General features: G+C 40.4%; 1 protein-coding gene across 2 annotated transcripts; it reads left to right on the top strand.

Annotated features, from left to right (window-relative positions):
- The first annotated feature begins 66,772 nt into the window (after positions 1-66,772).
- Positions 66,773-208,650, top strand: ASAP1 (ArfGAP with SH3 domain, ankyrin repeat and PH domain 1). Of its 2 annotated transcripts, XM_041407554.1 has the most exons (31): positions 66,773-67,052; positions 85,267-85,353; positions 95,781-95,910; positions 140,606-140,678; positions 149,725-149,870; positions 153,075-153,149; positions 153,489-153,538; positions 154,115-154,244; positions 155,009-155,094; positions 155,832-155,907; positions 156,739-156,825; positions 162,501-162,509; positions 163,067-163,167; positions 163,581-163,650; positions 164,781-164,868; positions 165,948-165,996; positions 170,251-170,414; positions 171,941-172,074; positions 173,015-173,106; positions 173,670-173,856; positions 176,258-176,343; positions 177,885-178,000; positions 180,222-180,289; positions 182,126-182,233; positions 183,597-183,825; positions 192,101-192,262; positions 195,105-195,171; positions 197,243-197,301; positions 199,701-200,200; positions 203,970-204,092; positions 206,013-208,650. In XM_041407554.1, the coding sequence occupies exons 2-31, from the start codon at positions 85,295-85,297 to the stop codon at positions 206,085-206,087; spliced, it is 3,399 nt and encodes a 1,132-aa protein (XP_041263488.1). In that variant the 5' UTR covers positions 66,773-67,052; positions 85,267-85,294; the 3' UTR covers positions 206,088-208,650. The 2 variants fall into 2 exon arrangements, with proteins under 2 accessions (XP_041263488.1, XP_041263489.1); XM_041407555.1 differs by lacking the exon at positions 162,501-162,509.
- The last annotated feature ends 26,573 nt before the right edge of the window (positions 208,651-235,223 follow it).

The raw sequence follows: 235,223 nt of genomic DNA, 5'->3' as shown, positions 1-235,223 counted from the left end.
ATCAGTAGGTTTCTACCACAACCAATATCTCCAGAGTGATTCCATCAACTGAGGTTTAGTTCTCTTGGGTTCAGTGAAACTACTGCTATTTGTGCCATAGTAAATAGGTAAACAATCAGGTTCCATATTTTATATTTTATTATATTTGTCCTTATAAAAAATATAACTAAGTATATGTGAAAAATGTTTTAGAGAAGTAAGAATGGACAAATGCAGAACATTCAAGAATTTCCTAGGCAGCAAGATAAATATATTTTATTATGCACAATAATTAGCACTAAAAACATTCTCAGCACTTCCAGACTACTGCTCATGCAGCAGCTTGGTTATAGCTATTTTTTGTGTCTGTCTTTTTCCAATGCCCCAGACAGTTTGGGTCATATTTTGTTGCATAAAGATGAAAAAATTAATTTAGATTAAATGTGTCAACAGAGGGTAGCTCCATCAGTGAAGTGCATTTGTCTCATCTGAGCCTCTACAAGATTTCCAGCAGAGAAATGCCCATTTGCTCGCTTCCCTACTCCACTCTATGGAGCTCTGTAGGGTAGAGATAATTTTCTTGAGCCTCGGTATTGCTTTGATTCTGAAAGGCACAGGCATGGATTAAGGAAATGCCCCAGCTGAGCAGCTGTTATTTGTGAATCTATCCTCAGGCTAATCATATAGCTAAAGCTCTAATAAAGCAGTGAAACTGGAGCCTCAGTGCTGGCAGGGCATTTTTGGCATGAATTGCAACTCATCTTAACCAGAAAGGTAAAATGGTAAAAAAAAAAGGAGAGGGTATTTATTTTAAAGCTGAAAGATATTGCTGTTAACCAACCAGATTATGAACCTCTTACTCAGACTTTGATCAAAAACATAAAGGCAGAACGACTCCCAAGAGGCTGAAATTTCAGGTAGTTTGGTGAGCACTCAGGAGAGATGTTTTTTCTGTTAAGGTTTGAAATAAATCCAGCAAGTAATTTTTGAAACAGCAGCAATAGTCTTAAAAGCATGTGTTCAAAAATAGTCCTTCTTTTAAAGGTCTGCTCCCCATGTTCATGGACCAAACAACTTCCATGTGGAATTTATGTACCTACCAGTTAAGGGGAAATAACCCCAAAAAAACCCAAAGAAACAACCCTTATCAATTTGTAAAGCGACTATATTTGATCTTATGTCATCAGAAGTTCAAAATTGTCAGTATCACCTTTCCAAACAATGCTTTTTGATATTCACATTAAAAAGCTGAAAATTTAACTTGCGTTGCCCCAATACCTTTCTACCAATTATAACTCAGGAGGAAGTAACAAATTTTTGAATTTGTGGACCAAACCCGAGCAGCCCAATGAACTGACATGAAGCATTTACAGGTTTTCATGATAAAAAGAAAATAACAAAGCCATTGATTTCTCCTTCGTCTCTTTCCTAGATGAAGAAAATTAAAAAAGAATGGAAAGTATGTGTTTTAGAAATGCCCTAAACAGGCACTACTACCTGTTTATTCAGTGGCTGCAGAGTTCTGGCAGGAGGTAGAAGGTTTGGGTTCAGTTCCCACTTCCCTCCCTGAGATGAGAAGCTAAAGGAGTTTGTTTACTCTATTGCACAGGGGAGTAGTCTGCTGGGAAATACTTTGTGTCTTGCTTTTTTTTTTTTTTTTTTTCTGTAAATCTTGTTCGACTGTATAGAATATTGAAATATTCATTAGGCCAGAGAGAACAACTCTATATCATGGTGTTTAGGCCCTGCAGAGGAGAGGCAGGACATCACTCTCATGAATATTTCAATATTATAAACAATGTAGAACATACTCTAGCAGAGGTATTGAAAAAACATTTCCTCTGTCTCCACCCTGCACTGGGGAATATCAGTCTGCTACTTGGGGGCTGTTCCTGGGAAAATAAGGTGGGCTCAGATCTCTTCTGGCAGATGAGGAAACTAAAACCTTCTTTTTTGCATTTTGAATGAGTCCCTGGCAGATGAACTATTGAAAGACAGGAGACAGGTGGCTTTTTAATCAACTAATCTATCTTTATGTATCTCTTTTTCTTTCTGCCTCTCACCTTCAAGAATGACAAGCTCATACTGACTTTTGGAGCAGTTTTAAGCCCACTGAAATGCCACTTTTGGGAAAAACACTTAACAAACCAAGCTTACTCAAATCTGAGCATATTTGATGATATATGTTTTTCACAGCTTTAGGTTCATCTGTAGGATTATACAAACTATGTCTAGGCTTCTTTCTACATCTCATCATGCGTGGATAATTCTGATTTGTCTCTGATTTGGTGGAAAAGTCGATGGATAAGTTGGAGGGAAGGAAAAGGGGGCATAGGAATCTTACTGCATCTCACTGTAATTAAAAAAAGATCAATTAGAATTGACACTCATAAAAAATATTGATCTGATTTCTATGTTACAGAATTACAGCTGAAAATTGAAAGTTTCTAGAAGCTGTGCTAGACTGGAATTTATCCATGATTATTAAAGTCATAGGATAGGTAGCTGAAGTCAAATTCAAGTTAAGTGCATAAAAAAGTCCTAACCACTACTACATTTCTGTGTAAGGGAAAAAAAAAAAAAAAAAAAAAAACCAGCATGCTCTGTTGAGCAATTTTTCCTGATTTATGTGTGAGTCCACTCTGGAGGCACAGCATGGTATTTCTTCCCCTTCTTTATGGAATGCAGTCCTCCTTTCCTACCTAAAAGCTGGGCTGAGGGAGAAGAATTTAGGCCAGCCACTGAATTTTATTGTGAATTTTGCTCTTATGACTATACATTATAACATGGGGGCATGTATAAAGTCAGGGAAGAACTGGAACAGATGAGCCTTTGGATGTTCAGAGCTTTAATTTCCTAGCCTCTGAATGATAGGCACACTTAGATCAGAATAAAATTTCTTTTGTCCTCTCCAGAGCCTAGAATATCCCTTTAGCTGGCTGAGAAAAATAATGTTTGGAAAATCTCTGTGTGATATTATATTGCTTATATTATTTATTTTGCCTGAATTTGTTCTGTAGCAAGCATTCTGGAAGCAATGCAAGTAAAATAACTCAGCAAGGAATGACATAAATGCACTGAACTGTCATTGCATATAGCTTCAAGAAACACTTTCCACATACATCCACCCAGTTTTCTTCAGTGCAGTTGTCACAGGAGAGTTTGCTAAGGATCCTACATGATGGAAATTTCAAACACATCTTCCTACTGCAGTTTATTCACCAAAGAAGAATCCCTAGGCTGCTGAATACCCAGGGAAACATCGGTGTTCTGGCAGACAGGCTGTCACACAGAGGCAATGAGCTTGTGTGTGTTTTTGCTCCCCACAGACACACTGATTCAGGCTGCATCTGCATCCACAAGTGATGTGGTGCAACAGGAGCACCAGGTTGTCCTATTGCCATTTGCAACCATCACAAAGCCATTTGTGCTAAGGACAGCAGCTATACCACATGATTCATGGGGTTTTACTCCAGGACAGCTCTAACCTTGTCCTCAGGACAGAACTTTCAGCTGCTGGAGCACATTGGTGGTTGGTTGCCTGCAGCACAACTTTTGGCTGGATCTGGCTCCTGCACTCAGAGAAAATTGGTGCAAACCAAAGCTGGAGAGTGGGAGCAATCAGGAGAGTAAAAAGCACAAAGCTTGAAGCTAAAATCATGCCTGTTCCTTACTTCAAAGCCATCATTTCTGCGCTGTTGTCTCAGAAAACCACATGCTCCATAGAAACCTTCAAGCCTCTTTCTCACAGCAGTGGATAAAAGCAGAGACTTTTCCAAGCCACCAAAGCCAGACCACAAAGGGCATTGCAGCCTGGGTCTGCTCCCTGGCAGCTGTGAGCCACCCTGGGTGTCTCTGTGATGGCAGTGGCACAGGCTCTGCCAAAATAGCTCCACTCTGCAGTCACTTCAGCACTTTGAAGTAATTCAGATAATCTGCTAGAACTACACAGGCACATGGAGCAGGGGGCTCAACGATCCCAGCTGGCCAGAGATGTCAGGATAAACCTCAAATCAAAGCTGTATGTATTGAAAGAGAAGATACTACAATTTAAGCATATTACAATGACCTGAGAGACGTCCAATGGCAGACAGGTAGTGAAAGTAGGGGTAAAACTGTGATCTTATTTGGTGGTTGTGATGAAGGACCCAGTTCATACACTGCCAAACATCTCACTCCTTGCAATGCCTAAATTGAGGGACATGGGACAGTCAAAGGGTCAGGACAATATCCAGAAAAGCTCATTTTATGTGGCTAGCAAATCCTTAGGAAAATTCAGATGGCTTTGGTAAACCAAAACATCTAACCAACATCACTGGAGGTTTTAACACATCTTCTTTTATACCCATACACAAATATAAAACTCCACAATGCTCAAATTTTCCATGTCAAGACAAAAATACATCCACTTTTCCCTCTGCAGCTGCATCTCAGCCATAGGAAATGCACTCTTCCACTATTCAGGTGTTATCAGAACCAGATCCCATAACTGTTTGACTCAACATTTAAACTCAGCTTTTAATAATATGTCAAAAGTTTACAAAGGAAGGACTTTACTTGAAACTCTCAGTTATAAAAGCAAATTGTCCAAAAAATGCACCTAAGCCTTTTGGAGATGGAGCCTACATCTCCACAGCATTGCAGCACATTACAATAGCTCCTCAACATAAATAAAAATAATCTAGATCATTTTTTGGTGTCTGCACATCTCACACAGCAGGGACCAGACCCAGCTGACCTCCTGATGACAGTATCATATAAATATTAAATATTAATAGTACTGTTACAGTTAATTTGTCAAAGTGCGATACTGTGTAAAGCAAACTTTGTCTCTTTTGGCTGTGCTGCAACAAGGAAAACACATGTTCTCAAAGTCTCTAGCTGAACAGCTTTCTTTTACAAATGTTTGCTTTTCTTAAATTAACATACATGAGTGGGTTGGGGAAGGGGGGATGGTGGGGGGGGAGTTGCTTTTACCTGAAATCTTTCAACCCCCTTTTTTGTGAGTCACATTTACACCTACTGGAAATCTGGGCTTAGGTGACACTTGTCCTAATTCAGAAACAGTCTCTTATTCATCAGATAAAAACCAGGAAAAGCTGTCTGAAACCATTCCTGTCTTTGACTTTTGTAGGTTTTTGTGCAGTTCCTGTCATAAATGTAGGTCAGAGACTGAAGGTAGTGGCTGGAGCAATTAAGTGCTCTATTTGACACAATTGCAGATCAAATAAAATACTAGAGAGGTTAACCATTAGATACACACATTTATTCTTATGCTTTCTATGTGCTGTAAATAGGAAATATTTACTTTCATGCAATCTGGAGACACAGTATCAACAGTGACAAATAATCCTCAGGAATATGGCTATCAGGATATTTGCCAGCATCCTCTCTTCTTCAGCATTAAAAAAATGTTTCTACCTTACTCCTTCATCGATGTACTTGAATCTTGAGACGTGAAGTAAAGATCAGGAGTCTGAAAGAGGTATCCCTGACACTCCCTAAGGACATGTGGTAGAGTATGAATTGCACTCTTAGATAGTTCTGCTACTAAGAGCTTGCAAACAGCTCTTAGTAGTAGAGCTGGGGAAGCCTAAATGTTATTAGTTCAACACAGCACAAAAAGATGAGGTTTTGTTGGCTATTTTGAGTGGGGAGAAAACGAGGAATAAACAGGAAAATACAGGGAGAACTGAGAGCTCTAGAGAGAAAATACAATGGCATTATGAGGAAGCACAAGCATGAAGAGAGCAAAAGCTGGTGATGACTCTGTGTTCAGAGTTGGCTGTTGAGTACTGGCGAGAAGATCGTGGAAACTGCTTCACTGTCTCACTGGGGAAAAGGGAAGAAACAAAAGTGTTTGTGGAGATAGGTGGAGGATTAACCAGCTCAGACAATGCTCTGGCACTTTGAAACATGATGAGACAGATGCAACTGCCCAAACTGGGTACCCCATGAGACAGCAAGGAACAGCAACTGGAGGGCAAGCAGCCATCCAAGGGCATCTCAAGTAGTCCCAGACACTTTCCTGACAGTGGGATAGCCAGTCTTACATGCCTGCATGTGAGGTAGATGGATAAAAAAGTAGATGGTTGTAGAGGCTGATGTGTCCAGTGTTATTTTAGGTTCTGTGAAGTATCTGCCTTTTAGTACCCTAGGGGTTTTTCCAACATAAATTGTTATGGTTTTTTCACTTTCTGGTCTCTCTTTGATGCCCCCTGTGATATTTTGATATGATAGGGTTTAGTGGGCATGGTGGTACTCAATCAAAGGTTGGTCTTGATGATCTTGGAGCTGTTTTCCAGGCTTAGTGATTCTACAGTTCCATACTGGCCAATCCACTGCAGATGTGCCAGGTATCAGAGAGGGTCTCAAACAGCACTGAACTGGTTTTAAACAGCAGTGTTGCCTTCCTTTGATACTACAGGCAATCTGAATTGCAAAGGGAGCTTCTCAGCCATTCTGCCTCAAAGTGGGCACTGAAAATTGGCCAATTGAGTCCTTTCAGGTCTCTGGACTGCACCTTCATTGACTATAATTCTACTTTAGACATCTCATGCATATGTAGACTCCTCCAGGTAATGTACCTTTACCTCTGGAGATGAATTCATCCTAAGGAAACAAAAGTTTGGAGAAATTAATTAAATCTGGGGCAGCTCTTGGAATTTTTTGATCTGCTGACCTGCTGAAGGGAGAGGGCCAGACAGCAGAAGCCACAACAACGTCAGCAATGGTAGGTTACAGTTAAAGCTGTTTGAGAAACACAACACAGCCTGGGTCAATTGGATTGCCTGATGCAGGCTCACGCTCCCTGGAGAAGCTGCCAGCCACGCTCCCAGCCTGCCCACCACGGGGCTGCAGGATCAACAACTGATTCATTTCCATGCAAACAGCACAGTCAGCTGCAGAGCTCACCCCAGCAACAATAAACATCAGCACAGGGCTCTGAAAATGGAACTATGTGTCTTTGAGATGCAAGAAGCCATGGAACTATGCTAAAACCATCAGATGAATACAAACCCTCAGTGAGAAACTCTTACAAAAAGCACTGCCAGGGGTTTATAGGACCCAGCATGAGGCAGGACAATGCAGATCCTGATCTGGTAAGGCAGAGACAGTGAATGTCCTCAGGGTGAGACAGCAGCCATGGCAGGTCAGCTCCCTAATGGACAGGGGCACAAGGCAAGGAGCTGAGGCTATAAATAAGCTTCCCTTCAGCCAATGAGCCGGAGAAATGCACCGTGTAGTCACTGAGGAAGGAAGTTACAAGGCTGCAAAGAAAATGGATTGTTACATCTCTGGAAAGTAACACGGACTGCCTCTCACAGCAGCGAAAGCCTGGCAGACTCTTGGGTATCTGCACTGACCCAAAACCACAGAACAGAATCACAAAATAAAAAAAAAAGGTGTCACTGCTGATTACCAGTGAGTGAAGCCAGAGCACTTGGGCTGTTCAAGGCAAAACTGATGATTGCATCAAGATGAGTCTTAGGGGAAGTGCTGTGGATAATGAATTTCTCTGGGCTTGTGTTTTAGTCTCAGCGAGGCACAGGAAAGGTCTGGTGAATGTTGAATCAGTAATAGAAGACCTACCAGCAGCATTTACACATGTTTTTCAGAGTGCAGTCAAGAGTTTGCTGGATTAGAGGAAAGTGTCTGAGCACGCTTTAACGTGGCTATAATCAAATATACAAGCAGTTGGCATTCGGGAATTACATGGCTGGCCAAATCACAGGGAGTAAATCCTCCTGAATGCCCAGCAATACATAGGAAGAGCAAAGCACACAAAAAAAGTATCCCATCTATCAGATTCCAGCCAGGTTCTTGGAAAAGATCAAAACAAATTTAAGAGAGGAATTGCATCATAAGAGAGAACTTTCCCAGCCTCTAGTAGGTGGATGATTTGGAAGCCATTCAGGCAAAACTCCAGTGGGGAAACAGAAAACACATTTTGCAAGATATGACATAACCAGGTCCCGCGCTCAGACAATCAAGCACATGACACAGTAGCAGAGTTTAAGTGACTCAGCACTCCAGGAGAATTTTAATACAAAACCTCTTCCCCTGGGTACACACAAAGCAATAGAAAAACCAGATCAGCACTAAATAGCCTGAGCTAAACATTCATCTGGACAAAAGAACAATCATGCAGGCAAATCTGGCAGGCTTATATGAAACAGCAACAGGCTTGGGACAGCAGATGAAATGAAAACAGTAGCAGTGGAAGAGAAATGGCAGGGAGCTGGAGCCGTTGTAGAACCGAGGCCAAAGCCAGGAAAGCCCTGCAAGGCACCCAGCAATCAGTTGAGTCAGAGGAGATAGGAGGTATGAGAGGAGAAGGCCCAAAGAAGGGATGTACTGAGCTGCCTGGTACAGCAGAGACACAAATCCTGCATTGGCACATGCTGCTAGTGGCAGCCTTCCTCTTCAGAGACCTGCCCATGAGAAGGACTACATAACTTAGTGGGTCACTGCAAATTCACTGCTGAAGGAATAACCATATATCTAAAATTTAGAGTTTGAGTTTCTAACTCAAAGTTGGAAAATGCTTTAAAAATTAAAGGAAAAAAATTAAAATGGAGTAGGTAGTGAAATATCTGTCATATAGCCAAAAGGAGAAGCACAGGTTGCAAGAGCATGTGTTTTGAAAGGGTCACTAGAGGAGGCAGGCTGGGTGCACATGACTGGGGAGCTGAGTCAGAGACAGGAAGACAAAACCCTTTTGAGACATCTGAGAAGGTCAAACAGAAACATAAACCTGAAGCTCAGATCCCTTTTTCTTTTTTTCCTTCCCATATTCCCTCCTGGGTCTTGCATGTTGTGCTGCCCCTCTGAGAGCACCCACAAACTCTGTGGGTCAGGACACCAAGGAGACATCACATATTGCACTGGGAATGCTGCAGTCTCTCTTCTGCTACTAAAAGCCTCGGCAATACATTCCTTTTTGCATTTCTTCTCGTTCACACTGTGCAGGGACACATCAGCACAGTTCCTCTTAATCCCCTTTTGCTCAAACACCCCCCTTGCTCAGGCACATTTAGCTGCTTATTAGGCCGCCACTACCTTAAGGTCAATCATGATTATGTCGTTCAAAATTTCCGAGTGTTTCTTTCCTGTTGACTAACCACATCATACAACAGACTAATTAACCCACCAGGTTCTCATTAAGTGGTATTCCTTTACTCTCCTCCAGGACCACCAGCTGTGCTGCAGATTTCCTCTGAGTTTTGGAAAATAACAAGATTCATTATTAGAAATGGATTTTTTTTTTTCCTTCAGCATGTCACAGGCCCACAGTCAGGTTTAAAATAGCAGCCCCCAGACTCTGGGGCTTGGGTCAGGATTTAGTTAGACTCCTGCAGGGGATGGGGTTGATGTTTCAGCAATTCTTTGGGGAGTGAAGGAAGGATCCCATCATGAGGAGACCTGGATTTCTACCCATATGCTGAGTTTGGAGGAAAAAAACATGTTTTATTCTTTCACAGAACATGATACATCAGAATCTGCTGCTTAGGGTCACAGCAGGTCTGCAGCTGATGTGCTCTCCAGTTCTTGGGCAGCTCTTCTACCACTTCTGAGTTCCTGTTCACCAACTCACTTGTTTTCCAGAGGAAAAACTAGAATACTGACACCAAAACAGAGAAGGATGCTGAGCCCAAAACAGCCTCAATTCACCCATGCTTTAGATGCTTAACAGTCTCAGACACTACCCAGGATGTAGCAATTCCTACATCTGCTTTGGGCACCCACTCCTCACATAGGCCCTGCCTGGTGTTCCTGCCTGGTGAAGGAGCATCTCTCACCTCTGTCAGAATCCTGCCCAGCCTCTGAATTCACACCCAAACTTCAGGCCTGGCAGCACAAAACACCAGGACACACAAGTGCTCTGTTCTGGCAGGCCAAAATACTTGATCCTCATACTTGTGTTGGTGGTGAGCAAATTAGACACCAGTGTGTGGGCAGGTGCCTCAGCTCTGAACAGGCTTTAAAAACTGGAAGAAAAACCCAAACCCAAAAGTGCTTAAAAATAGCTTATTCAAAAAATAGTGACCTAATTTATTGTCTCTCAATAATGTCCGAGCCAGTATGGACAGTGTCTCTGATATCGCTTGCAACCAACTGAAGAGAGAAGGTTTCCTGATTTCTCCATCAATGCCTGTAATTTGAAGGATGTTAAGACTGTAAAGGAATGCTTATTCATAATTTAAAATACCACTGATGGGCATTGTAATGAAAATTTATGGTAATTTGTATTAAGTGTAATAAAATGTCTATAATTAATAAAAATTTCTATTGGCCTGTTGTAAGTAAAAGAAAGATTTTTTTTTTTAAATCTAAATTTGGCATAGAAATAGATATCCCATTTCTTGATACTCAGCAGCAAGTTCTTATTTTGAAATGAAAGAAAAGAGAAAGACTTCAAACATTTTCATTAAAATATAGGTAAAATTATTTTGTTTTGATGTGTTCCCTAATCCCAGCCACTTTGAAGTATTTATTTAAAATTTAATAGTATTCAGCTATTTATGAAAATATAGTACTTTAAAAATAGGTTGTTTTGAGTAAAAGCATTCTCAGCATGTTTTCATTCAGGCTTTATTTAGTCTGATTTTTTTAAATGTTACATGTGTAAATTAACTATTATCTTTTTTATTAGAAGAGGAGGGGGGTGTTTTTGCAGTTGGGCTATAGAAAATAAAGGCATACTGGATGATTGCAAGGCCACTTTTATCTCCAATAAAATGTTTTCCTTCCATAGCAAATTTTAATTTTTAAAGTTTCTAATTTCTTAATTAAACTGTGCAAAAGGGAAATACAAGGGATAAAATATTCATAAGGAAGAAAATCAATATATAGCTAAAAGGCTGTATATTACATGAAGTACATTAGAGTACATCGATTTTATGAAGTTGTCTTTCAACTGCTAATTACACATTAGTTACAGGATTATAAATCTTAATAAAGTGATTGAGTCAATGTACTAGAAAGAAGAAGCCTTTTCAAGTCCATGATTTGCATGACCAGACTGTGGTTTCCAGCCTCACATCTGGACAGGTTTGCTGTGAGAACAGGACTCTTTGGAAGACCTTTGTGTGAAGCCAGGAGCAGCCTGATGGGGTTTGTCCCTGCCTGTTCCCATGAGAGGATTTTCCCCCTCGAGCTGCAGAGCTGGAGCTGGGGCAGTTTGGAAAAGGGCCATGATACAGAGGGACACAGCTCAACAGGAACCTAGGGACCTGATGTAATATGTGCAAGAGGAAGCAGCTTCCTGAACACTCAACCTATGACTAAAAAAGCTTTTTTAACAGACACTTCAGGTTGCTTGGGAATATTTCCTGTTGTTCCAAAACCCTTAAACAATCAGAACTCAGTTGTCTGCAAACCATATTGTGCAATGCAAACTGTCAATTTTGAGAGAGACAGATAGAAAAATCCTAAGTGTACATCCATAATCAAATTCTGGTTTAAACCTGGCCTTCCCAAAAATCACATCATCATGCCCTATTTGGGGCTGAAAGACCAAAACTACAGCATTTGATCTTGCAAAAAATACCACTGTGAGCCATGGAAGTACAGAGCACAAGGGACAAGATGGACAGGTTCAAGCAGTTTCAGATGAGAATCTTGCTCAGAAGACCCTGACCTGTGCACAGGTAACAGGATCCCTGTGCACAGGTAATGCAAGACATTGTGGGTTACATAAAAATACAGTAAAAAAAGTAAGGCCTGCTTAAGGGGAGTACAAGCTATTCCACTGAAATGCCAGAGCAATCATCCAGGGAAAGCTTAAAGCAGTAGTTTTCTTATGTGTAAATTACAGTGGCTCACTTATGCACCCTAAAAGCCACATTTAACCCAACTGGTGAACCCTGCCCAGCTCTGATTTACAGCATGTTCTGTTTTAAAAAACCTACTTAGTCAACATATGGGAACAAGGATGGGGGAGGAGACGTGAACATCTGCTTTCCTTGTCCTGGGCTTGCATTGTTGCTGTGTACAGCTTTTCACTCTGGAAGACTTTCAAGTCTGAAAGAGTCACCAACCACTTGGATGCAACAGTGTGCTGTGATGTTGCTGCTGTCTGTCTTCCTGCTGTGACTAACTCAGGATTTTTCTGGTTTTGACAGACTGCTGAAGCGCCTGGCAGCTTGCTTGCAGTCTTTGCTGGCAGGGCCAAGGGCCAGGGTCTCCACACCCCACACCCACCAGCCACCTCGTGCTCATGGTCATCGATGAAACAGCTGCTTCTCATTAAAGATTTCCAGTAAGAGGACTCGATAAATGACTCTGTTTGTCTCAATCTATACCACTGCTGTCACTTTCTATGTGCATTCCGGGGATGAGAGCATTATTTTTAAGAAAGACCAGCATTTCCATTTTGGAGGCAGCAGAGAGGGAGAGGAGACAGCCAGATGTGGCATTTGGCTGCGGAATGCGCCAGGGCTGGGGTCCAGCAGACAGAGCAGAGGTATGGCTCTGGTATGGTTGTGCTGTGCAGACTGGCTGGCTTCTGACAAAAATAAGATGTCTCCTCAAGAAATTGGCACAACTCTTATGAAATGCAGTCCCTCAAGCCTCTGATGTCCTGGAATAAAGGGGCTTGAAATGCTCTTTCTAGTCTTCAGGGTTACTTCAATGAGCTCCTATCCCCATAATTTGTTTGAAATGTGGCGGGAACTTGACCCTTCCCTTGACAAAAATCTCGCCCCAACACATGTGAGTGGAGAAATTTCTGCTTGTCTGAAACGCCTGGCTGCTCCTGGTCAGAATAATGTGTGATCAGCAACTGCACAGAAGCAATCCTTGTGCCTGTATTTCAGGCAGAGAGCTTTCCTCAGCCTCTCTGCACACACCACATCTCTTCCAAAAATTTTCTTGCTCCCTTCATAACTCCCACATAAAGCACATAAAGCCTTGGAGTGGGGACTGATGGGGCTGTTCCGCTTTGCTTTATTACCACAATGATCAGTTATGAAATCAGTGTTTCCCAAGGCACTCTGTGTAAAATCACAGTAAAGATGGCCATGAGAGTTGGGCTTGAAGATGCCAAGAACATGGCTGACTGGAGGGAAAGAAAATGGATCAGGTTCTATTGTTCCCACAGGGCCAGATCCTGCCACTCACACGTCTGGTCCTTTGAAATCACTGCAGCATTAAAGATTCAGCAGCTGATCTGGCTGGCTGGTAGGTGTTGAAGCAAATTGGGGCCCCAAAGTAACCTTGAGCAGGGGAGGAAATGCAGCCCAGGGCCAGAGGATCTCTTAGGATCCATTTGCAGGCTGCACAACCAGGATGCTTGAAGAGACATCCAGCAAGAAGCAGCAGCCTGTGAACTGGAACAGATTAGTCAGATGCAACTTGTCCTGTGCAATCAAATGCCTTTCTAGTTCCATGTCCTTCAGACAGCAGACCTACTCCCAAAGCAGTGACCTGGGCCTCTGAGCCCATGGGAAAACAGGAGAATTATGAACTGGAAAATGGGTCTGCGTGTACCTCCCAAAGCAGCCTCTGCTACCACCCCAGTGAGTACAGGACTGTCTGCAGTTCAAAACTATCAAAAGTCACCACTAATGTGTATCTCCAAAATCAGTGCTACTTTTTGTCTCCATTGCATTTCTCCCTGTCTTTATTTTCAGATTTTCTGGGTCACACAATGATAAAGGATGTAATTTTGGTTGTCATGCATGCTTTCTCTTAATGCCATAGCTGAAAGTTTGTGCCAGGCCCTGCCTTGTCCATGGCTTTGTCATTTTTCTGGCAAGTTATTTCTCCCATTGTAAGGTGCATTCCTTTACTGATTAGTTACTCGGTCACTACTTTTCCAGTAAGTGGCAACATTTCAGCTGTAGAGAAATTAATATCTCTCAGTCTTCTCCATCCCCCTCTCAACTCCAAAAGGAAATGTTTTTCAAAGTTCAAAGTACAGATCAGGACACTACCCCAGGTGGTGTCCTTTTTGTGTCCTTCACATTTTTGTCATACTAGCAGTGAAGAAAGAAAGCAGTTTGATGCACAAGCCCTTGCCAGGTCTCGCAGCTTTGTCCTCCTGCCTTCCTGCATTAAACTGCTCTCCCTCCTGGTGCATGCACCTTCTCTCTGTCCAGTGTGGGCTCACAACCTTCTTTCATATTATTTATATGCCACCAATTTCTCACGCCCTGGATTGTTGGCTTTTGGGGCCCAGTGGACCTCAAGGAGAGAGCAAGAAGTGTCATGGAGATGGTGACAGTCCAAGAGCAAAGTCCCCCTCTTCAGCCTGCCCTTCCCTGCCCTGCCCCTACATTATCACTCTCCCCATCCATACATTCAGTCTGGTTTTATCCATTAGCTTCCCCATTAACCACCAGCTTTTGGATGCATTTTCCTGAGGAAACTGGAAGAGACAGTGGGCTTTGGCACTGCTGGTATCATACAGTTCAGTTTCACAACTACCACTGGATTTTCAGAAGACACAATTTTTCTTGGACTCATTCTCTGCTTGTGCCTCTTTGTGCATCCTCTGAGCCCACAGGCCACTCTCAGCCAAGCCTGGGAGATGGCAGGACATCCCACACTAACTGCATCATGTCAGACAGGAGAGACTCAGCTTAGGAGAAGGCGGCAAAGCAAGCTCAGACCTTCTTGGACACAAGAGAGATATCGTTAACACTCAAGCCACCATCAGAAAATAAATATCAATGAGCCTTAAGGCAGGAGAGGAACTTAGGTGCATCATTTCAGATCATGAAGTAATTACTTGCTTTCAAAATGTCATTTGAAGTCAGAGTCACCAGAGCCCAGCTCTAAAGAACTGCAGCTGTGATTGCAAGACCCAGCTTGTTTTTCCCCAGCCCAGCCTGGCACTGCTCCCTCATGTGCCCCCCATCAGCTCTTTAGGACCAGGTCTGTCCCACAGGGCTCAACCTTGCAGCCATTTCACAGCCTCCCAGTGATCCCCACCTGCACCTGGAGGACAAGAGTGATCTTCATCTCTGAAGCTCTCCAGGCTCATCTGAAAGATTGTTTTGTCCAGTGGGATGGCATTTGGTTTTCCTGTCTTCTGTGCAGAGGAAATCTGCTCTTCAAAAACATATCTAGGGAGGGCAAAAAAAAGATATCTCTGTCCTGTTGGCATTTTGAGTTTATTCTCATTTAATGTTGCTGAGGGTCCCAGAGCCATAGCAGATGACAGCTCCCTAAGTCTCATAACTTTTCTTTACCATTTGCACCATGTTTTCTGGGGTCACTGGGACAAGTGGAAGGAAGTGGGGAGGAGGGTTACAGATGGCCACTCCAGAGACCAACACTTCCTGTTCTTTCACCTCCAGTGACCTCAGCACCCCAGGCCTGGCCCTCTCTTTAAGACAGTGTTTAAGACAGTGTTGCATAGTTTTACTTGGGCATTGCTAAAGTGGTAATAGAGAGGATCTGGATCTGAACATCCAAATTGCACACACAGAAAATTATTGCAGACTGGTTTTGACAAGTCAGTTACTATCCAGGCTGCTTGTCTTCACACCATGGATGCTAAGTCTGAACAGCACTATGAACATTAGCCCTTCTCAAAATATTCTCAATTAATTGGTGAAAAAACATGAAAAAGAAAAAAAGACAAGGAAAGCACTGATCCAATCTGCTCTACCCTGTGTGGGTGACAGAGAGAACTTGGTATCCTCAGGGATTTGTCAAATACAGGACAAAACATGAAGGTGTGTCTTGAGGAACATCTGCCAGTCTCAAAAATGTGTGCATGTCTCACCAGGGTGGTTTTCTCTCACCTGCTGACACTCTCAATAAGATTTCCTGTTTCCATGGATACTTCTACTTTGGTTTTCTGTGATATCTTTCCTTCTGTGCTTCTTGTCTGCACAGCTGGTAAGGAGATATCACAGTACCTTTCTGGAGGTAGAGTGTGGATCTGCAAGGTGGCTCACACACCACCTTGGGGAACACATTTTTCTGAACTATGGTCTGCACATTTACACCAACGGGGTTCCACAACCAGTAACTGAATGGACACCCCTTGTGATGCTCTTTGGAAACAAAGATCCCCAAAGACTGATCCAGATGGAGAATTATATGGTCTCTCTCAACCTGCCTAGGTCCCAGCATCATCCTTGATGTTACCATGGTATCATCTGCTGAAATATCACAATATTTTAGCCTCTTCAGGGAAACATGAGAGACAAGTGGGTTTGTATTATTTTCCTATAGAGTTTTCTTGTGAAAATTGAAATTAAATGATTGTTTGAATAAGAAAGGATTAAAAAACTCTAAAATAACACATCACTGCGTATTCTTGAAGGACAAATGAGCTGGAGCTTTGCAACAGCAGTAGTCAAAGGACAGCCCATAGAAAAGCAGAAACCCACGCAAACAAGAGAGATGTGGAATGAAATCAAACAAGAGGAAAAGGCAAAATGTTGTGATAAATGCACCAACTGTATTTCAGAAAAATTAGAGGCAATATTTTGCTTGTCTTTTTAAATGACTTAATGACAGAAATATAGCAGAGGCAGACTTGCAATTGAAAACCTTTCACCTTGCCATAGAAATTATTATCATAGACTTAGATCCTTCTAACACAGTTTCTATCAAACATAATACTGAACTAGTCAGCTTGAAAATTCATCTTCCAAGTCAGGTAGAGACTCTCTGGTAAGAGCTACCAAGCTGAAAGTGATTATTTTTTTACTTGGGCCATAGATTTGATTCAGCTTTCAGAGAAAACCAAAATCTTTGTGAATCAAAGGAGAAACTACCAGTGACACTGAAATCACTGAAAGCATTTATGACCATACCATAAATCCAGCTTTAGGACACCCATTGTCAAATAAAGACCACCACAACTTCACAATACAAAACACTTATGTGATAAAAACTCGATCTACCATCTCAATTTTTTTCAAAACCTGTGGGTAAGTTGACTTAATCCTGGCAGGCTTCAGACTGGAAAAAAATTATCACTGTCTTCTACTGCTTAACTTGATGACAGACCTCTGTCATTCCAAAGTCAAGTTAAATCCCAGCATAAAGACACAGAGCCAGCCTGAACTTCATGGTAAGCACACATCTAATTCCTTGGAAAAATGGTTCTCAGTCTTGTTTTCCTACCCTTGGTCTCAGTGGGAGGGAGCTGGGTGATGGGTGAATGCACAGTGCCTGCAGTGGGACTGCAGTCTCTGTGCTCTCCTGCCTCTCTCTGTGGTTTAAAGAAGGTGAAATTGCTTTTTATCCCAGTGAATGCTTCAGAAAGATAAAATGAACCAATGCCAAAATAACAGGAAATAGCTGTTACCACAACATTAGCTCACTTTGCCTGGGGTCTGTCTTGCAGCAGTGTGCCAGGGTGCTACAGTCCCTCAGCAATTTAGATTTTCCACCTTGAAAATTCAAGTGTGAAACCCAGGGTGGCATCAGCTGGCAATGTGCCACATCCCTGCCACTGCACGGAGTGAAATCCCCTTCCTGGCATCCAAGTGACTGTGCCCCAGCAGCGGGTGATGGGAGCAGTGCAGCCAGCAGATCTTCTCTGTCCAAACAAGAGTTTTAACTCGTTTTGTCTGCAATTTTCCTTCTTCTTGTTTCCCTGTGGTAACATAGCCTATTTTGTGAAACAAGATAATCTGAGACTCCACTGGCAATTACCCACCTCTCTGCTGAAGCCCATTGCTTTATTTTCGACCAATTTCTCTGCCCACAGCATTCAGCAAAACCCACACCAATGGGTGAGGAAACAGGAGTCCCTCTCTGCCTTTAATAACATATTTCTGTTCCAGACCTCTATATTCAGGGTCTTAATGTCGGAACTGCTTGATTTTTATCTTGTTTTGCTTTTTGGGGAGTAGGACTATTTCTGAGATAAAGCCACAGTCCACGTGTGGGGCCACCTTGAATTTCAGCCCCACCTGCAAACAGAAATTCACAGATAAATAAAGAAACTCATCCATTTAAAAATCACTGTGAGTATTTAATAGATTTAAGAACTGTCTTTGAAGGGCTCCCCAATACCCAAACAGGCTATCCAAGGGACATGCACACACATGCATTTTTGTTAGCAAATGACACTGAAATGAGCTATTGAGCTCAATGAGTTTTTCACATGATTAAACAGGAGTTGTGAAAATTGCCTGCATGTGCACAGCCTCTGTGTATCTACACACAAACAAAGAAACCAGCTACCTTCCACTTTTCCCTTGGCTATTCCTTTTTTGCCCATCCTACAGCATTTTCTTTTCTTTATTCTTCAGGCATTGCTGGTAGGAAAAATACTTTTCTGCTCTTAGGTTGAGTTCTGAGTGTGCTGGCAAATCACAAAATATTTGACAATGGGAAAAGACTGTGGTTATCTCAATGTTGTTAATGAAGAAACTACTGTAGAAGGAGGATTTTGGAGGAATATGTCTATTTACAGCATATACCATCACACAGCTATCACATTTGTAATAGAAGTTACAACTGATGAAACTTTTGCTTCACCCAAATACTTTCAGGAACTCATAAAAATATACTGAACCAAGATGAAGAGTAAAAATAGTAAAAATGCTTTATGGATCAAAATTCTTTAAAATATTTGGGTTTGATCGAAAGCCGGATTTTTAAATATTTGGAAAATGTTCATATAATCTTTACCTTATTTTCCCTTATTCTTTCTTTTACTTATTAGTGCTTACTCAAAAATAATCTATTAATTCATATATTTGTGTATCCATAAATTCCAACAGTAAGCATCTCGGAAGTAGCTATTACACGTAATGTTATTTATTTAGATTTTTGAAACCAACAAAGCAAAAAATTAATTCAAAGATTCAGAATCAGCAAATATATTACTGCAATCATTAGCTAAACAGTTCACCCTTTTGTGTTTCTCAACACTATGAACTTCCCTCAAACAATTCCACACACCTGGACACAATTAGGAAGAAAAATACAAAACACCTCCGAAGTATTGCAATTAGGTTTGTTCTGGCAAGTTCTGCATCTGTATTCTGGTGGCAATTGGCTTCTGGTGCAAAACATGGTGCCAAAAGTAATGTTTTCTTTTGCATAAAACATATGGAGGGCTTTTGCTGAATTGCAATATGCTGTGCAGCAGGCCTCTGGTAATGCTGTTGTTCAGGCTGGGAGAGGGACAGCCCAAGCTCCTGCTGGGAGCACTGAGATGATATCAGGGCTACTGAAAGGAGACTGTGGCTTGCAAGCTGGTGTGAAGGCTTTTACTGCAGTCAGAGGCCAACCAGCAGCAAAAGGCTTTCAGCAGGAGAAATCTCTGATCTACATCAGATCAGGTGGCCATGAGCACCCCCAAACCCTGAGGGTGTAGGCAGAAAGGGGATTTATTGGAAATGTGAAACAAGGAAATTACATTGTTTGCAAAATTATCCAGCCTGAGCCTGTACCAGCAAAGAGCAAACCTGTGCATCATGCTGAGTGCATCTGTATCTCTATCCACCAATTGTTGTTTTCTGTGACAAACCTTTGGTCTCAAACATAAAACATATTCTCTATGCAGAGTGCTTGCAAAAAATTTTATTATATTATTTGAAAAATCTTTGCATTTGCTTGCAAAGAATTTGATGATATTGTTTGAAAAATATTTGCATTGCTTCATTTTCTTGGTAAACTAATACGAAAGCTTTTCTGAGAATGGTTTTCAGGCATCATCTGCGTAGTCCTATTATCAAGTTCAGCAAGATGTATTTTGTCACTGAAACTCCTTAGAAATTGCGAACTGTAAACTACAAGCAAAAAAGCCAACCTCCAAGCACTCCTTCCTTCATAAACTTCCCAAAAACTGTGAGTAGTAAATGACTGTGTCACTGCACCAACTGATCCTTGTAGGGGAAGCATTGTCCAGCCTCCTTTGTGTCCACTCACCCATTTTCCAGCTGGTGAGCTGGGCTCAGGCCAGAGGTGAGGCATCACATAACAGTGGAGCTAAATATTACAAGAGAAGCTTTGTTGTCCTTTCTCCTGTGCCCACAAAAGCTCTGCTTTCTGGTGAATATAAATGAAAGGCACTGTTGGGAGAGAGCTTGATGCAGATCAGCAGGGTCCTGGAGTAGCAACCTGAAAGCACCAGGATTTGCAGAGAGATTTGTGCCTTGGACATGGATGGCTCCAGGAGTGAGTCTGTAACTGCTGAGGTCTAATTGGGAATATCTGCAGCTCAGGGTGGCAGAAAGCCCTGAAGAAGAAATTGGGGACTCTGTCTGGAAAAGAAAACAGGCAATTAAAGATGCAGATTAAAACATCTCTATCATGTTTCAGTTGGACCAGCCATGCCTGATGACAGGTTGTGAGCCAAGGAGGGAGCTGCAAGGCAGATTAAAGGGTTTGAGGGCCTGCAGGGAGTTTAAGGCCAACATCAGCATTGATGAGCTACATGTGGGTGTAGGAGTGTGGCAGAAGCACCAGAAGAAAGCCCTGCCAACTTGGCTGGAGAGTGAGACAAGTTTGCTTTTCACCAAAGCATTTCCTTCTGCCCTTGAGGTGAACTTAGGCAGGAGTTATGAGGGCTGAAGAGATGCTAAACCACAACGTGACCTTCCTGTGTGCATGAAAGGCCCAGAAACTGGCTTAAAATAAGGAATAAATACCGTAAGAGGGACTTTATCCATTTCTACAATTCATTTCAGTGACTCCCCTACACCCCTGTGTATGGCTTTGTTGCACATGGAGTTTTGCAGTCTGTGCAGAGAGCATGGAGCACTGCAGAACTAGGGAGCTGGATTATTTCTGAAAAAACCTGTTCCATTCAGACCCACAAAGCTGTCCCCTATGGGGCACATGCTTCACCATCTTTGGGCACATGAAACATCTGGATCAGTTTCCAGGAGCTAGATACCGCTGCAAAGTGAACACAGGTGCAAAGTGTCCCTAATCTCCCTCCTGGGAACAGCACAACTACCTTAGTTAAAACAACCTTAGAAAATGTTGATTTTGAAAGACTCTCAGCAAAATCTACTGTATTTTAAGAACAGAGACATATAGTGGAAATGTTTGGTAACCTGAGGTCCAGCATGGTTAGTGGCAGCCACATTGTAAGGATGGGAGAAGACTGAAAATCTGTTTTCATCCCTGAGTCCTGCAACTCCTGCTCACAAGCCAAGAGAACATTCAGTATTCCCAAACTATTCTTGGAAAAAATTTATGTATTAAAGTGACATCTTGGTTGTCATTGAGCACAAGGACACCAGAATTTCAATGAATCTATCCTCAGAAAGAGAAGGTTGAAATGTCAATGTTTGGCTTTTGGTTTTGTTTGTGGGTTTATGGGTTTTTTAATTTTTGGTTTTCTTGGTGGGTTTTTGTTTGTTAGTTTGCTTTTAATGCCCAAACTTTTTCTTTAACTCTTGCATTGAAAAAAATAAGCCAGTGATGTTCACTTTAAAAAAAAAAAAAAAATCAAAATCTGCAGAGATAGGGCTTTTAAAGTTGTACTTGCTCTCAGTTCTGCTCCAGACCCAGTAATCTTATCATTGATGGAGGCATTCTTAATGGGCCTTTTAAAAATAAATAAATGAAAATTGGTAGTTCAATCAATGTACTATCTTTAATTCAATATCCATCCCAATTGATTTTCACTTCCAAGTTTCATTTTAGCATGAAGTAGAGCATTGTGTTAAGGAAGTTGAGGAGGAGCTTGTAGGTTTTGGCAGCTGGAATGAGTGGAAACTGTGGTTTTTAGATTAGAGGAAGGTGTGGGAACCAGTTCTTTAGCAAGCTGCTGGAGCAGCAGGGCTCGTGCACGCTATTGGTGTGCATGTTTGCTGTCAGCCCCACAAGGTGCCAGAGGCAGAGGCAGGATGCAGAGGCACCAGTGGCTCTCACTCCAGTCCTGTGCTTACCCTGCCACCAGCTCCCTCCACCACAGCGATTGTACTGGGCCACCCCAACAACCCCGAGCTGCCCCCCAGGCGTCCACTGCCCCCTTAATGGAGGCACCATCAAATCCCCCTGCTGACTTTAGTTGCCTGGGGGAAAGAAATTCCCTTTCCCAGCTGGGGCATCTCCATTTACAGGGCTGCCAAGCTCCTGAGGACTGCAGCTCTCCAGCAAACATATTTCCAGATATTTTCTGCGGCTGCACTATATATTCTGTGGTTCAGTCTCATGAGATATGCAGGGCTTTCCATGGCAACCACAGAGGTAGCTTTCTTAAAGAAACAGTGAGTAACAGAAAACGACAACTTTACAGGCATAGAATCAACAGGCTTAAGGACATCAAAGAAGCCCATCAAAACAAATCCTGCTCCCAGGAATGCAGCTTTATCCCCATGGGGAGCAAGACTGTGGAAACAGTCAAAGTCCTGGAAGCACTATGGAACAGGGCAAAAAGAGCAGGAGGAGCAAAGAAAAACTCGTCCAGTTTGTGCCTCACCTGTCTGTGCCCCTCCTTGCCACACACAGCTGAGCCTGTCCCAGCTCCCTCACCAACAGTCTGGGGTCAGGTTTGCAAGTGCACTCACACTAATTTCCACAAAAACCCTCAAAAAAGCAAAAAACAAAACACATACAAATAATAATAATAATAATAATAAACACACAACCAAAAAAACCCCAGGGTCGTTTGCCTGTGCTTCACTGTCTGCCCAAACACACATCCACACTGGCATCTTGACCATGATCTCAGCTGGTCTCCATCTTCTTTCTCCCTCCACAGTCAATAATAATTTCTCAGTATCTCCTTCAGTATCTCAATTTTTTAATGCAGCTCTCTGACCTCCTCTCAGCCACATCAAGAGCTGTCAGTTAAGTGGCTGGGCCATTCATAATGGTCTGTGCAGCACTTTGTGCTTTACTACCCCATATTTTTTACTGGGAAACCCTTTGGGAAGGCATCTTTCCACTTCAGGACTAGTGATAAAAGGAGGAAGCAACCACTTCTGAATTATTCTGCTAGCGGGTATATGTGACAAAAATCATTACAGCTGTAGTAAGGAATGTTGATATATTAGATGTAAATTTGGAAAATAATGGCAACACCAAGGGATCTAAAGGGACTAACTTAGGATCACTAGAATGTCTAAATATCCTCTCCAAGTAAGGGTGTTAAAAAGGCTTCACTAATTCACCAAAGCTGTAATGAGTACACACAAAAGGAAAATACGTGTTCAGGGTGGAGATGAAAAAAAAACCCAGATAAGTTGCAGAGGATATTAAGAATCAAAACCTGAAGAGAAACCTTACACCTTGACATGGTTCTCCATACCTGACCACATGGCACAAAAAGCTGGAGTACCCAAACTAAGGGCTGCCACAGTTTCCCTCCCTTGGCACAGTCATCAATGTCCCAAGCATGACCTAAAACAGTCTGGATTTTACCCCTGGGAATTAAACCTCAGACTCTCATCAGGATAAGAAGTCAATATTTACATAGAGGCCAAACAATTATCCTCCCTGCATGTTTTCCCTTTAAAGCATGGATGTGGTCATTTGGAAAAACTTTATATTAAAAGGATGAAAATCACCTGTTTGATACCAGTCAGAGAATGCTGCCACTGTGACATGGTGCACCAAGTGCTACAACACAGTCTGGAAAACAAGCTACATGATTTGCTTGGAGTCACATGGAAACAGACAGGACTGGCAGCAGAGCCCTGACATCCAAGGTTCCAAATCTGAGACATAACCACAAAACTCTCTTTCCTTCCTCCCACGGCCATGCTTGTGCAGCTTCACTGGGGGAGGGAAAAAAGCCGTCAGTGCTCACCAACTGGGAAATTAACTCAAAAGTAACAAAAGAAATCCTGTTTCCTAACTTTTAAGTGACAAAGACCTGAGGGAAGGGGTAAATCTATAAAGCCAGGTAATGTACAGTGTTCTGCTAACTGTAATCTCTAGAAGTGAGCTACTCTCCAGATAGAATATGTATTCATCTCACAAAATCACTGAAGTAGGAACCACAATCAATTCTCACATCTCCTTTGAACTCTGCCAAACTTCTGTGAGCTGGGCAGGCTGAGGACAAACTTTGGAAAACTCTCTCTTCATTTGAATATTAAGAGGACTAATAAAACAGAGGAGGACATGGTAAGTTCTGGAGGCTTTTTTTTAGTTGCCAAGGGACAGTTTGGATGTCAGCATGGTTTTAATAGCTCTCTCCACTCCAGTCCTTTAGTTGTGCTTACAGAACCAGTTGCAAAGAACATCTCCTGCTGCTTTGCAGATTAATTACCCAATGTTTGGGTGAAGTGCTGTGTCAGTGCTAAGCATTATTGCTTCCAGCACCACCACTCTGTAGTGAATGCAAGTGGCCACTTTAGGAGGACCACAGTTGCTTCTGCAAGACCTCCACATTCCTCAAAGCCATGTCCCACCCTCTGCTTCAGCAAGAGGGATTTCTCCATAGAGCTAGAGATCCTGGCCTGCCCCAGCAAGCATGAACATAAGCAGCAAACACTGTGTGGCGATACAGCATTTCATGCACACTGACAGACTAGATATGAACCCTCAAAGGATGAATCCTGCCTGATTCAGTGTTAACATCCATCAAATCCTGCCTCACTACTCTTGTTACCCAGCTTATCTGCCTACAGTGCTTTTATTCCTCCACCTTCAATTTCCTGTGCAATTGGACCCTCTATAATGATCCTCATGGAATTTATTCAGCCACAGTGCCCAGTAAAATGTTAAAGTAATGGCTGTCTTATGATCATTGAAGAATGCATGGATTCTGCCGTGGTGGTGGCTCCCTGCAGAGTGCCTGGCCATAGAAAGCAAGACTTTAGGGTGAGGAGTACCTGCTTCTCACTCCACCCAGCAGTGGCTAATGGGACCCACAACACATAGCAACTGGTGTCTTTTCCTACAGTCCTTGGGACAATGCTGTCCTGTCTCCAGAAGTCTGCATGTGTGCTTTTACAGGGGACAGTCATAAAAAGTCCTTTCCTGGCAAGTTTTACTCAAAAGCCAGCCACCATCACGTCCTACACTCAAGAGAAGTGATCTGTGGTTAGCTGGCGTCTTCCCCTTACTACAGCTGCCTCAAACTCCTTTTCACACTGATATCCTCTCAAGACCTTGGGATGTTGCAGCTCCACTGCTCCCTTGTCAGGGAATTATTTGAAAGAACAGCCTTGGTAGTATTGCCTCCTACATATGTTATGAACCAGCTTGGGCACATTGATCACCATTTCCAGGACAAGGACGAGGAAAGCACAGTGCAAAGCAGAATCAGGCTTTGCTTTCTCACCACCTTTTTAGCAGAAGTCTGGGAGAAAAGAGGAAGCAGTTGTGAGAACTGAGGTTCCCCTTTATGCTACCATAGGAATTTCCTGTAAGATGGTGTGTGAATTTTCCAAGGAATTTAGTTATTCACTCGACACTTATGCTGAAACTGTCCCACAGGAAAGAGAGATGAGAAAGGAACAGTCATAGAAAATACATTCACACACAGGACACTTGTATTAATGCAAGGCTATAACCCATTGCTGAAATACACATGGAAAAAAATTCACATCATTTGTATACAGCTCACTGAATTATTATATCCCTAAAAGGAGCACTACAGACGAGATGGAGCCAGACTTTTCAGAGGTGTACTACAGAGGGATAACAGGCAGCTTGATCTAACTTTGAAGTTGACCCTGTTTTGAGAGACCTCCAGAGGTCTCTGACAACCCCAGTTACTCTGTGGTTCTATGACTAAAAATGAAATGTATTCTATGTAGAATGTTTATTAGGAGGTAAAAAGATTTTTAAAGATGCCTGATTTTTTTAGTACTAAGCTTTTATTTTAAGTCATCAAATCTGCCTGAAATTCTCCCTGATATTTTCTCCATTTAGCTGAAAATTTCCCTGTTTTTCTTCAGAAGTCAAAATAAATAAGTCATCTCTGCATAAGAGCATAAGCTCATTAGAAATGCCCTGCTGTGTTAGATCCATCATCCACCTATTCCACCAGTGACAGTCAGAGATGCTATTTAGAGGGAATACACAAGCCCAGATATTATTTGTAGTTAATTTTCCCACACACTCCCCCAGCACCGATGCTCAGAACAGAGATGCTCATGTTCCCTGTGGGTGCTGCTCATGGCCTGTTTTACAGTCTCCTCTAGCAGCAGTGTCAGAAGGTTGGGACACCCCATGAAAGCAATTCTTTCCTTTTTTGTGCTTTTAAAAGATCCTCTGGTGGTTTCAGTGGGTGTCATGGAGTTCTGGTGTTGCAGGATCAGTAAATGCTCTGCAGTCACAGCCAGCTCCTCTTCAAGGCTCAGTCCCCATCATATCCCCCTTCAGCTTTGTCTTCAGCCAGAAGAGACTCAGCTTTTCTAGTTCCTTCTCATACAGCAGCTTCTCCAATCCCTAAGTTATGCTGGTCACTTTCCTTGCCATTTCCTCTAACCCTCATGACCTTGAGATGCAGAAACTCAGATTATACACCAGACTCAAGGCATGGAAGGACAAAAAAAGGACAAAAACGTAACAGGAAAATGACACTTTGACCGCAACATCCTTCCAGAAGAGCTCCAGCATTTTATTGACATGTTTTTTTTCCACTCAACATGCCCAGTCAAGAATTTCAGAGAGCTGTCACTTACGGCTGCAGGATCTCTTGACTGAGTTCTAACATCATCTTTTTTGATTTTTTACAAGAAGTCCATACACATATGCAAGAACAAGAAAGCTCTGTGAGTAGGTGGTGTAAAATCAGGAGAACTAAAAATACTTAACTCATTTATAAATTATGAGCTAGTAATCTGGGCAATTAAAAATAACTACCTTAGGTCTGAAATTTAAAGAAGCTTAGTTGCACATCCTTAACTCTGTCCAATGTCCATAGGAAAAATGACCTGGTCTTTAACTATAACACAGCACATTACCTCTCAAGAAATACATTTGTTCAAGTACAGGAGCTTGGTTTGTGTTTGTTTGCAGAATTGAATTTGATTCTATACGCATTTTCTTTAGAAATTTTTTTTTGGGTTTTGATTTCTTACACTCTTTAGAAGCAATTATGTATTTATGCACTTGTTGTAAAGGTGCCTGAAGTATCAACATTAGTGTGGCTTCTTACAGCAATATGTACATGCTTATCTGGACAGGAGAGATACTCCTGCCATACTTTTCCCCCTTGTATGCTCAGCACACAAGCATGATGGATCTATTTCTCCTACACAGTTTCCATAGATTAAGTGTTTGTCAATGGACATTCCAAATTTCCATTGAATAAAAGATTTTTTTTTTTTTTAATCCTCAAGCAGATGTCTTGGATTAAGTGGGTGACATGGGAGCAGGGAAGGGTAGGGATGACTCCTTCTCCTGCTGAAGGCAGGGCTGCAAATTTGGTAGATTCGAAAGGATAAACAAATGCAAACCTGCCCAGAATTAAACCTGAAGAAGATATAACATACTCCTGACATGCACAGATCCACTCCAGAGCTGAAACAAAGAAGGATGTCCTTCCGGATTCAAAATTTTACTTTCTGAAAATTTCATATAATTCAGAGAATCATAGATCAGTTTGTGTTGGAAGGGACCTTAGAGATCCCTTAGCTCCAAACCCCTGCCATAGGCAGGGACATCTCCCACTCAACCAGGTTGTTCAGAGACCTGTCCAAACTGGCCTTGAACATTTCCAGGGATGGAGCATGCACAACTTCTCTGGGCAACCTGTTCCAGTACCTCAACACCCTCATTTTAAGGAATTTCTTCCTAACATCTGATCTAAAGCTACTCTTCTTCAGTTTGAAGCCACTACCAGTCATCCCATCACTACATGCCCTTATAAAAAGTTTCTCTTCACGTTTCCTGTAGCCTGTCTTCCCTTTCATTCTCTTCCCTTGGAATGTCACAATTATGCCACTCTGTAGTCTTCTCTTTTCCAACCCAAAGAATCCAAATTCTCCCAGCCTCTCCTCACAGGAGAGGTGCTCTATCCCTGTAATCACCTTGGTGGCCTCCTGTAGGCTGTCTCCAAGAGATCAAAGTCCTTCCTGTGCTGAGAACCCCAGAACTGGATGCAGGACTTAGGTGTGGTCCTATCAGAGCAGAGGAGCTGAATCCCTTCCCTCCCCTGCTGCCCACAGGGCTTTGGATGCAGCCCAGGACAGCTTTGGCTTTCTAGGCTGTGAGTGCACTTTGCCATGTCATGTCCAGCATCTCTTGCACCAGCACACCTAAGTCCTTCTTGAGAAGGCTGCTCTTGATATGTTCCTCTCCTAGACTGTGTTGATACTGGGGATACAGCACCTTGCACTTGGTCCTGTTAAATCTCCTGAGATTCCCATGGGGACACCAATTGATGAACAATAATCACAGCCTCCAAAACCAGTATCAGAAATGTACTGTGACTTTAAGAGTAGTACATTTGTAAGAAAAATGTAGGCAAACAACCAGATGATTAACTATTATGACAATGAATGTAGTGAAGGAAAAAAAAAAGAAAGAAAGAAAAAAAAAAGCAGCAGTAGGAACACTTTATTGAGCAGTATTTGTAGTTAAACTAAATAGGTTTATGTCATCATTCAGTCCCAGCAGCCTGCTGCCAGCTCAGGAGATGTTTATTCTTAGTGTTTGGCAGCTGCTGAGTTCTGGGCTACGGATTGCGCATTCTGAATTTTTTTAGTGACTTTTATTTTGTCATGGCCTAAAATTATGAAACATTTGCTCTGAAGAGCTCTTAAGAGCTTTTCACACTGCTGCCTCTTTTATTGCCATAAAATGGGAACATACACAACCTAAGGCTAAATGCTGCTCTGTACTGGACAATGAATAAGTTACTACAGAGAGAGCCATGTATTCAACTCATTTCAAAACCTTTCTCCAGGCTCTGAACACAAATTAAAATCTTTTTATACTGACTTCTCAGCTTGTAAATAAAACTGAAGGTAGGTGAAGAGAAAGATCATCCATCCTGGAATTCAAGCATATCTCAAGGGAGTGCTGGTGCTGCAAACCTGATGTTTGGGCTGCCACACCATGATGAAGATACAGGAAAAAATATGAAAATATAAAACTCCATGGACTTCAGCATCAATGACAACAGACAGGTCTTTTATAAACCAATTTTCTTCTGCCTTTGAGTGAGTCCAGGTCACTCCTTCACTGACAGTGTACTGGTGTAGCAACAGCATTTCCCTGGTGGTGTTATCTCAGATAACACAGCAGCATTTAAACCCTGGGTGAAGAATCACTTGGTTCTGGGAGAGCCTAAACTCCCAGTCTGGGGATCCCCCAGTCCATCACCTGAGCCATACATTGAACAAATTCCTCCAAAATTCCATTGTTTAATGACTTTCTCTTCACTAAATGAGACAGTTCGCATTTTTCATCCACTGAATGGCTGTCACAGACATATGCAAAATGCAAAGGATGGTCCTAGAAATAGACCTGTGAAGAAGGTGTGGAGAGCCAGAGGAGTTAGGACTCTGTTGGTTGAGAGGCCAGTTATAAGTACTTAGCTCCTGCCTGAACTAGGATGTCCTCTCCTCTGCCTTTGAAATTGCTGTGGCCAGGCCTGCCTGTGCTGCATTCATGGTTACTAGCTTAAAAAAAAAAAAGATTATAATAACCAGATTATCATATTGACATCATAAACCCTGCTACATGTGAATTAAGTGCATCCATTCTCTAGCTGTGAGGTTATTTAATCAAAACCACCCAGGAGAGGAAATATTTAGGGGGTTTATGATGTCAGATCAAGACCTGGAGTGGCAGCAGTGGGTGCTGCTCTGCCAAAGCAGTTGATGATTAAACTAAGATGATGTTTATCCGCAGCCAGCACTAAAATAAGTTGTTTAAAAGGGAAGTTTGTTTATAGCACAGTAGTATCTACACTTCTTCTAAACACACTCCTTCCAGGAGCCATCTGCTCTGTGATGAGCAGAGCTGCTTTAAAGCAGCTCAACATGTGGATCGTAGTGCTTGAGGAGAAGGAGCAGCCTGATTGACCCTACTGTCCTTCCGTTCCTCTTCATTTAGCAAAATCCTAACATCAGACAGGAAAGAGAACTGCAGCTACCTTCTCAGAGGTGATGTGCTATAAGAATTTTTTTTTTACTCTCACAGTAAATTCCAAATGTCAGGTGTTGCCAGTGGATGAAGATGTCAAACAGGAGCAGGAACGGTCACATGGAAGGAGATGCACATCCACCCTTGGTGCTGGGAGAGAAATTACATGTGGAGATGCAATCTGTACCCCAGGATGACTTACAGGTGTCATACCCAGAGTCAGGGCAACCTTTGTAGTCTCCTACAGCTCAAGCAGAAAAGTTTTAGAAATACTTAAAGATCAAGGGACAAACAGTGACACTACTAGAGTATGACACTTCATGGTGGAAACTTGGTCTTACCTCAGTGGTGTTTCCTGGCTCTTCTCTAGGTTTGAGGGAAAGCTCTGATCAGTTCAGCTTTACACACTTTTCTGAGTCTGTGCCTCCCTTGTTTGCAATACACTCTGTACATTTCTTACTTTGTGGTGTCCTTATCTGTGCAAGATCAAGATAGCAATCCTCTCTAGAACCACAACTGCACCTTCCACCTTCAGCTTGTCTCTATATTTGGTCCCATTAGCTGTCAGTATGACATGACCACAGTCATCATAAGGGAGACCGACCATCAGTCTTGTTTGTCCTTGTTGGGAGAAACATCTCTTGATCCATGGGCTGGCTACTGCTGTAGTAAACAATATAGAAAACAGCTTGGGCTCAATTTCCTTCCAGTTCATTCTGTTCTCTTGATGAAAACTTTTCATATCTTCTGTTTTACACCAGTCTGTGTCTTGCCATTCGTGGGCATGTAAAAACAAGTGATGGTATTGCACAAGACCATATCATATTCAGCTGTGGACACTGTTTTAATTCATTTGGAAAATCATACACCACAACTGGCAAGACTGGTATTCCTTTGATTAAAAACAATGAGCTATGTTTTGGTCTGACTCCTGTTTTGCTGAAGTTGGGCAGATGTTAAATATAATGCATGTGAGTATTAAATAGTGTTTCCTTGTGTTCATATGAGCACATGCATGTGGGGAACCAGTGAGTCTTCCTGCCTAAAAGACAAATGGAAAGCATTTGAGCTTGGGACAACACAAGAAGGACTTGGAAAACTGGATGACTTTGTGAGTGAGAGGGAAGCTCTCTCTGCTGTGCTGTGAAGTGTGGCCAGCTATCCTTCGGGAGACTTGTCACACATACAGAGGGAAAAACAATCCATCACTCATTGCCTCAGCCATAATTTTCATCTGAAAATTAACTTTCACCAAATAACTGCTGATGTTGTTCTGTATAACCAAGCTACAGAAATATGGCCCTCAGAAGCCATGTCTGACCCCAGGTGCTGCAGCAGAAAAGAAAATGCTGGTGGAGGATGCCCTACATCTGCCTAGAAACCTTCCAGCCCCATTGCAGCTCTTCCTGGCATCAGTAATGTCCAGAATAAACCATGCTGAACATGAGGAAAAATTCACCAAGGCTGAGCAATATTCTGTGTTCTTTGCAATCACATTCAACATCTGTCAGTGTCCTCAGCAGCCTACTGCAGTGCATCTTGCTGTAAGAGAAGCAGGGCTTGGGTTACCTCTGCCCCAGGGCTGCTTTGCTGGTCAGGTCCTCGTAGACTGGCATCTCTATTGGCAAAGGGAAATTGCATTGGTATAATAAAAACACTTCCTACTTTACCCTCAAAAGACAAGATTTTTCCAGCAGGAGTGTTTATAACAGGGATCAGGAGTGCAGCATTGCTGCAGCTAAACCTCAGCTCCCAGCCCCAGGGTGACTGGGCAGCATTGTGGGTGTGCTCCAGTTGGGGCAAAGCCACAGAGAAAACATCAGGGCTGTGTCACATCACCCTCAGGCCAGCACAACTGAGGATAACCATATCAATGCTGGGCTTTCTGAAGTCCCACTGAAATAAAAATATTGGTCCCTGTCCTCCCAGCAAGTAGAGCTGCAGGCTCCTCTTCTGCTCCTCCCTTTGCAGGCCACTACTAAATTTCTTTTGTTTCTTTGAAATAAAGTCCAGGACAATAGAGGGGCAAAGTACTCTATAAAGATAGCCCCTGCTGTCTTCACTGCTCTGTGCTTCCCAGGCCTGGGACAACATCAGAAAATACCAAATTGTGGAGCTGAACTTCAGTATCAAAGCATGACATTTTTAAAGAAACCAAATTCCTAACCAAGCATTTAAAAAAAGAAAAAATAAAATCATGTTGCATATATGAACCTATTCCACTGGACTGTGCGCTGTATTCAGAAAGCATATTTTCTCCTCCTCTAATCTCACTGCAATCAATCCTTAAATTATACTGGACACCTTAATCACAACGTATAAGTATAAATTCTGTTCATTCTTTCTGCGTGGTCCAACTTCACAGAAACCTCACAGCAGTTATTATTATCATATTCCACAGTTTCCAATCACTCCTCATTGCATTCGCACATCCAGAAACCTGTCTCCCCCAGATCTCTGCAATGTTGCCATGAGCCTGCAGTAAAAAATACTGCACCCAACAGAAGAGAAAAGCAAAATATTTAGGTCAGCTCAGAATAAATCAAATTCAAATAAGAATCTGTTTTGCAGCCACATTTAAAAAAATAATAATTCAGTGGAGGAAAAAAAGAAAAAACTTTTACTGTGATGTGCTGCTTAGGTAAGTTGGTAATGCAGGTGTTTTGATGGAGAAACTAGGTCAAGTTTCTCTGAGATGTGGGCAAGGCCTCAGATGTTGTTTAGCATTGTAGGAGTCTGTGGTACTTCCAGGCACTCTGGTGAGGAGAGGACACTGAGGCAGAGCTGTTTTCATGTGGGTGCAAAGGCAGACAGTGCTATCAGTTGGGAAAAAGGTCTACAGACCTTTAATTTGCATCTCTCCCCTCCCTGTCCTTGGGAAATCAGCTGCTGAGAACTGAGGCAAGCTGCCCTCCCAAAAGAACTAATTTGCATCTACTAAAGAGCAATAGAAAATGAAAGAGGCTTTCACTAATTCTTTGTTTGGGTTTCATGTTTCACCTGTTTAATCAGAAGAGTACATTCAGCATGTAAAGCACCACAGGGCCCACAGTAAGATGAAACTCAAATTCAGCATGAACCCAGATGCATTCCTCAGGGCACAGACCAGGCAGGGCTGTTTCCTCTGCCAAGGCCACCTGCTTCTGCCCTGATGAGAGACCATCATGAGACCATTTGGGAACTGGGCCCATCCTGCATGGACACAAGGCAGCACTGAGAAGCCATCCCTGCCATCCTCAGCCCACCCAGAAACCACCCCCTCTCACCTTGAAGGGGAAGCCAGGTCACACTGAGGGCAGGAAAGGTGCCATGTGGTGTTTCCATTAGGCTGCACACCATGGCATGGCCAGAAAGAAAACCCACTGGTTTCACACAAACATCCCCTTCTGCTTTTCTCCACGGTGACATCAGACTGCAGCATCCCAGCCACTGGACCAGACCATGTCTCATCATGGCATGGGTGTTAAACGGGTCCCAACGCCAGTTCTTATGAGAATGTGAGCTAGAGGACCCCAACTGTTGTACTGTGACTCCAAAAGATGGAGAAGCAAACTGGCTGCCAGTCGTGCCAAAGACCCCTCATGTTTTGCCTCTGCTACTACCCATGCAGTCTGTGCAGTCTGCCTTTTCCAGCCCATGTCAGGTGGCAATTGAAGGAGCTGCTCTTGCTTCAGCAGCCTCCCCATTCACAACTCACCGACACAGCTCTGCTTGTGATGAAACATTCCCAGACAAAAGGTCCTTCTTGACTCAACCCTCCTGACAGGAAAACAGAAGTAAGATCCTTCCCCATGTGTGTGACACATGACTCACCTTCACAGATCTCTTTCCCAGAATATGGAGAAGGAAAAAAAAAAAAAAAAAAAAAAAGGGAAGTAGAGCCAGAAGAAAACAGCAGAAACACATGAGAAAAACAAGCAAGCACTGAAGTCATTAAAAAACCTGCTACAGACAGCTTCTAAAAATCTACAATATCATCACTGAGATAATCATGAAGAGGCCTTGGAAATACAGACAGCATGATGTGGTGTGAGTTAGTGTTTGCAAGAGGACAGCAAATCCAGGACAGCATCCAGGAAACTGCTGTTAGTGTGGGATCTGTCAGGCCACATTAACACTGCAAACATCTTAGTGACCTGCAAAAAGCATTTGAGAGAGAAGGTAAATGAATTTCCGAGCTTTGTGTCCTTGCTGTTTATATCCTGCTAGTCACTAAGTCAAACTCGGCTGAACAGCTCTGCCAAGCCCCAGCTGCCTCCCTGCAGCCCTCACGTGAGCAGCAGTCACAGGCAGCCACATCTCCCCAGCACTACTGCCAGCAGCACATTAAAACTGTGCCCTTGGTTTAGCCAGGCACTTATCTGGAAAGGAAAGGTGGGAGTCATCTGAGCACATGAAGGTAAATAAAATACAGAGAAGTAGATCCCAGACCATCACTGAGTCCCCTCTAGCAATGAAATGAGAGGAACCAGCACTTGGAGGCAATAATCCACCCACCTTGGAGCAGATCTAGGGGAACTCAGAGGGCTGATATCTCCCCAGTGATGCAGGGAGGCACCTGATGAGCCCAGGTGCAGATGGCAAAAAGGAGGGGCCTATTTCCATCCCCACATGCTGGCACATGCTGCAATATAGCTAGTCTGTGAGATCACTGACAGCCACAGCCAGGTTTGGGGTTTCTCTGAATGAAGCCAATCATCAGATTTGCATTTAAATCAAAGACACAAAAAAATTGGGGAAATTGTAACATGTTTCCCAGCTGGTCAGATTTGGTCTGTTTTAATAATTTCCTAATTTTCTGAATTAGCTTTTCCATTATTTAATTTCCTGAAGCAATGGGGTTTTCTCCTCTTTATGGAGGCTGGCATGGGTGGGCCACCTGTTCTAAATCTGACATGAAAACAACCTGGATGACAGAAACAACAGTGGAAAGGACAGACTACTCAGAAAGAAAAGCAAAACAAAACTGCCTTGGCAGCCCCAAACTCTTCACACTTGTATTTGCAAAGATCAATTCCCTGGTCGGTTCCAGAATACTCAATATGTGGAAAGGGTCATTTTTATCCCATACCAGAATTAAGTCCAAGTAAATGCCGGCTTATATCAGGTCCTCCCTCCTTACCCCCTCTCTGAGGAGCCCATGCTGAGTGAACTTGCCCCACCTCCTCTCACACTGTGACCTTTTGAGAACCCCAGCAAGACAGGAGAGAAAAGACCTCTGGTAGATTTGCAAAACAGAATATGTTGCATTTATGTCCATGAGAAGAGCTGCTCACTAGACACCAGTCCTGCTCGCCTGAAGGGGCAACAGCTTTTCTTCTAATGCTACCCCCAAGGGGTTTGCACTGAAATCCCAAAACCTCCTTCTCCAGCAGCTGAGCAGACAAACCACAGCCCAGCCACTTTCTCTCTCTGTGTTTCAGTTTTCCTCTTAGCAGAAGGGATAATAAAATTACCCAGCACTCAGGAATGCTGTAGCTTTAATTCATCAATATCCATAAGTAGCTTAGAGCTCCTCAGCTGTAGGGGGCTCTGGGAATGCCACTGGAAATGCTTTGCATCTTGTTGCTGTACTTCAACTTTCCAAAGCTTCCTATTGCATCCACCAATTCCAATAACTTGAGATCTGAATTTTCTGACTTGGCAAATTCGAATCAGCTTTTCTCAATGATTCTGTGAGTAAAAATGTGCTCTTTGTCAGAGAGAGGAAATGGGAAGCAGCACTGGGCTCTCTGTATGCTGTGTGAGTCAGCCACAGTTTGTGCACCTGCTATGACTTACAGTCTGAATGCACTGACTGCACTCCGAGATGCTGGTGTTGCAAACAGATGGATTTTGTAAATCCTGTTAATGTTTCTATGTGTAAGAGCTTCCCAGCAGAAAAGGATCATGTCCACGTGAGTATCAGATCCACTTACCCTTGTATATTTTAGAATAGTAGATTCATTTTACTCAGGCTGGAGATATAAATAGATTTATCATGGGATGGGCACCTGGTTGTGTTTGTGAGAATGACGACTTTCAGGAAATCAAATTTTGAATTAGCTGCTCTAAGCTGTAAGAAGAGGAGAAATGTGTGCCTCTACACACACCAGCTCTGGAGAGCTCAGTTCCACCATACTCCAGCAAGATACCCAGCCTGGAGACAGCACTGGGGCTGTGCATGCAAATGGCTTGTTCTGCTCTCTCTCAATCAAAGGGTTTTATTCCAAAAAAGTTACTGGAATGTTTTGTTCTCATAAGGTTTAAGCAGCTTAGGCAGGGAAAATTGCATAACCCGTTTTCTATTTCAGACTTTGACATGTACTGAGCTCCTTTTGCTTTGTTCCTGTGCCTTTTGCATGGGATGGGACTAGAGAAGTAAACAAGGAAACTGAACTGGATAAGGAGGGAAAAAGAGTTCCCTGCTCTAAATGCAGGAGAAGGGGAAGTGGGAGGTAGCAGAAGCACAGCCTGTGTACACACAAAACTGCCAAAATCTTTCTGTTCTCCTAGGCAAGAAGGCTGCAATGGGGCAGGGCACACACATGCCACACACCTGCTTGTGCATGCCATCACCTTCCAAGGGCACTGGCAGTTCTGGACTGACCAAATATAGCAAAACAAGGGGGGAAAAAAGTGGTGAAGGTCAGCATGCTTCAGCAACCTCAGCAGAATGCTCTTTGCCACCCCTGGAAGCAGCCTCTCTTGGCTGCCTCAGTGGTGGGTTTAAGCATGGCTGTGGTTTGGGAGGAGGAGGAAACTGCTAAAAAAACTTGTCATTTTAGTATGTTTGTGAAGGGCCCTAACACCAGGAGAGACTGAGGTGCTGGGGCAGGGATGTGGCAGTGCAGCTACAACCCCAGCACCCAAGCTCAGAGACTGGCAGGAGGTGCACTTAGGAGCTGGTGCCCAAGAGGCTGAACCCAGCTCTCAGACCTGCCTGTGTTTAGAACACCATGACACTGTACTTCCCTGCATTGCTGGCACCATCAGTAATGGAATGCTAAAAACCCTCTGCAGGCTGTAAAACCCTCACTGCTGTTACCGGAATTTATTATGTGGGCAATTAACATAGGCAATCCCATTACCACTGGTGGGATTTATCTGAGTAAATCTCACATGTGTTATTCTTCTACAAAAACAAGCGATCAACTTTTTGGCTTGGCCTAAGTTTCCAAAGATAAATGTCTCCCCTCATTCATTACTAACTACACAGCTTGTGGCCATGTGGCGTGAGTATAAACAAGCTGAACAAATGTCTAGTATGGGAAGGAATGAAATGTTAATGCAAAAAATTGATTCAGTGATCTCTTTGCAGGCAGTGAGATGGGTATTTCTTTGCCAGGTCTGACTATGTAATATAGTAACTGTGTGATTAATGCTTAGTGACTGGAGTTTGTTTCTTTTCCTTCCCAATCATTAAAGCCATGTTGATTTGCTCAGAACATATTGATAATTTCTGAATATATAGGCAAGCAAATCAGAAACCACAACAGCCTGCTCAGGCTATGTTTGTTTCTCTTCACTGACACACAGCAGACCTCGGCAGATAGGGAAGTCTCTACCAGGGCAAGGCACAGGACAAGGAAAAGGGGATGAGGTAGTTCCTGAGCTCTCAGTCCTCAGAAATACCAAGTCACAAGAGCACATCCATCCAGAGAAAGATGACTGGGCTCTGATGCTGTTAAATCTTGGGGACAGCATTCCACACAGCTGCTGAGCACACAGACAGCCCCCCCTTCCTTGTGCACAGCTCACAGCCCTGAGCACAAACATTCATGAGCCTGTCCTCAGCAAATCCTCACCCGCACAAGACCCAAATCACTTCTCCTTCCCTTCTTGGCCACAAAAGTCTTGGCTTCAAAAGTGGTTTCCTGCTTCCCTCCCCCATTACTTTCTGCAGCATTTCAGAGATTCCACGGCAAGGCAGCCCTACATGTAGAGCACCCAGCGTGTCTCTGCACCACGTGTCCATATGCATTTTAGCACAGCTACTGCTATTATTTTGCTTTTGATGATGTCTGTAGCATTTTCCCGGTCCTGGGAGATTTGACCCTTCACCACCACTCAGGCTGCTACAAGTGGTGCTCAAAGTGGGGCTCTTGAGTACCATGGCTGGGATTTTCAAAGATGTTTAAGAGGGGTAGGTGCCTACCTCCTAAAGTTTTACAGGAAGAAAGGATAGATAATTCCTTTAGTTATGACTAGTTCTAAGAAAAGAGGCTCTCTGCCCACAGTGTGCAGTAAGGACGCTCTCATGCATGCTGTGAACTGACCTGTGTGAGCACATTTATGTTCTTGCTCATCACTTGGCCCAGGGCAAGATGTATGTAGGCTTTGTGCCAAAATCTCTGCAGAGATTCTTGCTCGTGTTCTGTGGGAGAAAAATCCCAAAACAGAACAAGCTACAGTTATGGATAAACATTCATCTGGCAATCAAGAGAAATTGAAAGATGCATCTCAAGTCAGTTTCCATCTGCTAGTGATGATCCCAAGCTCCTTTACTGGAAGCAAAACACAACCAGCTAATTCATCCCTATTGCCTGCAATGCCAGAGCAGAAAGCCTCTTTCCTACCCAGGTCTGTATTACCAGGCAGACTCTCTGCCTGAGTGATGGACTTCTTTATGAGCAGGAAGTGTACCAGGGCTTTGACTCTGCAGGTGGATGATGACCACAGCCTGTGGGAGGGTGGTGTGGTCGAAGGGATCAGCGCATGGCCCCGGGAGTCTCCTTGCTCAGGGGTGCTCTTGCTAATATCATGGATGGACAAGGCAGACCCCTTGTTAAGGGGTCAGTTAAGAACAGTGTTGTCATGTAGCCTAGATATAAAAAATTATGCTTGTTCAAAAGGAAAAACCTAAAGGAAACCTTGTACTGGTAAACAAAACAAGCCAGGGGACTTTGCATCTTCTTCAGGGCAAGTGAAGTGATACATCTTTCACCACTGAACTCTGCACCCTCAAACCAGAACAACTTAATCTTCACTACCTGCTGGCCCCTGCTGTCCTCCCAACTGTGCCACAGAATCTGTGGCAGCAGTGGTTGGGATGGTCAAAACCTCTGAGGCATTAATAATTATGGGGAAGGTCTCAGCCAGTGCCCTGGCCCTGTTTAGCTCACTAGCCTATGTGTAGCCAAAGGGCCTGACTCGGGAGTCAAGACCTTTGGACTAGAAGTCCAAAGCTGGCTCTTCTCAGTGCTGTGGGTTGTGCTGAGGCCGTGAGTCTAAACTCGGAATTCCCAAAGGGACTTGAATTCCCCTGTAATTAGTAAGGGAGCCGAGAGACCGTGCACTGTCCCACTTACAGCCCACTCCCACTGGACAGGCAGTGGGCCCAGATGGCTGGTTTTGTTATAAAACATGTTTCCCCTATTTTTGTCACTCCTTCCCTGCTGCTCACGTGTTCACTTCACCCGGCTGTGGCTCCCTCCTTACTGCAGCCTGGCTGTGGCCCTGACTGCTGATGACTACAGCAGAGCTGTAAATGCAGGGTTCAATGCCTGAGCGCGAGCCACACACCCCACAGAGCAGCACCAACCAGTAACACAGAGCTGGGGACATGGCAGAGGAAATGCGTCGAAATCTCCCTAAACCCTACTTCAAAAAACTGGAAAATAACTCACTGAATCTCTTTATTTCTGGGTTTGTATTTCTGATTGGTACTGCTGTAGGTGGGCATGTAAAAAATTGTAGGTGTCCTGCTGAATTAAATTTTGAGGGTTCTGGTGATGTCATGTTACATTATAAATAGTGTCTGCCTAAAGCGGTTGAATTCATTCTTATAATGCTTTTTTTCCCCCTTAAAGTCATGTTGCCAAGTCCAATAAATTGGTAGAACTCCCACTCACTCCAGAAAATTTTGGATCAGATCCTGCAGGATTAGCCCACATGCGCTTTGCAGAGCAGGGACTTGCAGCCAGCAGTGACAGATTGATGAGACCATTTCTGGGACCAAGCGTTTGCCGACGGGTTAAGTTTCCATGGCCAAGCACTAACAGACTCATGCCATCATTTTAATAGCCTCTGCATCCATTATGTTGAAAGTGAAATGAGCACATCTGGGTGCCTGGACATGAGAATGATTAATAAAGGGGGGGAAAAAACCCCAGAATATTGAGCAGGTAAAGAGAATGGGACTGTTCTCCAAAGAGTTTTTTAACAAATATGGGGGGTTTGTGGACTTGATGAGTGGCATGTGCTCTTGCACAAATGTCCAACACTGACAAAACTGCCCAGGGCTTGATTCCCAGATGAGGGCTGCTGGCAAAGCTGTACAGAAGTGCAGTTCTGCTCACTTTGATAGAAGCTCCCTGTGCACCAGAGAGCACAGTGGGAGCAGTAGGGCCCAGGTAGAAACTCATAATGTGGGGAAATTGAGAGTTAAGTCTAACAACTGGCTGCATGCACAGAGTTTAAATAAACATGCTCCAGTGAGGGGACAGGCAATATGTTTGGAAATCTAGGCAGACTCTGCCGTCTGTGTTTTGTTTCTGAGTCCAGTGCTATGATAATGAATAAGCTGTTTGCTCTTTCAATTGCCTACCACATGATAGCTAGTTTCTGTCCAAAAGCTTTGGCCCCTGCTTGTAAATTGATCCTGTAAAGTTAACTCCTTTGTTCAAGAGGTTAAGTATGTGATGTATCAATTGGGTTTTTTTGTGGAAAAGCCCCAGAGCAATACACTTCCTGAGCCATATATGTATTGCAGAATAATATGCAGTAAAGGTATGTGGAAGAGCAAAGATGGATCATACAAAAAAAAAAGTAGGCCCCAGTTCAAGAAAGTATCAGCTCAGAAGAGAAGAGAATTTAAGCATATGCCTAACTCCCACTGAAATATGGTTTCTAATCACATGATTCAGGTCAAGAGTGTACTTCATGCTCACCCCAATAGGGAGGGATGTAGACATATGCTTAAAACCTCTAAATTGGATCATGGATAACAAAAAGTCCTCCAGAGTCTGGACTGACCAGACCAGGAATCAAATATGCACCCAGTCCCTACCAAACATGCAGGGAGACCCATAAGGGGGGAAAAAATTTGGAAGGAAAGAGCAAGATCATCTGGAGACACTACAGAAGGCCAGAAATATAAGGTCAGTTTGATTCCAACCACAAAACATGGCAATGACACATCCCTGGGATACAGCAGCACAGCCAGGAAATGAAGAACATTTCAGTGGCCTTCACCACTCCTACATGGACACCTTGCTTACAGAAAAGTGGATGCTGAGGATACCAGCCCTGGACTCACAAGATCTATTTGTTCTTTTGGCTCATGCCTGGGGCATGACCTTGGGCCACATCTCCCTCACAATATGGTGGCTCTTGTATCTGTCCCAACCTCCCATGTGAGAGTTGAGAACCAGGAAATGTTCTCAGCCATGGGGGGCCACAGAAATCCCTTTTGAAGATGAAAAAGTACCTACATTCTTGTTGCTGTAACCATAAAAATATTCCAGGGAGCAAAAAGGGCTTCTGTAAAAGTAGTTTTGCCACCATCGAGAATTCAGAGTGAACTCTGAGGGAAAAAGGAATCTTTCTGCCAGGAAACAGAACTGTCTTCATATTGTCTTCTTCAGTGAAATTAACATTGCCTAGGAAGGATGACGTCTCCTCTAACATCTTAATCCCTGCCACCTACCCTGCTGGCAGTGGGATCATATGCATCTTTGGCAACAGGCAACTGGCATTTTCAAAGCATGTTAAATTCTTCCCTTCTGCTGCAGTGCATCAGGACATGGAACGTATTGGCAGCCTTGCTCAATGTTATCATTTTATTAGAAACTCCTGAAGGAGCATATTTGTCTTGTCCCTTCAGTTTTTTGTTATTTCTTTCTGGTAGCAAGAACCAACAGCCAGTGAAGTACTTCCCAGAGGAAATAGTGGCACAGTCTCTGCTTTGCAGGGCTATCAATCCCTTAAAATCCTCTGCAGTGTTGTGAAATAAGAGAATCCGAAACCCAACCCCACTGTTGTGACAATGTAAAGGTACTTTCAATATTTCTCTTTTCTGGGTGCCTGTGTGTGTTTAACCTTCATCAATAAGGAGGTTTATTTTTCCATTGTAAATGGAATGATTGGGAAAAGAAGTGTTCTTGATTTCCCTGCCTTAATCCAGTTCCTGCTCCAAAGTGGAGCATCACATCAGCTGTGCTGTTAAACACCTAAAGTACTTTTCTCCTCAGGAACCCTGGAACAAGCAATTATTACAGATGCCCCAGCAAAGTCTGGCTCAAAGAGTTTGTGGGGATTTCAGGACTACAGCATCTCATATGATCTAAACTAGTAGAGCTCTGCTGTGTTCCTCAGAGCTCTGCCAGCTCATACCAAGTGGGGATCTGGCCTTCAGCCTCTATTAATTGTCACATGCACTCAGAGATGAAAAATACGTTTATCACAAAGTAGGGAGGAACCTGCACGAGCTGCCAAAAGGAAAGGAGTTCACTCGGCTCGGCTCAGAGGGGCATTGCCTCAGTGGCACTGGGCACAGTTCTGCCAGGAGCAGGGAGGCTCTCACTGATGTTAACCAGCAGTGACAGAGAGACCAGACAGCGTTTTGGAGTTCCTCCCTGCCCTATTTTTCTGATGTCTGTTATTTAACAAGGAATCAAGTCTCCCCTGTTGGTACAAAATGCAACAGCCAAGGCCAGGCAATGTCTTGCAGGAGCAGGGACTCAAAGGGTTGTGTGGCTCTGTTCAGGCAGGATTTTGAGGACAAATTTGGGCTTCTAGGGATTGGAGATATGGAGGGGGGAAACCAGGAGCTCCCAGTGGAGTTGAGCTACATGCAGTGATGGTGGTGGATGAATTCAGAGCAGCTGACTTTCCCTGGGCATTTCTGTGCCTGGTTTGAGAGGTTCCATAGGGATTAGGGAAGGATTTGTCAGGTTGTGGTGCCAAACCAGTGTTTATCCACAGAAGCCCTTTGATTTTTTAATTGTGTCAGAGATCTCTAGCTGGCATCCCTCTCTCCAAACCTGGCCAGTGAGTGGAAATGGAAGATTTATACCCAGCCTTTGTTTTAGGACTGGAAGTAGGCAAAGGGAGGGCTGAGTTTCTTTTGCCTGGCTTTAAAAAGATACCCCCTCCTCTTCATCTGCTTCCAGCTCATCCTCCTGGCTGGCAGACATGGAAACACTCCTGCCAGAGCTATGGAGGGATGGGGGAGGCAACAATGGCCCCCTTAGTGTGAGAGCATCAATAATAACACAAGGCCCCCTCAGATGCACACGAGCCTTTCTGTTAACTGCAGTGGGAGTTGCCTGCATATTTTAGGAGACAATTAGGCTGGTGCTGTGTGCACTGCCTATTCACTCTTCATCTCCAACCCTGGAGAGCAGGAGGAATGATTTATTAGGGAGACAGACTTAATGTCTTCTGGCTTTGGTCAGCTGTGATGTGAAAATAGCCTCATTGAAGGCAATTAGTATCAAACCCTAATTAAAAACATAATCTTTCATTGGTTTGCTCACAGAAAGCTACTGCACTGGAGCACAACCTTGCTCCAGGACAACAGGGGCGGTGTAAGAGGAGATGGGGAATGGTGGGAAAAGGCAGGAGCTCCCACTCATGAGGAAGGCAAGTATGGGCACTACTTGGGAACACTCAGCCCCTTACAGAGAGCTGCCTGGCAGTGGGAAAGTCTCCATCCTGCTCTGCTGGGGCTGTGCAGTGACCTGAAAATCTCAAGAGAGACGGCTTGCATTGACTGGTGCATATCCAGACAGTTCAGGAGAGACCTGCACTGCTCTCCATGACAAATCCTCAATAATCCTCCAAAAGCAGAAACAAAAACTGAACAAATGATGTGGCCTGAGCTCGCAAACAGGCGTGGGTGGCATTGTTCAATCTTTGGTCCCTGCCCAAATGGGGCTGGCTAAACGCCAGCACTCCCACGAGGTCTGTACCAGCAGAAAGCCCAGGTTTTCACAGGTGCTGGGATGAGCTGCTCACCCCATGGCTGTGGCATTGTCTGCCAGCCCTCATGTCCCTGCTCCTGCCCCAAAGCTCAGCTCAGAGCCCCACATTAGCTCTCTCACTGAAAAGATGCCTGTTCTGCCCTTGTGCCTGGTCCTCTGTCAGGTTCATTTAGTGACACTGACTGAAACTATTGCAGGGAGGGTGTTTTGTGCCTTTACACTAAAATGGGCCCTCTTTTGTATGTCCCACCTCAAGCCAGAGTCTGCAGAATGGGATATCCAGTGTGGGTGATGGGGAAGCTCCTGTGAGGCTGGATGAATGGTCCCCATTAGCCCTGTGGTGGGGTGCTCCCCATGCCCACCTGCAAGCAATACCCTGCCAGGTCTCCTCTCTACATATGATGTTCCAGGGGACACAGCAGCTGCACCTCTGATAACAAATTAAACATGCCCAGGCCTCTTCTCTGTCACTGAGGCCAGCCAGCTTAGAATAGCCTGCAGCTGCACTTCTGAGTTTTTTGCTCTCCATAACAGTGTAACCTCTTTCAAGTTTCCTGTTGGGAGAGGTGGCTGACCCATGCTGGTTCCTGAACTGCAATGGAGATTTTTCTAACAGTGCAGACAAGTTCCAGTGCTTTTAAAATGGAAAATATCCTAGCAGTATTTAATTTATCAGTCAAAATAGAGATTAGATGTTTTCAGTATCTTCAGGTTAATAGAGGACTTCTGTGATTCAAAGGGCTATTCCAAAATGCCAGTGGTGTGGGAGAATTTTTTAGGGCTGCTGTTCTGGGAAAAGCAATCTCTGCTTGAGCTGAAGCCATTACTGATGTGAGCATGAGTCTATTCAGCAAGTCCACATCCGCCACATCTGCTGCAGCCAGAGGCTGTGGGGTTCCTGGTGCACTCCTGCCCATCTGCTGAGCACCCACCTGCATCCCACAGCACTGCTGCTCCCCCAGCTCCTGCCCAGCCTGGCTTCCTACACACCAGGAAGGAGCTGCAGGTGTTTCCAGTCAGCCCAGCCGGGATGCTGGAGCAGTGCCTGGGATCCCACAGCACTGACAGCGAGGGGATGTGCCCATGGCTGTGCTGATGGCCCTGCTGTCCCCTTCCACACCACCCCTGCTGATGGCCCTGCTGTCCCCTTCCACACCACCCACTTCTCCACTGCCTTCGGGCTCACCACCCATGAGACCTGTGAACAGCCTGAAGAGCAAGCCAGAGCAAAGCTGGCCCACAAACAATGCACTTATTTGCACTTACTTGCCTCTTATGCTAGAAAACACACTATTCTAAACATGAAAATTTGTATCTAGAGTCTGCTCCTTGGGCTTATTTAGAGCTTTATTAAAGTTATATATATTTCAATTAAGCATCCATATGCCTCATCACAGTTTAGTAAATCAGATGACACATGGCAGCCAAGTAAACCAACCATATTTCAGCATTGTACAGTGTGTGGCAACATATGCAGCAATGTATATGGGGGTAAGAGAAACCTGGTGATGACTTGGTACTAAAGCATGTGATCCCACTCAGTTCTGATAAGATTTCCATACAAAGAAGAGGTTTCCTGTCCTAGTTTCATCTGGGATATAGTCATTTTCTTCTTAGTAGCTGGTGCAGTGCTGTGTTTCAGATTCAGTATGAGAATAACTTTGATAACACACTGATGTTTTGGCTGGTGCTGAGCAGGGCTTTCCCAAGGATTTCACAGTGTCCTGGGCTCTGCCAGTGAGCAGGTGCACCAGAAGCCAGGAGGGAACATGGCCAGCAGAGGTGACCTGGACTGGCCAAAGGAATATTCCACACCCTGGAATGTCAGGCTCAGAGTACAAACTGGAGGGAGCTGCCTGACAGAGGGCTGATCACTGCTCAGGGCTGGGCACTGGCCAGTGGGCGGTGAGCAATTGTACCGTGCATCACCTGTCTTTCTTGGGTTTTATCCCTCTCTTTTTGTTATCTCTCCTCCTATTACTATTTTAATTTTTTTTTTCTACTTTACTTTGATTATTAAACTGTTTTTATCATAACCCATGGGTTTTATCTTTTTCTGATTCTCCTCCCCATCCCACTAGGGGTGGGGGGAGTGAGTGAGCAGCTTAGTTGCTAGGGTTAAACCATGAGACTTCCTTATCTGAGGATTCAATAAAAATTGGGTTTCTGTTCCTAAGAGGAACTGATGTATGCTATCAGCTGTCCAATTTATTCTGAGGCGTCCTCAGGTTCCCCTGCATTGCTATGAATCACTTCCCCAGAATTATGTGCAGATATTTAAAATGTATGCCTGGAGTATTTTAAAAACAGAGCTAATTGCCAGTTTTGAGCTCCTTTTGCACAGTCTATCAAGAAGATTTTGAAGATTAACTGTTTTATTAGACAGGCAGGATTAGATCTTCAGCCATATAAACTAGGACAGTCTCACTTCAAATTCCCATATATGATCTTTATCTCACTTGTGCATATGTCTTCAGCCTCAGGCTACGCTCACTTCTTCTGCATCCTGTGAGAAACCCAGTGGGTGGAATAACCTGTTATGTATCCGTGTGTGGGGGAGATGCTGTTGTAGCACCTGCCCTAGAGCCCACAGGAGGCAGAAAAAAGCTGCACTTAGATTTTAGGATCAGGCCTAAGCCTGGTACAGCAAAGCACTGCATAAATGAGTAATTTACTTTCACTATGTGCCTCATTTTCAGTGACTTCAAGGAGACTCAGAACTGAGATTTTCCAGAGACTGGTTTGATGCTGTGGTGAACAGCACAGCCCTGTTGAATCACAGCCTGGCTGGGGTTGTTTCAATGGCAGAAAATGGAGCAGGGGTTGCACTGAGGGATGCTGCTGCAGACCTTCCAGGCCAGATGCTCTCGCTGCCACTCAGTCCACCACATGCCAGATCCTAAGTTTTCAGATGCTGCAGTAAACCTGCCACATTCCCAATGCAAAAGTCCTTCACAACTTAATAGGAAATTCCATCCTTGTTAATGCCTATTTTGGGGCTTTTTAATAATTTTAATTCTAACAGGAAATTGCATATAAAGTGCTGTAGAATAGACAGGAAATCTGCTGAATTTCAGGGGGTAGTTCTGATTTTTTCTACAGTTCCCTGTCCTTGAAGATCCTTATGATTTCACTAATGTTAAATTCTGCAGGCCTTTTCCACAGAGGAAATCTGTCATTTATTTTCTTTACAGTTTCAACTGAGCAAATACAGACAAAATAAAGTTTACTGTCGCACAAGGGAGGCTTGAATCTGAAGTTACTTTTCAACAAATACCTGGAGCTGTGAGTGATATCTCATGCCCAACAGCTGAGCATGTTATTTGAAAAATCCTGTTACATGAGCAAATGAGAAGAAGAAAATATCTTGGCCAAAGCTTTTAAATTTTCCCAAGTTTCTTTTTTTTCTTTTTTTTCATTTCTCATTTCTTCCTCTATCTACCTTGATTTTAAGAGACTGACTCACAAAAAGTGTGCTTTTCCTAGTCAAGAGAGAGCTGTATCCTCAGAATTATCACATCTAGTCCAAACTCAATCTTGATCCATGTGTTTCCTCAAGCTCCAGACTGCTTGAGACTCAAGGCTGTGATTCAGGTGCATCTTCCAAGTGAAGATTAATTACATCTGCATTTTCTTGAAGCTTCAGAGACCCAAAGGGCTGCAGAGAGCCCAGCAGAGATTTGATTTTTAAATGAAAGAAGACCCACTGGTGCACACACATTTTTATACACCCAGTTTGTACATGCAAGAACAGGATGAATGAGTATTTGTGTATGCCTTTGTCTAATTGGGAGACTAGTTATCCAGTTACAGATTTATAAATAGAATAAAGATGGCTGAAAAGAGGTAGAAGAGCAGATTATCAATTTCATCCTACCTAATCTCTGCTCCTCCATCCCAAACACCTACAGAGCCTTCTTCCCTGGGTGGGGCTCCATCCACTCCTGCCATTTGGGCCCATTATCAGGCACACAAAGCTGTTGCTTTAGAATAATGAATCATTAAGTTTGGAAAAGACATTTAAGATCATCAGGTCCAACCATCAACATAGAACTACTGACCTGTTCATGATGAAATCATGTCCTTAAGTGAAATATCCATACCTTTTGAACACTTCCAGGTGACTTCACCACTTCCATCAGCAGTCTGTTCCAATGCTTTACAACCCTCTCTGTGAAAAGTTTTTACTAATATCTAATTAAATCTCTCCTGGTGTTACTGGAGGCTGCTAACTCTCATCCTTACATTGCTGTGTTAAGCAAGGCCAAACACCTGTGTGCTATCTGGATGCATCCAGATAGCAGAAAATTGAAATTTGAGCCATACTATCAAAGCTGATTCATAATGATAAATAACATAAAAATCAAGAGGAGATTTTAGGCTTTGAGTTATCATTGCAGTGCAGGGAACCCTCCACAAAATGCATGTTTCAATTCAGTGCCCTGGAAATCTCACATCTGCAGTTAATTTTTTTTTTCAATTATTGCTGTGATTGGATAAAATATATTTTAACATCTTTGTGCTAATAGTCCTAGCTAGAGAGAGAGGTATTTCCACTGCACTGCAAGACCATTACATTTATTTGTACAATTCACTTAACTCTGGCCCATGATATTGCCAGAAGCTCTTGGTGGAATTATGGTTCCATAATTATAGCTTTATACATTACAGTCCTTAACAGCCTTAGGGCTGGATTCTCACTTGCAATAAATCATCAGGGCTTCATTGATTTTATTGAAGTATATGAAGGAATGTCAACTTACACCAGCTGAAACCTGAGGTAAGATCTTCACCCTTTGAAGTCATTGGGAGTTCTGCCATCAGCTTAAAGGCAGCCAGAAATTAACCCTTGCTCCTCATTTTCATAGCCACTTTGCTACCATGAACTGCATTAAGACAATAAATTGTTGAAGCTAATGCTGTCACAAACCAAGATGCTGCTGCTGATTAAAATCCATCATTATCACTCATACTCTAAAAGGCTGGGCACTAAAAGGTTTGATTCCCTACCACTCTGCACCCTCTGTACAGACCAAGTGCAGTAACCCACCCTCAATTCCTGAAATACCCTCATACATTTTTATGGAGGTTCTTATATATGCACACATAAATTTAAAGTTTCAGAGTATGTCACTGTGCACTCTCAGCTAATTTACTGTTCATATATGAGCCTCAGTGAAAGGGAAGTATAAATAACAAGAAGACATCCAGCATTTCAAATGGTCAGCAAATGGATGAGCTCACTCAGGCTTCTCTGGTAACCTCCACGGCCTTCTGACTAGAAGCCAGACAGAGGAAGAGGGGTTTAAAATACTGAGTGTGGGGAAATGCATCACACTGGAGGAAAGAAATATATAATATTCATATGTCAGCAGTGAAAATCACACACTGCCATAAGTCAGATTTGACCTAGTATTGATCACTTGGGGTGGACACATCTATCAGTCACTTAAGAATAAGTGCAATATGCTGTCAAGTCTTTCCCATTGAAATAATATATACAGCATCAATGTATTTTAATGACAATATTTTTTGTGGGCTTAAATTTGGCTATTTGCATCTTGAGTTATGGAAACAGAGCTACTGAAAGTTTCAGTCCAAAAGAGACACTGGGTTTTTTGGCAACTGAAATGTGCATGTCTGTGCCTTGCCCAAAGTCAGCTTTGGCAGGCACATCAGAGATCAGCAGTTCCTAAATCTGAGCAGTGAACTTTTGATTACAGCTTATTGCCCTCCAAATCTAATTCCTTTAAAAATCAAAACAGGTCCTCCAGAGGAGGATTATTAGGGGTCTGCTAAGGATAGAGCAGCACAGGCCCAAATTTACCAACAGATGAGATGGCTGTGGCATAGGCAAAAGAAGGCATAAAATGTTTTTCCCTTTAAGCCACAGTGACTGATGGAGGGTAACTGGAGGGAATGCTCTCTAGAGACGTCTCCTGCACTGCACTGCTCCAGTTTTGCTTTCCTCTCTGCTTATGGTTGTAACTGTCTTATTTGTGCTTCCACTAAGATAAACATAACTTTCCCCCATTTGAATCCATTATGACAAATTTATTTGGTTCACTCAGAGAAAAGCTATCTCTTGCTTCTTGACAGCACCAGAACAGAAAGATAAGGGTGGGCTGGTGAAAACGTTGAGCTTCTCATAACTAGAGAATCCATGGCCAAGGGCCAGGCAGGAGAGGAGGAAGCTCCTGCTCCAGTGCAGGTTGTGCTCTCCTCAGGAGCCTGTGGAAGCAGGAGCGCCCTCTCAGCTCTGATGCATAAAAGGCGGCATTTGGGAAGAAGAACCATGACAAACAAAAAGCAAAGACAGAAAGTCAGGAAAATGGAAGAGTAGCCAAACCATTTTCATGGAGCAGATAAGTAAGAAGGCAAAATCACTTGGCCAGACACTTTATAGTGGCTAATTTAGCTTAGAGGGATAATGCACTGATGCCACAAGCTGCCCTGAAAGAGTAGAGTGGCTTTGTCACAATGGGCAGCTGGAATCCTTTCAGGCCCACTGCAGCACAAGATGTAATGGCAGGGAGGAGCCCAGCATGCACTCCTCAACCCACATGCTTTCGTGTTAACTAAGCCCTAAAAATAACATGCTGTATCAAATGCAAATTGATAAAGTCAGTCCAGGGGTTTTTTCTCCTCTGCTGTCACTTGAAGAATGCTGTAAGCAGTTTCATCTCAGTCATGTAGTACTAACAGGTGCCTCTGCTTCTTGCACTGATAGAGAAAAGTGAAGTTTTCACATAGGGAACACAGTTACTCCAAACTACCTGCAAGGCAGTGATGAGTACAGCCCCAGGGACCACATTTTTCTGGGTACAGAACATTAACAGAGCATTAAGCAGGAGAACGTTAATTACACATTGTCACTGCTGCTCACCCAAAAGGAATTCAGACTGGCAAAACACGATCATAAAAAAAAAAGGCATTTGGAACAAATCAGTGTGTGTATGACATAAAAATGCCATTTGCATCCTGCCTAGGAAGGCTCTGCAAGCCTTGCGTCTGCCTCTCAAGGTCTCCACAGCACCATCAAACACACCCTCAGATGATGGTCCAGTGACTCTGAGCTCCACTTAATGAGCACTGACAGAGAGATTAGAACAAAACCCAAAATACCCTCTGGTAACATTTCCAGATATAAAACCTCATTTTCTAGGGAGTTTTGAGCTCTTTTTTTTTGTCTTAATAATTCCGTTTTAAGACAGACTTCAACATTCCAGTGACTGAGGGCCAAGACATCTGGGTCTCTGAGGTTAGAATGTGCTGTGAGGACACAACTTCCTGATTCTCTGCCCAGTTTTATCCCCAGAGTCTCCCAATCTGCTCAAAACTGCATTGTCCCCAGGGCCCACAAACCAGATGGGGACAGAGCAGCACAGCACACCCCGAGCACTCAGCTTGCACCCATCAACCCCTTGGAGGAGACCATGAGATCCATTCTGCTGTGTCTGTGACTGCTGGAGATGACACAGTGTAGAGAAGAAAGTCCAAAAGTGTCAAATAAATTCCCCTGAGCCATTGAAAATTTGCTTTTTACTCAGACCAGTCTAATGGAGTACTAATCATCCATCTTCAGGGCACTCTGAACGAAAGCATACCTGTCACCACCATCACTACCAAATCACTGTTCAGAAGAGCAAAGTGACTTGTATTTTAAAATCTATACAAAAGCTACATTCAACAGCCGGTTCTGTTAGAGAAACACTCAGCTGTTAATGTGTGCACACACAGGGGGCACAGCCTGGTGTGAGCGTGCCACTTTGGGTTAAAGCCATCATTGCTTTATAAATCGTGCACAATCATCTGTAATCTTTGCAAAATACAAAATACAGTTTGCTCTCTGTTGCCTGTTCTGCAGAGCCCTTTCATTACAGAAACATCTGTTAGAAGTGCTTTAGTTGAGAGCTCGTCAGACTTTCCATTATAAACCCCCATATTCAAGGGGTTACTGCAACTGAGCCATAAAAAGTTGCTCCGGGCTCAAACTTGGCATAAAAGGTCTCCAGTGGGAGAATTATTTTTTTCTAAGCCCAAAATGTTAAAATACATGCAGTTAAACAAAAGCAATTCACTTTCCCTCAGAGACTGCCTCTCCTGATTCTATGTATTAGACTTACTTATATATACTAACATTGTGCGTGAGTCTTTAAAAGCAAGCTATTGATTAATTAATTCATTAAGTTATTTGTTAAAATAAAGTCACCAACTTCACAGCCTTACTGATTCATTCAAAATATAAGTGGCCAGATGATTTCAGATAGAAAAGCAACTACCACATAGAAAATAAAATATTCATCCATATAAAAAAAGCAAGGGGGGGGGGGAAGTACTTTTAGGTCATATTTTCATTCTCAGCTTTAACTAACTTTTCTTTTGCAGAAAATGGATTTACCTCTGGGCTGACAGTAGGGTACAATGACAAAAATGACCTGAGGGCAAGTAGAGAAGCTATTTTTTTTCAGAGGCAGCCTGCTCTAGAAGGATGGTGGAGATTAGCAGAAAGATGTTAAGTAGGAGGAAATATGCTTGTTTAAAGAAGATAAGCGGGGGCGGGTGGGTGTGTGCTTGTGTGTGTTTCACTGTACTGTACTGATCAAGGCAGTTAAGGTGATCAACTGATCCACAAGCAGTGGTAGAGACAAAAATCCTTCATGCAGCCTGAGGACAGTGAAGAAGAGGCAGAAACCATAGCAGAGCTCAATTTAGGAAAGACTGGTTTGCAAGTAAAGGGAGATGAAGCAAACCTAAAACCCAGGAGACCTTTGAATTGAAGAAGGGCTCATTTTTCAAGCTTGAGGCTATGAGCAGTGCTGATGTTCAGCAAGGCAGCCCTTGGGTATAGAATGAGCAAAACTCTTGTTACACCATTAATTGTACAGTACCCAGCAGCTGCAGCAACAGACCTCACTGCTGATCCTGCAGGAATTTAAGCCCATGAGTAATCCCATTTAAATTAATGGGATTATGCCTCAGAAGTGTAGAGTTAAGCATATGTGTATTGGTTTGCTGGAGCAGGCCTGGGGCAGTGAGCAGGCTCACAGAGCCCCTGCCTGATGCTCTTTGTGCTGCCATCCCACAGCTCCTGCTCTTCCACCCATCCAGCCATTGGGAAGGAAGGCTGCAGAATGAGCTATAAGGTCTCTAAGGAAAACCCCCAAGCTGGGGGAAGTCACACAGTGCTTCACCTTTGAATGAGTGCCACCATTGAGTGGCACCATTTCCTCTGAGTCAGTCCTGAACAAAAGTCCCAGCACAGCTTCAAGATGGGAAACTGCGGCTGCGTGTGCGGTCCCATGGAGGAGATGGAAAACAAACATCCTGCTGGTCACCGCCACATAAGGTCTCAGTAGCTCATTTGGAGGGTTCTTTTTTTCACCCTGGTGTTTCTGGCCAATGTCCAAGTGCTGTAATTCCAGCTTTCTGGTTCACCCTCCCAGCATGGGCTCCTGCTCTCTTGTGGCCTTGGTTGCATTTCTGAACACCACCGAGCAGCTGCTGGAGCCCTGATGGGTGAGGGACAATGTCTCTGTACACACAACACATGACCCAGACACCCCTAGAGAACGAGCATGATGTGGAGAAACAACACTGCAACCTTCACTCATGCTGAGGAGAGCTTTGGTTTGTATTAAAATCAGACACTGCTCAGCATGCTTGACTACAGCAAAGTGGCTCCACAGCCTTCACTGACACTGGAACAACTCAAGGTTTCACATGCAAATGTTCCCTTTAATCCACTCCAATGCTTCAGCTCTAGCAATGAGCTCAGGGAAAACCTGTGAACCCTGTGCAGTACCTTATGTGAGTAATGCACATATGACATCCTGCCTATGGATGTAAGAGGAATATTTCGCCACTGCAATCTTGCTATCAGCATGTGGCATGTTTGAGAGGCTCCTGATTCTTGGATGTTGGCCAGTCTCCTCCAGAGCTCTGGAATTAACACTGCCATCATCTGAGGCATTGTGTCACACCCTCTCTTGAGCATCAGGAGCTCCTAGAAAGGAAAAGCTCAGACAAGGAATCAGTCACTTAAGTCATAGATTATCTGAAGTGAAGGCCACCCATGGCTTCCTTCCTTTTTCCTGTTTTCTGCAACCTTATTCTATGGCAGTTGTCACCATATTTCTTAAGTCAAGAACACTCAGATAACCCCTCCTCATATTATTAATTGTTATTATGAAACTATTGAAGTCCTCTAAATTAGAAAGAGTGTCCCAAATGTCAGATATTTGACTGGCTTGCACCCCAGTAATTCAGTTTTTTGGTTTTGCTTTATTTATATACATGTTTTGACTGGTTCAAAAAAAATCTTCTTTTAAATATAAACAAATATTAAAAATCTGAAAACAAAACCTGACATTAAGTAGCTGGAAATCTGAGATAGGTATAAGCTAAAAGGAATTTCCTGCTGCTACTATGTGTATTTCTACCTTTAATCACTGTCATATTATCTTCTTATCCCTGGCTGTCTTCCATGGCATGACAAGAGCAGATATCATCAGATCCTAAAGAAGACTTTTAGAACAGACTGGTCTTTAAGATTTGCCTTTGCTGTAAGAAGTGAATAATGTTCACAAAAGTTACATACTATTCTATATGTTGAAACTTTTCTTGGACAGTTACATGTAATATCAACTCTACCTTTCTTTCTATTTTGAAATTTCAAACATGGTCATGTCTATAAGTCCAATTAAAAAAATCTTTTTGTTGCACATTCATTATGTGAAAGTGATGGAAATCATGTATTTAAAATGAAAGGGAATTGATTGTAATCTGTTACTTTAACAAGAAACAACCTGGTATTTCCATAAGCAATTAGACTATGTTAATAGTCTATAATTATCATGCCAAGAAATGACAGAAGCAGCTTCTCAACTATATAAAAGTGTCAGGGGTTTAGTTATGTTTCTTCTTTAGAGAAAAGATAACTCGCATGTCCATCTGGATCTAACTCAGCTGTTGTGAAATAGCAGCATCAGCATCCAGAACAGCAGAAACAGCAGAGTCAGAGTTCAGGTCCCAGTGCCATCCTGTTGTTTCTGCAAAAGCAAGGCAAATAACCCTGGAAAAATACAGCAGAATGCATCAGGGAGAGGTGTTATCCTTGGCTGTAAAGCTCTCTCTGAAGTAATCACTGTGGGTGTTGATTTGCCTTTTTTTTTATTTTGTTTTTAAATAAGATCTGTGATCCTGTTAGCATTTTGCATGTCACAGTGAAACTTCACCTAGAAAGGGACTGGAATGGAGATTCCTCAGTTGTGGTCCACGGCACAGTGGTGAGCTCACTGTGCCTGCAGTGTGCTGACTTGCACCCTGGACTTCATTGGAAAGGAACAGAGCCAAGAGAAGGAGAGGAGATGAGATAAACAGCAAAAGCAGAAACCATGGTCAACTTTTACAGGAAGGTCAATACCCATATTCCTCTAAAGACCTCTTAAAAGGAGGCACAAATGCTTTTTCAGTATGGTTTTCCATGTAATGTAAATTGCCACAGGGATGTTACACAATGATTTGGAGGATAAGTGCCCATGAGGCAATTTCTTTATTGAGATGTGGAGCTCATCATAGAAAAGCTGGAAAACACCTGTAGGTGTGGGAATAAGTTTCTACTCTTACTGAAATAATATACTCTGGTCATTGTGCTAGCTTTTCAAGATCCCATTGCATACAACATCTATTTCTGTCTGTCCTCTGAAGAATCCCTTCCTTTTTTTTTTTTTTTCTTCACAGATGAATTAGTTTACCTGGCATCTAGCAGAAGAAAAAACATAAAAACCATTAAACCACACATTTAAGATGGTCCATGATGATAAGAAGCCAAGAGACATTGGCAAAGGGAGGAAATGAAATGTGTGAAATGCAAGATTATGCCAGTGTTGAGATGCAGTGTTAGAACTGGCTTTCAATGCACTATGTACGTTGTATTCTCTATGAATAAGCACAAAACTGAATGATTCAGATGACCTGAAGACCAAAGGACTGAAAGAAAGTTTCCTGTTGACTTCAGGGCCTTTGGATTACAAGCTTTTGCAAGAAGCACCATTGATTCTGAAACAGTCTCAGACATATGAAAACCCTGAGAAATTTAGTTCACTATGCTGTAGCTATTTCTGTCACTACTTCTACCTTAGCTGTCTGTCTCAGGCTGATCTATTTTAAATCATTATTTCTTTCTGGAACTTTAAAGGCTTGAGTCATCTGAGATGATGAATTTGCAGGGAAAGCTCCTTTTCCACCTCCTCCCCCCACCCTCCACATTACATCACTGTGGAGGCCTTTTACATGAAACTTCACTCCTCCATTAGAAGAACTTGAAATTTGACAGTGGCTTGAAATTCGACAGTTTGAATATGGATTTTCAAACAGACATATACTTTCACATCTTTGAAAGCCAATATATACCACAGAATCACAGAAAAAGCTGAGTTGGATCATGGAGTTCAGCTCCTGGCCCTGCACAGCACCATCCCCAAGAGCCACACCATGTGCCTGAGAGCATTGTCTAAACATTTCTTGAATTCTGTAAGGCTTGGGGCTGTGACCACTTTCCTAGGGAGGTTGCTCCAGTGGCCAACCACCCTCTGCCTCTGGCTGAAGAAAGTCTTTCTAATGTCTAAACTAAACCTCCCCTAATCCTCCTCTGACACAGCTTCAGGCCATTTCCTCAGGCCCTGTCACAGGTCACCACACAGAAGAGATCAGTGTCTTCTTCTCTGCTTCCCTTCACAAGGAATGAGGTCTTCCCTCAGTCTCCTCTTCTCCAGGCTGAGCAGACCAATTGACCTCAGCCACTCCTCACATGGTTCCCCTCGAGGCCCTTCACCATTGTTGTTGCCCTCCTTTGGACACACTGTACAGTTTAATGTCTTTCTTACATTGTGTCACCCAAAACTGCACACAGGACTGCAGGTGAGGCTGCCCCAGTGCAGAGCAGAGCAGGACAATCCCCTGCCTTGCCTGGCTGTCCATGCTGTCCCTGATGTCCCCCAGGACAGGGCTGGCTCTCCTGGCTGCCAGGGTACTGCTGGCTCATGTTCAGTTCTCCACAGACCAGGACCCCCTGGTCCCTTTCTGTGGTGCTCCTTTCCAGCCTCTCATTCCCCAGTCCATTTGTACATCCAGGGTTGCCCCATCCCAGGTGCAGAATCCAGAACTTTCCCTTGTTGAACTTGATATGGTTGGTGATTGCCCAGTCCTCTGATTTGCTGAGGTCTCTCTGCAGGGCTTCCCTGCCCTGGAGGGAGTCAGTGGCTCCTTCCAGTTTTGTATCATCTTGCTTAGTATCCCTTCCAGTTCTGCATCCAAGAAATTTATGATGACTTTGAAGAGCACATGACACAAGAATGATCTAGGTTTCCATGACCAAAATCGCCTGAGACACCCATATCCTCATAGGATATGTCAGCCCCGAGCTGACCAGGTCTGATCTAGACTGCAGCTGGGTCGGTGCACAGACATCTGAGAACTGCAAAACTCACCCCAGCTGAGAAGAGAGGGAGGGTAAATCAGGGATCAGTCAAGAAGTGAAAACTACATATTCACATATCCAACAGGGATGGGAAGAAACTTAAGTGACCAAAGATGGGGAAGAGGCAGCTCTGCCACAGCTCTACCCACACAGCTTCAAGTGACAGATCTACTCTCTCTTACAGTATGGTTATGTTATATTTTACAGTATGCATTGAATTTTAATTTTTCTGTGCAGATTTCACAGCCTTCCTTCCTCCTGTGGCTTTTACTACCCAAGAAGGGAGAGAGGCGGAACAAAAAGCTGCAAACCAAAGGGAGTGTGGGTGTGAGGGGGTTTATGTGTGCTTTGGGTTTGAAGCTTTGGCCTGGAAAGAGATATTTCTGTTAACAGGCTACAAAAGATGGATGATTTGCTGTACTGCAAAAGTTAGAAACTCCGGCAACGTCAACACAGTTCATTGAAAGTTAAGAGGGGGCGTGTTATTTTTAGGTGCTAAGTAATTCACAACATTTTGTGTTTAAAATAAAATATTCATCTGTATCATTATGAGTCATCTTTGTTCAGATAGTTTACTAAAATATTCTCCTTATGTAATACTATCATCCAACATGCCTGAGATCTCTATTTTATTTTAAAGTTGGTGTAGAACAGAAAGTCAACAGATACGTTTGTATCTTTAAGGTTAATGGTGAAACAATGTTTCAGGTACGGTCACTATTAACAAGTTGTAAAATGTTGACTTCCCTTGCTATATTTTCAAATATTCTGTGTTCTTTCTATTATTATTTTTCTTCTGCAGTTTATGTGCTGTACTCCTGCAGCCAGGAACATGTGTTTCCAATTACTTAAGCTTTCCATACCAGCTTTGCGTTCAATAGCAACATTTTTTTTAAGGTACTGCTCCTCCTCCCACAGAAGTTAATATTCCTCTCCTTTTTCATGCAGCTAACAGCAGTGGCTCTCGGTTTCAGGCTTATTTTAGAAATCATTTGATTGGGAGCTCCCCCAGACAAGAATATTGCTTTCTTCTAAACTTCTTGTACATTTTAAGTGAGAAAACCAAGCTTTCCTATTGAATGTGTATGCAGTCTTGAAGAAAGACAGGGAAGACTGATGTAATCCAGTCTGCCTTGCATGACATTTTCTCTAGTTTCTTATACAGCAAAGAATCCAACTTGATCACTAGAGCCACAATGGTAGAAATATGAGACATCATCCCATCCTTAAAATTCATGCTTAGGCCTTACAAATCTCATTCCTGGAGCATCTGTGCAACCTGTGTCCAAGTAATGTCTTGTGAGGTCATGCATTGTGATTACGACTATTAGTACATGTAGAATTGAGGAAGATAGATGGTTTTACCTCTAAGCCTTGCTGGCTTAGGCCTCAAGCTTGTATTTGACTTTTCTGCACATTTCTGGGACCCACCACTGAAGAGGGATCTGAAGGTCTTTCAGAGCAGGGCAGCAAAGCCAGTGAGAGGGCTGGAAGTCATGTCCTGTGAGGAGCAGCTGTAGGCTCTGGGCTTGTCTGGTTTGGAGAAGAGGAAGCTGGGGGGTGACCTCGTGCTCTCTAACAGCTTCCTGAGGATGGGAAGGGGAGACAGAGGTGCTGACCTCTTCTTCCTGGGATTTATTCGTAGGACATGAGAATGGTTTAAAGCTGTACCAGGGTAGGTTTAGACTTGATATTAGGAAGCATTTAATGGAATCACAGAATCATTTTAGGTTGGGAAAGACTTTTAAGATCTTCAAGCCCAACCTTAATCCAACACTTCCAAGTTACCATTAAACTGTGGTAAACTACTACTAACCCTAAGTGTCACATTTACATGTTTTTTTTCAATATGTCTAGGAATGGTGACTCAACCACTTCCCTTGAAAACCTGTTCCAATGCTTAACCACCTTTTTTCTGTTGATATATTTTTTTTTCCAGTGCCCAATCTAAACCTCAAATGGTGCAATCTAAGACCATTTCCCCAGCTCCTGTCACCTCTCCTGTCACCTGTTACCTGGGAGGAGGGACTGACCCCCACCTCTCTATAACCTCCTTTCATTTGTTGAGAGCAATATCTCTCCTGGGTCTCCTTTTCTCCAGCTTAAACACCCCCAGCTCCCTCAGCTGCTCCTCATAGGATTTGTGCTCTAGACCCTACCCCAGGCTGCTTTTCTCTTCTTTCAACATGCTTCAGAGGGTGTCAAAATACTGGAACAATCTTCCAAGAGGGGTGGTCAACACTCCAAGCCTGTCAGTGTTTAAGAGGTATAAGGGCATGCCCTTAAGAACACACTTGGTCAGCCCTGAAGTGGTCAGGCAGTTGGACTAGATGAACATTTTAGTTCCCTTCCAACTGAAATATCTTATTCTATTGATCATCTGCATCAATTAGACATTGGCTTTCACTCAGGATTCAGTCTGAGAAAGGCCATGGGCTCACCATACAGAGAAAATTCAGGCACAGAGCTGGAAATTGAAATGCAGACCTTACAGACAGTGCAAACATAGCCAACAAAAAACATCTAACAAGAAAACGGACCCCGGCCTGAGGCACAGTTCATCAAGGTAAGAGGTGCAGCCAGAGAGACCCAGGCTGTGTCTTGTCTAAGCAGAAGGTACAGGGCAATGTTTGAGTGGAGTGGAGCAGGGTTACTGTACATCTTTTCATCCTGCTTCAGGCTGGGATTAGGACAAAACAAACTAGACAGCAGCTTGGCTGTGCCCTTATATTGGTCACTTTAAGTGAAGTTTGGGTGATTTGACCAAGGCCAGCATAAGAATTTGAACTTGGCGTTATCCATGAACCTGCTTAATGAAATTTCATTAAAAATTTAATCTGCTTCCTAGGACTAGATATGATCAGAAGGGGCAAGTGAGTGAGGCAGAGTGTGATCTGGACCCCAGGCAGCAGAGAGAATGTCAGAAATTGTTAAGGTGTTTGGAACAGGTTCTAAACCTCTGGCCTTTAGTCACTGAGTAACCAAAGAATGACTAGCAGGTCTCTCATTTGACCTCCATGAGAGGAAAAGTCACAATCCCTTGTTTGCTTGAAGAGAACCACACAAACACTACTTTGTGGTTGCCCTGAACATTGGGGAATATGGGTACATCCTTCTGAAGTGCAAAGCTGGTGAGGCAGTGTGTGCTGAAATTACAAGGTAGGAATGCAAGATATTTAGCCCAAGAAGAGTCATTCAGAAAGGGGATTAATTAATGCATGGTGTTGCATGATCTTCCTCCATGGATGTGCTTTGTAGACCTCAGATGCTGTGTTTGAAACCTCCAATGATAACATGGCAGAGCATAAATGAGAGATCCTGGTTGAGCAAGGATGAGCGTTTCAACTGGTGAGCACTTGCAGAGGGATTCACAGCAAGTGAGAGTGGGATGAAGGCAGCCACCACCTCCCACAAGAGATGAAGGAGCTTTTCCCAAAGAGAAGCCTGCAACCAGAATGTAAGCCAGAACAGTGATGTGATGAGGAGAAATATGGAAATGAGACATCTGCAGAGCCCATTCCTTCTTTGTGGAAGTGCTGCAGTCTCTGTGGCAATAGGAAGTCTCTTCTCTAATCACTATTTTTTCCCACAAACCTCTCTGGTGCTGGTCCCTGGTGCATTGGTAGCAGAGGACAGACACTGCAGCCCTCCTGAGCATGGAATACAGCACTTTCTGACTCACTGGGTCTAACAGAGGCCAGCCCACCACCCACACTGCCCTGTTTTTCTCCCTGTAAAAGTCAGCTTTCTGCAGCATCCCAACCTTCTGCTGTGCCATCTCCTTCTTATCTCCATACATCAGGGCCATAACACAGCAGACTTCTATTTTACCATTTGGCTTTGTTTCTCAGTCCTGTTTCCTCGTCAGCATTCTAGGGTTTGGATTCTGATGACACCCACACATGCATATGCACAAGCATTAAAAATCTAAATTCCTAATCAATTACAGTGACGGAAGAAAAAAAATGGGTTTGAGTTTATCTTTCTCTCTGTAGGCATGTTTCCATGATGACCATCACCTATTTCTAAAATACAATGTAAATACAATTAGAAGCAACATTATTTTCCCAGTGGCCTTGAATTTTCTGCACCACTCTAAAGCTCTCCAGGCTAACAACTCATGCTCACAGCCTATGTTGCATCCAAATATTCAGTGCTTAGAGCATGTGATGCTTGCAGCATTCATAACAGTGTTGACTCTCACATGTCTATGACAAGTCTCATGGCAGCCATCCATACTTTCAAATGTTCAGCTCCTTGTGATAAGGGATTGACAAGAAATATAGCACTAATTTTTATGTATACATTTAGTCTTCATTTGTAAAAATAGCTTACAATAATTGCTCACATGACTTCCAAAGACCCAGATCATGAGAAGCTTATGTCTCTTTTTTTACAAAATGCTCTAATTGCTAAAGAAATCTGGCAGTCAACTGGGGTTTGTCATACTGCTTGTTAATGTCTGGAATTCTTGACTTCTCTTTGTCATTTAAGTTTTCTGTAACAAACCAGTGGCACCACATTGAGAAGGCATCTTTTCCAACCATTTTTTAAAAGGAATACAAGGAAAACTTTAGTGACAATTGGAGAACAAGCCCAGTTTGACGCTCACATGTCCAAGGTGTCCTTCCAACCCAGCCATTTCAGCACAACTGAATCCTGGAAACCGACAGAGAACAATGTAGAGAGAGTCAGATTTCTCCACACAACATTTTTATTGCAACTTGGGTATGTGGAGCATAATTCAACTTCTAGTTGTCTCTCAATATTGTCTGGATTGTCCACATATCTTCGGGAAAAGATGAAGCCAGCAGCTCCTCTGACACTATGGGGACCTCTACATGACATCTGCTTTCTTTAGTACCCTTTACTGTATATTTATATACAGCATTTTTTGAGCAGAGCTGGTAAAACAATTGTTTGTACATGTCTTTCGTTTCCTCCCTTCACATGTCACATTGGAAAGAAAATAGAGGGGGAAAAAGACTATGAAAATACTCCCCATTTTTGCCATTGTAACAAGGAACAAAGAAGGAGAGGCAAAAAAAGGAAATGCTTCAGGGTATGGGGTTTTTTCTTGTTTCAAGAAAGAAAACTAAAAACAGTTGAAAATGAAGCATGCACAGCCTCCTGTGCATTGCAGCCTGTAGGTACCACTAAGGGTCAAGTGCTCCTTGTCAAGGGAGTTTCTAATGCCTGGACCTTTTCAAGAGGTGCTATTTGCTTAATAAATGTACAAACATGTTGTTAAACCTGTTAGAACACAGCTTCTGCTGTATTTCACTGAATGAAAAGTGGGGGAAAAGGGACAATGTTTCTTGTGTAATGCAAGAGCACATGGTTTGCTGGATGGAGGGGGCTTGGTGCTTTTCCTAGTGCAACATTGCCAGCAGGGATGCTGATCTCAAAAGTAAACCTCCTTGCTCTCATTTAGGAAGGAGCAGGACTAGTAATAAAAGTGGCAGGGATCTCCAAGGAAATGTTAAAATTGAAAGCCAGTGCACAAAGAGATATGTTTTGTAGTGCAGCAAGAGGTCTCTAAACAAGTTAATTATTGAAGTTTTCAAGAAAAATAGTGTTTATGGTAAGTTGTGTCAGTGTTTATGAAATCCCTTTGGACAGTGTTTTCTACTAATTTTCTCTAATGCTTGCAAAGTTTTAGTTTATGCTGTAGTAAATCCAGATAGAATCACAATGTGATTAGGGAATGTGGTTTAGCGTGTCACAGTATTTCTCTGGCATCCAGTTTCTGGTAGCCAGAGAGAGAAAAGTCTGGGATGGCTGAGACACAGGGCTGGCCATGCTCTAAAGGGAAAGTACATTCACTTCTTGTCAATACATTAGGTCCTTGTTTTCAAGGATGTAAAGCCTCCAGGTGACTGAAGGGTGGAGAATGACAAAACTGGGACCTGCGATTTCTTTCTCCAAATGTTTTATTTATTCTGATGAAATCTTCTCAAAATCCAATAAGTAGGGGTGGTAAAGAACTGACCTTTCTTTCCAATCTATAATGAAAAAAAATTCCTAGCTATTATAATGACAGAGCTTGTAATTGAAACATGAAAAGTAACAGAGCTTGAGGCCTCATAGGTTGATGGAAATTTTCTTGAGCATTTTGTTCATGATCTCAATAATTATTTCATGTGCTTTATCTTTCACATGCATATCTAAACCCTTTTAATCTTTAATGAACGGACTTGTCTTAATTCAGTAGCCACGGAGTTCTTTATGGAAGAAGTGACAATTTTGTTATCAGCTCTAGGAATGCACAAAACTACATCCTGGGGATATAGAGCAAGTGATCAAAAGCTCAGCTGCTGTGGGTACATCAAGGGTGGATGTGGTCGAGGGTTTTCCCAATTTAAAAGCAAGTATTTTCACATCTGTAATGAGTAAGGCCACTGGCTTTTTTTTCCTAAGGTGATGGGGGATTTTTTGCAGCTGCTGTGCCCTTCCAGGAATCTTTATCCACTCTTTAGCTTTGATAACTCTGCTTGCCTGAGTTTGAAAATTTCTTTCTACCCTATTTCTGCTGGAATGTTTCTGTAAAGTTTATTATTGTCAGCTTCATTATTTTGCCTACCATGCTGTCCCTGTTCTCCCTTTTTCCCAAGTTGGACAATGACATCTTTTTGTAGAGTTTTTCAACAGAAATGTCTCATAAAATTAAACTTTTCACAATAAGCACAACTTTTTTTCTACTTATTTTTTTTAACTGGAAAACCAGGAAAGTATAATTGTTTTCATGGTTCTTTCTGGAAACTGTTGGAGATGTGTTATTAACTGATAGTTTTCTGTTGAATATAAATTATTCACTCCTTGGAATTTTTTCTACACAGAACCCCAGTTTTGCAGAAAGCACTTGCTCTTCTGCTTACAGCCTACTGAAGGTAGCTGGAGGACACTAGTCTTTTTAATTATTGCTTTATCCCCTCTCACCTTGACCTCACTCTGCCCTGGTAGGGAATGTTTGCCTACACCTAACTGATTTACAGCAGATGTTAGTGGTAATAAATTATATCCCACTTCCCCCAGCTCCTTTTTTTTTCTTGAGCTGCTTGAATGTTTTCAAATGAAAAGTCTCTCAATGTTAAAGGCACTTTTTTTTTTTTTTGTCAGAATGCATATTTTGAAGTTTTATGCCTATTTTCTGTCTTTTTTTAAAATTTCTGCCCATTTATACTGAAAAGGCTGCACTTCATACCTTTTCTCTATTTTTTGCTTTCTTTTTTCTACTGGAGAGTGGCACTGAGGGGAAAATACAAGAAAAGAGAAGGCGAAAAATACTATGACAACAGATCTTCTATGGAAAAAAAGTGAATAACTGAAATAGCTCACTGGCAAAGCACATGGAACAAGAAAAAAAAGAAAAACTGTTCAACCCCAACATGTTTTAACTTTTCCCTGGTTTTCCACCAGTTCCTTCCTGACATCATCAAGGAACCATTTGGTCCTTGTTCCATGCAGCACATGCTAGGCAAAGCAGATGGCTTCATGCCTCTAAAGTCAAGTATTTGTTCTACCAGCTCTTTGCACAGGTGCAGCCACCAGTGCTCCAACCATGCTCACAGGGACTGACCTCCATCACCAGCCTCATGCTCTCTAAAAAGTAGTAGGAGAATGACTGGGAACATGAGAACCCAACTTGAAAGATGTTTTTTGAGTCAGAATTAGGCTGGAGACCAGATGAGAGCTCCTGACAAAGGGATGCCCCCAAATTTTCCACCCCAGTTCTGCTGCCAGGCACAACCTAACTCCATAGTCCTGGCATGATGTCCAAGCCTGGACACTTCTAGGGAATGTTGTAACCAATGCTGGTTTGCCAGAGCTTCTGTCTTTGAAATAATAAGCAGAAACACAATGCAAGTAGTAGAAGGAGCTGAAGGAAGCCTTTTCCTATAGTGCTCCTGTTTTGTACCTATCAGGAAACTGAATATAATGATAGAGGTTAATATTGCATGTGGGACTCACATTAGGGCCATTTCAGATGAGATAATTGCCAATGCCTTAAGCGAGGGCACCAGTGAGTGGATATTATCCCTGTGCCTAATTACTTCCACCAGCAAGTGAAATTCAAGGTACTAATTTTTATCCTTTTTTTTTTTTTTAATTTCTATGAAGTCTTAGGAGAATCAGAAAATCTAAAGACAAGATGCTTTCTTTCTAAAATGCTTTAGGCAGGACTGTCCCAAAAAGTCAGTTTTCAGAGAGAGGAAGCATTTTTGGAAGTGGGGCCTTGCCTTAGGAGTCCATAACCTCTGGAAAGCAGAGAAGCCTGCAGTTGTCCTCCTCCAGAAAACACAGTGAAGTTTCCATTCTGAAACATACAGTCTTAACTCTGTGTATGTGTGTGCTTGTAATACAATGAATTCAAATTTGGCAGCTCTTATGTAAACTTCACTATTAATTGCATCTATGGAGGCAAGGGGTCAGCTCTATGCAATATTATTGCTTCTCCTTGCCTTTGTAACTAGGTAAGAGCTTTACATTAATAGTGTAACCAAGGTAGGTCATATGAAAGAAATAAATTAAGAAGTCTAAAAGTGATATTTTCATGATGACGAGCTAACCACAAGACACAAAGAGCAAAATTCTGAAAATAACCAACTAAACATGCTTCATCTTAACTTTGCTAGGGACTGCAGAGTTTGTTCCTCAATTCATAGAATCATAGGATAGTTTGGGTTGGAAGAGTCCTTAGAAGTAATCCAGTTCCAGTCCCTCTCCCATGGAACTAGATTCCTTGACAAAATTGCATAAAGGGAGTCTCCAAACTCCCCTCCTGCTTTAAGCAGGCTATCCCTACTATTTCTAGGGGAAGAAGCAGGGCGTCTCCACTGTACCAGCCTGGAGCAAACCATCAAATATCCCACAGTATATGGGAAATATCCCCCAAACTGCCATACAAATCTTGTGTTACAGCAAAAGACAAGTGGAAAAATAAGAGGTAAAACTCCCACAGGACTACCAGGTATCCACAGTCAGTGGCACACAGGAGTTTGGGCAGGTTGCTGCAGAGCTCAGGGTGCCTCTCCTTCTCAGAAGAGGAAAACTATGCACCTTTCCACTAAAGCAGCACTATGTAGAAATCAGTGGAGTTAAAAAAGGCGAGGGCAGGGCTGAATGCAGGGCTGCTGCTCAGACTTTGGAGCACTCAGGCTGCGGAGCCCCGCGGGCAGCTCGTGTTTCCAGGCGCCTCATATCGCAGATCTGATTTCAGGCTCACCATGGGCAGGCAATGGGTTAACAGGGACGCTGCATGTTAACTGTATCTGTGGAGATTATGGCATGTTTATCCAGTGTTCAGATTTCCTGTCTGAGTGTTTGGATTTCCTGAAATCCCTGCTATCAGCCCAAGTGCTGTCCACTGAGCAGACCTTTTTCTCTCTCTCTCTTCCCCCCACCCCACCCCCCTTTTTTTTTTTAACTTTGCTCACATGGTTGGTTTTCCTTCCTGCTCTCTTTCCAGTTGTAGTGCCTGTGTCTCCTCACCGGTCAGGACATTTATGGATGCTGATCAACACTCTTAGACTCCACAACTCTGAGGATTGCCGTACATTGGATTTCCTTTTTATTATTATTATTATTATTTTATTTCACTTTATTTTACCATTTTTTGGCAAGAAAACCTGAAGAAACATGCTCTTTTTCAGCTGCCCATGAGAGAATATGTTTTAGTCTGAGATGGAATAATGGCCTTAGGCTTGAGGACCAAATCTGGAATGGGAATTCAGACTGCACACGTCCTGGTGAGTTACAGCGCGTGGGGGCTGAGCGTGGCTGGCGAGGAGCAGCTCAGAGACAGGGACAAAGGCTGAGCCCGTCCATTCAATGTGGCTGCGGAGCAAACTGCAAAAAGCAGATGGGTGAAGCTGAAGTCAGAACTTTTTCCAAAAAAAAACAAGTGAAGTCCATTTTTCGATCCTGAAAATACACACACTGCTCCAGAGCCCAGATAATGTCTAGATAAACTTTGTAGCAAAATGTGTAAGGCCAGATTCTGTGAGTCCTTTCTCATGAAAGAAACTTTTACTCACGTAAACAACCTCAGTGACTTTAAAAAGAGCTCATGTAAGAAGGGACTTGCAGAATGGGGCCCACAGTGTAAATTGTAATGTCTCGCTCTCAGCAAAAATTAATTTAAAAGAAACCCAAAAAACTTAGCATTTTCTGATTATCTTTGCATGTTTCCTTGGCCTTTTACCATTTATTGTGGATCTACATTTAGGTTTTAAGAAGAATCTGTGTGCCAACTATTTGCCCTATTGTCTCTTAAATAAGTTTGCAGTAGGAGCAACAGTGTATTCCATGCAGCAGTTCCGGGAGGCCAGAAAGGGGCTTTCTGTTGTTGGAGGGAAAATGCTGAGTGCTATGCTGCTCTGAATGAACTGGAAAGCTGCATTCAGACATGGGGCTTAGCTAAGGTTTTAGCTTCATTTTTGGATGTTAAGAGTTCATTATGACATTATCAGCCTTAGGTGGTTTTAGCTAAACCACAGTCACAAAAGCAATGAGTTGACCAGTCTCAAAATCAGTGACTCAGAATTTGAAAAGAAAAAATCTTCCTTTCAGGCCTCTGAAACAGATTTCATTATTGGCATCCATGGAAGTGCTGCTGGATTAAGTTGTGGAAGATAAAGCATCATCACTGTTGCAACTTTTGCTCTGTCCCATGGCTGGAGGTTGTGGTTGTGCTGAACATTCCTAAGCTGCTCATTGGAGCCAGTCCAGGGATTTGATTCTCTAATTGTAGGGGAAAAACTTGTTTCAGGACTTGCTTAGATGTAGGGAAACATCTATAGGAAAACCAGTTTTTTATAGCAATTTTACTTTTTTAAAGTAATTTTACTGTTTTTCTTAGACTATTGAACAAGTCCTGAATTCTAGTGTGCAGTACTGCATGTCAAACAAGAGACTGATATTTAAATTTTGGGGGGAGTTTGTAGGACAGAATATTTTCCTTCTTATATCCATAAAGGAAAAGAGCCATTTTCCCAGTTCTTTGCTTTCAGATTTGAGGTTTTAAACTAACTGCCTGGTGTTCCTTTCAACATGATCCTGCTGCTCATCTTCAAGGTTTTCTTTGCCTAAAGTCAAATGTTTTCTGGAGGAGCCAGACCAAACTAACGTCTTGTCTGCCAGGGAACCTCCAGGAATTTAGTTTTAATTATTGACATGGGGCAACACTGAAACTGGTGGCATTTTATGCTTTGAAAGGTCAGTTCTTGCTGTGTATGTAGGATGTACTCTCGTTCTAGTGGGTTGACTGTCAAAAAATGAAAGGGGGGCCAAGGAACCCCTGACCTGAATTAGACTGGACTGTGGTGCCCTGCCCTGCAGTTACCATGCAATTTGATGGTCTGTGGTCACGGATGTGATCAAACTGACTGTAGCAGAAATGTGCTCCTCTCAAAGCTGGCAGAAGAGTCAAATGTCATCAATGATCTCTAAACTGCAGAAAGTACAGACGAGGAGTCAAGGGAAGAATAAGGACTCATCTAGGTCTATCCAAATCTCCTAGATTTGGAAATTTTGTTGGCCTTCCTATGAACAAGATCCTTGAGACTGGGTCAGCTGTGGGATTTTTGCCCCCTTTTTGCAGGTCTGGCAGAAGTTCTCTGGTTTCAGCCAGGTTGGGAATGCTGTGGGAATAGTTTTTCTGGTGGTATTTTGGTATTTCCTCTTCTGCTCACACCCAGAGCAGGAAGTGCAGAAGCACAACCTTCAGCTCATTGTGTACGGGTTTCTTTTTATAAACCTGAATTCTCTGCCCGCCCCCCCTTCTCCATTTTTTTTTTTTCCTAACAGCCCTCACATAGGATTAAGGCTCTGTTGGATTTAGACTGAGAATTTTTTATATATTTACATATAACAATACTAAGCATTCAATAGTTCCTTGATAATTCCTTATCATATTAATTTTCCATTGTCTAAGTGCAATATTCCCAATCCCATGGTCGATAATGTCAGTGTGCCAGTGTCCCCCAGCAGCTGCTTCTGCTGGCATTTACTCCTGAACCTTCAGCATCATGAGGACTAACTGGCCACCAGGACCTACCTACTCAGTTGCCCATGAAGAAATTCTGCAAATTCTTCTTTTTTTGTAACAAACGGCACCATTAAACTAAGATAGATACTTAATGCATTAATGTTCTTTCCCTCACTCATTTTCTGCATCAGTGAGGAGGTTCAACTCATGTGCCCTCACTCCATGTGTCCAACTCACTCACCATCATGACCGCCAGTCCTCCTGCCTTTCTTGCTGCTGTTGGCAAGTATGGATAAACAATTTTGACAGGTACAGAGTCCTGCAGAGCTAACTTCATGAGCAGAGTGATGTGTTGCTGCTCAGATGATAAATGGACCAGAGGAACTAAACCACTTTCACTGAAAACATCCCTCACATCAAAAAAAATGTTAACCTTTCCTTTTCATGCAGTTTTCCTCAAAAAGCAAAGAATTTCAATTTTGTTTCACACCTGAGAAAGCATATCACGTTTGGATTGCATCTTCCCCCTCAAGACTATCTTAGCCACACTGTGAGCCCTTAATCGGCCATTTTAGAAATGAAAATAAAGTTAAGATGAATCTTAAAGTTGGTCCATGGCAAAATAATTCTTTCTATCTATCTCCACTTGGGTCCACTTTTAGGAGCACTACATGAACAGCTATGCCAGTCATGATTGGAAACTCTCCCCATGAGTTTGTAAGACAATTTGCTTCTCAACTGTTTCACAGTCTTCAAGAATACAAGGAAACACAAGCAAAGGGAAGTTAATTTACTTCACTAAAATCCTCTGTAACTTAAGCAGATGCAATGCAATTACTAAGAAGATTTGAGTTCTGATTCTTTTGGGGTTTCTATTGCTGTTGGCTCCAGTTCTCTTTCTTGGGCTTTGGGGAGCTGCAGAGCTCCAGAGAGGGCACGAGGAATGACAGCCTGGGTCATTATTTCAGACACTGATTAGCAGCAGGCTCAGCCTAGACCACACATCACTCCTCCCATGTGGCACCCAGGAGCCAAGCTCCATCCATGCTGAACAGGGTGAGATGTGAAGCTCTTTGCTCAGTCCCTCCCTGAACCCCAAAGCTGGGTTCAGCCCAGCCAAGTGATGCTTTTAGTGCATCTTCCTTTATCTCGACTGGAGTTAACAAAATCCATCTGTCTCTGTGAGTCAGCAGAAAAGTATTTAGCTTTTATACGAGTTAAGGGACATGGGATAGGGCAATGTCAAAGCACAGAAATCTTCCCCCAGCTTGGCACTTGCACATCACACAGGGAAAAGGCGTTGCATTTTCAGTTCCTATTCATCAGAGGAGCTGACTTACCCCATGTGTGGTGTGGCCCATGGTGTGCATGGTCATGGCTGCTGAACAAGGCTCCTTTCATCAGCAAACAAATGTGCAAACGGCATCACCCAGCACGCACTGTGACACGGTGGCTGCTGGCACTATAGCAAAGTCAGAAGATAACTCTATTTTCTTCTCATCAAAAGCAAAATGAGAAAGTCTCCCCTCTCCTCTTCTGCCCCCACTGCTACCACCCTGGCTTGAGCAAGTTGATCCTTAGGTATTTGTGTGGGGGTTTGTTCTCAGTGGTTAACCACATAACAATTTGAAGCATGTGGCTCACTCAAAAGAGACTGCCTTTAAACATTTGCAGACTGTAATTGTGTTGGAGAGAGCGAAGCCTCGGCTGGGGGCTGCTGGTTACCCTGGGGGCTGCGGCAGGAAGCCCTAAACATCCCACAGCAAGGTCCCATGAAGAGAGGGGAAAAAACTGATTCTATATCTAGGAACTTCTATTCTTGATGCTCTACAGCCAGGGCCAGATGTTCCCACCTCAGGTTTTGTACCTTTACTTGGTGTGTCAGAGCAAAACACCCAACAGGAAACAAAACAGAGAAAAGGGGTGGTAAGGAAGGGAATAATGTTTTGGCACACCACTTCCATAAATAAAGACAGATAAAAAAATGACAAAGAAATTAGAGAAGATTTGGTGTGAAGCTGAGAGTGCCTGAGACTGCTGCATGATCCCTGGGGGTGATCCCTGGGGTAAGGCAGGTAGTGTGGGACTGGAGAGCCAGGCTCTGCAGGGCACGGCAAGGAACCACCCTGTTTGGGGTGATAAAAACTCATTAGAGTTCTTCCATCCCTCCAACCTTTGTTGGACAGAGAGGAAAGACTGGAGAAAGGAGGTGTGTGCAAACAAGATGAGCAGTTGTGCTTGCAGGGGTAAAGACCCCAACACCTGCATGGTGCCTCAGCGCTTGTCTTCCCAGAGCTATGGGGCTATGCTAACATCCACTTTTAAAGAGTCTGGGGCTTAAAAAAGCCAATAAAACTGAAGATTGCAGCATTTCCCCATGGGAGAAGATGTCTGTGAGACATTCTGCAAGTAGTTTGTGACTCCATAAGGCGATGGGCTTTTGATAGCCATCTGATCCAGTGTATCCTCAGTCCAAGCCTAGGACAGCCTCTCCTTGGCTGCTCATATACATACTCCTAAGTGTTCATTGTGAAAAATAACAAGTGCAACTAATCTTCTTTGCCCAGCTACAAGCCTCACTTCTATTTTTATTTTCACAGCAGGTAAAAATACTGTATCTGTACAATTACCAGAATGGCATTTGATCTAAAAAGCAAATGGCTTTTGGAGTGTGGCCTTAAAGGTTGAAAAATTTAACTCGTTTGGAGAAATGGTAAATAAGGCCTTGCCAAGTCTTCTCTCATGGCTACAGTGACAGAAGCTGTAGCCAGGTGGCCCAGGGAGGGGATTGGAAATTGAGTTATGCTCCCAGGTCCTGGGAGGACCTGCAACCCCACACATTCCTTCCATATCTGTTCTCCAGGTCTGGGGAGAAAATAAATCAGCTCTTAGTGGCTGAACAAGACCCTTGGGATTGCCACCTTCTGTCTCTGAATTTTGATGGGCAAGTCACTGCATGGCCCTACCCAGACCAGCAGCAGGAGCAGCATGGCTGGCTCCCACTTTCCTTTTGTTCATCTCTGCAGCAGCCAGAAGGGAGCGTGTAAGTGGGAAATGCAGAGCACACTGCTGATGTGCTCCTCAGAACTGCAGGGGCAAGGAGAGGGAGATGTCTCCTGCCAAGCCTGGCACAGCATCATGTCCTTTTTATAGCAGCTGGCCAAGTGCATAGAGAGCCATTTTTCCTGACCAGACCTGCCAGAGAGGCAGCAGGACATTTCAGGCACTAGGACAAGCCTTATAGGAATTGGATTCAGCCTAATACCAAGCCCTTAGCAAAGTGCTATGGTTCTACACAGGAACATAAAACCATCAGAACCAACACTTCAGGATCTTGTCTTCAGCAGTGGCTGACACATGAAAGGTGCAAGAATTGAACAGGGAGGACATGTAGTGGTATTTCCACAGATAATTGCCACAGCGTTCCAGGATCTCATTTGGAAGATTTTTTGAGCTTTCAGAGCTCATGCTTAGGGTGTACTTGTCCTGCAGATATTTGCAACATGCTTTGTAGGCTTTTTCCTACTTAAACTAATATACATTTTAGGCATCCATCTTATAGGTACAAGAGATTGTTAGACAAAAATGAGTAGGCAAAGTCATGGAAGGAATTTTGTCCTGGATTTACAGTTATTAAATCATTACTAACATCTAGGATACAATCCTAGTTTCCTATCTGATTTATAGCAGTGCTACAAACTGAATTTTGTGGAAATATTCCAGATTTATTTGTGAGTAAATAAGATCTATGCCAGCACCATGTAACTCCAGTGCTTTATTTATGTAATTTAGCATGGAATCATATTGCTACTTTCCTTCTGCATTAAAATTCAAGCAGTTCAGTATTCACACAAATTAATATGCCTACTGATGTAATTATTTACATAATAGCATATTTGTCATGAAATGTGCAAGATTGTATTCTCTGCTAATATAGGATAGTGGCTCCAGCCATCTGATAAGAGGCAGGTTGTAGTTGCACATCCTTTAATAATTATTTCGGCAGGTGTCCTTTTATTCCTGTTCATAATTAGTAGCTGAGTACTTAGAAAAGCTTGTCAGGATCAGAAATTCCTACAATTCAGTAGTTATCTATATTCATGAACAGAGAGGATCTCTACCTTGGTAGAATAATTTCTGAAAATATTTTAAAATAGTTAAGGTATTTAATACTAACGGGTACCAAAATTCTACATTAAGTATAGAGCTTTTGAATTATTATAAACCAACAGGGTATAATTCTGATGTGACATGTGTTATAAATGAATCTGATTCCAGATTTAATCAATGGTAAGATAGGTCTTAGCCAGAATCCCAGATCTTACAGGTCATTTAGACTTTGTAATTTTTATTTTCTGTGTTTTTGAAGTTGTGGTAGAGAATGATCTATCATATTTCCATATTGACCAGGATGGGGTTAAAAATCTAGTATCCAAGATGATCTACAGCTGGAATTTATTCTCACTACCTAGACAAATGGGATTTGGCTCAGTGGAAACAAATTTCCTTACTATTGAGAATATTAGACTTAAAGGGCGTCAGTAGCAGAGGAACAAGGATAAAAAGGTGATTGTAAGTCATGTTGTGCTGGAGCCATACAACAGCCTACCTGACACCTGGTCTGAATTACAGAAGTCTCTTGATGGTTGAGATTTATGCTTTTCTTCTCAGAGTTCCTTGGAAGCTCAGAGCAGTAATTAGGCTGTTTCCCCTATAGGGTGGTACATACATGTCTGCACAGGGTATTTCATAAACTCCTACACTTCATTCCTTCCATTGCCTTCCAGCATGGAGGACAGCCTGGCTGCACAGTTCCTCTCCAGTGAGAAACGTCCTTCCCTCAAGGATCATTTCTAAATCTACTTCTGCCCATCTTAAGACACTTTGGTTTCCCAAAGAGCCACAAGTTGTTGACATATGCATCTACTTCCCAAGTCTGAGATCTGCAATAGGCCTCTGTCCTGTGAGTCACAGCAGTGTCCTAAGCAAAGTCCTCCAACAGCTGCAACTTGAGCAAGAGGGTTAGCCTTACAATAAACTCCTACCACAGATTTAAACCATCAGACAGATGAGGCATAAGAAGGAACATGACCCCAATCAGTAAGACTAGGTTTAGCCTGACCCTAAGGAAAACAAGGAATCTTAGACAATACTTTTCCATTATGGTGGTGCTGAAAGACACCTTATCATTTAAGGGAACCTTTTCCATGTGGGGATTATTTACATTCTGGGAAAAAAAAATGTAACTTATATCTTAGGAATTCATATTATTTAAATAGGGTTTAAATAATGTGTCACTGAGAACTCTGCAGTATCTATAACCTGTCTACAAGTGAGACTGAGGCAATTGCATTGTGTGTGTATGTATCTCCCCAAGACTTTGACACATTTCCCCCCTCCCCAACCAAGACAGATGGAGGAACAGAGGTCTCAAGAGCTCCTACACATTTTGTAAAAATAGGCATATTGCTAGAAGAAAAAAAATACTGTTTGAAACATCTAACTACCTCCTCCCGAAGGGATAAGCCACAGCTACTGTGAGGCCAAAAGACAATTTCCACAGGAGTGTAATGATGTGCTCACTGCAACCCAGGAGAAAAGCTTCCACAGCATTTGCCCCTCTAGGCTGCCCATAACGGTTTCCAGAGATCCCAAATCCTCTTGGTGTTCACTCAAACCTGTGTGTGCTGATATGGCTTTAGGTGCTATAACAGTTCAGTGAAAGACACCTGTTGTTATTTGTCCCAGGACTTAAATTCTCTCTCCTTGAAATATCATAAGCCATTAAACCACCATGTTAATGCAAGAAGTGTTTCCTGGAGATAATAATGTGCTGGCATCAGTATTGCTTCCCTACTAGTGCTGGCTGCTAGTACAGTGGCAATGTTTTGAGAGGATCCTGTTTGCTAAAGCTGGCCATTGAAGGTAAAATATTAATTAGTAATTTTCAAAAGATGGTTGCCTAGAATTCAGAACTTTAGCTCATAACAAATTAGATTGATTAGATTAGATTATTTCAATGCCCTTTTGAAAGTGAGGTTGATAATTTTAGTCTAGTAAGGGTTTTCCTAGGAGTTCAGTGCTTCCTCTCAAGTGTCTCAGTGCAGGACAATGTAACCCTTCTCTGAGCTGCAGAACATTTGTTTTTACAAATTCAAGGCCTGCTCTAAATAGAAATCCTCAGGTGGGCCAGGCCATTGAAGACAAGTCAATCTGAGTCTTGTGGAAGGACACTAGGCTCCCTGCAGAATGACAGCTTAGATGGGAGAGAAACAGAGATGTCCAGAAAGGATGGGTTTGTGCTTTTGCTCCTTAGCACCTCCAGTCACCTGCAACATATATGAGTTTAGCAGGTTTAGCAGGAGAAAAATGGTTGTCATGAACACCAGAACTGAGCAGCACCAGCCAGCTCCCACTCCAGAAGCAAACTGCAGTGGGCTTTGCTCTGGTTCCCACAGATGGAATGCAAGGGAGGAAGAACATTACAGTGACCAGGCAGCATCTGTGTGAACACTGACAACACCCTCTGGTTTCAACAGTAGTTATCACGAGAAAATATGTCCTCTGCTTTGTTGTTTCTTGTTCATGACAGAAACTAACAAGATGTTTTTGGTTTTTTTCCCCAGAAATGAAATAGGTTCTTTCTGGAATGCTCTGGGCAGATCAGGTTCTTCTAAGTACTGAAGGATATATATGTGGGATTTCATCATTTTTAAGCTCTCCCAGGTTTTTTTTGCAATATTAATTGTGTCAGTTACAGCACTGTTTTTACAGCAAACAGTAGACCCAATGTAAGGAAAGCTGGCCTCATTTGTGCTGTTAAGTCTTAGAAGCAGAAACTATTTGCAAGGTCATAACTTCCCTCACAGACACTATGTTTAACTGGGGAAGAGTTCTCTTACAGGAGTAATATTCTTACTTCTGTTCACATCTGCACAGTATTTTCCTGATCAGGAGATCAAGAGAAAGAAAATCTGAACAACTGCTTCTCTAAGTAATAATGAACAGAGAGCTGTGCAATAAATCATAATGTTCAATAAAATGAAAAACAAAATTTGGCTGGAGATTAATGGCTGGAGAGGGACTTACTGAATTAAATTGGATCAGATGTTCTCTGGAAAAAAAAATCTGAGATATATTCACAGGACTCTGTGGTGTTGGTTTTGTTTTTCACAAAAGAAGACTTAATTTGATTGTTTTGCAACTATCAACAATTTCTAGGCCTTGCAGAGTGATCTTAGGGGCTTGTGGTAGAGGAGAGGCACTGGCTGGAAATTCTGGTCCCGTTCAGGCAGGGAAGGAGAACGAACATGGAACCTTCCTGCTACACAATGCCACAAACTTCTCAAGTGTTGCAGGGGCATTGCATTTTAAGAAGATAAGGAGGGCTGACTTCAGTTCTCACATTCAGGGTAGATTCATGATTACAGGTGTGCTGCAAAGACTGATATGCCTCAGTTCCCTAAGGCTGTGCTCAAAGCCCAGCTGCACCTCTCATGTTCCCTCTTAGGTGGTTTAAGTGCCTCCTTCTAACTGTGTCTTCTCCTATAATCCCAGTTTCAAGTGCCCAGCCCTTCAGATGTTGGCTAACGACACATATGGGCTCTGACTCAGCCTTTTGAATTTCCCCAGGGACTAAGGCCCTCTAAATCTACCCTCAACTTGGTATTTCACTGCCAGATTTGCTTGTGACTCCAACCACAAGCAGCAAAACATTTACACTTCAAGAACTGCTCACCAAAGAAACTGACTTAAAACTGTAAACCACTGGTGCTGGTGGTTTTTCTAATCAGAGATGTCACTTGTTTTGTCAAGATGCAGACTTGGTTCATTAATATATCAGCTGAAGGAAACCAAAGCTGCATAAATTGTCACCGATCATGCTAGAGATACTGAAAACTCTTTCCCCTTCAATTAATTCGCTGAACACAAAGTGAAACAGACCCGTAGCAGGACAGATCAAAGGCCCTCCTCGGCAGGCGCGGTGTCGAAGGAAATGCACACACCTCCCTTCTCACCTGCTCCCTGCAGCCCAGCACATCTGCAGTGCTGTGGTTAGAGACTTGGCCTTATTAACTCGTGCTTCTTAGGCTTTTGTGAGAAATGGACTTAACAACAGTTGCCTAGAGCCAGAAAAAGAGGAGAAAGGCTATGTTATTAAAATCTAGAATGTAACACCATTTTAAAATTCATCAAAGAGCTCAGAGCAAGTTCTCCAGAGATTGGGGACTTAGTCATCCCAGGTTTCTCCAGCTCATTTAGATAATTGCTCTTGAAATAGCTGTCTTCTTTCTTCCTCCATAGCTCCCCTCTCTCTCTCTCTCTCCCTCTCTCTCTCTCTCTTTCTCTCTCTCTCTCTTTCTCTTTTTTGTTGAGTAAGTAAGTAAGTAAATATTCACGAAGCAGGCACATCAGCTCCACAGCTGCAGAAGGGCAGAAGAAACCTCCAGATACCTACCATGCACATCTGTGCTTTCTATAATATGAGCTAACCCCATCTGAGTGCATTCAAAATACTCATCTCACTATCACTTGCAGAGATATTCGGAACTTATTAGCCAGTTTAACTAATTAATGCACTAGTAATGTTATTTCTTTATTAAGCACTTATTAAATAAGAGGAGCTGTTTAGAAAACATAATGTGTTATTTATTTCACATTTTTACCTACCCTCAAGGCCTGGAGGTACTCAGTCTCAATACTTTCCCACCTTCTTGAAAACTATGATTTTCTTACTTCTGACTTGGTATAAATTCATGCTGTTACCAAGACAGGCAGCCCAAGCAGTTATATGAGGTTGAGCACATAACCAGTACAAATGAAACAGAAAAAAATAGGTTATTTTTCAGATTTTGATTAAAAAAAAAAACCAAACAAACAAACAAAAAAAAACCTTACAGAACAACATATAATTTTATTGTGGTTTTTTTGTGTAACTTCTATCAAACAAATTCTGAAAGATCAGTACAACTTCCCATTAGATCGCCACTGGAAAATATATCAGCATCCATGGCAGTGCACTAATGTTTTTTTGTGTTGTTTTCCACTGAAAGGTTGGGGGTTTTTAAAATTTGTTTTCTTCCTTCTAATGTCTCTTCCTGACTGTAGAATTACAGCTATAGTCTTATACCTGTCCGTGGTATGGTTCAGGCAGAAATAAGAAGGCCTTGGTGCAGTGTTTTTAGGCATGCAGCATCTTTGGAGCAGGTCTTCACCTCTGGAATCAGCACCCTACTCTCTCTTTTAGTCAGTGGGATGAAAGAAGCAGTTTAGTGTGTGATTCATCTGATTTTATAAACATCTACTCTATTATGTCTGTTTTAAACTTCTACTTTTGTAGGATGAGGTGAGATGCAACCTACTTTCAGTTATCTGTGTTGACCATATCATCAGTCACGATGAAAGGAGTCTGGAGTGAGCAGCCGAGGCAAAGACACTTTGTCAGATACATCCCACTTCTGCAGTCTAAAAGTTGAGTCAGAGCTCAGTAAAGCGGAGGTAAAGAATCCCACTTACATGGACTGAGTTTGGGTTAAGTTGTAAAGGTTCTGTTCTGTCACTAACTGTTGAGTTTATCTCATTTTTCTATGTAGATAGGACACATAATTTCAAAGACATAAATATCCATGCTCATGGATCTGGGCATGACTCACTGTATGGGTAGATTCAGACCTGAAGAGGATACTTAGGAGTATCTTTCTATGCCTATATTGAGGTTTCTATGTGCCTTGTATTTTGGGTAATTCTCTACAGACACTTTGATAGTTCTGCACTCTGCTGAAGGACAGGATGGCTAGAGGTATTACTGAGCCAAAATAAAATACATTTTCACAGGGCTGTTCAGTAAAAGAGTGGTACCACTTGGTGCATGTCAAAGAGGAAGGAATGACAAACACAGCACTGTGAAGGACAGAGCTGTATCAAGAAAAGTGGGGTTGTCACAAACTGGAACCTGATGGTCTTGTCTTCAGTCTGCTGTAGCCACCCTACAAATATATATCAAATATATTAACTTCTGTGAGATGTTCAGACACCAGGACAATGCATGACCTCATGAGTGCCTGACTAATCGATGAAGGCTGGAAGTAGGAGGTGCAGTGCTTGCTTTACCTGAGTGCTGCCAACTCAGAGTAAAAAAGCCGCTGTAGGAAGGACATCAAAGGTTCAAATGCACCCAACTATTTGTGCAGAGATGATTTGATCTTTAACACAGATGTACCAGATTTAGTTTCTAATTTTAATAATGACTCCTTAATAAAACTCAGCAAATGGTTGATCTTGAATTCAGCCCACAACCAGTGGCTACTGAGAATGAGTGGGAGCACTGACAAGAGGGCTTGATGCCATATTCACATTATATTATTAATCTATAATCTATATACCATGCACAGGGTATTTTGCTATAAACTTTGTACGGAGTAAATAATTAAGCAGTGACTAAGCATACAGGGAAGGTGAGAAGCACTCTTGTGTGTTACTAGGCCCTCACAGTTTTCAGAAGTGGATTATAAGTAACTCAAAATCTTGGACTGTGAATGGCAACCTTGTCATCAAATATAAAAAATACCCTTGACAAGATCAGTGAAAGCCCTGCAGAGGTCTGAAGATGGGCAGCAGACACTCTGATTAGATGCTGCCTCCAGAAAATGAAAATTCTTTCCCGAGCCCAAGAAACAGCTGATGGATATAGCTGGAAGTGATAAAAAGGTCACTCTTAAATGGATACAGGGAGATTTAACTCACAATACCACCACCCTGAAGCCCTTAGACAAATAATAAAACACGGGCTGCAAAGACTAGGAAGTCATTCAGTCTAAATACTTACACAAATTTTTGTCATATATCTGAGTCTTAAAGAAAATTCACCTCTGAATGAGACTGTATAAAATGACCAAACAAGTACCCTTGAGCCCTCTGGCCCTCTCTGGCAATGTGCTATAAAATCCTACAGTAAAAAACTGTTCAGTCTTAGAATTATGTTTTGCAGCATGAATTCCAAACCACTGTTCTGTAGCACCTGCATGATCATTTCATAATCATATGACAATTATGTCACATGAGACAGAGAACTAATTTCCATTCTAACAGTAATAACCATCTCCTAAAACTAGGTTCTTTTTAAATCAGTTGCTATTTCTAAAAGTACCCATGCAAGAAAAGGTCTGAATTTTTAAGTTGATTTACATATTCAAACATGAGGGTATCTCAAGATGAATAGAAGAAATCTCATATTTTTGCCAATATATTTAAAAGTTTGGTCTGATGACCTGAGGATTAATAACCCTCTCAGCCTGACATCAATCCAGTGCCAAACACTGGAATTGTTAATTCCAGGTATTATTTATAGAGAATCAGAGAAAAATAATGAAATGTATTACTTTTTTCATTACTCATTGCATACTAATCAGGATGGAATTAAGGAAAATACATTTTATTTCAAGAAAGCTATCTTGATATTTTTTCAGGATTTAAATTTTCCCAAGGAAAAGAAAAATTTCTACTACTTATGTATTACTTATGAACTTTGGTAGCACTTGTAGCACCAAAAAAAAAATTTGATTAAGAAATTAGAATTCTCCAAAGTCACCACTGTAATGATTGAATAGATTAAAACCTAATTTGCAACTGACATTCTTGGAAACCCTCATAAGTGGGGACTCATCATCAAGAGGATGTCACTCAGCCCTTCAGGGTCACTCCTGGGCTCTGTGCTGGGTTAGTTTTCCACTATTGCTTTCTTTCAGGATTCAGCCCATGTCTACAAGCATGCTAATACTTTGATCATATATTTTTATGGAAGCACTGAAAACACATACGGCTAATTCATGAGGTGAGGGTGGAGCTTCTATTGCTTAGGACATACTAAAATCAAGTCCACAGACAAATATCCTCAGATTTTCTTCCCTGAAGTTTGTTAGACCACATCTTAATAGTGTTATCCAAATCACAGATTAGGGCAAAGCCAAAGAACATATGTTTGTCACATCCTGTTTGGATGATACCAACACAGACACAAACAGAACAAGCAGATTTTGGCATGAAATGAAAGATATTTTTGTTAACCTCACAGTTGTTAAAGAACATGTCAGTTACCACTTGGACTGAATAATTTAGTTCCATATTTTGCCCATGAAAGTGTCTTTAATAACCTTTGTAAAAATGTGATTTTGAGGACAATCTTTAAATATGTAATATCTGCTTTTCAACAGAACATAGATAGAACAATGACTTGATTCACTGCTGTTCAAATAACCAGCTTTTTTTTTTCATTTGCAGGAAATAAGATTTTTCTACCTGCTTTATTTTAAAGCTTTTTGGGATATAAAAGCTTTCTGCTCAGTCATTAGCTGCAAATTGCAGAATGAAGCAGTACCCTACAGCATTTCTAGATGAAGTAGTCTGTTTATACAGAAAGCACAAGAGCTATAATTACCACATGATCACATTTGTATATCAAGGTCAGATTTCTGTGATTCACACTATTGTTTGGACATAAAGGGAGTTGATTTTCAGCATGGTGGTGCACAACTACTATTGTTATTGCATCAGTGACTGTAGAAACAATATTAACTTTTGCTTGTTTGAGTTTTTCTAGTTAGGGTAACTCTCATTCAGGAATATGAGAAAATTGGCTGACAAGTATTTGCCCTAAAATAGTCATTAGACATGAAAAAATATGGATTTATATTATTGCTACTCAGGACATATAGTCTATTAGGAAAGAAAAAAAAGTCTTCTAAAGCAAAAAACAAGATAAAATTGGTCATTAAATGACTTAAGCATTAAATCACAGAGTTTAAGCAATATCAAATGCAGGTAACTAAAGCATGTAAAAATATTTCCTGATATTTTCCTCTCCTCTGCAAAATCCCTGCATAATTGTTTTTCTTGATTATTATCCAATACAGTGGCAATTTGGCAATTTTTATATTCTCTTCCTGAGAATCCATTAGCTTTCCACATTTACCCTGTTCTAAAACCTTAAAAATATAGGGATTCAACTCATTATACTTATTAGTTAAGCATCAGGATTAGTCAAGCACTTAGATTGTACCAATTAATCCAATATAATTGTACATATTTATAGCTAGGCACAAGAACAAATGCTTTCCTCATCTAAGGACTAATAGAATCTGCTATTGTATTACTGTATTGTGTCAAGTTGTCACCCAGCTGCCATTAATGTCACCCTATTCTGTTAGGCCCCCTCCTTGCTTAAGCCCCACTAGACTTTCTCTATTCAGCTGTAGGTGTTCCTGGGTGAAAAGCAATCATATTTCTCCAGTTTTCATTGTTCTCTGTATCTTCTGGGCTTTTATCTTTCATATCCACTCCCTGTTCCCGCTCACACATTGCCACATATAAGGATTTTCCACAAATCTGGTAATTTTACCCCCACATTGCCATGAACAGTTGGGGAGCATTGGTTTTGTTTTCTTAGGAGGGTGAGAAGAAGAGTCAAAATACCATCTTGACACAGCCCAAATTCTACTACTGTCATTGGGTCAAGGGTTTCAGAAAAGCTGTATTTAGCTTCAAAAGACTCTACCCAGATAAATGACACTAATGGGTGTATGGCTTGAGGAATTCGCTATCTGAATGATGCCCTAAAAAATTGTCCAAGGTCACTGAGCTAGTGTTGAACTCACATGAGCACTTTTATCACTGGGCCACCATTCCTCTCTCTAGGAGAGCCATATATGTTTCTTTCTCAGTGTTGTTTCTCATCAATCAATGATGATAACTTCAACCAACTTGATATCTTTATAAATATTTCTCTGGATTTCTTTGATATTTTATTCATTTGCTGATTTCTCTTGTATAAATAGGCCCCAAAATGAGTAGGAGACCTAGAAAGGGAATATAATGATTCTATAACCACTGAGATGTAAACAAAAAATGCTCATAATGCCACTTATAGCAAATGAGCAATCAAACAATATTCAGTAGCTTATTACAGCAGACATAAAGAGATTCTGTGACTTTTTAGCTTACGATGAATAAACTGCCATCCATTTAAAATTTAAAATAGTTATTTGTAAACTTAGAAAGTAATGAGCCATTATATATCTTTTCTTTCTTGCTTTGATTTGAATAACATAAACCTAGGATGATGGTGACTTTTTTTGCCGATAAAGATGAATAACATAATTAAAAGGAAGAGGTGTGCTGTAAAATTAAAGAACCAGCACACATATCATCATGGGTTGAGTCACATTCAGGGTTGCTAGTGGCTATGGTTTGTTGTAAGATGGTGGTACTCAGTTGTCTGCCAGGAGAGGCCAATCCACAAAAACACTGTGCAGTGCCAGGGCTGCCTTCTAACAAATTTTTCTTTCATGTAACATAATATTCAAGTATAATATTCTTGATTTGAGGCAGATACTCCTCCTCTTGCACACTGGCCTTCAAATCAAAGGACACACCTCCTCCTTAGGAGCAGAGCCGTAACCATTTCTCCTCCTGTGCTGCCAAGCTGGTGGCATACCTGGTAAAATCTCAGATGCTTTCCAGGCAGCATGTACAAATCGAAGTCTGCCGGTAAAAAAGATGTCTAACCTTCTTAATAATAAAAGAGTTATTGACAACATCACTTGAAAGTATCCTAAGGGCTCAGAAACAGAAGGGAAAAGAGAGATACTAACATCCTATCCAAAAACTCGTATGTCGCAACTTTTAACTGAATCTCATATGTCTTGGAGACAAGGACTACTCTATGCTATTTTTAATGTTAAGCACTGGAATATCTCCAGACCCACAAGTCATATCTGGAAACACAAAACAAACAGGACAAACCCCATAAACAAACTACAGCAGTCTCTGGGGAAATAGGTCAACAAGTGCAACAAGGCTTCTCTTAGACAGAAGGTTAAAAAAAAAATACTCATAGAGAAGGATTCATGTTTTTCCTCATGGAATCAAGGAATAAAGTGATGTGCTCAAATGAAAATTGGCAGACTGGTTAATCAAAGGGTTTAATCTGGGGATGGCCTCTCTCCCACACCTCCACTGCCTGGGCCCCTCTGTTTGACTCTGATCTCATCCTTATGGGTGCTTGTTGCCTCTACCATGTCCCAGCCCATGCAGTCCACATTGCTCTGACTCAGGTAGGCTTGTCCCAGCCTACCTGATTTACCATCTCATGGCAATGGCTTCTGTGTAGTATTGTCCTCCTCAGCACCCATATCTGGCCTCAAGCCCCTGCCAGTCTTTTTCCAGCTTGTACCTTTGGACCAAACATGAAGATCAGCCCAGAATGTCCCAAACTGAAAGGTATGTGCCAGCCCTACTCAACTGCTCAGGCCTCTGCAGCATGTCTAGCACCTTCCTTTCCCCACAGCAATGCAAGTCTTAAACTGGAACGAGTATGAAATATAGTGGCAGAAAAACCTGATGAAAAATTGTGAGACCACTTGTCCATATCCTGCCATGACTGTCTCCCCACACCCTCCTGCCCTCTCCCACATGCAGGATTACATCCTGTCAGAACACTTCTTGTTCCCAGTCTCTTTATCCTTCATATCTTATCTCCATCTTCCAAAAAAGATCAGTCTGGTGCGTACACCTGACATTGAAATTTTCAGCTTGAATGCTTAGACTGAAGTTATATCAGAAAACAGGGTCTTCTGAAGTGTCAGACAGCTTGGACAGGCAAGTCCTTACCAGCACTGCACTCAGTGCAGCTGACTGAGTAGTTGCCACATTGAGTTAGACAGAGAGTTTACCCAGCCAGCTAAATGAAGCTCTCCCCTAGCAATTTTTAACAAGGTGCTCTTTACCAAGGAATTTCTAATGGATCTGCTTACCACAGTGAAACTTAACAGTATTAAATGCAGCAATCAAATAATGTATGATAAATTTCCATCACTGAAGAATTAACACACATTGTTTCAAACTGACTGTTTCAATAAGTGACTTTGTCAGTCCCATAGCTTTGGTCAGTTTTACTTACTTGATCTTTGCTCCTCTTCTAGGTAGGTTTCTGGTCGTGACAGATGAGACATGAGATCTTCAGCATCCAGGCTTTCAAGTTTTTCTTCACGAGATTCACTATGGAATCGGTAAGAAAGACAAAAGACATAAATATAAATAACTTGTTTAAAGAGTAAAAAGCAGACCACATGTTTTATGAATTCTAATACCTGCCAGTGGGATTTTTTCTGCTTAATGCCACTTCAGACAAAGAGTAAAAAGCAGACCACATGTTTTATGAATTCTAATACCTGCCACTTCAGATTTTACTACAGTGGGTGTTCCTCAGAAAAAGTCTAATCTATTGCCTTTCAAGGATCAAAAATTCCAATAAATCAGTAAATCCTTACAAAGCATTGGCCACCTGAATAATTATTGGAACAAGCACTAACATTTATTACACAGTTTGCTTTGCTTTGATAGATTTTAAAGCTGGATGAGGGGGCAGGGTATACAAAGGACATTGTAACTCCTTTCAACTCATCTAGATCTGGTAACTGATGTTGTTTTAACTTTGAAAACAACAAATCTCTCAGATCAGCCTGAAAAATCTATGGCAAGATTTGTGTGGGGGCTTGGAAAGAGGAGGGACTCTCTTCTTTGCATGATGTAAAGTGCTGAATAGCAGACAGTTGTCTAAATATGCTTTTTGTGTATTCAGTCTCTGGATGGTGAGTTCTCTTGTTTTAAAGTTTTCACTCTCTTTCACTGAACCACTAAATGCTACATTCGGATTGCCTGACTTGAATCCCCTATAACAACAATAATGATGGTTAAGGCTGAAGTTTTCTTTGTACTGGATGCACGGGCTGGAGCTACCCTGGCACAGGTCACTGCTCCCTGTGTGACCACAGAGTAGTGTGGGACTTTCATCCTTTCTTCCTCCCTGGGGGAATCAGTTGACCATATTGCAGTCCAGACCAGCCAGGAGGGTGAATCACTGCTTCTGATCTTCCCAAAACTGAATAAATCCTCCTTTGGCGCATTTGCTTCGTCACATGGCTACACATACTTTTCCTTTTTGAGTCCATGAGGTCTTAAATAAGCAAGAGTTCAGAAGTCAAACAGTCACATTTTAAAAAATATAGAGCTATTAAGCTGGACATTCCTACTTGATTTTGAAATGGCACTTCCGTTTTTATGTCCTACTGCTCCTAGATTTCCTTGAAGGAAATCACAACTGCCAACAAGAAAATAAGCAGTGCTAACATCCCAGAAATTAATGAAACCAAATTTCCTACAGGTCTGTGTCTTGATGAAGTTCCTGAGGAGGTGCAAACCATCACTGAAACTTTTCCCATGACTGGGACACTTAGGAGATCTTTCTCCCACACTGATCAACTTGACAAAGAACAAGGTGACAGTGAACCTTTCCAATTCATAAGGACAAGAAACATTCTTTTACCCCACTCACTTTTATTTTCTCACAAAACTTTTAGGACCTGAAGATTTTTGACACCTTTCCTGCCGCCCTTTCAAATTTTCTGAGATCAGCATTGCTTTAAAAAAAATCCTTAGAGGCAGAACAGATGAGCAGATGGTCACCCTCTACAGTAGTCAATGGAGCCAGTTAACTTAGGAAGCTGCAAGCTCAAGTTCAGTGGTTAAAAGTAGAAGCAAATGAGTAATCAGCAAAAGGAGCTGCTGTGCTGGACCTCCAGACTGAAATTCTACACTGCTAAATTTCATTTGGCACCATGTGAACACTGGCCCAACAGAAATTTGGTACACACAGCAAGACTAGTTGCCAAAAACTTCCATATGGTTATCTGTCATCCTGGGTTTTGCCAGAACCTTACGACTTCAACATTCAAACATCTACATTAATAAAACCCGCAAACCACAATTTTAAATGTGAGTAATTTTGCTTGAGCATGAAGGAGACATTCCTCAAATTATTTCAGATCTTATGTATCGTTAAACATTCTGATTTCCTTAATAAAACAAACAAATATGCAAACAAAATAAACACACAAAAAAACAAAACCCAAAAGGCATCACTTCTTATGCTACTTATAAGTCTGGCTAAGGGATGCATCCTTGAAAACAGTAGCTTATATAAGGCAAACACAGATGTGCTAATATGTTCAGTGGCTGCAAGGACCTTTTTTTATAACATCCAACATCTGCAGATTTATTTCCAGCCTTTCTCTGAGTTGCTATTTAGAAAATTATGAGAAATAAAGTATGCTCAGACAACACTATAAGCCAGCACTTCAACTCAGTAGGCCCATACACATTCACATCTGCAGACTGTGTCTTAGCAAACCTTGCTAATGACTTCTGTTTATTATCATGGGGGTCTTAGTCCCTCTTTTTCCACAAAGTAATGCTAATAAAACCATAATATAGAAGGAGGAATCCCTCACAAATCCAGATCTTTCTGATTTATATTGTCACAGCATTAACAACTAGTAGAAAGAAACCCTTTCATTTACCTACCAAACATTTTTGTCTGTCAAAAAAAGTGCTAACAAAATTGTTTGGACTGAGAGTCCTTCTCATCCCTCAGCTACTTTTTTAAACTCTTACAATAAAATGTATATTAAAAATACTTAGTTCTGATACAGCAGTATTCAGCTGAAAAAGCCCAGTGTTCTTTCACCTAGAGAAATAAATGTAATTGTCTGCATTCCACAGATAGAGAAATGATGCACACAGAGATCAGTTGCCATGTCAGAGCCGTGAGTGGTGGCTTAAAGACATGAGACCAGGTCTACAGAGCCTTTATTTCATTCTCCAACTGCTTCCAAGGTTCATTTTGGTCTGAACCTTCATTTTTACTGCAGGCAAAACACTGCCTGTTGCCATCAGCACACATTTAGCAGCTTCAGTAGAACCAGAGATGTGCCTGGTAATGACACAGCCATATCGTTTCCAGAGGGAAAGAAAAAATATTGAAATGTTTGCAATGTGGGTTGAGGCTTTATTTCATTCTCTTTTTATTTTGGAGAGCATGCTATGCCAGCTGCCCTGCAACATGTTCATTTCTGCAGTATCACGCTCTGATTTTAGTCATTGCTATTTCTCATATTAAAAAAAAAAAAAAACAAAAAACCACCACGCTTCCAGCTACTATGACTCCTTCTTTGGAAGGACTCTTATTTCTCTCATTTCAATCAGAGTATCCCTTCACGACATATTGGCTTCATCCTGTCCTTTGCAATCCCACTGGAACGGTCTGCCCTTCTGCCAACATGTCTGCAGTGCCCCTCCCAACAATCCTTCAAAGATTTGCTCATTGTCAGGAATGCAAGGACAGCTGTGCCCAGGTTTCCCTGTGGTGTTCCTCAGCCTCACCAATGCAGTGATGGTGGGTACTGCTGGAACACCACCTCCCTCAGGGTCAGCAGTTCTTGCCTGACTATCTCTGTGAGTAATGAGCAGGCTCATATTTTCACTTGGGCAAGGGTTAACATCAAACCTGTGAGTGGCTCTACTGACAGTTTTCTTATCCATCAGCACTTGTAAGAGTGTGGTATCTTTGGACTGTCCAAAAACCAGTCCATGTAGAAGAATATACTGCTGTACTTTTATATTCTGCAGATCTTGTAAGAGCTGTGTTTGAATCTGTTCTTGCACAGGACCATGCCCAAGAATCCTATGTGCCTGAGAGCCTTTCCCGACTGCTTTCTGAACTCTGTCAGGCTTGGAGCTGTGACCACTTCCCTGGGGAGCCTGTTCCAGTGCCCACCAGCCTCTGGGGGAAAAAACTTTTCCGAATATCCAACCTAAACCTCCTCTCACACAAGTTCTAGCCATTCCTTTGGGTCCAATCTCTGGTCACCAGAAAGAAGAGATCAGCATCTGCCCCTCCTCTTTGCTTTGTGAGGATGTTGGAGACCACAATGAGGTCTCCACTCAGTCTCCTCCTCTCCAGGCTGAACAGCCCAAGTGATCTCAGCTGCTCCTTGTACGGCTTCTCTTCCAGACCCTTCATATGCATTATTGCACTTCCTATCAACTGAGTAAGGTTTCTTAAATGAGCATCTCTAACAAAAACCATCTGTGAAATAGAAATACCAAATTCAGTACACCTGTAACAAGAAAGGAGCATGTCTGTCCTGAGCTTGCTGCCTCTTGCTGCAGGTGAGCATTTTGCTGTTTCATTTTTGGAGAATGCAGAGGTGGCAGGGGAACAGCCCATCGCTTGTTGTTACTGGGAGCCTGGAATGCCATTGCGTGTTTGTCTGCTTGACACTTGATCTTGCATGACAAAACCAAAAAACAAAGGCAAAACTGAATCAGCAGATTAGTCAGCTTAATCTTGTGTAACTCAATGCTGCACTTCATTTTCAGTACTGTTATTTTCAGCTGTCCTTTGAGATGGTTATTTGAGCTTCTTGATCATTCAGCCAAGCTACTTGCCCAGGACATTCACCTAAATAAGATGCAAAATGTATAATTCAGCAAAATATTTCTGATGTTCTGATTTAATCTTTTTTTCATTTTGTCCACATAGTGTTAAAACCACAGGATCTTAATGCTACTAAAATGTCATTTATAACGAGAACACAATGGGCTCTCTTTTTGCTCACATTTTAATATTGAAAGAATGTGAAAAGAACCTTCTATTTAAGCCACTATTGTAAGTGCTAAAAGGTTTTTAAAATAACATGTAGCTTCTGAGATATTTGCTATCTCATTTTAAATACCAGATAAAGACCAACGGTGGGAGATGCCAGTATTAAAATTTAAATCAGCTGATTCTTGGATTCAACACAGTCAGAGCAGCAGCACAAATTCTTGACACAGCTCATAAGCCACATTAGCAGATACTGTCCCATAAAAACACAGAATTGCAATCAGCATGTTTGCTGGACCTGGATTTTGATCTTCTTCATGTTCAGCAGTGTGACGTAGGCAAGAAGTTTTCTTTTACTGAAAAGTTACCTGACTATTTGGTCCCAGTAACATAATAATTTCAAAGGTTTGTTTGCAAATGTCAAAGCCAACAGCCTTCTTCCTCAAGTAGAAACACTCTGCAGTTTATCATGTACATTCCCTTCAAGCAAATTAGCACCAGTCACAATGTGTGATGTAGGCTTCAGTGTTTAAAATAGACTTTGCCTTTTCCTGTGAGTACATAATGCACTTATATGATATTAAACGTGCAAACATGCTGCAGGTTAAAATACGTAGCTGTTACATTTCCTGCAAGGCTGTCAGCCATCCAACCATCCTCTGAGAGGACACAGCTCCTGGAGGTGAAACGCCTCCTGACTAAACATTTCCTGCTGAAGTACAAAGTGATGATGTTACATGTCCTTACATAAAAGGGGTGGTTTTGCTTTGCAAAACAAAACTATGAGAGTTCCATTAACAGAAGAAGTTTACCGAGTTTTAGCATGTGAGATATTCCAAAACCAAAAGCATAACTTATCCTGCTGAGATTCCTGTTGATTTGAAGCTTCTTTTATCCTCTAAGCTCAGCATCTAACTCAAATAAAAGAGCTGATATTCAGAAATATTTGTGGATATACCAGTATTATGGCCATAAATTTAAATAAGCTTTTCCCATTAATTTTGTCAGAAGTTATCTGAAAATAAAACTATAAAAATGTAGGAACAGCAATTTACCATATAGAGGTTTTTTTCAGGGAACCTCAAATCAGCTTTATCAGGTATCAAATGCCATGGATGCCTGATGTCATACAACGATCTCATAAAGAGAATTAGGATCAGAAGGAGGATGGGAAGTACTCCTGACTGCTGTGTTTAGCTGAAATGGATGAAACACCAAACCACAAACGTATTCAGGATAGCAGTATAGTAGAGAAACATAGCCTAAGGATATTTTCCTGATGCATTTCAGCACACTGCTTCTGTTGCTATTTGCTGTTGAGCCAGTGACACTCTCCATGTTTGTGGAGATGCTAAGGAGCATAAAAAGAACAACTATATAGTTTACTAAGAAAAGCATGCGCATTTCAATGATTTGATGTTTTAATGAAACACTGCTGTCTGTCATATTATAAAATCAGCACTTTTATCTGCAGTAATAGCCAAGATGGAAATCTTGTAAGTCAAGAAATGAGTGTAGTTGTAAACCTGTATTTGCAAAAAGGCATCATCATGTTCATACTTGAGAATCAAAACCTCTGAATTTGACATGTGAGATCCTGCCATGACTACACCCGCACTAATAAGAAGGAGTCACTGCATAGAACCCATGTGTGCAGTGTTCTCCATTTTCCAGCTAACAGCTCACTTCCTTGCCACACTGAGAGCTTGCAAATGGCCCTGGAGGCAGCTTGTCTGAGCATGCTTGGCAACACACTGGTGCACAGCCAGGGACCTGGGTCAAGCTTGTTTCCAAAGGCAGCAACCGCACCTGAGTTTGCATCTGTGAGTTTGCTTCCTACGCAGCAGGGAAGTGTGACCTCAGGGTGGTCCTGGGGCTGCTCTCTGCAGGCAGCATAATCACGTCCCACAGGAGATTCACCACCAGCTTCAGCCTAGATGAGGTGTTGATACCCTGAAGAGCTGACTTTGCATGACTAAAGCTAGACAGCCACAAACTTATCTATCTGGCTCCTTATCTATAGTGGAAACATAATCTTGCTGTTCTCTACCTCATTGCTGTGTGGTTTCAATAGTTAATTGCATTGATGATGTGAAGAGCTGTGCAAGTGCCATGTAGCTCTTCACCTCTGGCACATACTGGTCATGCTGCAAAGTTCAGTGATGACAACATCATCACCTGTTCACTCCTGCTCAGCTCCTGTGGGTGAACTGATGACCTCAATCTAAATATAAACTGTCCAAAATACTATAAAATGAAGAATACTATCATTGCTATTCAGTTTATTGCACAACACTTGTGTGGGCAGTTTGTCATTGCTGCGTTCCTTAGCCTCTCCCTAAGCATGGTGACTATCACCAGTACTGCAGAATTATTGTCAGTTTGCTGTAATTAACTCTTCTGTTTGCAATCACAATAAAAGCCAGGCAATCAAGTGGATCTGTAGACTGAATCACTGGGTGGGATGGCAAGACAGCACAACTTCCTTGACTGCAATGCATCAGCAGTAAGGATGTGATTTCCAGTGATTTCCAGTGCTGCTCGCATGATCCTCACTGGCATTAGCTTATCCAGGATGGACAAGATATATTTCACTTCAGAATACCAAGAGGATCGAGATAAGCATAACTTCATTGGCAAACCTTCCATGAGAAAAAGGCTGTGGCACAGCCTCACCCAGGATCTAGCACAGACTAAGACAGGGTTACAGCAGACGCTGTGAAATATAACTTTCACACTCTGATGATTATTCTTTGACATTTGTGAAGTGAAACAGTGATTTCAGTAAGTGACAATTTATAGAGAGGTGCATCTTACAAATTTAGAATTGAATCTCAGACACTGATCGCAATTCAAAACAGGAAACATGGTTAAATCTGAAAATCACTGAATGCTATTTGAAATACTTACATAATTTGACTAGTTTAAACATTAGCACATTTTTACAGGCAGCTTGTATATTTTTATTAACATTACATTAATTAGATGATCTTGTTTCCAGTGAGTTTAAATGAAAATAATCCAAGTCTGAAGAGATCATGCCTATAGGGCTATTTTCTTTACTAACATTTGAATAGGGGAAGGGGAAATGCTGCTAAGCAGCAAAACAGAGGACTGTATTCTCTCTAGCAGAATAAACAATTTCAGAACTGTCAAAAACAGACCAAAAGGCAGCTATGATCTTCCTTTTCCATTTTTATGCATTGTGCCATTCTCTTTATTTACCAGTATTCTTCTGTATTCATTCTATTCCTTATACATTAATACGTCTTTTTAGAAGACAACTTTTTTCCCTGATGAGGAAACACAAAAGTTTAGTTGCACTTACTCTCTGCTCTGCCTTCACTTCTGCCACTCTTCACTGCTACAGTTTCCCTGGCCTGTCTACTCTCTTTCTTAGTTGAATATGCTCTTCAATTCTGTAGTTTAAATTTGCACAAAATAGTATCAAAACAATTATATCTTCAGCAGTATGTTCAGTTTCTGAGGGGATTTTTTTGGGATAACAGATGAGGTTATTTTACAATCCAGAGATTAATGGTCAAGCTCAGTAACTTCAACCTGAAGAAGAACAATTCAACCCTAACAGTGAGAGTACCCCATTAATTAAACCAGTTTGTCCACCAGTGTGATGGATTTATCCTCACTTGAAATCTGCCAGCAAGGGATCAGGAACCTTCCTAATGTGAACACTGTGGCTGACCCGTGGACCACCAGGAGCAGCTGTGTGACAGCCCATGATTGATATTCAGCAGGAAATTACAGGGGATGACCACAGAGACCCTCGGGCTTGGCCCTCGGGCCACATCCCTCACCCATCCAGTTTCCAAGCAGGCTAGGCCAAAACAGCTGTTTTGGATGTTACCAACAGCTCTTCCCTGGCCCAACCCCCCAGCCAGTTCTTTACTCTCCTTTCCACACTGCTTTTGATGCCATCAGCCATTTTTATCTTCTTGGTCTCTCTTCCTCCTCCACTGCTCCTATGAACACGATCATCAACTGATTTTCTTCCTATCCCTCCCGCTGCTTCTTCAGCGCTTCATTTTTTTTGCCCAAATTCATTTTTCACTGTAACTCCCACACAGTTCTTTTCTTGGCTTCCTCCTCCTCTTGCCTACTCTACCTTTCAGAGTCTCATGACGTTTAACAATCATCTGTACGAGCTCAGAGTCTTTGTGCCAGAAAGCTGGATCACGTGAAGCAGCAGCAGCAGCAATCACATGGCCATATGGAGGGCTTCTACTAAGGCAATGAAATACAGAACATGTTCAGGCAGGACCACTGCTCAGGAGTATTGGTCATATTTTTGCTGACAGAACTGCATGGAAGTCTTTTTTTTATGGGTATACTCAAAACAGGCATCTCCTTTTTATCCTTACTCGGGCATTGCACTTTTTAGTTGATACTGTAAACTATTTCTGAGTTGCACAGGCATTTTATTAGAATCACATACAAGACCATGTACAAGCCTAACCACATTAACGTGGTAGGTAACCTACCACATGTAACGTGGTAGGTACTTATACACAGAACATAAAAACTTTTGAAATGGATACAGCCATATTGCTCATTCTCAATTGTTCAGATTTGAGAATATTTACCATTCCTGAATGGCCCAGCTTGTGTGGAGAGATTCCCAAATATAAGGAGGAGGAAATCATACAGTATGGCTAAATAAATCACACTGATGCAGCAGATGACCACAATTACTTGAGCCTCCTGAGACTTAGTCTTCTTTAGAAACGAACATATGGGACCCCAAACCTAAGCTTTAAAAAAAAAAGAAAAAAAGAGAAAAAGGGTCTGTCTGTCAGTTCCCTGAGTTACATGATACAACAATGGATAGAGGACATGTCAACTATTCAGAAATGCTGTTTGTGAGCGGACACAGGGCTGCGAGCCCGCGGTTCGGGTCTCGCCAGCGCTGCTCTGGGACATCGCGCTGGGCTGTGCGACCCGGCCACGGCAGCACTGAGACAGCTCAGCTCTGGCAAGGCTTAGGAACAAAACTAGCAAAATCGGCAATAGCAACTTCAAGGGCTTCTCTAAACCATAGCAGGACTTCTTAAAAATTAACTAAAGAGCGTAAAAACCTATGCAGTCAAAGACTGCCGAAGAGGGGTGGCTCCCTCAGCGGTGGCTGCACGAATCCTCGGCTCTACATCACCGGCGGATGGGCTCCGACCGGCTGTGACGGACTTAAGGAAGGGAAAAAAAAAAGAAGCAAGAGACCCTCCGACTCGCCCTGGGGCTTCCCTGGTGCGGGAGCGGACCCGCAGCCCGACGAGGGCATGGTCCCTCCCCGCTGCCAGAAGGCACGGGAAGCTCATTTTCCCGCTTAGGGACAGCAGTGCAGCCCAGCACACCCCACCTTTGTCAGCTTCCACCAAAAACCCCTTTTTATGATAAGAAAACGAAACAGTGGCAGCCTCCCCCCTCAGAAACCGCGGGGCCGGGGGAGGGGAGCGCCGGCCGCGCCTGCGCGGAGCCGCTTCCTCGTTGTCGCGCGTAGCGGCGGCGGGCGGCGCGTGCCCGTCAGCGGTGCCCGTCAGCGGGGGCGTGGGGGGGTCGGCGCGGGTGGGGAAAGGGGCTGAGCCCGGCGCGGTCGCCGCTCCCCTCCCGCCGCCCTCCCCGCAGCGCCGCGGCGGGGCCGAGCTGGGCTGCTCGGAGGCGGCCGCGGGAGCGCTCCCCACCGGCAGGGCCGAGCGAGGGGCGCCGTGCGGGGGCCTCTCCCCCTTCACCTCCTGCCCGGAGGAGGAGGGGGCGGCCGGGGAGAGGCTGGATGTAGAGGGCGAAGCCTCAGCCTCCCTCTGCGGCTCCGGTGCTTTGATGCTGCGGGTCTCTGCTGGCTGTTAACATCTTCTTCCCTCTGCTTTTTTTTTTTTTTTTTCCGTTTTCTTATTTTTCCCCCCACCTTTCCCTTCGAAACTTGGCTTTCCCTCTCTCCGGATCTGTGTGCCCGACTTCTCCTGGGCTTTACCGGTGGGGCAGGATCATGCCGGACCAGATCACCGTGTCGGAGTTCATCGCCGAGACCACAGAGGATTACAACTCCCCGACCACCTCCAGCTTCACCACCCGCTTGCAGAACTGCAGGAACACGGTCACGCTGCTGGAAGAGGTAAATCGTCCACACCCTGCACCCTATCCCCTGTTTTTTACCATTTCCCCCTTTTTTTTTGTTCCTTTTTATTAATTTCTTTTTGTGTATGCCTTTGAGAGAGCATCAGGGACGGGGCAGCACCACCCGCCCAAATCCACTGGAGCCAGAGGCGTTGGTATGCATGTAATCTGGTCTTTTAATTGTGGGACTTTGCCCTTATGTTGAGCTAGTTACAGAAATCTTTCCTGCTCTGTCGTCTCAAAGATTAGTGCGCAAAGCAGTTGTCTGAACTTAAATGTTGCTGTGGTACTTCTTGGTGTTTTCAATGTTGTCAGTTGTTGCAGTAGAAAAAAAAAAAAAGCGTGATTGTTGGGGTTTTTAGAGGGAAGATGAAGGGTGAGTTTTGTTTGGGAGCATTAGTAGAGGTTTTCCCCAGCCACTCTTTACATCAAGTAAGCACAGAACTCTGCCTGCAGAAATCTGCCAAGGGAGACTGGGTTTAAGAAATGAGGTAAGGATGAAGAGATGAATGTGGAGTGAGGGAAATAATATGGAAACAGAATTGGTGGAAGGAGAGGAGCAAAATATTGCAGCAGAAGAGATTATACGGTCTTAGCACTTCAACCTTGAAGCCTCAGTGCTGGGGTTTTTCATGCTTGTTATGAGCGTCATTTAAATGTTCACCCTTCTCTGCTGTCAAGAAATAGGAGCATGAAAATGGATAAACTTCAAGAGCTGGTTTCCAAGGAATATCAGTCCACTGCTGCCTATTTGAGGTTTCAGAGTGATTTCCTATGGACTAGGTTAGTGGTTATGAGGAAATGTCTTCCAAATGACTTTAAAACAAGACTGTACAGCTCTTCTCTTGTCCTGTGTTTGCTTGAAGGTACGAGCATAAGGACACTGAAAGAAGACAGATTTTTGCTATTGTTGCAGAGGCTGCAGTTAGTTGTTGTTTTGGATTATACACTTAGTTCATCAAGTATTTGTCGATTCTTCAGGACCCAGCGTGTATCTAGGAGATGGATTTAATAGTCTTTTAGTTATGCTGAATGTGTTGGCATCAGCAAAACATTTGGTATGCAAGGAAAGAGTATTAATTATTTAATTATGGTGTTTGCTTGATAGTCTTGGGTATGGAAATATAATCCCACAGGATTCAGATCAGCTGAAGTTTTAATAGAAAAACTGTCTATGTTCAAAACTGTAACAGCGCTATTGTCTGTGGCAACTGACTAGAGTGATTGTAAGTTCACGTTTAGAATGATCTATTTTATTTTTCTTATGTAACCTAGATTAACATCTGTAACTTTTCCATAACTGTAACTGGTTTGGTTTTTCTTTTCTCTTGTAACTAAGCCATGGCCACTGACAGATTTCTCAAAAATCAACCTGTTAGGTTAGTGTTTGACAGAATTGCTGCCCCCTGTTCTTAACTATGTGGAGTAGGTACAGACGTTGATATGCTTATTAGTACACTTGACAGCATGCATGGAGTTAAATAATATGTATTTTGTCATCAATGGCAACTTGCTTCTAGGGTAAGAATACACAGTGTAATGCTTTCATGGTTTGGGAGATACATCAGTGCAGGCTGAATGTGATAATGACTTTGCAAAGAGAAACAAAATATAGAAGACAAAAACACAGTGTTCTGCACTATTTGTGTGGACTGTGTGTATTTTAGAAGTTTTTATGTCAGATTTGACAATAAATCGGGGAATAAAGAATGGTGAGTACTTCTGTTGCTTGTGTTGCTCTTCTTTGAATTTCTTTTGTTTGTGTAACTGTTTTATGTGCCCTATTTGAACTGATTGCAGTTTAAGCTGGACTAGTTTTGCATTATTTTTTTATTATCTGTAAATACAAAAAAGCTTTATTTGGTGGGAAGCAAGATGTAAACAGGCTCTACTGTTACATGTGCAAAAAATCTGCAACTCTCCCAAATTTATAGTTAATAATTTGCATGGGGAAGTGCAGTCAGGATGTGGCTAGCAAAAGGCTCTTTTGGAGTCTTTGTGCATGCAAGCTACAATTACAGTGAAGACGGAGTTTTGCTGCTGCTGCTTTCAAGCTGGGTTGCTTTCTGTACACCTGCTTACCTAAAGCAGGGAGTTCTGTGAAACACGGGATTAAAACCAATGGTTGAAGTGGGTGTTCTGTAGCTCCGCTGCTGTTGTTGATGTGTTGTGGATGACCTAAGAACTCCTCAAGCATCTCCTGAACTTCAGTGTTCAGCCTGCTGTGTTAAGGCAAAGGGGATGCTTCCATCCTTGCAGCTGTTTGATTTTTAATTGAATCTTGCATCTGGGCTGGAGCTCTCCCTGGGCTTTTGCAGGCAGTGTCAGGCTCCGTGCTGTTATGGCGCTGCTGCCTGAAGTATCTTAGGTCGTTATTTTTCAGCGAATTTAATTCAGCACAACCTGCGACTACCTCAGCGCCTATAGGCTGGTTTGTGGTTTAACTAGTTATTTTCTTTATTCTAAGCAACGTTGCAAACTGGAACTGTTTTCTGAACAGAAATGGAAGTGAAATTAAATAGATTTAATGAAAGTTAGCTCTGTTTCCCAGCCTGAGTCTGGTGTAATTCCTGCTGTAGCTCAGATCAGTGGCTAGATAAGAAACACCTTTTAATAAAGAATGTGACAAAAAAGAAATGGTTTTGTGTGCAGATGTATTTACCTAGTTCCCTGACATTATTAAAAAATTGTGAACTTACTGTTCCTGCATCACAACTAGCAAGTTTTCTGAAATAATGAGGTGATAGACTCATTGGCTGATTTTCCTCACTTGCTTGTCCATCAGTGGAGGGGCAGTCTGTTCAGCTGGATGAATTGCTACATATTATCTCCTAGTTACCACTCTTTTTCCTATTTAAATCATCTTCAGAGGAGATTTTGGATCCAATTAGATGAAATTTTGGAACAAGTTTCAACTGAAAAATCAGAGCAGCCATGTTTACTGATTCTGATGAGTTTGCATTCAGTAAGTTTTCAGTGGAAGGCCTAACAAAACACAAAGGCATACCTCACAAAATGAGAACCATGGAAGTGCTCCTCCAAAGTACTGCTCTGTTGCAGTAGTATTTAAAAAAAAAAAAACAAAAAACAAAAAACCAACCAAAACCAAAAGACAAACTCCACCCAAACTTTTTTTAAACCTGTCATAATATTAATCAAAGACAGTAGTAAGAACTTGCTACTCTATAGCAGTTTATTGAATAGGAAGGTTTCGTGCTACATTGTTTAAAACTACTGAAACTTAGGGGGGTTTGGAAGTTTGTGGTTTTTGTTTTTTTCCTTTTAAGTGACCAATCTTAGATTTTTATCATCCAGTCACACCAGATTAAAAAAAAAACAAACCTGCCACGTTTCTAGCCAGGCTTAGGCATCTTTAACAGTAATTACCAAAAGCTGCAAGATTGTTTTATAATGTTTTTTTAGAGCATGAGTGTTATGTTATTGCCTCCAAGAAAACACACATGTTAAAGTTCATTCTATTGCTAAAATAAAAGGGCTTTTTCTCAAACTCTCAGAGGGAGAAACAACCATTATATTGTACTATAGGTCGAATTTGAGAGGATTTGCAATCTGTACTCCTTTCTGTTGAGTTCCTCAGCACAATCTTACATCCATGCAAAAAAAGATATTTTTAACATATTTCTGCATGCAGGTGGGAGATTTCTTTTATAATCCAACACCTTTCCTCTTTAGAAGAGCTGAGAGAGTTGGACTTTTCAACTTGTAGAAGAGAAGGCTCTGGGGAGACCTTAGAGCAGCCTCCCAGGCTGAAGGTGGTTACAGGAGAGTTGGAGAGGGACATTTTACAAGGGTGTGGAGTGTCAGGACAAGAGGGAAATGGCTTTAAACTGAATTAGAGGGAAGAAATTCTTTACTGTGAGAGTGGTGAGACACTGGAACAGGCTGCCCAGAGGAGCTGTGGGTGCCCCATCCCTGGAAATGTTCAAGGCCAGGCTGGATGGGACCTGGAGCAGTGTGGTCTAGTGGAAGATGTCCCTGCCCGTGGCAGGGGGTGGAACTTGATGATCTTTAAGGATTCTTCTGACCCAAACCATTGTATGAATCTGTAATGATCATATGAAGAGGGAATTATTGCATATGTAAATGGATGGCTAATTACTTTTTTAACGTAAAAAGCCTAAGTGTTAAATACAGACAGATCAGTGATACAGTTTGTTAAAATACAGCCTCTGCTTTGTTTTGACCAGACATGCTTTTATATCCACAGAAGCTCCATGAGTTGTAATACTCAAATAGATTTTGAAAAGTTGATTTTAATCATTGAATTAATATTACTTTGTGAGCTAGCTGGAATTTTTAGAGAATGATGACATCTGTTCTGAGAATAAGTAGTGCACATGTGGGATCACCACAAGACTGACTTGATTATCATTCTGCTGTGTCCCAGCTCCAGCTGAAAGGACATCTTTGCACTCAAGGGATAGCTCAGTTATCATGACCAGGCAGTTCTGAGTCGTTCTCTTAAAGTAGCAGATGTTGTGCAGGACTGTCTGGAGACAGAGATTAAGCTTAAATATTTAAATTCTCTTTAGTCAGGCTGGTAGATATGAAGGGACAGCTAGACGCTGATGATACAATAAAGAATAGCTTCAGTTGTGATGGTGCTGATTTTGCAGTTTAATGCCTGTTTTACTGTTGTACTTCTGTAATACTTGAACATCTTTAATGATTAATGTTATTTCTTTCTTTCTTTTACACTTGAGTGTAAAAGAAAGTGTTTTCAGCTTGAGAAGCTGAAAACTCAAAATGTGCTTTCTGACAGTTAGGTTGGTTGCAGATATGTTTGCATTTTGCTCTCAGGTTTTGGTTTTGTTATGTTTTCGTTTTTAATTAAAAAAAACACAAACAAACCAACACTATTCCTGCAATGATTGTTGCTCATTCTGTTTCTCACTGTGCTGATCTGCCTGAGTACAGCAGTCTGTCAGTCTATGCTGGTCCTAAAACAGATGTGTGCATATACATCAGTAAAGGAATAACTGTCTGTCTCCTGCTCAGCCTCATACACATTTTGTTGTTCTTGGTGCAAGTCTGGTGTAATCTAACATAACTTGAAAGAAGAAGATTTCTCATGTTCTTCTTCATGTCATGGATACATCTCTAAGATTAGAGATGGGAAAGGGGAAAGTATGGGGTTGTTACTTTTTTTGTTTTGCCTTTTTAATTTTTTTATTTCAAAATGTGTTGTGTATGAATCATTTTCACAGTTTCCCATATGTAGCTTTCCCTGTGGGCTTCAGTTTATGCATTTATTTCTTATTCTACTGTGAGGAAGGACTTTTGGCAAGAGGATGAGGGGACAGCATTTTTCCTCCCTATAATTTTGTTGAAACTTGTGTAGCACTGAAACTGGTATAACATCAGATCTTCTGTGGTGATTTCATACACTTTTCTACCACAAGATCCTTTTCCAGTGACAAAGTGTTCTATCAAGGGAGGCAGGTGAAACCATGCATTAGAACAGGAGCACTTCCATTCTGAATCAGCTTTTGCTGGTATTATACATAGACTTTGTTCATTAGCTTGGGCTGTGATAATGGGTGGGATCTATCTTGTGTGTGCATCAAGAAAATAGAAAATTTCTGTCACTTAGTTTTTTTTCAAGCATCACTTCTATATAATTGCAACAAATAAATTGTAACATTCTAATAATTGCATTTCGCAATTTTTTTATTAAAATATGTTTTTATTTTTGGGAGGTGAATCCAGGGAACTCCAGCAGCATTAGACAAACCCAGCTTTTCCTAACCTTGTAAACTATTACTTATGTCAGTTAGAAGCAGTCTTGCATCATAGAGAGCTTTGTACTTCCGAGCTGGTTTTTTATGCAACAGACCATGAGCAATCTTCAGTTTTTGAGGAAATATGCTTTTGATAGCAAACCGTCCTAAAAATAACGGATAAGAAAAATTTATTTGTGTAGTTAATAAAACTCAGGATAATTGTTGCTGCTTTTGCATTGAATGACAAATTGCAACAGAGATGTAAAGATGGGCATGTGAGCATTCTGAAATACAGAGGCCACAGTGAGAGCACATGGGTGACTCTGGATCACAATACTGAAAATGTGATACAGGTGGAGTTGACAGCAGTGTATTGTATTTAAAATGCAGCTGAGGATGTTTTTATATTTGCATGCTACAGTATTTATTCATTTAGTGTGTAATCAGTTTTACCCTTCATTTGATAGCAGTCAAAGCATTTGTCTGTAATAAGCAGGCAATCTCCTTTTACTTAGATGTGACTGACGTGAGGAAAAATAAGAAACACTCACTGGTGGCTCAAAGTTTCAGTCATGGCAGATGAATTAGCTTTGCCTTTTGAGAATTTGTATTCATTTTAGGCATATTTTTAAAGTACTTACTGCATTTGGTACCTCCTATGTTTTTTTGAGAAGTACTGCTTCTTGTTTTGAACTCCCAACAGGCTTCTTCATGTTTACTCATCAGTTAGGAAGCTGTGAAAGTGCTCTTTGGTGCACCCTGTTCAGTATGCTGTGCAGATAAACCCTGACAGTGTGTGTACCATGCAGTCATGGGAACTTGGCCCTGATGGAGGGGAGACACTTAAAGTGACACAACTTAAAGCTGAGTTTAATGTTTAGGTTTGAGTCCTGTGGAGACACCTTCTGTAGTTAAAAAGCAATAAAAAAGTACTTTGAAGAAAACAGAGAGGGGGAAACAACCCACAAAGCCATGTTTGTATTTCAGCAGGGTGTCACTGAAGGAGTGCACGTGAATGATTCAGAACAGAATGAGATTGGTTAATTTAATTTCCAGTATGTTTCTTACTACGAAGAGTAAAACTCAATTTTCCTAACTGTCTTTGTGATTTGTAACAATACGAATAAAATAATTGTTAATAATTTTAAACAGCAGATGCAAAGCAAATTTACAGAGGATAATTGTAAGAAAGATCATAGCATCTCATTTTGAATGGAATAGTGCCTTGCAATAAAACCATTAGGCAGAATCAAGCTGAGAATGCTAATTATCAGTATTGTTTCAAGTGCAAAGGTAGGCAATATAAGCATGTTCTAAAAAAAGGGCTCTCAACTAATAGCATTTTTATATCTCATGGGAGACTTCTCAGAGTCCAGTTAGTAGCATAATTTCATACTTCTCTTAGAGACTGTTCAACCAGGTTTGTTTGATACTGGCCAAGAGGTCTAAAGTTTACTGGTGAGTGCAAAGGAAAACCCCTGAGATAATAGCATGTTTCCTTTTCTGAGGGAGTGCAGCTGGAAGTCCACTCCCTGCTGAGAAGTGCAACAAACATTTATTTTATATTTCTAAAGAGAGAGTGTTGAGCTGTGTTATTTATCTATAACTATATGTAATGGGTTGTAAATATCACTATCATTGGGCTAATGCTGAGCTTTTGTATAAGCATTGTGACAAGTAAGATTTTGGTGTACAGTGGGCTTGATTGTGGTGATTATGGATCCTTTAATGATCTTGTGAAAAAGCAACAAAATGTAATTATTCCATTTCCCCCTTCACAAACATAGATGTGCATGTGGGTAGATGTGGCCTTGTCTCTTTTAGTCAGTGGTGAAAAGAGAGGCCTGAAGTTGTGCTGTTGCTGTGGTTAAGCTGGAAAATGTATGCTTTTTCTTTCTTTTAAATAGCCACCTCTATCTTGACCTTTCTTGTTTTATCCTGCTTGTTACATTTCTTAACAGAAGAAATATAAAACTCTTTCTGATGCAGAAATAGAAACTTACGATGCCAGTAGAGTCTTTTAATTTCTTGGTTTTCTTTTGGTTAAGAGCTAAAAATCAGTATGGTGCTGGAGGTACCTTCCTGCTAAAGAAGTGTCTGTAGGACTGTGAGACCTTAGACATGGTGTGCTCTGGGAGCCTTGTGTCCAAGCTGGTGAGAGATGGACCAGGTTAGGGATCTGCAGGGGGGGTGGGACATGGACTGGGTTGCCGAGCCCAGAGGCTAGGGATCAATGAAGCAAAGGCCAGCTGGCATCAGGCTGCAAGTGGCACCAGTGCCTTCCAGGATCAGTTTTGGGATTAGAGCTATTAGGTATCTTTCAGTTGTGTGGATGGTGGGCTTAAGTGTGATCTCATCAAGTTTATTTGGACAATACCAAGTTGTTCAACGTGCCGGCAGCAGTCACCCTTCAGTGGGACCCGGAGAAGTGGCCTGATACAGGAGGAGCCTGGTGTGACTCATTGAAGAGAAATATGAAATCCTGCCCGAGGGATGGATGGAGTTGCCATGTGCAGCAGTACAGGCTGGCCAGAAGACAGTTTCCTAAGGAAGAACCTTGGACTCAGGTGGATGAGCTGTTGAGTGTGGGTTCACAGTGACAAAGGCCAGCCACGTACTGGGCTGTGTTAGTGAAGTTGCAGCCAGAAAATAGTGGTTCTTCCTCTCTGTCAGGAACTGTGAGACCACATCTAAAGTACTGTGTTTGGGGTTCACCAATACATGAAAGATATTAGACTGCCACAAGTTCAGGTGAGGATCACCAAGATGATTAAGAGCATAAAGCACATCACTTAATGAGGGAAAACTAGACTTCTTCAGCCTCAGACAAGAGACTAAGGGAAGGTCATATTGATTTCTCCAACTATGTGTAAAGGGAGAAAACTGATAGAGTAGAAATTCTGATTAGTTTTGAGAAGGTTTTGAGCAGGTGTATTTGTGGATTATTATTATTATTAATTATTATTTTGGGGCTTGTTTGTTTTGAACCATGAGTCTGGTGAACAAGTGCTCAGAGAGAATGTGAAACCTCTTGTCCTCAGAGACATTCAAAACTCCACTTGACTGCAGAAGTAGGCTCCTTAAAATTGTTTGGACTGCATGATTTAATATTTTAGAACATAAGGAGGCAGAGTAAAGTGGTTGTTTAGTTTCATGAATGTGTTTTTGTGTTTTCAGGTAGGAGTTTACAGTGAGCTTATTCTTGGAAAAACAGCACATTTAAACCTAAAAAAAAACAGTGTAAGAAAATTGATATTTTTTTTTCCTTCAGTGGAAGACTGCTTTAATAGAGAAAATGCGATACTACTTGCACTTCTGCAAAAGTGTAGTTGAAAAAGCTTATCATATTTGGGGCTTTGTGTGATTTTTTAGGAATAGTTTGAATAATTATTGAATGTTGGAAAGTTATATAATTATTTTTAAATGATCAATCTGTACTTCTAGAAAGTTAACTAACTTATTCTGTAAAGTTTTAACTATGTTACAGCTGGACTATGTCTCTGCTGGGTTCATATTTATTATTAACTTTTCTTTGTAGGAAGGTGATTTGAATTCTAGAGCTCCCACCTTGAATTTACTACACTAATTTCCTTTCTTCTTGTAATATATTTTACTTTTCAAGTAAATGATCTTTTGATTTTTTTTTGATTTTCAAAGAAGAATTTTGGACTGAAGAGGGAAAGACACCTCAAGAAGTGTCCTTAATACAAAACTTGAGCTTTTTTGTAGTTTTCAGAAAAACTTACTAGGGACGGGGGAAGCAGGAAAGAATAAAATATAGCACATTTTGTTTGATGGGAGAGTTGTCTTCTTGTGAAACTGCACAATAGATACTCTATTTTGGTTAGGCTTTAAAAACTTGATTTTTTTAACATCCATGAATATGGGGAAATTTTTTCCTAATGGCTAATCTAAACCTACTATATTTCAGTTTGAAGCCATTCCCCTTTGTCTTATCACTACACACTCTTGTTGGAAAAAGTCTCTTCCCAGCTCTGTTGAAGCCTCCTGTAGGTACTGGAAGGTTCTATAAGGTTTCCCTGGAGCCTTCTATTCTCCAGACTTAACAAGCTCAGTGCCCCCAGACTGCTTTTATAGGAGAGGTGCTCCAGCCCTCTGATCATCTTTGTGACCCTCCTCTGGACTCGCTCCAGCAGCTCCATGTCCCTGTTCTGTTGGGGACCCAGAGCTGGACACAGCACTGCAGGCAGGGCCTCACCTCCTGCAACCTGCTGGCCACACTTTTCTTTGTGCAGCCAAGGGTGCAGCTGGCAACTGCACATTGCTGGCTCCTGTCTGATTTCTGGTTTTTTAGTTGGTTGTTTTTTTTGACGACCAGAATCTTCAAGGGCTTCTTGACACTGCTTCTCTCAATCCATTCATCCCCCAGCCTTCTGATACAGGGGGAGTTGCCTGGACCCAGGTGCAGGAAGTCGAGCCATTGATTCAAACTCTTTGGATGTGGTCATCAAGCCAATTCCTTGTCATCAACCTGTATCCATCAAACCTCTGTGTCTCTAATGAGTGAAAAGGATGTTGTGTGTGGCCTTACAGAAGTCAAGGCTGGTGACATAAAAAACACATGACAATCAAACTACATGAATGCAATGCTCATGCAAAACAAACAAAACCATTTTAATTAATACTCTACATGTCATTGTCATAGGCTTGAAAGTACCACACAATGAAAGTAATTGAGCTGTTTCATGCAGTGTGTAGTAAGAAAAAGCTGTTAGAAAAATGTAATGGTGATGTTAAAAGCAACTTAGGATGCTTTTGTTCAGTGATGACAGCGTGCCTGTTTACAACCTTCAAAAACTGTTTGTTAATTGTCAGTTTATGAAACGGTTGAATTTTAATAAAGTTAAATGATGCCAGGATGAGTATAACAGTGTGTGAAAATTGTGCCAGGCTGTGCCATGTTGTAAGTAAGCAGGACCACGATGGTCCATCCCTGTGTTCTTAATAATGTAATATACAATGGTGATGGTGTTTGTGAAATCAGCGGGAGTAGATGACTTTTAACTGAGAATTTTTAAGGAGGTAGCTGAAATCCAAGATACACGGATGTTGTTGGTCGTGTTTTGGCTTTGTTTTTCTTGCCTCGCTGAATGTCAGAATTATGGGGAAAATCATTAAATGAAGAGTGATAATGCTATGACAATGCAAGTGATATAGTCTATGTGTGTTGTCCAATCTCTTATCTTGGAAAAGTATTTCTATTATCTGTGTTACTCATGAAGTTGAAATATATTAAAACAGACAATGAGTTTATAGCAGACAAGAATTTATTACTAACTAGAAATAGAAAGTTGAATGAAGTTGCCTTAAGTGTTTTGACAAGGCTGTTTGTTTTTACTGTAAAACTGGTCTCACACACTACATTTTCCAAACCTTATAAATGATGCTTTGATTTCTTTGTAATTGTTCTTCATATGAGACTTTGCCAAAATTAAGCTCTTATTATTTTATTTGGGAAAAGCTACTTGGGCTAAACAATAAAATTTTGATTCTTTTGCAAGGCAGATGAATATATATATTTTAGTTTTCTAGTATATTGTCATGGCTGCAGCACTTAAAAATGGTATAATTTTTAGGGCATGTTTTGTGGTGTTTTTTTTTTTTTTTGTTGCTCCTTTGGTTGGTTGTGTTTTTTCTTCCCCCACCTCTAGTCTCTTTCAGGGAGGGATGAAAGAAGCCTGAAGAGACTGTTTGATGTGAAGACCTACTTAAATTATTTTTCACTGTTATGATACCAGAACTCTCTGTTGACAGATTTGGAAAAAATGGTGGTATTCCTTAGGTGATGTGATTCAAGCATACAGAGAAGTAAAATCTTTTGGGGTAGGGTCACTTCCAGAAGCCCAAGTGCCCAAATATTGTCTGTTCACTAGTACAGTTATAAGGGAAGAGATGCTAGATCTCTCTAAATCCTCCTTTTAAAAAATGTTTATAATCCTCTGGTGGCAGTTTTGTTGCCAGGCTTTCACAGGAAGTGCTTGGAAGGAGACCTTGTTTAAACTGGCAGAGAAAGCATGAGAAGAAATGCCATTTTTTCTTTGCTGACAGTTTGCAGGTTTAATGAAGCTCTTTGCTGCTGACTTAAACCCTCAGATTCACTTCCTGTCCTTCCCTGTCTCCCCATTTCATTTGAAGTGCTCCATATGCTTCCTTGCTTGCTTTTTTCCACCACGTCTAGGACAGGTTTTTCAATTTTATTTTTTTCCTGTGGTTAAAACAGCTGTAATGGTGTTGCTTTACTTCAGCAAAGCCTGCTCTATTTGCTGAACTCATGTGTAGTTTAGTACAGCTTCCTGTTTTTCTCATCCTATTTAATTAGGCAACAAGTTGTAGCAAAGCAGCTTCCTTTAAAATGAATCAGTGAATATTGTGCATATTGTAAATATGAAAGCAATTCATGTCTCTTTGAATCTTAAAAATTGCGGGTATTTTTCCATAGCTTTAATGTTTGTGTAGAAGGCCAAACCTGATTGCATACAAAGCAATTTTCTCCCTTTCTGTGTATTCCTTTTAAATTTGATTTTATTTACTTTTTCCTCTCTATTGCTGCCTTTTGATGGTAACAGTAAAGAGCTGTCCTGCCTTATTTTTTTTCTGTCATGATCTCAATTGCTTCATGACATATAACTTGTTCCTACAAGTAATGGTTGTACTTCATTGGGTCCAGATGAGTGTATGCCATTAGATAACTCATCAATAAAATTGACAAGTACTTATTAAAACTGTCTCATTTGTCTTGCAGTGAGCATGGTATAGTGTGATTGTTCTTATAGCAATGCAGCTGTTTCTTTGAAACACTCCTTGTGTGTTCGTTGTGTGAAAAGCAAAAGGAAACGAGGAGTTAATACAATGTAGCTGGTACAGAGCACAGTTCTTATTACAAACCTGGGAAGCAATGGCAGACTTAGGCACTGGTATGAAATCATTGATTGGTTCATGACTCAAACTGGGAAACTACTAGGTGGAGTGATGACATTTTGCTTGTAGTTGAAGTATGCTGAAAGCACGTGTACGATGTGTACAAAGATATCTGGATGGATGCCTCTTCTCTGATAGAGTGATTTTGCCTGTTGTAAACATGCACCTGGACCTTTGTCCATGTGCCAAAAGTTAAAACAGAAGGCTGTGCTTTAGACTTACTCAACAGGCTATCTTGGAGTATCATTCTCTCATCAAGTTGCTATATGACTCTCTAATTTAAAACAAACCTATAATCTTGTGGTAGAGGAAGAAAACCTGAACTTAGTTCATGGTTAAGGAGAGGTGGAGCTTGGCCTGAGGCTTTAAAAGTAAGCAGATGCACCTGTGGTGAATGTTATTAGGTGCAAGAAACACCCTACATGGTGTTAGTGATCCCTGTATGTCAGTGAGTGTAGTGCTTGAAGGACTTCCCTGACATTATAGACTGGACTACCAACCTGCTGAATAATTCCACCATTTGGAGAGTTTATGGTGCTTCTGCTGGAAGAATTTACAAATCTAGTTAAAGCTTGACCATGATTGCGAGTTTTTAAATAAAGATTAGATCACTTGCAAAACAGCTGTAGATGAGTTAAATGTATAAAATACTAGGGTTTAGTAGTGTGAATTTTTAACTAGTGCTTATACATGCTGAAAGTCTTTTTAGTGTTGTTTCCTGTCTGTGAAAGCAGTTGCAGGAAAAAGTAATTTATATCTCTTGGTCAGCTGAATGCTAGAGAACTGGGTTTGTCCCTGTCCAGTTCATGAATTTTTTCTGAGGTAATCAAAAAATCATGTAGTGTGTTTTCCACATGACCAATAATTGAAATTTCTTAATTTCTGAGAACTTGCCTTGAAGCTGAGTAGCCTAGCTGAACGAAGAGAGTACTGAGGCCTCCATGGGAAGGCAACTGAATGCATTAATTGACCATAGAAAACTAAACAAAACACTGGTGTACTGGACACTTAACCTTAATGGAAGATCTTAACTCTGATAGGTCATCATAGTGTTTTTGACAGGGCCCCAGGTAAATTAATTCATATTGCAAAATTCTGAATTATAGTAGAGTCTCATAAAATGGCAAAAGAAAATTTAAGATGTCTGTTTTCAATGCAGGATTTGAGTAGCACGTAGTTTTAATGGGAAGGAAAAACATGCAAGCCTAGAAGTTTATATTGAAAGTAGACTGAAAGTGTTTTAAAAAGCAGTTCACTGAGCACTACTCAGCCTTTTGGGAAGCTGGGCTGGGATAAATTAAAATGGAAGTCTGCAGAGACAGCTGGTCATTTAGGGATGTGTCTTACATGTGGTAACAATTAAGATGTGAATGGAGCCTGCAACTGGGCTTCTGTGTTCTGTACTAACCTTACTTTTCACCCTCTGTTTGTCAGGGTATATTCACACACATTGGTACAAAAAGTGTTCGCACACCTCAGTATGAGACTGAGTGGAGCTGCTGGTTTTCTGTGTCTGTGCTGTGGTTTCTGGCCCACTAAGCAATGCACATGCAGGATATAGACAACCAGTGCTCTTTCTTCATCAATATGGGCATTTAATTTTAATTCAGCTGACGCATAAAGAGTTGACCCAGGCATGTCACTTCTTTCCTGAAACTTAAAGACAGTTGGTAAGTTTGGGGTGGTATAGAATCATGGAATGGTTTGAGTTGGAAGGGACGCTCAAAGGCTTGTATTTCCAATGTCCCACTAGTGATCTAAAAGATCACTAAAGATCTTCAAATTTGGGGTGGTATAGAATCATGGAATGGTTTGAGTTGGAAGGGACACTCAAAGGCTTCTATTTCCGATGTCCCACTAGTGAGAGGGAAGATCTTCAACTGGTTCATGAGCTTTGGTTTATTTGACTGACAAAGAACATTGTAGTCTCAAACAGGCTTCCTGTAATCAATGGGTTTGTTTGTATTGGGCTTTTAATTTGTGGATTAATCTTTTGAACAATTTTTACCATTCTTAGGAAGCTTTTGACTGAGTTTGAAGAAGACCACTTCATACTTTGTTTGCAGTTTTTAAAGCATTTTTCTTCTTTTTATTAATAATGGAATTAACAAAATGGAATGCAGTTTTATTTTGTGGATTAATCTTTTGAACAATTTTGACCATTCTTAGGAAGCTTTTGACTGAGTTTGAAGAAGCCCTGCATGTTGTGTGCAGTTTTTAAAGCATTTTTTCTTCTTTTTATTAATAATGGAGTTAACAAAATGGAATGCAACAATATGTTGAAGAGATAGTTTATGTAGAAAAATTAAAATGTACAGCAGAATAATAGATGTGCTCCTCAAGTGCATATGATACATGGATGTAATGGGTTGTGCTTCTTGGATGTTACTTTCCAAAAAATTGGATGAGATATGTGAAGAAGTATAGAGCCAAAGGTAGATAATGAAAGTTTATGATCATGTTCCAGGATCTGCTAGGGACCGGGTATAGTTTAGTGCTTAATGAGTTGAAGCATCATGTTATTGCTCCAAAATGTTAGAGTCAGAAGACTTTCATTTCAGCTGAGGAACAGGTAAGCAGTGTTTAAAAACTCCAGCAATATTAAACTTAAAATTAAAATGAGCAATATTTTATAAAGAAATTTTATTAATTTTTGCTCAGACTTTGAGCAGAACATTTAGATAGTACTTTCCACCGAACATTCCATCCTTCTGTTTTACCCTGTATATCTTGTCCTTTCTTGAAGGGCCTAGAGTTGACTGATATCAAGTCTGTGTGGATGGCTCTTAAATGCTTCAGTGCTTGTAGCAAGACCTCCAGAAGACTTAGATAACAACCTTTTCTATAAAAGCTGTTTATATTTTGCAGAAATAAATGTATTATTCACAATTTGTTCTGGGTAGTTTGTTCTGACAGACAATGTATGTCCCTCTAAATTGTACTGGTTCTGTCCTAGTTATCCTGCTATTAATTCTATGCTGTTATCCATTTTTGTAGCTGCATTAACATAGAGCTTCTGAGACTCCCTGGCTTATGTGAACATGATAATGAGAAAAGTGAATGGTTAGGAATTGAAATTCACATTGTGGGTGGAGAAGTGTGCTATGATTGAAACAGTAAAAAGTTTACTTGCTCTAGATATTCTCAAAACTTGTCTAGATAGTCAAATTTTTCTCCAGAAATTGCCACCACTGAGTCAAATCACAAGTTCTCTTAAGCCTGTATCCTGCTCTTTAACAATCATTGATCAATAGCATCTGTCTTGGGGAGAACATTAACAGGAATACTAACCATGGTACTATTTCAACAGTCTGCTGCTCAGAAATTTTCTGAGCTGAGGATGATAAACTATTAAACACACAGATGTCTTGAATATCCTTCTCATTAATTAGAATTTGTTAGCATCTATGCAAACATGAATTTCACATCTTACCTATGTGGTGTTTAAGATAAAAAGCAGAGTTTTTAATTAAACTTGCATCCTCATTATTTAATTTGGCATTTTAATAGTATGAGAAAATAAATAATCATTCTGTGTTTATTTCCTCTGTTCTTACGGAGTGTAGACCTCTCTTGCTTTACATCAGTCACTTCTTTTTGAGCTTGAAGAACATTAGCATATGCATATTTAATCACACCCCCTTAGGAAGTGTTTCCATAGTTGAGGTCAACCTAGTTGCCTTCTTATATCCCTCTTTTAACTTCTTGAGACACAAAGAACAAAATGCAGATGTACTATGAACTTCCATTTTGGGATAATAATGCCTTTTGTGCTGTTTTTACTCTGTCCTCAGTGGTTTGATATCCTAGTAGCTCCTGAATATTCAAAGATAGTTCAAGAAAACTCTTAAAACTGAAGCATGTATTTTGTCTACCATGATCATGGTTGATTCAGATACTCACATTATATATGTAAATTTACAAAATTTTTTTTATGTGCATTGCTTTATGCCTTTACATATATATATATTTCATCTGCCCTCTTAATGGGCAGTTAGAATTTGTGAAGTTATGTGAACTCTCCACATCTAGTTTTCATTTTGCTTTCTTGAACATCTTATATCATCAGTGAACTTTGTCACTTTACCAACTGCATTCTTTCATGACAGTGTAGGATGCAGTGAGCTGCACAGATGGCAGAACTGATTCCTGATGACTTCCCTTGATTGGCAAAATGGACATTTTGGAGTTAATTCCTATTTCCTTTAATTCTAAACAGTTGCTGCTCTGGAAGTTTGGCTTGTCCTCATCTCATGTCAGTTGTTTTTTTCCCAAGCACCTTTGATGTTGAGCATTGGTAGATCTTGTTGAAAATTTGGGTAGTCTATACCAATTACGTTGCTAACAAACCTATTTGTCCACCAAACAGCAGCTGTAGTATATTAAATTACTTGGATCCTGAGGTATCTCTTCACAAAACTCATGGTTTGGGTTATTTTTGTTCTCCCTCTCCCCATGTTTGTCAGTTTCTTTGTCATTTTGAGAGAGGAGGTTCACAGCAGAATTAAGACAAGCTTTTTGCTTTCAATGTGTTTGAAAAAATATATTGGTTTTTAGGCATTTAGAAAAATTGTTACTGCGGATCTCCTGGTTTTTGATTTTTACATTCAGTTTGAGAGTGCTTCTATGATTTCCTTATTTGCCCATGACTACTTCTTTTTGGAGGATGTCTTCTTTTAGTAATCTCATTTACAGGCTCTTTTATCATTGTGGTCTTTCTGAAAAGCTCTGTTTTTTAAAAGACAGGCATTCATTTTCTTAGGTGCAATTACTTAAAACATTACAATCAAAGATCTGAAGTTGACTGTTGGAGAACAGAAGATCTCCAACATACCTTGTTGGAAAACTATAATACTGAGAATGATATGTGAGTACTAATTTAATACAAGTAAGTGTTTATACTGTTTCACCAGGAGACCATCTCACATGAAAGATAATTTTAATGTACTTTCCAAAAGTTTTTGTGTTTTCAAATAAGCTTAGGTTAATAATGCAAATACTTGTACATTTTCAGGACAAAAGACCCTTTTAGCCAGCTGACCTTTGCTAAAAACATGGCCAAGAGTGGAATGATTATAGAAAAATTTTACCTTAGAAGTACACTGGAGACATAAGCATCTAAATTCAAGTGGGATTGCTGAACATATTTTCCATGCATTGTCCTTGTCCACTGAGGTGATGTTCAAAATGTCAGGAGACTTCCTTCTTTCTGCGTGAAAAATGAGACAGCACTTCTGTGGGTCAGCAGACATTAGAATACCCTGGACTGAAGTTGTCATCTGAGAATGGGGCAGATGCTTACTTCAAAAACATGAACGAGTACTTAAAACTGGGCTATTTAATTTAGTAGAATCAGGGGTAAGGTTCACAGTTTTTTCTCTTGCTTAGTTAAATGAGTTAAATTAAAATATTTGTTCTTTACAATGTTACCCACATGTCTTTACAAAGAAGATTTTGTCCCGTTCTCCTGTCCTTGTGTCAGTGCGCTGCTGTGGGGCAGAGCCTGCTCGGTACTGCTGGAGCTGCATTAACCACACAAGTGCCTGCGCAGGAAATGGAAACTTTCTTGCATGCTCTGCAAGAGAAGTTGTGACATGATCGTGCAGGTGGCACTGCTGGCAGGAAGTTCTGCCTCTCTGCAGGAAAAATGTCCTTTGTCTGCCTAGCTCCTGAATAGGTTGGTCAGGGAGGAGAAAGGTGGGATTACCAGTCTTCAAGCAGACACGATCAATTGGGGATTGAAAAATGTGTAGCCAGCCACTTTTAGTTACACCGTTGACCAAAGCAAAGGATAACTTTGTTTTGTTCATGTTGCCTTTTGTCTTGGTTTTGTCTAGGCTTTCTTTTGATCACCTGTGCAATGTGGCAGCGGTAAAGGGTGTAAGTCCTCCAGGCTTAACTTGTCAACCGAGCAGGTTCTTTGTTTCAATACACGTCCTTATATCAAAGGGGAGGTGAGCCTCTGGTGTTGCACAAGTCCCCTTTAACCAGGGTGGTTGCATGTGCAGCAGGAGTGGTGTTTGCTACCAGCCTTCCTCCCCAGCCTGCTGTTCTCGCCAGGCTTGTGTGCCTGGAGCAGGGAGCGAGCAGCACTGGACTGTGCCACAGCAGTGGCTACTTCTTGGCTCTTGCTGCTGAAGAATTAATTGCCTGCCTCTCCTTGCTTTTGTTCCTGTTGATTGGCCATTTGTAGTCCTTTTTTAGGAGAATATTTGTTTACTGAACTGGATGTTTTGGCTGACAGTTTTTAAATATGAAAAAAATTCCAACAAGGCACCTGCCTCGCAACTGGGATTGCGCTGGGAAGGCAAAATGAAAAAGTTCTGTGAAAAGAAAAAGAGATGAAAAGGGAGATGAAGTTCTTCAGTCAGGGTGCAGGAACAGTATTGTGTGTTATCTTCAGCATGTGGCTCTCTTCATCTAGTTCCTTTTTTTCTTTACAGGATAGCAAAATGTGTCATTAGATTGAGCTAGGAATTTGTTTGAAGCCTGAAGGTATTCAGAGTGTGGGGTTTTTTGGAATCTTTGATGTTCATTAGGGAGTAAGTGGTTCTGTGGCAGGTAATGTTTACTTTGCCTTTTTTAGTTTCCTTTGCAAACTGCAGTTGCGCTGTTTCATACTTCCTCTTGTAACTGTTGATGTTTCTTATTTAGCTTTTCTTTCCCAGATAACCTCCTAGGCTTTAGAAAATTTGGTTATCTGACTTCTGTGGGATTAAATTTGACACAAGAGAAAATGGAGAAGCTGTGGTTTTGAGGGTTTTTTCTTTGTATTAGTGGGTTTTTTTTGTTTCGGTTTGTTTTTTTGTTTTTTTACAAAGGACTTTTTTGCAGCATGTTAGTACTAAAGTTGCATATAAAAGGTTATCCCCATGTGGTCATTAAAGTCAGTATTTAAAACATTACAGTCTTGATGTCATGGTCTGTGCTTGGTTTTTATATTTTTCTTATGATAGACAGTAAATTGTATGTTGATTTTATTTTCTGTTTATATTCTGAGTATTTAATTGTTTGTTTTTTAGATAAATGTTTGGTTTTTTAGTCTAATGGAAACTCTTTACAGTCTTAAGAGATGACTTCATAACATTAGCAGAACTTTACATTTGGTGTCATATTTAAACTAAAATACTGTTTAGAAAGAGAAAGAGTAGTTATGCCCTGCGAGTCATTACTTACAGCAAACGGAAATGGTTTTGCCTTGTTTCCTCAGTCTCAATTTCATTTAGTTCTCTCCACTCCTCACATTGTAAACTTGTGTCTGAAATCATGTGGGTGAGCTGGTACTACAGCCAGGTGTCACGGGTGTTTACTAATCAGATTAAGAGAAACTGAAATAGAGAAAGGAACTTGCATGGAAGGTCAGAGTATTGTGACAACAGTCATGAAACGTCTACGTGGTTTGTGTAAGAAGCTACCAGGTTTCAGCTTAAGGCCAGGGGCAGAGTAGATGGCTGTACCAAGGTTACTCTGTGTGATTGATAGGAGGATTGCCCTTTGAGGGCTGATGAATAAGCTGGATTCCTATCTCTGTAATCATGTTATGACCCAGGCTGGCCTGAACAGGTCACAGGGCACCACTGCAGCAGCTGAGCCCTGTTGCTGCTTTCAGCCAGGGATACCATGGAGATGTTGCAGGTTGCCTAAGAGAAGTCTGAGGAGACAACCTGCAACCTTCTGGGTATTCTCACTAACTTTTCAGATATGTACTTCTGTTTTGTAGTGAATAGCATTTACTGATTGTTACACTATTTCCCTAAAGGGGACTGTGAGACACATACCTGAAAAGCTTTATCTAATTCATGAAAGTTACAACTTGCATGATTAAGTTGAATGAATGGTGAATTAAATGATAAATGGAATTGTAAATTCATTTAAAAAATTACTTCTGAGATCAAAAGCAAATTGCAGCAACTGAAAAAAAAAAAGTTGTTGCCAAATATATTGGGTCCTTCTTGGAATAAGAGCTGGCTCTGTCCAACATAAAGGCAGATTCTGGTGTCTTCTCACAGGAGCCACCTTGCAACCTGTCTTTATTGCTTTGCCCACAGCTACCAAAACCTTGCTACATAAACCAAATGCACTAAATAGCATATCCACCTAGCAGAGAAGTTATTTTAATGTTGAATTTGAGAATGTCCTTTCCCAAGTTGTGGTAACAACGGCTGTCAAGTATGGCTGCGGATTAGAGAATAGAGTGGTGAAGGAATAGAAAAAATAGATGACTGACATCACACAGTGCTGATAGTGCAATGCTTTGCATAAGACTCTGTAATGTGAAATTGCCTGACAGTATTTGCCAAGATCTAGTTTGACTGTTAGTGTACTTAAAGGCCATTTAAATCAGTTTTTCAGAGTTATTGCATGTGTAGCAAGTTTGACAATTTTGGGGGAACAAGACTTTGACTAGTGTTGGTCTGGAAGAGTATGCAGTGCTTTTAGGAGTTTCTGTGCATCCCTTGTAGGTTTTGCAGAATGGATACAATGAGTGGGTGCTGTTGTCCAGATTGCTGAGCATGTACAGGAGTTTCTGGTGCACATGAGGTGAGCAGGTCCTTACCTTGGATCAAAAACCCTCTGGGAATTCAGACAGCTGCAGAAAATCCTCAATTTGTGTGGGGACAATTTCTGAGTTTCTTAACCTGTCATACCACTTCACTGCTTGGATCATCCAGCTGAAGTGGGAACTTGTGCTTCTGATAACCCTTTGAATAATCAAGACGTAGTAGGCAGCTGTGTTTGGTGGCACACCTGTCTTTGGTGAGTTGCTACATGGTGGAATTAAAAATTCAGTACTGTTTTGTTACCTTAAAATCACAATCAACTCCAACCACAGTAAAATGTGGTTGGAGTTGATTGTGATGTTAAGGTAACAAAAATTTAAAACATTCATCATGACTTTGTGAATGGCAACACACAGTGCAAATGTTTCTGAATGAAGTAGGAAAAAATGGGAGAATGGTATTTAATCAAGTTGCAACTGACTTCACTTAGAGCTTTTGTCCCCTCCCTCTCCCCTCTTTCTCACTGAGTCAGCTGGAGAGCTGCCTGTCCTGAATTCTTTCTTTCATCATACCTCCTGCTGCAGCTGGTAGAAAGCACAACCAGCCTTGATGCAGTGTTTGTGTGTATGACTAATCTTATCCTTGAAGCCATGGGTGGAAAAGAGGGAGAGGTCTAGACTTAAAATTTTCTTCAATTTTTTCTTTCTTTTTTGTAGCTGCAAATATGGGTCGAGGAGTCTTGCAGACTAGCATGTTGTATTTGACAGGCTGATTAACAAATGTGTTTGTCTGAGAGTGTGGTAAAATTTTCTGTCCCTTTTTGTGACTTGCTAAGGTTGTTATTCTGCAGAATCTGAGTTACCTTTTTTTGATGGCACAGACTGTGACTTTGTATACCAGCAATCATATTTTCTACAGTGTACTGAATGGGATAAGTATGTATCATTACAGGCATTGAATTGTGTGTAGCCACAACGAGGTCTACAGTTTTTGTGATAACTGATCTCCAACTTTTTTCTTTATAATAGCAGTAGGCAGTAACCATACCTGCTTATCAAGTGTAAATAGGGTGTAGAATGAATATTTGAGAAAACAAACTGAAAACCCCATTACTTTTCTGTGTAATTGTTGTTCTTCTGTCAGAATAAAGTGTATTCAGTTGTTCTTAACACAACTGTAATAAAATCATCATCTTTGAAAAAGAATAGCTCATTTGAGAGTACTCATACTCTAAAGGTATTGTTAATGTATAATAAGTTACACAGTTCAGTGAAAATAGTTACATTATATATTAATAAACATATTATTGCAAATATTCCTTATTTACTGTGATTTGTGATGAATGAGTTGTAGCAAGACCTGTTAAAATTACTCCCTTATGTTTACTGATGCCAGGGTTAAGTGAACTGTTCTTAGTTCAGTAGTACAGGAACTGTACCAGTGATAACTTAGCTGGTGTTAAGACCACACAGATGTTATACTTCTTGAGAGCACTCGAGATAGCTCAGAGGATACCATTTACAGGCAAAGCAAAATCGTGGACAGCTTGTTTTTCATTCCTTTCCAGCAGCAGTTTAGATCAATTGGGCTGCAAGCTGGCAATTATGTTTCATCTTTGGAGGCCCTAAAAGATACCTTTAAGGTACATACATGTTTTAGTGTCTCTCTTGGTACTTTTTGAAAATAATACTTCTCCTGACAAGCGAGTTGCTTGGAAACTGCTGATGATTTGGAAAGTGTACTTTCTGGCTGTAATACTCCTTGGTAATGTATGGTACAGATGCAGTGAAGGCCTGTAAATTAGGTAACTGCAGCAATTGCACAGTGCTGTTAATAGAAAATTGTAAAAACATAGTCTGAGCTACTCTGAGTTTGTTCCAGGCTGGGAGCATGTACAGGGGTATCTATTAATAGTTCAATTTCATTTCATTTGTTAAGATGCTGCATATTTGTTATATCTTAAGATTTGTAAAACAAAACAACCCAACTTCTGTTGTATGCTCTATATTCATACATTGCTAATAACTTACTGATTTTTCAAGACTTGGTTTTATTTTTGTTAATATTGGTGAGTCATTTCTGCAGAGGTTATTTTGTTTCCTTGTGTCACAAGAAATAATTTAAAAACTGCTGCTTCTGCTAATAAAGAGCAAAAAGCTTTATACTGACTCAAGGCATAAATAGAATAGAGGTCTCAACTGAGCATGCGACTGTTCAGGCATAACAAAATCAAAGCAGCTGGTTGAATAGCTTGGAGGTTTTTGTTTGTGCCAACCTTGCCAAGACATCTGTGTTCTATAAGACATTAAGGGGAGAAGTTGATTTCAAATAGTTGTATGTTTTTGACAGCCTGGCATTTGAATAAAGGGTTTGTGTAAGTTTCCTTGGTCAAAAATGCAGCGTGCCTTGTACTGTGTCTTCCACTGCAATCTTTCTGAAATTCAAAGTGTTTTAGTAAGAGTCTGTTTTAATTTGAAATTTTTAATTTGAAGTAATCTGTCAATTTTATATCAGCTGTTCTCTTATCAAGCAGAGAGGTATTTGGTTTCATTGCAACAGTTGAACCAGCACTGAGTTTTGCCTTGGGAAAAGTAGGGGGAGAATCTTTGCTTTTGGGGGTTTAGATTAGCTGTTGTATCACACAGCTGGTAAACTACGATGTGCACAAGTTATTTGGCTTTTAGCTATGAATTTCAGAAATCAATGCCAGAAGAATATTGTGTGGGAGCTATGAGTAACTCTTTGGAATATCCTTTTTAAAGTAGACAATTACTTCCCGCTAATTGGTTTAGAATGCTTTTTCTTTCAGTTTCAGAAAGTTTAAAATATAACTGAGATTTTATTTTTCCCAAAGATTCTCAAGATATCCAATACACACATGGTAATCTAACACTCAGCCTAACTCCAGGAGTCTGTGATAACACACTTCATTTCAGATTACACTTGCAGGATTCAGAAAATACTGCTGTATCATGGAAAGTGCTTGCTTTCTTGTAAGACTGAGGATTCTCTGAATTCCGTGAGCTCAGTTGAAGTCATTGACACTTTGTTATAGGAATAGTACTTTATTGTGGCTAGGGTGCTGAATTTATAAAGTTGAATGCTGGTACAAATGGTTTAGTTCTTAAACTCAGAGAACAATTGAGAAGAAGAGCTAAGATGCTAGTAATTGCTGTGGAATATTGATGTTTGTTTGTTTGTTTTCATTTTAAAGTTTCCGTATGTAAGAGCATGCATACATTTCTTGCGTCAGGTAAACATGTTATTACCCAAGTGACCATTTAGTTTTACCTTGTTAAGTGAACCTCGAGGTAGTAACAAACATTACTCAAAGTAATATAACAAACAATCTGAAAAAAATCTTTGGAATTTAAATGTCTTACTTATTAAAAGAAGTCTTACTTTACTATTAGCAGTATGAAATATGTAAGTGTGAACTATTTGTTTGTGGAACTCATAATTACAGGCCAAAACCTAAGTCATTGTGTTTCAGAGTTTCACAGACAGAGTTTCTGTAGCATCTGTTCCTGCAGGGCCAGGCCTGGCGAGCAGCTGAAGGTGCTCTCTGTGCATGAGCCCGAGCAGGGCACTCCTACCTCTCTTCAGCCCTGGGCTGCACATTCTGCTGTGCCTCATGCAGGAGTGCATGTGGAAGGCAGCAGCAGAGTTTGGGTTGTCTTCCTGAGAAACCATTTCTGGAATAAAATTTGAAAAATCAAGGAAGTTGTGCATTTTTTTTTCCTTCCATTTTATTAGTAGTGCCTATAGTAGAAACTTGGCAACAATTCCTTTCTTTGTTTTTTAACCGCATGGTTTTTAGATTTATATTTTATCATATTAATTAAGAGTTAATTAATCTATGAATTCACTCAATTGTTTTGTTAGACTGTGAGCATGTGATGCATTCTTTTGTTGTTTTGCAGTTACCTACTGAAAAAAGCATGTTAAAATGTGTCGCTTGTCTGGTTTTGGGTAGGTAGTGGAGTTCATGGGGTTTTTTGGAAGAATGTGAGGTTTTCTTGAGCTCTCAGCCAGAAGGGCTGCAGATAAATGTGGTTTGCAGGCTGTTTGCAAGGCACTGATTGACTGACAGACAGAGACAATGGGAATAATGGAGAATTGAGAAAAAAAACATTAAATTCTCCAAGTGAAAGTGGGAGGAGGAAGAGACTAGGTGGAAGAAAGGCTGGGCATAGGGTGGGTGAACTTAGACAAACACAGTAAGGATTCAGAAAAAAAGAGGAGCCCAGAGAACTTTACCAGTGAGCAGTGAAAAGGACATGGTTACGTGAGTTGGCTGTAGATTTTTCAAGTCAGTAAGTCAAAACAAATGTAACCAAAAGGGGTTTTATTTTTAGCAGCACACAGCAAGGCAGCCTTTGGGAAACCAGAGCACAGAGGTGCTTGTAATGCAGCTTCTTGGAGTTTGTTGATCTTGCCAAGGCCTGAACTTGGTGACAATGAGATTTTCTGGTTTTGCAGTGGGTTTTATGTAGTTTTGGGGTTTTTTTTAAAGTTCATTTATTTAATCCTTGACAAATTCACTGATCTCTGCGACAGAGATGAAGAATTTGTATTATTTTGAACAGTTCTGCTGATAAATGAGTGCCTTGATTTCCTCTAAAATAGCTGTGCTGGCTTGTACACATTCAGGTTTGCTTTTACATTTGGGGAGGAGTAACCCTACAGCTTTCCACTTTTAACCTGTTGTCTCTTGCTGTCTTCCACATTTGTCCATACTTGGCTCTGGCCTTCTGTGGTTTTTTGCTTGTAGACTTAAAGGGAACTTCTTTGACTTCATGTTATCCTCTTATCCTTTCTAGGGACTCCCTATGAGTGTGCTCAAATGTTACATATATCTCTTTCATGTTGTCAGTAAAAGCTTGAAAAGAGTGCTCTCTGTCATGCTAGCAAGTGCTGTCTTGTTGTACTCCTCCTCTGTGTAGGAAAACATTTTTGTTTTCATTCATGTGTTGCCTCTATCAGATCAGAGACTTTGCTTGACACTTGCAGAGTTCTTACCCCAAAGGAGTTTGGCTTCTGTTTGGGAGCTTTGGTAGTATATTTAAGAATACTCCTGCCTTTGATATGATTTAACTTTTTTTTTTTTCCTTTTTCATTTTTAGATTATATTATCTATGGGGAAGTTGTCATTAATTGGTCAAGTCCTTGTTGCTGTAGAAGGAGACAGGGAATGGCATGTACATTCTAGCAAGTTTCTGAGGATTTGCAAACTTTCAAATAGATCTTTACTAAAAAATAACCTTTTTTTTTAATATGGTATAGAATTGTTAATGTTGGAAAAAGCCACTAAGGTCATCAAGTCCAACTGTCAACCCAGCACCACTACCATGTTCACCACTAAACTATGTCCTCAAGTGCTGCCACATGTTTTTTGAACACTTTCAGGGATGGTGACTCCTGAAAGTGACTCCTGGCTGTTCCCTGGACAGGCTGTTCCCAGGTGACTCCTGGCTGTTCTCTGGACAGCCTGTTCCAAATGACATCTCCTTAACTCCTTGAGTATCTGAGATACAATATGTACAATGGTGCAGTCCTCTCTAGCTTTAATCTGAAAGCCAAGGGATAAATTAGGCTGTGTGGTACAAGGCTCATCTCCAAAACTGTGAAAAGACCTAGTGGAATGGTGACAGATGGGGAAATAATCTGAGCATCCTGACCTCATTCTTCTGAGGTCTGCCACAGGAAGTTGATCATTTCCATGAGACATGTTATGGGATGGAGGGAAAGACCATTCATCAGTTCTTCAGGATGTGTTATGGAATGTTTAGAGGAAGGGCAAAAGGCAGGGTCTGTGATTCTGTAAAGGAGGATTCCAGGTGATTTGGAGCAGAAGAAGCATAGATGAGCAGAATGGGAGAATAAAGGGGTTAGTCATGTATTTCTGGGTGAGAGGGCTCTCTTCTAAATATATTTTTGTATATGGAGTATTGAGTGCCATTGTCAGTCCTGACTGAAGTGGAGCCATTGGGTGTTAGCTGGAGAGTGTGCCCTCTGTGGAGGTGTCAGTGTGCACCAAAAACAGGGCTGGTATTGGCCTAGAGAGTGGCTCAGAGGCTTGGAGCCAGATATTGAAGCAGCCATAAATCTGGGAGAGACAGGGAACAGAAGTCTGCCAGTTGGCTGATTGAGGGACTCACAGGTCCAAGCCAGCTCCTGCAGACACAATAAGGTCTTGGTCTGGTTGAGGGTTTGTGTGTGGGGTCTGTGCACGAGGCACGTGACACTGCAGGGATGTGCTTTTGTCCATGTCAGCGGTAGTGGAGCCCAGGATGAGGAGCCCTTTGTGCTCTCTCTGTCTGCTGGAAGTACAGACTCAACCTTTGTCCTGGCCAGAATAAGAACATGGAACCTCACCTTTACTGAGCTACCAGCATCAGCAGCACATGAGCCCTTTGGAGGAGTTTGTGTGTATGGTTGTCTTTGTCCTCTGCTGTCTTATGGGTGTGGCTAAAAATGGTACAAGGTAGATTCTGACTATATCTAACACGTCTGCCAGGCTCTTTACAGATTTCAGTTCAAAATAAGGTTTTTTTGGTAAATTATATGTCTAAGGATAGCAAATCATCATTGAGATATAACAAATCTTCAGATTTTCTTTTTTTTTGTGGAGCCCTCTGAATCCTGTTATCAAGAGGGTCTCTTGCCTCTTCCTGCAGTAACTTATGCTGCCCTTTTCTGCACAACCTGTAACCCACAGTTCCCACTTTCAAGGAGCAATAATCAATAAAATGTATAGAAAGGAACACAAAATTTACAGAAGTGAAGGATGAGCAAGTATAGTCATCTTACTATTGCCTTCTCAAAAGCAGATTCATCTGACAGTAAGAAGTCTTTGGCAGGGTCTCAATTTTCAACGCAGTCTTCTAATTTGGAGCATGAATGTTGTTTTGAATTAAATTTCCTTAATATTCCTCTGACCATTCTGTGTTTTATACCAGGAAACAGCTTTATAGGAGACAAAACTGGATTACCTTTGTTTGAAAATAGACTGGAGGATGCACTGTTAAGTCTTGCTGAGTATTCAGTTCACAGAGCAGTTTAGATCTGGTCCGGAGTAAACCTGCTTTTGAAATGCATCTTATGTGGATAAAGTTTGTTTCACAGATCCTATCCTACTGTTGGGCTCTATTTGTGGATACAGAAATGTTTTCTGTTTCATGGAGCAGCACAAACATGTGGGATGGTTGTTTGCTTGCTTTTCCTCCTTTAAACAACAGCAAAGCTTCACCTAGGAGGAGTTCCTTTCTGATGTTCTCTAAGGGGCTTTGTTTCTGTGCACCATCCTGATGAGGCACCTGCAAGTCACATATATTTCTTGAAAAGATTTGGAGTTGCAAATCAGTTCATCCTTCCTTATTATGGTGTGTATTTAAATGCTTTTCCACTGTGCTGCTTCTTTTTCTTCTGTTTGTATTATTTCCTCAGTGCTTATGACTTTGTCAGTTGAATGTCTTTGTTTATGGACCCCAATCTCTAACTTTCATCTTTTTATAACTATTGTGAAATGTACCATACAATCACATCCACCATGGGAGCTGGTTAGCTGCAGTTGCCATCACTTTCTGTATAATGTGACTTTAACTATGATTTCTATTTTGTATATTATACAAACTGTATGTAAATTTGGCATTAAATCAGTCTATTTCTAAATTCTGGAACTCTCCAATTTTGTGATTAACAAGTGTTGCCTTTATGATTATTCAGTATATAACTAGAATTTGAACATGTTCCAAATGAGAACGCTTAGAAAAGTAGTTCTTTACTGAATCTTCTATTTATATTCCTCATGTGAAAGAGCTGGAGGTTTTCTTACTTTCTTCCTCGTATTCAGGCAGAATACAAATCAGCAATAGGATTTTTTTGCATCATTGCACACAGCTTCCTTTTCTACTGCTCCGTTCTATTTGTGTCCTGCCTTCAGCCCTGCTCGGATACAGCCCTTAGCATTCTGTGCACTGCTGGCTTGCAGGCAGGCCAACAATGCGACGTTCATGAAAGCTGTGAAAGACTGCAGTTGCCAGGTGTAGGATTTACTCTGTTCTAGCTGTGTGCTGGTAACTTGTAATAAGCCAAGACAAAAATAGAGCCCTACAATATTCTCTTGTGAATTCACAAGGAAAGATTTATGGTCATGGGGATGTAAGTACCTTTGCATGCTCAGCCCATAACTGTCTCTAACCAAGGTGAGAAATTGATGCTTATGAAAAGAGTGTAGAAGCAGTTTGCAGTGATATTTCTCTTGGTATGCAGTTCCACTGGTTTTTGAATGGGGATATTTTCAGCTGGAGTTACATAAAAGCTGTTGTGATTAAACCAAGACCTTCTGATTTAGAGGTAGCATCATGACCATGCCTCTTACTGTTTCTACCCTCAATTTAATCCAAACCTGTGATTATACAAACTGGAATTTTATTGTGTTTTGCCTGGTAGATGTTCGCCAAAATTTTTTTTGTTTATTTGTTTGTCAAAACATTCTCAAATGCAGCATTTCTCATTGCAGTAAAAGGCTGAATTTACCATGGCAGGTTTCTCCAGTGTCTGGTGTACCAAGATTATTTCCAAAAAAGTATATGTATAAAAAAAAATCTATATTAAAACTGTTAATCTTAAAAGGCTAGGAGCTAACTTAATACAGTCAGTTCATTTTTCTGTAAAGGATTATGGATTTTATTAAAACAAAATGGCTTTTGGAAAACTTTCTACTCTTAGAGTTTCAATTTAATGCATTAGTTCAGTAACTTTCCATTCACTGCATAAAGACTGGATGTCCTTGAATCATATAAAGAAGTTAATTAACTTTCACTCGTGGCGTGTATAGGGCAAAAGTTACAGTATCAGACAGCTGTCCTTGTAAAGACTGGCAATAAATCACATTCTTCTTTTTCTGTGACTATAAAACATTCTCCAGTCTATACATGAAACAATCAGCTTCTGTTCTCTTTTTACTTTAAAACATACTGTAAAATATGCAACGGAAATTTGAACAAATTGTATATTTTGCTTTGAGTTTATTCATGTGATTTTGAATGGAGCACATCAATTTGATTTGTAGAATGGGAGTAATGTCTAAGGGATATGTACATTTAAAAACCAAAATGCATTAAATGTTTCAGTGATGTGGTGATCATAACTGTTCAATTAATTCCTTGCTGCTTAGTTACTGATAGACCTTTCAGAAAATCTTCTCCCTTCTAAGTGTAAATAGCTTTTGGGACATTTGCAATGATATCTGATTCTCAGATCTGAAGAGGAAAAATTGTCCTAATTTTCTGTAGGACTTTTGTGGGCTTTTTTCCCCATCTTTTTACTGAGGTTTGTCTGTGCTTGGTATTGTGCATATATGGTTATGTACTGGTGAATTCTTCTTGTTACAGCTTACATAACAGAAATGCCATTAGTGAGGGGAAGAGCAGCTGTGTTGGGGTAGTCCAGAAGTTGATAAGAACCTAGGAGCTTTTCTGACATTGCCAGCAGTAGAGGATAAGGACAGTAGAGGAAAAGTGCAGAATTGTAGAAATACCTTCTCCAGTATGACCTCCCTGTCTCCAGTAACATGCAGCTCAGGGTATGGCAGAACAAAGGTATTAAATTTATATTTAAAGGCTGTACTGAATTTTTCTTCCATGATTTTACCCATTTTGTCTTCTATATTTTAAAATAAGTATAATTTTCAAATTCACAGGGAGCTCTACAGCTTACCCTACATGATGCAAAGCACTATACTTTTCCTTTTTTTTTTTTTTTTTTTGGCATTTGCTACCTGCTGGTTTATTTAAAGTCCTCTGCCCTTTATGTTGGAACAGACTGTGTTCAGCCATTGAATATCGACCCCACTTTGCCATTTGGAATTTTTATAGGCCTGTGAGGCCAGGCAGGGGGCTTGGCCCTCTGTGTTGCCATGTGCTCCTCTCCAAAGATGGACCTTGTGCCTGCTGTGACTGCTCTGCAGAGATCTGAAGGGTCGTACTTCCTGTCTTGGGTAAGAAGGACGAATAGGTGAGACTTTTGAAGCAGCTGCTGTGTGAAAGAAAATTCAAGGTGAAGTATTTCTAGAAAAGCTAATGTCAATTTCCCACAACTTCTGTTGCACCCCTTAGTGTTTTCTTTCTGTTTAGTGCTCTGTTAAGGCCAGCATCTGGCCTCCAGAACTAAATTCCCCCTTATTAAATACCATCTTTCTCAGAGCAAGAAGTGTGCTGAGAGGAAATGCTGTCTGCATGGAGTGATGTCTGGTGTAGTGGATAAATGGTCTTATAAAAGCAGCAGGAGGGATTTAAACCAGGTTACTAGACAGTTAATAATACAGAACACTGGCAGTTACACAAAGTGCTTTTCAGATTTTGCTCCATTGATATTGTCAAGTGCAGTAACTCTGTAGCTGCAAACGTAAAACTTCAGCCCATTCTTCAGCCATGGTTTATGTATTTGTGAAGATCATGAGACATGGCATAAGGAACAGCTGTGAGTTACTGTAGTTTAAATAGTTGATTGAGTTTCTGAAGGATAGAACCACTTTAAAATCAAGAGAAACAATAAGAGATTTAAACAGGAAGTCTGTAGACAGAGTCACCCCTGCGTGGTAAAGGAGAAGATGGAATTTTGCCTCTGTGCATGGATATTTCTGACAGAGTTGTTTTCTAAGCGTTATAGTTTTGCAGTCTCAAAGTGGATCTTCACAGATCAAAAGTAGGTGGATTGCAAGAAATGCAGCTCAGATGGAATGGATCTTAATGTAGCTCAAGTATGAAATATAATCGTCTTCTCAGGTCACATGGCAATTTTCATGGAGTCCCAGAGGGGGTAAGGCTGGAAGGGACTACAGTGGTCCAATGTCCCTGCTCAAGCAGCATCATCCCAGAGCACATGGCACAGGATTGGTCCAGAAGCTTCTTGAATATCTCCAGTGAGGGAGACTCTAGACCCTCTCTGGGCAATCTGTACTGGTGCTTGGTCACTGCACAATAAAGTTTTTCCTCATTTCAGGTAGAACTTCCTGGGCATCGGTTTCTGCCCATTGCATCTTGTCCTTTGCTGGGCACCACTGAGCAGAGCCTGCTCCATCTTTTGACACCTCCCCTTAGATACTGATAGATGTTGATGTGGTCCCTTCTCTGTCACCTCTTTTGAAGCCTGAACAGGCCCAGGTTCCTCAGCCTTTCCTCATATAAGAGAGATTCTTCAGTCCCTTAATCATCTTTTTTTCCTCCACTGGACACTCCAGGAGTGTCTGTCCTGTACTGAGGAGCCCAGAACTGCAGACATCACTCCAGGTGAGGCCTTGCCAGGGCTGAGCAGAGGGGCAGGATCACCTCTCTGACCTGCTGGCAGTGCTCCTCCTGATTCACCCAGGATCCCTTTGGCCTTCTTGGCCACAGGAACACAATGATCTATGTGTGCAAGTTTGTGCATCCTTTGAAGGGGTTAGAGCCACTGTGTGTGCAATTGTGCATCCTCATTTGCAATGGCCACAACCCACCAAAAAAGGCAACTTTAACCTGATCTAATTTCTTGACTTTGTGATTACTAGAGTGCTGGTACAAAGAAGGTAATGAGAATTAGTGGTTGGAAGAGGAATAACAGGAAAACCATATTTTTCAGGAACTGTGAAGAAACTGAAACTAGCTTTCCACTAAAACCTGCAGGCATTCCTGTTGTCCTGTTGTTTTCAGTCATAAAATACCAGCTGGAATGTGGAATGCTATTGATTTCAACCTTCATTTTCTTAATAATTTCATCTTTCCTGTTCAAATTTTTGTTATTTTACTCACCATTTTTTCTGTACGTTCATTTTGTGTTCCAAAGTGAATCTTTTAACATACATTTGGTGTATATTGTAGGACATCTATTGTATTTTTTGATACCTGTTACCACACTCACAGTAAAGAATTTCTTCCTAACATCCAAACTAAATCTACCCTCCTTCAGTTTAAAGCCATTATCTCTTGTCCTTATCACTCCATACCCTTATAAAAAGTCCCACTCCTGATCTCTTGTAGCTCCTTTAGGTGCTGAATCAGATGAAAGCTATAAGATGCTGTAAGGTCACCACAGAGCTTCCTCTTCTCCAGGCTGAGCAGCTCCACCTCTCTCAGCCTTCATTACTTAGACTGCTGCTTAGATAAAACAAACCAAAATAAACACAGCAGAGTTTGTTGCACAATTATTTTATATTCATTGTGGGTGTCTAGTACAAGTGTTAGCAAAAGTGTTTTAAGCTTGTGAAAGAGAAGGATGATTGTGTGTGGTCTTCTCTACCTCCCTTGAATGTGAATCTTCTCCTTCAATCCTGCATGTATGGGGAAGTTGTGTTCTTTGACTAACTTTTGCATTTGAATCTGTGGAATGTGAATGCTTTTTGCCTGAGTGTTTTAAAGAAAATTGTTGCTAGTGTAATATAGCTATGTTTAGGATCTTGGCCATGGATTGTGTCTGAAGTGTGATATTATTTAAAAAAAAAAATAGAGAATAGTCTCCAAGGGCATCTGTTCTCTAATACAGTAATAAAAGAGAAATAGCATGGGACTCTTTTTGCAAAACACAATACTAGGTTAAAAAAATGCTGTGAAGTAAGTAGCAGTTTGCTTGCAAAGTACTCATAATGTTTCCTAAAATGCTGAAAATTGCTGCCAAATTCTTCTAAGTTTTGCTGTGGTTTTAAAACAATACCTTTTAAATCAGCACTGTATTTAAAGTGTCCTTGGTATGGAAGGGAAAGTTGTAGATGCTGTGCTGTTCCAATGACTTTGTCAGGCCATATATACAATTTGGGGAATTTAAGGTTACCATTACACTGTAGGATTTCAGTGGTATTAAAATATCCTCTTCTTGCACCTTTGATTGATTGCTGTCACTTATACTCTTGTACATGAGTCAGAAATTCTTTTCTATGCATAACCAGTTTGCAAGTGGTCATAATGTGTGCCAGCATCCCCAAAATAAACCCTACAGAGTATAATCAAACACAGGTCTTTGCTTTAGTTTTGATATCCCTTCTCATTTCACTTTTTTTTACTTGTATATCGAGAAAGCACATTTTACTCTGGTCTTAAGTTGTATATACAATTATTCTGGTAATTAAACATATATATCTTTAAATCATATATATTACATGCATACCTATGGCTTGGTTTTTTTCCGCCTATGTAGCTTTTAGAGGTCTGTAGGTTTTCTGTACCACAATGAAGATATACATCTTCATTTTGTACTTTGCATTTATGCTATTTTTGCATGTTGATTGAAAGGCAATGTAGAAGAAAATAGAAGCTTTGAGATGAGGCTTTTAATAAAATACTTGACTATCCTGATTATTGTGTTTCCTTTTCTATAATTTTCCCACTAAATTATATATGTCCAGAGAATATATTTATATTAAAGAACATGACATGGAAATTAAAAAATGAATGCTTTACATCTAAATTATATTCTTGTGATTTTATTTCTCTTTTTTAAGGGGATGTCTCCAGTCCCCTCATTTATGCATTTTGTAAAGCTCTAGTCACAGGTTAAGAAGAATTAGATTAGAAACTCAACTCCTACTGTATATAGTAAAACTTCTAATTTCCATTTTTAAATTTACCTTAAAAACAGCAAAAATAATTGAAGGGATGTTTATTTTATAGATTGGGTCTAGGTGTGTTTTTATTCTCCTTTCTGTTATTATCCCATAGTGTCATTCTGTGTTATACCCTGTAATGAGGATTGTTTGTAAGATGATAGACTCTGTTAGATGGTTACATGAATGTAGCTCTGAATTTCGTAAGTAGTGGTGGTTGAAGGTTTAACATGATGTAAGATGAAATCTCACTGAGTCTGCCACCATTGCAGTCTCCATAAGCAGAATAAAACTGGGCTGTTACAGTGTCCCATAATGTTGTAGTCGTCTTCAAGGTCTGTGTTATACTGGAAATCCTATTTTTTTAAATTAACCTAATAAAACCCTTGAAAATTGCAGCCTGAAAAAAATATGCACTTTTTTTTTTTTCATGAAACAGTATGTTAGTATAATCACTTTTTTTTCTCTGAATGGAATAATTCTGAAATGGAATATTGCAGTCATCCATCAAGGTGTGCATTTAAATATTTCTTCAGGAGTTAGGAGGAGAAGGGGCATGAGTTGTTCCTGTTCTCAAGTAAGCGATCATGCCTGTTCCCTCACCTTAGCCAGGGCATTTTTTTTTTCTTAAAAGAATTTCTAATAGTAGTAGTAGTGGCTGGTAGAAGGTCCCAACAATGCCACTCGGGGTTGGATTTTTTGGAGCTGTGAGATGTGAGTGTGCTGTGTGCCTGCAACACCATGGAGAGGCTGCATTTATTCCTCAGTGCCACTTTGACTTTTGTAGCATTCACAGAAACTGTGTACAATATTTGTAGAGTTTTGCTGCCAGTAAGAATAACTAGCCCTGATCGAGTGCATCTTCCCTCCCTGAGTAGAAAATGCGTGTGAGTTACTGGGATAACAGCTTAAATGCAGAAACTGCTGCAAAATATTTTGTGGCTTCAGAAAAAGAAGGAAAGGAGTTAACAGGGGACAAAAATATTTTTAGTATTTAACTCTGGTGCTGCAAGAGCTCTCCTGTTAGTGAAATATACAGTCTGGTATGGTGGGGGGGAGCAATTTTCCACAGACTTTTGTACTTTTTTCCAGTTCAAGTTGCTAAGTATCTAATTTTTAATAACCCTATGTCTGTTAGCACATCTATTGAATGTGGTTGTGTTTATGCTGTTTATATGTCACCTTCTCATTTTGTTTCCTTCTGAAAGACCTTGCCTCAATTATTCACCGTCTTCTGATGAGTTTGTTTGATTGCTCTCAAAAATACATAATCTTTTTGTATTTTTGGGGGGTGTGTTAGTGTAGAGACATGTCACTTGCATATAAGCTTTTCAGGTTAGATTTTTTGTTAAATGAAAATGTCACTTTGTTATGTCTTAGTAAATTACAAGAAGCTCAGTGAATTATGCTGGAAAAAAAAAAAAAAAGACTTTTGTAAGGTAGTATTTGATAGCCAATACTCACACCCAAATCAATGTATTTCCCCTGGCTTTTGTAAAAACTGTAAGGAGAGGTTTGCAAGAATGCAAGGAGAGAATAGGCTTTTGTTAGTTTAGGATCATTCCCTTTGTGCTTTTAAAACAGTACTTAATAGGTTGCTGATGTGGACAAGAGTCAAGTCACAGGAAAAAAGACTGTCAATATGCCATGAGTCACTAAAAAGCAGAGTGCAGCAGCACTCATTGTTTTTAAATACAGGAGCATTTGTAATGTAGGGAGGTTCTTGGGTGATGTTCTGTGCAGCCACTTGCTAGTGCTATGCAGCCTTAATGCTGGCAAAAGCCCTGTGTGCAACCTGGGAATTGGGGACTGTGGCATCTTCAGGAGCTGGGAGCCTGCCTGTGGGTGTGCTGGTTTTTGAGCTTTAGCCATATTTTATCCCAGCAGTCATGCCAATGTGTTTATCCAGCAGCTGGGGTAAGAAATAGGTAAAGGTGTGCTGCAGTGACATTTGAACTGGGAAGGTTTTTCCACTGGTTTTGCCGTTCTAGGTTTCTGTACTATTCAGCTTCACTACTGCTGATTGAAGAAGTGAGTTTGTATGTAGTGAATGATAGCTGTTCCAGCAGCTGTAGCTAGCTCACAGTGAAAAGATAAGAATATTGTCACTAAGTAGTTGTGGATGCCCCATTGTGTCCCGAGAAGCTGTGGATGCCCTGTCCCTGGAAGGTTTTAATGCCAGGTTGGACAGGGCTTTGAGCAACTTGCTCTAGTGAAAGGTGTCCCTTTCCATGTCAGGAGCATTGGAACTAGATGATGTTTTCCAACCCAAACCATTCTCTGATTCTCTGATATTTATCACCAAGATTAGTTTCTACCCAGTGAATCTGGTTTAGAGCCTGTGGGAGAAACTGTCACTGGATGGTTTCAAGTGTTGTCACTAAATGTGGGCTTTTCAGCATCTCCTACACAACAAAAATTAGAGAATAAATCTGATCAGTGTCATCATCATTCCTGGAAACAAATCTCTTAGCTTATTTTTCGATATCTCTAAATGTACCTTGTGCACAAAATAAGTTAGACTCAGAAGTATTGATGTAACTCAACTGAAAACTAAAAGGAAGAAATTGCCCAAAATATTGTTAAGCTTTCCCAGGTGTGTCAGAGCATGCACAAAATCCAACATCTACACTGTGGTCATTAGAAAAAATGTGATGCTAACTTCATTTAATGCAGAAGTTATCATATATAGATAATTTCTAGAGTCTACATTCTTGCTCTTGCAGAAATGGCTGCTGGGTAGAAGTGTGGTTGCCAAGAAGGTTCCAGTTGTCAAACAAATTACAATTAGCAATATTGTGCTTTTACAAGCAATATCGACTGTGCTTGTTCCATTTGAGTAATACTTGGAGAATAATTAAGTGGCTAACATTTTTGCAGCTCTTTTAAGAGCCCACACAAATGAGCTGGCGCATCTACTGTAACCTTCACAGCACTGGAGGTTGGTGATTTTTGTCACATATGTGGAGTTTGGAGAGGCTGTTGCATTGCATCACACCATGTAGCTAAGAGCAAACGTGAGGAAAGTTCAACTGATGGAATCCATGTTAAATTTTGGCGTTACCTGAAAAAATACTTTTGGGAAAATATATTTACTCAGTTTGATCACTGAATGCTTTTTTCATTAGGTTATGCTTAAAATACTTGAAGCTTGAAATTTTCAGATCAAATAAAAGGTTTTAAAAATAATGTTATTTTACTTGGTTTTCTGTTGGGAGCAGCTGGGAAATGGTGGTGTATGAAATGATGCTGGAATCAGTTACTACAGTGATAAGTGCTTGTTGATGTGTTGTTTTGGTTTGCTTCTTCTCATTGGGACCCTTTGGGGTTTTCTTATGTAATTCAGGACAAGTTCAAACTGGACCTTTTTATATCTACCTTTTACACAAAGAGGTTGTCTCTAGAAAATTCTTAACACTTGAACACGCCTATTTTTGTCATGTAGACATGTGCTGAGACCAACAATTGGAAACAATTTTCATTCTGGTGACTGGCAGGAACAGTATAAACTGAGTGGAGGGGGAAGGACAGGAAGGGTGGTTTGAATCACTTCTCTGTGCTCAAAATTAAGTGGGTTTGGAAGTCTGCTTGTTTCTGAGTGAGCTACAGGAGACCAACACTTGATGCTAATCTTCTCTTATGGTTCTATTTCACTGTGGCAATTATAGGGGTTTGTGTTGTTGCAATTTCTGTGGCGTGCAATAACTTACTGGCTGTCTAGTCTGTGTTTATTGTATATCCAATAAAGTCTGGACTTGATTGTGAGGAAAGCTGATACTGCTGCTGCACAGCCATAACTTTGTAAGGTGCTATTTCTCTACTTCATTCCATGGGTCCTGTAACTGGGACTTGAGAAGGGGGCAAGCATGTTTTATAGTACAGCCAGCGGTAACTTTTGTGCCAAGGTTAGAGAAGTGTGTAAATTGGTAAGTGAAAGATTTACTACTTTTAGTCCCTGGAAGCCAGTAAATCATCTGTGTGTTTCATGAAGTAATTATTCTTGTGTCTGACAATACAGGCACATGACTACCAAGCATTCATTACACCCATTTGTCTGTACAACCTCAAATATTTTTATATTTCACATGGATTACTTTTTAATATAAGAAAATAATTCTTAAAATACATGGAGGGAGGGGATTTTGTGATGAGCACATAGGTTGTGCATGCTCTAATCACCTTCAAAGTTTTGTCATGGGTCTTGTGCAAAATATTGTAATGGTTTAAAATTCTTCTTCTCTGGTATATTATTTTTGTGGGTCGGTTCTGGTACTGATAGGATATGGAATCTTTTAGGGCAAACCTCCTACAAATGGTGTGAATTTCTAAACTTCCTCTGATATAAGCATGAGTGGTTTTTTCCAGTTGGAAAATGCATCTCCTTTGGATAATAATCTACTTGGGAATTAACAATATTCAATAATATATATTGACATATTAATGTGATCATCAGTGTCTTGAGACACTTTATCTTTTGTTATTGTTAGTCTGAAACAGAAATTAGTGAGGTTTTTTTACCCCTCTTCAAATTGTAAAGGTTTGAGAGGTACACAAAATGTATTTGATGCTTTAGTACTCTAGTGGGCTCAATGGGCAGTAGCATCCTTTGTACAAATGTGTGCCTCTGGGTTGGTGCTGATTTCTAAAAAAGCTAAATTTAATATTGTGCAAAGTACTTTTGTGATTGGTTTCTGGACAGTGGTTTTGTGTTAATGTAGAAATAAAGGTTTATGTGCTTTCTAAACCATTATTTTCATGTGTATTAGCAATAAGCACCTCAAATATTTATAAGTATGGTTTACAGTATGTAGACTTTTGTCTACGATCACATCAGGACAAATACAGAATCACAGAATGGTTTGGGTTGCAAGGAACCTTAAAGTTCATCTAGTTTCAACCTCCCTGCCATGAGCAGGGACACTTGCTAATACACTCTGATCTAAGTAATTGTGCACACACATGCCCATAAATACATACATATCTATACAGAATAAAGAGGTTTTAAAGAAAAAATTATTAGTTTATCTAAATGTGAACCTGCCAGTTTTTACTACCTCAGAGGCAGATGGCAAACCAGAATCTACCACTTTCCACACTGTACTATAGTATAATTTCTGGTTTAAAATTTAGAGACTATTAAATCAGAGCATGATCCCAAAATAGAAATACCTTTCGCTGAGAAGAGATCAGGCTCTTGAGGGTTGAGGAGAGGCAAAGCAGTGTCTGTCAGTGTGAACAGAAGAAGAAAATGTGTAACAGAGAGGGCTGGTGTGGGTTGGAGAATGTTAGCATATACCTCTCCTGACCTGGCCCTGATCTGTGTGCTGTGGTTGGCTGGTAAAAGTGCCTGTGCTGCTACCCAGGGTTCTACATCAATGAATGATCCATTGGGAAAACTCACCTTGTCTCCAGCCCAAAATTAATTTGGTTTTATGTCCTCACATGGAGGATATAAAGTTTTGCACTCAGTGGTATGAATAGCTACCTGTGAATGTCCATCTTAGGAGGGAGGAGGTGCCTTCTCTGAATGTGACGTGGTAGCTCAGTACAAATGTCTGTCAGTGTGTACTGCACTGATGGAAGGCGGGCTAAAAAGGAGCTTTCACAGGGCTGTTGGCAGCACAGCAGCTCCTGAGCTGGGCCATGGTGTAGCCAACAGGAGTGCTCTGGGGTGGGGGACAGGAGACACTGCTTTCTTCAGCAGTGCAGCTTTGAACCAGGTTGGTGGCTTGAAATGGCAGGCCAGTTCAAAGCAGACATATTGTAGCAGAAAGGAGAATTTGTATCTGGGGTAACTATGTGGGGAATTCCACACTGATTAGTTAGAAGATCTGATGTTGTATGATCAGGAGATTTTCTTCTTGAGCATAAGCTTCAATGGAAGTGAATGCAGCAACCTGAAACCTCAACAAAGCCAGAGAATCTGCTGTCTGCTGGGAATAAGGAACAAGGAGGTTTCCTTGCTTCATTTTATTTAAGTAGATTAAATATGGTGGTTCGATGCGGTTCGTTTGGGGGGGCTCCCCGGGGAGTCCCCGGAGGGCTCCCTGGGCTGTGAGTTGGCTGGCAGCAGCAGCAGGCAAGGAGACTCCACACGGCTTCTGAGGGCGCTGATTGATCAGGGTTTATTGGGGGTCCCGTTCCCGGGAACAGCATGGCTACTGAGGGAGGGGGAGCCTCGGGGAGGACAGGGGCAAGAGAGGGGAAGGGCTAAGAGGTGGGAAAGAGGCTAAGAGAGCGGAAGGGCTAAGAGAGCCACTGATTTCACAGCGCAGCCTAAGAGGGGAATTGAAGTGGGCGCGGAATCCGACTTGGGCCAATGGGATTGCAGGTACGTGATGGTTCGGGGCAGGACCGCAGGCTTGGGATACACCATACATTTCGGAGGGGGGAGACAGAGCATTCCATTTAAATAATGCAGTGGTTGTTTTATGTTCTTTCTCTTTTTTTTTTTTTTTTTTTTTTTTTTGGGTTTTTTTTTTTTTTTTTTTTTTTTTTTTTTTGTTTTTTTTTTTTTTTTTTTTTTTTTTTTTTTTTTTTTTTTTTGTGGAAACTGATTTTGCATTATTTTAAGCTTGTCTCCAAAATGAGCATTTTCAAGAATAAAGCTTTGTTCAGCTGATAAGGTAGTGAATCTGTGGTGTAGGTACCTTTAAATGATTCATCTTTCCAAAATGCATGAGGGTAAGAAAATATTCTTCTGTGGAACTTAAAGATGTTCTTCTACAAGATGGTATTATGGAAATGGAAAAAAGAAGCATTTGCCAGGAGTGGGTGGTGGTAAGGAAGAGTTTAGAAGGTTGGAAGGAGTGCCACTGAGAGATTGCCCTGGAGATTGTCACAGAAACCCTTTGGATCTCTAAGACACTATAATTTTCAGTAATATAAATGCATGCCACTTTTAATGGAAGATCAAATTTTGTGTCTTCTACAATAGGCAGTTAAAGTATTTAGTATTCTAAATAGTGAAAATGAAAATTAATGGATACTGCAAAAGCTTGTTTTCACCAAACTAGGGAAAGCAAGGCTGTTCCTGTCTAACATGCTGAGAAGGTAATATTACTCTGGAATAATAATTGAATTGAGTGTTGAGTGCAACTTAATTGCATTGCAGCAGAGTGCAGCTAAAAATTATAACAAAAAGACATCTAAGAGGAATGTAATATATTTAGAAACAATCTGTCTCCAGTTATATAAAATAAACAAAACAGAAACAAACAACTAAAAAACCTCAACACCCAAAAGCATCTAAGCAACCCTAGATAGCAAGTTTTGTGTACTTGGTATGTAAGTGTGTTTTATTTATAGTTTTGGACTGTGAAGAAGTAGTTCATGTAAAAATTGTGTTTACAAATATAAAAATACAAAATTGGCCTGTGATGTCATTTTCACTTAGATCACTGGATCCTTCAGGCTGTGGATGTCATCTTTGTATATTGCTTTGCTCAGTGATTCCTCTTTTAAAATAAGAATGCTCCCTTTCCTCCTGCTCTCACATTAGTGATTACATCTAATTCAATAGCAAATCCAATTTTCAAATTTTTTCTAGTCTGCTTGTCATAGTCTTTTAGATTGATAACTTCAGGAAAGTTTCCTGGAGTTGTTGTATTTCTTTCTTTCTCCTGAGTGTCCAATTTGCTTCAAACTAGACCTTAGCACAAAGTTTTATCTCTCAATCTCATCCATGTTAACCACTGTCTTTCTTTCAAAATACTGGTATCAAATTCTTATCCTGTGTTCAAGCTCTCAGTAGACAAGTGAGTCATTATTTTTTTCTGGTCATTGAAGATGGAGAGAACTTCAGTAGAAATGTATGATAGCAACTGGCTGACGTAGCAGGCAGGCAGGAGCAAAAGCTTTTGACAGCATTTGCAGAGGAATCAAAGAGAAGCACTTGCTGTGCACTGTCTTGGAAAGGAACACTGAGTTCCTAATACTTTATTACATTTAAAAATGGTAACTTTTCCTGGCAAGATGTAAGTCAAGTCAAACCCACTATTTCAGTGGGGAGCAAAAGAAGTAATGATGTTTGCAGTTCTTAATGTTTTAATCCATTGTTCTGCTGTAAATGGAAAAAAACCCCAGAGATAAATAGCCTCAGAAGGCATTTTTACAGCTTTTGTGGTTCCAAATGTTCTAGTTTTAGCTGCCACAGGAGAGGTTGTATGATTTGAGAAAATGGTTGTTTCCAGTTAAGGAACAGAAACATTCCGTTTTATTTTGTTACAGATTATCATGTATTGTTCAGCTATAACATTTTGCATGATTATAATTGGTTACTCAAAACAGAACCATTAGATATTAATTGGTTTCTCTCTGTATGGATTCCTACTGTAAGTGTTCACACAGAGGAACACTCAGTGTCTGGAACATACTGATGAGCAGTACCCTCACGTTTACCTGTCTCTAGTGCTTAATGCTGTAGTTGACCTGGAGCTCCTGATGTGGTTTTCTGGAGCTTCTTAGTGCCCAATGGAATATTCTTCCATTATAGAATCATAGAATGGCTTGGGTTGGAAGGAAAACTAAATATCATTTAGTTCCTAAGCCATGGGTGCCCTGCCATGGGCAGGGGCACCTTCCAGTAGACCAGATTGCTCCAGTAGACCAGCCTGGCCTTGAAAACTTCTAAGGATGGAGTAACCACAACTTCTCTGGGTAACCTGTGCCCGCCCTCAGAATATTCACAGTAAAGAATCTCTACCTAATGTCTAATTTCAACCTACTCTCAGTTTCAAGCCGTTCACCCTTCTCCTATCACTCTATGCCCTTGTAAAAACTCGCTCTCCAGCTGTCTTGTAGACCCCATTTTTCAGGCATTGGAAGGTGCTATGGGGTTTTCTAAGGCTTTCACTGTCAAAACCATCTCAGTTTTGGCAGTGAAAGCTCTGCTTATGGGGTGTTTTCACTCAGTGTTGCTGGCGATGTCTCTTTGTGAGGAAGCAGGAGTAGCTGGCATTGTGCCTTGTTCTGCCAGGCTTCAAACCCCCAGGAGCTCGAGCGTTTAAACTTTTTGAAAAACAGGGCTGTGCAAGGGTCTCTGCAATGTGAGTGGTGTGGTCTCTACCAGGCCCCATGCTCAGCTGTGCTGCTGTCCTGACAGTGGTTCTGAGTGCGAGTTCTCCAATCTCCAGTGATTTGGAAGTGAACATAATATGGCGAACACTGCTATACTGTTTGCCATACTGCAAACACTGATCTAACATTACCTGTGATATAAATGGGGAAAAATATAGCAAACTATTTAAACATTTCTGTGTATGATTGGAAATCTAATCCTCAATTCATCATTACTTAATACCATTTTATACTGGATTTTGGAACTATTGCAGAAAATTTGAAATTCTTAAAGATGTAGTCTTGAAAATGCATATTTGAATATGATTATTGTTATTAGTCCTTCAGTCACATTATGTTGTACAAAATCAGATATTATTTCTTTATTTTGATTTACGGCTTTTCATCTGCTGTACTTTTAGAGTTATGTTGTGGAATTTGGTGCGAGGGGTTAGTGTGATAGTCTGTGTCTATAAACACTATTACTGTGGGAGAAGCACAGATGTTAACAAGCAGATTAGTTGTAGTAGAAACTGTAGGGCTAGTGTAGAAACATCTGCTATTTCTTTTTTGTTTTTTTCTTTTCGAAAATATAATGCAATTGAATTAATGCTTTGTCCTTTACAAAACTAAAAGTGTTTTTCTTCTAGCCCTGTCAGTACTGTTCTACTCTCTTGTCAGAGCATTTTCAGTTCAATTCTTTAATTCATCCTGAAGGGTTTCCCCAGACCTTCCCACAGGCTGAGCTCAGTTGTACCTGCAGCTTTTTCCACCTGTGAAACTTCTTATTTTGTGGGTTTCTTTTTAGTTGTTAAAGTATATTCTGGCAATCAATGAAGTAAATATTTAAAGTTTGTTTACTTCTTGCTATTGTAGGCATTGGATCAAGACAGAACTGCACTACAGAAGGTGAAAAAATCTGTGAAAGCAATATATAGTTCGGGGCAAGGTAAGACATTGTTTTCAGTTTTACACAAGAACCAAAGCATTTAATTTTGAGATGTCTTGCAAGTCATCCTGTTGAAATGTATAGCATAGGAAATGCTTATCTGTTTAGGAGTGTTTGGACTTCAAAATTTTCTTTCTTTAATCTGATTCATAATCAAAAGTAATGTGCTCGCCAGTTCTTTTACTCTCATATTCCTTCTCAGTGGCCACTAGGAGAATCCCATGGTAAATTTTCCTGCTATTATAATATTTCAAGAATTTACCTTAAACTAGAACAGTGACAAAAAAGGGTTTTCAACTGAATTTTTAGAAAGCACTTAGAAGTGAAATAAGATTTAGGACTTTTTTAAAAAGTAAATAAATAAAAAGAAATATCTGGTTTTGTTTAGTCAACGTGTGCTCTCCCTTCATAATGTGTTTCTCTTCTTACCTAAAATCAAAATTATGTATTTCCCTTCTTACCTAAAATAGTATAGTTATATAATTGTTTCTCTTGCTTGAAGACACTGTTGATGTTTTACTGGGACTACAGTAGTTACTTTGATGGGAGGTTATTTGGTTAGAATATGAATTAATATTCAGTTTGAGTGCAGTAGCAAATGGTGATCAAACACATCAATGTACAAATTTGATTTTAAAAATGCTACAACTCTAATGCTTCTACCTCTTCTTCTTCAAGTTCTACAAACTGTGCCAAAGGCAGATAGGGTAGCAGAGCTGTGCACTTGCCAATGATCTTCTGGCTGTAAATACATGATTTTAGAAAATCCCAGTTCCAATTTCCTACCATAACAATAATCAGTTTAGCAAATATTTTCCATATACAGAGCTCCTTTTGAGTGCTCTTAGTTTCTGTGTTTATGGAAGTGTCTGGGATTCTTAACTATTCTCATTTGCCAATCACCAATGTTGGTTTGCTAGCACCATGCTTTAATTAGCTGTAATTTTAGCTGTTGATAAATGGTTCTCAATAGACTGTGAAGCCTGATATAAAGTGAGAATAGTATTTGGTGCAAGTCTATTTAGTTTTATGCTTTTAGAAGTATACACATGCTCCAATAAGTTTTTCTATTTGAGAGTACTTACTTAAACAGAGTTTTGAAAAGTGAGTTTCAAAACTGATGAAAAGTGTAGAACACGTTAAAGGTGTTTCTGCCTGTTTTGAAACCTATAAATATGAAACATTTGAGTCTTGTGATAAAAATAATATTGTTGTTGAGGCCTGTATCTAAGGCAGTACTATATGATGAATTACTTGCATTAATAAAAGCAATAGAAGGTGGGTTAATGGCTTTGATTGGGTGTTCTGCACTTAAAAAGGAGCAGAGATGAGTAGCTCGTTTTTAATTTTTTTTTTTTTTACATTTTAAAATATTTTTTTATCAAGCCTTGTTTCAAAGGTACAAGTTTGTAGGAATTCATTTGGCTCAACAAAGCTTTATGCATAATCCTCTGGCTCCCTCTTCAGAGTGCTGCTGTCATAGGCTCTTACAATGAAAAGCTGTGTGCAGGAGGGAGTTCATGCAGTGACTGATAAACTGGGATTAGTAAAGCCAAGACCAAAAACATGTTACACATGTGAAACCTGAAATAAATGTGAAGTGAATCAAAACTCAAGCCCATTTTGTCTCCTTGTACAAGGAAAATTGCTGAACCAGCTATTTTCTTGTGCTTTAGTCTATTCAGAAAATATATTTTATTGGTATTTAAGTAAATTCCAGAAACAGCTGTAAAAAGAATTGGGGTTTATCAAGAAAGTATTATGTGGCTATTTTTATATTTCAAAAGAAAGCCTCTAACTACATTTTGAGAACCGAGAATTGGAATTTTGTTTTACAAATTTTATTGTTTGCTACCATATTTAATTTACTAGACTAGGAGAAGTTTTTTTAGTACTCCTTTGCTTCAAAATCTCCTTTGAGAACTCCAGCTGAACTGGTGAGAAAGAGTTATTCAGGGACAATAGAAATTCTTTTTTCAGTTCAGTAATCCAATTCATTCTCTACCAAAAGCCATAGCTATTTTTTTTTTTGGTTGTAGTGGGTTTTTTGGGTTGTTGGGGGTTTTTTGTTTCTTTGGGTTTTTTTGCTGTTTCTTTGGGGTTTTTTTGGGTTTTTTTTTTTGTTGTTTTGGGGTTTTTTTGTTGTTGCTTTGGGGTTTTTTTGTTGTTGCTTTGGGGTTTTTTTGTTGTTGCTTTGGGGTTTTTTTGTTGTTGCTTTGGGGTTTTTTTGTTGTTGCTTTGGGGTTTTTTTGTTGTTGTTTCTTTGGGTTTTTTTGCTGTTTCTTTGGGGTTTTTTTGGGTTTTTTTTTGGTGTGTTTTTTTTTTTTCGTTGTTGTTTTGTTGTTTGTTTTATTTTTGTTTGTTTTGGGGTTTTTTTGTTGTTGCTTTGGGGTTTTTTTGTTGTTGTTTCTTTGGGGTTTTTTTTGTTTCCTTGGGTTTTTGTTTTTGTTTCCTTGGGGGTTTTTTTTGTGTTTCCTTGCGGGTCTTTTAATGTTTCTGTGGGGGTTTTTTTGTTTGGTTTGGGGTTTTTTTTTTAGTTTTTCAGAGGTTTGTTTTGTTTGGGTTGAGTATTTTTTTTGGTGTTTGGTTGGTTATTGTTGTTGGTTTTGGTTGGTTTAGGTCTTTTGTTTTTGGTTTTTGTTTTTTTTTTTTTTTCTTTCCTGAGTAACATTTGAATATTGACAGTGACACAGTGCAGTGTCTCATACAGAATTCTTCAGGGAGGCTGAACCTTGTGGTGTGTTGGTTTGTTCTTCTCCAGTGCTGAATTACCAACCACAAGGGCCTCTGGTCTGTTACAAAGAGCTTTAACATCACCCAAATAATTTCTGCTCTTCCTGTACTTCCCTCACTTGTTCATCATATTTACAGTTAGAGTTACTGCTGTGGAAATGAAAACATACTAACACTAGAGTGTAGAAAACCCTTAGCAATGTCCCTTCCCTATTTTCATTTCTGAAAGTGTTGTATGGGAAAGGACTGTTTATGGAATCCAGTGAAGCATACAAGCAGACGCCTCTTTCTCAGCACTTGCTCCCTGTCTGGCTTGCTGTTTACATCTGGCATGATTGATTGTGTCTGTAACTAGGAACCCTTCTTATGGCAGGGGTGCTGAACTCATGGAGAATCTGTTCTGACTTCCTTTCCTCTAAGATTTGGATTGAATTGTAACAGCAGTAGATGGCACAATTATTTTTCCTGTAGACTTTTCAATAGCTTTTTTCATTATTTCCCTGGGATAACTCCCAAATATAATCAAAATAGTTCAGACAATGGAGAAATAAAAACATAAAATCCATATAAGACCAAAGGTACTGGGCTGGATCAGCAGTCCACATGGTCTCCCACAGTGTTCAACAGCAGATGCTCGAGGAAGGAGAAAAATGGTTCCAAGATGGAGTGTATTTTAAGCACTTTGTTTAGCACTTTCTCAGTTCACACTGAGTCAGAAAGTATATTATGATGTTTGATACTTCTTAATGGACTTCTGCCACTTACTTTGTCCAAAAAATTTGAAGTAATGTAAATCTTTTATCATTCACAGTCTTGCATCAATCTAGTTAAATTCTCCTGTGCAAAGTTCCCCAGTACATGTTCATGTTCTTCAGATCTTAAGTCACCTGAGGAGGACACTGTCCCTGCCCATGTCTCACAATGTTGGCATCAAACCCACCAAAATGACACATTTGATATGAAATTGAGGGAGCTTTGCATGTTCTGGGCATGAAAGCTTGTAAGAGACTCTCAAATGCCAGAGCTTGCTAGAGTAGAGCCAGAGGAGTTTTTGGTGGATGAATCCAAACTTTGTTCTGTAGACCATTCTATCTCTTGAAATAGGTTTGAGTTGTTTCCATTATTACTCACGGTATCTCTCTTCTGAACTCGGCAGCTCTAGGGGGTTTTGAAGGTTTTTTTTTTTTTTTTTTGTTGGTTTTTTGGTTTTGTTTTTGTTGGGGGGTTTTTTTCCACAGAAACCATCACATTTAATCATTCTTACTTCCTCTTTCTTTTTCCAAAATGGAAGCATAGGCTTCCTTTTCTAAAGTAGAGAAGAGGAGGACTGAATTTTGGGCAGCAGGGACAGGAACTGCACACAATATTAAGGGTTTAAGCCCACTATGGCAATATTTTGATATCGCTCCATTGCTTGCTGTGTTTCTTCGTAATTTCTGATGTGCAGCTTTGTTTTGCTTGGTACTGAATGTCAAGGTGATAGAACTCCAGAACTTTTCCTTGTAATGTCTAGTAATGCAATAATTTCCTTAAAGTTAGGAGTGTTTTCCCTCGTGTGCTGCACTGCCTCTAATGCACACGTCCATGCACCGGCCACTAAACATGAGATTCCTCTAACTTGGGAACTGCCCTGGTGAGAGCCTCTTGCTATGTAGACTGCACAATTAGTGGGTGTATGTAGAGACTTCTGGTTCATTGGTGACCTCCTTCTGGTGAGAAAATGAAGACTTCGTTCTTTCCTTTCTTCCACATATATTTTTGACCTGCCTTTCCTCCTTGTGAGGCCCATCCCTCTTCATCTGCGTAGTTCCTTTCACTATGTTTGTGAGGGAGAGAACTTCTTGGAAAATCAGTAATTTAATGTGGACTTCCTTTCCCTATATGCTTGTTGATCTCCTGGAGGTGGGAGTTTTCTGATGTAAAATTTTCTTTTTACAAAACCTGTGTTTCTTGTTCAGCATTTTGTATTCATCAACATGTCCGCCAATTCTGTTCTGCACTGTAGTTCCTAAAAATAGCCTGGGGAATATATACGGAATATTGCTGCTGGTGCATACTTGAATTCTCAGTTCTCTCTGGAGCTTACTAAAATAGCTAAAAATAGCTATTATATTTGATTTTTCTTTTCTCCTGTAGTGTTAAGGCTGGTATAAATAAGAGGCTTCATTTGTATAGTTTGCCTATTTTATTCTTTTGTACATGGATCTAAGTGACTTGCCATTGCTCATGTTGCCAGATTATAAGACTTCACCTGCTAGATTTGGTATAAATCCTTTGAAGCAGAGGAGAAAGAAAATTCTTCCATGGGAACGTCTTCAAGCATGTCAGTGATGAACAAAGATGCAAAAAGAAGCCATCTACTTTTCTGGGCTGGGTTATCTCTCAGTGCTCTTGTACTGTGATGATCTAGAGAGCCTTGCAGACTCAGTGAGATGTTTCTTGCTCTGAAATATGGAAAGAGGCTTTTATTACTTTTCCCTTGAACAATCTCATTCCAGAAGGCATTATTGTTATCAAGTTCAGACAATTGTATGGTGGTCAAATAATTTTTTTTCTATTATTTTTTCATTATATTTCAACTTTGTGAAGAATGAAATGAGAAAGGGTGTTTTTTATTTCAAGTAATTTCTGCCATCCTTTTTAACCTTGCCAGCTTTCTTGCTTTTCTAAAGCCTTTCTGAGTCATCTTTCATTCATAAATGCATCTTGGCTCTGACCTTGGTTATTGTTCCTCTGGCTATCCATGGAACAAAGCTGTTTTAGAAGAAGCTTAAAAGTAGTTGAAAATTGATAAAAATTCTGAAATATTATTTTTGTTAATCCCACATCTTCAGGTTTCTTTGGGCATAATCAATGATAAAAGTAGTGTTTTTCGTCAGTAAACTATTTAATTTTTTGTGCTTGTGTTCTTCAGTGTTTGCAGGGTAATATATCTAAACAAAAATGTTGCAGAGGAAGGAAATTTTGGGCCTTTAATTTCAGCAATGTGTTTTGTAGGTCCAGCATATAAAGGCTATCCTTTAACCTCTCTCCACAATATTTGTACTTCTGTACCCTTGCTTAATATGCGCAAGTAGACAGAAATCTCACTAGGCTCAGAGGCATATGCAAAATTCTGATAATTTTTGAGTGGGAAATAAACATAGCATTTAATGAATGCTGCGGGTTCCAGTGAAAGAGTACAAATTCTGGGAGTCTCATTTAAGTATTTTCTATTCATCCTGGGAAAAGTTTCCCACAGGGTCACTTTAGGCATGGATAACTGCAGGTGACTGCCTGGGAATGCAGTGCAAGGTGGGATTGAGCCCTGGGCGTCCTCCAGAGCTCTGTGCTCCCTGCTTCTGGAAGTGCTGCCGTGCAGCGAAGGGCTGCTGCAGAGCGGCTGTGGCTGCCGCTCCTTCCTGTGCTGCTTGGATCTGCATGTCCAGAGACATTCCTGTTATTTCCTCTTAACATTTCCCCAATATACATGCTAGAGCTCAGACATAAGGGATGCCACAGCATTATTGTGCGCTGACAGCTGGGAGGGTTTTCTCAAACCAAAGGTAAATTCTGTGCTGAATGTTGCCCGGAGTTGAAGGTGTGGATTGTGGAGAGATGCACAGCTTTCAGCTCAGGCAGTGCCACTCCTGTATCCAGGCTGGTATCCTGCTTTGTACCACGTCTGCCACACTCTGGTGACATTCTCAGCATGGGCTCAGGTGCTGGTGGCCTTGCCAGCTCCCACTGGGAAGGGAATGATGAGTGAGGCCCCTTTGAAGGGGCCTTTCCCTGTGTTTGTCTGGGTGCTGAGTCCTTCCTCAGTTTTCCATGATTCTGGCATGCCTCAGGGAGCTGCTGAAGGAGCAGGATGTCTGGCTGGGGAAGTTGTTCTATTTTCATCACAGTGCTGAGCATTGCTTATAATATTGAAAAGACATGATTCAGTTCTGGAAGACAAATTTTATTCCCTGTATGTACTGCTGTCAGTGATCCTGTCTCACTCCTAGGGTTATTAAAGTCTTGTATGAGGACTTGTATCTAAGAAAGTAAATATTGTCATGGCTGTTACAGCTTTCTCTATCCAAAGGAAGTTCTATTAGGACACCAGGAAGTAATTTCTGAGTGCATGAGGCACCTACAGTGAGATTAAAAAATTCTCTTTGCTCTAAGCATGCCAGGTTTCACATTCCATATTTTAGTGTAAGCTACATTGCAGATTCAATTTGTCAGCTATGTGCATTTATGGTCGAGCAGGGAATTGCTTTACCTCTTTCATAGAAAATATTTAATCTCCTTTTGCAAGATTTACACTGATACTTATGTAGAAATTGAAAATTTCTTCTTCTTACAGAATACTTGCATTTTGTGTGCCTTTGCGTGGTAAATACAGGAGTATTCCTTTTACTTCACCATCAAAACTTCATTTCTAGATTTAGGTGATTTGTGGTCTGGGATTCTTGAGAATTTCCTCTATATTGTTCTAGGACAATGATCTGCTTCCTGCTTCCTCTTTCTGACTGGGAATTTCTTTTGCCTTTCTACAGATAAATGAAACAAGCTTCTTCAGCTCTTTTTCACTCTCTTTATGAAATAATTTTTTAAAATGCTCTATGAAAACAACACAGTTCTTAAAATCAAAATGCTGGGAAATATTGTCACAAGCAAGGACAGGGATTCCATGATCTAGGGGGGCTCTTTCTGACCTTCCACTATCCTTCCTTTTACTTCAGCGCAGCTGGATATGCTATGCTTGAGCTTTACTCAGTTAGGGCTTAAGCTAAAGCTCCTTCATAGATAAAGTCCTCTGTGTATCTTTGTGCAAAAGCTTTTTCATCAAAACAGAATGCATATTTTATTGTTATGTAGTGGTTTTCTTGAGTTCAGTGCTAAGCTATTTGATTAAAATTGTATGCTTTTGGAACAGTTTTCTTAAAAAAATACAGCTTGAATTGCAACTCTGTATTAACATATGATTCAATATTTGGCCTCTTGAAAACCTCGGTATTAATGTCTTGTTTTTAGAATGTGACTGGTGTGATGTGTGAGCTTTGGGGCTTGGTATTGGTAAATTAGGATTGTGCTTTTTTAACATGTTTTGATATTTTTTTTTGTTGGAGCTTTGGTGCAATGTTGTTTGAGTATCTGCAATAACTTAGAGCTAACTGTTTAACTCTTCACCAGCTGTTTATTCAAGTCCAAATAGACTTGTGCATTGTGAGACATTATTAAAGAGAAATTGTTTGAAACTTATGTCTTTTTTTTTCCCTTTCCTTCTATCATTTGACTCATGACTTGTAATTCAGATGCTCTCAGGAAATATCATAACTTGAATTAAAAAAACCTTGGAGATTTTGGGGGGAAAAAAAGTATGGTACCTCCTGGCAACTATTCTTTCTTTCCCTTCCTCCCATTCATTGCACAGAACTTGTGCTGTAGCTCTGTGTTTTGTGTTTGTGGTTTGCAGAAAAAAGCCCACATAGTAAGCCTAGGAGATTAATTAAAGTGAAATATTGACTTAATTAATACTAATAATATCTTCCAAGAGTGGTAAAGGTGATAAAGCCTTTCCCAAAGGGTTGTAGAGGTAAATTTTCTATTTAAAGATACTAAAATAGAAGTAACAAAAATTATGCGAACACATCTCAGAAAGGAAACTAAATAGAAGCAGGAAAGATATTTCAGATACAACAGTTTCATTCTTGAGTCAAGGATTTTTCTCACTTTGATTGGCAATGTCGTGGTTCTGACCTCTCTTTATGTGCAGTTTGCTATTAAACACACTGGAGTAAGTCTTTGGCTGTGTACCAGTACACATTCTGTTATCTGGGAAAACTCAGTGTACAGAGCAGGCAAAAAGGGAACCTTTGTAAGATGTTTCTTCTTTTGAACTTAGTCAGATTCAGACTTCGTCTGCTTACTTTTATATCTGATACTTTTGACTTTTTTGTTCTGTAGGAATGTCCAACATTTCAAAAGAAAAGTTCATGTATGCATGGAAGTTCCTGTAGCAGGCAGCAAAAAATTCAAATGTCATTTACAAAACAAGCTTATATTGTTTCATTGATGTATTATTGATCTTATTACTCTTGTCAGTAGCTACAAAGTTTTCTTCATTGCTCTATTACAAATTTCAGCTTGCTGATTTAAAAAGCATATATATGCCTATTGCTAAGGAGTTCTTTTTAATCTTAAAATTATTTTAATTTTCAGTAAATATGTTGACTTGTGGCTTTTCTCAAAGTACTGTTTATTAGTTTGTTGTTAAGTGGCAGTAAGCTTAAAATTATAATTGACTGGTGACAAAAACCTAACTTTTGATTTTTCTTTGCAGATCATGTTCAAAATGAAGAGAACTATGCACAAGTACTAGATAAATTCGGAAGTAATTTTTTAAGTCGGGATAATCCAGATCTTGGCACAGCTTTTGTAAAATTTTCCACACTTACTAAAGAATTATCAACACTGTTGAAGAATCTGGTGAGGAGTTTTGAACTTTCTGAGCTTTTATCTTGCTTGACAATAAAGTTTAATACAAGAACTGCATGCATGATCATGATGACTAAGGATATTTTTTAAGATGCTTTCAGGTTTTTTTCCAAAACAAAACCAACAGTTTCTTCAGAGAGGTTCTCTAAAGGGTGTTTTTGCACACTCTGTGTTTGATGACTAATTGGCAGTTAAGAAGGTAAATATAAATGTTGAGACATCCCTTGAGTCATCCTTCACAAGTGATTGATGGTGATCTATACCTCATGGAGCTTAATTTTAAATCATCCCTTAACTTGAAGTCTTTTTTGTTAAAAATACAGTATCATTAGTTATGGCTGCTTTGTTTTACCACAAGAGGAGAAACATTCACTTTTTGGAAAAAAAATACAGTTTTCCTTACACTTGGGCAAATTTCCAAGCTTTTTTGCTGTGTGAAGTGCAAGTGATGTTGTAGACTTGTCTTCCTGTAGTCCCCAACACAGCCATAGCTGCTGTAGGTCACAACAAAGGTCACTGTAGCAAAGTTCCCTGGCTTTGACAGTTGCCCAAAACTGAGCCTTGTGCTTTCCTCTGTAGAGACTTCTGTCACTCTGGATTAATTTGACCTTTAATTAAAATTTAGCACACAATAAAAAATAAGTATTTTAAAATGTGAATTAAAGTGCAGTTTAAGGACAGATTGGGACTAGAACTCAAGTTTTTTGGAAGCTTTCTGGACTTAGCCATTCCTAGCAGGACATCCACAGAAATTTTTAACTTATTTCAACTAGCAAAGATGTCAGGGTTTATTTATTTAAAATAGTGCTGTTAAAGCAGGAAAAAGCACTTTTAATTTTAGAAGCCACACTTATTCAAAACAACATTATACTATTTCAGCTAGATTATGAAGCATTATCTACCCAAATTCGGGTTGGCAGGATTCGAAATAGGGTGTTCACTGATTTACTTCATTCAGCAGCCTCAAATAGACAACAAACTTATTTTACAATTGCCTCAGCATTTTAAAACCATTTACTTTTCTTATTTTTTTCCTCCTGAGATAGAAAATTCTGCTTTGTTGTTTTTAAGCATCATTCTGTTTAATAAGATTACACTGAAAGAAAAAAAGATGTTTATATCAAAATAGAAGTTGAGATCCATTGAAAAAGCTGTTGAGAGAAGAACTCTTATGTCACTGATAAAGACCCAAAGTAGGTGCTGAGCCTTACGTTGGTAAAATTAATTGCAAAAATGGCAGGAGTTATTAAGATGAATGGCAGGATAATAGGTTTAGGGGTTTTTTGTTCTTTTTTTACCTAGAACAGATTGTTGATGCCTTATTTAATAACGGCACAATAAAATAATGAATGGTCTTCAAAGACATAAAGATGAATAAGTACTGGAGCTACACAGTAGACAAGGAAAAAAATGCTTCACAAATTTGGATCGTTTTTGTTCCATCTTTTAACTTCAGTTATGACTCATTAAAATTTTCAGAGCAATTGTGATATTATGGATATTTCATGAGAAGGAGGGTACAAAATAACTTACTTTTTTCTTTGGCAATTATGGAGTGACTGCCTTTAGGGTGATATTCACTTACTATGAAGTAAAACCAGCAACTTTTATTAGATACACAACTTCTGAAAAGCATAATTTGGAAATGATTGCCCAGCATACAAGGGCAAGAATGAAAGCATGTTCATTAATTGCTTTAACAAGGCAAAATAAGTTGCTGTGCAGTTTTCCCTATTAACTGTTGATGTTATCATTAAATATAATGTCTGAAGCTTAAAGTTTATGAATATAATTGTTAAGTTGTTGAATCATTGTTATTAAGATTATCTTATAAGAAGGACACACAATGACCCTTCAGTAGGATTTTATAAAGTTAAAACATTGGGATTGGCCATTTCCAACCCTGGTCTCTATTTTCAGCAAACTCTGATTGTCCCACCAGAATCAGTTTCTCTGTTTTTTACTTCTACCTCCTTGGCCATTTCAGGTTTCATTCTTTATGCAGTAATTCATTATAATAGTGCATTTAAAAGGTACCTACAGACCTGTGTATATGAAAATGAGTGTGTCAGTATCTTTACATTGGTCTAGATGAGATTTTGGCAGAGCGTTTGTAGCAGTTGCAGATTATTTCTTTTGAAAATTTGTTTTATTTTTGCCTTTTTCCAAGTGCTTAAAGCCTGTTTTTCTCTATCACTCTTTCCTGTAAATGTCCTCAGCTAATCTTTGCAGAAAAATTATCTTTTGTTCACAACCCTTACTAATTTCTCATATGTGTTTCCATGTGTTAAGGGTTTTTTTCCCTTTATTTTGTTCTATATGTGAGACTGTTTTGCTTTATCAGATTGTTTCCAGTTCATTTGGGCTACTGTTTTATCAGGTCTTCAATGATGTAATAAATTATTGCAAATCCTTACTATATTGGAGTAATACACTGCTATTTAGCTTTGGGTTTTTTGATTTTTTTTCTATATCTGACATACTCACTGGCTACTATTCAGTCATTTCAAGCCAAAAATTAATAGTTTGAATTGATTATCTTTAATGGATACACCTGGAAAAATGAAAAAAAGTCTACAGTGTCTTTAGAATATATGAGGAGTTTGAATGGAACAGTAATCTGGAGAACCTGTTTGAGTGGTTGTTTTGATATTCTTGTCTGTAATCAAACAGGCATGAACCCAATGGGATGAAATTTAAACTCATAAGTGTTTAAGGGAATGTCAGATATACACAATGGACAAGGAAAGGAAAGGAACAGTGTTCCCAAAAATGGGGGAATATTCAGAGAGCTGGTGCCCCTGTTTGCTCCTTCTGCTCAGGGTTGAATTTACCATGTGCTTTGTGTGTTCCCTGCCTGTGGCACAGCAGGTCCTTCTTACTCAGGAGGCTGTAGCCAAATTTGTACCCAAATGTTTGCCTCAAGAGGATTGATATTTCCTTGAAATGCTTTCAGAATTTTGCTTACATACTATTTGTAAAATTCTGGATTTGTCACCTGCAATAAACGTTAAATTTAATTTGTTTGTATGTCTCATGCAAGTAAATTTTTATTAATTCTTCCCAGACTTGAATTTACTATGAATTTAGAAATGTGAGGTGATTGCAACTCTATTAGTCAAGTTCAAAGAATTGTTGGCAATAGTTTGATAAGATCATAATAAATCCTTTTGAATATAATGTTTTTGTTTTTAGCTCCAGGGTTTAAGCCACAATGTTATTTTCACTTTGGATTCTCTCTTAAAAGGAGACTTAAAAGGTGTTAAAGGGGTAAGTGTTGCAAACAGAATTTTTGTTTCATGTTCATCTGTCTAGTGACTGTTTTCCTTTTACACATGAGAGCATTTCTTATGTTGGCATTTATTAATCATCTGTATTTAGTACAAAGAAGAAAATTGGCATGACTGCAATGATATCTAGAAAATTTAATTGTAAATTGCTGTTTTAGTGTGCACAGGAAAGAAATACTTTACAAGATTCAAACAATATTTTTTTCTAACTGCTGTCTGAAAAGTTTTGAAGAAAACAGTATTTTTGTTGCTATTTATTACCTGATAGCTACAAAGAAAAAGTTTAAAAATATTCTAAGACAATTTTCTGTTTCCTAAGGACCTCAAAAAGCCTTTTGACAAAGCCTGGAAAGATTATGAAACCAAATTGTAAGTATTTGTCTCCCACTTGGCTTTGTTTTTTGCGGTGTTGGGATTTTTTAAATGAATTATTATTAGCAGTATTATTTGTTTTATTAGTATTGTTATTATTAAGATGTAATTATTTATTGTTTTCCCCAAGTAACACACGATACGTTGCTGTGTAGTTTTTACTATTAACTGTTGATGTTATCATGAAATATAATGTCTGAAGCTTAAAATTTATGAATATAAATAAATTGTTGAATCACTGTTATTAAGGTTATCTTATGAGAAGGAGCCACAGTGACCCTTCAGTAAGATTTTATAAAGTTAAAACATTGGGATTGGCCATTGCCAACTCTGGTCTCTGTTTTCAGCAAATTCTTGAGTGAAGAGTTTCAACTCTTTCAACTGGTATTGCAAGAAGGGCAGTTTCATGGCTCAGGAGCTCCTGGCGACTTAAAATATACAGGATTTGGTAGAAGAGCTAATCTTCAGAATGTCTCCTTTGATACACCTTAATTATTACTTTTTCCCTAAACAATACCAGAGCACATTTTAGTAGAAGGAATTCTCTAAAATGTTTTCTAATGAAAATTTCAGTACAAAGATTGAAAAGGAGAAGAGGGAACATGCGAAACAGCACGGGATGATAAGAACAGAGATAACGGGAGCTGAGATCGCCGAGGAGATGGAGAAGGAGAGGCGGCTGTTTCAGCTGCAGATGTGTGAAGTAAGGAACAAAGTTCAGTTTTTAATTGCAACACCAGAACTTATTATTAACAGACTTTGTGGGTCTCTCTTGAAGGTGGTGAAATCTTTTGTCACTTAATGGGGGTGGAGGGAGGAAATTATTTTAATGCGACACAGTACAGCAATATAAAGATAATTATTTTAGCAACTCTTGTGCAAAACTTGGCTTCTTTTTGTTTTATTCTTTTTCCTTGTTCTTAGGTTATTGTGGGGAGGTTGTTGGGCTGAAAATACACTGTGGAAATATTTCTTATTTTATCAGGTTTATGGTTTAGCAATATTTTGATATCTTTCTCCCAATATGCTTTATGAAGCCTTTGAAAATTTCTAATAAAGTGATAAATTTTAGTGATACATTTAGTTCCATAAAGCTGATTTTTTTATTAATAGTTCTTTTTATTACATTTTAGTGGAGATTACTTTAAATTGCACAGTGTTTGCACTGTCAGAATATTTCAGTAATGACTACAGTAGCATTAAAAAAGGGAAATCTTTAGACAGTTGTAAAGGATGAAACTTTTTTCTTGAATTTGCTTTATGTTTGGGGGTGTTTCAATTTTATGGAGTGGCCAGATAAATTGTTACCTGTTTTAAAGTTAGTTCAGCAGTGGTGGACTGGTGTTTTATGGCTCAGCACCCAAGTTAAACAGAGTTTAATTCATTGAGAAAATGATGTTTTATTATTTGAAAACTGTTGAAGTTTGTGATACACGATTGTCAATATGTTGTCCCTTTTCTGTACAGTATCTAATTAAGGTTAATGAAATCAAGACAAAAAAGGGTGTGGACCTTCTGCAGAACCTTATTAAATATTACCATGCACAATGCAAGTAAGTGCTGCAATGCTTTAAGATTTAGTTACTATTTTCTTTTTTGCACAAGATTTTCTTCTCCTTTGTTTGAATGTATCAGGGCTTTTTTCATGACTGTGTTGTGACAGGTGTCTGAATCTTCCTCTTCTGAGGCTGTAGACTTCCAGGAGAGAGTGTGTGAGTGAGTTTTGGGGGCAGGACAGTGATGGAGAAAGAGGCCAAAGGAAAACCTTGCATGTTGCATACAGAAATTAATTTTATTTCCTGAGGCATAGATCTAGAATGCATTTTTATAAATATCTTGTTTATTCTAATTAATAGTTTTAGTCTTTTTGCAAATTTTAAAACCACTGTAAAAGCCAGTAATTTCTTTGGATTTCTTTGAGGTGAAACTGGTGAGCTAGAACCTTGTCATCATTAGAATCACAAAGGCAAACATACAGGAACTTAAGTTAAATACAGAAAAAAGATTTTAGAAGTTACTGTGGTAGAAACATGTTGGCTATATTCTCTCTAATTTGATATTTGTTAAACTCACAATGGTGTGTCTCCACTGTTGAAAGATACTCTACTTTAAACAACTAGGAAGGGGCTTTTTGTTGGGGTTTTTACTTGTTTAATTATTTTATTCAGTTTTGAGCATGGAAAAATCTGGATATGTTTTATTGGTTTTGCTATTTTTCTACACAAGACAATCTACTTTGTGTTGTGAACTCGATACATTCCTGATAAATCAAAGGTATTTTTCATTCCAGTTTCTTCCAAGATGGCTTGAAAACAGCTGATAAACTGAAACAATATATTGAAAAGTTGGCTGCTGACTTATATAATGTAAGTTTATTTACAAGTAACTTTATATCTGAAAATGAAAATATTTTCTTTATATAAGAACATTTTAAATACAACTGTAAGGATCTGTATGTAATTTACATTTTATAAATGAAAAGTGTGTTAGTTGAAACTGAACATAGCTAGATGAAGAAGACGTCTTGACTGTTAAACTTCATATGCAATTTTTAGAGCTATTAGGAAAAGTAGCTTTCATTCTACTATTAATTCAATCATACATTAAAGTAAAACTAATTTAAGTGTGAATATTGGAATCAGCTTATATTCTTAACATTAATTTTAGTACCATTTTCACTTTTTAAAATCAAACTACTTAATGATAGCACCAAGGTTTTAAAATTAATTAATTTGTGATGTTTATTGAAGTAAAGTAATAACATGGAATCAAAGGTCACTTATCACCCAAGTGCTTTTGTATTTCTTAATCAGAATTACTGCAATCCCATTTGCTATTGTAATTTGTTGCTGAATTAAACTGCATTTTCATTCCTTAAGTAATTTGTCAAATTTGAGTTATTTTAATGTTTCAGAGGATAATTTAGTTGCATTAGATATAGTAAGCCATGACAATGTAACAGAATAAACAGTGCATGTCAAGCTATGCATTCATTTTGATTTGCTTTTCAAGCAGTAAATGCATAGAAGGTGAAGATATAAGAATGGACTGGTACATGAAAATAAACTCAACTATTACAAAACCACAAAATAATTGAGCTAGTTGTTCAGGACATCTAAAATGGTATATTGAAATGCATAAAACATTAAAATTGAAGTTGCATACAGGAAGCATATAATGGCAATCTCTTTCCATAGATAAAGCAGACACAAGATGAAGAAAAGAAACAACTTACAGCTCTCAGAGATTTGATAAAATCTTCTCTGCAGCTTGATCAGAAGGAGGTAAATAATTTAGACATGTTATTCTTGCAGTTAATGTAAATTTGTGAATTTTATATTCAGAAATTGGTTTGATTAATATTAAATTTGTGTAGATATTGGCTTAGTAGAGTTGGACTTTAAACATCATGGCAAAACTAATGTTTACAATGTTCAACTACATACCAACAAACAATGTTTTTACATTCATTTTCTGTTTCCATTTTATGTACAAAGAGGAATTATTCTCTTTTTAATATACTTTCTTAATATACTATATGAAGAGTTGTACTGGGTCAGATAAATGCTTCATCTACCCCAGTGTCCTGTCCTTGACAATGATAAGGAATGGTTGTTCAAGGAAAAAAATGAAGAGAAGAGATGCACACTTCCATCTTGTGTTCTGCTATCCTCCAGCCAGTTTGTGCTCAGGATTTTCCTGACCCAGGTGATCCCAAGGCAAAATGAGAACCAGAGGTTTGCCTTTAGCTGTGGTTTGCACTTTAGAGTTCAGCTGCTAACTCACATGGATTTTGGGCTCATTGAACAAAAATGCAACACCACAGTTGTTCTCCTCTCCAAGCTCCTTTTGTTAATAGTATGTAGTAAGGAAGAAAATTTGTTTGCTACTCAGACAGCAGGGACTGAGACAGGGCAGTTAAAAAGTAAAATTTGTCATCAAATGCACTGATATCTGTTATCAACTGTAAACGTGGAGGGAAGCATGTGTGATGTCCATTGCAGATGTTCTGGAATACTTCTAACTAGGACATAACATAACAACACACATCACAGCTTTTACCTGAGATAATACTCTGACTTGTCAAAATCATAGTGTCTTAGAGAAGTACTGAATAGCCCATGGGGACAGTGGTTGTTGGGAGGGTCAGTGTAGCTTTCCTTCAGGAAACATTTGCTTACCCTCAGTTCGGTTTTCTTCTAGGTGTCTAAGACATTCATATTTACCAGATGTCTGTTATTAAATATGAATTATAACAAAACATTAGACAGATGCCATTCTGCTAATATATATGATCATCTAAATATATGATAAATATGTGATAAATATATGATCTACAGAATTGCTAATACCATATATACATAAAAACATAATTTACAACCCGGTCATTGAGTCAGCCAAGTTTCTGAATGCCAGTTTATAGTGGGTGTTGAGAGTAAAATGCAGGGCAATAAACACTGATGCTTCCCCAGAATACCATCCCATTAGTAGCTTGACTGGCTTGGAAGTTTTTGAACTTGTGCAATTGCTTTTTGAAGAAGTGTAAATCATCAGCTTTACAGCTGTGCCTTTCCCACCATGGCTGCATGTTGTGTGGAAAGATCTTTCTGCTTTTATTTGTTGTGAACTTTTAGATCTGCATACCCTATTCAGGATCTGAGTGTGTGTGTGAATTTCATGTCCTCACTAGATACTTTTTTGATCTTTGTTGGGGTTTTTTTTTTATTATTTTTCCATATAAAACCTTACATTGACTTGCTTTTTGGCCAGTGGAGGTCTGTAAGTTGATCATCTGTAAAGCTATAAGCATATCCTCCTGTTTCTGAATCTTCATGGTGAGCTCACAGTATCTCATTCTTCCCCTCTGCATCACTTGGCATTTTTTAATGCTGATCTTCACCTGTCATTTGTTGTCAAGCTACTCACTATTGTTGAGTTCCTGAGAAATTCTTCAGTCAGCTTTTCTTGAGTATCCTGAATAATTTAATAGCATCTAACAAAATTTGACAGTTTACTATTCACCCTTTTCCATATTGTTTCTGTTAGACATATGTGCTGGCACAGCTTTCTGTGAAACTCATTTGGCTGTTTCATGATTTTAACCTGTTATGTCACCTGAGGACTTTTCCTCTTGTCCTGTGGCAATGTAATTCTTTCCCTTTCATAAAGAAGAATAAGTGCCCATTGAAAGTCCAGGTACATTGCATCAGTCATCGTTTGCTTACTAATTCTTCCAGGAAACTCCAGGAAAGTTTTGTACACAATCTGTCTCTTCAAAAGCTGCCCTGATTTTCCATTGTATGTAATAATAAATATACTCTTCAAAGTAGTTTTCATTAATCTCCCTTCTGTGCTGTGAAGCTAAAAAAATCTTTAATTTCCTGGAATTCTTCTGAAACTGTTGAAAAACAGGGCAAGTAAAAAGTGCAAATATTTTCATGGGCTGTTGCATAATTTTATAGATAGCCCATTGTGATCATGGCCACTGTGTCTAGATGTGTGGCTTGAAGTTAGTAAATTAACTAATGTGGAATCACAGTTAATAAGGAATGATGGACGAGCAATTGCTTACAGTGGTGGGTTTGTTTTTTTTTTTTCTTTTGAATGTTTGCTTACATAACATAGATGTACATTATATAGCAGACAAACCTTGGCCAGGAGGCTGTTCCTCTTCCTGCATCTCTAATCCCACCATTCTGAAGGACAACACAGCCTCAAAACACACTCTATATATATTTTTTAGAACTTCTTTCATGGCACAAATGCTGACAAGGAGTACCACAGAGCACCTTTGAATAGATCCCAATTTACTGTAAAAGCTGTCAGCTCTTTCTAGTGCTCAGTTTTCCCTTAGCTCATACTTTACAGTCTTTCCTGAGTCTCAGTTTGGTATTTTTTTTTCCCTTCCATCTCCAATGTGCACATGGACTTGGCAGATCTCTTCCATAATGCTTACAGAGCTTTCCATACTTTACGTTACATTAGTCATCTCCCTGTTATCTAAATCACTCTGAACATAATTCCTGCTCATTCTTCATCGGGAATCGATTCCCAACACACAGAGCAGCAAGACTTGCTCTCCTCTCATGTATCTTTTCTTCCACAAGCTGATTCTTTGGGAAGCAAAGGAGAACATCTCCTCCTCTCCTGGATGCTGCATATGTTTTTGGGTTCACACTTCTTGACAATCAGCCAGTTCTTGGAAATAAAGTAGGACAAATGGGTGGATGTTCTTCAGAAGTGTATTGTACATTCATGGCTGCATATGGTACAGTCCATACAAGTCAAGTTTCAAAATTGCTCATAGATTATTATGAGGCAGAGTAACAAGTGAAATATAATGTTTGGATTTTTGGTTACCTATTTCCTGGATGTATAGTAAAAAAATAAATAGTAAAAAACCTAATCTAAAATATAGAAATAAAGTCAAATATGAATGTGAAGAGAAATTTTGAGACTTGAATACATGTTGAAATAAGATAGCTTCACAGGCATCACCAAAATAAACTCTGCAACTGTTCTGACTGTAACTGCAGTGTGGACAAATTCTAGGGCTCTTGAAAAACTCTGTGTGTGTATATATGTATAATATATGTATATAAAGTTGTAAATATAAATAATAAAGTGCTTTGAAGAGAATTGAAGTTGTGTCTTAGAAGAAAAAGGAGCAGTATTGTGATTCTCAGATATCCAGGCAAATCACAGGAGAGATAGAGAAATGCTGTTATGAAAAAATCTGGGGTTTTTTGATAAAATAACCATTTGTTCACATTGATGTTCAAGTTTCTCTCTCAAAATCAACATGAGGGCTTTCATGAGATTCTGCTGCATGACATGAGTCAGAGTGTAATCATGCTGGCAGAAACTGAGGAGCTTGATAAAACAATGTGTTACTTAGGTATTCAGTGTTCACTCCTGAAGCAGCAGGTCAGCATTCATTACTCCTTGGTTAAGAGACAGCAAAGCCTGATGTGGTCTGAGTTTTCACCAGTCAGCCTCCATCACTGTGTACATCCAAATCTTCAAGTACGTAAAGCTGAGCTTTATTATTGTGACAGATGGCCTGGTGGATTATCATTGAGTATACATTTTCCCACTTATATTAGTGTCCTATAATCTCATTGATGGAAAATTGATGGATTAATGGAATTTTTGAAGAACATTAAATAAATGGGATTTTCTCCAGTGGATTTGTAAAAAATCAGAAGTATTCTTACCAAACATTGCTTTGCAGGGAAGCAGTTTGAAATAATAAAATTGAGGCCCTAGTTGTTGATAGTTAAAAGTTTTTTTGATTGAGAGAAGGCAATTGAAACTAGTGATTCCTGTCCAGATTGTAAATTCTGCCACCTTTAACCTCTTTAGAGCTGCTGTGAGAGAAGTGAGATGTCCTAACATTTTTGAGGTCTCATAATGCAGCTCCTGTTCCACTGTTGCACTTGTTCAGGGTGTTAATTTAGCATTATGGGCATCTGTAATGACCTTGCACATTTTTGTGGCATACCTGTCCTTTCATCAGTGAGAAAGGCATTACTGTAATCACTGCAATTACCTGGTTCCTGGAGAAGCACATCTTGACCATGTTTGAATCCTGGGCTGTGCAGCAGTGCCAGTGCTGCAGCTGCATTGCAGGAAGCACCATTGACATTGGCTCTGTCACAGGCAGTGGCTCTTGTGGCCACTCTTGTGCTGTCCTCATGTCAAGCTGGGGCAGATTCTGTTACCTTGTGCAAGAATTACCAAATTTTGGAAAATTATTATGGTTTATGGCTTTTGGAAAAAGTATTTTAGTGAATACTAGTGTACTTTTAATTGTGTAAAGCATCTGATCTTATGTGTTGCAAAATGCTCAAATCCTTAGAAGCTTCACTTTTAAAAGAAACTGAGCCTTTAATACAGGTTTCTGTTCCCTATTTTTGTCTATTAATTATTGCTGCAAAAGTAACTTAACAGCATTAAGTTGAATGTAGCTAATTGTTGGAGTCATGTTTTGTGTCTGTTTCATCAATTATTTCATTACATTTTGATTTATTTCCCCAAATCTCCATCTCATGTACTACTTGCAACAAGAACTATATATCTCATTATGTTCTTTCCTATGCTAATACCAGCTGGATTAATTCCCTAATTCCCATGGGGATTTGAAATTTGCTTTTAAAAAACGAGCTGCTGATTGTGGTGATGTGGGCACTGCTGGCAGCACCCAGCTTGCAGGAGCCTCTGTGCTGCTTCCAGCCACAACTGCCAGTTTTACCAAAGCACATCTCTAAACTCTCTGGCAAACTTGTTACAAAATGAAAATCAATTGTGAGCACTCTGGATAAACCAAGAGGGAGAAATCTTCAATGTATTGGTTGTGGTAGTAAGAAACTGTGCTTTAGAGAGGAAAGGTTATTGAGAAGGCAGTAATTGAACTCCCCATTCTTTTGATTTTTTTTTTTTGGGCAGGATCTTATCAAATGTTTTGCAGGTTATTGTTTCACAGTTATATTTTAAAATAAATTGATGTGCCCTTAAGTATAGCTTTTTGCCTACACTTGCAAAAATTAAAGTTAACTTTGGGCCTGATCTTTTTCAATGGAAATTCAGAATTAGCTCCTGTGGTGGAGGATACAATGCAACTATCATATTAGGCAATTTTAAGATTACAAAGATTGGAAGATGTATTAAAATTTGATCCTGCAGTCCTCTTGGTTGTTTTGTGAAGCTAATGTCATATATGCCAGGTTGCCTGGAATTTTGTTGTGATATTTTGTTACTGGATGAGACACCAGTATGCCTAAAAAATAGTTCTTGCCTTCTCTCTATTAGTGTCTTTAGAAAGGGGAAACATTGTTTTAACAATGGGGGCTATAAAATTTATGTTCAAGGAACATGTTTTTTTTAAATGAATAATAATTCTTGTTTCAAATTATTTGCTTTCTCTTTCCTCTATTGCTTTTGCCTTTCGTGATCGAAGTCTAGGAGAGTAAGTCAATGTTTTAATGAATTTGGGGGATTTTTTTTCTGATGTGCTTGTAACAAGTTAATCCATTTCATTTAATTGTTTCACTAGATCAGGCCAAAAGTTATTTCAGCTGACTTCATTCACTAAAACTCATGAATTATACGTATTCTTTTATTTGGAAAAAAAAATTATTATCATTTGTCTTTCTTTATATATGTGTTTCTATATACATATATGCATGCAGTATTCTGTTGTTTTCTTTTTTGAAGTTTTATCTTAGCCTTTTACTTATAAGATTGTGCAATATTAAATATTTGTATTCTAAGTCTTTGTTTTGAGATGCATATTTGCATCAAAGGCCTAATGTATTAATTAAATCTTGAACATTCATCTAGTTCAAGATCATGTGGTGTAAAAGGAAGTTCTCCTATGAATGTAAAACATGCAGTAGGAGTTCTCCCTTTTAATCTTTATGAATTTGTGATGTTATAGAGAAGAAAAAATAAAATAGGCTTAAAGGTTAGGAAAGTTTACTGTGCACATCAGGAGAATGTTAATGTTGTGTTTCCCTTTTTCAGGATTCACAGAGCAGGCAAGGAGGGTACAGTATGCATCAGCTTCAGGGGAATAAGGAATATGGCAGTGAGAAGAAAGGTTATCTTTTAAAGAAGAGTGATGGGTATGTTCTGGTAGCACATAATAGTGAAATCTACTGCTGTGTTCAGGCTCTAATTTTAACAGCTTTCCACTGTGGTTCCTTCAGGCATATTCTCCTAATGCACATGCCACAAGTACTTGTGAGTTCCAAAGTTCAAGCCTGAACACAGAACTGAATTTAATGTAGCATATATGAAAAGCATGACAAGCAAGCATAAAAAATAGTTATAGTTTAAAGAAAGCTATTGTTGTTATAACTTTCTAAAAGATGATTAAGTTTTGTCACAAATCTCCAAGTTTCTTTTGATGAACCATTTAGTAAAATTTTGACTGCATCTGTTTATTTTTAAAGCTAATTGTCTCAAAATTATAATGATATTTATGTCTTTTGAAGTCACATCTACTTACTAAAATTGGTGTTGTCTTCTTATATAGGTTAAGGAAAGTATGGCAAAGAAGGAAGTGCACTGTTAAAAATGGAATTCTTACCATCTCACATGCAACGGTAAGTTATTTTCATACCTTTATATGAAAACAATAAATAGCATTATTTTCTGCTAAAGCCGTTGCTGCTAATATGCTATTGCAAAAAGGATGTTACTTCAGATTCTGACTGTTGAAATTTTGTGAAACTGTAGCTTATGAAATTAATTTATCAGTAGTTTAATAAGAAAATGGCAAATGTATTGAACAGACTTCTCAATTAATACTTCAAAAGGATTTGCTTTAAGGATTGTCATGATATATATGTGAACCACGTAATTTGGGAACTTGGGAAGTATTTGATACTAGGTTAGAGTCTGACAGATGAGTGAAGGTGTTTAGTATTTTGAGTGCTTTCAATTAAAAGTTTGAAATGCTGGGAAGTTTTGTTCACAGTGAGTTCTTAGAATCAGGGTTATAACTGAAGGACTTTTCCTAGGAATGCTCAGTCATGAGGTAGCACCAAGGTGATCATGGGGGAGGCAGTGCTAAAACTGTGTAACACTGTAATATTGTGCTAAAGTGTAACACAAACTTGTTGGAAAGAAGCACAGGAGTTGCTCTTGTTAAAGGAGATGGTCCCATTTCCTCACCTCTTTTCCCCCTTTGCCCCAAATTCAATGGACAGCCCTCAATTTCTCGGACTTACTACCTGTATAAACCCCAAATTCCTCAAAGAGACATTTAATTATCATGTCTTTAAGTGACTTAATTAGAACACAGAATATTCATACTGGTATTTATCCTGAGTTCTGAAACTCCAGATCTTCAGCCTTCCACTTCCATTTTAAAGTTTTAGGATTATATCTTTATTTACAATGGGAGGAAACTTGGAACATGGGCATGCTGTAATGAAAAACTGCATTATAGTTTTGCCCTTGTTGAAGAAATGGAATTAAAAACTATTAATATTAGCATATTGTAAATTTAAGGTTTTTCTTTTAATCTATTTCAGATAAAGTGAGATCATGAAGATTTTAATTTTGTTTAGATTTAGCAATGTGTCCTTTTTGAGAGACCAAATCAGACCAAGTCATGCTGGCCTTCTGCTTTTATGTGTGCATGTCCAAACTACCATACATGCCCACTCCCAGAAAGGGAAAATAATCCTAAATCAATAAATTTTTAAAATAAAATAAATTTTCTTTTTAGTCCAACAGGCAACCAGCTAAACTGAATTTATTGACCTGCCAGGTGAAGCCAAATGCTGAAGATAAGAAGTCCTTTGATCTAATATCACGTATGTAGCAGCTTTAGTACCATCTTGTATTATTGGGATTTCTGAAAATGTCATTGCAAGATGCTTTGAGTAGAACACAAGGCTAGAGCTCAAGGTTCAGGTCTGTATCCAGACACACACACAGTGTCTCATGAGTGTTCAGAGCCTCTGGTTTTGATGATGACCAAATGGATGTAGAACATTTCTCTGTGTAGATGTGGCATAAATACTATTTGTGACAAGCCATGAAATGCAGCATATGTGCTGCTCCCTAAGTTCAGAGAGAGGTTTAACAGCTTTGTGGAACGTGTTATCTGTATCCATCAGGAAAGGGAAAAGACCTTTGGCTTTATCCTGCTTTTCAGTCATTGTTCTGTCTTTTGAGCACTATTTGGGGGCATGAGGAAGACAAGGAGACATTCTTTCTCTCCTATCCTACAGTAAAATACATTTATCTTTGTCTGAAAATTGGTAGTGCCTTGTCTTCTCAGCATTAAAGCTTCTGTGATTCCCCTTCTTCCCATTTTGGTGTTGTACAGCAGCTGTTTGTATCCAGTCTGGTTTTGAAAACTCTTTTGATGAGTCAACTTAGTGTTTTCAGACTTTACATACAGAGTATTACCCAACAAACAGTTCCAACATTCTATATTGAAAAGGATGGTCTAGGAAGCCTTTGATTGTGGGAGATAATAGCCGCTTCATGTCTTCATCTGTTGGTTAGTAAAGCAATTTTCTTGGCTCAACTGGAGGGAAAAACTATATAAAAGGAACAAATTTATTTTGCCTCTTCTCCTAATTATATTTCAGTTTTGACTTCTGAAAGGGTAAAATTTGATCCATGTGTTTATTTTCCTTTATTATTTCAAAACGTAAGACTCTTAAAATACATAAAATTGGTGGGAATCAAAATTTACATTTTCATCTTCTTTTTCTTTTTTTTTTTTTAATTGTTATCCATAGCTATGAATATAGGATTAATGATGCATTTTAAGAGAAATTTCTCTTGAAGACTTTAGCTGCCAAATAGGTTTAGTACGAAATATATAGACACATTGACTTTTATCATGTGCCACATGAGAAGATGTATTCCTTTCTTTCAGATAACAGAACTTACCACTTTCAAGCAGAAGATGAACAGGAATACGTAGCGTAAGAATGTTTACATTTTTTTCAAGTTTATTTTGCCAATAGAGATGTGTAAAATCACACATAACAGTGGAAATAATTTTCTCAGCTAATGCATAAGTAGTGCCTACTGTCTCTTCTTTTCTGCTGTTATTAATCTGTAAATGTTAACTATTTTGTGTCACACAATATAGCTCTTTCAAAACCTAGTAATGTTAAAACTGAAACTAAACCAAACCCAACTAACCAAAACCCCATTTAGATTGTTTATCCTGCCAGTACCTGGTTTGTGTGAAGTGCTTGGGATGATATTGTAGATCAGATTATCAGGATTTAAATGAAATATTTTTAAATTGTTCTCAAATCTTCCCTGTCAACCCTGTTCTGCAGTTACTTCTTTTCCTTTTGATCCTACCTTTTCCTTGAAATTAAACATAATAAAAAGACAAAAGATCTCCATATGACACACAGAAAATATCTACAGGCACTGCATTTTTTCTTCTGTAGGCTTAGAAATAAATGGCAAAGCACATATTTGAGATTTTTGTACTTCAGAATCCAGGAACTTGCTTCATTTAATGCATGCTTCCGATTAGATTATTTCCTTTTAAACAGTCTTTCTTCCTACTGCATCAGAATTATTTCCTGAGAACCATGTACCACTGTTTTTTCCTCCTGTGTCACCAGATGTGTGTTGTGCATGTAGTCTAATGCTCAACACCCAAAAGTTCAAGGAATAAAGTTACTACTGAAGAGGACAGCAAAGGTTACCTCATTCTTTCCTTAAATATCCACATTCTAGTGTTGCTCTGTGTGTATTTTAAAGGTACAGGGAATGTTTGTAGGGTGATTCACTTGTTTGGTAGTGTCGGGTGGCAATGGCATTGACAGCTCAGCCTTGGGAGTCATGGGTGAAATAAAAGGGCTGGATAATTCTTTGTTGTGCAGCTATTTCCTTCTGGGCTTCCACAGCTTTATGTTGGCTCTTACAATGCAAAGCTGACTTGCTAGTCATGATTACTGCATTCATTCTGGAGCTTAATTATTCTAGTAATTTTTTTAGTCAAGAAGAAAAGACTGTTATTTCTTATGAGTCATAAGTTTTTGGTACTCTGCCATAAATTATTTTTTACTGTATTAGTTGGTTTAACAGGTGAAGTGGTTTGTTTGGGTGTTTTTTTTGTCTTAACACATGAGCAAGGTAGGGGAAGAATAAATTAGCAGTATCCTTCTTCTGAGAGGCAGATGAATAAATTCACTTTAGCAGTCTGCCTGTTGGACTGTTTTGAAATTCCAGGCTGGTTTTATTTCCTATTAGAAACACTGAAATTTTGTCCATCACTCTAAAATCAAGTGGTTGAGAAAATTAATTACTTTGGAATACAGAACCCTAGAATATCTCAAGTTGGAAGCGACCCTTAAGGATCATTGAGTCCAAATCCCTGCTCCTCCTGCAGCTGCCTACAATGAAATCATGTGCCTAAGGGTATTGCCCAGATGCTCCTGTAACACTCACAGGGTTCCTGGCCATTTCCTGTCCAGTGGCCAGCCACCCTCTCAGTGAAGAACCTTTTCCTGGTGTCCCACCTGAACTTCCCCTGATGCCGCTTCATTTCATTTCCTTATGTTGTCTCTGGTCAGCACAGAGAGGAGTTCAGCACCTCCCCTTCCTCTGCCCCCCTTCAGGAACCAGAATGAGAGTAATTGTGCTGATGAGAAACTGCAATACAACCAAGTGTTCTGTTTTTCTTGTGCAGCCACTGAGTGGACCCTAAAAAGCTTTATTATCAAAGGTGCCGTGGGAATAGCACCCATGAACTTCCAACCTTAGTATTTAAATTACGTTGCTTGATGTAACTCCTCAGTTAAAGTTGTCCTCCTCTTGTTTCAATTTCCTCCTGACTGGTATAGGTGTGCCTCTCTCTTGATCCTTTCCTCTTGTGTTTTTCCACACAGCTTTAGTGCTGCCTCTGTTCTGTCCTTTTTACTTTATAAACCAATTGAAAATGTGTAAATAGATTTTCAAATCACCTTCCTTAGAGACTATGTGTCTGCTGGGACAACTTGAGGTCATTTCCTCTTGTCCTAAAACAAGAAGACAAAGGAATTCTGTGAGACTTGATTATTTTTTAAATTATTTGAAAGAACACTACAAAGTATTACCAGAAGGTTTTTGACTATTTATTTGGCACTGGCAGTATTGTGAAATATTGTCAGCAAATACTTTTTTTTTTTTTTTTTTTTTTTTTAATAAAAGAAGAATAAAAAATACTAATACAGATAAGAAGAAGAGAAGAAGAGCAGTTTGAATTTTATAAACTATTAACATTTAGTTAACATTCTATATTTACTGACTTGAATTGTTTATCTTTGAGTGTGAAACCTGCCAGGAAGGCCTGGTGACCAACTGGGCACTTCTTGATAAGCAGCACCAGTCACTCAGAGATGTCTGTCCTTGTCCTTGTGCTTGTGGGGGAAGAGCTGCCAGTGTGGTGCCTCTTGCTCTCCTCACGGGTGCCCCAGTGACAGCCCTGGACAGAGGCTTCCTTCTACCTGAGCAAACACAACCAAAATAATGATTGCTTTGGCAGATTAGGTACTTGTACTAAGGAAGTGATATAAAACTAACAGCTGGTTCAGTTGTGTTGTGTTTGTTTTAATTGCATCTAATAATTTTTTAATCGTTACTGCTCAGTTGAGTTTTATTCAAATTCTGCCTTTTTAACAAACTAACCAAACTGTAACTCTAAAAAAAATTATCAGCAATGTCAGAATAAATGTTTTTTGTCTGAGTTTAATTATTATTTTACTCTGAATATTTAACCAAACATTGTTATAATATTAAAAACAAGACACCATTGCCTCTTCTTTTTTTAATAACATTTGAGTTTCATAATTAAAATTGCAGAAGAATGCCCTCTAGTGTGGGTTCTTCTCATGTGATGAGAAAGATTAATGTACCTTAATTGTTTTCAGCATGTAAACTTAGGAGCAAATTTGTGCTCAAGACTTTCAATGTTTCTTTTACTCTTAAGGCTGATTTTTCAAAAGTTTTATAGCATTTTAAGCACTACTTCCTAGATTATTTTCTGCACAAAAAAATTGAAAAAAATGTGCATGAAGTATATGATATGGAATGCCCATATATTAGTTCAGGCTCTGAATCTGTCTTCTAAGATTCCACACATAAATTTCCCTCTGAAATCCTTTAAAGCTAATCTTTTCATTGTTATTTTAGTGAGAAATCATGAATTTCAATCTGAAGTTCTCTTAGTTTGTTTAGATGACCATAACTGTTTCTGCACATTTCAGAAGACCGATGATTGCAGAATATTGAACATGAAATGCATTGAGGACACTGCCGATTTACAACACTTCTGCACTAACAAAAAAAAAAATATTTACAGTAGATCTAAAATCATTTCACCTGTGAGGATTTCTTTTTAAATCTCTCTTTGTTCTAAATTGGCAACACTGCATCTGTAATGTGCTTGGTCCTTAGTGGAACTGCTTTCCCCTCCTTACTTCCATATGGAGCACAGCAGCTGCTGAGAAGAGGTTTTGTTTGTTTTTAATTAAAACATTATGTGTAAGCAACAACTTGCAGGGTGATTGGGAGGGCAGGAAATATTGTCTGAGATACCATTAAAGAGTCTTGATTTGTTGCACTCAACTGTTGCTCCTAAAGTTTTATTTTGGCTCTTGGTACTGTTATTGTCCTGTCATCCTTTGCCCCTTGGTTGCCATGGCAGTTGTCATTAATTTGGGCTTGGCAGTTGTCATTCATTTGGGCTTTACAGTCTGACTGATTAGTGCACAGAGACCTGCATTTAAAAGGCAACTGAACATCACCACATGCACCAGGGTGCTTGGTGTCTCTCTGTGAAGAGAAAGATGCACACTGGAGAAAGTAGGAGTTGTCATTTTCTCCAGGAAGGAGATTTTGGGCACCTTTTAAAGCTGTTAAATTTACAGGAGCTTAATTGTCCCTTTTCTCTTCCACAATTTCTGCATATTTGAGAAATCTGAGAACTTGGTTTTTAAATTGTTCACAAAAGGGACGTTAGAATTAAGACTATTTCTCTCTTCTCATTCTTACTTATCTTTTGTCAAATCTTTTCTTTTTGTCTCTCACTTTTCCCTCCCTCGTTCTCTCCCACAATACAAACCTTCCCTGTAGTCCCACTAACATTTTGTTCCTGGCAGGATTTCTACAGTTTATAGATTAACATGTGTTTGCAAATGCAGATCTTCATTAAGGTCTTTATCTTGTGCTAGATGGATATCAGTGTTGACTAACAGCAAAGAAGAAGCATTAAATATGGCATTCCGTGGAGAGCAGAGCACAGGTGAAAACAGTTTAGAGGATCTGACAAAAGCCATTATTGATGACATACAGAGATTACCCGGAAATGAAGTCTGTTGTGATTGTGGCTCACCAGGTATCTCCATTTGTTCATGTCATCAACTTCTTGTTGGGAGCAAAGTAATTTCTTCAAAGAAGTGTTTGTAGAGTGCAAACTAATTTTCTAAGTGATGTTTCTTGGTCTTCAACCTGTTTTTAAAAGAACAAATATGACTTTCCTACATTAGTTCCATTTAATTCACTAAAATATTTTTGTGTGTTGTCTGTGCTTACTTCCAGCAGTTCAAGCCCCTCTGGAGTTTGAACTGTTCTTGTTGCACTGTGTCTAGATGCTTGTTGCACTTGAATGGAAGTTGCTTGGCATCACTGATCCTGTGCATGCTACTAAGTAGAAGTGAGTAATATTTAGACAATGATTGTGGAAAAATTGACCTGGCCAGGATCTTGCTCTGAGGCTTTATCTTGACATGAGACTACTGGAATTGCAGCATCGTTTTCAGAGGTGGAATAAGTAGTCTTGTGCAAAGAATGAGACCCAGAGTTGAAATCCTATCAGATAATATCTTCAGAAGTACAGAGTTACAGGTCAGTTATGTGGCACTCAGAGCTTGAGAAGGGGCAGCTGGTCACAATAGACTGAGCTGGTGTGGGACCTGTGGGAGCTGGCAGCTGCTGCAGCTTTCTCATCAAAGGGACACTTCAAGAAGGTGATGCTCATTTGAAACTGAGTAGTGTGTATCTTGCAGATGCTTGCTGATGCAGAACTGATCCAAATTTGAAATAGCTAGATAAAATTACAAACCGGGATATAATTATGCCAAATCCTGGAACTGGTTCATTCAATTACTGTGTTATGTAAAGCTATAGAAACTTCAGATTACAGTTCTCATTCATCTTTTAATTTGTGGTAAAGTTTTAAGCTTCACCTCTGTACTCCAGCTTGCTGCTTCAAAACTCTTGGCTTAATGCTTCAGCAGTTACTATTTAAAGTCAAGGAAGTGATTAATTTGTGCACAAAGTATGTCTGAAGCTTTTGCTTTTCCTTTAAAACTGGTCATGCTTCTTATGTAGCTATCATAGTATAAAATCTATTCTAATATTACATGCAGATCTCCTCTGTGACAGCATTTTTAAAGTTTTTTTTCCTGGACTAGCCAGCATTCCTCTAATTTTCTACAACATGCTGCTGTTTTACATTCTGGAAAGCACTATGATTAATCTTTTATGATGGACTATTTAAAGTTTAAGAAGTAAATTTTAAAACTTCAGAGGTTGTCAAATTTAGGAGATCTGTTACTTTTAAAAACAGGAAATTATTTGTACAGAAAACAAATATGAAGTGTATTGCAATACATTCAGTATGACTGAATAAGTCTAAATTCAATGCCTTTGGGTCTGTTCCTAAATCTGAAAAACTGCATTCCATTGGTAGCAATTTGTGGTTAAATTTGCACTAGAGTTTGGAGAAAAGTATGGAATGTTCTTAGTTTCCTTTCATTCTTTGAAACATTAAATAAGGAATCATTTCAGAACACATCTCTTACCACCTTTGCAAACCTTTTCTTGGACTTTGATTAAATACTTTGTTTTTCAATTATGCAGATCCAACATGGCTTTCTACTAATTTGGGCATTTTAACCTGCATTGAGTGTTCTGGAATACACAGAGAAATGGGCGTCCATATTTCTCGAATCCAGTCTTTGGAATTAGACAAATTAGGAACGTCTGAACTCTTGGTAAGTTTCTTTAATTTGTATTGGGTTTTTTTAAGCCAAATATTGACCTATATGTAGGAAGCACCAAAATGTACAAGTTGCCATTAACCTTTCAGGGAATGTGTTTTTGCAGATTTTTTTCTTCATATTTCTGTAGATATTTTACAGGTGCATGGTTATATATTATTATATATTATTGGTGCTCTTTTTACTTCTCATTTCTTGTCCTGAGGTGTTGCAGAGTGAGTATTGACACTCATTGTGATTAATGCCATCAGAATTTTGCTCTCAATAGCTGATCTTGACCCAAAATCATGGCAGTCTAAAAGCTCGTGTGATTTAAAACATGAAGCTAATTTGACTTGGCAAGTGAGAATGACTTGCTAATTCTGAAAGAAAAATAATTGAGGAATCTTAATTTGAGTAGTTTTATCTCCCTAGCTGTGTTTGGCCTGAAAGAAGACACTTGTTACAGAAATTTTGTAAAGGAAAATTGAGAGAAGATGTAAGGCAGATCTGGCTTTGGGTATAGGTTCAACTTTACCACTTTCTCTCTTCATAAAATATTGAGTTTTTTTGCAAAGTTACTAATAATCTAAATCAAATTTTACTAAGTGTGATCTTCAGTAGGACTGAGCTTCTTTCCCAAAGCAGCTTCCTGATCAGTGTACCAGCACCATTTCACTGTTCATGCTGCTGGTTCCTCATTCTGGTTTCGTGTTGGAGGCAATTGTCTTGAAATGCAAATAATTTTGTGACTGTGAAGTCTATTGTACAAGTTCGGGAATAATAGAAGCATTTTCTTTCTTTTTAATTGCTTTGTATCTGCATGTAATCATTGGGCTTTAATTTTTCAGTCCTGTGTTTTCCATCTTTTATAAGTAGTGTGGAAAATGCACATTGTTAGGTTGGTGTTAGACCGCAAAAGTCCTTACCTTATTTATTCTTTTTCTTATCTCAGCTGGCCAAGAATGTAGGAAATACTAGTTTTAATGATATTATGGAAGGGAATTTACCTAGTCCTTCACCTAAACCCGGTCCATCAAGTGATATGTAAGTACTGAACCTTTAAACTCTCTAAGTTTTCTGTGGAATATATCTGTGATATCAAGTGTCTTAAACAGTAACCAAGCCAGGGGAAGGCATGGATGTCAGGACTAGAGGTTTTTATTCCCACTGTGGAGCTTCTTAGAAGTTCAGTCTCCAGTCATACAGTCATATTTTACTACCTCAGCTTCCCCGTGTATAAAATTCTTAGTTTGGATTTCAAGGTGCATTATTTGACTGTTGAATGGTTTTGAGTTTTGTAGTAAACCCTCAGATGATAAACACAGTGGACTAAATGGCACTAGCTCTGCTTTTTCTTTGGTCTTAGTCCCCACAGTCAGAGTAATTTTTAAATATAACAAGATGACAGGATAAAATTGACAAAGTTTCATATTTGGGGCTTGTTTGCAAGAAAGGCATGCAGTATAACAATAAATAACACACTTTTTCTCAGATAGTTTTCTTCTTCCCTTCTCAGCTTCCAAGTTAGACAAGGTGATCTTAAATTATAATCATTGACCCATTTTTCTAAAAATTTCTAAAGCAAGCTCTATTTTCACACCCCACAGGACTGCACGTAAAGAATTTATCACCGCTAAATATGTAGATCATAAGTTCTCTAGGAAGACTTGTGCATCTGCAGCAGCTAAACTGAGTGAATTACTTGAGGCTGTCAAATCCAGGGATTTACTTGCACTAATTCAAGTCTATGCAGAGGGGGTAGAGCTAATGGAGCCACTGCTGGAGCCTGGACAGGTAAGCTTATCAGGTAAACAATTACTATTTTAAATCATGTGTATTTGTAAAATGCCCAGCATCTGGGGCTGCTACTTTACTTGATAAAACAAAAGAAATTACAGTGAAAATGATGGGGTTTTTCTTCCTTTCCTTAATGTTGCATCCTTGTGGGGAGGGAAAAGAGCACTTTATTTTTCATCATCAATTCGTCTAAAGGAGTATGAAATGCAAAAGTCATATCATACTCTTTTTTGGTGCCTCCATAGTGTGTTGAAAAGCACCTGTTCTGCAGTGTGTCTCTTTTAGAAAAGTCCCAAAGAACAGACTACATAGCCCAGGGTCAGCTGGTACCACATACAGTATCATGCCTGCTTTTAAAATAGTGGCTGAAGGAACACATTACTGAACGTCTGCAAGTCTCTGTTTACTGTAGACAAGGAAGGAATAAATCTCATGACTTCAGAGCTTCCGATGAGACATTTACAGAAGTACAATTTCTTTCAACCTGGAAGATTCTTTGTGGGGTGTGTGTGTATCAAGTTCTGAGTACTTGATCTTCCTTTTGAAATCAGTAACAGTTTTTGGGAAAATCAGTCCAGGTTGACCTTAATTAGCCATGGACAAATGTTAATTGTGAGCAAAGTAACCTGTTATTATTGATAATAGATAATAGATGCCATGTAACCACTTGCTCAGTAACGTTTTATCCCAGCCTGGAGAGGTATCAGAGAATGTTTTCAACAAGTTGTGTGAAAATAGCTAAGTTGGCAAAGGACACAGTGCCTGTCTGTGTTCAGTTTAAGGAGTAAGTTCAGTACAGTCTCAGCACCTGAGCTATCACAGAGTGTTTATCATGGAAACACATTACAAATTCTCTGACTGCAAGGTCAGCTTTCTGTGTTTGTCATCCACAGCAGTTTCCACAGAATTAGCTCCTCAGTCTTCCCAGCTATTACAGGCTGTGATAGCTAGAAAGATGTGAGCACAAATTGAAATGTGGTTTGCAGGTAGGACATTTATAGCAGCATTCTCCTCTTTACTATCAGTGTAAATTCTCTGATATTTAATAAAATAGTATTTTTAAATTAGGACTTTAATTCTGAGTATATATGCTGTAATATGCTTTTTTAATTGTCCTTTTGATCAATAGGAGTAAATGAAATCTAAATTTAGATTAACATCTAGTGCAACTTTTAAATGGAAATAAACAGCATTTCTGTTTCCATTTCAATGCATTAATGCATATGATATGTATAGAAAATAAAGTATGATTCAATTCAAGTTAGACAAGGAGAAGCCCTGTCTATGGGGGAAATGCCCCATGCACCAACTTTATGCTGGGAACCGCCCAGCTCTGCCTAAAGAGACCTGGGGATCCTGATGGACACCAAGGTGAAACCAGCAGGGTGCCCTTGTGGCAGAGGTGACAGTGGCATTCCAGGCAGTGGGGACACATGGCCAGCATGTGAAGGACAGGGATCCTTCTATCCACTCAGCACTGGTGAGGCCACAGCTGCAGTGCTGTGCCCAGGTCTGGGCCCCTCACAAGAGTGACTTGGACATGCTGGAGAGGATGCAGTGAAGGGCCACAAATGTGTCTGGGAGTCTGGAGCACCTGGAAAGGCTCTGAGATCTGGGACTGTTCAGCTGTGAGTAGGCTCAGGGGCATCTCATGATTGTATGGAAATCCCTGCAGGGAGGGTGGAAAGATGATGGAGCCCAGTGGTGCCCAGTGATGGCATCAGAGGCAATGGCACAGACTGGAGCACAGGAGGTGCCCTCTGAACATCAGGAAACCTTTTTGTACTGAGAGAATGACCAAACACTGGCACAGGCTGCCCAGGGATATGGAGTCTCTGTGCTTGGAGATACTCTAAAGCCATCTGGACATGGTCCTGGGCAACTGGTCCTCGGCGGCCCTGCTTGGGCAGAGAGATTGGTCTACATGACCTTTACAAGTCCTTCCAACTTCATCTGTTCTGCAAATCTGTAAGAGTTTTAATGTATGTGATTTTTGTGATGCTTTTTTGTAAGAAATAATGTTGTGACTTTGCTTGGTGCTCACCAGGCTGTTGTAAAGCAGCAAGTACTGCAAACTTACTCAGTATTCCTTGACAGGATCCCTTTCAGTTACTGGTGGCTAAAATGGTTAAAGGCTCCTCAGGGCTGTTCCGTGCATCTGGGAAAAGTGAAAATTTGGTTTAGGAAAGCTGAGATCTCAGGAAATGTAATGCCATTTTCCTTTGAAGCACATGGTGTCTTTTAGAGATGAAAAAGACAATAATCGTTTTCATCATAATTTCCTAATATTTTTCATTTGAAAGACTTGTAAAGAGTGAATGTGGTGTATCTCATAGGTCTGATATACAAACTCTGCAGAAATAAGACAGAAGTCTATCTTCTCTTTACATGTGTTTAGGAGCCAGGTGAAACAGCACTTCATTTAGCAGTCCGGACTGCTGACCAAACCTCTCTCCATCTGGTTGACTTCCTTGTACAAAACTGGTATGGATTGCTGACTTTTCATTCAATTGTACATGACAGTTGTGGATGTTCAGAGTTATCCTGGCAGTGCTTTGGACAGTGTTTGCTCATCATTTATTATCTTTCTCCTTAGATATGTTTCAAAAGAGAATAGTTTAGTACCTTTGAGTTGGTCATTGTGCTCCTGATCAGTAGAGAGAGGGAAAGATGTGTAAGTCAAAAGCATTGAAAGCAGTTACATAAAAATAGGTTGAAAGGGAAAAGTCTGTAGTGCACAAGAGAACATTGATTTAGAGCACATGATGACATGAAGCCATGGAAATAAATAGTTCAGGTACAGGAGGGAGGCCAGGTAAATGTTCCAAATACAGGACACATGCAAAGGAATTGTAAGAGTAGAAAGCAAGGATCTTTCTCAGAAAATTAAGAACAGATGCTAGATTGACTTTGAAAAAGGTGTTCCAATAGTTAATAAACTGTATTAAAGCTATTGAGAGCATATACTTCATTGGTAATTTTTAACATCTAGTTTATTGGCTGAGTTGTTCTTTGTTGTCAAGGGATGTGTTCACAGAAGTAAAAACCCTTAATGAAAAGTGTGAGTGCTGATTATAGGAGAGTGTTATTAAAGTAACAAATGAAAAATAACATTCCAGTATTTTCAAGCTGTTTGAGATCATAATTTGAAAAATGTTTTAGAAGCCCAAATTATTATTTTCGGTATTATTAAAGGATTTTTTTTTTGGATGATTATTTAGAAAGTTTTTGTTTTTGTGGGTTTTTTTGGGGTTTTTTTTGTTATTAAGCTTCATAACTTCTTCAGACAGCTATAACCTTGTGTGTGTTTCTGTCTGCTGTGTGGTTTTTTGTGGCAGTCTCAAATTTAAGAGCATCTTTACAACCCTGTGGGCTCTTACTGTCCAATATGGGTAACACTAGGAAAAGCTGTCATCTCCTGAGCTTTGCTTTTCTGGTTTTTGAAAATATTTTATTGTTCCTAAAATGTCAGTAACAGTTTTTGAAAAACCTGGATTTAGAAGTTGAAAACTGAAGGAAGTACAGTTTTTAAAAAGCTCTGTGATCCCCTTTGCACATCTGGTTTTTCCCTAACTCGATGTGTTGTCCTTACATTCCTTCTTACAACTCTTTTGTTCATTCTCACAACTGTCCTCTTGATAGTTCCTTGACTACAATGGATTTATTAACCTATTTTAACTGTATCAGAATTATGCAGATATTTCTATTGGGCTAATTTAGCATGTTTGAAAAAAGAATTGCAGTGGCAACTGGCATGACTTAGACCTTAGAAAGGTCTAAGTTTGTCTCCCTGAGTTTCACATTTAGTTTTTTGAATGAACATCTGTAGATTTTCAGTCCTTTTCAATCACAGCTCAGGTATTTCCAGTGTCCTTGGAAAAATTCTTAATAGTCTTTGAAACTACTGTTTGATTTCTTTTGTCCTACTTCATATTTGTCCAGTAAAGTTTTTATTTATGTGGATACTAGATGTGAATAGCACAGCTACTATACTTTTCTTGATTGCATGTTCTTTTTTTTTTTAGTGGAAACCTGGACAAACAAACAGCATTAGGTAATACAGTTCTACACTACTGCAGTATATATAATAAGCCTGAGTGTTTGAAATTGCTTTTGAGGGGGAAACCAACTATTGATGTAGGTAAGTTCATTATTTAAAACCAGGAAATGCAATTTCCTAAAATTTCTTCCCATTATTTTAGCCACTTTTGTTTATTTCTCTGTGGTAAGTAAACTTCTAAAATAAAACTGTGGTAGAAAGATGAAGACCTTGTCAACAGCAAGCAAACATTCAGTTAAGACATTGAATTCTTAGAAGATAATAGTGACAAAAATTTCTAATATAAAATACTAATGGCAAGCCCTAAGCAGAGTTCTGTTACTGGCCGATTTTAAACTGTCTGGAATTTAGGTTCACTGTTTGTGCTAGAACTTATATTTTATAATGCTTCAAATGTCTAATTCCACTCTTAGATACGTGGGCTTTATGTACACAGCACTTAATTCTTCTGTAGATAACAATGGCATCTGGTGCTGTGATTTCATCCAGCACACCCCAGCCAACGCTGCCACTGATTAGGGAGGGGAGACCATCCAGAGAACAAGAGATTATCCTAACTGTGAGCAAACAGAGATTCTATTTTCAATTAAACTTTTGCTATGCCATTATGACAAATGAACTGATACAGGTACAGCAAGTGTTACACCTGTCTCACACAGGTAGATGCAAAGAGAAGCTGAAAGGCAGCTGAGAAAGCTGATCCCATTTTTCCTGAGTCAGGAAGGTACCCCATGAATCCAGCTTGATAGGCCCAGGAGTTAAATGTGATCAGCATGTCTGTAAAACATTTACATTCAGTCAGTTAGTGGTATAGGAAAGAAGATTTTTTAACAGCTGATGCAAACTGGATTTTATTTCTCCCTTTTCTTTATCACCATTACTTTCCTCCACTGCCTGGTAAAGAACTGTTGTATAAACTGAAATTCATAGTTTAGTGGCAGAAGTCACTGATTTCCTTTGCCTTTTTATAGGTCTTTAGAATATGTTCCAATATTATCACAAGTCAGAGAATTCAATGGGATCATTTTTGGCAGTTACAATGGGAAAGCTGTCTGAAAAAGTTCAAGTCCTTCATTGGTCCTTCCATTGAACTTTCTCCTAGGTAGATGCCAGAGGAGTGTTCACACCTTTTTGGTGCCTTGTTTTTTGAGGGTTTTTTTGTGGGAAAGAGGGTGTTGTGCTATTTAAGTTGGTTTTTTTGCATGATCTCACATAGGAACTTGAGTGATTTCACACAGACCTTGAAATGTCAGGTGTATACTTAAAAGTTGAAAGTTTGGAATTTATGTAGTCCTTAAACTATCTGGGTGTTAATTTCACATAAGAAGTACTATGTTTTCATTCCTTTTCATATTGAACCATCTCTGATAGATCTTTCCATAAGTAAATCCTTCTTTTAGGGATCTGAATTCTTTCAAAGTCACAGGCCTTTCTAGAGGACTGCTTTGTAAATTCTAGGATTCCTAGCTGGCATTCTCTGTGTAGTATTTCACACTGGCATTATAGATCTCAGTTTGATCATTTTCAGTTCCTGATCACAGAAATGCTTTACAATCTGGATGTGCTGTGGAGCATTCTCTGTTCCAGCTCCATGGCATTTACTGATGTACTGTGAGAGTACATTTTACCTAGGGTTTATCCACATCAGATGTGGGAGTTGTTTTTGTTTACTGAGACTTGCTACTGAGCATCTGGGAAGGAGTCCATTAAATGCTGTGCCTGAGGACCTCCCAGCAGCCTCAGAAATCACCTTCTTTCTTACCAGGTGTTATTTTAAATTGTAAAGCATTTTATAGCTTTGATAAAGACAAAGCTAGAAAGTTTTCAATTTCTTCTTGTTCAAATGTCTTCAAATTAAGGCTTTAAGCCTCTACATATTAGTCAAAGTAAAATCTGCTTGGATCAACATTTACCCTTTTTTTTTTTTTAAGTCTTAGAATTTTTTCTTTTTTTGAGCTATTTTACCCTGCCTGCTTGCTTCTCCTGCTTATTCAGGTAAGAATTTTATTGGCAAAGGCATTGAGTGGAGATTGAGGTGACTGATTTCTTTGTATTCTCTGCTAGGATGGTTAGGAGGGATTTGGGAACTGTTGCAGCAGATGCTGCTGTTCAGAAAGAACCTGATGATACATGAAATGCATGAGCACTTAGTGTGGAATCTTAAAGAGCTGCAGCTGCTATAAAGTAAACAGACATTTTTGATCACTTTTAGAAGTTACTGTGCTACAAGTAGTGCAATTCAATAAATTGTTTCTTAAGAGATCTCAAAGAATTGCTCTTTTTTGTATTGTTAATTTTGTAGTAAACCAAGCTGGAGAGACGGCTCTGGACACAGCAAAAAGAGTGAAAGCTGTCCAGTGTGAGGAACTGGTAAGAACTGAGCCTGGGGGCAAAGGCAAGGGGGAATGTTTGCTGCTTTAAAAAATGTGATTTACTTAATATATGATTACCATTGCACCTCACACATGGTACTGCTGCCAGCTGTATGGCAGCAATAGTATGGCTGTGTGTTGATCTGAAGGCCCTACCACAGGTGACTATTTTCTTACCTAAAACAGAAGAGTAATTTTCTTTGTAACAGTTTAAGAGAAAGATCTTTCTTCTAGTGGCAGTACTTGTTATTTTAACCAGTGTATTTGAAGACCTTAAGTATCAGAGGATCAGATGTGTCAATAAATACATAAGGAGATTTGGGCTTTAGCACCTCAAAATTCTATTTCTATTTCTTCTTTTTCCTAATTTTGATGATCTGAGGATATCTACTTTTGCTCTGCAGCTGGTAATTTTAATACCTTTCTTGTGACAATTGAAAGGTCTTGTCATGAATTAATTATTGGATAATGAAAAGACCTTGTCCTTCACAAATCAAAGAAGTTTTCCATGTTTCTGGGGATGCAAGTCAGCATTTTGGTGTGCTTGATAAGGTGGGGCTCACTTCTCAGTTAATGCCATGTCTGCTGTGTAAGTAGGTGCTGTTTCCAGTGGTTTGAGTATTCTGTCAGGACCAAGCAGATCACCTGTGCAGCACACAGTTGGGATGGATTGCTTTTTTCTTTATAATATCCCTTTTAAAAAGTTACATCTGCCATTAATGTGGACCAACTGGCTGTGTTACAGAACAAACAGTCAAGTGGATGTTATCAGTGAGCTTATCTGGCAGTTAATCGTTTGGTTATAGTGATCCAAATTCCATGAATACCTCACTGATTATTTCACCTAACTCTCATAGAGCATTTATGCCTTTTCTCTTTTATTTTTTTTTTTAATTTTTGAAGAGGAAAATGATTTCTGCATTTTTTTCCAAAAGCAGCAATGAATTAAGAATGAAAAAGAAACATGAATGAGCACACTGTTTGCCATGGGCAGTAAAAAAATACAAAATAAATAACGAGGTGTTTGCATTATGATAGCTGTACTAAACTCATTTCTGTTGCATAACTGGAGTCTTAACTGTGTAATTAAATTCAGTTTCAGCTCAAGTGGATTCATGAATACTTACATAACTGATTGGAAATACTGTCTTTATTCCAAATTTTATTTCAGGAAGATGGTTAAAGGCACTCCTGAACAAACTACTATCAAGTAGACTACATTTTAAAGGATGTGAAGGACTAAGTAATGATGGAAGATCTAGGCATTGAAAAGGAGAATTTATCTCCTTAGAATAACCATTAACTGCTCTATTAGTTTTTTTGCTGATCATTGAGGTAGTTTTTTCTAAAGAATGTGAAGTACATTATTTAGGCTGGCAAAGTCAAGGAATTTCGTGCTTAAGACATATTGGCCTCATCCAGGGAGAGAGAGAGGTAAAATATCTAAATAAAGAGGAAATATCTTTTCATTTGATTTGAGTACAAGGATCGTGATTTTGATGGGGCGGCAGCTCTATGTACCAAAATTTATAAATAGGTTTTGCCTTTCCTTTTTGGAAGGGAGGGCTCCAGATAAATTCTGCTTTTGTGCATATACCTTCTCTTCTTGTCATCTTTTCAAATGCTTTCAAACATGGCAATTTCTGCCCATTTTGAGAAAATCTTTTTGTCTTTAGCTGTTTTTCTATACCTCAAACAAATGAGAGATGTTTGTGTGATCACCCTGGAATGATTTTAAACTTCTAAATATTCCAGTTTATTTCTTGCCATTACAAAGCTAACTTAACACTAAAAGAACAGTAAGTACTTTAACAAGACTTTTTATTTCTTTCAGCTTTCTCAAGCCAAGGCAGGAAAGCTAAACCCACATGTGCATGTGGAGTATGAATGGAATCTTCGGCAGGAAGAAATTGATGAGAGTGACGATGACTTGGATGATAAGGTGAGTGTGAATTACTGATACAGCCTTGCACAAAAACTGCTTTCAGCATCTCTGCTCCCTGGAAATAAGCAGTAATTAGAGACCCACTTCAGCCTTTCTTTTCTTACAGATATATTGGGGGGGATAAAACCTAATTTTGAGGCCTATGTTAAAGACTGTATAAGTGCCTTTTGAATATATTTTGTCAACCTAGTTATTATGGGCTGTTTCAGAAGTTTGACTTTGACAAGACATACAGTATAATATAAATCAGCAAATCTGGACTACTTTGTTGCTTTATCCTCTTCAGAATTCTAGGCTGTTAAATTTTAGCTGGAGGAAATCCAAAGCTTACATACTTAGTTTTTTTCCATAAATTAACTAAAAACCTAGTTATTGAATAAATAACTCTATTTTTCACAAACCGTGCTGTGTTATTTATTCCTGGGTTTTTGGGTTTGTTTTTTTTTAAGAAGTAATGGGAAGGCAAAACTTGAGGGCATAGAATAATTGCCATCCTAGAGCATGTGAAAAATTAGCCTCAGTGTCCTACTTTAGCAAGTCAGTTAATTACTGTGTGCTCTATTTCTGCAATAAATGCGAATACACCTCTCCTATTTTATATGAGTGCCGCAGAAAGAAGTGTGGACAACTTCTCATTTTCTGTGACACTTGGGACTGAAAAATTCAGAAACCGAAGTAATTTGCATGTCCTCAAGGACAGTAGAGAACAAAATAATCATCTGTGCGAGGAGCCTCTGGAGGATGAGGGATGCTGTGCTGGAGATAATAACCTGAACCAGAGCGGCAGGGAAACAGATCGTGCTCCATATGCGCCCATTAACGTACAGCAGGCAAAAACTAATGTGTAAAATTTCTTCAAAGAGCAATTAGAGGTGTTTAAAAAGAGCTGTATCATGGATTATATTGCTAGTTCAGGGACCAAATAAATCTGATCTGTCAAAAGTGTTTGTTCATTTTTACTAGCCATAAGTGGAGTAATATACTTGATACTTGAGGATAATTGTCTAGTCTGAGTAATGTGCTATATTCCCTGAAAATTACTCTTAAATTCTAAAACTTGCCAGGCTTTTATTGGCATTTTATTTAGTATATTATAAGTGTGTATTTCCTGCCTTAATGTTAAATCTGATTTTGTGTTCATAATGGTTTGTTGATGGTACAATCTTAATTTTCATTTAGAAGAGAGGACCTTTCATGTTGAATTGCTGAAAAAGGGAGGAATGGGGGTTTATTTGTCAAACAAAGAAAAAAAACAAGGCTCATGTTCACTAAATTATGTTCTGGTGTGCTATTTTCCAAACATACTAACTATAATTAGTGTTTAGATAGCTGTATCATGTGTTTGTTTTTCTATTCACAGCCTAGTCCTATTAAAAAGGAAAGATCTCCAAGACCCCAAAGCTTTTGTCACTCCTCAAGCCTTTCTCCCCAAGACAAACTGACCCACCCTTCATTTAGCACTCCCAGAGACAAGCAGAGACTCTCCTACGGAGCCTTTACCAACCAGATCTTTGCTTCTGCAAGCACAGACTCACCCACCTCTCCAACATCTGATGCTCCTCCTCTTCCTCCTAGAAATGCTGGCAAAGGTAAGTCTCTCTCCTAATTACACTTGCCAGCAGTGATTTTAACACTCTTGCCCTTCCTTTAACCAAGGACATTGTAATGCTTCAAGATACAGCAGGTTCTTATTGATGGAGTAGTGTGGTGCAGTGCATCTTCTAAACTTAAAAGACCTGGGGGACACTTTGTAATAGATTCATTCATAACACTGAACATGAATGGGTGAGGAATAAACTAATACTCTGCTAAATTAAAGTCACTTAATTTTATGAGACTTACACCTGCAGTGGATTGTGATGGTTTGACCTAGATATCTCTAATCTTCAAGTTTGGAGGATATTTTTATGGAACAAAACTTTCTACTGTATTATAATTTGTGCAGATCTACTTTTTAGGACAAAGAAACTTTTCGTTCCTTTTTACATGTTTAATTTAGAAATTGATAAATTGTTTTTACAGTGACTTGTCAGAGAAATCTTTAGTTGTGATGAGGGTTACAATACAGTTTAGCATTTCAGCAGTTATGCTCATGCTCCCTTTTGTTAGCACTACTTCATTTCTCACCTGGTAATTGACTTTGGTTAGGAAAAATGCATAGGAGTTCTTACCATTATGTGAAAGAGTAAAAGGACAATGTTGGCATCATGGTTCAGATGCTGTGCTTAAGCACTACTGTTCCATCAGTCTTTGTCATGTACTGGCAACTTCCAAATGGATCCCTTGGCTCTCTCTTTTTTTCAAACAAACAGGTTTGTTTCCCATTATGAGGCAAAGTGATTTTGCCAGGGTTTGCATTTTTCACATGAGATTTTGTAATCCATGTTTCCCTGGGGACTCAGTTGTATTCCATGTAACTTCACTGTGTCGACCTGATTGTTGGCATTATGGGATTCTACTTCTTCTTGCCACTCTCCCATCCCTTTTACATGCTATGGATTGTTCATTGCAAACACAATGTACTGGCTTAGATGTTCCTTCATGACCTAGGATAACTTCCTTTTTTTGTCATAAAGTTGCAAGACTTGGAAATTAATCATGCATCCCGTTTCCTGAAGAAGGTTAATGAGGTTGTGTCTGGTATCTGTACACAGTGCTTAGTATGTTGTCAGCTTTCAACACATTTTAATGAACTTTATTTCTTTGTCAGTATATAGTGGAGCTCTCATACAGACTTACCTAGAAAATTCTCTTTTTCTCCAGGAAGGGGGATATTTATGTTTATATTTCATTCTAAGTATGTATTTTGGTTTCTGAAATGTTAGACATTTTCCTAGCTGTTCCTAAATAAGGAACCAACACAACACCAAAGCTACTTGGAAAGAATTGAGGCATGGAGCTTTCTTGTGTTTTCATGTCAGAGATTCTGCAAAGAAATCCTTATTTATATCACAATGAAATAATATTATAATATCACAAAATTACCTTCTAATGTAACTTTAACTGTTTCATCAGAGTGGAAAATGTCAGATTCACTGGGTAAGTCAGAGAGGTTGAATGGAACTGCTGTTATGTTGAAGTCTCTGTGCTTCTCTGCTTCAAACATGCTGAAATTCTACAGTTTGTGAGTGATGCTGGAGAGGAGTTTTGATTGATATCCACTCAACAATACTGTGAAATTAGAAACTTCTGTTGTATACATGCCAGTGTTAAAAGTGACACGGGGTGGGGAAAGTGACAAATGCATAGGACAGTTCATCAGTGTGGAAAGGTTGCTGTAGATGCATCATTTTGAGGTGCACTTATGGTTCATTTTAAACTGTACTGCTCCTTGTTATCTCCCATCTTCCAGCTCTCAGATTATTTAAAAGAAAATGAAGCAGAGACTCTCCACTTCCATAAGACATTGTTGACACATCTGAATTTTGAAACAGAAATTTTTGTTTAAAAAGTTCATTTGAATATCTTGTGTTTAAGATTATATGAAAACACAGTGTTACTTTTTTCACTAAGCTCCCTAAACAGCAAGAGTAACAAAAGCACTGAATCTGTATTTAAATTTAAGCTTACCTTTTGTCAGAAACAGTCTGATCTTTGTCCCTGTGCAGCTCTGAGACCCTGGCAGTTAGCATGGGCCCCTGCTAGGACATAGAGTCTATGCAGGGAATGGATAGCAGGTGGATTTGCATTTTAGAAGGAGGCAGACAATTTTTAAGTTTCATAACTTTTTGTCCTTTAGGACATGCAGATGAAACTGTCTTTCCAAAACTTTTTATTTTTAAGAAAACCCCTTCCCTGTAGCCCTCTGTTTCATTGCCCAGTGAAGTTCTGAGCAGCAAAGTTCTGTGTTGTTCCTGAGGGGCCACAGTGGTCAGGAAGCCGTGCACTGAACTTGTGTTGGGGAGAGGAGGGAGGTTTAAAGTGATTTACATAAGGCACATCACTCTTGCTCATGGTTTTCACTGGACATGCTGGCTAAAAATAATTTTATAGGTACAGTAGTTGGAGGAGGGGATATGGGGAGGTTTTAAATTTCTCCACACATCATTATAATTCATGTCTAGATTTTTCATTTGATAACTTTTCAAAATATTCCTAAAAATTCTGGAACCTTAATGTATTTTTCTCCACTCTGTCTCCTTTGTGGATACATCTTACTTGCTGTTATCTCTGCTATAGATTTAGGTAATCCTCACAGAATGAAAAGTACTGAAGGAGTGCAGTGGCTGCCTGAGCCACTGAGCCAACCACTCTGCACCTTTTTCATAGTTTATCTAAGCTTATTTAGGGTCAGCTTACATCTGTTCTCAGTCAAATCTTTAGCCTGTAATATTCTCAAAATCATCTTTTTTATTGCTCTTTTCAGCTTATACCTGCATTATAGCTCCAGACATCTAGCAGGTCTTCTGCCTATTGTTTTACAAAAAGCTTTCAAAAAAAAAAAAATCAAAATTTAAGTAATTCCATTACTTGCCTCAGTAGCTAAATAAAATTTTGCACAACCTTCATTGCCAATCTAGTGTGGGAGTAATGTTGCTAACTAGCTTTGGAGGAGTGTTAGGCAATCTAATCCAGGTTTCCTTCACTTCAGCTGAAAGCTAACTGATTTTAGTGGTTCTGCCTGTTTATCCCAGATGAGCATGGAGGTCAGGGATAAATTCTGTATCATGAAGTTAATTTGGGTCTTCAACACCTACAAGGTTGCATAGTTTGCACTGTCCCAGCTCTGACATGAGGTACCTAAACCCAAAGACACTTCCTTTGTGGTTCCAGTCCACTGTTACTGCAGACACAGTCACATCATCTGCTCCTTCACTAGATCAGACTCCATTTCTAACCAAATTAGTCTGTTTGAATTTACTAGTAACTTCTAGAAGTTGTCTGACTGCCTTGCACACAGGATGAGCAATCTTCTTGGGTTCACTAAGAACTTTGTGAGTGTACCAACATTGCCCTTTGGCTTTGGTGGTGTTTCTGTGGCTGGTGGCCATGCCAAGGTCCTGCCTGGATGGAAATCCTACAGGTCTCCATGTCTGGGGTGTTACACTAAACAAACCAAGGGTATTTTACCTTATCTGATTGAAGAATATTTTCATTCTCCTGGGGTTCAAGTTATCCTTTCATCACACTAACTCTTCTCTGTACCTTTGCTGTTTAAATCAGATTTCTGAAATACAACTGGCTGGAAGTGTCAGGACAGCAGTAAAATTTGCTGTTTCTGCTGGAAATGCCACATCAAAGAATCCTTTGGTCCTAGGTTTTGCTTTTGTTATTTTTTCCTGATTGTATCATACTGTGGCATAGCAGGCATTACACAGTCCCTACTCATTTGCAACTGAAGTTCTTAATTTATAGCACAAATGTAGTTATTCTCATTTCCATTACCTCAGCCTTTGAGGTCATCCTGTTTCTTCTGAATGCTTGCAGGATTCTATATTTCTTGTGCATATACTCGGATACTTTTTTAAATTTTTTTTTTATAAATGTGTTGCACATTGTGATTAAATAATGCTAATTATTCCACTAAGACACTGTATTTTTTAGTACCATAATAAGGGAAAACTAGTTAACGACTGCTGGTTTCATGAGCTCTTCTATTTCTGAATCAACCCAAAACACAAAATTCTTTAGTATAATTTTTATCTTTTCTTTTCAAACTGAACCTTTTTTTGAGCATTAATTATCTAATTTACTTCAAATACTAATGTTGAATCAATGTATATTCTTAGCTTTCTTATTCAGAGTGATCATGATAATTTTGTCTTTAATTATGCTCTTATTTTCAGTGCTGAAAATATGTGATACTAGGTAAGACAAACTGAAAAGGCTTTTAGTAATATCTATGCAATAAGTCACTCATGAGAAATTTAAAAATAAGAATAACAACACTTGTTAATGAAAATACTATTTTTAATATAAGTTACTTTCCTTTGCAATGGCCATTCTACCATTAGCAGGAATTCTGTGTTTTCCCCTATGTCTCATTAAGTGGTAAAAAAAAGTTACACATGTGAAGTTTTTACACTGTAAACCCACCATTTCTTGATTGAGTTGCAGCAGCTTTGCATGGTTTCACAAGTACTCAAGTGAATTGTTATTACACTAACTGCACAAACCCTAAAGGGCAATGTACTACTAATTGCCCATCTTATCCAGTTATTTACCTTAGTACAATAATTTTGAGATTATTTGATCTATTTACATATGAAAGCCTGATCTTTGTAATATGAAAAAGAGATAAAACATGACAACAGTTAGTACTGTAAGTGTTTGCTTCCCGGGAACTGAGGAAAAGCAAGCCCGACAGAAGCAAAAGGAAAAACTTCTGGGTCAAGTTTTTTTGGGGTTTTCTTTTTGGTTTTTGGTTTTTTGCTTGTATTAGGAAAATGTCCTTTACAAAATCTGAACTTCTGAACCATTGAGAAATCACAATTAAGACATCTATTGGAGAGGAAATGACTGGCTCAATTGCTGCCTGGTTAAAATCAAAAAATAGCTTAGATCTACTAACTGCTCTGATTATTGCTTAAAGATGCCTAGCCTTGTATAATTAAGAATATCACACAGGAATTGTTTTGAGCTGCTGGTTTTACACACACATTTATGTGTATATATGTGTGGATATGCACAGACACGTGCTGTTGCTGAGGGAGCATCCCTGGGGCACAGGGAATCACGAATTCTTGGACAAGTAAGAGGGGGAGATCAGCAGAGCTGCCACCTTGCACCTCCAGGGGACAGACTTTGGCTGTTTAGGAGCTTGGCTGGCAGGAGTCCCCTGGGAGACAGTCTAAAAGGAATCCAGGACATTCCTCAGGAAGGGAATCCCAAAGGTGCAGGAGCAGTGATGTGGTTTAGGGGAGGACTTGGCAGTGTCCGACCCGATCATCTCGAAGGTCTTTCCCAATCTAAGTGACTCTATGATACAGTGTCTTATAATAATACAGACGGTTCATACATCATCAGGTTTTGTATTATTTCACCAGTTGTTTCCATAAAATGATTTTGATTCAAGCACTTCCTCTGTTTTTTGATTCAAAGCATGATGTCATTTTAGACCTCTTTCTAGAATGATGTTTTGAAGTTTTCCTTTATTTTGTTTTTATTTGACCATAAGTTATTTTTGTATTTCAGCCATGTAATCATTAGTGTATGACTTTTGTATTTGTATTTATTCCTTCTGTCAGTTTAATACAGAAACAAATGCTAGGAGTCTGAAAGTATGATTTGTAATACCTTAAACACCTTGACCCTGTCACTTTTGTATGCCATGGGAACTTCTGAAAGCTGTGACGGTATTTTTTGTAACTCCTCAGTAATGTCTGGATATGTATAACAAATGTGAAATCTAAAACGTTCCATATAACCTAATTTAAGGTGGTTTCTTTTTAATTCTACTACAGTTTATTTTTGTAGAGAAGATTTCTTCTTATTGGCAATAGTTATTATTTATTTAAATTTATTTATTATTTAAAGTTACTATTTCACTTCATGTCTGAAGCTGAATTTTTGCAGTGAGGGCACAATAGCATTTCAATGCCTTTCCTCCCGTTTTTCTCGCTCTGGGGCGGTTTGTGAGCGGGGCCGCGGGTGCGCTGGGGCGCGGTGCAGTGCGCGCCGCCGCCGCCAGGGGGCGGTGGGACACGCGCTGCGGGCACCGGGACCAGGGCGCTCCAGCGGGGACAGGGGACAAGGGACAGACGGACAGCTGCTGGGACAGCCCGGCTGTGACCGCCGCTGCTTTTAGAGTTACCTTACTGTTAACGGCGGATACTGACTGCTCCTGCCCTCCCTGCCATTCCTAAATACATTCGCATTACATCACGAAGCAAAACAACTTTTGATTCGTATTTCTGAAAGAAAGAATTGGTAACTTGCTGGAGTTTAAGGGATCATCAATCAAAATTTAGAATGAGAAAAGTTGGTTTTGTATTCAGAAACATCTCAAGGCACAGATTAAGTTATTTTGCTTATTTGAGCTCAATGAAGAAATTAAATGGAGAAAGGGTGCGGATGCAAACTGGGGAACTGTCATTAAATGCACTGGCATTTGACTTGTCTGTTAATGGTTTTGTGAACTTAGAAGCAATTTGAGAGGAACAGTTGCAAAATATATAATTTGATTTACAAAAGCAACCAATTAATTAAGCCAGGCCCAAAATCTCTGCTGAGAGATTGAGAGATTGTGGTTGAGAGATTGTCCTGCACTGCAGAAGGCCTTCCAGGATTGAATCTGAAGAGAATAGATTGAATTATTGACTCATTAGGGACAGTTCTATTAAATTTTTCTTTTTTGTTTATAAGAAAGAGAGCGGTCACCTGCTGAAACCATCTGACAAACAGATTCATGCTTGTAGAATCATTGAAGTTACTTTTGTCAGTGTTAAATGTTTCACCTAAGGAATTTTAACAAACATTATTTCTCATTGATTACAGTTTTTCTATAATATATGATAATTTGGGAAGGAGTGCAGATATTGATCATATCCAGGCTACCTATAGAGAATATTCATAAATATTTTTAAAGAAGGCAGCTCTAGTTTTGTGTGCTGCGTGGTAAGATACATGTCAAGTAACTAAATGGAGGTTTTGTCTCAAATTCTGTTCAAATAAGATAGCTTTTCAAAAATAGGCAAGTTGGTTCTACAGTGCTAAAAAATAGACTGACAATAGACTTGAAATTTCAGGTATAAATAGACTTTGCTTTTAAAGTTTTATGTCAATTTTCTGCATTTATCTGGACTGATGGCAAAGCTGTCTGACGATGCAAACTTACTGCAAGTGAAGATCGCAGTGAAGTCTGAGTTGTTGGCTAGATTAAAACAAGACAAAACCAACAAACCCACAAACTAACAAACCCCCTGGAGCTGCTCTGGCCTAATGCAGAGCTGCTGCAGGACGTGTTCCGAGGCGTTTCTGAGGGCAGTGGTGGCAGCTGACTGCAGCCAGCGTCCCCTCGCTGCCGCCTGCGCCCGGCTCTGCTGCCCCGAGCTTCTCGGCGGAGACCTTTGTGAAGGTCAATGCTGAAGCTGATTAGGAACAACTCTTGTCTTCCCTCTGGGTTATTTTGTCTTTCAAGCTGTATCTGTTCCCATATTGTGTAAAACATGCATTGTGTTGAGTAATACTTGTGCCAGCATTAAATCAGAGGGAAATAAAAGTATTTAAGGGTAGGGTTGACTGCATAGGCTCTTATAAGCAATGCTACCATGAAATATCTAATCTCAGTCCAGAAAGGACTTCTCTGATGTTTATTTTATTCATACCATGTACAACAATTTGCATTGCTTTTGGAATGCATAGTTTGATCTACAGAAAAAAGAATTAAGAGAAAATCTTCTCAAGCTAAAATTCCTATTTTAAAAGTGAAAGGAAAATTTATAGGCATTATTTTTATTTCTTTCCTCCTGCCTTCCAGTTTATGAACAAAATTTGTATGGGATGGTCTGGAGGGCTAAAAACCTCCCCACATATTAGAGCATATAGAATGTGCTTTCATTCTTGTATAAATTAACGACAATTTTAATCCCATGTACTAAATATTACTTAATTTTAATATTTCATGATGCTTTTTTTTTTTTTATGAACAATGCCTAAAATTAGAAATCTTGGCATGATTAATCCTGTATTTTTTAAACATAAGTACACATGTCATTCTATTGTCAAGTTGCTTATATTCCCACAGCTGAGATGGTTAAAAATGTGGTGGATGTGTCGTTTAATCTAAACAGTGTTTTTGGCATGGCTTGTCTTTTTATTTTAGTCTTTTGCTGCACTTCACTGTGGGTCTGACTGTGAATTTTTCAGTGCTGCTTTGACGTTTATGCACATGTATTTGTAAGAAGGTTGTTTGTTATTTTGCAGGCCCACCTTCAACCCTCCCTCTAAGCACTCAAACCTCTAGTGGCAGCTCCACTCTTTCCAAGAAGAGACCACCTCCCCCACCCCCAGGACACAAAAGAACCCTCTCTGACCCACCAAGCCCACTACCTCATGGACCCCAGAATAAGGGCCCAATTCCTTGGGGTGAGTTTTGAAATGCAAATCAAAAGGGCAGGGGAAAACCTTTATGATGGCTGATATATGATCTTTGGTTTCTTTTTACCTGGTGCTTGCTTTCCAATGATTGCAGCTTGATGTAACGTCAGCTCAGATCAATCAGCAGTTCCACCTCCTGTCATTCCTCCCGGGCTGCCGCAGCCGAGTCTCACTTGAGAGAGCTGAAAATCCTCCACGCTGCCCTGGGGCCCATCCAGTCCCTCCCTGTCTCTGCCCTAGCTGCCCAGGCTCTGCCCTCACCCCAGCCCCTCAGCCACTGCTCTCCTCTGCCTCTGCCCCTCCTGCTGCTGCTGCTGCTGTGCCCAGCTCAGGGACAGGGATGCAGCTTGGAGCACCCAGAGCCACAGTGTCTGTGCAGGTCTCACAGCTGCCACAGGAGCTTCTGTCCTTGGGCTCTGGGCCACGCCTCTCCTGTAAAGTGTTCACACCTCGCTGGTGGGAATGTGTTGTCTTAATATGTATTTGGCTTTTGTGGTGTTGTCTGTACATACACAAAGACTGATAGGTTTGCATCCTGCTACCAGCAGAAGTTACACAGAAACAGTGCATTTTAATTTTTATTTTTACCAGGATACCTTTCTGACAGATGCTTTTTGGAAACAATTTTCCAGGCTACTCAGATTCTTCCTCTTTTGAATAAACATTGCTCTATGCAGTCAAATTCTCTTGGTAGCTATAAATCTCAGGCCCTTGATTTTAGTTTTGGTGGCAGGAATGGATTTGGATTTCCATGAATCTGCAAATTTTTAAACTGGAATCCAGTGCTTACATAGATGCATCATCCATACATTACTTGTATTTTAAGAGAATCCTCTCTCTATTCTAGTACAAACATACAATTACTAGCCTAAAATAAAAAAATTGCTAGACTAAATGCACCCATTTTTTCAGCAAATTGAGTTAAATTTAGTAAATCGTAGAGTACTCATGTGTGATTTAATCTAGGATTCAACATGAAGAAAAGTATAGAGTCCAAAGGAAAACAAATACTTTTTCTCAAGGAATAAAAATAAAAGAATCTTTTCCATTCTCTATTTCACAGAAGTCTGGGATATGGAAAAAAAAATGTTTCCTATGTTGTGGAAACATAGGAAAATGTCCTGTACTTTTTCAGAGGTAGTTCAGACATTTTGAAGAGCTTGGACTTTAAATATGTAAAAAATCCCAAATATTTAAGTCCAAAAAAGCACATAGAGTACCATATACGAGAATACGTTATAATGTAGCACTGTTAGGATGAAAGGTGTGATAGGATTAGATGCTGAGCAGGTGTCAACTTTTCCTTAAACACATCAGGCAACAGATAAAGGAAGAAAAAAATATGGGAAAGGTGCAGGTGTGCAGTTGAAGATGAAGAAGCCTGTCAGAGCAGGGCCAGAGAAGAATATTGCTTTTCCTGTCTCTTCACTGCTTTTCAGGGCAAGCTAAACTTCAGTGGATTGAAGAGAGGCCTCTTCTCCCCATTTTTCCTAGCTGAAATCTGTACAAAAACTTGTTTCAAAGTCCATTTGTATTTTTTAGCAAGTATGAAATTTTGTGTTTATAAAAGAGGGAATTTCTTCTATCTGCCTTTGTGTTTTTTCGCTTAAGGATATTGTCAGATGTTCACTGCTTTTCCTTTCAGAAGCTTTCTTCTGTGTTGTTATATTTCTTGCTATGTGGAATTTCAGCATTTGTCTTCTAATCTGTGCATTAATTGAAGTTTCAAGCAGAGCAATCCTTAGCTTATGTCTAAGCAAATTGAGTTACTATTCAAAGATGTTCTAAAAATGTCATTTAGATTATTTTGTATTTCCATAGCAACCATGAGATATTTTTCCTTCCTTTATCCATAGGATCTACATGTTTGCTGTTTTACCTTAGTTCCTTTTTTGCACCACTTTTAAACACAAACATATTTTTAACAAGGCACAGCATGAGCCTTTTCTGCTGTTTCATTTAGACATCAATGTGCCAAGAATGGTACTTAGAAAAATGTGTCATTCTTTTGAATGAGAAATATTCTGTGTTCTTGGATCATTAAATGTCACTTTGCATCTATTTCAATGACAAAATTTACTAATGGTTGTTGAAGCTGGTTCTGAGATTGACGTGCTGTAAAAGGAGAGGCAAAGGGGATGAAAAGGCACTAAACTAAAAGAGTTGGTGTCATTATACCTTGAAAATGGTGATTGCTAATGAAGAGAAGCTTTCTCCTGAAGGAGTCCAGAGCGTTTGGTTTTGGATTTTGCTGCGTTTTGACAGAATTCTCTATATCCAGGATCTTTTCTTTACCAATGGCTAAAGTGCAGATTATGGGAACATACAAACTTAGTCACTAAATCAGTAAAGGCTGTTGTTTGCATAGGATAAAATACCAGTCCTTAGAAATTTAATGTTTTGTGAATAAAATCACATTCATGGTGTTTTTAAAAAGATGTGCCTCACAGTGCAAAATGTAAACATCAGTGAATAATGTATCTGATACTGGCCTGCTGTATCTCCTTCTATACAGAGAAAATTGAAACACTATTTCAAAACAAATGCCCTACAGCAATGTCATTCAATCTTCCCTTGCCAGGAGATGAGAGCTACCAGTGAGTTGTTTTAAATGTGTTATATGAAAGGTCATCTTGGATTATTTTGGTCCTTCCTGCTTTTTCAGTTACAAAATTATTAATAAAGAATAAATTTATAAATTATCTTTTAGATATGTTGTATAGAAGATGCATAGAGGAATACACGTTTTGTTTTAAATTGCACCCTCTGCTGATTATATTATCCTAATGATTTTTTTTGTTTGTTTTTAATTGTCGTTTTCTCACCTCAGGTAATGATTTGGGCCCACCTTCAACTAAGGCTGCAAACAAGTTTGAGGGGATGTCTCAGCAGTCAAGGTAAAATTAAAATCTGCATATATGAAGGCAAAGATGAAAATTTAAATAAATATAACTAATTTGTAAATTAGAAAAGAAAAGCCTTTCATAGGAAATAAAATCCTAGCTATGTTTCTTATGAGTTTTCTGCATGCCCTACTAGCATACAAATACTTTGGCTGCACTGAGCCTCCTACGCTGTGCTCCTCGCTGTCCCTGCACAATCCTTCCTTTGAGCGGGATGGACAGAACGCCTTGTGCCCGAATCTCTCTGCTGCTCCTACAGAAGTGTTCTTCCAGCTGGGGAATGCTGCCTCAGACCACGGTCCAGCAGGACAAAAGTTTTATTTTCATGTCTCCTGGCATTTCATTTTATCTGCTTCAGTGTGAGGTGTCCTGCCTGGCTGGAGCAGCAGTGTCGCTCTGGGTACAGGCTGCCATCGAAGGTGGCTCTGTAAGAGAGAGAGTTCATCTCAGTCTTCCAGTTTAGCTGTTTTCCACTCTGTCAGGCTCTTGTGCTGCCACACAGTCTGCAGTAACACAAACTGCTTTTAGCTCATAGTTCATCAGCTCTGTCCATTACAAGTGTCTTTTTCAATAGCTGGAGCAGTAAGGACAGCCATACATTGCTGTCACTTAGAGTTTGCTACTCCTCTAGCTGTGCTGTGATTCCGAAGTCCTGAGGTTCAGAGCTTGGTGCTTCCAATAAGCACCTGCCTCAGGCACACAGCCTTGCATGACCACCAGTGTGTGGGATGGGCTGTGGCTGGGGATGGATGTGTAACCTTAGACAGGGCACAGAAGATGTGTAGGAAGAGTTTCTGGACACCCCCAAACTGTGATCTGCCTTGTCAGGACAGGGAGGGGAGATGTTGATGGTAGAATAGCTGCCTTCCCACGTTTGCTGAATCCATCCAGCTGGCACTGGGCATTCAGGGGAAAAGTGGTAGTGTTCTACAGCACAGAGAGCTGAGCCCATCCTAAATTCTTGTCAGACAAGGGTAAAAGTGTGCTTCTTGTAATCCATGGCATTAGAGAGAGGCTGAGGTAGGAGCTGGGCTTTGATGATCTTTGTGGGCCCCTTCCAATTCAGGATATTCTATGATTCTGTGATTTAGTGAATCAAGATTGAGCTTAGCTGTGCTTTCAATTTCATGTCGTGATGTATTTTTGCTATTTAAAAAACAGCTAGAAATTAAAATGGTTTTATCATGCTCATTTTGAAATGTTGGCTGCAGAGACAAGCAATACCAGAATTAAGGCAGATGATGCAGAAGAGTCTCTGATCTGTTGAACATACATTGGCAGCTTTCTCACTCATTTTTCTTTTTTCTTGTTTTTTGAATCATTATTTGAGCTGATACTGATTTTTATGTATTGATTTTTGTGCCTTAAATTAGTTTGCTTTATTCTCTTCTTCCACATTCCTTTTCTATAAAAGTGACTTAGGTGTGGTTTTAAAGGAAAAACTTTGATGGGAATAGCTAACATATGTGTAATACAGGTTGACAGAGTAAAGCATGTTGTTTTCCCACAATCATCAGTATTTCCTGGGAGTAGCAGAGACTTTGTCTCTTCCTGCAACAGAGAGTGTGTGTGTGATACAATACCATACATGTGCAGGAGGCTACAAGGCATAGGCTCAGTCCTGGAAAGCTTCACTGGCATAAAGCACAGATTATGTTTTGTGTGTTTCAGTATAATTATAAATATTATAATTATATTTGTTGTTTTGAAGAACAAATTTTTCTTAAGGTTCAGGATCTGCCCACAGAGTTGGTCTTTCAGCTTCATCTATTTTCAGAGTACATTTTGCATGTACCATACTTTGTAGAATATATCTGCCCCATAGCATTGAAGCTGTGTAGGGTTGATATGTCTTTTTCTCTGAAAAAGCCCCAATTAATTCTTAACAATGCTTTGAGTTTTGGGATTTATCCACAGACAAAGTGATTATACAAAAGGAGCAAAATAAATGTGGATTTTTTGGGGGATTTTTTATTTATGGATGTTAAATGGGGAAAATGAGAAATAAGTTATAAAAAATTGTATAACAGTTGTAAGCACTAATAATTTACATCTGTTGATTTAGCACTGGGACTGCAAAGACTGCACTTGGCCCTAGAGTTCTTCCCAAACTACCTCAGAAAGGTAAGAAATCTCTTTGTGGCTATTCTCATAATGGCATCTTTTAAATGTGGGTGAAAGTAGATATTTGTTTTAAATATATGGATCTTTTCAGCAGAAATTTCATTTCTAAAATGCCACAAACCATGAAAGCATCACAAAACTGAAAGGATTTTGGAAGATGGGGAAGGCTTTTATTAAACTGAAAAAAATACACCTTGGGAGGAAAAAAATAAATCATGAACTAATTGAAGCTGGAAGAGACCTCAGGAGGTCTTGTGGTCCAGTCCAGCACTCAGAGCAGGGCCAGCTTTCTGCCATGAGAGCAGGCTGCTCAAGGCCATCTCCAGTCACATTTTGAGTATCTCCATGGATAACTTCTCTTGTGTTTCTATCCTAGACCACTCTCAGTGGTAGTTTTGGTTTTTTTCCTATTGTCTCAAAGTCCCATTTCTTGACAGCCTGGAGCAAACTGTATCTGTGCCATGTTCTGGCAGTCAGGGTTGTGGTCAGTGCAACTCCTTGGGAAAGAATCAGGTGCTGTGTACATGCTGATTTATGTATCAGTGACAAGCTTGCTGAGACCATCATCCCAGGGAACACCTTTCTTTTAGAAATGTTCTTTCCTGGTCTCTTTAAACTCACACTGCAGGTTTGTTTGGGTTATTTTTTTGAGTTGACTATAAAGTAGAAAGTAGACCTACTTCAGACTGTTCTGTCTGAATACAGTATCCATCAAAAATACATTATATCTGTATGAGTGGATGATCACAACAGAGCCTGAAAATCAGGAAATGCTGCTTGTCCAAAATTCTGAAGTCACATGTCTGAAATTGAGAGTGCAAATAATTTTTAACAGAAAAAGCAAATATTATTTTTTAACTTTGTTAAATTACAATTGTTCTGAAAATGTTATCTTTTGAAAGAGACACCAATGATGCACTAGGGTGGCACTGTGAAGGAAGTCAACACTTCCTGGATTTAAAATGATTTAGGTGAAAATTTAATCAGGGCCAAATCAAAGCACTTTGATAAGGGCTGCTATCAGGGTTTTTCATATCATCTACTCACATCTCAAACCCATATGGATGATTAGTGTGTGTACATTTGCTGTGAGGTAAGCCAAGGGCACAGACATTTACAGGGATCAACACAGACATTTTTTTAAATGAGACATCTGATAGTAATTAATAGTAATAATGGAAACTATTCAAATTGGTTTGGTTTGGGGTGTTTTGTTGGTGAGGTTTTTTTGGTGGGGAGGGTTTGGTTGGTGGGGTTTTTTTAATTGAGGTGTTTTAGGTTGGTGTTTTGGTTTTTTGGGGTTTTTTTTGTTTTTTTTTTTTTTTGGTTTTTTTTTTTTTTTTTTGTTTGGTTTTTTGTTTGTTTGTTTTTGTTTTTTGTTTTGTTTTGGTTTGGTTTTTTGGTATAAGTAACCATAAATATATAATGAAAGTGTTATTGAAGTGGGTGATATCCAAAGGGAGTGAGGCCACTTTTTTGGCAGGAAGAATATGATACTAAAGCAGCGCTGAATGCAATAGGAAAATGTTCCTTCTAGTTAAAATGTGTTGCTTTCATCACAGGTTGTAATTTTTTTTTTCTCTTCCCCCTTCATCTGTTTTAACATTAGGGCTGTTTGATTTAGGAGGTTGTGGGTTGGGGATTTTTAGCATGTACTAATGGTTTTGGTTTTTGAGGTAGATTTCAGTTGAGTTTTCTTAGGGAGCTTAGCAGTAAAATCAATAGATGACACTGGGAAAAATAACTATTTGAAAATCTAGTTTCAATTTCTTTCCATGAAATCTGCAAAATACACATTTTAAAATGTCAATCTTTACTAATTTACTAAATGGTAAATATATGCAATAATACATTTTTTCTTAGTGTGAATGTCTATAGTACAGTATGTTCTATACACTGCATAGATAGATACATGTGCTCACTCTCTCTCTTCTGAGAGATTTTACAGGTACTAATCCTGAGAGGTGGTTTTTTGTATGGAATTGAACTGTATATTTGAGTAATTGTCATTAAAAATAAATTTTGTTAGAGTCATGTCAATTGGTCTGTAGGTGGTTTTGCAAAGTTTTTTATTATATTTCATACTTTTTGGTTGAGGTCCAAAAAGTGATTCACTTTATTTTATTTGAAGTAAATAGTCTATGAATTGACATCTAATAGCTGCTGAAATAAGCACTGCTGGCCTCCAGGAGGAGCAATTAAATGAGACCTCAGTGAACGAGGGTCATGTGAAGTTGTATTATCCTGCTTTTGTCATAGACTAAGAAGACTTATGGGCAGTTATGGGGCTTCAGTGACCACCTGGTGATTGACACAACTGCAGTTTTGATATATGCCTAACTTCTTTAATATTAAAATATTAAGATTATGAAAAACATTGTTTTGCTTTTTTGTTTTAGTGGCACTAAGAAAAATAGAAACCAGTCATCATCTTTCAATAGATAAATCCCATCAGCACATGGAAATGTTTCAGAAGCCCTCACTGTCCATCGATATACCACAGAAACCACAGCCTGGAGACCTGCCCCCAAAGCCTCTGCCTCTGGAATTAACTCAGAAACCTCAAGTGGGAGATTTACCCCCAAAGCCTGGAGAACTACCCCCAAAGCCTCAGCTAGGAGACTTGCCACCAAAACCACAGCTTGGAGACTTGCCTCCAAAGCCACAAGTGAAGGACCTTCCTCCAAAACCTCAGCTAGGAGAGCTGTTGGCTAAAACTCAAGGTGGAGAAGCACCGAAGGCTCAGCCCTCAGAGGCAAATCAAAAATCTCACTCTGTAGATCTTTCTCCAAACGTACAATCCAGAGATACCGTCCAAAGGCAAGCATCTGAAGAGTCTAATGACGTAACACACACCCTGCCAGAAACCCCTGTGCCACTTCCCAGGAAAATAAATATGGTAGGTATTACTCCAGCTTCTTGGGAGTATCCATGGAAGGCTTTGAAGTTACTGTAGGACTTCCTGTGCACCCTTGAGCTGTGCACTCAAGCCAGCTTAAAGCTATGGGCTGGGGTGGGAAATGAAGAGCTCTTTTTGTACCCCAAAGCAGCTTCAGCAAGTGTTGGGGGTTTTCAAGGCCTCCTGCATGCTCAAACAAATACTTGCAGCATAAAACAATAACCTTGGGAGTATGACAATGTATTTAGATTTGTTGGGATTTATATATTTATTATATTTATGCCAATCACAACTCTGAATGAATTGATGGTTTTCTCTGTTGCCTTTGCTCACGGGTCTGTGTGCCTTAGATGGGTAGTATAGTTCTATATTTGACTTTGTAAGCTTTAAGAATGGGTGTTAGCACCTGTTGTCAGTAGGTGCAAAATTTAAAGTCAAGTCAACTGTGACAAAATAGTAAATGTCCCTATTGTGGGTATTTAATGTTTATAATGGTTAAGGTGTAGGTTCAGATGTATTGATGAAGTGGCAAAATTGACATTGCTGCATGGTGTGTAGCAGTAGATCTGCAACTTCAACTTGATTCCAATTCCCAGTTTATCTTGCTGTTCATCTTTCTAACCAGTACAATTTCCAGCAGAGGGTTTTTAATGCCTGTGTAGATTGAGATAACTATGAAACTCCAGAGCTCTCTCAAGATTTTCATCATGAAGAATACATCAAAAGGGAGATGGCTTTGTTTGTCAAATTGGCTATGCAAAGCACTTATGTAAAAAGGAAATAAGACTTCATCCTAGTGAAACAGTGAAAGCAGAGGGTGAGTTTCTGCCTTATGCTTCTGTGAGGAAGAGCCCATGGAGCCATCATTCTGCTTGGCTTTCTGGCATGGACTTTCCTGTAAGCTCCTGTCTGAACTGAGGACAACAGAGTTGTTGCTTGGGCTTCCTGAGTATTCTGGAATTTAAATATTACAGGGATCAGATTAAAAAATGTTTATTTACTTATGTACTTTTAAATATAAGCAGGCAAATTATGCTGGTCATTCTCAGCTACTTGTCACTTCGTTAAAGAAGAAAAGAAAGCAAATAATGGATTACCTGTTTAGTTTGGTTACTTTTGGCTTTTTTTTAAACTATATACAGAAAAATTCTGAGGAAAGGTTCTTTGTTCTCTAAACTCAGCCATTTTCATAGGTGCAGTAAATTAAATAATTCCGCTGTTGTGCAGTGAAAGAAACTATTCTATATCTTCCCTATGTGCATATATATGTGTGTGTGTGTGTATATATATATATGTATCACCAGGTTTTTGCACATCTTTGTATGCACACTTGTATCTCTTTCTGTTCAGTGCAAACTTTTTTGCTGGAGTGATAATGTGCAAGAATTCCTCAGAAGTGTGTCTTGCCTCCATTTTCATCCTCTGGCTGGTGAAGTGCTTCATCCCAGTGAGACCCACACCAGCAGCCACAGTACTCGTGGGCACCTCTCTCTTGGGCTTGACTATTTAGCCACTAAACAGAGAAGCATATGCTTTTTTATTGGCAGTTTTAGAAAATTAATTGTTCAGAAATGTAATTTAAAAATTCCAATGCTGATAATTTATAAAGGTTTGAAAGGATATTTTTAGAGAAACAAAACTTGCACTGAATGCTCCTGAAATCACACTGAGCACTTGAGCATTCTTTTGTGTATATGAGGTGGCTGCTATAAAGGAGACAAAATACTCATTTTTAAAGAAAAAAAAAGTGTTGAATGTAAATAAGAGCATGGTTAGATTATTAATGATCACAGCATCTCACTACTGTTCAGTTTTAAGCATAAAATCTCTTGGTAATAAGCACTTGTTGGGTACAGGGAATCAGTCGGTGGTGGGTATTTGTTTTTAACTCGCAGATTACATTTCCTGGAATTGTTTCCATTTCTTTACACAACAATGCCACAAACTGTTCTGGAACATGAACAAAATATGTTCTGGAACATATGTGCTCTCTACATATCCATCCTTTTTTATACCTTCCCATGATTAAATAGACCTTGAGCTTGAATGCTGCCTTTTTGCTGCTCTCCGTGAAAGGAATAAAATGTTAAAATCTGATTGAACCAGAGTAATTACCATCATTTCTTATGTGCTTTTACAAGCTGAGTTCCATCCAGTTTTGTAAGTTTAGAGGAATGTGAATTCCTTTATTCTTTTTATTGAACAGGACAGTTGTTACCTTGCAGAAGTAGTTCTTCCCTTCATCATTGGAGGATTGATTGGGAGGGAATGCTCTTGGCTTGTGAAGGTTCTCTGGACTTGAAAGCTGGGACTGTCCCCAGGCACCCATTCCGATTGAATTCCAGTCCCTAGGGCTAGATGAGATTTTGTTTAAATTATATCAATATATTTTTAAGAAAAGAGAAAGTGTTCTTTGAAGTGACTTCTCACTGTAGCAAACCTTTGCTGTACAAAAAAATCCTTTATCTCATATGATCTTCAGGTATTTCTCTTAATTTGTTTTGGGTATGTTGTTTTTTGGGGTTTTTTTTAGTTTTATATTGTGTTAACTGCTTTCTCCCTTAAATCCCCCTGTAATTATTATTTTTCTGTGCCTTTAGTGTGAGTGCTTTTTTCAGCTATTCTGCTGTTGAGCTGCAGGGATTTTTTTTTTTTTTTGCCAAAACATGGAGGAATTTCAAGTGGGAAGGTAACAGCAAAGAGAAGACTCCCTAGGAAATTTCCTCTGTGAAGTTAGTTTTGGCTCATATTCCTCTAAACCTGCTGACTTTTCCCTTCATAGCCCTTCTGCTTCTCATCTCCTTCTGTTCTTCTTGGGTTTTTGCATTCTTGTTAACTGATTACTTCTGTTAAAAGAAGTAACTGTAGGTTTTGAAGAGGTGTGGGTATGAAAATAGAGGAATATAAAGTAGCAAGAGTGTTTTGCTGTGAATATTGCTTACTTACTCTATTTGGAAATAATTTAAGTCATCTCCCCTACCATAAGAAACATATGTTTGGGGAGGAGTCCATGGCTGAGGCTTTTTTCATATGAATTAGCAGTATGCAGCAAAGTATGACCTAGAAAATACTTGGACTCAGAATGGTAGAGCTGTGAGAATATCTAGTGTGAATTATCATCAGAAAATAGTACTGCCATCTGACATTAAGGTAATTTTAGTAAGTAATTGCTAACATTTGGATGGAAAAATCTCTAAAAAAATAATTTCCAGTCCTGTAAGCAGATTTGAAATCAAAGAATCCTGTATTTTTGCACTAGATCCAAAACCAAAACTGTAAGGAATACTGGGATTCCAATGCAGCATTTTCCTCAGTCCTTACCTCTCTTGGAACATTTAGAGGAGACTGGATTTAATTTTCTGTTCATGGTAGGTTTATTGAGGAAGTATGTATTAAAGGAGAAAGAGGGTGTTTGCAGACTAGAACAATGTAAAGACATTATTTAAACTTTCTTCACCAGAGGAAACAGAGGTTACTTAAGCCCTCTTAAGGGTCACATGTTAAGCACAATAAATTACATTCTGCTGGGAGTTCTGAATCTAAAGGGGAAAAAAACCCCTACACCTGTGTAGGTAACTATTTATTTTTTTTTTTTTTTAATCCTTGTTGAAGCAGAGTTTTTGTATTTCTATATTCCCAGTTGCAGGGAAAGTGATTGATGGTCTTCACTTTCTTGTAAAACAAGACACAACTAAAAGGCAAAATTCATATCATATATTTTTTTCTCTGTTTCTCATGTCCTTCATCTCAATCTTCATTCTACTTTTAGGGGAAAAACAAAGTTAGGCGAGTGAAGACCATTTATGACTGTCAGGCAGATAATGATGATGAACTCACATTTGTTGAAGGAGAAGTAATTATTGTAACTGGTGAAGAGGACCAAGAGTGGTGGGTATGTATCTTTCCCTTTTACAGTTCCACATAACTTCTTTATGAGTTTTATAGGACAGCCTCTTTTTCCAAATGTGGAGGATTTATTTTTATTTTTGTTTTTAGGTGATGGGTTTTGTTTTTGTTTTGCTTTTATTTTTGTTTGGTTTCTTTTTGCCTGAGCTAACAGACAGCCCTTAAACTTCCATTAGAGAAAACCCCTTTTATGTGGGAGGGAGAATCTGTTAGGACCAGCCCCGCTAGGTTTGGCTTTATTGCTGGCTCATACAGCACATATTTACACATGTCCCTCTCTGTAATGCACACAGCCTTTCATTAAGGGAAGAAGTGGTGATTCTTACTCCATGTAACAAACTTATATCCTCCATGAAAATGAGATGTGTAACTAGCTTAAGTTCACCCAAAATGTTTAGTTATACCTACAGGGGTTGCTGGAAATCTAAAGAATAGTTTGCAATAGATGCTATAAGCTGGTAGTTTTCTTCTTAGATGAGAGGCAGATAACATTTTCTTTCCCTTCTTCCCTCTCATGTTCCTTTTTCATACCATACTCCCCCTGTTATGGACTGCATATTGTTCAAGTGCTAACACCAGGTTATTCTCAACCCCACGTGAAGGCTCCTGCCTTTTAATCCAGCTCATGTCCCTGAAGCCCTGCTACATCATATTTCACTGCCAAAGAATTATTACTGGGGATAATGAGACATATTTCATTTGACTAAAACAAATTCTAATGGCAATGCTGCCTGTGATATCCTAATCTAAGTGCAGCACAACCTTTGCTGTTTTGTTTCCAGCTACGTTTTCCTCTCACTCATCATTTAAGTGTGGAAGATTCTCAACTGAAAAGCTGATATCAAAAGAGCAGTGCCCAGTGAAAAGTGTCTGTGTTGCCCATATCACCTAGTCCCTGATTACTGCTGCATTCCCTTCTGGATCTGTTTTGTGAAGTGGCTTTTTAATCCCCTTGGGGACATGTCCAGCAAGTTCCATGAAGCGCCCCAGTCTGAGTGTTTCTGAGAAGGGAAACAAGGGCTGTTGACTCATGTGCTTCAAAACTTTGGCTCTCCAAGAGGAAATGGCCAGCCCTCTATGTTTCCCCTTCCCATTTTGTAAGCTTGTGGAAGAGGAAGGAAGGTACACCATTATTCTGAAAGTAGTGAGCAGCATTGAAACAGGGCGAGAAGAGGGTTATGTAGTCAGTCAGGGCTGCTGCTCCAGTGCTATTCAACAGTTGTTTATAATTATGTATTTTAAACAAGGAAATTTCATATAAAATATTCCATTATTTTTAATGCCTTTGAATAAGTTTATTAGCTATTTTTTTATAAATAATCATTATGCAAAAGATGTAGGTAGTTGTAGCTTAATCAGACAACACTGTGATTTGTTATAAACACTAGTATGTACCTAAATCATTAGGTATCATACTAATTCAATGAGAAAACAGCTGCTTTTACGACCTTAAGTGAAACATGCAGATTTTCATAAGTAACTTCACAAATATAGCAGACAATTCCCATCAGTGAGATGTTCAGGATTTATTCACTTAACTGAGATAAGTGGTTTGTAGAGATGTTACTGAAAATCTATTAGACAGAAGAAACTCAGGCTTCTGTTTCAGTGAAATTCTTGAAATTCAGTGATGTATTTTAACTTTACTAAAAAAAAAAATTAGTTTTGTTCTCTTTAGATTTAATTGGCTTAATTTGTCATATTTATAATATGCTTGTGCAATTTCATTTTGTTCCTTTACACAAATTCAAATGTTAACTAATGTCTGCTTCAGACTGTGCAAGAGGTTGTGGAGGCACTGTGAGCAGTTCTGCTGCTGTTGAATGAGTGCAGTCTGTGAAGTCTGTGTGTACAATGCACATCTATATGTATATGTATATATGTACCTTCTTCTCCTGTGTTGCAGATTGGCCACATCGAAGGACAGCCAGAGAGGAAAGGGGTCTTTCCAGTGTCCTTTGTGCACATTCTGTCAGACTAGTCAAAACAAACAAATCCTAAACTTGAGCATTGCACATTCTTCATGCAAGACGGGCTTTTTAGCAAAAGCGAACGCTGCTGCCTCCCTGTAATCCTGTGCACAATTGTATATATAGCTGCTGTTACAAATTAAGAATTCATTTAAGTTTCACCTCATGAGGTTGAATTATATGTATTGTAAATATACTGTGTTATTCTGCCTTTGCCAGTATTATGGTAGCCTTGGAACCTGGCACGCCTTATTGGGTTTGTTGAAGCCATCCTGGGCATTTAGCACTTCCATCTCTGTCCGTGCTGTCCCACACGTGTGGACTGCCAGCTTTCCAACATAGGTGGTCTCTGTCACCCACATAACTGTACAGAAATGACTGTTCCTAATAACCTGGTATTCTCAATATACAATTAGCAGAAAGTTAGAATGAGTGAATGGTTTTGGACAATTTAAAGATCAGTCTGCAGTTCATAAGTGTATGCAGTTTACAGCTATGAAACCCACTTCGATATTTATTTAATGTAGTGCTCAGTTAAGTGTAATTATGAAGACAAATATTCACTGACTTTACAGATAACAGTAATGTTTTACAGTGTGCATACAGCATTTCATGTTTATATTATGTGGACCTATGCCAAACTGTGATTGCAGTTCCCCTGTGATATTACCTCACTATAAAAAGTTACAAATTTATTTCATTTGAAAACTTACTTTAATGAAAATTAGTCATATTGTTCTTTAGTAGATATGTGTGAAATTTGCTGGTTTCTTTCACTGAATTCTTAGTAACCAAGGACTTCTAGCAAATGTTAACTGTTGACATTGTGCATGCATTTAGATGCTTACTTGAAACCTGCCTTTGTACAAAAGTAGTACTGTAGTCATATAGCTACATTTGAGGAAAAGAACATTTTAACTTAATTGCTATTCAGGTTAATGTGAGCTTGCAACAGTATTTGTTTATAGCTAAATTGGCTCTTTGAAAAAATGATTTTGTGGATTTTTTTCCTCTGTCTTCAACCTTGCTAAAAGTTAGTTACCTAAAATAATTTTTTAAGTGGTGATATAAGGATAAACTTAAATTATTTTTAATGCTCTAAAAAGTGGAAGCTAAGATGACCTCTCGTGCATTTGATCAGGCTGGTAATGATAGATCTCAGATCCCAAGGATAAGGCTGGTTTTCATGGAGTTCACCAAGCTGCAACATGTAATGGTCATAACCCAAAGCACAAAGTAACAGACATATGGTCACAAAAACCTTTGGAAGGCTGCATTTGACCTGAGGTTTCTTGAAAGTTGGTATAAAGTTGCATTGCCAGAAAACACTTCAATGTATTACTGGAAACTTTAATTTCCTGTGTCACTTTCAACATAATTTTTAATCTTTTGAAGCATCATGCGGTTGTGTTTTTCCCATGGTTTGTCTGTAGTGGGTTCCATGACTTTCATATGTAGTTTTGTATTACTTGCTTTAAATGTTATTTTAGCTTCAGTACCTAGTGCTGCTATTTCAAAGCAGATTGTCTTGGCTGCATGGAAAGATTTTCATTTCATAAAAGCATATCTCAGACTTTCTGAGGACTTTCATTTCTAATACAGTTTTACAAGACTGTAGTCAGTGAATATTTAATTCTGTTTGTGGTTAATTTAGAAACAAATATCTGTCTAAATCCCACATGAAAAAAATGCAAAACATTTATCAACTATTAATGGTTTTATCATTTATTTTTAAAAAAAATTTAAAAAAAATATGCAATGAGTGAGAGAGCCTGCTGGCATCTAATCTTCAGTATTACCAGCTCCAGTATTTCAGACTTTATTCTGTTTTTATGGAAAGGAAGTCAGGTTTAGCATTTATTTAGCATTCCATTTTATCCATTACTACAATGTTTTAAGTTGCATTAAAGAACAAAACCTATTCACTTTTGTGGTCAATTGTATTTTTAAGTGATCTTGAAATAAACTGATAAATGCAAATCATATAAAGAAAACCTAGGCATGTAAAATTATGTAGAGTCAAATGTCTATTCTTTTCTACGCTCTTTAAAATAGTATACATATGCATTTTATAAAATTAAATTAGTTCCATAAGGAACAATAGTTCTGTTTATTCTGGCTTATTGTGGGTCATAAGAAATCTGAAAATGTATGATATTGATTGAGTTTAAGTACAGTATTATATTTGAACTCAATGAGCCACTGTCTGCAATTTTGTATATGACATAGTATTTGGAAAGTCTAAATCTTTATGGAAAATTAGCTGATAAAGGGTTGGGGGGAGGGGCAGGGGAAGGTGCCCCCAGAGGGGGAAGTTTGCTCTGCAGATGATGTCTTATTTACTGTTGAACAACAGTTGCTATTTATTTTTTTATTACATAGTACATCAACGTGTACAGAAATCAGATCTGGTCATGCCACTAGTTAAAATCTTGACTTCTCATTGAATGTTAAGGTAAAACATCAGTACACATGTCTATTCACATGTATTTAATGTGACAGTTTTTGAGTACTGTATGTGTTAATTTCTACTTTTTTAATATTTAAAATTGCTTTTAAATAAATGTATTCAGTTGATCCCAGATATCTGAACGAGGCCCTTTTTGTCAACTGGAATATCTTCTAGGGAGAAAGTCTGGATTCCAAACAGGTAGAACTAAGACACTTCAAATGTTTTCTCTTGAATATAAAGCACTCCTCATATAATGCAATTAAATGTGTATCTCTTTAACAGCTGTTAAATATGGATGCAATTGCCTTTATCTGGAAAACTTTACTTACTAAAGTTAGCATCAAACCACTTGTTTTGTCCATGAGTTTCGATTGCTTTCTCTCTGGCCTCAGCAGGCTCTGTGGGCTCCCTCTGTGTTGTTTCCACAGCAGCCCGTGGGGCTGAAGGAGCCATTCACAAACCCTGTCTGTGGGCAGGATCTCCCAGCCCAACAGCAGCTCTCACACCAACTAGAGCAGTACTAATCTTTCCTGGATGGAGTGACTTGGTTGCTGAGAATGTCAGGCCTGACCCAGCCTGCAGAGGTTATTTTTTCCCCATCCCTGACTCAGTTCTTGGATGTTTTTCATTTAAGACCCATTCCTGTCAAAGCTACTCCAAAATGAACAAGTCACTTGAAATTGCTAGAAAGCAACGAGAACATCCTTTAGCCAGAGGAAAAGCTGGAGTGTGGAGCTATCAGATCTGGTTTGTATCAAGAATAGTAGCTGCCACAGCACAGGGCTCAGGAGTCTGCTGTGGTGAGAGCTTCTTCAGGCTGGGCTGTGGCACTGGTGTGATGTTCCACCGCCACAGAACATCCTGCTTGCTTTGTTTGGGGCTTTCAAATCTACATAGGCTAAACATGGGCGGGGGGGGGGGGGGGGGGGGGGGGCTGGAGTGGGGAAATATGGATATGGGGCAGGGGAATCAGTCTGGTTAAATGTTCTCTTTCTCAATTTCTACTGTGTCACAGTATTTCAGACAACAGCACTCAGAGAGACATTGATTCCAACAGCCTCTGTTCTCTGTCCTACTTGTATTACATGTTCTTCAGTGACATGTATTGATTTCTTTTCCTAAGTCAAAATTGAGGAGCAGCAGAGAACAAGACAAATATATGCCCAGAGAACTCCTTGTTGTTCAAAGTTTCAGTCTCCTTACCCTTCTCCTGGCAAACCTAAAGCTCATAGTTAAACAGAAAATTGGCAGTCCATACCAGTGAAAGTGGTGCAAATATTAAATACCAAAGAATGAAACTCAAAATAGCTCCCCACTGCACAACAGAAAGCAAACAGTTCAGCTGAATAAATCTGATTTATTTTCAGGTGCTTCCCCTCCCCAGAATTCTCTGGTTCTGTGTGATAGTTCACCTGAGTATGCATAGAAAACAACTTTATTTTCCCATGCTCCACACTGTTACATAGTTTCATGCCGCTCACACCCTGGACTGGGAACCTTCCTGTGCAATGAAACCAGAACTAGACAGAGGAGCAAATGTCTTTAAGTAAATAAAGTTCAGCTTCAGGCCTTACATTCTTACGGAGAGCTTCTCACCTTAAGAGTTTAAGGCTCTCAGGGATGCCTTTATTAGACCCTTTAGCGCTTCTGAAACAGCTGAAGGCTTCTCAGGTGGATGCAAAATGCACACACAACTCTAAGATGTTTTCCTCTGCATATAGCTGCAAGACAACATTTTTCTTATCTAATACAAACGAACTATTCTATGTTGTCTTAATGATACTTTTAGGGCTATACATAACAAGATTTACAGCTCTGTCATCTGCTGAGGGGAGTGCTCAGATTTCTTCTTGAGATAAGCTAAGTGCTGTTTGTCAACTCGTGCTTAAGCTGACACCCCCCCACCCGAGCTGCAGCAGGCACAAAACCTGCACGTCTTGGCTGGTTCTGGTCAGCTGCTGCTCGGGAACAGTAAAAACGATAGTGTGTCATGGTACAGGCTCTGCCTTGTTCCTCTGTAAATTACAGAACAGATCCTCCCGGCAGCAGCAAGGCGGATGTCTGCTCCGCTCCTTTTGTAATGGTGGGGGCAGGGAGGAAAGTTTGTGACAGCTGTCACATCTGCTAAGCTGTCAGAGCAGAGGGGAAGCTGATCGGTCGTTTTCTGCACCACCTAAAGGATGTTTTCCAGCCTACCTGGAACTTTAAATCCAGTGTTGACTCTATTAATGCTGTTCCTACCAGTATGACCTCGTTTCTTGTAGTGTCTGATCAGAAAAATCCCTTCCCCTTGTGCTTTTTGTTCTTCTCTGAAATGCTGTGTGGGACTAGGTCCATTTCCACGTGGGATTTTTTTTTTTTTTCCAAGGCTTGAAGATAATTTTGTGCCTCAGTTACCACCAGAAATTATGAATCTGATTTCTCTCTTGTAGTCCCATTGAGTGGATGAATCAACCCCGGACAGTCAAACACAGCTGCTCTAGAATGGCTGTATTAAAGGTTGTTTCTTGTATTTCACTTTGTTCACTTCAAAACAGTAGCATTGGGCTTTGTTTTTTGATAACTGATTAATTTCCCCAGTCTTTTCCTCAGGGAATGCTCCAGGAATAACTTACTACCTCTGCCTGCAAACTTACAAGCTTAAGTTGCTCTTAAACCTATTTTAGTAAAGTAATATTTTTTCATCTCTCCCTGCTCTCACATCCCTGCTACAGTAGGTGTCAACAGTCCCTCTGAGATGGGGTTCTTAGTCTTTAAATAAAATTCAAAATCTTAGGTATCAGAAAGGACTCAAATGTGCTCCTGAATTTCAGACTGAAGGAAAGACAAGGCACCTTGAGCTGAATGTGCACAAAAGAGGTCAGCAGCTGTTTGGTGATTAAGCAGGGGTTTATTGTGGTTTTCTGTTGGAGCCTGCAGATTTCCTTAATGACCTGACACCAGCAGCCACTTGCTGCTTTAGACACCTCAAAGACAAAGCAGACTTTTTTTTTCAAATAAGTAAAGGTTCTACTGTCTGTAATCATTTGTCTATTTGGCATATTTTCCCATCCATGGCTCCAGATCTGCATATCCAAATGCCTTCCCTTTATTCCCTGTAGTGTCTGAATTCAGAGCTGTAGCCCTACTTTAACAACTGTAGGCTGGAAAGCCAGAGCCCCAGGCAGCTGACCAGTAAGTGAGCTGCAGCCAGCCACATGCTCTCACTTCAGCTGAGACATTTTTATTGTGTGGAAACCCACCCAGAAGCTGGAAAAAAAAGCCTTGTGGAGCAATTTTAGGACCACTGCAGTAGTTCTGACCTCTGGATAGAAGTGTGGGGATGAAGGCCAGATTGGTGATCCAGGATACTCCTCACTCTGTCCTCCCTACAGGAACTGAGCCAAGCTCTGCAGAAAGAAACAGGAGAACAATGCTAAACCTGCCTTGATAGGGTGCACAGAGCTGCTTAAAAGGGAAGTTTGGCAGTCTGGACATCTGGAGAGCAGGAAACCTCTTCACCTGAAGTGAACTGACACCAAGTGATGCTGGAAGATAGGGAGTTTCAGGACTTAGCAGAGTGTAGAAACAGATCTGAGCTCTACAAGGTAGAGATGTGAGAAGAGCAGGGGATAGAGGCTATCACAAACCACAGTTTGGACACCTTTGAAAGAATATAAATGACTCATTGTTGATGTGAAAATCAATCACAAGGAGTCAGCAGCAATCCTGTGAGCACTGCCTCTAGGCTGCCATATACTCACCTGAGAGTCAAGGAAATGCAAACTTCTGTGAAGTGAAAGCTCCTTGTCCAGGAGAAGCAGCAAGATCTTAGCAAACAACACTTGGGGTGGGAGGGCAGCAGGGCAGAGAGACCATCTGCTCAGCATTAAAAGTAGTTGCTGTAATTGCTGGGCCCTGAGAAGGAGCAGCAGGGCCCGTTCCTCCACATTTGGCTATAAGCAAGGAGGTGCTGCTGCCCTGCCAGAGCAATCTCTGCCTGCAGCCTCACAGAGGACCCAGACCCACCCTTAGATGTGGTTCTGGCACCCCCACATCCTCCTTGAAGCAGATCTGGAACAGTCACCTTGCTTAGGGACAGATCATGCTTTAACTTGACACTTACCTTTCCAGCCGGGTCTGTCTGGATGAGATGCTGGTGGGTCCAGCAGAAAAGCTCCTTCTGTTCCCCCTTCCCTGCCAGGATGTAGAGAAATTTCAGAGGGGGAAAAAAAAAAAAAACCAAGAAATTTGCAGGTGGAAAACCCCTCTCAACTTTAAAACCCTTGAGAGCAGAATTTGTTCCTCTCATTTGCCCATGGCAGTGTTCCACCTAAATGTTTTTCGTGCAAAATGTTACCCCTGGTAATGTTTATTTAGATGGGGGCTGCCAGGGGTCATCACTTCCCTCTGTCTGTAGAGCAGGAGCCTGCTCTGTCCATGATCCCCAGCTTTAGCTGCTTGCCTGGTGGAATGTAAATAAAGGCACCAAATGAAGTACTTCTGCACAGGGGTCCCAATACCTATGAGATTTCCCTGCACCCCAGCCTCACTGCTGCCCACATCTGCTTCAGGCAAATGACAGGACCTGGGGCCACTGTGGTAAGACCTAGGCCTTGGGGGCTGCAGAGTGAACCGAAGCATCACAGCCCTCCACCAGCAACTGAGGGTAAAGCTGGGAAGCCAAATGCCATTTAGAGAAATTACCTTAAGACATGTTACCCACACCTAATCCCTGTCCCTTCCTGAAAGGGATTGATGGTGCAGGAGAACAACAGCATCTGTTGCTGGCAAGAGAGCTTCCTGAGGAGCAGATGGAGAGGCCGTGTCCTGGGGGGACCCTCACTCCTCCTGCAACCAAGATGTCATCAATTGTCGACAGGATGGAGAAGACGAAGAAGAAACAGAACAAGGTGCCTCAGAGATGTGACAACTGCTCTGGACTCAGGGTGTAGCTCTAGAGATGGAAGGAGCTCTTGGGGTTTGAAGAAGAAATTAGGCCTTGATGAGTTTTTTCTCTGATCCTCCAAAGCTAGTCTTACAGACAATGTGTCACTGTAGTGGCTTGGCTGCCAGGCTGGATAACCAGGCCTTGACCATAGCAGGGTCCACCGCCTGCATTTGGATTTGCCAGCAGCCCTGTCCCAGATGTCACTCCTTCCCTGGGCACAAGCCCTCAGCCCCGGGCGCTGCTCGGGCCAGGGCAGCTCCAGCAAAGCCTGCAGCCAGGAGATGGTGGAGATGGCTGGGTTTTGTTACATACATTTGAAGCCTACAAGGTGCTCCCTTCCCATGGCTGCAGAGCCTTGCCCGTGCTCCACTGTGCTGTGTGCGCAGCCCGTGAGGGCAGGGCCTTATCTGGCTCCTCACGAAGGGTCTCTCCAGGCCCCCCGGGATGGATGTGGGGGCTGATGCGAAGGTTCTGACTGCCCCCCATCCTTTACCCCCGCCCGGCGGGGTGAGCACCCCGCGAGTGCCGCTGGCCCGCGGGGGCTGCCCGGGGGAGCCGCGTCCGCTGTCCCGGGGGCGGCGGGGAGGGAGCTCGTGAGGGCCCCGGGGATCGGGGCCGGGCGCGGCGAAGGTGCCGGGGCCGCCTCTTCCTCCCCCCGCGCCGCTTCCTTTTATATCGATGCGGCACCGCCGCCCGCAGCCACAACCTGCGGCCGTGACGCCGCCGGCAGCCGGAGGGACGAGGCTGCGCCCCGTGCCCAGGTAAGGGCTGCCCGCGCCCCCCGGGCGGGCGGAGCGGGGCGCGGAGGCAGCGGCGAGGGGCGGCCCAGAGGGAGCGAGAGGGAGATGGGGATCGCCTGAGGAGCCGGGAGGAGCCGAGGGCTGGGCGCCCGTGGGGAGCCGCGGGACGGAGAGGAACCGGGAAGGACCCGGGTCAGCCCCCGCCCCGCTGTCCCCCATCCCCGGGCGGGAGGGCGCAGCCCCGCAGAGGATGCTCAGCACTGCCCGGGCAGCCCCGCACCTTCCCGGCCGCCTCCCGCGGCCCCGGGTGGTCTGTGGGGCCGCGGAGGGAGTACCAGGGGGCCGGAGGCAGCTCTGGCCGAGCTCTGCTTCCCTCAGGGCACGGGGACTGCGAGGCCGCCCGGGCCAGGCGGGGCCGAGGCGGATCTGCCCCGGTCTGCGAGGGGTGACAGCCGGGCACGGGAGGTCCTGTGTGCCCTGTGTCCAGGCACGGACGTGGCAGATCCAGCGAGCGGTGTGACAGCCCTCACACCAACCCACACCATCTCCAGTCACTGCCGGATTGGAGCCGAGCAGCAGCACGCCGGGCTGGCCGGCCTCAGGAGGAAGCCATGGCTTGGTCCTGTGTGCCATGGGTGCTGTGTGTGGCCGTCCTGGGCTGGGAGCAGCACTGACCATGTTAGATGGAGGCTTTTTGTACAGATGCTGGGTGCCAGACCGAAGACTTATTACTCGTCCTCGTTCATGCAAATCTTGCACCTAAAAGTTCAGCCCAGCAGACAGAAATGTGCTGGACTGGCTGGTGAGAGAGTGAGCACTTCTGCTTTGCGGGATCTGGTACTTCCTCACTGGGCAGGAACGGTGATGTTGTTGTGATCATGACTCTGTGTGAAAACTACCCCTCTCTTGAGCAAGCTGTGGAGCTTCAGAAGGGTTAGTGCTGAAAAAGACTAGCACAGAGCAGCCCCTAAACAGTGAAGATTACCTGGTTGTATGGTTTGGAGAAGAGTTACCCTTTTGCCATTTAAAAATGAACTCTTATTCCTAATAACCATTTTTAATATATGTAAAAATGTATACATTCTTTAATTTAAGACCCAAAAAGCCATGAGGATGATGCTTATCCAGTGAAGTAGAAAGGCCCTTTTTTTTTTTTTTTTTTTTTTTTTTTTTTTTTTTTAATTCAAACAAAGAAAACCCTGCATCTGCACCCCAAACTGAGAAGTGCTTTGAAGAGATGTGGGATTTTGGTGGAAGTTTAGTGTCCTCTTTGTTTCAGAGCTTGGACTCTGAAAACAAGGTTGGCAATGGCTGCTGCCTGCCTCTTTAATGTTAAAGAGGACAGAATGGATGCTGTGGGGAGTTGGGGAGCATTCATGGTGCCTACATGTGCTCTGAAGGACTCTCTCAGGTGCACACAGACACCCTGAGTCATTTCAGTGCTTGGCTCTGCTCAGGGTCATCTTGCTTTAGACAGAGGCAGCATTTGGCTGCGTGGCTCCTCCTGGGTTCCCTGCTCAGGAGGGATCAGGAGCCTGTGCCTGTCCAGGCAGCAGGATGCTCTCCAGCTGCTGTTGCAGACAGCAGTCCCTACCTGCTGCTGGCTCGTGCTCTCTGGGAGCACTGCTCAGGCCAGAGGCCTCACCAGTGCATTCTCTGGCACAGAGAGGCCTCACCAGTGCATTCTCTGGCAGTTGTCACCTCTTGCTTTCCCAGGGTTGGTGGTGGTGTGGTTTCCTCCATGGCTCAGCAGGAGCCCCTGGCATGGAGGTGCTTCAGAGCAGGTCTGAGGCAGTGCTCTGCAGGGAGACTAGGAAGCACTCAGCATCCAGCAGAACAGTTGTACCAACAGGACTTTTAAAGACAATTCCAATAAAGTCCAGAGCATCCTTTTCTCTAACTGAGATCAATAGTTCAGGCTGCTCAGCAAAGAGTGTGTGCGATGGATTTTCAATAATCAGCACAGCTCAGGCTTGAGGAAAAAATTGTTAGGCCTCATTCTGTGCCTCTAAATGTGAGTGTGCCCAGCAAGAGCACTGGGAGAGGCTGATGCACTGGGGGGAGTTTAAAAACATTAATACTGCCTCTGAGCATGGCAGGGCACAGCCAGTCTCAACTCCTGTTTATTTCTTTGTACTCAAAGGTATCAGAGGATACGCAGTGGCTCACAAAAATAAAGACTGGTATTTGAGATACTTCCTGTGCTTGTTGGAGAGAACAAGGCCCAGAGTATTTTGAAAGTAAAAGCATATTTCCTGTGAAAAGCTGCTGAAGTGACGTGCGAGATTGTTTCGGAGCTGGAGGCACAGGCGATGATTCAGGCCAGCAGTGCTGGCAGCTGGGCTGGTGTGGGGCCGAGGGGAGGGTGCTGAGCACCAGCCTGTCTAAACCTGCAGAGAGGGCACAGGCACAGCCTCGTGTGCTCCTCTTGCTGCCCTGGGAGCAGGAAGACAGGCTGTGTCCTCTGGCTGCAGACAGCCTCAGGGGCTTGATTAGGGACCAGAGCTTGGTGTGCCAGCAGGTATAAGCAGACCTGCTCGGGTTGAGTAAGTGCATGCTCCATAGAGAGCCTGTGTAGGTCTCTGGGCTAGCCAAGCACAAAGGTGATTCCATTGTGGTATCAGGACTGCTTCTGTAAGCTGAAGGTCATTCCTGCATTGCTCTCTCTATCCTGACTTCGAAAGACTTGTCTCTGAGGTTAGTTCAGTCCAAGACCTGTCCTCCTGATCATCTGCTTTAGGTTTTCATTTAGTGCTTATCATGGCTGCAAGCCTGCTTATCAGCTGAATCACTGCCCCCATGCAGACCTGCATGGTTCCACAGGGAGCTGAATCCAGCTCACTGGCTCCCAGGAGCCTTCTCTCCCCTGCAGCAGCTCAGCTTTGAGGGAGGAGGTGGCTGGGAGCAGAACACAGCCCTGACAGTCTGCTGGAACACAGTTGCTGGAGCTGGTTTTCAAATCTGCAGCAGGGCTGTATCTCGCAGTGGGTAGGAAGCACTTTCATGGTGTCTGCAGTTACTCAGCTGTTGGAAACCTTTGTTCTGTGCTGCTGCTCTGTGTGGAGCTTGATATAGCTTGGATTTTTTTTTTTTAATTTTTTTTTTTTGGTACTTGAGTTCTATTACTGTCCTTGCTGGGTGTATTTTAAAACAAATACTACACACATGAATTTATTCCCTTGAGGTCTTTCTGCACTAGAGATGCTCAAACTGAGTGTATGTGTGACCTTGTGGTAATAGGTGGGATAAGTCTAACAGGTAGCTTTGGTTTCCATTCCCAGCAGTTTTTCAGGTGATGCAAGCTGCTTTTCTATCATAAAAATTCATTTTTCCTAAAATTTCTTTCTAGAGCTGGGTTTGCTATCTGTTTTGCAACAATGCTCTATGATTGATCTACTCCAGGGTATCTAGTGGACAAACTCATTTCTCAAAGGCTTGCTGGATAGAAAGGGGAAAAAAAAAACCCAAGTCTTCTGACTACAGCAGAAAACTAGGCATTGTATCTGAGCTAAGACAGTCTTTGTCTCAGCTGAGAAATAGGACCCCCCCCAATCCCAAGCATCTGCCTTGTTCCCAATCTCAAGGTCAAACCTCCTGGCCACAACTCTCTCTATTTAAGAAAAAGATGTAGACACAAGTTGTAATCTGTGCTATGAAAATCTAATCTGTGACCTAATTTGTTGTGATACCATGAAGAGCCTGTCAGTAGCAATCATCGTAACCCGTGGCGCGGATGCAGTGCCGCCTTTCCACGAGTGCTCGCTCGCCGTAGCCCCAGAGGAGCGGTGTCACGCCGAGCGAGTACATTTGGGCTCCTCCACTGACAAATCTGGAAATAATACCACTCTCAGGTCATAATTCTTTTAATTATGGAAGGGGTATGGGCAGTCTTACTATGTGTGAAGGGAACCTCTTCTGAGGATCCCTGTGGAGCAGGCTGGTTTGAAACACGTGGGAAGGAATGAGATGCAACCAAAACTGGACAGTTTTCTGTGCGTGCCATAATAGCTGTTTACCTGTCTGTTGTTCAATCTCCATGACCATGGCAGCAGCTTGGATGAAACCAACTCACTGGGTGAGTGGTTAGAGGAGGGACTTGTCTGAATAACTTCTCACCAGTGGGAGCTGTGGTTGCGTGGGCTGATTCTCACAGGGCAAAACTGGCTGGCTTGTGGTACAGCCCCTTTGGGCCAAGTTTGTTGTCCTGTAAGGAGAAAAAACAAGACCTTTTTTGGTGTACTGCTGAAAACATAGCACTGTCAATCTTGCTCTGCAAGACTAGAGAAGGAAGGAAAGGTTTACAGGTCAGGATTACACACGTAAAACTGGGAACTGTACTCCTAGGTCCCTGCACTGCTACATCTGTCAGGGAAAAATCTTAACTAAGAGACTACTGCTGTATGAGAAACAACAGAGCTGGGCTTCCATTTTGATTGTTCTAGAAATAGCCGTTTGATTTTTTTTTTTAATATTATCCTTCAAATGCTTTACTTGAGCATACTAAATTAAAATTTACAGTGGCATGCAGTGTGTTGACTACTGCTAAAATCCATGTCTGGTTAGTGAGACCATCAATCCATTTGGACTCTGAGATCCAGTAACCTAGATCCAGTAAGATGCGTGTGCATGATCTGCTGCCTCCCTTTCTTGCCCTCACTGGAGCTACCTGTGCTGCTGTTAAGGCATTGGATCTTAAGACATCTTCTTCATTTTGAGCCTCCTCTTTATTTTCAGTGCTTTGTTCCCTAGCATACATTAGGTGTATGTTAGCATAGAATACTTGCATTCTGGTAGTAATTTGTGTGTTCTTTTTTTTTTTTTTTTTTTTTTTTTTTTTTTTTGCATTTCAGTGTGCTTTTACCCACCCTGAGCACTCAGAGCTCAAGTTTCAATGTGTTATTTGTTGATTTTTGTTCACTCCAGACTTTTCCCTCCACCCACTCACTTCCTCTCACAAATGTTTCCTCATTTCACCACTTTTTCATACCCATCTAGCACAGGGTTACCTCCCACTGCGGGCAGGCTCAGCACTCCATCTACCTCAGCACTTCATCTGCCGTTCACCTCTGAGGGAGATGGGTGACAGATCTTGGTGTGCGGGGAGGAGCAGAGCAACAAGAAGGTGCTTGCCCATGTCAGGGAAGGTGCAGTGGCTGGGAGAGGAGGTCTGGGTGCAGGTGTATTTTTGGGCAGCAAGACCAAAGGCATGAAAGCAGGGTGGGTGTATGGGTGGAGGGAGTGAAGGTAGAGAGTGCAGGTGGTTTTATGTGTGTGCTCATGATGGGGCACAGCACAACCTCTGTGTGTGCACAGCTGGGAGACAGCTGGGCATGCTGGGCTGGGAACTCTGAGGTTTGAGGAAGGTGCATCTCCAGACCACAGTGCAGCCTGGCCAGAGGCTCTCAGCAAAGCACAGGCAGCTGAGGTGGCACTTGTGATAGCTCCAAGTTTTAATGTGTAATTTTGTTCTGTCTGCCTTTTATTTTTAACAAAAGGTTTCTCACCTCCCCTTGGACAGCACCAATTTCTTAACCACAAGGAGTGCATCTGGCAGCTTACAACCTGTTAAAAAGAGGAAAAAATACCATGAGGAAAAATTACCATGATGAAAATAACATGTCTGTAGTTTTAAATTAGGTAAGGGCTAAAATTAGTAGGAACAGGCCTGTCTGTGTCTGTGAAAACTGGCAGAGAATTAACATTCATCTGATGCTGAGCAAGGCAAGCAGAGGTTTGCAGCTCACACTTCCTTCGCCTTGTCCCACTCCTGTCCTTGCAGCTTCGCTTCCCCGCAGGGCTCAGTCACCAGTTGCAGAAAGCTGTGCAGATACCACTAACCTTGTGCCAATACTGAATGCTACTTTCAGCACTGTGAAGTGTTAGCAACAGCCAGAGCATTTTTACCACACTCCTTTCATTTCTTTTCTCAACTGCTGTGAGTGCAGCTTTGGATGCATCATGCTAAGGTCACTTGTTTTCAGAGCCCTGGATGTGGCCTGAGTCCCATGCTGGGGCCCGGATCCACCCACCATTTCCTCGGTGAGATAGGAGCCCCCAAGACACTTGTTTTCTCTTTCCAGCTGTGGTTTACTTTCCTCATCTGTAATTGTGTTTCTGTTAACAGGGCTGCAGTAAAAACCAGTTGCTGAATTATTTACCTCACAAGAATAACTCTCGGGTGGTTTGGTTCTTTGCACACTATTTTTCATCTCACACCCTGGTGTCGTTTTCATTCACAGCATGACCCATGCTGCAGGTTTATTGGTGCAAGCTAAAGTGTGCAGCAGACTGGTTGGGGTGATGTGTTTGAGGGAGGGAGAACAGCAAGAGCCTTCAACTCTCCCCCCGCTTCTCTGGGAACTGCCGTGCTAGGTCCTGTGCCCACTGCCTAAGTCAAACTCCTGGGAGTGAATGTTCTTCCCCCCCTAGCATATACAGAGGAATGAGAGGTCACTTGGAAATCAAAATTAAACAATGCCTTAGTGCTTTGAAAAGTTTACTCAAAGGGCTGGCGTTGCTCCAGTGCAGTGAAACTGGTGACCTCCCTCCTGTAACAGCACCAGAGAGGGCTCTGGTTTGGCTCTTAGTGACCAGGGCTGGCTGCTGAGCTTCACCCTGGGTGGCAGGGCTGGATTCACACTCCTTGCACCATGCTCCCAACCAGAGCATGCACAGTGCAAAACCAGGGACGGCTGGACTGCATCAGGCTCGTTGCTGCCCAGAAACCCCTGGCAGGTGTTGTAGTGGAGGCTTGTGAAGTGCTCAGACTGATTCAGGTAAGGGACAGGGACCATCCCCAAATGGGAAAAGCCACAGAAGACCTGGACTGGCTTGTTTCCCTGGGTTATACCTCCTCTGAACTACCCCATGGAGGGACAACTGGAAGCTGTCTCTGCAGGCCTCATCCAGCAGCATGCTCCTGGCAGTGGACAGCTATATGATGCATGATTCATGTTCCACCAACTCTGTGCCTTGACAGAGACATGGGGACAGAGTGTGATGGGGAGTATCTCTGTGGTCTGCAATCTCTAGGGATGATTTGGGCTTCCATGGTGGTTTGTCTGGATCAGTCAACAAAACTCATAGATAAAAACTAGGAGCCCGATTCCCAGCACTCTTCTGACAATCCCAGAACTGAGGAGAGCAGGTGCTCCTGCCTGTGAATCCTCTCACTGAAGGACTTGCTGATGACCAAATACCATCTTCTGTGCTTTAGTGGATATGTCAAGCATCCTGCTTACATTGAAACATTAAGAAATATTTACTGTACATGTTAGTGTCCTCTTGTCAGTGCATTCTGAGTATCACAGATATCACTGGCAATGGCCTACTGGAATCCCTCAAATGTGAATGAAGAAGCCACTCCCATCTCTATTTGAGGACTGGGACCATGTTTCTTTTCCAGGATTACTGCCTTGAAAGGAGATAGTTTTAGGAGTGCCTCCAAGTTGCAAATCTTATACCAGGACTTCTTGTGCTGAGGATCCACAGCTGATGTAGCCTGGTTACTGGTGTTACTATAATTGCATTTATGAGCAAAATCTGCTTTAGGTCCACTTGCACCTATTCTAGGTCTACTGCTACCTGTTTGCCTGGACATAACATGAATCACAACACCTCTAAAATACATTTTTACATTGAGGTGTAAATGCACCTAGGACTTGTAGCTGCTGTTCATACCAGAAGAAAAGGTCTTTTAAACTTGTTGAGGTTCTGTTTGGTCTGTCATCTTTTTTCTGCCTTTTATTTTTTTTTTTTTTTTTTTTTTTTTTTTTTTAAACTAAACTACCTGATGTGAGAAGCACTTGGTGGATGTACACAGAACTCTTGTTCTGTGGAAAAGGTCACCTGTGTGGGGACTGTGTCACCCCACGTGCTTTTGCACAGGGCTCCCAGGAGATCACATAGCTGGCACAGGAGCAGTAAATTCTTCCTCCTTCAGATGCCAGTCAGTTTGAGGAAGCAAGAAAGGAGAGCAGGGGCCTGGAAGGACAATACTATGTTCAAGTGAGCACATAAAAAAGCACTGATCCTGATAACATTGAGTGCCCACTGAGCCTGCTGGCAGGCGGAGGTTGGAGCACTTACTCAGAGCCCTTGGAGAGGACCATCTGATCCAAGGCCACCAAACAGATCATGCCCTATCAGCACATTGTCCAGTGCTGCATGCGTTTGGAGCTGTTCCTGGGAAGTTTTCGTCGACCTGAATATAGTTATTTGCATGTTGCACAGTGTCTGGGCTTTTCCTCTTCCTCTTAGCTCTGTTGGGCACTGCTGTACAAGTGTCTGCAAGGGAAGTTGTGTTCTCAGTCAGTGCCCAAATTGGTGTAACTTCCCCTGGACCGTGGCTCCCAGAACTGCAGCCCCGTCTGTACCAGCCCTGCTGGGGAAGGGGAAGAGCAGAGGCTGCTCTGCAGGGGGACTTTGGTGAGGAACTTCCCCTGTGTTTGTTCTCCTCCCCTAGTTCCTCATGCATGAGATGATCTGAGTCCTCATGTTCCCCGTCAGGTGACATTCACCAGCTGGGGTTTCTGCAACAGAGGATGCTCATGTCCACTTGAGAGGAGCCATGGGCTTCCTGTGAAATCCCCTGTGGAATAATAGCACACACCCCATCCACATTACTACCCATGTGTCCTGCATGCCTCAGCCTCTCATCAGCCCTGCTGCTGGGAGAGCTTTGGGGGATTAGAGGTGTCCTTGCTTCTGGGGGAAACCAGAGCCAGCCCCTGCTGGCCCTGCCTGCTGGGGTTCAGCACAGGGAGCAGATCCCCTTTCACTCCCCTCTGATGGGAGCCACACCACCTGCTCAAGCCCAGGGAGACAGAGGGAGGTGAGCCATGTTTGTGCCCCCAGTGCCCTGCCTGCAGCCACAGCAGTGCCCCCCAAGCCTTGGTTCAAGGGCAGGAGGTTGTAGTTCACACCCAACTCCGACCCACCAACTTGCCATGCTGGTCCTCCTTCAAAGTTGCTCTGTAACTGCTTTACCCTCTTCTGCAGGATGGAGCCCAAACCAACATTAAGGCTTTGCTGTGTTCCCTCAAGGTTTGACCTGCTCACTCTCTGTCAGCCAGTTGTGGGTGTGTTCTAAATATTTGTTTAGATCATCCTTCTCGTAATTGCTGAATAGTTTCTGAGCTGGAAGAGCAGGCAGAGCATTGGCCTGGGAACAAATTAAGCTACCTCCTCTTGGTATGTTTTTACTTTGTTTTGTTTTCTTTCCTGCACTATTTTGTTGGGCTCCAATCCTGCAAATTTCACTGACATCAATAAAACACTGACAATTTCCCCAGTAGATCTCAGCAGGATCAGAACTCTTTGGAGATGAAGGCACATCAGATTGTGTGAAAGACATATTTTCAGAGGTCACTGAAATTCGGTCCCTTGTTTCAAAGCCTCCTTTTGCCCTAGACACTAATATTACAAGTGCAGTAGGTGAATTTAGGTTCCAGCCCCATGAGAAGATACACTAGTTAATACAGAGAACTTTAGAAATTGTCCTTACTCTCTCTGATGTAATTTTTATCCCTTGAGTGTACAGAGATTAAAAGATAGTTGATGAGCATACTAAACATTCATTGCACATTTCTCTTCCAGTATCCAGCTGACCTCAAATCTAGAATGAAATGAATTTGCATTTGTTTCTAAAAGTATCTTATTTTGTGAATCAAAATGTCAACACATTTGAAAATGGTCCCACATGAGACATTTGTATCTCTTGGAGTTTAAATTGCTGGATCAATGTCCCATTAATACTAAGGGTGTTTAAAGGACAAATTCTCTGCCTACTGCAGTGAAAATTTACCCCGAGGTATGACATTTCACCTGCCACTGAGTATAAGACTGTTGAATATAATGGACCGGAATAGCAAGATTTGCACATGCTGGTAACAAAAACGGGTGAGCAGCAGATCCCATTACAGAAACCTTCCTCTTTTTTTTTTCTCCTCCTTTTTCAGACATTTAAACTTGCATGCTCTTTGCAGCCTAAATTACTGCACTATTCAGAAGCCTGTGCCTGAATTTTTTAATCATGTAACAGATGAGTGGATAAAGAGACCCCCGAAAATCTTCCACTCAAAAGGGTGCAAGGAAATGAGAGCACCAGGGTACATCCAAGGTCTTGTGGCACAAAGCCTGGCTCCAGCTGGACCCCAGAGCTATGAGCCCCATCACATGCTGTCCTGGTGGCAGCTCTGCTGATGGACAGGGCTTTACCACAGCTCATCTCTGCCCTCACCATGGCTCTGTTCTGAAGGAGCAGGAGGACAGTTGGCAGGTCTCGATCCCCTCCTCCTCAAATGAAATACGGAGACAACTGGGCAGAGCTATCAGCAAAATAAAGCACTGCAAATCGTCTGAACCCAGGGGCCCAGTGAAGCTGAGCCTCAGGAGAGGCATGTTTACCCGAAGAAGTGCCAAGATAGCCCAGGAGAACATACCATAAAATTGCACCATACTGTCCCTCCCTTGCGCTGTCACGGAAACCAGATGCCAGGATGGAAAAGCACCAGGAGATGAATAAAAAAGCTTCAAGTGCCAGAGAGCCCTCTCAGCCCTACCTTCTGCTGCAGGCCATCTATGCTTCCCAGCATTCCCTGGTCTCCTGCCAATTCCCATCAACAGCTGTGGTTTGTGGTTGTAATGCTCAGCATTTGTCTCCTCTTTCTCCTAGCAGACCTGCCCAAAAGCTGGATGTGCAGCATGTAGCAGTTCAAGAGTCCCAGGACTCTCAGAACTGACCTCTTACTATGAAAACAAATCATTCTTTACTCCTTTATCTTCTCCAAGGCCTGAGACATTGCAAGTGGGGGTTTGTAAGGTTTCTGGGCCCTTCTGATGGCATTTGTGAGGAAAGGTTACATAACACAATGCTTTATAATATGTAATTTTTTTTCTTTTAAAGAACAATAGCATGCCAGCAGTAAATCTAAAGCTGGATTGCCAGCCCAGAAGCAGCCTGCTTACTGCCTTTAGCAGATGAAGTGTTCTTCACTCCATCATGCTTGTTCCCAGTTTCTGTGTCTATGTATTCCTGTTGAGGCTGCAGCTTGGGTCGGAGTGGCTCTCAGATGTTAGCAAGTGTCTGTTAGGAATCTCACTCCCTGTTTCAGGAGGCCCCAGAAGTTCATTAGATGTTTAATAGCTTCCAGTCACTGCTGTGCTGGATGGACCTGAACTGGTGACCGAGGGGGGAAAGGTTCTCTCACACATTTACAAACCCTGAGGCATCTGCTCCCCAGACACAAATTTGTCTAATTCTCCTAAACCACTGATGATCTGCCCTGAAATGATACTCCCATTCCCTTAGGAAATCCCTTGGGTTGATATCAAGTAGATAGTTATTTTTGGATTCTTTCCCAGAGAGAGTGCACTGTATTGCTCTGAACCCTACACACCAAATAAATATATCATCCTACTGTAGTAAAGGTCCAAAAAGTTTTATTGGAGAGGAAACAGATTATTAATAATTAAGGGTAGTTCACTGTATTGGTTTTGAGCCAAGTAAAGCTAATAGAGTTTTTTTTTATAGCAGAGATAAAAGTGTAGAATATTGAGACTGAATTGATTGCATCATTTAATGCAACATAAAGTCAATTAATGAATTTCAAGGGTTAACTCTGCATTAAAGTGAAAGATGAAGCCCACAAGCAATGTATTAAGAATTTTTAAAGATCAGCAGAAGTAAACAAACAAACAAACAAAAAACTCCACCCCTTTTTGATCAGCAAATGCCTGTAATTTTTTCTTCCTGAGAGAGAAACTCATATGACCAATATTTTTACTTATTTTATCCTAAAGCTCTGGGTGGTTATATGTATATGTGTGCTTTTCCCTCATCCCCTTTTAGAATAAAATAAAGCCTTTACAAGAAGGTGATCAGTGATTAATTCTAACAAAATCCTCCTACGTCTGCCTTCAGTTTTCTTGTGGCAGGGATGGACAGTAGTGTAGAGGGAACAGTATTGGACAAACACTTTTGTAAGAAAGGCTTTAAATGAGGAGAGTTCAAAACTCCTATGTGTTTGGACCACCCCATATTGTTTATGGTCTACCCAATTACAATTTCTTAATTTAAAAGTATATTTTCTATTTCTCTGCAATAGCAGAAGAACATGACATGGAAAAGAGAAAACAGAATCACTGGGTGATTAGCTGTACTAATGAGGATGAGAAAGGTTTTAAAACATTCTGCACTGAACAATTTGAACGTTTGTCACAGAATAAACCTGCAGCCATTCCTTCTCACTGACAGACATTATATTGTAATGTTGTCCCTTTGCAGCCTTTCCCAAACCACCCACTTCTTCTGAAACCTTTGTCCAAGTCTTTTTCTGCACCGTGGTCTCCTACTCTCTGCCTTTATTTCTTGGTAGCCATTCAGTCTTCCAATGGGCACACGTGCCCCTTTTTGCCATCTGGCCACATTCAAGTCCTGAGTGCAGCCCCCTCTGCACTAAAGCCAAGCTTGTCACACTCAGCTGCAAAACCTTTCACAAGCTCAGGGGCAGAGTCTCTCATCCGAGCAGCAGTGTGTTGTGCCTTAGGACAGAAGTGACCCCATTAAAACCATTTAGAAGCATGCACACTTATGACTGGCTCACTGCCCTTACGCCTCTCCTTGCTCTCACATGGTTCCCCAGGCCCTCTCATGTCCCTGCTTAAGCTGGTTTTCTTTCAGCAAACCACAGAAATGTTGTATTCTCTACATCTGCCCCTACCAGCCTTTTAAAGTAAAATTCAACTGATAAACAATTGAGATTAAAATAATAACGGCAACATAATGGGAGCATGAAGGAGCAGGTATCAATTTGTCTTTTTTTAGAAGAGAAGAAAATATAATTGAAAAATAGAGTCCTGTGAACAGTGTAACTAATGAATTGTAATTCTCTCCTGATTTGCATTCTGTGTGCCCTGAATTTCCTGGATCTTTTTCAGTGCAAAACTTCTGGGTTCTTCCCTGTTTCCAGCTCCCCCCTTCCCTGCTATGTTCCCATTGCTTCCCGTGCAGCTCCCCCAGTCTCCCTCTTACATCTTGCCAGCCAGGCAGGAGATGACCCAAGCAGGTTGACTGGGCAGTATTCACATGCTGTTGAGTGTCCAGCACCACAAACCTGATTTCCAGGGAAGTGCAGGCTGTGTGTCCTAGGACAGGAAGAATGGCTACCTGTCATAGGCCAAGGGCTCACAGACAATCTGGAAAACAACTCCAAGTGATCAGCCTCACTGCATAACACATAGTAGAGACACTGTGCTGCTCCAACTTTTGTGCTCAGTTTGTTGTTTAGGACTAGCTTGGTTGTAGAAAGCCAATGTGTACAGCAGATCTCAGCATTTGTGTTTTCCTCTCATCTACAACTTAGTCTGCAAGCTGCTAAGAGCAAGAATTGCACCAGTGGTTTTTTTAGGCATTGTTTTAAATATTTCCAATTTAGCATTTTGCATATGAAATTACTGAAGTTTAATGGCACCACTTTAGGCACTTAGAAGTTTGCAGAATGGGAGGTACCACTGCCAGGCTTCACAGCCTTCTTGCTTAATGTCATACGAGAAGTCTGAGGTCAGAAATATGGTCTAAGCTTCAGAGTTACAGCCTAGCACCTCACAAGAGAAGACTATTTTGCTTCTTTCAGTTTTTAGCTTGTTCACTGTTTGAGACAGGAATAATTTAGAATCAGGAGAATATGAGCATGCATTTAAAAAGTCCCACTGGTTTGTGATGCAATCCTGCAGAGGTGGTGTGGTCATGGGGAAAGCTGTCTAGTCTGATCATTATCATAATAGGTACCTAAGCTGTGACTCCAGGATCCCAGATGTCTCAGATGGGACTGGATCCAGATTGCTATAAACAGGCACAGCTCATAAAAAAATTATATTTTAATCAATTGGGAAAACTCAGAATAAGTTTAAGCAATTACAATGTGCAATACCAGCTTTACCCTCTTTTCTTGCTAACTGAATATTAAACAGCTGTATCTGGTGCTATATTTAGCCCTAGGTACCATATTCCTGCTCAGGAAAAAGGAAGAGAAAGATGTCTGGTGTGCAGTGTTACAGTTCCTCAGCAGAGGAAGTGTTTAAGTGCCTGCCTAAATGCTTTGTTTCATGGAAGCGTTCATCTGCACCCAGTCTGTCTCTCACAGATTACAGCACAGGAAAGTCCTGGCTTTCCATTTCCTCTGCTAGCAAACTCTTCCTTGCAGCTAGAGGGACTTGTGCTTGTGGGACCAGTAAGGACTCTATTTCTGTCCTTCGATATACCCAGGCATCTTAAAATGATTGTGCTAAAAGATTCTGCTTCATAACCCAAACATGCCTACCATGAGGGTGATGGGTGACTGGGAATTTCTTATTCCATTGAAAAAGAGTGCTACCTAACCTACAAGCCTACAAGAGCCTACAAGAAAATGTGTGTACTGATAAGGAAAGGGTTTTTCAAAGTTCTTTACATTCAGCAATTTGGTACACTAAAATGATTTTAATGTCTGCTGCTCTTAGGAGCATATTGATGGCATTGCAAGAAGGCAGAAGTATAAAGGTATACAACAGATGACTGCATCAAAACAGTGTAATTTTAAAGAGGTAGATGTAGTTGGTGAGTTAATAACTAAGTCATAGTCTGTTTTTTTCTCATTATTCAGTAGCCTTGTATCAATATCAATTAGATCACACACAAAGATAAATTTGGTTTATAGAAGTTCAAGTGAATGCTGCAGAACCAGTTGTGGTTTTGATTTACTAAATTGAATTCTAGTTTTCAGATGGGACCAGTCAGGTCCCTTCAAACTGAAATAGTGGTACAAGGGCAGAACAGCAGCAGCAGTGACACTGCAGTGCTGGGAGGTGCTGAGCACCCTCAGCTCGTGGTTGTGCCACTGGAGCTCAAGGAACACATCCCATGGGATGCAGCTGAGATGCTGTCCTTCTCATGTCTTGCCCAGCAGTGCCTAACACTGTTGTTCCATGAAGTCCATGTTTATTCACTGAATTTTGCAGTTGTCCCCTGAGACTGATGCTCTGCAGAGCCCTTCCCTGAGGTGCTTTCATTAAGCACCTATTCTATTTCATTCTATTTCCCCAACAGAAGATTGCAACTTCCCCTGTGATGTGAAGAGGAAACTAAGAACAGCTGTCGCAGAGGAAACAGCTGAGGCAAAGTGAAATGGTAACACCTCCCTTGTTACTATTGTTACCTTGTTACCTCCCTTGGTAACACCTTGACACAGCCCAAAAATCACTTATGAGCCAAATGCTCTTCTGAGGGCTTCTAATAACAAATGAATTAAGCACTTTGGGGGAAAAAAAAAAACCAACAAAAAACCAAAAAAACCCAACAAACACCCCCCAAATAAAAAAAAAAAAAAAAAAACAAACAAAAAAAACAACCCTGCAATGATTACATCACGACAAAGGATGTGATCAAAGTAAAATACCAGTCTCATGCTCCTGAGGTAGGCAGAAATCTCAATGAGATCAATGAATATTTGTTTCTATCTGGGCAACACAACTGTGTTAAAAACACCCAAATCAAACCAAAACAAAAAATTGGGTTCTCTTCCAGAGAGTCATGAGACAGTCCAACTCTCTGGGACATTGTCTTCCTTGTTCTCTGAAACATTGATTCTGTCCATTAACTGGAATACTATTATGCTGCTGATCTGAAAAATTCTGTGGGGAAGAAAAAAAAAAAAAGATAATGTTTTTGAGAAAGTTCCAGTTCAGATGTATATTTTATTTCCTGCTGTAGTCCTGGGGGTTTACTTTGTTTAATAAACTGGCTTGACTGGGGCTAATGGAAGGTCAAGTGAAACTCTGCCACTCTACATCACCTGATTTGCAGCCTCATCTGACTTGGTGAAGCCCTCACTTAAAGGCTTACTGACTACTGATTTATTCACTCAGAGTGAATAAATACAGTGGCATTTAGAAGTTTACAGTGACATTTAGGAGTTTTGCTGGAGAAAGGCACCTCTCAAATGAGTAAAAGTAATGTGCTGAGGTGATCACAGCTTTTCCACTGCCCCAAGCACAGACACGCAGGTGCATCTGGGGCTTTTCCTCCACGGAGTGCTGTAAGTTCAGAAGTGCAGTCTGTGGCCATGACCTCCTAAACTTGGTGATGCTGGATGATCTCAGTGTCTTGGCAGGCCTCTTCCCTTGCCAGTGTGCTGCCAGTGTAGGTTCACCACTAACTCAACTACTCAAAGACTTGTCATTGCAATGGAGTCCATGTGGTGATCACTGAAGAAATTCTGTATTTCACAAACTTGTATAAGCAGCTTAAAGATCTCAGAGTCTAATACTGTATTCTACTCTATTCTGTAGCAGGTCTACTACTCTAATTTATCTTTCTATTTTCCAGTAGAGATAAAACATGATTAAAATAGCTGCAGTTCCTCTTTCCTTCTTCCTCTATGCTTACTGGTTTGTAATCTTCTTCTAATGCAGGCTTAACACCTGACATTTTCTCTTTTTTCTCCCTTTTTCTTCCCCATCTCTCATACAGGTGAGCTATATTTTTGAGGTAAGGCAGCAAAATGTGAGAATGTGAAAAAAAGAGCTTTATTTTGTAAAATCTCCAGTACTCTTGATCACAGCCCAACTGTCATGACACTGAACCTTCCTGTGTTATTTGACTTAAGAAATGTTCATTAATTGAGAGCATGCTGTGTGTTTTAGCTGAGGCTCCCCACACAAAGAGGCCATGCTGATCATTTGTAGGGAGGAACTGCATCACCAGATGAGCAAACTCCGAAATAATCTTGGACCTTGGCAGAAGAGGAGATGACTGATGCCATTAGTCACGTGAAGTGACTGGGGCATAGCATGAGGAGATGACAGGATTTCACCAGGTCTGTCAGGGTAAAAAGATTGGACTCCAGAAGCATCTCCATTTTCCCACTTGTCACCCAAATATCAAAATGATCTTTTTTTTTCTTTGGGGTGGTGGGGGGAAAGGCATTCTGAGATTATGAATGCCTGTCTCCATGCAAGTATAAAACATTATAACTCTTTGGCATGACAGTATCTGGAAGCACTTCAGGGATCCTTATGAAGTGATTTGACCTTGGCTTTTTGTTTTGTCTGCATTTCTGGAAATTTATGTAGATCATTCACATTTTGTTACAACTGTTTATATTCTGAAGAGCGACATTCATATCAGAGGATTTGTATTATCTAAATGAAAGCCCTAGAGGATTCTGTGGTATAAATGTGACTGCCTCTGCACTCTCTTGTCTATTACCGTGCCACGAGAATGTGGGGAAATCTGGGCAGGGGAGGGCAAAACCTGACATTAGATTTATCTGAATGGAAAAGTGCTGTGAGCCACAACCGTGTAACAAGGGAGCCCTGCAAAGCCGCATTTCTTCCATTCTTGACATTTTCCATAAGAAATTTCATCTTTAACCATTTCTTTAAAAGAATAATCTTTAGCCATAGGATGTTTACTTTCTATTTTCATCCATGTAATGGAAGAGCTATTGCTGTCCTCCCCCCTAGAACAAACAAGGCTGCTGTCAGTGGTCAGGGTGCTCTATTGTCCCTGCTGAGTACACATGGCACAGGGCGATGGTCACTTCTTTTTCCCTTTGGACACTCTCCCCTAGGCTACCATTAGGTTGAAAAGCAACCCAAATATTCCAACAGTGCATGGCACCTAAGGGCAGCTTTGCTTCTGTGGCTTTATTTATCCATCTGTCCCTCCGTATATAAAGTCAAGTCATCTTTTGTCACTGGTATATACACACATATATGCCATACATATACATCCAAGAGTAATTTTAGAGCTTATTAATATCTTCTTAATGAAAATGCTCTGGCCTGTTTTCTTTCCTGTCAGATATACCTACCTGGCACCAACTAACAAAATCCTCAGGCATTTAGCAGGATAGGAACAGTTATGTTGTGTTACCACTCTGTTATTCTATGATACTAACCAAAAATTAAGTCTTTAATTGTTTTGTTGTTGTTGTTTTGGGTTTGTTATTTTTTTTGGGGGGGGAGAGTTTTAATATATATTGCAGTGATAGCCTGGTAAAATAACAGTGCATTCAGAAGAAGCAATTAAGAAATTAAAAGTGAAGGCAGAACTAACAGAAAATTGCTGAGTTTTTTAGTCATGCAGCATTTTCCACAGTGTTCAATAATTTTTTATGCTTCAATTATTATGTGGATGTGGATGTCTTAGTGTGCAACTGCTGTTAAAGCATCAATGATGCTCAACATCTGGACATCCTTGTACTTCTGAAAGATGTGAGATCCAAATCAAAGGTATCTTACAATTCTGGAGAATACTAAAAACAAGCCTGCTCATGGTTTCAGTAGGAAATTTTCTTTGCCTAACCCCACCCTGCCAAGCCCCAAGTGCTTTATAATGTTATGAGCAACAACAACTGTTCATCCCTGAGGCTGGTTGTGTGCAGCTCTTTAGTTCTGTGTAGAAGGACAAAGCTCTATGGCATGACAGGTGAGACCCCTGGTTTCTATTAAGCCCAAATGGTAACAAGTCCAACACTAAGAGCACAATCCTACTTCCCTGGAATTCAGTTCAGTGGAACCTGGATCACCTCCTGCCTGGCACACAGACTTGTAAAGCCCTGCAAACTTTAGAGAAGATGAGGATGTGGTGATAACCTGCCTCATCTCAGGAAGGAGTGTGCATCGATTCACACCTCAAAATTTGTATCCACTGCAAAAAAAAATCCTTTCTGTGGCAGAAGTGAAAAGCCGTGTCAAGCATTTTTCAGCCACTTACACAAATCGCACACAGGCAGAACTGGAACTTCAGTCATTCTGCTGAAGGTGCTTCTGTGAAAATCTTTTTTCATATCTTCTTCAACATCTCCTCTGTTTGCTCCAGTCTGTACAAACCTCTCAGAGCCTCCAGAGCTTGTCTGAGCACTCTCTTTTCCCTGCTTAGGTGAAGGCAGTGGGCAGGTATGTGGTGCCCCAGCCCTGGTCTTGCCTGACTGCTACCCAAGGACCAAAACTCAAGTGTGGTGATTTCCTTTGAGTTCCCCAAACAGGTTTTGCAGCTAAACTATACTCACAAATGGCTTCCTTCATACCCCAGGATACTCTTTTAGCTAGAATACTTTAAAGTTATTATAGTCAATCCATATATCTTGAATCCTAATAAGTTAAAGACAAACTAAGTTTATCAGATTAAGTCAACATATATGTAGTTACAATAATAAAAGCAGAAATATATTGACATATAAATAAATCTCTGAGCTATTTTCCATTTTTGTGCTTTCTCAGTGGGCTTAGGGGTACCTGATTCACTAGTATTTGGCACAACTGCTATCAGGCTTCTGAAGAGGAGCTAGTAGAAGTGGTTGGACTGTGAGGTGGTTGGTTTGTCTCTTTCAGATTGAGAATACCCTTTGATTAGAGCTGTACTGATAATGTTTTACTCTTCAGGGGTGCAAGTTTTGTACTGCCTGGCTGCCCCGCTCAGTCTCTGAACCTCTCCCCATGCAGCCTCACTGAAAAAGCTGGGAACTGCCCTTGGTGTCAGAACAGCTCAGTGTGAAGGCCAGGGGAGACTTGATAGCAAAATTTAGAAAAGCGTAGTCTAGATTCTAGGTTACTTTAAGAGAAAACAAACAAACAAATAAACAAACAAACAAAAAAAAAACAACAAAAAAACCCCGAAACAAAGTCAAAACAAAACCAGCAGAACTTTTAATTGTTTTCTTTCTAAGTAGGTCTATGCAGAATTTTACTAAAGCAGCAAGCCCTGAAACAAGGTATTTGTGCAATCCCTCTGCTTTGGCAAATTTAACCACAGCAGGAGAAGGAGTTCGGGGTGTGCTTCGTTCCCGTGTGAGGATACCAAAATCCAGGGTGTGATAGAGAAGGTGAAACCTTCATAAAATCATAGAATCACAGAATATGCTGAGCTGGAAGAGACCCACAAGGAAGATTGAGTCCAAATCCTGGCCCTGCACAGAAAGCCCATAATTAAGTCCATGGGATGTTCTTAAGATATGTTTTTGTGTTCGGAGTCATTTAGAATCATTTATGCTGGAGAAGACCTTTCAGATCATTGAGCCCATTCGTAAACCCATGGCAAAGTCACCACTAAACCACAACCCCAAGTGCCACATTTACAGGTATGTTAAACTCCTCCAGTGATGGTAACTCCACCACTTTCATGGGCAGCCTGTTCCTATGCTTGACAACCCTTTCTAAGAAGATTTTCCCCCCTAATATCCAATCTAAACCTTCCCTCGTGCAACTTGAGGCCATTTCCTCTTGTCCCATCTCTTGTCACTTGGGAGAAGAGACCGGCCCCCATCTGGCCACAGCCTCCTGTCAGGGAGCTGTAGAAAGCCATAAGGTATCCCCTGAGGCTCCTTTTCTCCAGGGTAAACAACCCCATAACCCCATGCGGGTTTTTTTGTGATTTTTGGACACATTTGGCGTGTCTTTTGCATTTTCGCGGAGATGGAGGTGGAAAGCATTCCAGGATCAGCCTGAGTGCAATGGTATGGGGTTCTGGCAGTGCTCACTGAGGCATGGAACTTTCCACATTTTAAAAAATTATTTATTTATTTATTTTTGTTTTGATCCACCTGGGAAGACCTTTCTGAAAGGCTTTAAGCCAGCAGCCCTGCTTTTTCCAGCTAAGGAGCACCCCATCTCCCTTCCCAACCTGACTTTGCCAACTGCAGACACTCCAAACCCCCGATCCAGGCCCTAAAAAGGCACCAGAACACAGAGCTGGCTCCGGGACCGATCGCTAATGCTGATTGAGTGACCTTAACGAGCTGTTCCCGGGGGGCTGCGGGAAGACGGCGGCCCCTTTAAGAGGTTGCCCCACTCGCCGCCTTGCCCGCCCGCCTCTCTTTCGCTCCCCCGCCCGTGCCCGAGACACTGGGAGTCGAAGCAGGTGCATGCGCAGTGCGCTGGCGGCCGGGCGCGCCTGCGCAGTCACCTGCTGCTGGCCGCCCCCCCCCGGTACATCCGGGTCAGCGCACGCCCGCCCGCACGGCCGGTGCCCGCGGTGCTGTGCGGC

This window comes from Onychostruthus taczanowskii, unplaced genomic scaffold (assembly GCF_017590055.1).
Source record: "Onychostruthus taczanowskii isolate IOZ18803 unplaced genomic scaffold, ASM1759005v1 scaffold27, whole genome shotgun sequence".
NCBI classification, from domain to species: Eukaryota; Metazoa; Chordata; class Aves; order Passeriformes; family Passeridae; genus Onychostruthus; species Onychostruthus taczanowskii.
The sequence above is the reverse complement of the archived record's forward strand: the minus strand, read 5'-3'. Positions and strand labels throughout refer to the sequence as shown.

Excerpts from the sequence above, each read along its gene's own strand:
- ASAP1 (XM_041407554.1), top strand. The coding sequence starts at position 85,295 with ATGAGATCTTCAGCATCCAGGCTTTCAAGTTTTTCTTCACGAGATTCA. Across the intron at positions 165,997-170,250 it reads GATGAACAGGAATACGTAGC|ATGGATATCAGTGTTGACTA; the intron begins GTAAGAATGTTT and ends ATCTTGTGCTAG. Across the intron at positions 195,172-197,242 it reads GGGATGTCTCAGCAGTCAAG|CACTGGGACTGCAAAGACTG; the intron begins GTAAAATTAAAA and ends CTGTTGATTTAG.